Here is a 288,358-nt window from a genome sequence, read left to right on the forward strand (position 1 = left end):
CATTTAGACTTCACTTTCTTTAAAAAGAAAACACAAATGCATCATAAATCAATCCAGCCAGATTTTGTCTGTAGATTTCATTTTAAGCTAAAAAAACTTCTACTCTCAGAGCGTGCAGATTTATCTGTAGATTGCTTCTTTCTCCATTTTTAGGTAAGTTGCCAATATTAAGATATTTGAGAATTTTTCAAGTTTAACCATTAATTTGTTCCCATGCTTAAGTTTCTTCTAAAGAATGTGTATATATATTTGCTACTAGTGTTCACAAATGGTCATGCAAGCTCAGAGGATAAAATAAATACTGGATTGGAAAATTACACCTCATCTAATTAGGGATGATATCACAGATTATGACCCAATTCATGCTTATTTATTCCTATTGGTGAAGTTGTGAAGATGCTCTATTACCAAAGTATTTCTGTACTCCTAGAAAAGTTTGTATATACTCAAAATTAGTAGAAAACTGTGTACTATTTCATAGCATATGGAGAATATAGTTACCACAATAGATTTATTAATTTTCTTCTTTTTCTTTTTTTCTATTTGGACATCTTTTATCCCTGGTATTCCAGTAATCAGCCATGAAGGTCCACTCCTGGGAGTTACTGCAACCTTCTCAGATGCTTTTGTTGGAGCTTGAGTTTCCACACTTGAGACAGCCTCTTCACTTGGTTCTTCATTTGACTCATTAGAGGCCAACACAGTGGAAAGTCTTCTTCTAGAAAATACAACCCGAGAACTTTTGCTTATCTCCTTGTTTGACTCTTGCAAGTCAAACACTGTTGAAAGCCTTTTTGGAGACTTATGAGGAATGTATGCTTCAATACTTGCTAGAGACACTTGAGCTAATGATCTGCTTAGAGTTGATTTTGGCACTGGGGATTCAAGAGCTCTCTTACTGCCATCTTGATCCTTGACTGTCTGACATGTCAAATCTGTAAGAGATGGCATTGTTCTGGAGAGCGTTGAGTCCACTGGAGTGCTGTGTTTCACCAGTCGCTTTTTCATAGATCTTTTGACATTTAGAAAAGAATATTCTTCCTCTGACATCTGGAAGTCAAGTTTGCCGTCTTGAGAAAATAAAAAAGAGAAGTGTCATTGCTCATATAGCGAGAGATGCTATGTAAGGTGTTCAGTTGCAAAAAAAATAATAATCCAAAGTGCTCCAGTTTCCTTGTTTGCATTCTATCTCTACATGGAATGTATTTGTTGTACACATCAGTGTTCTTAAAGGGCTTAAGAAATAAAGCATCTTGTCACATACAACATTTACTCCTGTCTAAGCCCTCCACATATGAAGCTCCATGTTGATTCTAGCCTGTCTCATTAACTCCAGCTTTATTAAGACTGTAGTTTCTCCTTTCAGCATAAGTAGATAATATGCTTTTGGTTTGCAGTTGTTAATGCTAAGTAAGACCCTTGTAATTACTGCATGCTAAAAGAATTAAAATATGGTAGCAAAAATGAAAGCACATTGGAGAAGCATAGAGACATTCTGGATTCAAGGAAGAATCCTTTACTCCAACTATCATTTTGTCTCTCTTATTTTCCTTAAAAAGGGCTCACAAACATCTTATTCCCTTTCACTTACTATCTGTATTACTTCTAGCCCTGAACTCTGATCCTGAAACAACTGTTTTGTACAACTGAGTTTATAATAATGACAAGGTTACATTGGTACGATTTCCCACTTCTACACCTGCACCAAGATCAAAAAGGAACTTGTCTTACATGTACAGAAGCCCAAGATAAATATATCTTGAACTGTACACACTAGAGATCTCTCTATATATTAAACGTGTGAGCATTTCTACTAACTGTTGATCTATGTGGTTTCATGAGGAAGTTCATGAACTTTATACAAGTTCATTGCATAAAGCTAATCAAGGGAATTTTATTTTCCTTTTCCAAAAATAAGTTATTAAAGATATTACAGGGGAGTATGGTGAAGCAGCACACAAAGAAACTTTGCTGATGTCATATGCATCTGTTCTCCACTAATAGGAAATATTTTGCACCTGTGTAGGGTCCATTAATTTGGTAGAGTATTATCCCCCACTTCATGTTTCTAGAAGACCACATGGCCAGAAGGTGAAAAAAAGCATTAAGCCTTTTCAAAATAGATGTGGTTTATATTTTTTTTTTTTGTTTGTTTTCCCCTCACCTCTCCTTTGAAAAGGGCTGGGAAAAAAGTATCTCTATCAATTTTATTTAGACAACTGTTTCTCCATTCACTCCTTAGCAGTGTTAGTTTGTATGATATACCATAAGCAGTCTTCAGCCTACAGTTACTGCTTTTTTTCCTTCCATATCCAGCCACACTGACTTCTCTTTGTGTTTATTATAGAAGCTTACTTATAGTAAGCTTCTTTGAATAAACTTGTGAATCAATATAAGGAGTTTGCAATTCTCCCAAACACTACTCAGCTATACATTTTGATACTTTCCCCTTATTCATTAAATAGTAGTTTACAAATAAAAGCTGCCTTTTGTTTTGTATTAAAAAAAAAATAATTATAAAGGTTTTTCCAACCGAAACTTCTGAGAACAACATAATGCTGTGATTATTTCACACTTTTCTTTAATTCAAATATACCTATATACGAGCAATGTTTTTACACCTACTTGAATTAATAGCACCATTATTAAAGGGGGAGGAATCTAAAATCAACAGAGAAATATAAACCCTTTCATAATGTCAGAGCACACAGTGGGAAAACAAATCTTTGGCAAGAGAAAATAACCCTACCAGTGCTATCAGATCCCATCTGATGTCCTCCACTACTCTGCTTCTCAGGTGATCTAACTTTAGTCGCTGCTTCAGTTCTTATAGCCCTAACAACTTCCCAGCATACTTTGCTGCAGATACTCCCTAAATCATGTATTTAGCATTTTTTAGGAGTTTCACTAGTGCTGCTGAATAACAAGAACAACAATAATAATAACAATAAAAGCTTAATAGAAATCTGGGATAAAATAGTCACAGGAAAATGGGCTAGACAACTTATCTATGTGCTACATTTATTGCTATTTAGGTGCTGCATGTGGCCCATTTCAATCACATGATTAATCTAGTGTTCTATTGTCTTCACGTAGCTGTTTAAGGCATATTGAGGATCTGTTGCAAAATGGTTGTTTGTTGATGGACTTATGTATGTTGATGGACTTATATCTGCTACACAGGTTTTGTTTTTTGTTTCAGTTGCCTGAAAAAATAATGAGAGAATAAATGTCAAATCTGCAATGAACAAGCTCTCTTAAGAAAAGTAGGTAGTGAAAACTAACTGAAGATTATTTTGATGCAGTCTGAATTTCATGGTGTTTGCAACTAGCAACTGTGGAAATGTCAGTATTTTATATTGAAGCAAGTGGTTTCAAAACATCACCTTTTAGATAAGAATTGTCCTGGTCTGAAATTGTAAGGTTCAGATGGAGGACCATAATTTTTGTTGACAGAGAAATGCATTTGGACTGAACCAGGCCCACTGACTTGCAAGTCAGCTTTGTGGTGGATGGCAGTAAGCAGCTGTTCTCACAACACTGTAAAGCAAGCACAGACGTGGAGGAGTGCATGCACAGATATTGGGGTAGCTCCTTTCGACAAAGCATGACTAGTGGACTTTTACAATCTAAGTTGATCAGACAGACCTGATTTCATGGCTTTATATGGGTGACCTGAGGCTGTAGAGTGCACCTAGCACAGAAGGCCAAAGGGCTGATCTTGCCAGGAGTTGAACTGTGGTTCCAGGGAGTCTGAGCATTTCAAACTTAATCATAAACCACCCTCTTTTGCTGTATGAATAATAGTACTATGAATATAGAATTGGAGCTACCAGTTCAATATTTAGGAATAACAGTCTGTCAGTATATGGGGTAAGTTGCTAGGTTTAAATTATGTGCCCCAAAGGAACAGAAAGAGAGCTTGAGAAATGGAGGCACTTTACAATCACATGGATTGCATAAGTAAACATCCTGGAAATAAATAGTCTGTCCAGGTTAAGCTATTTATTTCCTAAAATCCCCGGGGAGGTTCTTACAGGAATATTTTGAGAACTAAACAAAAATTATTTTGAGTTATTTGCGGCTGGGCAAAAGAAAAAATTCTCAGTCCTTTATAAACATAGAAGAGGCTAGACCAGCCTTTACCTCATTTTGAATATTAGTAACTAGTTTTCAAACTAGTGGCCTTGTGGTTTCAAGAACAAACCCACCAGGTCATCCATACTGTACCTTGCAGAGCTTGGCAATCCAGTTCCTTATATAGCACTGAGCAGAGAGTGATGGCTTGACATAGTGTTGCAATGTTTGTACTGTCCTGCTGTGACAGTGAGACATACTACTGCCTCTCCCAGTAAGGCTGTGATGCAAACAATGCTGTGCATCATGGACGTGCACAATATTTTTTTGTGTGTGTGTGTGTGGATCTGCACATAGTTGACATTATTTCAAAAGCTCCTGGCCACACCTTCCAGAATGTAGTTCATTCTTTGTCCTCCCCTACGTGTTTGCCCTCACTTTGTAGCATATCCTTTTCCAGGCTTCTCACAGTCCACCACTGGTGTCTGTAGCTGCATGATTTTTATGCCTACCTTCCATGGCCCTTTCCTACATAATTCTTAAAAATAACATCTCCCTGTCTCCTCTAAAGTAATTACTTGCTTATTTCTCTAGTTCTTTTTCAAGTATTCTTAAGATATAAATTAGGATATTTGCAAATTGTTCTCACTATTAGCCATAGTTTCTCTTTTGTGTTAGAGATTTAGCTTTTTATGAAGTGATGGTAAGGTGTTACAGAGAACAGAAAAGAAGTAACTATGCAGAGATAAGCAAGAAAAGAGCCCAAAGCAAATGTGAGCATGCTGAACTCAGCAATCTAGCTACAGTGATGGTATTGCTATAGCCTTGGTCTATCTGTAGCCTGGACATGAAGCGTGTAAGGTCAGGCATGACTGTCATCTTTCAGACTTCTTGATGCTTTCAGAGAACACATTTTATATTTTTTCCTCACTCCTATTCATTATGTACCATTCCTTCACTAAAACTATGGTCCTTGGTATGATCATCCTTCTCTTCACATTTTCTACCTCATATTTGGAGCAATAACTCCTTATATCTGGATCCAGCTGTTTGATCTATGATTACATATGGTCCTTTTTTTCTGTTGTATCTATCATACAAGGTGAAACACAATTCCAGCATTATTATTATGCAGTCTCCATACATTTTATATTAAACCTCCTATGACTTTACATTAATAGCTTAAAAGATTCTTCTGTTGGTCTAATTTTAGGACATAAATTCATCTACCTTTCTAAAATGGTTCAAAACTCATATAGAAAATGGTTTTAAATGTCTCTACTGTATTTCTTTGTGGGAAACATTCATTCTTAAAGTTTTCAGTTCCAAAACCAACATAAGTGGGGAAAACAAAACCAAAACAATGTTTTGTTCACATTTCAACCCTTTTATTCCAGTTCAAATGCATGCATTCACTTCAGAGACGTGGGAGTTTGAGATGACCTCATTGGGAAGAAAATAAACCTGGAATTATTTTTCAGTTTAACAAGGAATAACATGTATTGCCATAGGACATCTTTTTTACTTAGTGCTCTAGCCTAATCTGAGAGACTGCCCATCTTCAATTGCTGCTGTGTTCATTTCTTTATTTTCCACTCTGATGATGTTATCAACCAGTTCTCCTGAAGGGAACTTGGGTACTGAACTAGACCTCAGCTCCTATGCTTCTGTAACATATTATGTTGAATTGGTTGTGTTATTCTAGAAGGCCTTCTCCCTGCTCTGGGGTCAGCATGATGGTTTTTGGTGAAGAGGGTGGTTCCACAAAAAGTACATAATGGACAGTAGGAAAAGAGCATGGTAAATACAACTCATCACTCTACTGTTCATAGCGGGATGATACTTTTTTGGTTAAATGGAAGGAAGGAGGAAGAGACAGAGGAAGAAAACAAGGGATGGTGGGGAGGAATAAAGGGAGGGATGGGGGGCGGAGGGGAGGGGTATGTAAAAAGAAGGAAAAATGCAGATAGGGATACAAAGATGAAAATGCTTTCCTAAATTTGCAGCCATACCACGAGAATAAATTAGAGGAAAGAATAAAGGAATGGAAAGGAATAATAAAAAAGAAATTATACCATATTTCCTAAAAGATTTAGAAGATTTAGGCCCAGATTATTAGTTGTTTACAGAAGAAATCCATGAAAGTTCAAATCTAATTCAAATTCTCATAACCTTTTCTTCCTCCTTCTGAACTTTGAGATATAGTCAAGACAAATCAGAATGTTCTAAGACTGCCAATCAGACTGAACTTCCCAGTGAAAATAGGAGTGGCACATCTCATTTATCAACATGAAGGCTGAAAACAGCAGGGAACTTCATCATGAACTAACCTCTACAGCTCTAGCACCTTCCTTTGTCTTTCCAGTGTTATGATACAGTGGGATATGAAAAGTAGCAGAGCCTTTGTCTCAGTGAGTTGTAGGCTCCTTGGGCAGCCACAGATGTTAAAATGGAAGCAGTACAAAACTCTTGGGGATGTAGCTTTTTTAGGTATGTAAAGCTGCATGAAGGAACCCACTGGGACTTTCAAAAGTGCCTTAATCACCTTATTTCCACTTATTTCAGTAGGAATTACATGCCTGGGCACCACTGAATATCCTGAGGTTTTTGATAGGATATATTATGGGAAAAGCCATTTAATACATATGTTTTGAAGGATCTTTGATTAAATCTTCAGAAACCAAGGATTATAATCTTCTGTGGTCTGTTAAACAAGCTATACACATCTATGAATCTGCGCTCTATCTATTTTGGCCATTTGGAAGACTTTACTCATTGTCAGTAGAATGCTGAATTAAGATAATATGATCACTGGAGGGAAAAAAAAAAAAAAAGGAGAGAGAGAGAGAGAGATTACTTATAGCATGTGGAAATGTACTTTTACAGCTGTTGGAAATCCTGTGTAGGAATGATCTTTTTTTCTGGCCAGTGGCAAGGTCAATGTCTTTGGCTACATTGTCCAGGGATAGAAGTAAGTGTGGTACAATTTCCACTCTAACTGCTGTCATAGAAGCATCTTATAAGCAGCTTGAGGCTTTAGGGAATCCTAGACAGCTCAGTACTAGCAATACACTGACTCTGAAATATGTTTCAGATTTTAGGTAGTGTACCTCTGCCACGACTGGGTCTATTCAGCTGGACAGCAAATCTGATTTTGCACACTGAAAGCAGCAATATGTATGCTGACTGAGATCTGCAGCTACTCAGAAAGTCAAACCTTTGTTTAAGCATTTAAATCTCCTTCCATATGATTAATTTCAGTGACAGTGTAAGGAATAATGAGATTTCTTTAAAACCAAATAATTGCAAACGTTATCACATGTTTTTAAAGTGCAGGGAATTGAAAGTAATATTCTAACAGCTTTTTTTTTTTTTTTTTTTTTTTTTCTTCCCTGCTTTAACATAGGACTGAGTAAACAAAAGTCTTAAGGAGCAGACCTTTATCCCTTTGTTTAGTATCAGAACTCATAGGCAAGTTCAGTGCCACGTCCTCCTACAGCAGGGCCCAGCTCTACCCTCAGATACAATGCTTGGTGTCTATGTGAGAGGAGGATTAGACTGTAAATATTTAAATAAGCTGCTATCTTATAACCAATTATAAAACTCTAAGGCATTAAATATTGTTGCTTCTCTTGGTTAAACGAGCTTATAAAATACAAGTAGCCATTCTAAAACATTGTAGGGAATGCCAAACAGAGAAAAATATATTTTTATATAAAGGTCTGGATGATTAATATTTGACTTTAAAAAGTCAAACTACCTAAGTGGTAAGAAACTAGGTACACTTTCATAGCAGTAGAGGTCAATAACCTTCATAAAATCAATGTGTCACTACCTGCCTTTGTAATTACGTCAATGACTCCTCTTCATTATATGCTTATCCACTTCAGCCTTACCAGAGTGCCACGATGTGTTCTATCTGCATGTTGTTTGTTCACTAGACGGTGTCCTATACACTTTCTACGTGTTTCTACACTCCAGAAGTCCATTGAGTTAATATTCAACTGGGATCTTTCCTCAGTGACTTGCTGTGTGTTATCTGATATGACTGCTCCTTTCTAATTATGTTGGCAATGCTGCTGAGGAGAACAAAATACTATTGCCAAAGTTCAATAAACATACCGAGTAACTATAGAGTTTGGGGGAAAACAGTCGGTGATGCTTTCATGACCTTTGGCAACAGCATAAGCACAGTTTGGTCTATGCCAAACAAACGTCTAACTTCAAATTTCTCAGAGACTAGAAAATGATGGATTTGCTCTACTTTATTACATCTAATAATAAACAAAAAATGCTGTGTTTGTGAAGTGCAGTATAGCCCTTTGCAGGAGGTCAGGCCAGATGATTATCAATGGCTCTTTCTTATCATATTAGAATCCCACAGACAAATTCCCAGGTGATCTGAGATAAGGGAATGCTAATGAAGTCATCAGAGTCCCACTGATTTAGTGAAGCAGAGCATTTGTGATAGGGAAGCTCATCCACTTTGTCTGTTGTGACATAGTAATTGATATGTCAGGCCTTCATTGGATAGGATATGAAAGCCTTCATTGGCATCTTCAGACTAGGCCTAGTAAACTGAAAGGTAAACATTCATAATAATCATGACTACTTCTTCATCACTAGCTCTTTCTACTTATTCATCACTCACTTGCTATGGCTAAATGTAATAAGAGTGGAGTAATGTCTGGTTTTAAGTATAGAAACAGCACAAATCTCAGAGGTTCATATTAATGCAAAATTAAATGCCCGTTTCTATCCTTTGAGCCCTGAACCTGAAAACCTATGCAAACTATTACTGTAATTGATAGCAGGAATAACCTACACAGGACTGGATGTTTAGGATTGGATTAGGACTTCTAGATAGCCTGGCTATACGTCAAGATCCCCATCCTCAAATGTTCTCACCACAGTTCAGTGAGAGATGAGAGCCAGAATTGTAACAGACAATTTCCACTACGTGGATTGCTTTCCAGTTATGGCCTTTTTTTCCATAAGAATAATCCAAACAAGAGAATATGGTTCATGATTGGTACCTGTATAAATATTTCATTCTCATGGGCAACAGAACATCATGTTCTGCCAGCAGGAACAGTGCATTAGGTGACCTGCTGACCTAGGGAATGGCTGCAAAACTGGAATGCTTTGACATAGATATAATGGCATTGCACCAATAATGCCTGGATGATGTACACTGTGTTCTCATTTTCCGTTCTTCCCTTCCCTCTTTTTTAAATTGACAATATCCTCTGGTAACATTTTTGGAAAAGAATACCAGTTCTAGTCCTGGGTGGTTTATGCTATAGAAATGCAGACCCTGAACAAGAAATTCCAGATACTGCATTTCTGTAAAATAAAGCACCCAGGAATTGAACTGCTGTTCTTGTCCAAAAATATTACCAGAGGGTATAAGCAACCCACTGCTGATACTACCTCATTACTGAAGCAATACAAATTTTCACACTGTGTGATTATGCCTCTGAAGTGATTCAGCTGTGTAATGGGCATGACAGAAAAAATATTTCAGTGTACCTGAGCTGGGTCATTAATCCAGAATGTGTGTTAACTATTGCATTAACATATGTGTGTGTGTACATATTTTATATACAATATGTATATATGTGTTATATGCATAACACCACCAAAAATAACACAGTGAGGGTCAAACTTCTTAATATTAAGAAAAATACATAAAATACCAGTGCAACAGAACAGCTCCAATTAAAGGTGAATGCCAGATTTTCAGTTTATCTGCATCCTTTTGACTTTAGAGCTATTCTGATTGAAACTTATGAAGATATGGTTTCTTCTCTTTCAGAGAGGAAGAGGAAAATAAGAAATAGCTATGTAAGGCCTCAGACAATTCCTTTTATTAGTGTAAGGGCAGACCAAAAACTGTTTCAGCACACTCACTGTCATCACAGTAATTCTGTACTGAGGTCTCTAACCTGCAAGGGAAGTGGCTGGGAAGCCTTAGTCTAGCATTTGGAAAACAAAACAAAAACAAAAACAACAACAAAATCTTACTTCTGAACCCAGGCTGTTTTTCATCGCAAAGGACTCTACATTTCGAAGTTATCTCAGAGCATATCTACATAGACAGGCATGATAGACCTGAGCACCTCTGCTTTTGCTGGCCAGATGGCAGTCCACTGTGATTTGGCAGTGGTACAATCAAATTACTTTGGTTCTGTGCCCAAGCCTACAGCGTCTCTTAAGAGACATGTTACCTGATGCAACTTTATCAGTTTTCAAATCAGTTTTAAGCTAGCATATATAATTCTGCACTTTGGCCTGTTCTGTATCTTGCACAGTTTTCTCAATATAAACCACCTACTGCATCCACATAATCGGCCCAAATTGGTGAATTCTTGCTGGCTTGGGGAAAGGGAGAAAGAGAGATGAGCTTCTGGTCTCCCCTTCTTCTGGTCTCTATGGCCAATATTTTGCCAGTATTTGTGCATGTTTACTTTGCTCTGCTTGTACAGTGGATGGAGCAATTGGTTCAAGCTAGCTTTCACTGTGATAAATGCAGAAAGTAAACATGATTGCAATGGAGCTGGATTGGTCCCATAAGGTTCTTTAGCACAAGGCAACTATAAAAGTAAAATTAAAGGATTGCTAGATGTATGTTCTTAGCTTGGAAATGGAGAAGCAGTATTTTGGACCTTTTGAAGGGCAGCTTCATATAGAAAAAAAAGAATTCAACTACACAAAAACAGTCAAACAAACAGCAATCCCAAACAGTTGTTTATTCAAGCAGATTTTTTTTCCTTTATTTTTAATTGGATTTCAGAAATTATAATAGTGCAAACACTCAGTATAAAAGTTGCAATAAGAAATTTACATTCACATTTAACATTTCAGTCCATTCACTTTTTAACATAAAAATAGGACAAATATTCAATTGCTTTTCTCAATTTAACAATCCTGAAAAAGACTGGAAGATACTCTACAATATTCTATTTACATAAAAAGACCCGTATTATTAATGCAAATCTATCATTATAAGTTACCCAGTGTTAAGTTATTGTATTGTACTATGTATATACATACATATATATATATAGTGTATAGTTATATAGTTACAAAAAATATGTATAGGTATCAGTGGGCTAAAACAGTTGGAAAAATGTCATCTTGACTTATGAATTCATTTCTTAAAGCTATGACTATTTGTTTTATTTACCTACATAGATATTTCTGTTATGATACAAAAGGCCTCCTCCTGGTCCCTTTGAAGTCACTGGCAACAACACATTTGACATCAGTGGGAGAGGAACAGACCTTAAATTAAGGCCTGATCTAGCAATTCAACAATCATTGAAGTTAATATAAGCATTAGCTGTACTGGGCTGTAAATCAGACTAAAAGGTCTTCGGAAACCTTGTATGCCAATCAAATAAAGAAAACAGTACATTTGGTTTTCCTTTTGAGGAATGGAATATCTCTACCTGATGCAAATGACTTCCCCCCAAAAGTCTAAACAGAATATTCAAGTTAGTTTGCAAACAATGCAGAATTTGCTGCTAACATATGCAGCTAAAGCAGCTGGTAAGATTCCTGTGGCATGTTTTTCTTACTGAATACCTAAATCCAACCAACCTCATAAACCCCCCAAACTGTATCTTGCTTTACTCTTCATTTTTTTTTTTTAATAGAGTAATAACTCCAGACACAGACTACACAACCACCCTTGAAATGGGTTTGCACTTATTTTTTAAACATGACAGCATGAATCAGGCTACCACACTCCTGTTTAACCGTGTCTCTGCAGCTGGCAGGATTCAGCCTTACTTTTCAGAGTGCTGCCAGTTGCTGGAGTCTGCATTCCCACCGCAGGGTTCATTTATCTTGGGTTTATGGTCATGTGCAGCCACTTCCTAACAATATTTTGTCAAAGCTCTTTCTATTCCCTTTAACACCTATTTGAAAACACTTTTTTAAAAAAGAAAAAGGTTGGCAACCATGTGATGGAGGACATACAGAAGAAAAAAAGCAGTAAACAACTGCAATAAAAATGTGATGGAGGTGAACAACTGAGGGTCAGTTAAGTGCAGGAGGGTCAAACTGATGACATACACTTTCTTAACAAGTGGTGCAGTGTTTATGAGTTGGAAGTCTTTTAGTCTTTTTTTTTTTTTTTTTTTTTTTTTACTTCCAAAGAACTAAGAACTGTGTGGTGTTAGGCAGGCAGGCTTGCCCAACTTCTTTTAGTCTTACTGCTATGGCATTTATTCTGTTTAAGTATTTCTAGGATGCCTAAAATTATAGATAAGCCTACAATGGACACTGTGTCTTCATGTGTAGGCAGGACAATATTGATTGTAGAATACATGCTTCATGTCTGTTTTTGCTTCCTGCCTTAGGCTACTGGATATTTAATTATAAAAAGAAGGAAACATACACTTGTTAATCTTTCCAATTAACAAATCAGAAAAATACTTCATTTGCAAGCAGAAACTATGGACATGTACCAGTAGGGCTAAAATTCACCTCTTGACAGCAAAGTACAAGGACTAATCAATACAATAAAACCTGGACAGATGTTGTTAATTGCAGTATGGGTTTTAGTGGCAGGGATTTTGAGAGATGGGTCAAATTTAGCTGAAACTGCTGAAATTATGAAGTGCTAGAATTCTCTGAATTGGATTAAATTACTCCAGAAACAGTAACTGCTCTTGGACACTGCTTTTCTGAGTGTAAAGTCTTAGAGCCTTACTTTAGTTTTTAATGTATTCCATAATGTTGTCCAAATCTACGTCTGTGTAATAATCAGGTACTTGAACACAAAACAGAAACTTGCTTTGTGTAAGTCCAAATTTGAACACTAATATGTAAATGTAAATGGAGCAACTCACAAAAGCACTTTACTTCTTTTTTCTTAATTGAAGTACAATAATATCACTATAAAATAAAAGGAGAAAGGCTATATATCGTAATTCTTTAGAAATGCAATTATCACTAAACAATGTTGTGATGGCACGAGTAGTTCATTTTCATGTACATTTCATTGAAAATGCTTGATATATCACTTGAGTGGCATTTGAAATGTAAGAATAGACAACCTTTGCACCCATGCACACTAAAGAGTAAAAGAAGTGAGAAATCACCTAAAGGACTTCAATGTGCCAACTCAAAATTGTCATAACAGAGGTCATCATTGACAGGTCTGGGATCAAAGTAGCAGATCAGGCACTTAAACAGTAAGACACAATAGTGTACAGAATCTTGGTAATTAAAATACACTTCAGCCTTGCCCGCAATGAGGACTGTTAAACTAGGAAATGTGGCAGTGCAGATACATGCTGTAGGTAAGTATACTGAATATATATAATCAGCATGTTGTGCAAGCGTGTTCTGAAGAGGAGGGCAGCCAGGTTTTTCAAAGGAGCTCCAAGCTATCTGGCCAGATATCCTGCAAAACTCAGCTCAGTGTGTACACTGAGCTTTCTAGAAAATCTTTTCTTTATTTAACTTGGACCCACATATACCTGTCTATGGCCTTCATTTATGAAGACTTGGATCACTCCTTGCACTGGCATAGCTGTGCTGGTAGTAAACCAAAGTAGGAAAGAAAGTAATAAAAAAGGTTCACAGTGATGCACAGCACTGTTTGTTCCTGCAGTCTTATGCTGGTGTGACATGTCTGATGCCACAATAGACATAAAACAGGGAATCCCAGTATAAAGAAGCAGATCCTCTAGCATGTAGTAAGGCACAAGTAAAAACTAGTCCCTTCAGCACATTGGCTATGGATATTAACCAATGCTAATTCAGATTTCAAAGTGCTTCCTCATGATCAGAAAATAGGCATAAAAGGTAACAACCAACTATTTCTAATGATTTTGTCTGGAATTTTTAAAGCAGTTCAGCAAGAGATCTTGAATAATTTTGTGAATGTGAACAGACACCTGCTAACTCTTTGTTGTTTTTTTTTTTTTTCTTTCCCTCTTTATGCCCTTGAATTTGTCAGATTACAGATCGCCCCAGGCGGCCCAAGCAGTTTGACATTTTGAAGCATAATTAAAGAGTGATAGGCAGGCCCCACCTAACCTTTACTTGTTTTTCTATTTATTTAGATTTACTTATTTATTCATTATTTAATTTTGCTCAGAAGTGAGTGGCCTGAAAACTCTGTGAGAGATGGCATTAAGAAGAATGAAGAAGAATAAATAAATAAATAAATAAATAAATAAATAAATAAAAGCCTATATGGAGTTATGGAAAAAGCCAGTCATAAACAGGGTTGGGGTAGAGAAGCAGAGTCCAGATTGTCATTAGTCACAACCGTTATGCTACACTGAGATGTAAAATCCACTGAATTTGAGATGAGTTAGTTTATGACTGTTAGAAACCCTTAACTGCTGTATGAAGCCAATCATCAATACAAGGTAGTTGTTCTTACATACAAACTGGGATATGATAATCTGGAATGAGATAATCTACAATCTGATGACAGAATTGCTTGCAGGAAGTGTACTGCCTAGTTAATCCCACAATCACTTGATTAATCAAACAAACCAACAGATTCCTAAGTCCTATTATAAAACTAGCTGTAAAATACAAGAAGTCCTTGTTAATCCATAATAGAAAGTATTCAGAGTCCATCCCCCTTTTCCTCTGCCACCAACCTCAGTGTTATGCTCCTACAATACTCCTGATTTATCATACAGCACTTTTGTAAGTAATTCAAGTAGTTCCTAATTGTAGTATCATGAATATAAAAACTTTAAAAATGGTGCATGCCAAATATTTCCAAAATTTAAAGTTTGGTTTAGCAGCAATATGGAAAAATCATTTAAGAGGACTGGTTACTGATTTATTGATCTTATGCTACTACCAGACAGGGGGCTCAAACTGTGAGCCAGGCTGTAATATATAAGTGGTGCATCCCTGTAAGCATGGCTTCAGTAGGAGCAGGAGTTGCATCAGCACAGGAGAACACAGGCAGCTCAAAGCCAGAATACCTGGTGAACCTTCTCCTAATAGTTCTGTTCAATAGTTTATGCTTAGCAATAGAAGGTTTTTGGAAAATGGCTAAAAACATTTTTAACAAAAATAAGGCAACAAAATGAATTTATATATATACATACATATATATACATATGTATGTATCTAGTAAAATAATCTATTCACATTGTGTACTTTCCACATACAATAACTTAATACCACATTAGAAATTTATTCTGGGTAACATCAATGGGCCAGTTCACCCCCTTTACCTTCCATAGTGTTGCACCTGCATACAGCAATAATGTATATGACACTTGGTCCTGCATGATGACAATACTACATCAAATGCAGTATCACAGAGTACCCACTGAATGTCAGATATTACATCATTATGAACTAGAATATCTGCTTGGTGTTTGTATTACAGTAAGTAGAGTTTATTGCTTCTAATGACCAGAAGGTACCTCATAAAAACAGCATAGATGTTGATAACACATTTCATATACTGTATTATGGAACTTGGAACACTGAGGTTGGCAGATCACAATCATTAAATTATTTTTCTTCTTATTTTGCTGTTTGCATTTAGATTTTTCTTTGCTGAACACACATGCAACTAGTGGATTTAACTTTGTGCCAGAAGTGATATGTAAAAAATATTTAGTAAAACATACTGTTTTGTACTTTTTAAATTTTTTTTTTTTTTTTTTTTTTTTTTTACTGAAGTCAGGCATGAGTGGCATGCAGTATATTGCAAGGAAAACCAAAAGGACATCAATTTCCAAAGGATTTATAGTCTCCATGCACATGTAAAATGTCTGTTACAAAAATTTGTTAAAAGTGTGCCTTTTTGCCTCTTTTTATACAAGTGTACATGCAATTACCTGTCAAAGCTAAAACTATTTACAAAATTTCACACAATACATCTTTTAAAGTGAATAGTACATGAAAGGCCAATGTTTTCTGTTGTTTTGTAACACTGTACAAGATTAAAAATAAATAAGGCATTATAATACAGGTTTATCACAAATTAAAAAAAATGTTGGTTTTCACTGTAATACAAAACTCTAACTTGAAAGAACATTATGGCTAAATAGTCATCCTGCCTGGGCAGAACACATACAGAATCTGGACTTGCTGATGCAGAGAAAATACTTTGATTCTGCTACAAGCAGGTATTTATTCAACACATGAAAATGATTCTAGCTAGTTACTATTGTATTTGGATTTCTCAAAGCACTGAAATGGCACAGGTCATATACTGTTTCCTTTCAAACAGTGGCTCCCAAGAACTTTCTTTTGCCTTACAGACAAATTATGGGCAAAAATATGAAAGAGACTTTTATAATCTACTCTGTTACAGTGCTGTAAAATAGTGACGTCGGTTCAATACCAGAGTGAGACATCACTGTAACCCAAAGCAAAACTTGGCCTACAGAAGTTCAACTCCTGACCTTTGTAATCATGCTAAATCCCTGGTGATTTCTGCAGGCCTTGTGGGCCCATAAGTGATGCAGATTCAGCCCTGTGAGCTGAAGCTTTTTACTCTCAGTCTCACCTAGAGAAAGCAATGGATAATTTGTATGTGTTTTAGTGAAAACAAGAGTGCAACTAGTCACATTTAGAAGCATCTACAAATAACAATGCATTTTACAGGCTGGATAAAACAGGTTTCTACTCAATGTGAATGGAAAATGTTTGGAAATATCTAGCCAGGAATTCATCTGAATGCTAATTTGTAATCTCAGCAGAGAATAGTAATTAAAAAATCATTTAAAGATAAAGGTAGCACAGGAACACTTTGAAATTAGCTCCCAAAACAGTGAAGTAAGTTTGAACATCTCTGATACTTATTTCCTTATATAAAGAACAAAACTTTAACTATTACTATTATCTTAAAGAGAAAACGTGCAAACTGATGTGAAAAATTGTGCTTACTATTGACACACATTAACATGCCAAAATGGCATCACATTGTTGTAGGGCTCATATCTGTTAATTATTTCAAGCTAAGAGCTGCAGAAGTGCAGGATGCTATTCTACCTACAATACACCATGTCACTACCCTCAGGTAAAAGTTAGGGACTTTTGGGTACTGTGCAGCAGAACTGACTCCTTGCTGGGGCTACAGCAAGGTCACCTAGTCAACAGTTTCAAAACTTGACCAGGAAATTAATAAATGCAAGATAGGAAATGCAATTGCATCTGTTAAAGTAAGTCCAAATCAAATCCCTCAGAACTGTTTGTAAAGATATTAGAGTTGGCCACATGTGATCTTCAGCCAATAAAAGAAGTTACGACAGACTTCTCTAATTTGGCAGAAAATATCCATTTGTGGGGTTATCAGAAATCTTACTACTAGATAAGAACAGAGACATTATAGCTATCATTTAAAGCTGTTATACAAGATCTGAAATAAAACAAATGTACACAAGAAAAGGAAAAGGGGGAAAATTATATGAACAAAAAAAAAGGGAAAGCATAAAGGTAAGAGCACAGCTTCATTATATCATGATTTAAATGGATGTTTGGACTCCCCTGCTGGAATGTCTGATTAATACTGCCTATCGTTTTCATATGGCTTTTTACTCATTTGTGACTTGGCTGAACTTTTTTCATGAGTAGTAGGAAAAAATACAGTTTTTCCCATTAAAAGAAAGATAAATCAATAACAACCACAACAAAAACATTAATGTTAGGATGAGGAGAAAGTCTGGAAACTGACTTCAAATACACCATCACTGATAGCTTAAGATAGCACACACAAACTGGACTAGCTGTAGTGCCAAAAAGACATCCTGGTGCACTCACCTTGCTCCAGAGGCAAAAGGATCCCACAGGTAGCTAGCCAATGGAGAGCACCTATCTGGTCCTTTCCATTCGACATGAAAAATATTCTTACAAAAGACACTTGCCTCATTCATTTGTTGGAGAAGAGGATCAGGCTTAAAAAACCTTTGCCCAAGGTAATGGAGAACCTTTGCTACAAGATCTTCTTTGCTACGTGATTTTCCACTGACATTACTCCATGAATAGGCTGGAAAAGAGTCTGGGAATAAGAACAGTCCCCAGAATATCAGCACAGGGAGCAATTCATTTCTGCTCACTGTTAATTTAATGACAAAAGAAACAATGGCAATATGATTATATTTTGGACCTGTTTAAAAAAAAAAAAAAAAAAAGTAAGATATAAATACTTCCATTTTAAGGTTTGAAAGTGGATCAATGTTTATATTTGGTCTATGTGGTTATGTACTACACTATGATCTGAAGAGGCTTTGTAATAACAGGACATGTGAAAAAAAGTTTCATTACTATCAGTGAAATTGTATCAAGTCCACTGCTACAAATATTGTGTGGCTTGGTCTCTTTGGGAGTGAAACTGAGTGATTAATGCTATTGGACGCAATAGTTTCCATTTAGGTTAAATATGTCACTTAATTGCATTGTGATTTAATTCTTATAAACCTATTAGAAAACTTAAAATATGCAGTGCACTTTGCAGGGATACCTTTTACTCAGTTTAATTTTGTAAATATTTATTCTTTTAAGTTTGTGTTCTCTATGTGTATTTATTTAAATGGCTTTGAATGGCGCCAAAACAGAATTATATAATTCTAAAATAATACCTGTGAACTGGATAGCTGTTAGGAATATAAAGAAATGCATTGACTTTTCACAGGTCAGACAGAGTGTATACACCCAACAGTTAGGAAACAATTTACATTTCTTATAGTTGTTTTAATCACAACAGTATTTGTGCTATCTTTGTAATCAAGCACCTAGCTGACAGGATACCAGGTAAAACCTTGCTGAAAACCAGTGGAGTCCCACAGCTACACAGGGAACAGAAACTCCTGCAGATTTTCTTTAACTATTTGTACATGTCTACACAAGATTTGTCCATATGCTGATTGTAGAAGAACCACATTCAGTATCCTCTTTCCACTGAAATCAGTAACAAAATAGGAAATGTGGAATATACTATATATGTTTCCTAATGTACAATCTTGACAACTTCTGCAGTTTTTTTTTTTTTTTTTTTAAACTAAAATGAAGCTTTGCATGTTTTTTGACAATTTGAAGCTTTGCTTCTCTTTTGGAAAGCAGTGAGCCTGGTTAGATTGTGCATCCCCATTATGGCAGCTGTTCATGGAGCATGTCACCAGTCATCCACAGCCAGGTAACTCTAGACTACCCCCTCCTACACAATGCATTTCACATCTAGACTGGTGTTTCAAAATGAAACGATTTATGATAGGATGTGGGCTCTATTAAAGGAAAAAGAAGTCACAACATATTCCCTTTTATGCAGGTTAAGAGCAGCCTTCACTTTCATGGTATGTTTACCAGTGTGCTCCTCAGTTAGGCAAAGTTTGACTGTGCTTGTTTCTCAGAATTATAGCTTTCTGTAAATGTACAGCTTTGAGGAGTGAGCCTGGATAGAATAAAGATATAAAAAAACAACAACTATGGCATTAATTTAGAAATCAATTAAGACATAAGACCTGGCAAATATACAAATAGCACAAAGCTAGCAACAGCATGTTTGTCTGAAGTACAGGAATATTCTTTGAGCAGCTTAGAAAGGTATAGCTAAGTCCTGGAACCGAGTTACATGACCTATGCTGTTTACAAAAGCCATCCAATTTATAATACCATCCTTCTGCTCTTCGATAAAATCAGCAATATACATAAAGAAATGTTTCTATATTGCTGAAGTGTATTGCTCTATTTGGGGGGTGGCTCCTCTGTCTCACACAGAATCTGATGACCTCTGAGGAATTAGCAACTTTTAAAACTCTAACACCTTTTTTTTTTTTTTTTTTTTCTCCAATGGATTTTTTTTTCCAATGTAAAAAGAAAACATATTGCTCTTCTGCCAAAATTAAAGTTCTGTTGTTTATCTATTTTACAACCTAGTGTTATTGTTTGACTTGGAATTTCTTCAAAGTTTTGGAGCATGCAAGTAGAGCTTGAAAAATACATAAGGTTTAGCAATTACCTGAATCCAGCCTTTGTTAATCTGCCACTGACAGTGCAATGAAAACTTCTCATTGCTTTAACTCATGCATTGGGAGCACGGTTTTTCTAATTCTTGCTGTAGCCCAAGAGAACCTTCATCTGCCACACACTCCACAATTAAATGCAGCTTTTCTAATCCCAGACCCAACTATGCTGGCTATGACAGAAAGAGAAATCTCTTTGCTATGTCATTGTAGGTGGATGTGTAAATAAATACATATTTTAACGTTTTTCTTTTTTTTTTTATATATATATATAACTATATTAATTCTACGTAGGAGTGTTTGTATATGTGCATATATAAATTAAAACATATATATACACACACACTCATAAATAATTGCTTGCACGTTTATCTCATTTTTTTTTTCCATTTACCCATTAAAAATGTCAAGAAAATATTCCTTATTTCCAGAAAATCAGGTTTTGACTTTTCTAACAGAATTGCTAGCCCTTATATATTCCATCCCAAGAGTTCATTACACAGTTCCCAAGTTCTCTTTGGTTGGGTTGTAGTGGTCCTTGGTTAATGCCATGGCCTATATGACCTCTGATCTCTTGGTAAAAATTCAGGGAACCATTGCTTTCCAAGTTCACTGCAAATGGCACAACCAAATCTCCTTTGCTCTACGCCTCCTTCACAGCCGGCACAGAGGGAAGATAATGCAGTGTTTGATTTGTATGAGTGGCAGATGCTTGAACTGCTCCAAGCCCAGCATTTACGGTAAAGCTAGCAACTGAGGACACTGATGGACAGCTGGTACCCAGTTTTGTTTGAATGTTTGATTTTCCATAAGGGTATATTTTCCGCTCTAAGTTTAAAGATCGTGTTTGTGGATTATTTCCATTGGCCTTTCCTTCCAGGAAATAGGTCAACATTTCACCTTTTCCCTTTACACTGACTTTACCCCTGCACACAAATTCATAACTGCACCTCTTTAATATCCGCTGAACTTCTTCTGTAACCTGAAGAGAGGGAAAAGAAGAAACAAAAAAAGAAAAAAATATTAGCTTTTCATTATTTTTTTCTGTTCATATAAGGTCAATCCTAAAACTGCCAACCCCTCCCTATTTTACTTATCTGTTGTGAAGTACCCATAAGCAGAATGAATTAACATGTACTGCTGCTCTTGGGCTCACTAAAAGCTTTCTTAAGGAATTTAAAATCACTGACCAAACTGGAATCTCAGAAGCAGAAATACTGGTCTCAAGATGAATAATTACACAGCCAAATTAAGCTCTGTCTGTCAGAAGTATGTAGCCAAATTCTCCACTTTTCTAAGCTGTATCAGTTCTACTGATGGTAAGTTACTCCAAAAGGCCTTTTGATCCCTGGAGACTAAACAGGTATTTTGGATAAAGAGTTCGTTGAGATTTTGAGATGTGCAGCATTGCTTCTAGCCAAGCTCTAGTAGAAAAACAATATTCTGCCTGTGTAACATCTCCAATCCAAAGGATTTGAGGAATTTTTAAAGCCATATAAAATGCAGCAGGATGCAAATGGACACAGATCCCTTCCTTGTAGTCCTTATTCAGGCAAAATTCCTACAGCACACTGGGTGCCCCATGCAGTGTTGGCATTCCTGGGCTTGCCTCCAGCTGAGTGCAATGCAGCAGAGAACCCTGTTTCTTCTGATGGGAAACAATTTATCTGGATTTTATGAAGTAATGAAGCATATCATGGAAAACAACTACATATCTGTTTCCTGATTCATCTGGAGAATTTTGCTTTATTCAGAAAACAAAACAAAACAAACAAACAAAAAACACAAAATCAAGTGAGGCTGCATTTTTAAGGAGTCTTAAAAATGTAAACACATATAAAACAGCAGTTATATAAAGTTTGTAAAATTATCTTAGAATGCAGTCACCTGAATTTTCCCTTGCACTCCAGTACTATCCATCCGGCTGGCAACATTTACAGTGTTTCCCCAGATATCGTACTGTGGTCTTCTGGCTCCAATGACTCCAGCCACTACAGGCCCAACGTTAATACCTAAAATCAGAACAATAATGAGTTTGTTTTTTCAGTTGTTTCAAACACTACAGCATATTATTGAAGGAAAACATAAATCTTATAAAACAGACTTATCACAAGTGTCCTGGAATTCTATTGGTCATAGAACACAATGTATGTTAACACCAACTGGACTTTCGAATTTGGAAGAGTTTTAGATACAAAACAAAGACATATACATAGATATCTAATTGGAAATGCAGTATGATAAACAATATAAAAAATTAGCCCATTTGTTGATTTTATTTTTTTAAATTATTTTTAAGAAAAGAAGAAAAGTAGTGGTACTACACAATTTGTCTGTGGAAATATTCAAGAAAAATTTTTAAAGACCTTTAATTGTTTGCTATGTCTTCCAATGTGGCTGTTCATACAAAGCCTTTCTAGTGGGGGATTTTCCAAGCTGAACAGAAATAGTGGCCTTGAAAACACAATGAATGGGGTAAGAGAAGCATGTCATCGTGGTTATCACTACTAGAAAACTCAGGACAACTCAGAACAGGTTGTAAGAAGAAAGTATGTGAAAACAGCTCAAGCATCTTTTTCAGGAAAACACTGGGCTTCCTTCTACATTTCTGACAGATTTTGACACTTGTTTGAAAGAAAAAAATGGGATGTTCTTTTTTCTGAGTGCCCTTTAGGAGCTGTAAATGTGAAATCCTCCATAATGTTCTATGCAAAGTCTTTCCCAGGCAAGTTATACAGCAGAATGGGGTTTAGATATTTGTCTTCTACCCCTTTCTGAACCTGGAAAAAACAGTTGTAACATGGTTCAAAAAGAATTTCAGACTTCTGATTATCAGGATATACAGAAGGTCAAAGATGTATAAGTCTGCTGCTGCCATCCTTGCTGTCTTTGGTCTTTCCTACTATCCTGCTGTTAGCAGCCTCACTTTTCCCCTTGTCTAGCTGGTTTTCATTGGAGAGCAGTGAGACAGGAGGAAGGAAGGGAAGAGAAAATCTTGCTCCTTAAGCAGGCTGGGAAAACGTACTCACAGAGGTAAGGCTTGAAATAGCATATAAAGGATTCCATGGGAAGGACCGTGCTGTGAAGACCAGAGAATTTTATTTGTTGGATTAAACAGCACTTATTCACCAAGACAGGTGTGAAGACTGGCAAAAAAAAATGTGTAATAACAGCATAAAAAAAAAAAAAAAAAGCAAAGGTAGAACTTCTGAAACTGTACACCAAAGCCTAGAATTCTGGAGAAAAGCTCCCCTGTGCACTGAAAAATATCAAGATGCAAGTTGTTTTGATTTATATTTTAATAAAATTAAATCTCTCTCTCTATATATATATATATACAAGATATCTACATATTCAAATATGTATAGATCATCCACTGAATCTCTATTACTGCTATAAATCCTGGACTATAAATGTGGTCAAGTTTCTGTTTCAAAACTTCCATCCATGAAATAAATTAAGAATTTTTGTTCAAACTGTGTCCTGGCAGAAAGGACTGTTTGAGGTGATTTGGAGGGGGAGGTGCTGATCTCTTCTCATTAGTGGGAGAATCAAGTGGGAGAATCATCAAGGGAATGGCATGCAATTGCGTCAGAGGAGGTTCAGATTGCATATTAGGAAAAGAGCCTTCACCAAGAGGTTGGTAGGGCACTGGAACATGCTCCCCAGGGAAGTGGTCAGGGCACCAAGCCTGCTGGAGTTCAAGGAGCATTTGGACAACATTTTCAGACATATGGTTTGATTTTTGGGAGGTACTGTGTGGAGACAAGAGTTGAACTTCGTGATTCTTGTGGATCTCTTCCAACTCAGGATATTTTATGATTTTTATGAAAAGTTCCCACCACACTTTTAATGCCAACAATGTCTATGCAGATGCTGGAGTACCTAACAGTTAAATACAGCTGGAATTAGTTTGCACCTGTTAAGCAATGTAAAGCAATGTAAGCCACAATATTAGATACAGTAATAATATTGTATAAAAATATTAGTGCCGTTTCCTTTTAGGTGCGCATAGACTTAGACACTGGAATTGGACACAGGTCTAATTCTTTAGTACTGATGATGACCATTCATGCTGCTCATCTTCTACATGGATGTGCACATTCTACAAGAAGGCTTCTCAGTTTTATTCAGGAATTCAGGGCAGGCAGTCCTTTCCAGACAGTACAAGGAAAGTTAAAAAACAACAGTGTTCCTCTTGTGTGATAATTGTAGAATGTGACTTACCTACTCGTAGGACAAAGTCGTTGTAAGACTGATAGTTGATTTCATCAAGAACGTCAAACATCTCTATTGCAAAATCTGCCAGTGCACTCAGATGGGAAAAAATTGATTTTTTAGCCTAGAAACAAAATGGTGTTAAACATTAGATTTGTTTGGTACTAAGAAGCAGCTGAAATACCGATATGAAAAGCAATGAAAGGCCCAAGTTGGATGGCTTAGGGAAGGAATTTAACCTATTATGCTGCCCGTGAAAGGAACTTTTGATGGTGATTACAGCATATGCACTATTTTCTCAAATACTGATTCTTTCTCCCTTCCCTTCCCTTCCCTTCCCTTCCCTTCCCTTCCCTTCCCTTCCCTTCCCTTCCCTTCCCTTCCCTTCCCTTCCCTTCCCTTCCCTTCCCTTCCCTTCCCTTCCCTTCCCTTCCCTTCCCTTCCCTTCCCTTCCCTTCCCTTCCCTTCCCTTCCCTTCCCTTCCCTCTTTTTTCCTTTTCCACTCCTCTCTTTTTCTGATTTCTGGGAAGAATGGAAAGCTCAGTTCCCATGGTTAAGTTGTTCTGTTGCTAGAGAGCTGCAGATGTTTGTTGTGAGCATTTCACAGAATATAACCTGGTTTCTTACAAAACTACTTTGCCTGATGATTATTAATAGCTACAGTTCTGCCCTTTTCTCCCTTTGGGGATTTTGCTAGATCCCAGCTCCATGGGTCCATGTTGTTCCCATTGACAAAATTCCTGTTATGTTTAATCCTGCGAGATACAGAACAGCTCTATTTTCTTTCCTTTCCAGGCAAGCTGAAGTGATTTGTTATAAAACATACCTAAATGAACTACAGCAAAAGAACCAGAAAGGATCAAATAAAATAATGAAGTATCAAGATAAAAAGAGAAAAAGAAAAAGGAAAAGGAAAAGGAAAAGGAAAAGGAAAAGGAAAAGGAAAAGGAAAAGGAAAAGGAAAAGGAAAAGGAAAAGGAAAAGGAAAAGAAAAAGAAAAGAAGAAGAAGAAGAAGAAGAAGAAGAAGAAGAAGAAGAAGAAGAAGAAGAAGAAGAAGAAGAAAAGGAAAAGGAAAAGGAAAAGGAAAAGGAAAAGGAAAAGGAAAAGGAAAAGGAAAAGGAAAAGGAAAAGGAAAAGGAAAAGGAAAAGGAAAAGGAAAAGGAAAAGGAAAAGGAAGAAAAGGAAAAAGAACCCCCCAAAACAAAACATAAAGAAATACTTTTTACACCTACAGTCTAATTAAACTGTTGAACTCATTTTCAGAGAACATTGTTGATTCCAAAAGTTTAGTTAGATTCAAACATACTTATACAAATTAATGGAAGAAACATTTGCTATGAACTGGTAAATAGATATTATCTGTAGATCTAGACTTTCTTAAACAGCATATCATTAGAAAGTAGAAAACAGAGATTTGCATGTTTGCTCTCTAACTCATACCCTTCCCCCAGTATCTACTGTTGGCTCATTAAAGATAGGTTACCAGGGTGGACCTTTGACCTGACTCAGTATTGTTGCTCTCACGTTGTACTTTTATTTGAATAATAAATATGAATTCTTGAACAGATTTACAAAGTGAAAGTCGGCTAAAGGTAGGATATGGTGAAAGAAATACAGGGTCATTGGCTGTCTAGCTTCAGTACGGTGTTTCACAACATGGCTGTGGTAGCTGGCATGAGATGAGAGATTACTGGATTTTTGACATGATAGTGAGATTTTATAAATTGAATGTGCCTGAGAAACCTGAGAAACAGGCTGCTATTTGCTTTTCTCAGCTTAATTTGAAAGTGGTCCTCCATGTGTTTGGGAAATTAAAAAAAATAGAGAAAACACAAACAAAAAATGATTAAAATGAAAAACTTGGGCAAGTCCCAGTTTTTTGGAAGGATAGTTTTCTTTACACGTTTCTTGCAATGTCAGCTAGCTCCACTCTTTTCCAGCCTCACAAACACAAATATAAGAATAAGAATTAAGTTTAAAGATAAAAAGGCTGGTGGCTACACTTCTAACAGAGAGGGTGAAGAATATTGAATGTCTGGAACAAAGAGAAGTCTATGCTTTTATTAAATCTCTAATCTTTACATTCCTTTTCCTTCCAATGTATTCTTGCCTGATGCATACTTTGATTTCCTGCATTGCCTCTCATAGTTGCAGGAGAGATGACAGGTCACAAATACAGGATTTACTATAGATGGCATATGTGTCTCAAAAGGATTACTGCCACACTCTTTTGAACTTGCACTGAAAACCACAACAAAGTCAGGATCCTAGTAGAATCACAGATGTAATTTACAAGGACTCCACACATGCAGTGAACTTACATTGTGCAGATCTACAAAGAACCTGGTAAGTGTGCTGCCCTGATGGTGTAACTAGCAATGAATTATTTATTTAAATAACCGAAGAAAGGTTAATAGAAAGATCGGCATAATCGTCACAGCAAAACCACCCTGACAGAGGCAATGTGAATTTGCTATAGGCACCTGCTGAAGTCAAGCTGCAGAAAAAAAAAAAAAAAAAAAAAAAAAAAGTCCTGCGAAATATGGGATTAAAATATTTAACTTTATAAGTGTACTGCGTTCCTATGTGTGTAAGTATTTTCAGTTAAGAGCAGAGTTAACCACATACACAACTTGTGCTCATGTCCTAAACCTAGCACAAAATCCATGGCACACAATTAGAGGCTGCACCAGATTTTCTTATGAAGCTGGGATACCACTGGCAGAGGGGAGACCAGGAGCACTTGAGTCTGGTATGGCTTACAGTAGACATATCTGGCTCTGTAGGGCAGTCCAGGGACTGTGTGGACAGGGCAGTGATTGTCTGGACATGGTAGGCTACCCAGGATCATCATACTTCTAATAAATGCTGAAGACCTAGCAGGAAATTGCCAAGAGGATATGAACAATTCCTGCCCACTTGCATCACAGAAGATACCACAGAAGAATTGAAAACCCAAGTTACAAATGAAAATATTATCTGTGATCACAAAAGATCTTTAAATTTTTGAGAGTTTGGAATGTTAAATAAATTCTACCTGTACAGAAAAGATCAAAATTTGCCCCAAGATTTCAGGAAAACCCAGGGTCCTGTACAAGACCATCTGCAGTGATTTAAAATACATTAATATGATAAGCTCAGAGCAGTACCTTTAGTACTGGACTAACTCAGCTGACCCTTCAGTTAGCAACTATAAAATACAAGAGATAAACATGTTTAGGTTTTGGAACATATGCTACTGAAGTTAAGCAATAACACACGTGTTTTCAGGATTATAGTTCAAAGAGCATTTATACCAGACACAAAGTATGCCTTTGCCTGTTTGTATGAGATCATACGGAACAAAATTCAAAGAATTTTCTGCCTTCCTCAGGAACCAGGAGTCAAACATTTTCAGCATAAACTCAACATTTTAAAATGTCTTTTTATAATGTCCAGATTTCTACTCTAGGAAAAATTAAAATAAATAAATAAATAAGTAAATAAATAAAGCACCTTGCAGACCAGAAAGTAAGTTGTGATACACTCCACTGTGATTCTAATAGTTGATTTCAATGTTGCCTTATTTATTCATTTAATGTTGTTGGTTGTTCTTAGAAAATTTACAGGCCATCTCCTGCCTCATTTTGCTTTTACCCTCTAATTCAGTGTTATTTTTTAAATTTTAAACCATATGCATGAGTTCATCTCTACAACACTTGTACGTGTGTATCAGAACAGGCATGCATATCTACCTGTACTCATGCAAAACATTTGCAGTACTATTTAACATCTTTGTCAGCAACATGGGCAGTGGGTTTGAATGCACCGTCAACAAGTATGCAGATGACGCACTGTGTGCTTGCAGCCCAGAAAGCCAACTATATCCTGGGCTGCATCAAAAAGATTGTATGTAACAGGTCAAAGGAGGTGATTCTCTCCATCTATTCTGCTTTCGTAAGTACCCCACATGGAGTACTGCGTTCAGCTCTGGGCACACAGATAAGACATAGATGTGTTACAGTGGGTCCAGAAGAGGGTCATGAAGATGATCAGAGGGCTGGAAAACCTCTCTTATGAAGAAAGGCTGAGAAAGTTGTGGTTATTTAGTTTAGAAATGAGAAGGCTCCAGAGAGACCTTATAGCAGCCTTTCAGTATTTAAAAGGGGCCCTATAGGAAAGATGAGGAGAAACTCTATCGGGGGTACAGTGATCAGACAACGGGTAACAGTTTTAAACTAAAAGAGGGCAGGTTTAGATATAAGGCAGAAATTCTTCATGATGAAGATGGTGAGGTATTGGAACAGGTTGCCCAGTGAAGTCATGGATACCCCAACCCTGGAAGTGTTCAAGTCAACACAACAGGTTGTGTTGAGCAACCTGGTCAAAGAGGGTAGAAATAGATGATCTTTGAGTTTCCTTCCAATCCAAACCATTCTATGATACTATGATTCTATGAATAGGGAAGAGGTCTCAGGAGATTCTGGGAAATCTGAATGCATGGGTTGCCTTCATGTGTTCATTATATTGCTTGTATAATTAATTTTATTAATAGTTTATTAATACATTATGCCTTTTAAATGTAGTTATTAATTTGAACACAATATATTTGGTATTCTGCCAGGGGATTCTGTTTTTCCAGATGCTGCATACAAATCTAGTAAATAGATTCTGGGTTTAAAATACTACCATTCTGACTTAGGAGCTTTTTACACAGATCCTTTACAAAGAATCCAGATTTGCAAACAATCAAATACAAATGCAGGCATGTGAGAAGTTGCTAGGATAGCAATTTTTCTTTTCAAGCTAATGATGTTATTTGAATTTCAGATTTAAGTTGTTGTAAAGAAATAAAACAAGCTATCTGTAATCACACTGAGTTGGTTGTGTTCCTGGTGTTCCTTTGAAAACTGAACGAGAACAGTTCTACCACATTGACTGTCATATAAAATCTTCTTACCTTAGTTCCTGAAGTAGGTACAAGTCCCACAGCTGCCATATATGTACTTCCAATTGTCTTGATCTTTTCTATGTCCTTATAATACTCTTTGTCCATAAGCTTTGTTTAAAACATAAAACTGTTAAATATTACATAATATTTTAGACAAGCAACCATAGTTAACAAATAATGTGCAACTTGATTAAACCATATTATGGTTTGTTGAGGTAAGTTGAGGCTTGCTTTCTTTGTGGTCATTTAAAGAAAAACAAGCAAACAAACAAACAAGAAAATACCACTGACTTGCATTTTAATACTTTTCTTACAGTAAAGGAATTTGAAGTCAGATTCATGTCCCCAAATGTACAAAACAGGCACTTTGGAGAGAGGCCCAGTTGGTTCTCAATATAGTACTGTTTTATTAAACAGTTCAAAATATGTTGAATTTTTACAAAAAACCTCTGTTGATAGAAGTTTGGTAGAACTGATATGGTCAAAAGACAAAGCATTTAGACCTTACCTCATCAAAATCAGCAATAATTTCATTTAGCAGGCGTAAACACTCCACTCCCATATTATTGCCATCCAGTTCAATGTAGAAATCATTGAAATTTGGGATGGAAGCAAACATCACTCCCACTTGTGAATATGACTGGTAATAAAGGTCCTGCAGTACATGAACAGATATAATTTTTGTTTAAAAAGTTTAATCTAAAACAGACATCATTATTATGATACCTATTCTGATACTTATTCTACTGCTAAGCAGCAAGAGCAGTTGCCTGGATAGCTAGGACAAAAGTCATCAGTTTGGGTAGAGAGAGAGCTAGTCCTATTGAATATAAATAAATAAATGCAAGATCTCTTCCCTTAAAAAAAATCCACAGCATAAAAGTAAAACCTAAGCTATTAAAGCCATTTAAAACAAACAAACAAACAAACAAACAACAAAAACAACCAAAATGTAGTCTCTTTTCCCTGTGTAGGGATGAAGTGACTGAAAAATTCATAGAAACTCTGAACAGTTTTAGAACTTCTTTTATTGTGTGAGAAATACCATAGCATTTTCTCAGTTCTGTTTTACGGTTAAAATAGGAGACAGGACAGTCTTACCCTGCAGCACAAAACCAGCAGCCTTGCTTTTTCATCTCTTTCCCTGAGTTGCAGAATCCTGTATTCAGCATTAGCAATATAATCTTGTTCTGCCTGGTAAAGCTCCTATTTAAGAATTCAGAGAGCTAACAGAAAGTATAATTGCAGTTCTGCAGTTTAAATATATTGGTCCAAACTCCAAAGCACAGAGACTCATAATTTAGAAGAGCAGTGTTGTGGTCATTATGGCCACAATTGCTGCAGTTATTGCAGCTGCTCTAGAAAAAACGTGGTAATGTCTGCTTGAACCAGTGTTCACTTCATCACTGTGGACTTTGAGGTTAAAAGCTATTGTAGCTTCTCTGGATGAGTAAAATTCTGTTTTTACTTGTAAAGGCTGAGTTTGGTAATATGGTGTATTTACAGAACTAGAGTGGTTCAAATGGAAGCTTCTGGCAATTCACACACCTCACCACTCAGAACCAAACTGAGCTCACAAAATACTCTGATAAATTCCAATCCTCTAATTTAATTGAAAAAGAAATTTTTGATTTGCATGCAGACACTCAGCTGCATTGATGTTGAATAATACAGAATTCCCTTATCCTGCTTTTTCTTAAAATTCTTCAGAGAAAGAGGACAATACAGAGAAAGAAATAATCCTGATCTAATTCCTGCATACAAGTATTTACAAACCCATTTATTTTAATTTGAATGCAATTTTATAAGTCCAAGCTTTTCTTGAAAGTATACAGTTGAAAGTTGACCCAAGCTGCAAATGGTCACATTTATACAACATTACCATATATTTAAACCTTATCTTGGTTTACCATATTCCTTGGATTAGACATAAGAAAGTGCTGTGCAACATGTGCTGGCAACAGATTGAAGAGAATTCGTTTATTATCCAGTTTGACTCTCTCCATATCATCTCTCTCTTCTTCTGCCTGTAGGGATAAAGGAAAAGAAAATCTTTTCCAAAATGTAAAAAAGAAAAATTAACTGAAACCATCAAAAACATACTTTGAAATTAAACTGAGCAAAACAGTATCTATGAAGTAGAGTGAGAACAGTAGCATCAGGGGTTTTTTACCTTTAAGTTCTTACTAATTCTAAAGTCACTAGGCTGATGACTACTTTCAGGGCTTAATTAACTGTGTATTGGTGTCTCACAGGGACCTCTGCTCTTTAAATGGGCACTCTTAAAAAGCTATTAGTAATTCCCCTTAAGTCACATTGACATTAGAGGTGAATTACTTCTTTTTTAGGTAGGTAGAAATACTGACAGCACTATCTGAACCACCTTTCAAAAAAGGGAAGCCTAGAGAATCACTAGTATTTAAAGCAAATCTATGACACTTTGCAGTAAAATAGAAACTGACCTGGTAAAACAGATTTAACAGAGAAAACTGTTTTACATTTGAACATCCTCAAGAGCGAAAGGCAATTTAAAAACAAATATATATTTTAATGTAAAAATAATTATTTCTACGGCTGTCTTTAATTACAACAGTATTTGTCATGAATACATACACAATTCCTGTGCACAACAGAGATTCTACAATTCATGAGAATGACAGCATTAAGAAAGTGTCTAAGAGTTAACACAGCTAAGCTCTTGTGTCTTATTTTACTCAAGGTTCTTGTGTCTTATTTTAAGTGACTTTGGTCACAGGAGCCAGTGAGGGCCACACATAAGGAAGAAATTCTAAAAATCAGATCCTTTATCTGAAAAATACTAACTATATAGAAATCTCTTTTTAGTACTCCCAGGTTTGCAAATTCCAGCCTAATCCTTCTTAAACTCTTCTGCAACATTATTTGCTCCTTGTTCTGAGAGGTGCTTTGAGCCCTACGTTATGATTTTCACACAGCCCTCTGAGGAGGAAAGCAAACCAATGACATATTTTCTGGACCTTTTTTGATCTTCCTGTTTTCTGCCTTTCAGGGGAATGCAAATGAAAATTTTCTTCTCTCCTTGTGACTCATGAACTCCTGAGCTCAAAGCTACTCTTTGAGTAGCTGAGATAAAAGGATGTATAGGCATCACCCTTTCCCAGGCAAAATAGACATTGCAAAGGGAGGAGAACTTGAGGCTGCAGAAAGAATAAAATAACACAGATCACAGGTGTTTACATTCTTGGTGGAAATAGTATTCAGGCAGCTAAATAGCAACCAAATCTTCATCTATTTGTTCCTGTTCCTGTTGGCTCATTAAGGAAAGCTGCTACCATGATATTCACACAGTAGCTGCTGGTTCAAAAAACAAGATAGATTATTGTGACAATAAAAAAAATAAACAAAATCCATAGGCATGAGTGATATCATTTTTAACATGCTACTTTTTGGTTGTACCTGTTTGGTATTCATGGCACCTAGGTCATTTTGCAGACTTTAACTGTATTTGAAAAGATGCAGTATTTAAAAGCAAACTTTGCTTTTTCTTCACATCTGGTGACAAAATTTAGAATGTTCATTGGTACTATGGCATTTCACATCAATATAATAAGCAGTTATCACATTTTATACAGTCACACAGCATCCCACAGTATTTACATTGCTGGTAACTCGTTACATGTCTGTTCAGGAAGTGGTCTGTACTGTTTTATCACTTGAGCGCTCAGATGGCTATTTAATAGGCATAAAAATGCAGTAGTAATGCCACCAACTGACTAGTTATCACATGGAAATCCACTTTTTCAGGATACAGCTAAGAAGAAATTGGGCACTGGTGCTCCAGAAACATGATCCTTGTACCTGAAGGTGGCACTAAAACCACAGAGAATAGACCCATCACAGTGTCTGCAGGACAGGATTTTTGGACACAAAGTGTATGTACACATAGCAAGTCTTGCCTGCCAATCATAGAATACGTATTTCTTACAGGTGTAACACATTAGAAAAGATAGGTAAATGATATTCTAGTATTCCCTAAAGAATGCAACAATCAGTAACATAATAGCATTATTTTTACTTTCCTCTTGTTACAAATCCTGGATAAAAAAAAAAAACACATTTGTGTCAGTTTTAGCTTCCTCATAAACTTTTTGTTGTATTTATTTTTTATTTTTAGCTTTGTTGATTCATTTATATATAAAAAAGTGATTAAGAGTCATAAATAAGGGAAATGCTCTTATATTTGCTATTTACAGCTATTGTCATATGAGGCACATAAAGTTTCTCAATGGTGTTATGTAAAAACCGAAATTCTCTTCCCATTGCCTGTTTAAAAAATAAAATAAAATAATTGTTTCTGAAAATACTGTGATATTCAGAAAAGTGAAATTTGACACAGAAAAAAGTGAACAAAACCAAAAAGAACCTGTATGACCAATGACATGTGAACAGTAAGTACAATATAAATGTTTTACTGACTCATTATCAGTTAGAAAATGTTGTGCTTTCTTTTGTTTGTTCATTTGTTTTTCACGTAGTATACCTAAAACTTGCTGCATTACTTCTGTTCTTGTTATATAACAGATGCATTTGCATTAGATTAACTTTTCTCATAAATGCAATTTTAAAAGTCAGCTTTGCTTCTCTGCTTTTTCTCAAAACACAGTTTGGTGCTTTCCTCTAATATTAGCATAGATCACTGAGAATCTAACAATATATTCTTCTTAATAATGTCATTATTTGCAGGATAGTTTCAGTTTTAAAATATCATTTAGTTAGTACTAGTCTGTTTGTGGTTCATGATGAAGTAAATCAAAAAAATATTGACAAAATCCTTTCTATTACAGCTGTATGCCACTAATTGTTTTATTCATCAGAGATTTTATTTATTTATTTATTTATTTATTTTTTACAGGATTAGCACTGCAATCAGATTACTAAAACTATGCAAACTTCCAGAATAGCCCTGGAGTCTGAAGTTCTTCCAGTCATGAGCTAGCACCAGCAGAACTTCCTAAACTCCATATTGCACCATGTTATCTCAAGTCTTTCACACTGCACTGGCTGGCAACTGGGATATGTGAATCTCCAGCTCTATTAGTAGTTCATGCAATTCAGTGTTTGCACAACGAACCACTGCACTCGCCCTGTAAAATGGAAGAAAATCTCTGAAGATCATGTGCATTTATGTGAACAATTTTCTAAAAATTCTGCTACTGAGAAGATAACCAAGTTAAGCCTAATATTTTGATGAAAAAATAATACTTCAGCCACAGGGAAACATGACCAAAAATGCTGTTAAACCATGTACAGGACTCCTGCAGTCCAGGAGCTGAGGAGAACCATCACTGAAGATGTTTTTTTCCCTTGTCTCCTCTTAATGGTTGTTAAACAATTAGTAGTTTAGAGTCTGCCTATTATTCAAAGGCAATTTTAACCTTTAAAAAGGTTAAACCAGGGGATATTTTTTCCTCTTGGAAATTATAGTTGGCACCACAACAAACACAGACTATTTGGTCCAAAACAAATTTTGGAGGCTGACAGGCACAGCACATATAGATACTGGGGTCATAGAAAAATAATAAAATGAAGTGGTCATGCATTCTAGACTCAGTTAAACAGCATGGAGTCCTCAGCAATTATAGAATGTGATAAGTTTAAAGCTTACTCAAATGATAACTAAATGATAAATAAAAAACACTCACATATGTAAGTAAAACACAGAGGTAGGCATGGTTTTGGACATTGAGACAAACAAAAACTCCCAACAGAACTTAACTGCTAGGTAGAAAAACTTTATGAGTAGAAGAAAATAGAGCTAAATCATTCTTGATTTCTCCATTCTAAGTAGCACAGTAATGCCATGGATGTGTTTAACCCACGTGTTGCAGTCTTGATCTTACATGTAAAAGCAAGCACTCAAATGATTTAGACAGTTCCCTTAACAACATAGAATCATAGCATCGTAGAATCATAGAATAATTAAGGTTGGAAAAGACCTGCAAGATCATCTGGTCCAACCATATCCTTACCACCAGCATTGCCCAATAAAACATCTTCCTAAGGATCACATCCAACCTTTCCTTAAACACCCTCAGGGACAGTGACTACACCGGCTCCCTGGGCAACCTGTTCCAAAGCCACTCTTTCTGAGAATAAATGTCTCCTCATTTCCAACCTGAACATCCCCTGGTGCACCTTGAGGCCATTCCCTCTTGTCCTCTTGCTAGTTATTTATGAGAAGAGGCTGACCCCCAGCTCCCCACAACTTCCTTTCAGGTAGCTGTAGAAAGCAATAAGGTCTCCCCTGAGCCTCCTCTTCTCCAGACTAAATAACCCCAGTTCCCTCAGCCGCTCCTCACAGGACTTGTGTTCCAGGCCCTTCAGCAGCTTTGTAGCCCTTCCATGGACACACACCAGGGCCTTGATGTCTTTTCTGTAATGAAGGGCCCAAAACTCTCAGCCATGTATTTATCAGCTTTGTTTTCTGGGTCCTGTCAGTATGCCTCCTTGCCACTGAAGGGATAGATGAAAACATCACCTGCACTCCTGTTCTATCTACTAACTACACCAATCCCCTGAAGTCCCTTTAGATAGCCTTCAGGCTTCTCTCAATGATTTCATCGCTGCCAGCCTGAATCATCAGTAATGGATAATAATCGGAGGGGAAAACCAGGTCAGGAAGTGTCCTGGTAATGGCCCTGACCCAGGCCCGAGGGAGGCAGCAGACTTCCTATGGTTAGGGCCTTGCTGACTTATGGGGTCCTCTGTTCCTCTCAGAAGGGAATCACCTATGACAATTAACATAGTTAACAGCATGTAGGTGTGAACAGGTTGTAACCTGTATGAAATACAGGAGTATAAAAGTGTAAGATCAATCATAATGACAACTTCCAAATTCCATCAAACCAAACTTACATCTTCTTCAACTTCCTCTTTCCTTCAGGGGTCAGTGTGACACACTTTGGAAGTAGGCATAGGAGTGCTGGGGAGTGAGGGGAAGCAGACTTTTCCTGACACTCCTGCTTATAGCTAATATAATTTCTATATTTTTTTCCTGTGAATATGATAGTTAAGAAATGTATTTTCAAAAAAAAAAAAAAAAAAGCCCCGGGGGGTATCTACATAAGTTTATTTAAATAATAATAATAAAAACAAGCAAACATGGATTTATTTTCTTTATCTCAAGTTTATACTGGTAACAGTAATTTTCCCATGTTTGAAATTTAACGTGCATTCATAATGTACCTTAGATATATTACTTCGCTAATGATATGCTGTTTTAGAACAATTACTGTCCTGGTTTCAGTTATAACAGAGTTAATTTTCTTCCTAGTAGCTGGTAGAATGCTATGTTTTGGCTTAGGATGAGAAGAGCGCTGATAACACCCCGATGTTTTAATTGTTGCAGAGCAGTGCTTATAGCAAGCCAAGGACACCTCAGACTTTTGCTCTGTCCTGCCAACAGGCAGGCTGGGGGTGCAGTAAGAGCTGGGAGGGGACAGACCCACGACAGCTGACCCAAACTAGCCAAAGGGGTATTCCATACCATCTGACGTCATGCTAAACAATATATAGGGGTGGCTAGTCGGAGGAGGGGGCTGGACTGCTCGGGGTTAGGCTGGGCAGCGGGTGGTGAGCAATTGCATTGTGCATCACTTGTTTGTACATATTATTAGTAGTAGTACTATTATCATCATTTTATTATTATTATTATTATTATTTTTTATTATTATTATTATTATTATTATTATTATTATTATTATTATTATTATTATTATTATTATTATTATTATTTTCCTGTCTTATTAAACTGTCTTTATCTCAACTCACGGGCTTCACTTTCCATTTCTCTCCCCCATTCCAGAGAGGGAGGGGGGAGGGTGAGCAAATGGCTGCATGGTGTTTAGCTGCCGGCCAGGCTAAACCACGACAATTACAAACAAAAAATCACTTCTCCAAAACAAGTGAAATTTATACATCTCTGGAAAGAAGGTTGTAATAACTTTTCTTTGTAAACCCCAACAGACATGAAAGATTTTGACTGTCTTAGTTCTACTGATTTTTCTGAAAGTACTTGTAAGCAGTTTCATAAAGTTAGACATAATTCCATGTAAATGAGTACTAGAAATCCTATGACTTACCTGCACAGCCCAGAGGTAGTCCAGACGTAGCTTCAAGTCCACCTGTCTGGAATGCAGTGCCAAAGCACAAGAAAACAGCAAAATAGCTAGTATTGGTTCATAGCCACGCATATAAAAGGAGCCACCCCTTAAAAATAAAAGGAAAATAAATGTATTATACCAGGTTTTCTAATAGCAAATAATCTATATTTTTAATACAAAATCTTTAGTTTGGGACCTGTGGGTACTAGCCTTTTCTGAAAAGGCTTATACTGGTAGGGTGCTACATGATAGTACTATGACTGCATCACACCAACATTCAACTTCTTCAGCACTTTATGACATACGTTATCACAATATGTGTGCATACTTTTATTTAGAAAATACAAAACCCCTCAAAATTCAAAAGCTTAAATAAAGCTGGAATTAGTTGAGGGGTGCTGAAATATGAAAGTGAAGTTTTTAAGAGTTTTTTTTCTGTTTCATATTTCAATTATACTGCAGCATAAACAGCTGAGGTATGGTAGGATAAAACTTCAGAATAATAGAGCAACAATTGTTAGTTCCCCAAAGCTTATATACTGATGATTGGTATTACTAGATCCTACAGTTGCTGGAAAAAGGATGGCTTAAGTATTTCTCATGTTCTACAGAGTATAAGGCCTTAAGCAGCATTGAATGCTCGAGCACAATTCACAAATGAATAGTAAATGTAATGACTATCTATAACGAAATGTGCATTGCTTTAACTTTGCAGGATACCTACCCCACTGCTTTTCTATAACCACTGAGTTCCAGAATAACTATGTACAAAATTGTAACAAAAAGCAGGAGAATCATTTTTGGCAAGGAAGATACACGTAGAAATATTGCCAAGGTGAGAGTCCCCACTACACAGGAAAGGAAAGCATAGTGGGCTGTGTCACATGGAAGTTCATTCATCGTTTTATTTGTTCCACCAGGAGAAATGATAACTATTGAACTGCTGGAATTGGTATTCCAAACCCAAGGCATGCAGCCAACCTAGAAAAAATACGAGAAGGGAAAAGGAAGAAAGTAAGTTAAATGTGAAATAAACAGAAATACAGCTGCTGTGGGGACTGACAGTAGTTAATTTATAATTGGGAAGAAATTGATATGGAGTTCCCAGCCATCTCACTGCTATAATAAAATCTCTCTCCTTTTCCTTGAATGCTTTATTCAGTTTTAGGTGGGAGACGTGCTTTGTTCATTAGATGCCAGCAGGGCCAACTGATTGAAGTCAGGGATTAGTTGAATAGTTTCCCTCTCAGTGCTCAAAACCAAGAGATTCTCAAGCCAACATATACCTGAAAAGCTTATGAACTTCAGTAAACCTTGTATGTGGTTATTTGGGTTAGAAATGCTCTCGCACACAACCCAGAAATAAATGTGTTTGTTTATAAACTATGTAAGCTTTATCAATTTCAATTAATCAATTAAATATAAAATAAAATATATTTTAATCTCTGTTTGAAAAGCTAAGAATGAATAATATATTTTCTCCACCTCTGAGCTAATTTTGTTATCACATATGATTCAAATACAACATCTTGTCTTTATTTATCCATACCATTTCAGTTATCTGAGGAGCTCTATTTCCTCTCTTGGCTGGGGGGTGTGGGGAAGTTTTGGTGCATTTCCCATGATAAACATGAGGAAGTTTAATCAGATTCTTCCAAAGGCAATGTCATATACAGATCTCTTTCATACAAGGTAGGCAAGGAAGGGAGGAATTGCTGTGAAACAGTGCAAATCCCTAGAGCTCCAGACTTAACTGCACTCCAACATTCATCCCTTACTACGGTAGAGGATTAGAGTTAACATAAACAGGGAGAGTGGGACTGTAGTGTGATACTGATTTTAACAGGCATTGCCACATAAGCCTTACCCTGTACTTAAACTTCTCTTTTGAAGTGTGTTATTAGACCCTTTTATTTCATCCTGACCACTCACAATGAAATTTTATAGCATGCTGTAAAATAACTGACAATGTGAAAGGTTATAAAGCTATATATTTTACAGGGGATTGTAGTAATTCAGAAAGATGAGACATGAAAGATAAAATGTAAGTTAAACTCATAATGGCTAACATTATGAAATTATAGAGACTGAGGTGAAAAATTGTTTCAATGTGATTTTGTTTGATGTCCTTCTTGAAAAGGCTACTACAGTCATCTGAAAACATAGACTTGCATGAGAACTTTGTACATGATGCGCAATCTTTCCAGGAAAACATTATGTGCTCTTAACTAAGTAAAATCTCAACACCTAGCTTCTCTGCTAGCTGAGAATTCTGGAGGCATTATTTTGCAGGAACTAATAGTTTCTACTCATTAAACACTTCTAAGCATTTCAGTGGTTACAGGCTCTTTCTGCTTCAATAAAGGATAAAGCTATATGCATTTTTAAGTTGTAATTGGATGACCCTTCTTAGAGGCCAGAACTAAATTCTAATCTGTCTTCCTCCACTGATGTTTGAGGCTGCTCTAGCTATTATGAGCTCTGCATTTCATTTTCACCATCTGTAAGCAGTAAAAATGGCAATGGTTTCACTTGGTCAAACAATCAGGTGTATTGAGGCTGATTTACAAAGGTTCCAGCTGACATAATATTCTTCTAAATCCAAAAGTCAGATATACGGACGTCTTGCTGAGATGCTAGCTAGCCTACAGGCACTACACATCTCTTCAGGCTTATAGGCACATTAGGAATCTCATATATGTCTGTGCTTTTATTCACACAGTTGATCTTAGAATTCCCAGAAATGTCTGAACATCAGGAAATCTTGGTACCTCTCAGGACATTGGATCAAGACAAGGGATCTTCTGCCTATTCAGTTCATTGGGGATCAAACTGATTTTTTCAGGGGAGGCCCAGGGAAAAGTGAATTTAAAAAAAAAAATAAAAACAAAACAAAAAACATATAAAATAAGGTATGTGGCATCTCAGTCAGTACTGTAAATTATGAAATCACTGTTTTCCTACTGCTTAGAACACACTGCTTAAATCTCAGAGAGAGGCAGGATTTGAGACATCTACCTCCTCATCATTTCCATTTGTGTTTAGCATGCTATTTTTGTGTGGATTCTTTTGCTTGGGTGCACACAAGCATTAGCAGCCAAAATGGCAAAATCGAGTGCTGAGAATTCAACAAGGCAACTAAATGCCAAATACTTAGGTGTAAATTTAAATCCCATCTGACATTCAAGTCCACCATGTAGAACTAGCTGTAAAAGAAGCTCAATTTTCTGAAGTATTGAGCAAATTCATATCATACAGGAGAAGCTTCAGTGGATCATATAATCAGCAGAGTTCAAATTATGGCAAAGGTCTTTAATTTTGAGGAAACATGCTCTGTGTGCATGAATAATCAAAAAAGTAGGAGTCCACCACACCATAACATGGTATGTGTTTAATGGTATCTGTAACAGGTTGTTCTTAAACATAATATTAAATTAGGCAATATTCGATCTAAATACTCACCACACATCCTTGAGCCACAGAGTATATTAATATCACAATAAAAATACACAAAATGGTACGAATTTGTATTGTCAGGCACCCTGGAAAACACTAAGGAAGAGAAAAAAAGATTTATAGATAACCATTTTTAAAAATATATTTTAAAACACATTTAACTATTGTTTAGTAACCTTTTTACAGTGAACAAAGTGGTATGAGAATTTTTCCTGCAGTGTAAATTATGAAACAAGCATGCAGTTATAATTGTGTATACGTGTTTTAATGATAATTGCATTTGGGTGTAATACATTTGAGATTGTTATTATGATATATTATTTCTTATTATAATTAAAACTCTTTGAAAGGTTAGTAGGCTGCCTGCTCATAATGCAAACAGTAATCTGTGATGGCATTTGACTTTTTTCCCATAGGGAATATACCCAAAACACATATTGCCTTGTAAATTATCAGCTACAAATAGTGATTCAAGAGAACATACTATGGTAGCAAGGAATCTTTCAGCGCTATTTGTGTCTTCTACTATAATAGTCACATTAAATGCCAGGGTAGTTTTAATTATAAGGACACATTTAAAATATTGAATTTGTCAGAGCAGAAAGAGCAGCAGAGAACAAAAAAGTTTAGTGGAATGGTGTCTTGTGAATCTCTTGCTCGTCTCCATTTTTACCCCAATTCCAACACTGAAGTATGAAGTGTTCACTGCTGTGGAGCATACATGAAATGAGTGACAAAAAGTGTGAGAGAAGAAACAAGTCTGTTAGGGTGTAGTACTTATGATTGTTTCAGCCGTACTGGGCTTATGTGGCAGGGTATTTGATGTGGGGGGAGGAGTAGTGGCCTCTGTGAGAAGAGTCCAGAAGCTGCCTCATGTTAGATAAGAGCCAGTTCCAGCCAGCTCCAAAAGGAACCTACCACTGGCCAGCTCTGAGCCAGTGTGTGACATTGGTTGCACCTCTGCGAGAGCAGATTTAAGAAAGAGAAAAACAAACAAACAAACAAACTGCTGTGCAACAGCAGATGGGAGAGAGTGAAAAACAACCCCGCAGACACCAAGGTCAGTGACCAAGAAGGTGAGGAGTTGCTTCAGTTGCCAGAGTACAAGTTCCCCTGCAGACCCTGCAGAAGCCCATGATGGAGTAGGCTGTCCAACTGCTGCCTGTGGTGTACTACAGCAGAGCAGATCTCCATGCTGCAGCCCATGGAGGACCCCATGCTGCAGCAGGGGTAAGCAGCCTGAAGGAAGCTGCGGCCCCTGGAGATTCCACTCAGGAGCAGACTTTGGGCCAGAACTGCAGCCCATGGAGGAGCAGGAGCAGGTGGTCTGGCAGGAGATGAAGTCCATGGGGAACCTAAGCAATCCATTCCTGAAGGGCTTCACTCTGTGATATAGACCCATATTGAAGCAGTTCTTGAAGAACTGCAGCCTGTGAGAAGCCCATATAGGATCAGTTTGGGAAGGACTGTATGTGGGAAGGACCCCACATTGGAACAGAGGCAGAGACTGACCATTATAGAGTGGCAGATGATGAAGCATTATGGACTGACCACAGCCCCCATTCCCCATTCCCCAGTGCTGCTCAGGGGGAGGAGGTAGAAGAGTATGTAGAGATATGCAGAGGTATTTAGAGGTATATAGATATATAGAGGTAGAGAGATAGCAGTGGAAGGTGTTTTTAGTTTGCTTTTAGTTTCTTCTTAGTAATAGGCAATAAATAACATTATTCTCCCTATGCTGAGTCTGTTTTGCCTGTGACAGTAATTGGTGAGGGATCTCCTTGTTCTTATCTCAACCCTTGAGCTTTTTTTTCATCATGTTTTCTCACCCTGTTTTCTTGAGGAGAGGGAGTGAAAGATTGGTTTGGTGGAGCTTGGATAGCCCTCGGTGTGAAACCACCACATGTAGAGATCCACTTTGTTTTCACCAAAAGATGCTTTCCTTCTTTTCCCTTTGCACTGAGAACATTTGGGACATCTATTATTTAGGGGATCCACAATACTTATTTCAGACCATGGGACTTCCTCCATTCCTCCATTTGCCCCTTCCTTTCAAGGGGCAAAAATCAAGTGTATGAAAGAATCAAGTTTAAAGAGTAGGAACTATCCTGTGTCCCTTAAAAGGAGTGGGCTGAGACTGGATTTGGCTTAAGATCAAATGAAACAAGCAAAAACATATTTTTTGAATGAAAGTCACAATTCCTGAATTAAAGATGTTCAACTCATCACCAACAGCAAAAGCATAGTTTCCAGCAGGCACCATAGTACCCACAGAGGAGCTTTTGTGGCCTCGGCACAACAGAAATTATGTAATTAAATGTTTCGCCTTCCTTTTACATATGGAGAGGTATTTCCTCTGTATGTGTGAACACAGAATTCAAAGTCTGATACAGTTATAGATGAATCAACTTCATTTGGGCTGCAAAACATGAAAATACAATGATTACAGAAAAAATAAAACCCCTGTGTGATCTGAGAGTACATGTTGGCTTCAGTGTGGATTCAGCACACATAAGCATAAATGGGGAACATTTGATGTAATATAAATAGTAAATTTGTGTAAGAACAGGATGGGCTTGAGTTAATTAGTCACACCTGAATACAGTTTAAGTATTAGTCAGCATCAATAAAATATTCTGGTATATTACTGCTTTCAAGGTAGAGTGTGACCTGTTAACCACTATACTCTGAATCTGATCATCCAGACTGTTTGTTTACCCATCAAGGTGTCCACCCATCTAGACCAAAATCTATGCATATATGAGGCAAGAATTGTATTTTTATTCACACAAATAAAATACCTTTATAATGATTTCATATAAAATAAATATATAAATATATATATCATTAATTCAGTTTGCAATGGAATCAGTTACAGTGGTCAAAACAGTAATAATAAAATGCTGGGAATTCCCATAGTCTGAAGATAATGCTGCATGGTTAATAACGACAAAGCAAAACACAGATTCAAAATCAATGGGTCCTGACCCATTTGCATAGACTTTTTGTGTGTGTGTGTGTGTGTGTGTGTGTGTTATATATGTTATAATTGTTGACATGGTAGGCTACTAGGTTAAAAAGGAAAATAAAACTTTAAAAGGTAATGTGTAAGATGTCTGAATGAAAGTTCTGACTGTCACATAAAAGCTTTATATTTCTGACTTTTGGTCAGTTTGAAATTTGCTCTTTCATCACAATAAAGCATTTTGTGTTTCATTTCCTTTGTTTTATTTGTGGGATTTTTATTAACTAAAGATTTACTGTCAGATCTCCTAAATACTAGGTAACCAGTACAGTTCAACATTATTATAGTGATTTTATGAGTGAGATGCACAAGTCACTTGTCAAATGTAAAATAGCAAATAAATGCCAGAATACCAATTTACAGAGTGCCCAGTTCATAATTCTATATTCATTATACATAGTATATTAGTTAACTTTTATTCATTATACAAGACAAAACTTCTCCACAAAATTTCAAACTGTTCTATTCAGAATTTTTATGTATTTTTATTTTTCTAATACTGGATTTGGTCCTGTAAAATACTGGATCTCTAGAGGAATCTGAAGTTCAAATCCTGTGGACTGCTGGAACTAACCTTAAGTTTGTGCTAGTTCCAGGGAAATGGCATAAAGAGGAGCAATTTCCTACAAACTCATCTGTGTTTACTGTTCATACACAGAACAACACATGTTAGACTACTGTGCCTTTATGAAACAAAGGAGATCATCAAAATTACTCCCCTAAAAATGTGTAGGTCTATAAAAAAATCTGCTCTGTACCAGATACTCTGCTAACATACTATTTATGTTTCCATGAAAACAATTTCTTTCCTCCTGCCAAAGGGCATATTTTCAACTAAAAAATTAGTGTATGTTAATTACTGCTGATTAACTGTATGTTTTCTCCTAATTAATGTCTTTAAAAATGGTTTAAACCACTAAAATAGTCTTTCATCAGAAAATTAGTCTTTAGATGTCTTATTCTCATCTGGCTGATCTTATTCTTGCCTACAACAGCTAAATGTCCTTCTTCATTATTACTGTTGTGAAAATGTAATGCAGGAGGATTAATAATTTCTAAAGTTCTTGAAAAAGCCAAAGGTTGCATGTGCAAAACATTGTATGTTATAATCAAAGTGGTTGACGCTTTGACAAGAAATCTTTTAAAAACACAGGGGAAGTTAGCAGCACTTTATATTTAGATACCAATTGCAATGGAAGGTAAAATAGCATGCTTCATTGTCAGAAAATGCCAGATGAAAGCAGCCGTTCATCTGGGCACTGGAATGATTCAGACGGTGATAGGTACTCAGTGAAGATGTAGCAAAGAAGAAAACAAAGAAACAAAAATAAATAGCATTAATGGCACTGAATGCTATACTGCTTCAAAAATTACTCATGGATACCTTTAGGTCCACATTCAAGTGAAACATTTTGTATGATTTGGAGTGCCTAATATGTTACTTAGCAATAAGCTTGAAAAGCACACAGATTTCAGACTCTGATGCTATCAAGTGTGCATTGATGGCTTCATAGTCCAAAAGACAAACAAAGCATAGCCAGTAAAAGAAGGAATGATAAAATATTCTTAAATCACTTACTTGTACTCGTGTGACATGTAGGTACATTATACAAGCAACTAGGAAGCATATGCAGAACACCAGGAGGACAAGGACTATGGTACTCCTAAAAGCAAAATACAGTAAAAGTAATTCAACCCAACTTAGTAGTAGATATGAGAACAAACAGCACAGGCATCCTTCTGAAATGGTGTTGGATGAGTGCTGGAGGATCTCTTCCCTCATCCTTACTGTAAAGCTAACCATTGCAGGGAAAAAACTCACAGTGAAATACACTTCTCTCAAGGATGAGAAATCAGTAAACATTCCTGTACATAGTACCCACTCTGACCACAGCAAGGAGACCAAATCATCTAAAAAAGTCACCCTTACAGGGTGTCAGGAGAGACGCTTCCTAATTTTAGACTAATGCAGGATGATACGGAAAGTGGAGAGTGCAACCCAATTATTTGGCCTTGACAGCTGTGTAACAGCTACCTGGTGCTTTTCCCTTCTAATCTCTCCTTCTCAAAGATTCTGAAATCAGAGGCTAGTCAAACCTGTTACTTATCAAGTCAAATAAAATCAGAATAGACAGGTCAAATAAAATCAGAATGGACAGCACTCACTTCTATTGACACAGAGCAATTCCCTTCTTTTGATTTTTTTTTTTCTCAAATGGTAAGAAAAATCTTAGCTTTTGCAAAGATGCTGTAGTAAGTCTTATAATTAAGACTTAAATCTTCCTTCTTCTGGTCTTTCAAAATGAGAAGAGGGATACAGGCCAAGAGCTTCCATCCTCCAGCAAGCCAGTGTTATTGGAACAGTACTTTATAGATGTGAGCAACCTAGCAAAAATGAATCCACCAGAGCTGGTGCTTTGATTTATGTTCAAGTGCAGCTTGGCCCCATGCCAGCCATGGAACAAGGCCATATAACAGCAACATAGAATGATCTTCATACTCTCCTTTCTAGTCTTGTGAAAACAACACGTATGTTGCCCTTAATCTTGAAAAATTTACGTTTTCTTGTAACAGTAGAAGAAAAACAGCACTATTCTGTAGTAAAACATCTCAACATTTGATTTTGATTTAATATTCATATAAGAATTTATGTAAGAATTTATCAATACCCAAACAGAGAAAATGCTGTTGTATAGTATGTTTATCTAGAACCAAGAAGGAACTCTAGATGCTGTCATAATGTGGATTCTAAATACAAGTACTAATAGATAGCAGACTCCCCTACATTTTAAGATAACTGTCTTGTATTTAGGATATAACATGCAAGATGTATTTAGGATATAATATGCAAGAAGAAGATGCAGGGGACTGCAACAATGTCTTTCAAGGCAGCAACAGACAAGTGCTGAGTGGAACCCTGACAGATATTTGGATTGGCACCAGTAACAAAGGGTTACACTGCTGTTTTTGCTTTTCTTTTTGTTTATAATTCAACCCAGCATAAGATATTAGCAAGGTTCATAATCAAGGTTTTTAGTGGTTATGCTATATGTGTGCATCCATAACTGAACAGCTAAAGTCAACAGAAACATAGACTTTCTTCCACCAACCCCAACTAGGGATATAATTGTGTCCTTAGCTGTTTTGCTGAGATGAACACAGAAATTGTGAAAATGTCAAGCCTATTGCATTTATGTTTTTACGCAGCAAGTGACTATCTTACAACAATTGTCTTTAGATTTTGAACTTCCTTCTTGGAATACTGTGATACATGTCAAACACCATTATTATCACCTATTCCACTGTAGTAACACATGACATGTCTTCTCTTGGCTTTTGCATTCCTAGTCATATTTACAACTACTTTTGGCAACTGAGTAGTTTAGAACTCCAAGTTTTGTGGAGAGGAGAAATTTTCTGATACTTCCAGAGTTTTAGTCTAGCTCATCATGGTTCCATTACTGTCACAGAAAGGAAAGAGCCAGGGCAAGCTTGTAGTTTTGCTGTCTAAAGCCACTGCTCACAGACACACTGGAAGAGAGAATTTGCGACTGTTCAGTAAGAGGCTTTTCTAACTGGCCCAGTGATGAACCAGTCCATTTTCCTGGCATGCAGTAGTTATGTCTGGTGTTTCCACATCTGTTATACAAGAGCTTAAGCTGAATATCTGTCTATCTGTTTTTTAAGTGATTCCTACTTTTTGTAAATGTTAGCAACTACCATAGCACACAATTCTTGGAAACTCATTCTACTTTCAATGACACTAATGCTCCGTCTATCTTTGTTTTAAATTGCTATGTAATGCAGCTGGGCCTTACTTCAGAAGTAGGTGAAGGTGTTTTCAACTGTGCTCCAGTCAGTCAACAGAGGTTGTTAGTATGGAAACTACATGATTTTTGTAAGTGATTTTGAATTCTTCAGGTGACAGGTATCACATTAAAAATTATGTGGTGACTTATCAAAGTAAAAAAGATTACTTTCAAACTTTCAGTTAGAAACAATAGAACCATATAAGAGTAAGCATTGTTCTGACTAGAGATTTGTGAAAATGAAAGATTGGATTCAAAATTGGATTTTCAAAAGTATTACTCTGTGGCCAGTTCTATTTCCACTGAAATCCTAATAATTAGTAAAAGTGAGTGAAGATTATTTTCAATGTTTAGATATTCTCATCTAGAAAAAAAATACTATTTTTTTTTTTATAACTTGGAAACAATTACATCTACTTATAACTTGTAGATTTGAAAATTACATCTAATATTTTTTCTTTAGTAAGCATTTACATAGAACTGGCAAAACTTGAATTAATCACTACATTATATCACTTAACAATAAGTACCAACACCCCTCCCCTCACCCGCAATATTTGGTTATATCTGTCTTAGTGCAGCCCAGACTGCAACTCATGTAAGAGTGTTTCCATCAATATTTGAAGTAGCTAGTTCAAAGCCAACACAAATTTAGAAAAGCTGCTGTAACATCTGTGTCTGCAGTGTAGAAAACCTTTAAATTAAAAATCTTTAGCAGATCTTGGTGTTTTCAACTTCCAAATAAATCTTTCCACAAACAAAGAAAACAAAACAAAAGAAAAGAAAACATCAAAACCGAAAGAGACCAGGGAAGAAACCATTTTAAATAAGGTATCAATGACGTTGAAATTTTGGATGTCCCATACCAGGAAGAGTTTAAGGCCGACTTTGGGGAATCTGGTCTAGCAGTAGGTGTCCTTGCCCATGGCAGGGGGATTGGAACTAGATGATCTTCAAGGTCCCTGCCAGCCCAAGCCATTCAATGATTCTATATCATGGGTCATTTGGATAAATAGATGAGATAGTCTGAGGAAAGATCAACAGACAATCCCCTGTTTGAGCAGCTACTGGCTTTGGTGCTTATTGTCATTTCCAGAGACAGGAATGTTTTGATTTTGTGCAGGATGCTTGAAGATGTTCAACTTCAAATTATAATAGCAAAAGACAGAAACTTACTGTGGTATTATTAAAAGGTAGACAAGGCCAAATAAGGCAGCTAGAATTAGTGAGAGAACTACAGCACTGGTGAAGTATTCATCCTGAAGCTGGTGGTACTGTTAGAAAAAGGAGGAAATGAAGACAGTGAGCATTTTATACAAACCCTGCCACCCACAATTAACCATTCTCAGCAAGAAAGAGCTATAAACTAAAATAGAACAAGTCTCTTCCCACTTTGCAAACATACAAATAATTGTTGTTTAATTCTCACAAAAAATGAATGAGGCAGGTCTATGCAAGATCTTGCTTGATAGCCTTCTTTCAGTTTTTTGTTGGCCTAGCTGTTTAGTTTTCACCCTCGAATTAGTCAAATCTGCATTAGACCCAGGCATAAGTTTATCTTCTGGTACAAAAATGAGCCAGTCATTTCAAAGCAGAAGGAGAAGGAAATCCCTCCTTCCTCCACCCCTTGGTGCTGCCTTCAAGGAGCGTTGTCACCTCAAACACTCAGGATAGGATACTGATGGGTACGCTGGAGGCAAGTGCTACTGGGAGATTAGGTTCAGTTTTCAGCAATTATTGTCCCTGATTCCAGCTACAGTCCTTATAACAGAAGAGTTTTGTCAGAAAGATCCAAATTTCAACCTCATTTATATCAGAAAAAGCTAGAATTCAGTTCTATTTGTTAGAGTAACACTAAATTTACACAAAAACACTCCTGACTAGGATGTGATTATAACCTCAGAAAGCAAGCAGTTCAGTAGAGATACACACACGCCAGTTAAAATCAAAGGAAATTGAAGCCATGATTCCACATACTCTAACCCTGTGATGCTAGTATAGGAATAATATACTGCATCTTGCAAGATACAGTATTTTCTCAGGGAACAGAGTTTACAGCATTTAGTTTAAGATTATAAAATACACATACTACTGTCATAATGGCTATTCTCATGTCTAATTTGAAACATATACAAGTGTGAAATACAGAGCAGCCTGGAAAAACACATTAATTGAATTAAAAAAAAACACAACAGACAAACAAACAAAAAGTCAGTTCCAGGAAGTTTTGGATTTTTTAAACCTTGTGTTGCAATTTAAAGGAAAAAAACAAACAAACAAACACGAGCAAAGCTAAACATATGAAAGATAATTTTAAAGTTCTAAATATTCCCAAAAGACACCATACAGTTGAATCAAAATATTCCCTTCCTTCAGTAAACTTCACCTGCCATATGCAAAATAAAGTTCTTACTTCAAAAGCAAACAAAATCAAATAATAAACACTATGGGAACCTGAAATCAAAGATAAAGCTCAAGACTTTAAAAAATAAATAAAAAATGGGTCCAATGGGGCACACAGACTTCTATCTTCAAATAGTACTCACAGAGTATCTTAGACTATGATGTGACTTGCAGTGGAAAAATGAATTAAATGTTACCACCAAACTAATCCAAAACTGTATTACTTTTGCTTTTTTAAAAAAAAAACAAATAAACCAAATGTTTCTATTTTTTGAAACAAAACAGTAATAATAATAATAATAATTAAAAAAAACAAACATAAAAGGTAGGAACAAACAGTTCTACTTTGATAACTCTTCCTATATATGTATTTATGTGCTTCTGGAGGAAGTCCACCACTTTCAGCACAGTTATACTGGTATGAGGTCAGAACCTTGCCCAGAGATTTAAGCTTTTCTTTGTTTTATAGGATGGATTGGATCAATCCACATCAGGCTACATATGCAGAGGGAAGCATCCTGCCTTCCATGAATGCCATTCATAGCCAATAAATAAGTAGGCAGCCACATCACCATGAGACAGCATGAGAAGCTTGATGAGTAGAAAGATACTGATCTTTCTTCTCCCTTCCAAGTGCTTCCATAGAAGGTGAAGATAATTTTGCCTTCTTAGCTAAAAGATAATCCATCAGATTACTTAAAGATAGTGAGTAGAATTTAAATATTGTCTAAAAAAACAACAGCAAAAACATGCTAGTTGGCTCACAGTCAATGAAATCAGTAAAAATAATTTTAAAAACACTTACTTTATTTTCACGCTCAATTTGTTTATATTTCAGGGTAATGAAGTTCAAGTCAGCCATCTCAGACTCAGTTTGACGGGCCTCTATCAAACGGCTGATGTATCTGTTTACTCGAGTTCCAGGAGTGTTGTATACGACATTGGTAGAAAAAGAGGAACGATTCCTGAGTTTTTCAGAGGCTGTCCTTAAAGCTCTCCTCTGTAGCAGAAATTAAGAAAAAAGCACAGACTTTTATTAACATTGACATTTACTGTGTTCATATTATCCCAAGTTTACAGTCAGTATGAGGAATTCATTAAGAAAAGCAACTACAAAAAAAAAAAAACTCTTTAGGTGAAATCCTGATCTCTTTAGAATTGATGATCATATTCCCACTGTGTTCCAGGATTTCAATCCTCATCAGCAGAAATCTTCTTTACATACTCTCCTGAGACTTCTTTTCCACTGAAGAGATAAACAGTTTGATCCCAAAGTCACTTTACCTAGCAAAATCATTAGAAGTTTTATCTTAATGAAAGACACAGAGCCCTGCACATCTTAAAGATGTGACAGCCATGCTCTTCATGACACAAGAAAAGTCCTACTGGCCAAGACCACCAAGGTGTCAACATATATTTGGAAATAAAATTTTCCATTACTTCTTGCATGATGACCATATATGACTTTGGAGGATCAGAAATCTCAGATTTTCCTATTTGTAACTCACATTAGAGCTCTCTTGTTAAGATCTCTTTAGTATGCACTTTTAGGCCACTTGCACATCTGGATGGAGCAGTTTAATAAATTATCAGAGCTAAACTGCTCCTCACTGGGGTTCATACCTTCAAGGCTGACATAGCATAACAGGAAAGATGATCCCTCAAAGTCCTTGTCAGTGCAAAAGCTTTATTGCAGAGCATATCTGAAAGGAATTTTAGACAACGTGTCTCACAGAGAGAGTTTAGAACACTCACAGAGATGGTGAGCAGCATCTCAGCTACAATGGTGCTAACCTTCAGTTGAGGGCATTGCAATTCAAGCCACTATGGTTAGATCTGCACTAGTATGACTGTCCATGTAACAGCACACACTGAAAGGATCAGGGCTTTCACAAAACAGACTTGTAACTTCTTAATTTTTTAACATAGAGTGATAAAGATGTAGGCCAATTGTGCAAAACAAACAAACAAACAAAAAAACCACAACCCAGTCATATAATAATTAGCATTTTGAACAATTAGCATGAAGAATAAGGTATTGAGTATTCTTGTCAGCTTAAAAAGGGTCAAGCCTCACTTCCCAAATGGGTTCTGACAGCCCAGCTCACTAAAGTTGAACTTTTAAAATACAAATAATATAATATATACATATAATTATATAATATATATAAAATGTAATATAAATGTAATATAATATAACATGTTATATTACATTATATATATATACATAATATTATATATGTGTATTATTTAACATCTGCGGAGTTCAGGAAGAGTATTCAACACATTAGGAAATGATGAGTCTGGTCAGGGAAAAGGACTCCATTGGCTCAGTTTATAATCAGTAGAGTCTGTCAGCAAGCTGTTATAAATTTCTCTCTTCACAGCAGTCAATACTTAATAGCCCACTCTTTAAAGGATATATTACAAAAATAAATCCTTCTAAACCAGATGGTAAAAAGAGGTGGTGCTCATTATTTAAGTAATTCTGTAGGAATGGCATTTTCCTGTCTTACTCCACAGAAAGTAGTTGTTGTAAGATCCTCATCATTGAACAAACAGTGGACTACAACTGTAGTCCTGTTTTGTTGTCTCCATATATAGAAAGTAGTTTATTAATCAATTATGAAAAATAAAAAATATTTTATATAATAACAAATTGAAATATTTTTCTTCAAACTATCAGATCCTATTACTTATGAAGTTGAATGTGGTGTAAGAAGTAGTTATTTCATCATGAAAATTAACTGTATGGACATATGTGGATTGGAGCTTTCAAATCCAATCCTCTGCTTTTATTTAACCATAACAGAAATCTTAATTTGAGAGTCATACAACTATTCTAAATATTTCTAACCATAAATTTGTTCTGTTGCAGAACATCTTTCAAACAGGCCAAAATCTACCAGCTCTCCCACAAGTTTATATGGAAACTATGTGCTGTCAGGGAATATTGCCAGGAATTAACAGTTTTGCTGTTCATAAAGATAAAAAAGTTAACATATAAATTGCTTAGGGTGAGGCAAAAATATCTGCTGGAATTTTTAATAATTTGAATTTAAACCACAGGGATGAGCACATAGGGATGAGCAAAACAGCTTTCTTTAAGAAAAATAAAAATAATTTAAAAATGCTTCTTTGCTTCAAAATTTGAAATGGGAGTAAACAATGAAATAAACACTGTTAACTATTACTCTAAAATAGGGTCAAAGTTACTGTGCTAAGTCAAATTAGGTGTTGCTCACAGTTAATTACTTAAGTCTCTTATTTTTTCTTCTGTTATTATTTCATACAGTAAAGTTATATGATGTATTATCTATGATCAAGAATAATCCTGTCTCCTGGGCTGGTGTGTATGTGTGTATCTATGTTTGCCCAGACTGTTAATGACAATATTTTTATCTATAAATCCTAAATAAAAGAGAGCCACGGACCAGGCCAAAAGTCTGTCTTGGAGACATCTACACAGGATAGTTCAAAACAGAGCAAGGTGCAAGCTAGCACTTCAGCAGTGTGAACAGTCCAGAGAACAGTGCCTGAGCATACTGCCTGGTCTCCTATTTAGATGGCGGAGGAGGCCTCTGGGGCAGGCTGGGAGTATGTGGGAATGCCTTGTGCACGGCATGGGGTTGTGTAACCACAGCTGTGCCCTCTTATGCAAGTGGAGCTGCACTTGTGATATTACGTCTTACAATTCAGGTTGGATATCAGGAGAATGTTCTTCGCTGAGAGGGTGGTCATGCACTCAGTCTTCCCAAGGACAGGGTCACAGCACTACACATGGTCTGATTTTTGGGTGGAGCCAGGAGTTGGACCTTGTGGGTCCCTTCCAACTCAGAATATTGTATGATTCTATTTATATTACTCAGAAATAATTAAACTTATTAGAAATAATTAAACTGCAGTAGTGTGTTGACTTCAAAGTCTTTATAGACAAACCTTGCTTTAACTGATTAGAGGACTGATAGCTCTGAAGAAACTCTGGATTGCAACACAGTGCGTTAATATTAAAAACATGTATCACACTCCATGTTAAAAGTGTATCAGGTACAAAAGCTTGGAATATGGAATAGCTGGTTCAGACAAAGAAAGCATTTCAGAACTTCACTGTATATGTTCTCACATGAAAAACAAACAAGCAAACAAAACAAAAAAATACAACAACAAGAATAACACATCAGAACCCTGGGAAAACCATATCTGGATTTTCTGTGTATACTACAGTATTTGTACATATATACACATTAGAATCATTGTAGAGAACTGCATATGTTTCAAAGACTATGTGTGTTGCCTTTTTAAAAATACTCAAAGAAAAGCACTAATTTACAACTGAAAAGCCATACCGAAGTCCCTGTATTGGCCTATTTCAAAAGTGAATCTGGAGTTTCTGAAATTCTTCACTGAAATTGTGTTTTAAAGAAGCTAACAGGATTTTCTCTTTTTTCCCCAGAAGAAACACATGCGCATGTAAAATACAAACTAGAAAAGTTATAATTCTTTAAGTAAGATTTAGATTGAATCTTCAGTAACTGCACATAATTCAAATAATAATAATTAAAAAAATAAAACAAGAAGTGGAGCAGTCAAATACAAAATGAATTGCTGATTCCAATGCACACGTTTCTTGCTTTGGAGCACTGGTAAAGCAGCATATACAATATTGCCACCTGCCGGCAAAGAGAATAGGAAGGGCAAGTCAAGTCTTCAAATGTTTTTTTTTTTCTCCATAAATTTCTGATAGTATACCAGGATCTACTAGCATATAAAACAATCATGAGTTATGGCATTAAAAGCTATTCAAAAGTAAGAAAACTGTATTTGATAATTAGGGACTTGAATATTTTTATTAGGGACTTAAAGGGTTTTGTTTACTAAGCAGTTTTTTTGCTTTTTAGAGAACCACCTCGAGATATAAAATTATGTTCTTATTTTGCATCTGCTGCTATCAGTGTCAGACTGTGGTGGACTCATGATGCAAAAGAGCAGCTCTTAGTAATTGCATAAATAGCCTCAGAATCTCTAATTCCTTTGAAAGAAGCCCTTAATAAAAGCCATGTAAGACACCTGTGCTGGTTTATTCAAGAGGAGCTCCAAATGTAAGACCTGGTATAATTAAATTTTGTCTTTAGTGTGAGATGGCTGCATGTATTTCCCATTGCTGTGGTCATTAGATAGCTCTAGCCGCAGCAGGAACACATGAAGCAGCTGGCCAGGCCATCCCACAAATACTCAGAGCAGGTCTGCTTTATGTGACCCTGAAACCGATACTTAAAGAGTCCATATGAATTACCTTATCGTCATCCTCACACGTCATGACATTGGAGAAAGGGATCTCTGCTTTGAACATCTTACGACAGTGCATGAGCTGAACAAGCAGATAGCAGACTGTCTTGAACTTCATTCTTTTGGCAGGCTTAATGTCTGACAGAATCAGTCCAGGAAATATCTGTTGATCAAAAAATAGTATTTATAACTGTCATTAACATTCCCATACATACCTGCAGATATCTGTATCATCTAGTGTTTAGAACAAAGCAGTAATCTGATCAAGAAGCAATGCATTTTGATAAACATTACATATTTACATATGAAGACTATTAATTTTTTTTTAATCTAGTACATAAAATCTATTATACAGAATATTTAAACTTATAGTTAACATTTTGGGAATAGTTACATAGTCTACATAGAAATGTAGACTATTAAAAATAATGACAAATTCATAAAAGAGGCTACATTTTTATTTCTTTAAACTGAAAAAAAATCTGGAAATAGAAGAAATATTTGGAGGAAATTAACATTCTTAGTAAGTTATGTTAAAAATATGATTGTCTCATTCTTATTTCCTCATTTTGTTAATTCAGACACTGGTAAACTCATTAAAATCAGAAAAGGATTGCTTTTGCTTAAAAGATACATACATGCCCCAGAAAGAGATTGTGACACACTGAAATTATACCTTAAATCTCATTTCTTCAAAGTATGAAGCATTATACCACAGAGAATTATTCTCAAAGGGTTGAGTATAATTTTTCCATTTTACAACAGAGCTCACAGTTCAGCAAAGAGAAATATTTTCTTGCTTAACTTAACATTTCAGCATGTATTTAACTCTTGCTGACTTTAGTAAACCTCTAGTATGCATTCAGATGCTTTCACAGATAGAAAAAGAGTAATCCTTTATTCTGCCCTTAGCATTTATACCAATGTTATTCATGCTTCTGGCATGTAAAATATGTAAAGCAGCTTCATGGGAAATGTGGAAGGACCCCATGCCACGACAGAATGGGAATTTAAGCTTGTAAGATTAACCTATTCTGGAACAGCAAAATAAAGAAGTAGCAGAGGATTTGGTCTCTAGCACTCCTAAATACAGAAGACAGAGCAAATCATACTGCAAAATTCTTATTTAAATGTCCTAAACCTCACAAATGACACTGCGGCTTTGCTGTGTGGTTCTCACAATGCTATGATTTACTGAACAGTTTACATCATTACTTAATTATCAAGGAATGAAGAAGTATGTATTATCTGTAAGCATTTGTTTAATGCATGTTTTCAAGGATATCTAAATTAGAGAGATGGAAGTAAATGACGCTATGCTTATATTTTGAATGGCATCTCAGATATTAGTTTGCTATGCTGTTTAACACACAGTTAAGCACTTGCACTTTCTAGAGAATCAAGAGTATATCCTACTGGCCTACCAATACACTGTTTAGTGAGTTACACTGTTCACGAAACACAAAAATGAATTGTGTGTAAATACTTGAACATTTTTATTAACAGATGGATATGTTACATATGTTTATATATGTATAGATATATATGGCCTGTTTCAAATGTGGAAAGGTTCTTATGTGTGCCTATGTACTTTATTGTACACTGAAAATCTGATTAAAGCCAGCTAATATTACCAGCACTGTAGTGCACAGTCATCAACTGGAATCTAAAAGGACACTAGTGTGTCACTTGATCAAATACAGTTCAACATAAGTCTCTGTTAAGAGGTTCCTAGTATGAATTCTTTTCAGGACATCCTGACAGAAGACTGTGCTGTGTTGCAGTGATCACACAGAAGATGATCTACAAGGTTGTTCATACAGTAAATATAATTTAGGTATTCCTCAGGACACTAAGTATTCCTCAGGACACCAAGTAAATAGTTGTTACACTTGAGTACGGCAGATGTGATCAGCCGTTGAGCTAACATTCTCAACAGCTAAAACATACTTTTTGGACAGGTACTCTATTTACAAATTTTCCTAATGTAGCAATAATAATGTAGTTGATACAACCAGCTCCGGTGTAGCCATGTTCTGCAGCAGAGCAGGGGATTGCAGCATTCAATTTGCTGGTAAAAGCTGAGGCAAAGAAGGCATTCAGTACCTCAGCCTTTCCCATTTCCTGTGTAACCAGGTATCCCATGTTACTCAGCAGTGGGACAACATTTTCCCTAATTTTCCTTTTGTTGTTGATGTACTTACAGAAACCCTTCCTGCTGTCTTTGATATCCCTGGCCAGATTCAATTCTATTTAGTCTTTAGCTTTCCTAACTTCATCCCTGGATACTTGGACAACATCTCTGTATGCTTCCCAGGTTACCTATCCTTACTTCCATCATCTGTGTGTTTCCTTTATGTGTTTGAGCCTCCTGGCATTTTTGCCTGACTTCTCATTCATTGGGATGGACTACTCTAGAGGAAGTGAGTCTTGAATTTTAACCAGCCTGTTTAGGTCCCTTTTCCCTACAGGTCCTTAATCCATGGGATTCGTCCAAACAGATCTTTGAAGTCTGCTCTCCTGAAGTCCAGGGTTTGCTTACACCCTCCTCCCTTGCTCTCAGGATTCTGAACCACCATCTTAGAGTCACTGCAGCCAAGGCTGCTTGTGACCTTCACATTCCCAAGGCCCTCATTTTTGGTGAGTATAAGGTCCAGCAGATCACCTCTCCTTGTAGGCTCATCTGTCACTTGGAGGAGGAAGTTATTGCCAACACACTCCAGGAACCTCTTGGATTGTTTCTGTTCTGCTGTGTTCTTCCAGTAGACATCAGGGTGGTTAAAGTTCCCCATGAGGATCAGGGCCTGTGAACATGAGGCTTCTCCTGTATGTCTGTTGAGGGCCTCATCTTCTTGTTCTTCCTGGTCAGGTGGCCTGCAGCACACACCCATTATAATGTCCCCTTTACCTGTCCTCCCCTTAACATACATGTAAGCTCTCAGTTGGCTCCTCATCTATCTTCAGGCAGAGCTCCATGCATTCCAGCTTCTCTCTCATATAAGTGACTACATCCCCTTCTCATTTTCCCATCCTGTCTTTCCTAAAGAGCCTGTATCCCTCCATTGCATCACTCTATTCTTGGGACTCAATCCACCACATATCAGTGATCCCAACAAGATCATAGCCCTGCAACTTCACACAGCTCTTACTGATCATGCTTATTCACCATGGTCCTTGCATTAGTATACAGGCACCTCAGAGAGGTTCCCTGGAATGCTGGAATCCCAGAATGGGTTTAGGGCTTTTCTCCATATTGGTGCCTTGTAGTCAGTTCCTTGCTTACATGCAAAGCTATAGGTGATCCTGCTTAGGCCCCATTTTGTTGCTTTAGTGATCCCTCATGGTCATATCACCCCATGCCCTTTTCTTGACAACCCTGTCCAACACAGGGTTGCTGGTTACTTTCTCCCTCCCTTCTCATGCTTAGTTTAAAGCCCTCCTTATGAGGTTAGCCATCCTACTGGAAAAAAAAATAGCTCTGCCCAAGTTCATGAGCTGGATCCCATCTCTCCCAAACAGATGCTGATCTGCAAACAGGGTCCCATGCTCTCAAACCCTGTCACCAGCACCAGGTCTATAGTCAGTTATTGACCTGTACTATCAGTGTCCTCCTCACAACCTTTCCCATCACTGGGAGGATTTAAGAGAAAACCACCTGGACTCCATGCCCTTGATTATTTTCCCCAGATCTCTGCCAGATATTTCCCCTGGAAATATCATTTGTGCTTACATGGAATAACAGGAGGGGGTAGTATTCAGAGGGCTGGGTGAGATTCAGCAGTACCTCCACAATATCCTGGAACTGGACTCCTGGTAAGCAGCAAATCTCTCTAGTTGATAAGTCAAATGGGTGTCTCTGTCCCCTGTAATTGGGAGTCACCCATTACAATGACTTGTCATTTCTTCCTGGTGATCTTGCATGGGTTAGAGGGATAAGTTTCTTTGCTTGTAGGGATATCTGAATTCTCTTCAACACTGAGGGCAGTGAACCTATGTTGTAGATATAAGCCTCTAGGTGGGGCAGGAGCCTTTCTCTTGGTACCAGAGGTAATCAGCTTCCACCCTTCCCTTCATACAGAGGTTACATGTACCTCATCAGTGGGGTATGGATACTGCCAGCTTCTCTCCTACAGTTGGGGTCTGAGGGTCTTCAAGTTGTTGGATCACAGAGAAGATCCCATCAATCCCCCTTTCATCTTCTCTGATGTTGTGCAACCTGCTCACTTCTTCCAGGAACTCCTTCTACTTGATGGCACAGCTCCTCCAATACAGCACATTTGCAGGACAGAGGAACATCACTCATGGCAGAATGACGCCTTAGGCACTTTCTGCAAGCTGGGAGTGGAAGACTACATTTGCCACCTGAAGCTTTGTCTGCCTCAGTCTCCACTCTAGCAGGGATAGCCACTGCAAAATCTGCTGGCAAAACATATCTGTGACAGTTAAAATCATCTGAAGTCAACTGTGGGCCCCCTTCTTCATATCATTCTGAGTGAACTACTGCACAAACTGTGGCATTTTTTGGATGCTTCTGTCCTGAGCAACCTGTTGTATTTCAAAAGTGGATCTAGCTGTGAAGGTGACCCTGATTTGAGCAGGGAGGTTGACCACAGACCTTCCAGAGGCCCCCTCCAAATCCAGGTACTGTGCCATGCTATGAAAATGTGTGGAACACATATATCTTCTGTTCTTCATGGCTGGTCAAGGCCCTAAACATGCCAAAGACATTGCAATACACACAAGTAGGGCACAATGGCAGTTCCTAGATCATGGATAATTTTATACATATCTTTTTATTTATTTATTTATTTATTTATTTATGTTTTGGTCTGATAGTTGCAGGACCTATGGATTCTACACTGGGCCTGGAGATTTTCCATTCTACTCTTATATATACACAGCATAAAAAAGCACAAACAAAGGAACTCTCCCACTTTCATCTCACAAATCTTGTCCCTTATTTTAAATTATCATTACTCTTTTGACTGCAGAACAACATTTTTTACACAGAGAACTTTTGAGTGGAGCATTTCAGTAAGGTCACCTTCTGCTGTAAGCCTCTGATAATGGCAAGAAATGCAGTGCAGTCTGTTAAAACAGACTTAAGATAAACAATCAAACAAAACAAATAAAAATGAAACAAACAAACAAACAAAACATCTTTCACTCTGCCTGTTCTTTAAACTTGCTCTAGGACAGTATTACAGGAAAGCTGTGCAGCATTCTCATCCTAGCTCATTTTGTCAATGCATTTTACTTTCACACTCCTTTTTTTAACCCTTGGGATCATTTTTTGTTTTGTTCACTGTTCCTTTGCTTCATAATTTTAGAAAGGCTGGTTATGTGCTGCAAAGCAGTCAGCAAACAAGGTTAAGAGCTGGGATTAAAAGCACTCTGAAAGCAGCCTGACTGTCTACAGCTTTGTGAGCATTTCTAAGTACACAGGAAACAAAAAAAAATACTGATTAAAATTCTGGGAAAACACCCCAGTGTTTAAATCTCATGTGATACTCCAGTAAGGGATTCACTGGTGCTTATCTGGGATTCTCAGAAACAGCAGCAGACTGTTGTTCCCCTGGCTATATTCAGCTACAGTGCTTAAACAGTACTGAAAAAAGAAGATATCAATGACATTCAAAATACTTTCACAGAAATCATAAATGCTGTAGCAGCTTCATGGCAACTGCAGGAACAGTCCTGAAGATCTAGAGTAGCACACTGTTTGCTGGGTGCTAGCACAAGTAGTCTACTTACAGTGTTGGGGTGTGTGTATTCCAACTAGAAATAATCTAGAGCTTCTATCAAAACACTGTGTCTATCTTTTAAAACGATTCTGCTAAGGTATAAATGGGGTGTTAAAACTTAAAATGTTCAAGTTAGGCATTTAAATCTCTTAGTTAAATTCTTCAGGAGTTGTCAGATATTCAAAATACAAACCAGGCTGGACTCTCCTAGGCATGACAGCAATGGCAGCTGCAGGCAAGCATCACTTTGAAAACAGAAATCCTCAATGTGTGCCTAGTGTGTACCCCAAATTAGATACTTAGGTACATTTCAAATTAGACCACTTTTGCCAAATGTATTTTTGCATGTGGTATGCTATCAAAGGAGAGAGTTTGAGTAGCTGGAGTTTTCACATGCCCTGCATTAGCTGTAAAGATCTCTTATTCTGTTACTATTTAGAGCAGGAATCTAAACTCTAGCTATTCAAAAGGGCTAGTAAACACTAATGTCAAAATATCCTCAAAATGAATTAGTTCGGAAAGCTGGCAAAGCATAATGATCACAAAGACTTTCTTGAGACAATGTGGACAGGACAAGTAGAGACAAATGCAAAAACGTCCAAGGGAACTGCTAGACGTATGGATGGATTTCTTGGGCCATAAGTGCTCTGTGGAAAACACAAATACAATACAGTTGGAAAATAAAAAAAAAAGAAAAAAGAAAGAAAAAATTAGAGAAATGTGTGGCATGTCCATGCAGACCTAAACAGACTTAATCAATCAAATTTACAGAGAAGGAAATGTCCTACAAATATAAATGGAGCTTCAGTTTGAATTGAAATAATAAAAATAAATAAATAATGAATGCAGTAATTTTAGACCCATCGTTTCACTCAATTTAGTCCTTTAGCTTTTTTCCTCTCTTTTTTTTTTTTTTTAATTGTTCACATGATGATGATTAGAAAATTTTCAGCATCTACTTTAGAGGCTATTGAGAATCTTTCCTTACTAAGATGAACTTTTTAAAACAAGTGGTGAATGAAGTCAAATCCAGTTGGAGGCCGGTCACTAGTGGCATTCCCCAGGGCTTGGTGCTGGGGCCAGTCCTCTTTAATATCTTTATTGATGATCTGGATGAGTGCATCGAGTGCACCCTCAGTAAGTTTGCAGATGATACCAAGTTAGGTGCATGTGTTGATCTGCTCGAGGGTAGGAAGGCTCTGCAGGAGGATCTGGATAGGCTGCACCGATGGGCTGAGGTCAACTGTATGACGTTCAACAAGGCCAAGTGCCTGGTCCTGCACCTGCCTAGTGGAGAAGGACCTGGGAGTATTGGTGGATAGTCGGCTGAATATGAGCCAGCAGTGTGCTCAGGTGGCCAAGAAGGCCAACAGCATCCTGGCTTGTATAAGAAGCAGTGTGGCCAGCAGTCCTAAGGAAGTGATTGTCCCCCTGTACTTGGCTCTGGTGAGGCTGCACCTCGAGTACTGTGTTCAGTTTTGGGCCCCTCGCTACAAGAAGGACATGGAGGTGCTCGAGCGAGTCCAGAGAACGGCGACGAAGTTGGTGATGGGTCTGGAGAACAAGCCTTACAAGGAGGGGCTGAGGGAGCTGGGCTTTTTCAGCCTGGAAAAGAGGAGGCTCAGGGGCGACCTTATCACTCTCTACAGGTACCTTAAAGAAGGCTATAGCGAGGTGGGGGTTGGTCTATTCTCCCACGTGCCTGGTGACAGGACGAGGGGGAATGGGCTAAAGTTGCGCTAGGGTTGTTTTAGGCTGGATGTTAGGAAGAACTTCTTTACTGAGAGGGTTGTTAGGCATTGGAATGGGCTGCCCAGGGAAGTGGTGGAGCCACCGTCCCTGGAGGTCTTTAAAAGACGTTTAGATGTAGAGCTTAGGGATATGGTTTAGTGGAGGACTTGTTAGTGTTAGGTCAGAGGTTAGACTCGATGATCTTGCGGTCTCTTCCAACCTAGAAATTCTGTGATTCTGTGAAGTCAGGCAAAGTCTAACAACATGCTGTGAAATGCCGTAGTAATGCATCAATCATACACATCAAACTACTTCACTTAAGAAGAAAATATTATTAATACATGAAAGAAATTGTCTCAAGAGTGTAAATGGGCAGTTATACTTGTGAAATACACTAGATGCTAACAATGATTCACAGATAAAAGTGATTTACAAATTAAGCCAGAAGGTAAGCACATGTAGTTACTAAGTATTTCATTTATACAAAACACAGAAGTAATCATGAAGCAATCTGTTTTGTCTACTCTGTGCTATTACATGAAAATAATTCAAGACTGGGGAAAAATGTCAAATCAGCTAGAAGAAAGACATAAGCAGACAAAACCTGTTGCTTGTGGTGGAAAAGTATGGGGCCTAGTGATTTATTTTAATATTGAAGGCAGATCATTTGTTTCATGGAACAAAGTTATGTTGATTAATAGTAAAGGAGGATGTTGGGCTCCAAATCAAAAATACTGCCTTTTCAAGCAACAAAGTGATAGAAAATTTGTTTACTTTCCAGCCACTCCTTGGTGAGAGGACTGCAATATAGGAAATGTAAAATCACATCTGTTTATGGTAGATATGACAATGATGTGACAGTCTTTGCCACTTTTCTTGCACCTGTTGTCATGCAGAATGAATCTCAGGTGTGCAGAAAGAATTTCTGCCTTAATAGGCAGATCATGAGTCAAAGAAATTAAATGATCAACCTTTCGAGCTGTCAAATCCATCTGTACTTCACAATAAATTATGCCACAAGTATGTGCTGTAGATAACTGCATTACAAATTTCTAATGTTTACAAGAATTTTTACATTTTAAACAGTACTTTCCAAAGAATTCTCCTGAGCTGTGTTTGTTTATTAAGAGGATTCTTTAACTTCCAGGTTTTGGGTAAAGTTTTCCTAAAATCTTAAGACTGACAAAAGTGATCTCTTCTTCAACTATTGCATTAAGTTCTCTTCTCAAATAAACTGCTGGTATTTGGGTTTGGTCATAATTATTTTTTGGACAAAAATAAAATAGAAATTTTAGCACCGTCTTTAGATCATTTTTCTGCAGATTCGCTGCAGCAAAATAGGTGGGAGACAGAACACCCTTCCTCTGTCATCTACTTCCAGCTGAATAACTAGACAAGTATTCAGAAAAGATGTAAACCATTTTAGTTGTGATTTTCAGAGTGGTCATAGCATTACTCAGAGATTTCAGATAGTATGTTATGGCTGTCCAAGCTAAAGAACGGATTTTCTGAGACTGCCTGGCATGTCTTTGTAGGTACAAGGTACGGTAAGAAGGATAAATGTCAGCCCCTTCAGAGAAATATTTGAAGAGAAGTTGTAAATATAATGTGTCTTTCCCTCTCTTTCTCTGTCTTTTAATATTTCAAACTTATTTTTCATTGCATTCACTGTATAGCTAGTTTCCAAAATGTGAACAGATGTGGTACTCACTTTTCATGAACAACCATCATATGCACTATTCAAACAGTAGATGCAGACACTGTGTGATTTACATTGCCACAAATAAAATAAAACAAATGTATTTGAATACATGGTGCATAACTCACTAGCACATTAGTAGAAAAGTTGCAGGTGGTGTTTAGCAACCTATTAAGCTAATTAGTCATTACAGTCAAGGTATGTTTTAGAATCCATGATGCATTTATGAATATATAGGAATCATTTATAAAATGTATCTATAGACTTTATCTATGATTTTCATAATGTTTATAGTTCCCTTTTTTTGGAAACATCTCTATTGCCTACCATTAATGGTCTGTGGGATTATTTGTATTTGCAAATATGACCTGGCAAAGGTTATATTGACCTGGCAAAGTTACTCAAGTGAAGCAGGTTCCCTTAAGCTGGCAATGACTAGCAGTGATGGCAGGCCCACTTCTGTAAATGGAAACAATTACATGTTCTGAGAAATCTTTCTCCTTAGAAAAACTTCATAATTTCTTACCACTGCTTGGCTATCCAGAGAAGTACCTCAGGAAATGTACTTAATTGTCTGGGCTGGGCTAGTTTCTCATCTAGAGAAAATAATGTGCTTTCGCAAAATTAGAGAGACACAGGTAGAGAGTGAATTAATGTAGAAAATATAAGTAAGTAAGCCTAAGAAAAATCCACCTGGCTATCACTGCAGACATAGGCAAATCTTAGGATGTGTTACACTGCATGAGAATAATAGTTCTAGTGAAGTAGACTAGTTAAGCTTGCTACTGAGCTGAGCATCTGCGAGTCTACTATGCCAGCCATAAAACTGATGCAAAGATACTTTGCCTAATGCTGGTGCTGCCAATGAAAAAGAAAGAATTCTATTGAAAAACAGACCCATTCTGTTAAAAGAAATTTAAATTGAATTTCAAGCACAAAATTTGAAAGCTGGAACAGGATTAGTGAGAAAGATTACTGAGGAATCAACAGTGAAAATTATTTAGCTGGGTCTAAGCATGAGTATAAAGTTCCCAGAAGGGGCTCTGAGATTGACAGGATCTGGCCTAGTTTGTTGTTGTTGTTGTTGTTTGTTTGTTTTGTTTTTCCCTCTAATAACATCCATAAACAGAGTAATATTTACTATACTTCAGGACATTTGATGATACTAAGAACATCCATGCATCTAAAGCATAGAGTATGGATTTGTGAATATTTAATGTATCAGAAAGAGATAAATTTTTCTAACTAGATCAGATGAGGATTTTCATGTATGTGTTGAGACTTGTGGCTAGTTACTTTAATCTAATTGTTCAAATCTTGTCTCAGTGCAATATTTTGGTCATATCACTACATGGCTTAGAAACTATATACAATATGAAGAAATAACAGATGTCATTTAAAATAAATGTGTTAGCTTTTTCAGAACTAGAAACTTGGTTTCTATTTGGGCTATATCATTTTGTATTATTATGTAATATTTAAGAAGAATATTTATGTAAGATTTTAAATAAAGGTGACCAAAATTTTGAATTTCATTAAAAAAAAAAGTCTTTATGCCTTTGGATAAACTATCTGATAAACTAAGTGGGTTTAGAAGCTGAATGTTATCCAGTCAAACATGCATAATTGTTGCTAAATAATAAAAATAAACAATAAATAATAGTAATAATAGCAAATAGTAAATAACAGTAACAGTAATAGAATAATATAATATCTACCAAAATAAAAGACTTGAATACAACAAAAAGAAAAGAATACTCTCAGTGGTCTTTTCTAAGTTCCTCTCACGTTTTAGCTTATACACCATTCTAGTAATCATATCAGATCACAAAATTTTGGTTGTCAGTTGACTGAATAAATGATTAAAATAATTGGGAACATTTTATAATTTATCCACATTTTTAATGTAATTGGTACATGAATGAGTCTTCATATACTGTTCTCATTCTTGGCTCAGTTGATCTGTCTTTCTGGCACATCAAATAAGGGAAAATGTGGGGTATGTGCCTTCTAAATAAATATTAACAATAAAAAAATTATTTATCTTTCAAGTTCAACAGATTCTTGGCCATCTGTTGCTGATAATATTGATTTTCATTCTTCTTGGAATCATCCCTGCTACAGTCAGTTCATATTAATCTCAGAGATGATGCATAAAGAACTAAAAATGTCTTCGCATTTCAGCTAATGAGGCTCCAGGGGAAGGAATACAATAGTAAACCAGCAGATACCTGAATTCACCTACAGGTGCTAGATCTTGTCTGTGCTTCAGGGCCAGTCCTCTGTTTCTATATCTCTGAAGGTTTAATGACTGAATCAAGGTAGGAGAGGATATAGCAGGTGTTTATCTTACAGCTATTTATTAGTATCTTGTGGTCCAATGCAAGTGTACAAAGACTGGGGATGGCTGTAGTATACTATGACAAACAGCAAAGTGATGTACTGATTGTTTTGAGTCCAGTGGAGAAGGCTGTCTATATCTGTAAAATTCATGAAGTGTTTCTTTCTGCCAGTTTGGCTGACACTGCACTGATGCACGCCAGAGAGCTGATGTCAGCCAAGCTGTACTGCAGCATCTGTCACTTCTACAAATCCATGAGTGACACCCAGGGTAACATGGCATTCAGTTTATGTGGCTGATGACAAACTGAGTTGTTTCTCAGCAGTCACCAGCAGCTTCTCAGCAGCCTTGCAAACAAAAAGGAATGGGTGCTCATATGTAAGCTCTCATCTTTGCACATTAAACATGCATTGGCTTCATTTACTTTAATATGTGAATGTCAAGATTCTATTCTTAGAAATTCTTCAGTCAGTGCAGCTGAGAGAATACATGTCTACATGTAATAGATGCACTTACTGCCTTTTCTCCCTTTTTTATGCATTATGAAATGATACATAATGCTCTGGGAGTTAAAACAGCAGACAAGAAAAAAAAAGATAAACAAATGTAGTGGCAATCAGCAACATACTTTACTTTTTCATACTTTTTTTTTTTTTTTTTTTCAGGAAGAGAGATTGGTTAATTTAGGAACTAATTCTGGTTTCAAGAAAGGCAACAAAAACCTCTTACTGAGAATGAAAACAGAATTTAGCCCACTGATTTTCGACCTATTTTCTTTCCTACTATCTAAAATGGAGTCTAATCATATAGATTAGCAGAAGAACAAAACACGAGATCATGTGATTTTCAGAGCAGACAAGGATATTCCATCTCTCCTTTATGCTTTATTTCATCTCTCCAAGACGCTTTAGAGGAAGCATATAATAAAACACCCTTGCAGCAATCCTTCTGGTATAAAGCAGCAGTAGCTTTCATCATCAGAATCAGAATTCTGTGGTGACTTGACTCCCCGACTTTCCAGAAAAACTCTCCAGATAATCAAATTCAGACCAGGAACCTGACTGCTGACCTGGAATTCAGGATGATCTATTTTTCCCTGGTTATATTTTTGTCAAAAACATGTTAATGGAAAGTTAGCTAACATCCTCAAGCATGGAGCTTTGAATTCACTTCAAAACCTCATCTTTTTTTGTTTCCGTACTTACTTTGAGACTTATATTTTAAAATTTCTCTCTAAAGGTCAAATCCCTGATTTAAACTTGTTTGGGCAGAGGCTCGGACAATATGTTTGCAAAAGTCTGTATTCTGAGTTGTCCGGCTGAGATAAAGAGTAATACATATGTGAGGGCAGATAACTTTTAAGATAAGCATCATTTGATATGGAGAGGTTTGGAACAAACTGAACATGCTTAAGTGGGATAAGGGCCTTTCAAGACTCCTACTGATGTCACAAAAGTTATTTTGTAGCATAAAAACAGACTGTCCTAAATAGGATCATTGCTTAGTTGTTTTTGTTGGGACATACCAATTAGATGAAATTTAGTTTTTCAGCATTTACTTTTGAGGTGCACTCAGTAACTGGTTGAGGAAGAAAGGTGTGCCTGTGAATGAACCTGCTTGAAGGTCACTAACTATCACCAACTTCACTGCAACTCAAGAAATTACCATTGCACTGATGGGACTCTCTCCTTATTCTGAAAATCTGGCTAGAATGAGGTGTCACATCCATTTCTATCAGGCGTGGCTAAATCCTTAGCAACATCTAAGAAGTTCCTGCTCAAATGAGCTAAAATCTTACTCATTCCACACTTTCCATTTTCTGTTCTCCACCAAAAGAAAGAAAGGTGCAGAAAAGAAAGAAAGGTGCAGAAAATATTATTGTCGCTTCCAACACTGCCGACTTACTTCTCTTTTCCCAGAACTTCTCCGAGTGTCTGACAAAAGGAATGCACTGAAAAGAGAGGGGAGCCTGGCAAAATCTATGAGGAAAGGCAGCTAGGATAGGAAAGGGATAGCCAAAATCATTGTGGGAGTCTGAGGTGACAGAGAAAGGAAGGGAAATGATGTTCAATTTGTCATGAGCAGCTCAGCTTAGCGGGAGAAAACACTGGAGCTATTTGTCTGTTTTGGACAGAGAATATATTCTTTGTTGCAATAATCTTAGAAAATTTACTCAGCTTGAGCATAAATATCTGATCTACGGTAGACTTATACATACATTTGAAAGCAGGATGATCGACTCCAGCCTCTTCTCCTGACCTAGATAAACAGGCTTGTGTTGTACAGCTTGACAACATGGCAACTTTTCCAGATTTCCAGGGAATATTAATTCGGTTACTGCTGAATTCATTTCACTGTCTTTTCTGCTATGGGCATGACAAGTCTGTAAATAGTTTTTTTTCTGCATCTATTAAGTAGGGACTCCTCCAGGCCTACCAAAGGAGTCATTACTATCATGAGCGGTTGTAGAAAGTGTTAGGAGTGTGTGAGTAAAATGTCATGGAAATATGGGAATTAAAGAGCAAGAAAAAATAGTCAGGCTGCCAGCATTAATGTTCAGAAATATAATTTTGAATGGAAGTGGAAGATAGGAATGAATTACATTTTAGACTAACATACCATATCATTTCTAATGCAATGATTACAGAATCTGAATAAACCAAAAGCTTTCTTTTTTTGTGGGTTAAGTGAAAAGTTGTTTTAACTTTAAACTTCAAAAGTATAGTGATCTTCTTTTCTAGGTAATGTACAAGGTTAGCTTTTTTAGTGTTCCTGCCTCAATCAAAACCAAAAGATCTAATTTCAAGAGTTTAAAAGCTTTTAGAAACAATAAATACCGATATTGCCTCTGTTTCAGACTATCATAGAACAGCTGTTAAACTACAAAAAACATGCCACAAAACAAGCTAGAATTTGTGGAGCCTACCTTCCTCCGATGGGATGGCACAATGAAATATGTTTCAATATTATGTTTCTTCAAGAAACTATTCCTTTCATGTCCATATCCTGGTTCTACTTCGTAGTCCCCATTTAGGCACTCTAAGGTGGTCTTTGTAATGTGAACTTTCCTGGAGAGAAAAATAAGATGTTCTTCATAGCTAAGATGTATTACTAGGTAGTTGCTAGTGTAATACACTCATGAAAAAGATCATAATGGGCTCTGTCTTTTCAGCCAAAAAATCACAAAAATGTTTCTATTAAATGTTTTTTTCTAAACTTAAGCAGAATGACCAAAACAGTAACTGCAGATTATCCAAAACCTTGCAGATTTAGTGATTTGTAGAAAGTGGAAGTCTTCACATCATCTTTCACATTGCATGGATTTAAGCGTTTATCTCACTGCCTGCTTGGAAAAACAGCCTGCTGTTTGAAATGTGTGGCTCCACACTCCAAGTCTGTCATGTACATAAAGAAGAAACTCCTTGTTCTTCTCTTTTTGTTTCTCTTCACAGCTGTGACATGTTCCATTTACTTACTCTGCGTTAAGGCAGCTTTCTAATCTACTTTGTTTTGGCAGCACAGTCAACTTTGACACTCTTAGGGACATGGTTTAGTGGGTGGTATTGGTGGTAGGGAGATGGTTGGACCAGATGGTCTTGGAGGTCTTTTCCAACCTGAATGATTCTATGATTCTAGTTTTGAGTTTGCTTATCCCCAAAACTATCTTCACATTTCCTCCTGAAGGAACCCTTATATTTGAAACGTATTCCCAGGAGATATCTTCAAAGCTGTTACTGCTCTTCTCTATTAATTATGTTCAGGTCTGTTTTATTTAATTTTTTATTTATTTTTTTTTTTCCATTGGGAACCCTCAAGGTAAAGAACATACAAAAACACACTGCCAAAATTGTCTCAGAATGACATATGCAGCAAACAGAAATTCGCTTAACCAAAAAACTTAACCATTGACCTCCTGTTCAGCAAATCATAATCTTGCAAATATCCAACAGAAGGTGGTAAATCCCAGTCCAAATGCAAGTTGCATACAGAAGCACATATAAGCACATTTGTGAAAATGAACAGTGTACATTTAAATTCTATATATTCCATATATATATTCTATTCTATATCAGAGAGAGTTTTGATGTCATGGAACTTGAGGCTGGGAATGATAAGGTTGAGTCCCTATGGGTTAGGACCAGTGGGAAGACCAACAAGGCAAGCATCCTGGTGGGGGTCTGTTATAGACCGCCGAATCAGGATGAGGAGACTGATGATGAGTTCTACAGGCAGCTGACAGAAGTTGAGAAATTGTCAGTGCTTGTTCTCATGGGGGACTTCAACTTCCCAGACATATCCTGGAAGCACAACACAGCCCTGAGAAAGCAGTCTAGGAGTTTTCTGGAGAGCGTGGAAGATAGCTTTCTGACACAGCTGGTTAGTGAGCCTCCCAGGGGAGGTGCCCTGCTAGACCTGCTGTTCACAAAGAGAGAAGGACTGGTGGGAGATATCGTAGTTGGAAACTGTCTTGGGCAGAGTGACCATGAAATGGTAGAGTTCTCCATTCTTGGAGAAACCAGGAGGGGTACCAGTAAAACCGCTGTATTGGACTTCCGGAGGGCCGACTTTGAACTGTTCAGGACACTGGTTGGCAGAGTCCCTTCGGAGGCAGTTCAGAAGGGCCTCCCTTCCGAAGAGGAGTCCAGGAAGGCTGGGCACTCTTCAAGAAGGAAATCCAAATGGCGCAGAAGCTGTCTGTCTCCACGTGCCCAAAGATGAGCTGGAGTGGAAGAAGACCAGCCTGGCTGAACAGAGAATTGTGGCTTGAGCTTAGGAGAAAAAAGAGGGTTTATAATCTTTGGAAAAGAGGGCGGGCCACTCGGGAGGACTATAAGGATACTGCGAGGCAGTGCAGGGACAAAAATAGAAGGCCAAAGCTCATCTGGAGCTCAATCTGGCTACTGCCGTTAAAGACAACAAAAATGTTTTTATAAATACATCAACGCAAAAAGGAGGACTAAGGAGAATCTCCATCCTTTACTGGATGTGGGGGAAAATTAGTTACAAAAGATGAGGAAAAGGCAGAGGTGCTTAATGCCTTCTTTGCCTCAGTCTTTAGCGGCAAAAACAGTTGTTCTCTGGATACCCAGTACCCTGAGCTGGTGGAAGGGGGTGGGGAGCAGAATGTGGCACTCACTATCCATGAGGAAATGGTTCGTGACCTGCTACGGCACTTGGATGTACGCAAGTCGATGGGGCCAGATGGGATCTACCCGAGGACACTGAGAGAACTGGCGGAGGAGCTGGCCAAGCTGCTTTCCATCATTTATCCTGGCTATCGGGGGAGGTCCCAGTCGACTGGCGGATAGCAAACATGACGCCCATCTACAAGAAGGGCTAGAGGGTAGACCCGGGGAACTCTAGGCCTGCCAGTTTGACCTCAGTGCCAGGGAAGCTCATGGAGCAGATTATCTCGAGTGTCATCATGTGGCACTTACAAGGCAACCAGGTGATCAGGTCCAGTCAGCATGGGTTTATGAAAGGCAAATCCTGCTTGACTAACCTGATCTCCTTCTATGACAAAGTGATGTGCCTGGTGGATGAGGGAAAGGCTGTGGATGTGGTCTACCTTGACTTCAATAAGGCTTTTGACACTGCTTCCCACAGCATTCTCCTCAAGAAAATGGCTGCTCGTGGCTTGGACTGGTGTATGCTTCATTAGGTTAAAAACTGGCTGGATAGCCAGGCCCAAAGAGTCATGGTGAATGGAGTTAAATCCAGTTGGAGGCCGGTCACTAGTGGCGTTCCCAAGGGCTCAGTACTGAGGCCAGCCATCTTTATTGATGATCTGGATGAGGGGATCTTACCCTCAGTAAGTTTGCAGATGACACCAAGTTAGGTGCATGTGTCCATCTGCTCGAGGGTAGGAAGGCTCTGCAGGAGGATCTGGATAGGCTGCACCGATGGGCTAAGGTCAACTGCATGAAGTTCAACAAGGCCAAGTGCCGGGTCCTGCACCTGGGGCACAACAACCCCAAGCAGCACTACAGGCTGGGAGACGAGTGGTTGGAAAGCTGCCAGGCAGAGAAGGACCTGGGAGTATTGGTGGATAGTCGGCTGAATATGAGCCAGCAGTGTGCTCAGGTGGCCAAGAAGGCCAACAGCATCCTGGCTTGTATAAGAAGCAGTGTGGCCAGCAGTCCTAAGGAAGTGATTGTCCCCCTGTACTTGGCTCTGGTGAGGCTGCACCTCGAGTACTGTGTTCAGTTTTGGGCCCCTCGCTACAAGAAGGACATGGAGGCGCTTGAGCAAGTCCAGAGAAGGGCGACGAAGTTGGTGATGGGTCTGGAGAACAAGTCTTATGAGGAGGGGCTGAGGGAGCTGGGCTTTTTCAGCCTGGAAAAGAGGAGGCTCAGGGGCGACCTTATCACTCTCTACAGGTACCTTAAAGAAGGCTGTAGCGAGGTGGGGGTTGGTCTATTCTCCCACGTGCCTGGTGACAGGACGAGGGGGAATGGGCTAAAGTTGCGCTAGGGTTGTTTTAGGCTGGATGTTAGGAAGAACTTCTTTACTGAGAGGGTTGTTAGGCATTGGAATGGGCTGCCCAGGGAAGTGGTGGAGCCACCGTCCCTGGAGGTCTTTAAAAGATGTTTAGATGTTGAATTTAGTGATATGGTTTAGTGGAGGACTTGTTAGTGTTAGGTCAGAGGTTAGACTCAATGATCTTGAGGTCTCTTCCAACCTAGACAATTCTGTGATTCTGTAAATTGAGTCCAAGGACACCCAAGGAGTACTTCACACTAGGACGTGCTTCATGGAATGGCTGTAGGTTTATGTGCATGTTTAAGAGAAATCCTTTTTTCTTCTTCTTTTTCTTTTCAACATTTTACTTCTAATCTAATCTATTTACTAACATGAATCTTAAGACCATTTGGACAATTCCACAGCGGACATCATATAATGCAATGATTACTCCTACTGTACAAAACCCTTAATCCTCTTCATCAATAGTGATTACATTGCAAATTCTGCAAAGGAAATAAATTCCTCACCTATACAGGTATCTGATTCTTTATATATATTTTTGTTTGTTTGTTTGTTTGTTTTTGTTCCTCATACTTACCCAGGCAACCCTCCAGCTTCCATTACATTGGCTAAAGTCACATCATTTGACCAGACATCGTATTGCCATTTTCGGAGACCCAGGACCCCACAAAGTACCCTTCCTGTATGTAATCCAACTCTCATGTTGAGATCAACCTCTGTGGCTTCTGCAACAGATCTGGAATATATAGCATCATGATATTAGTCTTTAGACAACAGCATTACTCTTTATTTTCACTCCTTCCCCCAAAGTTAACAGATGTGTACATAATTGAAAAGGCAGGAACTTTTCAAAATCTCAGATGGTGTATTCAGGTACTGTTCTTTCCCTTCACTCTTAGGGTAGTTTCTAAGTCTCAATTGTAATTATAGAGAAATTATTCTCTTGTTCATATTTTAATTAGTCTTGAACCAATTTCTCAGTATTTCTAAATTTATTGAACAAGAAATTGATTTTCCAGGTTTTAATGAAACACAGTAAAGGTTACATTTCATTACATTTAATACAGGAAAAGGAAAAAAAAAAAAAGCATAGTAAATGGGTTTTGTAATGAAACTTTCCTAAAACTTTTAAGTTTCATTGTCTCATTTTCAGTATTTGCTATCACATTTATACAGAAGCTTAGGTATTTTGCTGATTTTGCTGAAACAAAGAATTTTCTAGCTGTAACTCAAATAACTCAAAGACAGACAGCTTAACTCTTGCACTTTCCTGTTTATCTTTCATCTCACATTTACCTACTTCTTTTTTTACTCTCATAAATATTCCTTTTTCCCAATGTGTGCTTATTTCATCAGGATGACAAGCAAACACAAGGTGATTGTTGGAATTCAAAGAAGAGTGTTGAAGCTATCTTATTGGGCTTAATTTTAACCTGACATGTAAATAAACAAACATGTTTCAATCCTACCACTACTCCAGGCTACTTTCAACTCGGTATTAAAATGCAATACCTGGCGTTTTTGTAAAGCTTCGCCTTACTGGTTAGTTTTGTCTCTTTGTCACAGAAGACTTGCATTAAATGATTAAATTTCTCTTTTTTTTTACCACAATTTGTTGTCACTCAAAGTAATTTTCTCCTCTGTTTTCAGTTCTACATCTGCAATATCAGAACAATACTTCCTTTTCCTTATTCCTTTTTTTTTTTTTTTGTGGGTTGGTTGGTTGATTTAAAGGTAATAGTGTAAAATGTTAAATCTGTAACTGAAACAATACAACATAATCTGAAAACAGAGATGGTATGGATCCCTCCAGTTCGTCTGTGAAAGATTGAAAAATAAATTAAAAAAATATTATTGTCTCAGTAATGTGTCCACAGTTTTGATTTATGGTGTTCTCTAAACTCACCCTTTAATTAAATTTCCACTTTGATGAAAACATACTCAGTTAAAAACTAACCTTTTTTTTTATTATTTTTTTTCCCCAGGTGTCTCAGATTGTCAATCATCTTGGATGATACTTATTTAATAATTCATATTTTTCATCTGATCCCTCTGCTACTGCTAGGGAACTGTTGCAACTACCAGTAATCACACAGAGTTTTGCTGTGCTTCTATCTTTATGGTATGCTTAACTAAGCATAACTTCCTGTGGTGAGTCTGAAATGGCACAAACATATTTAAAAATTCTTGTTTCTGCAGGAGAAGAGTTATGAGGAGGTACTATGAAGCAATGACTCCACTCTCTTATAGAAGTGCAGGACAAAGAATATGGTGAAACCACCACATCAGTGCAAGAACAGTAGATAAAGAGAAATTATAAATACTAATATCTCTCCAAAGCTGCTGCAAGAGTGGCAGAGAAACCACCTCTATGGACTTCAACTCATAAATTAAATCTAGTCTTCAGAGATTCTCATTGTACATGTATACCTGGGAAAGGGGGAATTAACTGGTGACGTCGTTATTAAAAGCATTTTTAATTTTGATGCCACTTTTGAGGAAGGATTCTTTATCTCTGTGAATTGAGTACGCTCTCACCCTACCCTGACTTGTGAACATTGAAAAGGAACCTTGAAGTTAATAAACTTACACAGTACATGCAGAGGAAATGCTATGCATGAATCTTTGCAGCTTTTCCCATTACAGCGGCACCTGGCATTCCACAGTTAAGTTGCAGTCCAAAAATAAATAAAATGGGAGAATAAAAAAGCTACCTAATCAGTGTAATATTTAATTTTCTTTAGGATTTCAAATTAAACTTTCCAAAAGGATGATGCTCTGGTTACAATTTTCTCTTGGCTTTCATTGACTAATGTATTTTTTTAAAATATCATCCAAGTACAGTGGATTTGTTGGAGAGGTCTTTAAAATGACTTTTTAGTTATTCCAGAAATAGCTATTACATTTTTGTCTTGTTGTACTTTTAAAACTACAATTAATTGAAAGGACACATAGAATCATAGAATCATAAAGGTTGGAAAAGAACTCCAAGATCATCTAGTCCAACCATCACCCTACTAACAATGTCACCCATTAAACCATGTCCCTAAGCACCAACTCCAACATTTCCTTAAACACCCCCAGGGATCGTGACTCCATCGCCACCCTGGGCAACCTGTTCCAATTGTAAGTACCCTTTCTGAGAAGAAATGTCTCCTAATTTCCAACCTCAACATCCCCAGTGCATCTTGAGGCCATTCCCTCTAGTCCTGTCACTAGTTATTTGCAAGAAGAGGCTGACACCCAGCTCCCCACAACTTCCTTTCAGGTAGTTGTACAGAGCAATAAGGTCTCCCCTGAGCCTCCTCTTCTTGAGATTAAACAACCCCAGTTCCCTCAGCCACTCCTCATAGGACTTGTGTTCCAGGCCCTTCACCAGTTTTGTAGCCCTCCTCTGGAACTTATTCCAGTACCTCAATGTCTTTCTTGTGGTGAGGGGCCCAAGAATGAACAAAGTACTTGAGGTACGGCCTCACCAGAGCAGGGGGACGATCACCTCCCTGGTAAGCCAGGATGCCATTGGCCTTTTGACCACCTGGGCACACTGCTGGCTCATGTTCAGGTGAGCATCAATTAGCACCCCCAGATCCTTTTCCTCTGCACAGCTTTCCAGCCACTCTCCCCCAAGCCTGTAGCACTGCATGGGACATGTAGCACAGGACAAGATGTGGGGTGAGGAGCACAATATATCTGGCCTCAATTTAAGCAAGGAGCTTCGCAGCCATGAAGTGCTGAAGTATGTACCATGTCAGCTACCACTGATGTGAATAATGTGGAGATCTTTTGTCCTCAACGGGAATTCAGGCCTACCACAGTTTTCAGTCATATTTTATACAACAGGAGAGAAAGGCTTATGCACTATTTTCTAAGAAAGTATTTCCTTATCTTATTTCTACCACTGCAAGTCAGAATTCCTTTTTTTTTTTTTTTTCCCCAGTATCTGTTCCTAGTCAAGCCTTAAAAATGACTCCAAGGAGTCCTAAAAGGATTCCACTCTTACAGGGCTTGCTGCATACTTGGTAAAGCACTGAGGAAATGAAAGGAGCTAACAATATAAGCCACCTAATGATAACTTAACCTTTGCACCCTTACCGGTACATGTGTAGCAAACAACTGACTTTATACCAAGACCTGATAGCATGCAAGGCAAAGTATGTTAGGATTATGGTTTGCTTGCCTATCTATGTTCTCTTGAATAACTAAATACTTGTATAAATATCTTCACCAGCATACCTGCAAGTGTGTATTTCTCTATTTGTAAATTAATGTTAAAAAAGTTTTCATTTAAAACGGCATATAAAGCCTCATGTCAAATGTATGTTTTTCTTTGTCCTAGCTGGCTCAGGAGAAAGGGGAAAAACTCATCTGCTTGTAGAAATTTGAATATCATAACAAATTAAATGAAAAAAAAAATAGCAAAGAAATACAACATGGATGATTGTACTCCTTGTTAAAAAATCTGGACTGTATAATGTACCAATGAACCATAAAGCAGAATCTGAACACATTTGGTTTTTCACAAAAGATTTCCAGAAGTAGTCACTTAGTAAAAAATCTAAATCAAGAACAACTTTTCTCATTTTTCCAAGAAACCACAGTATGTTTCAGGGATGCTTTCATCATTAAATTTGAGTCAGGAAAACGAAAAACGAAACAAAATCAATCAAACAAACAAACAAACAAAAACTTCACAGGCAATTTATTAAACATTTTGAATTTACTTTGAATTTATTATGTGTCCCTGTGTCCCCTAATTTTCATGAACATACTCCAGTGAACTATCAAAAATGAAGAATTTAAGTAATGTGTAAAAAAGAGGCTTCAAATATAACATCAGAATCATAGAATATCCTGAGTTGGAAGGGGCTCAAAGATTATCAAGTTCAGCTCCTGGCTCCACACAGGACCACACCAAAATCAAACCATATGTCTGAAATCATTGTTCAAATGTTTCTTGAACTCCATCAGGCTTGGTGCTGTGACCACTGCCCTGGGGAAGCTGTTCCAGTGCCCATCCACCTTCTCAGTGAAGAACCTTTTCCTAACATCCAACCTGATCCTCCCGTCACAGCACCATTCTGTTCCTTTGGGGCCTTTTGCTGGTCACCAGAGAACAAAGATCATCGCCTGTCCCTCTGCTCCCACTCATGAGGAAGCTGCAGGCCACCATGAGGTCTCCCCTCAGTTTCCTCTACTCTATGCTGAACAATCCAAGTGACCTCAGCCACTCCACATATGTCTTGCCCTTTAGACCTTTCATCATCAGAAAAGTACCACAATCATATTTCCAAACAGCATCAACTTTTTTGTAATAAAATATCACAAGAACACCTAATGACACATTTTAAATTAATAATGCATTTCTGCAAAAATACCAGTACTTCATAGACAAGCCATGAACCGGCAAACTAAAAGAATTTTAACAAATAAATTATTCATTATAACTTATTTTTCTTAGGTTTGGAAAAAATATTCTCAAAAATTTTCCAAATGTTAGTACAAAAGGAAGCTCAGAAACAAATGGGACTATATACATATACATATATAAATATATATGTATATATATATATTAAGCTGTAGGCTTGTAGAGTCTATTTACTTAGAAGATATTCATCTACTCTGACAGCTTATGTCTCTTACTAATCCTTTACATTTTAGTTCTCTACTTAGCTATAAATATTTAATGTGCTGCTACATATGGTCAAACTCATTTAGATAATCTGCAGAATTGCTCTGTGAAGTAAATACATTTATCCACACCCATGCTGAATTTGAAGCAACAGAGGAAAAAAAATAGAATCTCTGTACCCAATTTCCTTTAAGTTATTTAGATCCTTTCTTAGGTCCAAAAATACCTGCATAGAAATAGATGTTTCCTGGTTAAAGGCATAGACAAGATTGTTGGTTCAGTTATATATGTTTGATTTTTATGTATGCACAGTTCTAAGATAACAGTGCCCTTTAACCACAAGGAATTTTGCATGTCTCCCTAACTATATCTGGGTCATTTCCACTTCAACATAATTTAGAAATGGTTAGTTCTTGGATATTAATGACAAAGAATGTCTTTCTGTGAACTAACTTCAGTTTGGGAGAATATCAACTAATTTGCTAGTTACTGCTACAGAAGCCATGAGGAGGAGGACACTTAAAATGAACGTGCTCATAGAAGATAAAAACCAAAAAACAAACAAACAATTGAGCAGATTGATATTACCTAACACACATGTCTTTGGAAGGCAGACACCTGAAAGCACTGAAATAATATTTCAAATACCAAGAAAAGAGTATTTCAACCCTGAATGCCAGTCAGTTCCTGGCCTGGGCAGCCCACAACCTTCTCTGCATTTCTTACTCCACCCTGCAGCCCACCCATCAGGATGGATGGATAGAAATGGTATGGAGCAGATCTGCAGCAAAAGCCTGTGGGACTGGCAAACACCATCTCAGAAGGAAACAGGGATTTCTATGCCCTCAGGAGAAAACCCAAATGAGGGAGCATCACTATTGCAAAGCTCTGCTTTACCCTGCCTGTTATCATGACCTAGCACCTGCTCGGAGCTCACAGTCTCGCTTTTCTATTATCTACAGGTTTCTCTGAATAAAAGAGAAATACAAAGACAGCAACAGTGACCCTCCCCTTGCCAGGCCCTCAAGGAACACCTTGTGCCTGTGTAGCTGTGGACAGGAAGCAGTACAGGTCCCCAATGTGCAGTTTGGTGGGGACGCTCTAGCACTCAAGGGTGGTGGCAGCACAGAGAAATGAGGAAAAAAAAGTTAGCACTGGGGATGGCCATGAGCATGATCATCCCAGATGCAGCACAGAGCTAGCAGCTGTCCTTGTGCCTGTGGGATACCAGGTAGAGGGAATGGATTCTTGGGAGGATTGCAGGGTTCTTCTCCCCAGGGTCTCTACTCCATGCTCCTGGGCACTGAGTAAGGGCTCGGATGAGAGAGAAGGAAAAAGAAAATTAAGTTGAGCCCAGGATGGACTGCCACACCAAGTGATGGATGCTGCTTATTCCCAGTCACCAATACCTCTCTTGGAGCACCTAATTTGGCCTGGGAGGACATAGCACAGTTGCAGAGGGAGCCATTGGTTGCTGTGGAGGCTTCTCCTGTCTCCCCCATGGCTACCCACCAGGAATCTGTCAATTCTGCTAGGACACAGCCACACTCCAGGATGTACCTGTGCTTCATGAACATGATGTTCCACACCCCTTCCCTGACTCAGAAACAGTACTGGCTAGAGCTGCATACTTTCCCAGTATGTTGCTCATCTGGAGTAAGACAACAGAGACCTGGAGCAAGACAGCCTGGGCTATGAAGGACTGATTGCTTCAGGAAACAAGAGGTTCACTTTGACAGAGATACAAGCTAACAAAAATTTCAACAATGATGGTGAAGGCAGCTCATGATAGACAACTTTTTCCTCATCTGAAAATTTATGCACCTGTTGCTGATTCTCCCAGAATTCAAGGTGAATGCACTCCCACCTGTCCAGACATTCCCAAGCCCAGAACTTCTGAAGAACCAGCAATGTTTACACCAGGTAACATAGTGCCTCTCTTGCTCAGACAAAAGAAGACTCCAGCAGGACTCTGGCCATTTCACTTGGGCTTTTTTAAAGGGGCTGTTGTTGTACCCATTCTTCCACAGTTCAGCCAATGACCAAGCTCAGAGGCAGGAGATTGTTCAAGTATCAGCCTCCACAATGCCCAAACAAGCATCCACAGAATGTGCAGGTGGAAAACAAGCCCAACTTCATATGTTAGACCTTACATGGATGACTGATGGAGTCATCCATATGAGGTGGAGTCATCCATATGTGATACACTCACCTATGTGACACAGAGAAAAGTTGATTTATCTCCTGTTAGACCCCACTGAGGTGCCTGGATTTCAAGAAGCAAGGATTCTTTCCTTCAGACCTCTTCAAACTCCACATGTAGTAGGAACATTCAATACAGAGGACAAGACAAGTCCTGTTACAAAAAAAAAAAAAAAAAAAAAAAAAAAAAAGGTCCTCCCCCATAATACATATAGGTTAAACTGAAGTATTCAGGACCAGCTGCTGCGATCTACAAATGTGCTGCCAATGTGCTAATGTAGACATAGCCACTGATCCAGCCAGTGTTGCAATTTTCTCTGAGTCAGTACTAAAATTGCCTCCCAGTAAGATGTCAAGGGAAGAAGTATTGTGAAAATGTACCATTTATGTGACAATACGAATGATTACATGACCCTGTTACATTTCTAACAAGTTTATGAATGTTATCCCAAATATTCTATTCCAGTCTCAAATCTAGTATTTATATCCTGCTCACACATTCCGTCCTCATTTCCAATTAGAAACATTATTGTTCACTTCTTGCCCTGTGGATTTACTAAGCACATTTAAACAACTCACACATTCTATATCCTAAGAGTTTATAGTTGTTAATTGAGCCAAAGGATTATTTAATATAATTTATATCAGTTGATGAAGAGCTCCACAGGGAAGGGCAAACTGCTAATTTAAAATTTAAAAAATTTCCCTGCCTCACACTATCTTAAATCAGAGATCTAGTCATTATATGGGGAAGAGGGGGAAGAGCATGGTTAGCTGAGCAAAACTTCTCCACGCAGCAAACAGCTAGTAAACATCTATTGAGAAAGTAAAATACTGGAGCAAATATACTGGAACATTCAATTGTAGCAAACAGTTTAAATAAGGTGAAGAGCATACTTGGACTAACTGACTTCGAAACTGAGGTGAGGACAGTATCTTCCGTATTAGAGGTGCTAATGAACATGGCCATTTAAATGATATTCCTAAGAAAATCTGACAGTCCAAACTTAAAAGCAACATTGGTCATATGCAACACTTAACCCCCACTTAAATATTGCTGTGATGGCTTAAGTGACTCTGAATTAAAACAGCTAGCTTGTACTGAGGCACTGACACAAAACACATTGACAACACAAGTTCCTTTGGAGTAATATGAGAATATAACACTATCTGCTTTGTTTCCTTGTTTGTTTGTTTTATGAAAAAGAGAAAAGGATCTTTCTGTCATGATTCTAGTCTGACTTTAACTGCGCCCCTGAAAAAACTGCTTTGTACAAGGCAGATGAAATTGTGACAAGTTTGTTGTTGTTGTTTTATAATTTTCTGTGAAAAATTATAATTCTATTTGAAACTCTCAATCTAAATGTAATTGAGACAACATTCTCTGATGATACTTGCATGCAGCATCATGTTCTAGGACACCTAAATAAGAGCTACACAGAGCACTAAGAGAACAGAAAGTATCAATTTACATGAACTCAACATTCAACTCAGTAAAATCACAGATCTCTCAAACAACCACTAGGAACTTCTATTCCTTGATTTCCTGGGGAAAAAAAAGGAAACAGTGGTGGTATATATCTCTGGGATAGGCACTTTTGACAGATCCATCTTTATTAGATGGTATTATCATGCTTTTGTATATTTATTTATCCTAGGTAACATGACAAAGCTGTCATAAGGCATAATGTCTTCAAAACATAAGTTTACAATGCCAGGGCCTGGTTTCTTCAGTAAAGTTAATAGACATTTAGAACAGTACCACCTGGCATCCAGCTCTGACACTGGATAATAGGAGTTTAAAAACAAAAATGACTGCCTCTCATGAGACTGATAAGCTGCTACACCTAGTAGTCATACCATTAAAAAATAAAATGTTTCATTCCAACTTTACCGTCATAAGTTCTACACTTCTCCTTTTCATTTGCTCATCATATTTTCAAACAAATTAGCTTGGGCAATCCATATTCTGGCTTTGGTCTTTAAGAAGGACTGAAGACATTTTCCTAATCTTCAGAAGAACCTATTTTCCTGCTTTGGAGCTATTTGTGCACTTTGCTTATCCACGTGCTTCTGTCAACAAGAGTATTTGAGCAAGTGGAGATGCTGCTCCACTTGAAGTAAAAGAAAAAAATAAAATAATACTGCCATCAAGGGCAAGAGTTCATGGAATGAATCATTTTCCTGTTTTCCCTCATAAGCACAACTGGCACATTCATTTAACTGAGAAAAGAAATATGCACCAAGCCTGGATCCTTACTCACATTAATTCCTCAAAAAACAAAACAAAACAAAAAAAAAAAAACAGAGAGAGAATTCATTTTGCAAATATACAAAGGAAATGGATAGCTTTGCCTCTTCTCCATTTTGCCCTCTCTCCCCATAATCTGGTTACTGACTACACACTCTGAAGTCTTCCGAACTTATAAATCCTGTTAAAAATATAATGTTGAAATTTTCATTTAATTATATTCTACTACAGGTATTAACTAGATGTTTACCAGATGTTTCTAGATAACACGCTGCTTAGAATCTGCCCATCTGCTTAGAATCACAGAATCACTGAGGCTAAAAGGGGTCTCTGGAAATCATGTGGATGAACCTCCCATCTCTAAGCAGGTTCAGATACAGCAGGTTGCCTAGAACTGTGCCCAGATATGTTTTAAATATCTCCGAGGATACAGACTTCACCGCCTCCCTCTGCAAACTCTCCAGTATTTCACAGAATCACAGAATCACAGAATTTCTAGGTTGGAAGAGACCTCAAGGTCATTGAGTCCAACCTCCAACCTAACGCTAACAGCCCTCCACTAAACCATATCCCTAAGCTCTACATCTAAACGTCTTTTGAAGACTTCCAGGGATGGTGACTCCACCACTTCCCTGGGCAGCCTGTTCCAATGTCTAACAACCCTTTCAGTGAAGAAATTCTTCCTAACATCTAACCTAAAACTCCCCTGGCTCAACTTAAGCCCATTCCCCCTCGTCCTGTCACCAGGCACGTGGGAGAACAGGCCAACCCCCACCTCGCTACAGCCTCCCTTGAGGTACCTAAAAAGAGCGATAAGGTCACCCCTGAGCCTCCTCTTCTCCAGGCTGAACAAGCCCAGCTCCCTCAGCCGCTCCTCGTAGGACTTGTTCTCCAGGCCCCTCACCAGCTTCGTCGCCCTTCTCTGCACCGGCTCAAGCACCTCGATGTCCTTCTTGTAGCGAGGGGCCCAAAACTGAACACAGTACTCGAGGTGCGGCCTCACCAGAGCTGAGTACAGGGGGACGATCACCTCCCTCGCCCTGCTGGTCACGCTGTTCCTGATACAAGCCAGGATGCCGTTGGCCTTCTTGGCCACCTGAGCACACTGCTGGCTCATATTCAGCTGACTATCCACCATCACTCCCAGGTCCTTCTCTGCCTGGCAGCTCTCCAACCATTCCTCTCCCAGCCTGTAGCTCTGCTTGGGGTTATTGCGCCCCAGGTGCAGGACCCGGCACTTGGCCTTGTTGAACTTCATGCAGTTGACCTCAGCCCATCGGTGCAGCCTATCCAGATCCTCCTGCAGAGCTTTCCTACCCTCGAGCAGATCGACACACGCACCTAACTTGGTGTCATCTGCGAACTTACTGAGGGTGCACTCGATGCCCTCGTCCAGATCATCAATGAAGATATTAAAGATTTGAACATCTCCATGGCAAAAGGTTTTTTTCTTATGTTTAAATGGGAATTCTTGTATTTCAGTTTTTGCCTATTGGCTCTTGTCCTATCACTAGATACCACTGAGAAAAGTTTGGCTTCAATCTTTTTGCATCCTCTCATCAGTTACTTGTATGCACTGGTAAGATCTCCCTGAGTCTTTTCTTCTCTAGGTTGAAAAGTCCCAGAATATTCTACCCTTTTAAATTCAATTCTTTTTTCAAATTTACATTGTTGTGACAGCAGCCAAAAAATAATAACATACAAAGGGAACATAATTAATTTCTAATATTGGTCAAATTGAGAATTCAAAAAAGAAAAGTTAAGACAGTTATTATTTGTACACATGAAAGATAGCATAACTAATGAAATAATGATTGATACTGAGCTTAAAAGAGAGAAGAGCAATAGGCACTGTTTTCCAGGAATTAAAAAAAAAAAAAAAAAAGACTTCTGAAAATGTGTAAAAGGCTTGTATATTTAACTATGTGTCTTCTAAAGCCCAATGCTTCCTTATAAACATAGTATGGAAGAACACACATAAATAACTTTTGGATCTCTTTTCTATTTCAGGATTTGTCCTTTGTGCGCTATGTTGTTAAGTACTCCCTTCCAGTGTGTTTGTAGGGAAGAAGAGTACCATACAGTGATTCTTTTAGGATTTTGTGTTAACACGGATGATCATATATTATCATAGGTTACAAAGTCTTTTGTCAGTTTTACAACTTTTACAAAGAAAACAGGAAGTATTTAAATATTCATGTTTTGAAACAAAGGGAGAATATGGACTCATTTACCCAACCCTTAACATTGTGATTTATTTTATAAATTAATATTACAATAAATCATGTGGACTGGACTAGAAATGGGAATCAGCCTTCATGTGTTTTACATACTTCTCTCCTATTTTTAATTCTTTAAAGTCTTCTGCAAAGAAATATCAATGAATACAGGTTCACATAAAAAGTTCAGGTTGGTATGAAAGAACAGTATATGTGGTAATGCCCATGTTCCCCTAAGTCATTAGCAGGGTTTGAAGAAACAGCCATTACTTCCATTGAGACAAACTCTCTTGAGAAAAGCATGCAGTGAACTCAGTGAGAGGATCATAATACACTCTTCTACAAAATCAAGCCTTTGCACAAATAAGCATGATCTAAATTTGGAAAAACAATTGCATCATGTATTCACCTGTATATATGTGCATATTCATCCTCACATACAAATGTCTGACATGAAAAATACAAAGTGGTCAAAGATTTATTAGAAATAATAAAGAAGGTAAAATGTTCCAAATGCCAGGCATGGAAATTTGTGAGAAATTTGCTTTTAAGTCTCTTTCTGATTGACCAAATCCCTCAACTTGTTATTCCTATTACCTGAGGAATAATGAATATTCGATAAACAATACTTATACTTATTGAATAAATTGGGTAAGGAGCCGAAAATTTCATCTCTGAGTTGAAGAGAAAATATTTCTGTTGCCACAAACAGGTAAAAATTACTTTAAAATTCTGCTTTAAAAATCTGCTTATAAATTAGAAATATCTGGAGAAGTCCCTGGGAAAGAGACTGATGGGAAGAATGAATCATGTGATTCTTTTGTCTAATTGGCTTTAGAATAGAATTCTGTAACATCACATGAACATACATAAGGTAAAGACTGGAAGACAGACTGAAATAAAGAAACACAGCAGCCAGCAGCATCATATGGACTTAATAGATTTTTTGTTTAATACAGCACTGAAGTATAACTGAGGAGTAACTGGAATTATAAAACACATAATTTGAATTCAAAAGGCTTATGTTTGTTTGTTATATATATATATATATATTCTGTATTTAATAGTTAACTATTTTTAAATTGAGATTACACTGTGGTCTATTCACCTTTGCAGAGAAGGTAGGTCTTCTTTTTGTGCAACACAAAAACTTACGGATTAAGTGAGGGGAAGCAGAACTTTGAATCAACTCTGTATTTCCAGCAGCCCAGCTAACACCAGAGAAAAGAAATAACTGACTACTGGAAACAGTGACCAAACACTTTCCATTACAGAAAAGGTGAAGGCTCTGATGTGACACACTTTTACAGTGCCCATCGCACATGATATACTGGAACAGCAATCTCATCCCACAAGCGCTGACCATTATTTATTTAGATATAGAATTAATACAGGTGTGCACTCCCTCCTACAGCCTCTCTATAAAACACAAGTATTTGCATGCATATAGACACAGAATAAGGCAATAGTGAAGAAATCTCAATCCCTTTATCCCTTCCCTCCTGTGTAATGAAACAGATCTCCAGCTCTTGCTAAAAGCTCATTTGCAGTTCTCTCACATTCACATTTTTCTTCTTGGTAAAACAACAATCCATGCAGACCTCTCAAACATAAAAAAATCTTTCTTATCAGCAAGTAAATTTCACATTACATTTCTGAAAAGTAGACTAAATTGAAGGTTTAAACATGACATATGGAAATGAGAAATCTGAAAGCTATCATTTTGGGAATACAAACAGACACAACAGACATACATCAAGACTGGTTTTAAGATTGCATATTGGTGTGTGAAAGGAGCAGTTTAAAAACAATAATTCAGATTTCTTTCTTTGTGGAAAATAACAACTGGAATATTTCATGATTTACCATGATCTTTCCATCTTCTAATAAGTACATGCATGTGCCTCTATATACTTGTACTTGTGCCCTTTTTTTTTTGTCACAGTGATTAAATGGACTGGAAAATTGTTGTATAGAATCATCCTTCCTAAAAATCGGTATATCTGATTTTTATACCTGTGACCTGAATGCAACAGTACTAATTGTTAGGGGGGAAGACATGGTGGGGAAAGGGGATGTACCTCTGAGTGAAGAAAGCATGCCTGAGAACACTATCACTCTAAGTAATGGCAGGGAAATACTTTCGAACTGTACCAATGCAATCAGCAAGAGCTCTAGAAATGCAATATGACCGATTGCCCAACTGAAATGCTTCTACACCAATGCACACAGCATGGGAAACAAGCAAGAAGAATTAGAAACCACGGTTCAATGAGACAAACATGACCTGATTGCCATCATGGAAATGTGGTGGGATGGATCACATAACTGGAATATCAGAATAGGGAGCTACAAACTCTTCAGAAGGGATATACAGGGAAGGAAGGGAGGTGGTATTCCTTCTACATTAGGGAAGGAATTAATTGTGACGAGTTGCCTTTGAGAAACAGCCATGGACAGGTTGAGAACTTATGGGTCAGAGTTAAAGACCGCAACAATAAATGACACCTTGTGGTTGGGGTCTACTACAGGCTGCCTGAGCAAGGGGAGCCTGTGGGTGAGGCATTCTTGCTTCAACTACAAGAAGTGTCACACTTGCATGCTCTCATCCTGATGGGGGACTTCAACCACCTGGATGTCTGTTGGGAAAACTACAGAGCAGGTTGTAAGCAATCCATAAGATTCCTAGAGTGCATTGAGGATAACTTCCTGGTCCAGGTATTAGACAAACCAACCAGAAGAGAAGCATTACTTGACCTGGTGCTCACCAGCATGGAAGAGCTCATTAAAGAGGTCAAGACAGGAGGTAGTCTGGGTTGCAGTAACCATGTCCTGGTTGAGTTTATAATCTTGAGGAATACAGGCCTGGCAAAGAGCAAAGTCAGCACCCTAAACTTCCAAACAGCAAACTTCAAGCTATTTAAAGACCTAGTAGCTGAGATCCCCTGGAACACTATCCTCAGGGACAAAGGAGGTGAGCAAAGCTGGAGACACTTTAAGGATGTTTTCCTTAGAGCACAAGAACTCTCCATCCCCCAGCATAAAAAAGCAGGCTGGGAGGGCAGACAACCAGGATGGCTGAGCAAGGACCTGCTGGTCAAACTGAAGTGCAAGAAGGAAATGCACGGGCACTGGAAGCAGGGACACTTAGCCTGGGAAGTGTACAGAGATATGGTCTAGATGTGCAGCGATGGGATAAAGAAAGCCAAAGCACAGATGGAACTAAACTTGGCAAGGGGTGCTAAAGAATAACAGGAATGAATTCTGTCCTCAGACCAGTACTGTTTAATATCTTCATCAATGACACAGACAGTGGGATCAAGTGCACCCTCAGCAAGTCTGCAGATGACACCAAGCTGAGTGGTGCAGTCAATACACAAGAAAGAAGGGACGACATCCAAGTGGACCTGGAAAAGCATTGAGAAATGAGGTTCAACAAGTCCAAGTGCAGTGTTCTGCACCTGGGCTAGGGCAATCCTGGACATGAATACAGACTGGGAGAAGAACTGATTGAGACCAGCCCTGCAGAGAAGGACTTGGGGGTTTTGATGGATGAAAAGCTTGACATGAGCTGTCAGTGTGCGCTTGCAGCCCAGAAGGCCAACTGCATCCTGGGCTGCATCACCAGAGGCATGGCCAGCAGGTTGAGGAATGTGATTGGCCCCCTCTATTCTGCCCTTGTGAGGTCCCACTTGGAGTATTGTGTCCAGGTCTGGAGCCCCAAGCACAAGAAGGACATGGAGCTCTTAGAGTGGGTCCAGAGGAGGGACACAAAGATGATCAAGAGGCTGGAGCACCTTTCCTATGAAAATAGGCTCAGTGAGCTGGGGCTGTTCAGCCTACAGAAGAGAAGGCTCTGGGGTGACCTCATCACAGACTTTCAGTACTTAAAGGGGTCTCATAAAAGGGATGGAGAAGGACTCTTTATTCAGGTAAATAACAATAGGAAAAGGGGTAAAGGTTTCAAACTAAAAGAGATTTAGATTAGAGGTTAAAAGGAAATTCTTCACTCAGAGGGTGGTGAGGCACTGGAACAGGTTACCCAGAGAGGTTGTGGATGCCCCATCCCTCGAGGTGTTTGAGACCAGGTTGGATGAGGCCCTGGGCAACCTGATTTAGTGAGTGACATCCCTGCCTATGGCACGGGGGTTGGAACTAGCTGATCCTTGAGGTCTCCTCCAACTCAGGCCATTCTATGTTTCCGTGACTGTACGAATGGTAGCAGGCACTGTTCCTCTGAAAATACCTCTTATGAATGCCACACAGAAGCTGCTGCAGCACTCCTGTCCAGGTATACCACATGCAATACTTACGTGATGGTGTCAATCATGTCCAGTCCCATTTCAACACAGCAATGGGCATGATCCGTTTTGGGCTGGGTCAATCCTGATACGCAGTAATAACAGTCACCTAGGATTTTTATTCTTCTGCAATGGTTTTCCTTTAATAAAAACAGAATTGGAAAAGTTTTACTGTTTATATAAATGTTATAATATTTAAAGGAGAAAATATTCTCCAACTATATGCAGTCAATCAGGGAAACCTTTTGTGTTCATGTGAAGTAATTTACAGTCCATGAAATCTAGGTTCCCTGTAAAGAACAGCTGACATATGCACATTTATTTATTTATTTTAAAATATATACATTTAAAATAGTGGTCAGCCCCACATTGCTTAACACACATAGGATAACATTGTTTAACATAGTTCTGAACAAAAATTATTCCGTTACCCTCATGTTAGGTCAATACGAATTCAAGATTTGCAAGGACACTTCATTCTGTATGAATCCAAATGAAAGGACTGAAGTCAAAGAGCTACTGAATGTTAGGAAAGAAATGTATTTTGAGAAGCTTCTGTTCAAATCCAGTTCCAGTTACTAGGAAAGACAATTTGAAACTTGAAAAAGAAAATTTGTAAAGGTACCTACATCTGCGCATTACCAATACATAAATCACAACTTAAAAACTTACGCACTCTCAGCATAAACGTGATGTACCTGCACATCAGAAGAAGTCACTTTTCATTGCCATTGAATTTATCTACTGCTTGCATACAATTCAAGTTCTACAACTATAGAAATCTGGCTAAGTCTCTCCCATTAAATTTATCTACTGCTTATATACAATGCAAGTTCTACAACCGTAGAAATCGGGCTAAGCCTCTTCCATTTTGAAAAAGCAATGATAGGATATGATAATTACTACATCACTGTGAGTAGAAAGTTCATTCCTGAACAGAGAATGCATAACGAAGTGCCTTTTAACAAAGCCATGACTTTAACTAATAAAGTATGAAGAAACATGAGGAGACGATAGTATACCTTCCAGCTGGACTACGACAACTTCTAACCATTTAGAATATGGCATAAAAAAGTAAATAATCTGACTAAAGAAATACAACTTACACTTTTGTCTTTAGTGACAAAAGGCTTGGAGGGGGAGGGGGTGTTGGTGGTGATTTTAAACTGGAAAAAATGGCCTATTTATACTGGTTTAGCATTTCAAATGACATATATCCTCATTCAATCTTATGCCTACAAGAATCGTAGCCTTCCTGATTTGACCACAGCCTCCATTGCATATTCCAGCTCAGAAGTGATGGTTATACATACAGTGATCCTGTCCTGTCTAACATGTCATACATAGTATTCAGGGCTTATTATTACACACTCTTCCAGCTGCTGTCATTCCCAAGCCTGTATATGTTTCTGAATATTGAACAAGTATTATACTTTAAGATTTACCTCAGTTCAGGTACAGAAGAAGGCACGTTAACACTTTGGGAAAATCGGTTTGCCTACTTCTTTTTATGTGCATATTAATTTAGCAGTAAATTCATATCTTCAATCAAAGAAACAAGTCATGTTTTTGGGTATGCCTAACTAGTAGAAAAAGCTTTTCTAAGAGAGGCTACTTAAAATGGCTTCTGCTGTACAGCACAATTTAAAATATACTGTTATTTATCATTGCTCATATATAATTTAATGAATGTGAGCATAATTATTCTGGAAGCATTGTCACTGGGGCCTTAAAGTATCCCTGTATCCTCTAGGCACAAAATGTCTCACGAATTTTACTTGAAGTTTTAATAGGATATTTTGAGATCCCTGGTTAACTGGTATTATAAAAGTAAAAGAATTATTGATACAAAGTAATATGCAAACCTCGAAATCCATCCTGACACAAAACACACCTTCCAACTCAAGGTTTTTGGACAGAAACCACTAAGTTTTTTAATAGAAACCACTCATTTTAAGTAGAAACCACTAAATTATACTGCCAAAATAAGCCACTTTTAAAAAATTGTGGGCAAATCTTGAAGGAGTAGAGGGTATTCAATAGTTCAGGCTGAGACCATCTTTCCAAAATAAATGCAGTTTTGTCCCACAGTTTACAGTTCTCCATAAAGCTCTTTTCATCTTCAAATTTGGTATGCATGGTCTGTGGACAGGCAATGACTATTTGACCCAACCAAAAGATATTCAGAAAAGCCATTTCAGTAATCTGGGGCGGATAATATGTATGTGTTAATTGATCAGTATTCACTCTGCTTCAGTGTCTATGTCCAAAATGGCTCATTTCATATTACTTGTTTTTCTTAGAGAGTTTACTGTGCTATAGACCAGTACTTCACATTTTACAGTGGGATACAGGAAATTACTCTATCAGACTGGCACAGCACAGTCTAGCAGACTGGTAGATAGTTTGAGAAAGGAAAAGACAGTACAGAGCTCAATCCATTTCCACTTTCTCATGTCACTTCATTACTCATGCAAATGAAAAATAAAAGAAAATAAAACTAAAGCGTTGTCTAGAAACACATCAATTCTGATGGAAGATAAATGGCTAAATCACCTGGTGTTTTTGAAAACACTACTCTGTTCCTTATCAGATGTTATCTCCACTTTTCTTGTTTATAATCATCAATTAGTATACAGTAATCTCTAGCAAAATCACTTGTTTTCTTTTCCTCTCTATGTGAGACAAAATTCCAGGAAGGAGATGCAGCTTTATAAGAGCAATCTTTATAAGCACTGATAAGCAAATTAACAAAACAAACTCTTTTCCTCTCTTTGTTTTGTTTCCTCAGCACCTTCCAAAAAAAAAAAAAAGCCCTTGACTCAACAATACTTTTCACACTTGCAACAGTGACAAATTCAAGTGTGATAGGTATAAATTCTAGTTACAGATAATACAAGCAATGCCTGTTACAAACAGCTGATAATTTGGTTTTATGAACATGACAAAAAGCACCAGAGATTAGCACAGCATTATCCAGGCAGCTTTCCCACCTGTTGTTCCTTACCAAGGTATTCCTGAGCAGATCTGCAGAATTCCCCCTGGCACAACCGACATTCACAGTGTTTGTCAGAGTGAAGTAGAAGACCAGCATGGAAGGCAAAGGATCCTTCAAAGTTGCTAAGAGCTTTCTTTACACTTTTAGACAAGTACTGACATAGAACAGTTTATTCTATCTGTCCATTACAAATAAGAGGGTTTTGTAGTTGTTTTAGGTGTTTGTTTTTGTTTTGTTTTGTTTTAAATGTGTTTTGCAGAAAGAGTGATGTCACCATTTGTATCAGGTAGACAAAAGGCATCAAATTTTCAGTTCATATTAATCAGCATGGTATCATGTGTTTCAGGGGAAATGCATTAATTTACACCAGCTGTCCCTCTAATCCTCAGGGGCCCAAGCCTAATTCAATGACACAGGCCAAACGCATCAGTTACAGTCCTTCCTTAGTGAAATAACTATTGGGGGAGGAGGGCAAAACAAAAAACTCACCTCTAAAACTCCCCAAAGATGTAAAGTGGCAATAAATTGCATTTAGTATTTATCTCTTCACAAACCTAGAACTTCATTCTGCTTCCAAAGAGATCAATGAAACATATGGAAATTTGATTAAGAACAAGACAGAAGTAACCCCTGTTAGCACTGTAACTTATTTTCAGGGTATTTATACGGACAGCATATTTAAAATTTATAGCACTCTAGGCCAAAGTGCTGTTAATCTCAATAGAAATTTCGCTTAGGAAGCTTTGAATCACTCTAGAAATTAACATAAATTTATCTATATTACAGATGTGTATAAAGACACTAGAGAGACTTGCAGAAAGATTAGTATTTTCTACAACATCCTCAAAAGCTGGAATCAAGTCTCTATTCAATTTTATTTTACTTTTTTGTTAGATTGGAACAGAAGTAGGAAAAAAAAAACATAATATTTCAGTTAACATGCTGCACATATATATCATGCAGCACAAATATAGGCATTCGTACATATGTGCATGTATACATTCACAGACACACAGATTAAAAATTTACCTATATCCCAAACACACATACAACATATGCAATAATGCAAATTAGAATATTGATCTTGTGAACTATTAATATACTAATACATGTAAATGTGGTTGAACCTGAAAGTCTAATTGGGCAAGATGCAAGTTTTGAGTCCTCTCTTTCAAAGCATTTGAGCTTAGCCTGGCAGAAAATATCTGGGTGTTGATACTCCCATATTCCTGAGCCATTTCTAACATACCTGTTCCCTTTGTACCTGTATCCCTGTATCCCCATTGATAATCCACTCCTTCCTTTGCAGAGAGGCATAGTACATGACTTACTGTTCCAAGTGCCTTTGGAAGGGCATGTACAGCGTTATGCTGTTAAAGAAATGGCCACCCTCCTTCAGGAACTTAGAAGAAAAGGCAGTGAATTGGATAGGGTTAGTCAGAAGGCTTTAGGGTGCAACTGAACAATATTATACCAAGTTATTAATTTCAGTTAATGGTGAGAATGAGACATCCTTTGTAAAACATTAGATTATGTTTCTGATATTTACACTTTCCTACCATATTTCATTCCCTTATAATATTAAACAAAATATAAAAGATCTTGTCCCCCTCACAGCTCAATAACTCTGTTCTGTGTACCAAAGGACATTAGAGAAAAACAAGGCCCAAAACATTCCATGTAAAGGACAACCCAGTGAAAATCTCTTACAGTGCAGCAGTATTCACAAAAGATGCAGGTAGGTAAATTCATAAAATGATGAAGAAGTTGTTTTAGATTCAAATGTGAAACACTCCTCAGAACCCTTCTTTGAATCCTCTCTGAAAGGGCACTCTTTGTCGAAAAAAAAATAAAATAAAATTCAAGCCTACTTCATCTAACTCCTTATAGCTAAAGATCCTGCAGTTTTCTCATGCTTTCATTAACAGTAAACAGTAATGTCACTTATCTTTTTTTACTTTTTTGTTTTTTTTCAGTAAAACAGAAAGATTTACCAACATGCTTTCTCTGTGTAGTATTCAAATCTATTTTAATAACTGTGTTGGAAGTGCGCCACCCTATGAGACAGAGAATTGAATCCGTCTTATCAGATAAAGTTTGTAGTCACATCCTAAGTGTAGTGAAGTGACATGAAAATTACCACCAGCTACATTACACTTCAGTGTGCTAATAGTGGTAATGCATTTTTGAAAATTGTTCTACCAATTAGAAAATTTCACTGAATCCAAGGGGATGAAGCACCTCTTCTACAGGCTGAGCAAGCTGGGGCTGTTCAGCCCACAGAAGAGAAGGCTCTGGGGTGACCTCATCACAGACTTTCAGTACTTAAAGGGGTCTCATAAAAGGGATGGAGAAGGACTCTTTATTCAGGTAAATAACAATAGGAAAAGGGGTAAAGGTTTCAAACTAAAAGAGATTTAGATTAGAGGTTAAAAGGAAATTCTTCACTCAGAGGGTGGTGAGGCACTGGAACAGGTTACCCAGAGAGGTTGTGGATGCCCCATCCCTCGAGGTGTTTGAGACCAGGTTGGATGAGGCCCTGGGCAACCTGATTTAGTGAGTGACATCCCTGCCTATGGCACGGGGGTTGGAACTAGCTGATCCTTGAGGTCTCCTCCAACTCAGGCCATTCTATGATTCTATGAATTCTTTCAATTACTGCATGCATATTTTAATATTTCTTTCAACTACATTTGATCTGTGGGTTTAAAATTTCATATAATCATTCTGATAAACTTTTAATGGAATAATGCCTGAAAATATACAGTAACTTTGCCAACCTGTAGGTAAAAGTGACAAGTACTCACACATCAATTTGTCTCAGCATAAAATGGACAAACAGAGAAAAAAAAAATGAGAATGAGCTAACTTAACTGCAGCACTACATCACATTTGATTTGGCAGCATAATGGGGAAATATTCAGAGCAATAAGAGTAAGTATAGGCTTAACAAGAAGAGCTTCTACAGAGTGATAGAAACAGTAGGAAAAAAAACAAATCTGGTTTCAGTATTGGAAGCACTGTAGCAAGTGGTTGTTAGGTTCTGATTGAGGAAAACTGGCCATCTCCAGATAAGCATATTTAAGCTTGTAGTTTAATAATGTATTTGTGAAGTCATGATACTTTATCTGCCATCACAGGAGCCATATCAATATATATGTAAAACATGTAGAACTATTCAGGATAACAATAAAAAGACATTTTGCTTCAAGTACTTTCTCTCATTTTAAGGGCAACTATATATGTTGACCTGCAATAACCTACATCTCTTGTCCGACCTCATACATGAACTTCCATTCTTACCATAAAGCCCCTCCCTATTTTGAATGGAAACTAATTTAACAATACTTACATTGTTTCAGTCTTTGAGAGTGAGAACCCATTTAACAGTCATGTAGGTTAATTTGCATAATTGGAAATTAAAAAGGATCTTAACAAGAATATTTTACACAATCATCATGACAGATATGCATGCTTGTCTCCTACTTAGCTTTCATTAAGAATCCTGTAAAATGTTGTTTTCTAATCAACATCCAAGGAGAAACAAGTCTACAACAAATGTATTACAAAAAAGTTGAAAAACTAAGCTCTAAATTTCAGGAAAATGATAATTTTTCTGGTTTCTTCTACCACAACAGAGAGGATTAAAAAAGCTGTCACTTTTGTGCACCAACCAAAACATGAAATTCAGTCATGTTCTAAATAAAAAATCATGGAAAATATTCAATACCTAATCACTGGAAATGTCCATTTCCCTTGGCCTGCAAGAATTACTGAAAAATGATTGCATGAAAAGAACTAGCAAGTTAGTGTATTCACCTGGCTATGAGGAAAGTAGTTTCCAGAGAGAAATTTCAAGGAGATAAAAAGTAAGTTTTGAGATGAGCAAAGCTGACTGCTGTGAGGATAGTGCTGCTGGCCTCCAGCACAGGAGACACAGCCCTTCTAGTCACAAAAGACTCCATATATAGGAGTGTGTTTATGCAGGGTACATTAGACAAGTAAAGTGTGCACCTGGGTTATCAACCAAACTGCCCTTTTAATAATGAAATTAACTTGGCATTTCTGGATTGCAACTAGGCATCACGTTTGGATGACACCTGTTGAACTCCAGAAATACCTTTCTCTATGCCGGCTGCAGGAGTTTCAGTTCAAACGCCCACATTGCAGGCATCTGGAACTGATCAGAAAAATCCATCATGGTCCAATGCAAAGAAGCAAATCTCAGATTTGCGGAATATGAGCTCAGGAAGAAAATGATAATTCATAACAAGCATACAAATCATGACAAGAGATATGACATAGAAATGACATAGGAAGCACAGTACTCTCTAGCCTAAAAAGTACTATGAAGGAGGTCAGAAAAGGTACCTCTTCTGTAGTACATACCCATTTGTATGTTCCTACTAAGTGTGTGATGTTAGCTTCCTCGATGAAAAATTGTCCCACAGACAATTTTCAGCTTAACTTCAACACAACTTTAACAACTTTAGCTTAACACCATACACATCATTAATCCCAGTTCCTATATAGTCAAAGGCATATTCATTAACACAACTTCAGTCTAGGGACGCTTTCTTAGGTCTCTCAAGGAGACCTCTCCAAATGGTAGTTAAGAGCAGGATGATTCAAGCTTACAAGCACTATCTGCCTCAGTGGGCTTCTGTCTCTGCATTGACTCCCAAGGGAACTTTGGGAGACAAATCTCCTTAAACTTATCCTTTGCAAATATCCCCCCCTAGTGCACACTTACCAATTTCCACAAACAAGATCACATCCTGTATGTTCATGCTTTCCAACACTAACTTTCCCATCTAAACCAGCCCACAAAATTTTACATATTTTTATTTGTTTAAAATATAACATAGTTATATAAACTAAAAACATTCTATAGATTCAGTAGAATCAACTTTTTAAAGTTACTTAGAATCAACTTTTTAAAGTGATTGTTTCCAGGACTAGCTGGCTCTACAGCACAGGGAAGGACTGACAGTTCTTGACACAGTTCCAAAAAAAAACCAAAACCAAAAACAAAAAACAACACAATCTGATCAAGAAAAGTAATTTACTGGCCCTTTGCTTAAGGCTCAGCAGCAAGATCCTTAGAAGCGAAGAAGGTAATCAGGAAAATATAGTAAATTAAAATGGAAAGAAATAGATTTAGCCTACAAATACTGGCAAAGTCTGATGGCATACATAACTGCAAAAGCAAAGAACAAGGAAAACTTCAGTGCCTCCATCTGACTAACAGATGAGATGCCGTAAGTGGTAAGAACAAATAAATCTTTCATTCAGAATACTGATATCCTGAAAGAGACTAAATTTCATCTATCCTTATCTCTTTGTAAAAGGAAATTCTTAGAAGTCTGAGGTGCAGAAAGACAGAAGTTGAAAGGGAAATTATTGAAGATTCTCCATCCTTTACTGGACACAGGGGGGAACATGACTATTGATGAGAAGGAAAAAGCTGAGGTTCTTAATGCCTACTTTTTCAGACCACTTATCCTCAGGGTACTCAGCCTCTCAACCTGGAAGTCTGAGACAAGGAGCAGAAGAAACCCCTCACAATTCATGTGGAAACAGTTAGAGACCTGCTACTCTACCTGAACTGTGTGATTGCTGAGCCACTTTCCATCATCTCTCAGTGGTCATGGTCAAACAGAGAGGTCACATGTGACCGAAGAATTGCTAAAGCGATGCCCATCTATAAGAATGGTCATAAGGAGGATCTGGGGAGCTACAGGCCTCTCAGCTTGGCCTCGGTGCCAGGAAAGCTGATGGAAAAGGACATCTTGAATGCACAGCATGTGCAGGACAACAAGGGGATCAGGCCCAGCCAGCAAGGGTTCATGAAAGGCAAGTCCAGCCTGACCAACCTCATCTCCTTCTATGACCAGTTAACCCATCTGGTGGTGACCAGTTGATGTAGTCTGCTTAGACTTTAGTAAGGCCTTTGATGTGGTCTCCCATAGTATTCTCCTGGAGAAGATGGCAAGCCCATGGCTTGGACCGGTACACTCTTAGCTGGGTTAAAAACTGGCTGGATGACCAGGCCCAGAGAGTGGTGGTGAATGGAGTGAAATCCAGCTCGCAACTGATCACCAGTAGTGTTCTCCAGGGGCTGGTATTGGGGCCCATCCTCTTTCATATCTTTATTGATGATTTGGGTGAGGGAATTGAGAGTGCACCCTCAGTAAGCTTGCAGATAACACCAAGTTGGGGGGAAGTGTCGATCTGCTGGAGGGTAGGAAGGCCCTGCAGAGGGACCTGGACAGGTTGGATCAATGGGTAGAGGCCAGTGGGGTGAGGTTCGACATGGCTAAGTCCTGGGTCCTGTACTTTGGCCACAACAATCCCATGCAATACTACAGGCTTGGGGTAGAGTGGCTGGAAAGCTGTGCAGAGGAAAAGAAACTGGATGTGTTGGCTAACACTTGCCTGAATGTGTGCCAGCAGCGTGCCCAGGTGGCTAAAAAGGCCAATGGCATCCTGGCTTGCATCAGGAATAGCATAGCCAGCAGGACAAGGGAGGTGATCGTCCTCTTTTACTCTGCTCTGGTGAGGCCACACCTCGAGTACTGTGTTCAGTTTTGGGCCCCTCACCACAAGAAAGACAATGAGTCCCTGGAACATGTCCAGAGAAGGGCTATGAAGCAGAAAAAGGGCCTGGAACACAAGTCTTATGAGGAGTGCCTGAGGGAACTGGGGTTGCTTCATCTGGAGAAGAGAAGGAGGAGGATCAGGGGAGACCTTATTGCTCTCTTCAACTACCTGAAAACAAATATGCTTCTTTATCACACAGGATGCTAAAGAAATCCTTCCTCTTTACTAATAAGATGACTTATGGTTAAAATAATTAGAATATAGCTGAAATGTGTCTTGTCTCTTGTATCACAAGGTACAAGAGATACAAGCTGTGAGCATGACAACAGTCTTGCAGGGCCATGTGTAACTCTAAGTGGAGAGCCCCTGCTGGAGCAGATTCCAGGCTGGAGCTGCAGCCCGTAGAGAGGAGCCCACACAGGAGCAGATGACCTGGAAGGAGCTGCTGCCCATGTGGGAACCAAGCTGGACCACTTTGCTCCTGACGGATGGACCCCCTAATCACAACCCGATGCAGCACAGTATGAACTAGAAGGACAAGTAAATAACAATTCTTCCCCACATAGCTGAAAGAAGATAAATTTATTTTCAAATTTGGAAAGAGAATGTATGCAGGCTGAACAGAAAAGTCATTTTTTTTTTAGCTCCTCTGCTGTCTCTGATCAGCTTCTTCCCCACAAAACAACTGACCTCACACCATGAGCCAGTATCTGCTTGTTATCCTTGCTTCAGGTGTCACTAACACCTCCAGTTGTCTGTACCTGGCCAGAACTAAAGGAACAAGAATGGTATGGTAGCCATTTCCCTTGCTTCAGTGCCATAACACATCACAGGCATGGGCGTTTGTATGTGCACGTTTGTTATATCACAACTGATGTGTTATTACACTGCCTTGTGTTTTACGGCTAGGATGACTCTACACATGACAGCACTGTAAATTTTTAAAGAACTTATTAGACGTCTTGTTGCCATATAGAGGATAAATTCAGTAATGAAATGAAAGTAGGGAGAGCAGCTATTTAAACAGCTATTTAAGACATTTAAGCTCCTGACAATGGTCAGCTACATGGAAGTCCCTTTTATTTCAAATCTATATGTATCTGAAGTACTCTAGGCAGGAAACCTGTGTTCCCCATGAGGCATTGCCAAATGAGTACGTTACAAATTCACACACCTCCTCTCCCCCCCAATAAAAATCCACATTCATTGCTTTTCTACTCAGCATCTAAGTTAATCTCCTGTTAATCTTCTGTTTTTCTTGTAAAAAGGACACATTTTCCTTGAAAAAAAAAATATTAGTTCCTTTCTGTTCTGACTTGAACAGAGTGCAAATCAGGACATAGCACTTGATCAAAAGATACCCTGCTTAACTATGGGAGAGAATAGGTCTTCCTCAACTCCAGCATCTTATGAAGCAGAAAGCATCTTTCTCCTTGGTGTACCTGAGAGCCTTTTATCAAGACAGAGCCACAGATTGTCCATAGACTTCATATCTCTTATGTAGAAGACTATATTAAGAAAAGGTGAGTTTGGACTTAGATGCTTAGTTGGGGACCTGAATAAATATGTTCTTCTAGGCTGCTGCATACAGTGGAGAAGCATCACTTATGTAGAGGTGATACTTCTCAACAACGAAGGCTCTGAGGACAAGGTTAACAAACAAGAGAGATTTGATGAAGTTTTGCTTTGTTCATGGAGAAAACACATTTTTAGCATATTGTTAAGTGTAATTTGAAACCAGCTGTGTGAACTTTTTCAGGAATGTTCATGCCTCTCATTTCTTGTCAAATGCTTGTAGTACTATTAGACTGCTAGGAAGTACAGGCAAGGAACATTTCTCTCAAATTCTTTTTCCTTGGGGAGTCTGCATAAAGTTAAGTGCAATGACCATATCATACGTATCGGTAATGTTATAAATCTCATTATGCCTACAACAACCTCTGAAAAGCTACCATCATTTCTGTCATGAGTGTTGTCTGTGAATTTGATTCTCTAGCTTCTTGTCATCACAGAAAGTAGTTTTATATTGTACCTCAAAAAAATCATATTTTCCATTAATCTTTTTTTTTTTTTTTTTTTTTTTTTCCATGCAGGATAGACATTTAAATACTGAAATATCCTTCTTGTTTAGTGTAAACATGACCAATGAAGAACACCAATGGCTTCCAAAGAAACACAAAAAATATATTTAAATAAAGCAATTTTAACTCCTTTCCTAAACAGTTAGTATAGGCTATTTTCTCTCTAGGATATTAATTTTAAAATATAAGCTTTAGAAACTTGTAACACACCGGGCTAAACCCATCTATTACGGATTTCTAACATATTTAACTAATGTATCATTATTCAGAAAGGAATTTCAAGTACATTGAAAGAAGAATGTTGTACTTACTGTAGCTAACTCATCAAATTTGCCAAAGAGTTCATTCAGCAGCTTCACCAGCTCTTGGGCAGTACACTGTGACGCCAAACTAGTGAACCCCACAATGTCTGCAAACAAAATGCTGTAAAAAAGGAAGAAGACACAGAGATATCAGTACAGAAGACATCCTCACATTCTCATTTTCCTCTTTTATAGCATGATACGGAACCAACACACAGACTCAAGCAAACCATGAAATGCTATCAAAAATGCTACTTAGAATAAAGCCAGAAACGATCTGAAGTAGAGAACTAGACACAGGTTGGTAGTGATAATTGTGTGTGAACAGCTAACAGAGCAACCATTACACTCTTGGCAAGCACAATTACATCAAAAGCTCAACTTTTTAATCACTGAGCACTGACAGTACATTCATGAATCATTTTTCAGTTAAGAGGAAGGTTGTTTTACATACAACTACCTTAATAAGTCAGTATGGGTTTCTTGATAGACTTTTAAACATTTAAAAGATTATTTATTAATCCTTCTCAATCAATATTTGATTTAAGACACTGGTAATTCTACACAAAAGTGAAGTCCAATAAAAGAACCCACAATATGTAAAGAACATACTATATGCAAGCTAAGATAAAATACGGAATTATTGTTTGCTAAGACACATCGTCATAGTTTAGTTATGGTTGTGAACTAATTAATACTGCAGTTAACTACATACATACATTTCGCAGGTAATGGAATAGGTTCAGTAATATGGTTACTGTTAAACATTTTTGGCATAAGATTTTCAAAATATGCAACTTTTTTTTTTTTTTTTTTTTTTTTTGTGTGTGTGTGTGTATCACTGCTTTAATATAATATTATTTAAAAATACAAAATATAATTCCTGTCTGGACAAGGCACGGTGGAGGCAAGACCGTGAGTAAATGCTCTGCCCTTTTTTAGAGCAAATTCTGCCATGAAATATTACAACCATAGCAACTGCTGCATTTTTTTTTTTTTTAATGTAAGCAGAAATACACATGATCTACCCTCATTTTTCAGCAGAGGTAATAGGAAACAGACAGTGGTTGAGCAGGGCTTTTACAGAGACAAAGTGCTCTGTAAAACTGTAACTGTGAGCCTACTGGCTCACAGTTGGTCTGTTGCCACTCAGAAGTGGCAATACTGGGAAGAGTGAACCCCTGACAATCACATGGAGCCCTGATATTTTAAAACTGGAATTCAAACTTATTAGTTGGCTTGTTTTATTTTAGCTAGCATGCTGACCATTATCTCTTCCACTTCTTCACCAGTTTGTATCCATCCATTGCCTCTTCCCTTACTACTTGGACTACAAGTGTTTTGGGGCAGTACCAACACTTCCTCTTCATTGTAAAATGCCTAAAAAATGGAACAGGGTATCTTGGGCTGAAACATGGGGTTTTGACTTTAGAAGTAAATACCTATGTGATGTATTTTATTTTATTATTTATTTTTTATTCCTGTTATATCCTGCTCAAGTATTTAGAACACAAAGAACATGGAAGGTATTTATTGAGGGGTGGAAAGATCCGACACAGGGAGCGAGAACAGAAAAAAAATAGTAATGCTTTTTATGGTCATGGAACACATAAGGGTACTACAGAGATAAATGACAAGATATACTGTGCCAGAGTTACAGTGATATGCCTAAAACATTTCCATAGCAAAACCATATTTTCAAATATATTTAAATTTCTATTTCTCAGCAGAAGACAAAGTAACAATGAAATTCCCTTTCCTTTGATTTGGATATATTATTCACACGAAAATAATGTGAGTCTTAAATGGAGGCCATACCTAACATTGACATACTAAGAAAAGACAAATCAACTACAGGAGTGACATCATTGTTAAGGCACGTTAATTATTCCTGTAGATGCTCTCATTCAAGAGTAAAGCAGTCTTGATTCACTGTAACTTAATTGTTAATCATCATGGAATTTCACATCCTTAGTGAGGATTAAAATAGTGACCTATGTCTACCTTATTTATGCATATAAGAATCCATACAATGTTATGCTAATACAAAGAGATGCTCCATAGTGATTGCCAAACAATTGGTTGGTTTGTTTGTTTGTTTTTAAAAAGTGTTAACATATATAGAACCAAGAAACGAGAAGCTACATGTTAGCTATCACTTCTCTTAACAACCATTCAGGGATATGACTCTCCCTGCCTTAATTCCACAGAAAACTTAACAATGGCATTAGGACACTCTGGTGAAAAATCAGCAAAACAATCTCAATTAAACTGTGACTATTAAAGAAAGAAGAGAAATGAAAGTGGAAAGAAAGTGAAAACAACAGATAAAAGTTACTTTTTATTGTCCAATGAGGTGGCCTGCACGTGAGTCAACTGCAGTTCTCCTTTACAAGTGGTGTAACTTCAATGGTTAGTAAAGCTAAATAGTTATTATAGTGCTAAGTCTGGTGTTGCCTCATTACCCAGGGGCTAAGCAATACTCTTATTCCTCCATCCCACATCCGAGAGAATGGACTCTGAGGAGCTATCATTCTCTTTTGCTTGTGGACTATACCAAAACCTCTGCAATCCCATATTCCAGGTGTTTATTATTTGTCCTGTAGTTTTCTGTCATACCAAGTTTTTACCACTAAATTCAAAGGATCAGGAAGATTGGCTATTCCAGTAAAATCTTAAATTGTTTTGGATTTTAGACAGATGAGTTATTAGTATCATAAATTCTACTTAAATCTTATAGGGGAAATAATTTTTGAGCAGTGCTTTCTCAAACTTTTTCCCTGCTCTTGATTTTAATGTCTGTGTGATGCTGATGTGTTGAAGGAGCAGTGCTGTTCCAGGTGGGAGGTTTGCTTAATCCTAACACTGCTTGTTTACAAAAGATCTGAGGAGCATATACATATACTACTAAAGTGCAAGACAGAAGCAGTAGGAGAGAAGTTTAAAATATTTTCTTCTGATGTTTTTAGTTGAGATGCAAGGCATACTTTTATTACTGGTTGTCTATCTCAAAGTAACAGCTGTGGCTACCCTTTCAATGACTTAAAACCCTCATAATTCCATTAATACCTTCTGCTCTTAACTACCACTTGATGGTACAGCTGGAATTGGGTGAGTATTTCCTTTGTTCTTGATGCATTTGTAGTTTTGACTGTAGATTTTTTGTGGCTGTTTCCTGAAACTTTCCACCCATCTTGACTGTATTTTGTAAAATGAGCCTAAAATTACTTTTTTTTTTTTTTTTTTCTTCCTATAATATCTTAGTTTTAACATTTTTTTAATGTATTGATAGATAGAGCCTGAATACTCGCCAATGAAAGCACTGGCTATCTTTGTAACATTTGATAGGAAAATTAGCTTTTTTTTTTTTTTCTAACAGGAAGATACCAGATTTTTCACTAATATTTTTTATAGATAAATGGTTTCTTTCAGTTACCAACTTTGCAAACAAAGTTCTTGAAGAGTTTGTCTCATTTCCCACCACTATACACGTAGATGCTATGATTCGCCTCTTTCCTTCTGATCTTAAAATATTTCCTTCTTTCTTAATGAAACTCACCTTTCTGAAAAGATATATTCCCTCTCCAATTACTATGTACAGTAGTTGAATCTACATTGACTTATGAACAGTTTCTAGTAGACACACAGACAACGCTATAATCCCTAATACCCACATAAATTTACCGTAAAAATACAAATCCTATGCAATACCACAACAAAGCCTAGATGATAGATACCTGTATCTTTTTGTGTAACTTGTGGAAAAGATTTGTAATCACTGAAAAATAATGTTATGTTTTGCTTTGCTTTATTTTGTTTTGTTTAACTGCTATTTTTTTACTAGAAGTTTTTAGGTTTTTAATATCTATTTTTTTTAGTCCAAATTTTTAGTTGAGGTATCCTAAGGACTCTTTAAAAAAGTTTCCTGGTGAATCTGATTTGATAAACAACTCTCCCTTCCCCCAGAACTATTAATTTCTAACTGCTTCTTATATAGAAAACCTGAATAAAAGCAAGGCAACACTGCTGTAAGCAACTTCAGGAATTAAAGAATCACTATGAACAGTCAGTCATTTCTCATCTCTCTATCACATACAAGGAGCTGAGCTTGTTCACAGCATTGTCTCATGCTCTGTGACATATCTGGAGCATCTCTGTGTTGATAAGCACTGAGTAATTCCACTAGAACCTGCTGTGTTCCTGCTTTCTCTCATCTGCTCCCCTGAGCTCCATGAGCATGTGTAGCCAGCATAGTGACACGGCAGCCCTACCGCAGCACTCTGAGAAGATGCTACACCTTGCTAAAACGGAACGCTGAAAGCCTGTAGCTTGGTGTAAGAGATTTAAGCCACTTTCCCATTGAGAATGTTGATGGAACAATACTTTTCTGTGTCTCCTTATGGCATGTGCCAAAAAAGAAATCCTGCCAAGTTCCAGATTTAAGAGCTTGTAGGTAGTAAATGTTCACTGATAACAGTGCTCTTTAATGTGCCTTTTATGCTTGAACAGTCCTGCTGGCTTCACCAGAGCCACTTGTATGAACTCAGCAAAAGAGGGAGAAGTGATATGGTTTGGGTTTTTTTGATGGTTTGTTTTTATTTTCTGCGTGTGTTTTTTATTTAATTAGAGTACAGCTTAAAGTAAGAGTGATATTTTAATGGCACATGCTGCATCAAAAAGGCATCTGTAGGATTTTTTTTCCTATTTTTTTTTTCTGAAAATCAATCATAAGTGAAAATTATTAGAAAATTTTATCTGTAACTCACTGCAATGATTAAGAAACAAGTGATCTCAAAAAAAAAAAAGCACAACACAAAGGATTATTAAAGCTAAAAAAAAAGAAGGGGGAAGGGGATTTGTTTTTATGTAAAAAAGTTCACTGTGAAGCCTTACAAGCTGTATATATATATATATAATATATATATTATATATATACATATATATATGTATACATAATATATATATGTATATAATATATATATATTATATATGTGTGTGTGTGTATATATATATATACACACTTATTTATATATATATATATATAAACCCTGTCTATAGTCTTCATGATCACAGCTTTTTAGCATTGGAATGGGTAATTCAAATTTAAAAAAAAATAAATCTGTGTTTTGATGCTTTCTAGAATACAGCACAGATCAGAAATATTTGCATGTAAGTAGCTGCAGACTGTCTCTGGCCTCAAACTGGGTCACAACCACATCTAAATAGATTCAAGAAATAATTTTATTGGTAGCTTTGAAACAGTGCATTGCCTGAAATTATTCTCTTGTTACACTGAGCCAGTTCTATTTCTTACTTGTAAAACTTAGGTTAAATTGCTGTACCAAAGGCCCAAGAAATCAGTAACAGATCAATATTCACTTTGTTTCCTTCTTTTAAAAGAAAATATAAACCCTACCTTGCTTAACCTGATTTTAAGGAAGAAATGTATCTTTTATGTTCCAAACCACACTCCTGAGTATCACAGAAGAGCAGGTATATTGGGGAATCTTCACATGTAAGCTGACATATGGTCCTCACATCCTTCATGGTGACCTTGGCTTGGGTTAACCCTGTAAGATAGTTCTTGTGCTATGCTGAAATGTCTCTTTAACTGCATATGAACTACTTTTTGTTTGTTTGTTTGTTTTTGTTTTTTCTTATGAGAATCAGAAGTTATTTTGATTGTGATTATTTTCCACCCTAAGGCTTGAATCTAATGTTCTCATGTGGTTCACACTATAATTCTGAAAGTGTATTTATGTGTCGTTTTACATTATATATTTTTTCTTTTTTTTTTTTTTTTTTCCATTTAAAGAATATGCATTAATTTCCTACTGTATAACAATTCTGTCCAAAAACATTACAAGGTAACAAATGCCTCACTTCTTTCTCTTTGGCTGACAGAAAAACATCACGTCTTCAAGACTGTTGAATAATGTTCAGGTATTCCACACAAAATGTAGAAGCAGAGATGTATGTACAGTGAAGAATGTGTTGGGAAAGGACCGATTTTCACCAGATTATGACAGTTCTTTGTGACCTCTTCTTTGGGAGGGTTCCATAGATATATAGTTTCTGATTTAAGCACTACCCTTTAAAAAGTGAACATGGGGGATTACCTTATCTGGGAAATATTTCTTGTTCCTTTCTGCACACACACAAACACATTGATATGAATAAAAACTTTTTCTTGTAACACTGTCTTGCTTCCAGATGTAAATTTGGGCCTACTGATCTTTCTCTTTTGACATGAAACTGCTGCTGAACAGAGAGCTTCCATGCTCTTCCAAAGTTAATGGATTGTGAGAGAAGGAAAAAAAAAAAAAAAAGTATTTTCTGTATGTTGTACTTAATTTACAAGAAAAACATGATAAAACTACCACATACGAGAAACTAAATGTCAGGAAGAGAAAATATACAAGTGAAAGTGATCAGCAGTTCATTTAAACAAAATTCTAATATTGGAACAATTCTTTTAAAAATGAAAAATCTGGAAGAAAAATAAACAATTACACTGTAAGAAAATAAGTATCTCAAGTGGATAAATGACATTTTAGATAGTGGGCCATCAGTATTTCTTTCTGCAAAGCTCAAGCAGTAAGCATTTACATAGTGCAAACAAGGATCTGCTTGTATTAGAAATAAATTATGAAAGTTTAAGCACTGGAACTGGAGGAACATGGAGGGTTCAAGGTTTCACCCTCTTCACTTCTGGCACTTTCAGTAACAAGACATTCCTCAGGTTATGAGTTGATACATATCTTCCCCAGCAGGTATTTTTCATTATCTAAATGTGAGTGATTTAGAGAAGAAAAGAAATTTTCCCACAAACTACTGCTGTTCCTATGGCCCTTCCAAGTTCTTTTGATGACACTGTCATCCATACATACATGTAGAGCCATACATTTAGTGCTTTTTTATGGGCTGTGTTCACTGATTACCTTAGAACCATCTCAAATGGAAATATAAAGTAAGTAAGGCTCCCTCTCTACATAGAAATCTTGAACTGATGTTAAAGGATTTTAATGCTTCTACTGCAGAAAGAAAAATAAAACATTAGATGAATCCTCATTATTTTTTTTTCAGGTACATAGTTTTTGTTGGTCATGGCTCCTTTCTCCTCTTCTTCTTCGTCTTCCTCTTTTTCCTTTTCCTTTTTTCCTTCTCCTTCTCTTTCTCCTCCTTCTCCCCCTTCTCCTCCTCCTCCTCATCCTTCTCTTCCTTCTCCTTTTTAATAGGTGGAGAGTGGAAAAATCATGCAGTTTACTCATTTCATGCCTATATCCTTCAGTCTATCCATTCTGGAAGATGACGCTCTGACAGCCTCAGATATTTGCCAGGAAAAAAAAAAAGGGTTGCAATAAAGAAGCATAAATATACAGCATATTTTATCTTTTCCACTGCCTAGCCTTGGGGTTTGAAATTCCAGGAATTTAGAAATATAGAATGCCTGGTATGAAAAGGGCAAGTTATGAGAATACAGGTATGGTGCCCAGTACAGGACTGAAGTGCCACTACTAAGAAAAGTTGCTTCCATCTCCTTAAAAAGGTAAGGTCCACATCTTATTATTGGCACTGACACCCAGTTGCACTTCCTGAAGGGTAGGACTGTCCTATACACTGCTGTCAGAGTGAAATGTGCAGAGAGTTCCCCTTCCTTGTTTAAATCTGCAGAGTCACACAGCTCTGAGGGTGAAACTGGTGTTATAAATGATGATACAATTCACTCTGAATTTAGTAATATCTATAAAAGAATATTTATAAAAAGTATAAAAGGCAAGTAAACAGCGCTGGGTGTGCGGGGAGTCTACACTCCACCAACATGCACACACGAACATCAAACATTCTACATATACAGAACATTGCTTTTACATACTAAACCCGAGTCTGCCTATACAATCAGAAAAGGTAATAAACAATCCTTTAAGTTCCATGACTTAACAGTCTCCATTTTCCATTCCTTTTGAACAGTATGTCTTGCTTTTAAGTTGTCAAGCAACTCAGCCTTCAGGCCTTATGTATCCCGTTCTTCCCAGATCGAAGAAAAGCATATCCATCTCCTTTTCAAGGCCAATAGAGCCTGGGTCAAAAGGCACGTCCAGGTCAACAGGGGGCGTAACAGCAAAAGCCTTCTATGGCTGTAGCAGCAGAGGGGCCATGGCATAGCAGTCGGATCAGTAAAGGAGCCTGCAGCTCCCTCGCTGTCTGGCAAACCACCCCACGTCTCTTTAAGGCCTCAGAGATTGCTCACCAGGTGCAACCTTGTCGTTTTTAGTTGCAGAGTCCCACACCTTGACCTCAGTTTGGTCCCATATTTCAGGATCATAAACTGCCTGATTGTTAATAAGGAGAATAAGCTGTAAGGTTACCAGGACAGTCTTTGTTTCCAAGGACGTATGATTCCCCATAATGCGCAGCTGCTTGCCAGCGAGGGGCAGCTGTGTGCACGGGTCCACTCCTCTCAGCTTGAGCTTCTTTCCAGCTCCGGTGTGCCTATTTCCAGTGACTTTCTGTACGAGCTTCTTTGAGCAGTTTGCTGAGTTTGGCCGAACCTATCTCCATGAGGCAGTGTGCCTGTTCCCGTCGTGTTCTCCGTTCTGCTAGCCTGTTCCTTTTCATTCTTTCTTTCTGCTTCTGTACTTATGACATAACGTCACCACATCGTGTTGCCTTTTTTTTTTTTTTTTTTTTAATCTTGAGGGCAGGCTCCTCTCTTATACCCTTCTCCCCACAGAAGTCCTTTTCAAAAACAACTTTTCATTGGTCAAACAACTTTGCAAATAACAGCAACGGCAAACACCCAGAAATTTCCATGCCTTAACGGCTGGAGAACAAGAAACCTGAGACTGGATGGAGTCTCTTGAATCACCCTTCTTTGTTCCCTCTAAACTCTTTTACATTCCTGATGGCCTCATCGTTAAGAGTCTGATATTATCATCAACCATGGGGCTTTCCAACCCCCATGGCCACACTCCCACATCTCCCCCTTCTTTATTAATATCAACCATTTTCTCGACACGAATCACCACTCCGTATATAACAATGGTATATTGGGACCTGCTAGCAACAGCTTGCTAAGTATTTACTAGGGCAGTATTCCCCCTCTTATCTTTTTCTGAATGCGATAGTTGCATTAAGAGCATGAGTTATATAGTTTCTTACTGTATACTTGATGAGATTTCCTGTTTTCAGGTCTCTTCCCCAAGGATCTTTCCTTTCACATTAAAATGAGACCATATCACTTTTTCTCCATTTACCTCAAAAATAACTTTCTAATGCCAGAGAATGAATTCACCTCCCCAGAGGATGTATTCAAGTTCAAAGTCTTTGATGAACTCTACATAGAAGCAATATGTGAGCCACAACATCCTTACAGGTTATATGAAATACCGTGTCATGCAGAAAAGGATAACTCCTGAGTTTATGTTTTTAAAAAGACTTTAGCACAACAGAGAACTCAGAAGTATTATATCAGTTCAGTTGCAAAATAATGGAGTTCAAAAAGACTATCCACACTGTAGTCAAAGTAAAGACCTATTATGCATGTAAATTATAAATGTACTAACCAGGACAACATTGGCTTGCATTAAGCCTGAATATAAATGCAACAAACGGTAGGATGAATATATTTTGTAACACTGTGATGGCATAACCAGACACAATGTTTTATAGGTATATGAGCAATCTGATCACCAAAGAGACAAAGACAGTAGGAGGCACCTGAGCAACAAAAACTTAGCAGAGAGCAGACAAGATTAGCACAAGTGACTGCAAATAGGCAGGCCACTGCAAACCAAAGAAAAAAGATTGGCAAGAAATAGAAAAAGAGACAAACAGTGTTGGTGGGGTGACAGTAGTATGAAAGCATGAGTCATAAACAAGGAAAAATAGATGAAAAGACAGCTCACTTTCTGGTCTTGAATTCACAAGCCTGACAACCTTGACTTTGGCAACTGAGAACTACTGAAGCCCATAACCAACTATGCCAACTGTGCAGCATCATCTCTGGGGTATTGTACACTTACAGCTAACTTTAAGTTGGTGGTTAAAGACCAAGTTTTTTTGTATGTAGTGATGATGATTAACATAATGTAAGATTTAATCACTGGAAATAAATGTGTTTTTAATGAATAAATTCAATAATGCTTCATTTACAGTTTACCAATCTGACCTGATTTGTGAGTCTTCTACATAATCCCTTTACAGTAATCTTTGATTCTCTGACATAGATAATTTTAGTTGCAGCATCTTAGTCACTAAAAGTGGTCTTTGCAAATATTACAGTCAGCTCAATGGCAGATGGGCTAAACCCCAAGAAGAGGAAACTGCTTCTGAATAGGTGAGATGGAGTTTACTCCTTTGCCACATGAGCAGACAGTGAAAATCTTAAGACAGTTCTATGATATCTTCCATTGGAGATGCACCTTGCTTAGAGCTAGGATGGTACCTCTTTGAAACTGTTTTTAGTGTGGAAGCACTTGGAGAAAATGTAACTAGAGGAATTATCATAAAACAACACCATTCAGACAAATCCTTTAGGGAATTTGTTTTGAGTGGCAAAGAGAATAGAAAATGAGAATGCACTTTGACAACAACCAGCATGAATGAGGCCGCTTACACGGTAGTCTGTTACTGAACAAGAACAAGAAGTCAAATTGGGCCTCAGTCAATAACATCTTCTGAAGATGAATGCTTGTGTAATGGGGACAAACATGTATTTTCTTGAGTTTACCTCACACTTTCCATGGTGTTACTCAGAAAAACTATAGTACTAAAAGTAGTCCTTCCTTACTATCAGGAAAATAAATGCAAATGTGTTATTGTTACTATGCAAATTAAATAATTCTATTCACTCAAAATGAAAGATGGTACAAAAAGAATGACTACTCACTTGAAAAGTTTCCTGCCTCCCAGCATTACTATTGAAAGCCATTTATTAAGTGATCATTTACTCCTGAGACTACTATGTCTTCCTAGCAGCCACCATTGTCCCATAAATGACAGATCTTTACTATACTGATTGTTTATTATGTTCCAAGACCTGATCACAACTGCATGTATATTTACTAAACATTCTCTGCTTTAAATTATTTAATGTATGATATCAATCCTACCTAACATTGTCATGCCTTTGAATGTAAATCTTGTGGAAAATCCTTTCAGGAGGCTTCAAGAAATCTTCCTTCATTTCCATTGCAACATTCCTGGGCAAAAGACTCATCAAGAGACGTTCCTGAAAAAAATGTAAACAACATCAGTTTTGTGCTATAGTATGTTGTCTATTATTAAACTGTTTTAAACTAGGAAACTAGACAACTTATTCCTACTTGAGTCTGCTTCCTGAGAACCTTCTCTAAATAAATAGTATAAACCATTTTTTTTCAGACTTCTGCAGACTGTGCATTCTTTTTAAATATTCTGCACAAAATAAATAAATCAGTTGACAAACAAGCTACACAGAAATGGAAGAGACAGCAAAAACTGATAATTTTCCAAAATTTTCATTAATATCACAATGTTAATAGTAGCAACTTTCTTTATCTCTAGTAGCTTTTATCTATCTGAGAAAGAATTTCCAGGATCATTTGTATGTCCTACTTCTGAATCTAATAAAAATGTTATACGACAAGGACTACGACAGCTGGTTATTAAGCAGAGAGAATGGATGACAGAACTATCCACACAGTATGAATCAGCATAACCATAATAAAGACGCAGTTTTAATGGCATCTTATCGAGTCTGGCAATGTCTGTTCCAGCCATCATGTTAACAGAACACATTGGTGCAAACCCCTATTAAAACACAACTCTGCTTGCTATATCCGCATAGATATTTTAGCATGTGTCACTGACCTGCATAGAAAGGACCTCTAATATTTTGGATCTCATCAGTGTTGACTATAAATGCCTATGTAGTTATTCCAAATATTCTGGCCTGTATTCAGGGACCTGTAGAACCTGCAGCAGGTGTTCTTAGGTGTTGTAAAGTGTATTTAGATATCTGTTGAATTTTTCTTTTCACACAGAAAACACAATTCAAAATGCAATAGACCTGTTTTTGTTTGTTTGATTTTGTTTTGTTTTGTTTTGTTTTGTTTTTCCAGTGAGTAGTTACAAGTCTATGCATCAGGCCTGATAGTTTCAGTTCTGGAAACATACTGAAGGAATTCACATAACTGTATATGTAACAGGAGCCACAGGAATGGCAACTGTGAGATATCACATCACATAAGTGCAGAACTTGTTTGAACTGCATCATCCTGTTATTTGAATCACATGAAGTAAGGAGCAATAATCAACACTCAGAAGAGGGTATCTGCATGGGCAAATATGCTGTATTGCTCACATGCACACATTTACCAGACAGAAACTCCAAATAACACACAAAGGGTTTTTAATTTTACAGTTTCATCTGAAATATGACGAATTGGTTATTTATGTCACTAGGAGGTAAGATAAACTTTGCAGAACTGTCAGAGTTCTTATTTTAGACTAATGATCCTTCCTGTATTTGTGGCAGTGCATATGGACTTGAGGCTAGAGATCATTCATTAAGCCTATTTCCTATTGTTTTCACTTATATACCATGAATATTGCAGAATATGGTGAAATTAAATATTTGTGAATTTCAAGTTAACCAAATAGCCTTAGCAATAGATCTTGGTAAGAAATGGTAAATTACTACAATTTCAATGTTATTTTAATATAGCAGCCTCAAACTCAACAAGCAAGGAAAGACTCAGCCATGGCTGAGCTATCCTTTCAGGCCAAGAAAGGAATCAGCAGTGTGGCTCTAAAGAATAGTCACTGCAGAACAGACGGGAAAAGATAAGAAACAAACTCACATTGGAAAGTATCAGAGCACTGAATACAAATGAAGGACAGCATCTAACTTTATTAAAAAAATAAAATAAAAAAAAAAAGCCTCTTTTATTTTGGGCAATATCTCATCTGTCAAGCAAAGTGGTATTGTCTTCCAGGTCATCATAAGGGATGATTACATCTCAGAGGTTTGGAAATGTAAAATTGACTTTGTGAATACCGAATACTGCTGAAGGCTTGGGAAATGGTTCTCATCTGGATCTCTATTCAGTAGATCCTACCATCATTGACTGATTTTTCATTTGCTCCCATATGGCTGATCTGATTGAAAAAATGATCTGAACATCAGACCAAAAGGAAAACTAGATGTGCATGGCTGCATAGTGAATTGAATGGAACAAGTGACAGTACTGAAGCAAGGCCAGTTACACTTGTAGTGACATTCATGCCTGGGTGGCTGTCACCTCTGACGGAGATGGGTGGTGACAGAAAAAAAAAAAAAAAGCAAGAGTCAGACAGGGATCACTAATCAATTAGCAACAACATTGACTAGAATAAACCAACACTCATGTGGCGGAACTTCTTTTTAGTAACAACTGAAGTTGTATTGGGGAAGCCTCAACATGTGGCATATTACAAAATACAGGGGCTAGTAGAGAGAAAAATGTCTCCACATTTTCATCTTTCTCACTGATCTACGATACAGTTTAAGCTTTTAGCAGCTAGTTTCTAATCAGAAAATTAAATCTTAACACTGTGAAAAACATCTGCTGTCTTAGGAATTTGTACTCTCTCTTCCTGCTATAAATCTTCACTCAGCATTAATATGATCTAAGGTGAAATCACATGATTAAAAAAAAATAATCTTTTATGAGATTGTAATTGTCTGAAAATGATTTTGCATTCCCTGCAGAAATCCCACTAAGAAAAGAAACTAACAGATTAGGACCTACATCCCCTTCATTCACAGTGTTTTTCATTACAATTTTATTTTAAACTGTCAGATGTAGCCTGGGATTTGTAATGCCAAACTGGTCTGCCTCTGTCAATTGTCCTATTCCTATTAATGAGGATTTCTGCACCACTAATGAAGACTTAGTTCAACTTGAATAGAACACAACTTTAAAAATATCCAGATTTCATTCTTCCACAGCAATGAAGAATTGTTGAAAATAAGAAGGAATAAATCCATTCCTTTGACTTCAAGTCAAGTCAAAATGTACATACTAAGCCAATCAGGAATTGCTCAGTGACACCTTGGCACAATTCAACAAGTAAAGAATATCCTGAGTTAGAAGACACCCACAAAGATCATTGAGTCCCACTCATGGCTACACACAGGACCACACAAAAATCAAACTATACATCTGAGAGCATTGTCAAATGCTTCTTGAACTCTGGTTGGTGCTGTGACCAGTTCCCTGGGCAGCTTGTTCCAGTGCCCAATGACCATCTTGATGAAGAACCTTTTTCTAATATCCAATCTGAACCTCTCCTGATTCAGTTTTACACTGTTCCCCTATTGCTGGTCATGAGAGAGAAGAGATCAGCACCTTTAGTCTCTTCTTCTCTAATCAGAACAAATCAAGTGACCTCCTTACTCAAGTGATTAATCAAATCAAGTGATCCACTCCTTAAATGCCTTCCCCTCTAGACACTTCACCGTCTTAGCAGCCCTCCTTTGGACACTCTGTAATAGTTTTATATCCTTCTTATATGGTGGCATACAGAACTGTGCTTGAGGTGAAGCTGCACCAGTGCAGAGCAGAGTGGGGCAATCACTCCCCTCAATCAGCTAGCAATGGTGTGCTTGATACAACCCAGGATACAGTTGGCCTTTTTGACTGCCAGGGAACACTGTTGAGTCATATACAATTTTCCATCAACCAGAACCCCCAGATCCCTTTCCATGGGGCTCTTCTCTAGCCTCTTCTCTTTGAGCTGGTACATAAATCCAGGATTGCCTCATGTCAGATACAGAATCCTACACTTGCTCTTGTTGAACTTCATACGATAGGTGAGCACCCAGCCCTCTAATTGCTAGGCCTCTCTACCATCAGGGCATTCAACAGCTCTTCCTAATTTAATGTCATCTGCAAACTTACATTCAAGTCCTGCATCCAAACCACTTATTAAAACATTAAGGAGAAATGGCCCTAAAGTGGGGACTTGCAAAATGCCACAAGTGATGGGCTGACAACCTGATGCAACCCCATTTACTACAACTGTTTGTGTCCAACTCGTCAGCCAATTGTTCACCCATCATATTATGTTTTTAACTAGTAGTATGCTGGATATTTTGTCCAGACAGATACTGTAAGAAACTGTGAGAAACAATATCAAGAGCCTTGCTGAAATCCCCTCCCAAAAATCTTATCAACTGGCTTTCCTTGGTCAAGTAGGTAAGTAACCTTATTATAAAAGCAAATTAAGTTTATTAAACAAGACCTTCCCATCATGAACCCATGTCGGCTGTGACCAATGACTATGTTGTCCTTCAGGTGTTTTTTAGTAACTCCCAGAATAATCTTCTCCATAATTTTATCAGGCTCTGAAGTGAGATTGAAGTGCCTATAATTATTAAGGTCTTCCTTCTTGCCCTTCTCGGAAATTGGAACAATATTTGCCAGTTTCCAGTCAACTGGGACCTCTCCAGGTACCCAAGCCTGTTGAAAATTAATTGAGAGAGGTCTTGCATCAGCCAGCTTTTTGAGCATCCTGGGATGAATCCTATCAGGCCCCACAGACATACACGCATCTAGCTGGAGCGGCAAATCCCACACAAGTTTGGAGTTGTTTAAAAGCCCTTTATAAAGAAGAGAAGGAGAGAGGGACGGAGGGAGGGAGGGAAAGAGGAAAGGAGGGCAGGCTTTCTTAATGTCGTTTTGAAAATTTCATCTGTACTTATAATCATTTTATTCAGCTTCCCAAACAATACTATCCAGCCTAATACCACATTCCTTTCCTATTGCACAAAATTATTTATTTTGACATCTGTATGGGAAATGACTGATAGATTTTTCAAAACTCTTTAGGAAGCTGTAAATCATTTACAAACCCATTCTCCCTTCATCAGAAAAAGAGGCTTCAGTACAGTAAAATATCTTAATGTTTACAGCCAGCATCTTCTCCTCTCTTCCCCATTGTCTGCTGTGTAGTTGGGTGGCCCATGATCTAGATGTACTTGCTGGGCTTTTCCATGCTGAATTATTTTTATTGTAGATTATCACATGAGATAAATAGAAAACAAAATGGAAATCTTCCTTAAAGTCAGTTTAAATTACTTCATCGAAGGAAACAGTAGTCTCCATTGTTTCTGAGATACAGGAGAAAAGCAACCAGAGGAAGTGGAGCATTGTCTCAAAGCTGTGGCTTCTTGTGTTTCCTTGGTTTGTTGAACCTCATTGCTTGCAAGAGCCCTGTTCACTCATGTTACTGTATATGCATGTCTAGTAGAATTCATTCTGAGAACTAAGTTACAGTCTGGACCTGCTGAGGGGCCATGAAGAAAATTTTTACTCATTATGTCTTGCAACCCCATGAGAATGGGCCTGTAATGGATGCAAGTCAGGCCATCTTAGTCATCTTTGTCATGTTTCTTCTGAACTTCTGCTTACAGCCAAACTGCTGATCCTGCTGCCTTCACCCACCAGGGAATTCAGGCCCAATATCTAGCTTGGAAGAGAGATTACTCAAAATAGGACTCAGTGGTTTCCAAACTTGTGCTGGGGAAAGCAGTAGCTCTTGATGGTCCATCCTCACACTCCCTGTCCCCAGGTACTAACCCATATTACTTAGGAAAGACTGCATACCCATGGCCTGTGGCTTTCTACATTTTCATAAGGACTTTAAAAACAAGCAAAAACAAAAATAAAAAGATGTAACAAAATATGTTTAGCACCTTTGCTTTCTGACTGACATGGTTTTTTATTCTTGGTTTTTTTTTTTTTTTTTTTTTATATAGTGACTGTCCAGTTACAATGGCAAACAGGAAAAGAAGCTCACATAAAAAAGAACCATTTTGATCATCTACACTTAAAAGGATTTTTATAACACAAAAATGAAATCCAATCTACTAGATTATGCAGTCAACAAAAGATCTTCTATTATTACAATTCTTAAATGGGAAGTGACACAATATTTATTTATTTATTCATTTTTCTGGAGAAGACAAGCTTCAGGCACTCATAAAAAATGTTCTAGAGACTGTTTCAAAGTCAGCTCATGTACGTAATTTTGAGATTTGGTTTCTACTTTGTCATCAAGGACTACAAAGTACATCCTAAACATTACCACCCGCTACCTAATTATACCTTGATAAATTACTCTTGCATAATTTTAAAAGATACTGCTTAGTGTGTTTATGGTCTCTGTTATACCTATATTAAACTGTACATTCATTTTACAGTTTCCTTACAGAAACTGCAAGGGAAAAAAAATGAGAGGGAAAAGAAGCCTAGTGCACTGAAAAAAGACTGTGTAATACTACTGAGATTCTTTTATACTACCTGTAAGCTGGAAAATGAAGGCAATATATTTCCTTCATACATTATTTTAAATTAAACTATACTTTGAAAAATGGACTGCTTTGTCTTCCAACTAAGTATGAAAAAAAGCACTGTTAAAGATGGTGATTTTTTGGAACCCACAAGGTGGCAATGTTTCAGAACATTCGTGAGATTACTTGAAAATATCTATTTATCAGTAAATCCTTGTTACAATCATAAACAAAAAAGACCTTCCGTAAAATCGCAGTCTAGTGCACTGATTTTGAAATGGTAAGAGGATGGCTAACAGCATACTATTATGGTACATGATCATACAATGCAAGATGGCTATGGTTAACCTATTTGCTTTTGTTTAAACAAAAGAAAGGCAGAATATATCATCAGCATAATGTTTAATAAGGCATTGATAGACTCCACATGGAAGATGATTATTTACAATAATAAAATGGAGAGTGTAATGCTTACTGAAGGAAATAAGGGAGAGTGAAATCTTGGCTAAAATAGAGAGCAATGGGCAGCATCGACTGTAGAAGTACTGGGCTGGAAAGTATATAATGTATATAAAGGTGTATGGTATGTAATGATACCATACACCTGTTTGAAGGTACAGGACAGCATATGAGAAGTAGAATGAGAAGAATGAGTAAACTTCAACAGCACAATCCACAAAAACACATGAGATAGGATGATTTGGAAACCTCTGCAAGTGAAAAAGCCCCAGATACCACTGACCATTGAATGACTATGAAGTCTTTATGAGGTGATACTCTATGAAGGCAAGTGTGATGCTAGAATGGGCTGGAAGACTGCTAGTAGGGTAACCTTTAGATCAGCTCCATGCATCATTTTTAAACAGGAATGAGAGCGGAGAAGGGCTACGAGGACAAGCAATGAAACAAGAAGTCTAGAAAGCATAATCTATTTTCCTGGTTGCCTTCATATCTGTTAAATCAGAATTCTCTAGAAATATAACGGTAAGGATTATTACACAGTATAAACTGGCAATGAATATGTGACCAGCATCGGCATATCAATGATCTTTACAGTTTCACCCCATACCCTTAATCTTCGCTTTCTCTGAAACATAATGCAAAATTCAATGTCTCCATATAAGCATTACAGTGAACATTGCAGGAAAAATATGATACTCGTTTCAGCACTGATTTTCTTTTCTGCAGAAAGCAGAAGCAGATGGAGGAAAACAAAATAAGGCAGGGGGTGAGAGTGGAGGAAGAAAAGAAAAAAAAAAAAAAACACAGCAAAACTCTTTGCCTTTCTGCAGTGAACACTGAAAGGAAAGGAGAGAAAAAGTAGGAAGATTTGATAGCATTTTGGTAAACTAAGCAAGAGGTTCTTTCCTGGCTACCTGCTAGTGCCAGTTTTTCATTTCATAGCAAGAAAGGCTCACTGTGAGATAAGGCTGCTTCCCCTCTTCTTCAGGAGCTACCACTGCCTAAACAGATAAAGTTTACAGAGAACTGGAAAATCAAAACTCTCCACTGTAAGAAGTTTCCACCAGATCCAATTCTTGTCAGCTTTTGCATTGGCTGGATTACACACAAGGCACAGTGTCTGTTCTGAGAACTACGCTAGGACTGCTGTTACTAGATTGTATATGACATGGGTCTGACAGCTCCTCTGAGGTGAGCTGTTGTCTGGGGTCATCACCAGTGACAGAATAATCATCAATTATGGGATCATATTCTTATATCACATATTTAAAATATACTGTCCTTCACTGCTCTTGTTTTGAGGATTGAGTGACTAGAGTTATGAGATAAAGCATAAAGTCTCATCACAATTTGTGTATTTTAGTTTGTCATTGTTCTGTTCAAAAGATGTATGGATCAGCAAAGACTTGCTACCAACCACAGAACATTTAGAGAATTATAGTGAGTATGACAAGACAGTAATGTGGTAGATTTGAAAATATCTGGTAGTAAAGCCCCCCAAAATTCAAGTGAGTATTTGTGTAAAATTTTTCTTTATTATTTTCTTAATTTCTTATTTTTCTTAAATAAACCTCTTTGTTCCTATCTATCAAGCTTCAATAGGATTTTAATAAGCAGGTTTTTGAGGATATATCAATGAAGATAAAACTGGTTTTGGCGCAGACGAGCCACCAAATATAGAATTCTAAATCTTCCTACAAGGAAAAGAAAATATTTTACCTTCTATTTTGCATAGTCAGGAAGAGTGGGTTTAATCTTTTGGTAAAATTATCCCTTCATGTTAGTGCTGGTAGTATGAATATGTAGTATTTATATTCATAGATAATGTGAATATTTATAAATATATATATATAAAAAACATAAATTCCAAATTTTAATTTCTTTATAAAGAGTCTTTTCTCATTCAAATAAAGAAGGATTTTCAAACTGACTGTCAAGAGTACAAGCCATCTGCGAACGTCATGATCAAAAGGGAACTTGGCAGTGCTAATGCAATTTCTAGGCAGTCCTGCAAACAAGTCACATATGAGTTCACGTTTGCTAGAGACTGAAGTGCTGCACAGAACAAAGCTTTTCACTGTGAACATGATGGGGACAACAATCTTGTTGTTTCTCCAAGTTCCTTTCTCTTGAAGATGTTAGGAAGGTGGCATCACAAGTAGGGTCATCTTCATTGACACTACTCCCTTCTAGGTTAAATTGAAGAGCAGAAAGCACTTCACTGGCTAACCACTGGTGTGCCATTTCCTCTGCAATTACAAGTTTTTCTTCTTTCCAGTCGACAGCCATGTCTGGATTGTTCCACCATGTAATAATTAATTCTTGGGATAGACATGCATTAATTCCTAATAAAACAAAAGTCATGGAGCTAAATTGTACTCGGGTTTAACCCACAATTACCTTGTCAAACGGAAATTCCTAGCCAGATGTGCTTGAAAAGAAGCAAAACCCTAAACCAGTTTGTATCAAGGAGGTAATATGGACCAGAAACCTTGGAAAGAGATTAAATTATATGAGAAACAGAAGCTCTTCACTCTACAAAAAGAAGTTTGGAAGACAAAAACAAACAATCAAAAAGCAAAACAAGCCAGAACAACAACAAACAAACCAAACCAAAAACCACCACAACAACTAAACACACACACACACAAATCCTGTTCAGTATACTGTTCATGGAGATAATCTGTGATTAAGCAGTAACACAGTAACTTGTGAAGTATTTTAAAACTGCACGTGCCACTAGGTGTAATGTGCAACACATCTGTGGCAGACCTACTAGTCTATGATGGAACCACCTTCAGTCTGAAAAGTAGCATAGGAAAATCATGCTAAGCTTCTGTTGAAGTGTTAACTAGCTTTCAAAACAGTTCATACAGTTCTAGAAGTGAAAACAATTCCGTGGGAAACAATAAAAACACATGTAACAACTTTTCTAATGACATTTTAAAGCTTCTTATGAATTTATATTGTTGAGGGAAGAAAAACAGAAGTTATTCATGAGCTTGCATTACTTTATACTGTGCCATCCTACTAGAAGACATAAAACATTTAGTTGATTTGAAAATGTCTTCCTGTATTTCCATTCTGCAGTGCATTTGTAGTATATATTGTACATAAGGCTAGCTGTAGGTACAAGTAGGCTGTACCCAAGGAGGAGCAGCCTCCTGAGGCCAGAAAAGCAGCCATGGGTCTTGTCATCCTTCCCCATATCAGAGGCTGCTAATAAGGAAAAGATTGAATGACAACTACTGAAGGTGGTGCAAGGCACATTTCATCTTTCCCAGAGAAAATGCTGCCACCCGTCTCTATCACTCTCCCTCTCACTCTAGCAGGAGAAGAAAGCTGAGCTCTGCTGCATTCTTCATTTTAGTTAGTGTCTTTCACCTGGTCCTCCCCTTCCCAGGATAGAAACTGCAGCAGGAGAAACATTACATCTAGCACACATGTTGAAAAGATTCTGTGTGCATCCTTGAATGAATGTCCACACAGCATTGCTGTTATGAATACTGATATTTAGCAATCAATCATAGAAAGCACTTTTGAAATACTTGTTTTAGTATTTAACTAAATATCTGATCTATTATATCTAGTGTTACTACCTATAATTGTTTTCAATCATATTCATGATGTTATCTATTTAAAATTGTATGGTACTGTAATTTTAATAATTTAATTACAGTTTTGTGTGTTCTTATCTGTCTCTCATCCTCTGTTCTCTGTAATGGAAAACACAAGGAGCAACTGAAAAAAAAAAAAGAAAAAAATTTCACGAAGAGCCAAACTTCTCCAACACATTTAATTGACTATTGTTTGAAACAGAACTTATTCAAAATTTCCCAGTATTTCTTTCAAAACTCCTAACAGCCAAAGTATCAATAGCTTTTAGAATGATACAACTATTTGTGGTGACCCAACACACTCTTATTTTTTAATTTCTCTATTTACATTTGTCTATTGTACTCATTGTAAGCCAGCATTCATTACAACATGTAAAAGCTTAATGTAGTTTCATGACTATATGTCTATATATATAAGAGGAAAAACAAACTGCAACAAACAGCAATCTAACTCATCCCGTTAGACTGAGTAACAGTGAGTATATAGACTTATAGCAAAAAGCTAAGTTTGTATGACAAATTTTCAGGCTTTAGAAATCTGTTTAGTTAGTACCCTGTATGAAAAATTAAATGGCTGATAACTGATTTAATTTACATACTTGCTAACAGTGGGAAGCTTTCAGGAGATGAATTAAAGATCTGCCCAATTGTTACAGTACTGATGTGACCTGCTGCTATGTGTGGCTTTCTAAAGGCTTTCATAGTTTTTCATATGATACCACATATTACATTTTGAAAATTAAAGGCATGTGGATGGAGTAATACAAGTAAGATGTAATTAAAATGTATGCACTTCGTATGATTTACAGCTGTATGTTTTTTCTTGTGTGTTACTGATTTTCTAGTTGCAAGGAATGTCTGTCTCTTACTATACAGCTGTGTAGCCCTAACCTTAGGTGTCCTTCTATAACCACTCCCTGGGAAAACCTCAGCAGCAAGGTGTTCAGAATAGAAGGGATGAAGTGCCCTCACATGTGTCTATTACTACCAAGGATTACTGTTCACAGATTAGAAGGTTAGATTACAAACCTCACTTTTACTTGGGCAAAGTTAGGTAAGAATTCTAATGGTATGCCAAACAATGCAGCTTCTGGCACTATGTGCATTCTGATGAGAGGTTTAATCTGCATAAACACAGGTGCAATAGAGCTGAAAAATTGGAACACATTTATTTGGTTGCTATATTCTGCCTTGCAAGGGGTACCAAGCCGTTCATAATAGCTTCAGGCTGAAGTTGAAGCCTTCCACCTGAATGTTTGCTTGTAGCCCGAGTAGATCTCAGTCTTAATACAGCAAATAATAATATTTGCTGTATTAAGGATAGGTACGTGTATGACTACTGCAAGACTAGGGACTAACAGATGCTAGTCAGTGGAAAGCTTCTGGGCAATTTTTTCTTTTTATTGTTGTGGGGGGGAGTCTACTGTGCATCTTTGCAACTCCCTCCATCTGAGAAAGGTGGGAGACAGGCCAGGCTTACCACTCACCAAAGTAAAGGTAGACAACAGTCTGACTCAGTTCTGCATAAGCATCTAAGTAGCCAAAGGCAATGAACAAAGCAAAGGCTGGGAGTCTGCATCTCTACTGCTACTGCTATTTGGCTACGAGGCATTGCTGACAAGCCTGTACAAGTGGGCCTGAAGCCCAGCACTTCACATTTAGAATCTGAAATGGTAACACTTATTATTTTCTCTTTGCCCTCATCCTAGAACAGGACAAATAGATTTTTAAAAGTGGATTACCCTTTGTAAGGCTGTAGTTTGATGACACACACACAAAAAAAATCAATTTTAAGCCTCCTCATAGCATAGAACACAACAGTGTTAATGTAGTACAGGCTCACTTGTCAGCTAAAATTAGTTAATCCACCCACATTTTTCAGAGATTGCATTGGCTAGCTTTCACAGAGGACCAGATATCATCTTGCCCTGCAATTTGTGTAACACTAGTATCACCTCCCTGTTGCATATTGGATAATTTAACAAGAACATGTTTTTGTGCCCACACATGTTCCAAATTTTTGCATTAGGAAGATTTGCTTATATGTGTAGTCTTAAACTGGGGAATTTAATTCTGACTCTATGTTCCTACTGACAGGGCGCGCTGGGCACAAACCTACAGATAAAGTGCAGAGCCAATATGAATGGTTATGGAAACAGGGCCTGTATTTTAATGATAAATTTCATATTTTGTTCTGAACTGCTGTGCAGAAAGTTGCAAGATTCTGAGAACAAAAAGGTGGGAAACAAGGAGAACCTGATTATGCATCGATAAACATGCTGTCAGGTACCCTAGAAATTACTTCTGTCTGAAGATGTGCAAATATTTTTTTTCCATCTCCTTTACTGATCTGAGAAAAACAAAAGAAAAGCCATATACACAAAAACAGCAACCTGATATCTGTCACCAAAATGAAAGTCCAATACAGCATGTTTTATTCAAACATAATGTATTTTATTTCTTTTTTTTTCCATAAATGTTTGAAATTAAATATAACAGACAAAATGACTGGAGGGTTGCTATGGGTGTCATACTTTTATCCAAAGATACAGGAGGCAGTAGAAACATACAAAATGTGGAAGATCTAGATAAAGTTATCTTGAAGGGGGGATATGAACCCAGCAGGGAATTTAAATCCAAAATGCCCTAAGCAGCAATTCAAAGTATGCTGCAATGAGATTCATTGTACTTTTTTTCAACACAGTTTCATTTTGTATGAATAGTTACTGATCAGATCTGTGACTTAGTGATGTTCCAGTTACTATATGGAATGCTAAACATATTGCTCTAAAATGCAGCACTTTCATTCACAGACATTTGTATGCACAATTCAGCATTGCATAAAGAGAATGTAGCTAGCTGGCTTCAAATGATCTTGTGAATGTATACATAAGCACTTCAGAACAACACGGAGATGCTAGTCTGTCTCCCAGAACTAGCACTGTTCTAGTACTAGGAAGTACTGTGGTGTTATACTAACAAAGTATAACAGAGTATACTCTAGCTGGAGTGCTATGCTTCTGTTCCTGAGAGTAGAACACAGAACTGCCTGTGTCTGCACAGTGCATCCTAACTCCCTGTAGTTTAGAGTCATAGAGTGCTTTGGGTTGGAAGGGACCATAAAGATCACCTTTTTCTAACCCCCCTGACATTGGCAGAAACACCTTTCAACTAGACCAGGTTGCTCAAAGCCCCATCCAGCCTGGCCTTGAACAATTCCAGAGATGGGGCATCCACAACTTCTTTGGGCAATCTGATCCAGTGCCTCATCACACTCTGAGTAAAGAATTTCTTTCTTATGTCTAATTTAAATTTACCCTTTTTTGGTTTAAAACCAAAACTCAGCCTATCACTGTACTCTCTGATAAATGGTGCCTCTCCTGCTTTCTTGTAGGACTCCTTTTTGGTACTGGAAGGCCACTATAAGGTCTCCCTGGAGCCTTCTCTTCTCCAGGGTGAACAACGCCAACTCCCTCAGCCTGTCTTTGTAGGACCGGTGCTTCAGCCCTTTGATCATTTTTGTGGCCCTCCTCTGGACTTGCTCTAATACAACCCTGTCCTTCTTGTGCTGGGGGCCCCAGAACTGAATGCAGTACTCCCAGTGGGGAGAGCAGAGTAGAGGGGGACAATCACTTCTCTCGCCCTGCTGATCATGCTTCTTTTGAAACAACCCAGGATACTGTTGACTTTATGGACTGCAAGTGAACACTGCCGGCTCATTTTCAGCTTCTTGTCAAACAAAACCCCTCTCCTCAGAGCTGCTCTTAATCCATTCTCCACCCAGCCTGTATTCATTCTTGGGATTGCCCTGACCCAGGTACAGGAACTTGCACTTGGGTTTTGGTCCTTTTTTCAGCTTCTAATGCTAGAGGCTGAAATAAAATTGCTTCATGCATTGTAATGGAGTATAGAACAATTTCATGACAAGATGATTTTTTTCCCTTCATTTTTCCCCTTCATTTTTTCCCCCATCATCACATTCTAATTAGGAGGAAATGCAAAAGTTTTAGGATGGAAAATAAAACAAATGATCTGCACGAGTTGCTTGAAAAATGGCCTTCTTTTCTAAACATATTTACATGTACTTCTGCAGTACCAAACCAGTAAAGACATCAAAGCTATTTTGTGGGATTGGGAGGTTTGCGTAAATTTTTTTTTTCCAGTATTCCTCATATGGAAACAACAAGAACTTTTCATATCAGCTTGTGCTGCAGCAAGTACATTTAACTGATGAAAATTATATGCTTTATCGCAAGTCCAGTGCATGAATATACATAAAAATATTCTTATTATCAGGGAAAACAAGCAAACAAAACAAAAGAGCAATATTCTTTAAAAAATCAGCAAGGTTAGGAGTAGGAAATAACTTTCATACCTGAAGAGACTAAACAGGCTACAGTTCAGCTTGGAAAGAGAGACGAACAGGGCTATGAGAGGAATCTACAGTACCATGACAGTCATACAGAAGGTTATTATAGAATGACTACTCATAATTTATCACAAAAGAACAGTTGAGAAGTACCCAGACAAATCATTAGATAACAAGCCTCTAACAAACAAAATTAAGTTCTGTTTCACAGTGCATAATTAGAGTGAAGTTCACTATCACAAAATTGTGTAGAGGACAAAACTGTCTTGGTATTTTCAGGTATTACTCTGGTCTTTTCAGGTCTAAATTCTTGTGGATGACAAAACTCTATTTCAATACACTGAAAGAGAGAATAGAAAAATGGAAAATGGGCATGCTACCATCCTTTAAATACAGTGATCAAGTTACACTTCAGTTTAATAGGGCCTTCAGAATTACACGATTATCACTTTCTTGGAGTTATGGCACACTGTGAAGCCACCACAATGGGAATGAGTGTCACATGATGAGTTGCAGCTTCCTTTCTGTTTTCCCCTCTGAATGAAGTAGGAAGCACCCTATATCAGTAGCGGATCACTACTCTATGCTGAACATTTCACCCACCCATTCTCCATTCCTGCTTGCTCACTTCAAAAAGGATGAAGCACTGTGTGGAAATTGCTTTCAGAATTGGTAGGGATGTCTAACACAGTCTTCAAAGGAGCAAGGTGATGACGCCTTGCTTAGCATATAGGTAAGGGGTTGTCTTAAATTAAGAAGTGAACACAAAGATATAGTGCAGTGGGAATAAGAGGGAAGTACCCAGGTGCTCTGATTGAATAGGAACAACAAAGCACAGTTCCAGTTACAGGGAAAAGGACCTACCTCACAATATTTATTCAACTGCCTGCTCTGCAGAGAATAGTGTTGCTGCTGAAATTTGTAGAAAAAAAAGAGAAGACAACTATTTCAGCAAAATGATTATAATTAGTCACTCCTTTTCTAAAGCTTACTTTTCTATGACGTTGGCTTCAGGTCTTACTCTTGACTTGCAAACTATTATTTATCAACATAACAAATAGATGATTCCACAATGGAGGGCAGTTATTTTTCATGACCACAGAGAACAGATAACATAATGAACATTAAACTGAATTAAAAACAAAAACAAACAAAAACACACACAACAAAGAGTCTGCTTCCTTCTCCCCAGCAACACAGCCTTTCTACAAACTCCTGCACAATGACTCTAAAAACACTACAACATGAGGTATACGTGATGATCTCTTGCTCCTAAAAATAGATTTAGCAAAATTATCACAAGGGACTATTACTACAAATGCATTCCATATGAGGACAATCACTGTAAGTAGGACACAGAAGAAGAAATTTCATTTACAGATGCAACTGTGGTATCTGTCTCACACAGTCAACACTTTAACTCCAAAATGCTGTTTATGATCAAAAGCCAAGAGTTTGTTCTTTCTTTTCTCATTAGAGATTTGCACAGAAATACCAGGGAAAGGTTTTAGTGGTTTTGATTACAATTTTCAATGTAGAAGCGCTATGCTATTTAGGTCAGAGCATTTGAATGAGACAAGAAAGTCTGATAATAAATTGTAATCCTTTTTAAATTTTATTGTTTGTAGCTCAGAAAACAAAAGCACATGAATGATCACAACTATTGAACTAGGTCAGAAAGTCCTTTTATCCTCAGGAAAAAAAAAAACAAACAATAAAAAACAACAAAAACTTGAATATTGGCAAATAACTTGAAACTTGGGCTATGTTATTCTACAGAAACTATGGATTAAGGTTATAGCTTGAAATCAGGTAAATCTTATCTTGATTTCAGAAGTATTCTAGTGTAGTGCAAAAGCAGCCATAGAAGGTATTTCAGTGATACTTTGTCATCTCATTAGCATATTTCACAACTGCATTGAGTTTTATGCATGTTGCATAAAGTTAGTTTCACACATAAAGGAGAAAAGTAAATTCTCTTCATTGACTTTTATACTGCATTGGAAAGTGATTTACAGGATTCTTGGTTTATAATATAAACAATAAACAGTAATGGTAGTTATGTATAAGGCTTTTTTTCCTTTCTTATGTTTATCTATGCATGGATAAAATATAAAATAAAATATAATGTTAATGTTCTAAATATAGAAACAAAAAGGCAAGTATGATTTCATGTTGGATCATGTTGGATCTCTGAAACAAGTTTTCAGATGCATAAATGGCAAACAGTTACCTAAACCCCATGAAATTTAACTTCTGGCACATTTATGCCTTTGAAAATCCTCAGCTTGAGATTACAAAAGCCCAGAATCAAACCTAAAGTCTTTAATGTTAATGCCATTCTTATGCAGCCACCAAAGATATAAACTCGTTTAAAGAAGACATCTACTTATGTACGCTTAGGTCATAAAAATGCATTCACTAAATCCATATCAGGACAGTTCTTAAGCACCTACATTATTTCAATATAGGAAATTGGAAGTGAAGTGTGTGAAGCACTCATGCTTTGAGAACATTGACATCTTCTATAGCAAGGTTTGAATACCACTTAACTCCTCTATTGGCACAAGTTACCATAATTCCACAGAAGTCAATGAAGCTAAAGAGCTTCAGAACTGCAAAGCATGTACCTCTGTTATCACGTAGACAGAAAAAATCAGACTGATTCAAAGTTTACAGAATCAACATCTGTTAGTGGGTTTAAGATTCAAACCTGTGAGTATTCTCTGAACAGAAAGCTCTGCAATATAGCAGTTTTTCTCATCATTTCCAAAACTATTTGGAAGACTGATTGATTCAACTGTGTGAAATAAAACATCAAATTAATTAATGTGGCTTAATAGAATGTTATGATTCTTATCCATATATATATGTAGTTCCTTCTCCCCAAAATGTAAGGACATCTTTTGTTCTTACATGTCATGAATGTAAACAGGATATAGCACACAGTCAGGAGAGAATTTTTACAGCATATTTAACACCTACCCAATATTAACTGGGGGGAGGGAGTAAGAGAGGGGAATATACATACATATATATAGTAATATGCTATATAGTAATATAGTAGTATGTTAGCTTTTCCTCAGCACTAAAAAACATCCACTCTGGTGTTGGAGCTTATGGTAGCTGTGTGGTAAGGCTGTACCTTTTACGTGTGATGAAGAGTGAAATGTTTGCATGCGTTGAGAAGAAAGAACTAATGCAGGCAGGGGAGGAAGCATTCTTCCTTCACAGTAGAAAGCACACACTTCCTATTATGCACTTAGCAGCAATGTCCTGACCTGCAGTTCATGTAACTATAATGATCTCAGAAGAAACACAGAAAAAGAAAAAAGTCTTAGAAACTGACCTGTTTTTCATTTTCATCCTCCAGCCTCAGCCTGTCCTCTATGCAGTTCCTGGCCTGAAGGAATGCCTTCCTCTGAGCCCTTTCTGTCAAAATCCTCACAAAGACCCCATACAAATTTACACTGACAAAAAGGATTGCATTGGCCACAAGCTGTAAGGAAGAAAGAAAAATAAATGAATATTTTAAAATACAGTTGTTGTGTTTTATTTATTTATTTATTTATTTTACATTCCTTCTCAGCAAAATAAATTGAAAAAAAAAGCATGTTCTTTAAAACATTCTGCCTTGCTAGTCATGTCACTGAAACCCTTTCTCACAGCCCAGTTGTAGAGAAACAATAACAGCAGCTACCAAAAATCCAAGCAGGCTATATTGCATGATACAGAACTTTTCATCTGCTGAAGTGAATTTCTCCTATGATGATCCATAGCTTATCATTTTCATGCAGCATCAGTTGTTTCATCAGTTCATTGAAAGATCTATCCATACAGTAAGGAGACTAGTACCTTCAGCATTTAATTAATTGCATGATGCTCATAAGACAGAAATTGTATCCTATGCCTTAGTAATTTAGGAAAATTATTGTTCCTTTTTTTACAGTTGAGAAGTGAGGCACTGTCAAAATCTGTAACTAAATCAAAATGTATTACTTAATAATACAATGTAATATAAAATGTATTACTTGGTAATGCAAAATCAAAACATATTACTTGGTACCCCAAGCTTTCACGTTATGAAGTTTGCACTTGGAAAATCTCTCCCCATATCCATATTGTTAGTGATCATATTTTGTTTTTTTGAGAAGTCTCCCCAAAATATCGTTGATGCAATTATGCAGCATACCTGTCAGAAGATGCCAAGGGCTTTCAAATGGTGCACAAAGTGCTTATACCATCTGCACAAGCCAAGACCCACAGAAATGCTATGAGCAGGAGCAATGAATTACCTTGGAATTACTTCCATGAATGGTACTTTGATGAACAACACATAAATGATCCAACTGACCTTCTGATTATTATTTTCTTAATGTTTTTATGATATGTGAGTAAAGTTAATTAAACTAATGTAAGTAGCTCAACACTGGCTTGCATACCACTTCCCTACCCAAGACAACCCCATCCAAGTTCATCCAAGTTTCTCACTGCATCTCTGATATCTGAAACCATGATAAAGTTATAGAGTAAGGATGTTAATGAAAACTTGCATTACCTAAGTGTCTTTAGACAGTAAATTTTGCAATGCAATGTTTATTTAGAAAGAAGGCAAAGAGTCCTATTTTTCTACTATCTTTTGAGTCTCATTCTTCATATTAACCTTAATTACCAAAAAGTCTTGATGAGGATTCATGGAACTCAGTAATTCCAAAATTTCAGTTGGCAGTTAAATTGGCCAAGACAGGTTATTACAAGAACAAAGAAAGACATTACAGTAAATAATATGAATCATGTAAAATTCCAATGCATCTAAAATTGTAAAGACCATAAAACTGATTTTTATTTCTCATTTCAAGGTATATATTTCTAGCAAGTATGTTGCATGCTCTGCTAGTGTAAACCAAAGAGAAGCCCACTGCCCATGTTTGCACTGCATAGTGAGTCCAGCTGTGCCAAAAAAAAAAACACAATCAAATTAAAATAAATAAGTAAATAAAGCTAGTGGGAAAAAAAAAAAAAAAAAGAGTGCATTGTAGAGAATGCTTACCAACTTTCATGGGTGCAGGGCTAAAAGCTAGAACTCAGCCAATACGGTAAGCAAAGATTCAGAAAGATAGCCAGAAACTTCCTGCTGACTTTTGAGAGCCTTTGGAAAATGTTTTATCCCACAAAATTAAGAAATATATTTCTCATGTGTAAATGATGGTAATAATACATCTACATCTCCTGTGATCTCAGCATAATGGGGTGAACTGAAAGATCCACTTGGTGGATTTTCCAGACCTTCATGGATTCATAATTCCTCCAACTTTTTTCCTTCAGATCCGGTTGTTGTGAACTAAGAGGACAACACCAACTATTTTCCTTCAAAAATTCTCACTAGCACAAAATCAAATAATAACTTGCAACAACAAAAGGGATCTGTGCCTAGCATTAATGTTTTCTTTCTCCTCAGATATCCAAAAAGAAACACTTATCTCCCAAGAGATAATATGAGCAAAGAATGGTGTTGTGGCTTCCTCTTGAGAAGTGTAAAATGTGGATTCAAATGTTATCAGTCAGATGAATTTCAATCTAATAATCTCATGTACTGGTTACTTGTATGCCAATTCTCATAAATAGTAATGGAAATGTAAAATTTTGAAGATGAAAGGCATAACACAAACATGTTATTTCATGAAAGAGATGAGCATAGTCAGCAGTTCCTATCATGCTTTATTTTGCTTCATCACACATGCCTGTTTGAGATATAACAGTTTTCAGCAGAAATTAAGCACCAATAAATTAGAATTTCTGTAGAAATTCCAGTATAACCCTATTTTTAGACATACCAATGCTGCTAAATTCACCTTATCCCTGCATTTTGTCATGTTTGAATGTAACGACAACAGTACTCTGTAAAGCTAATTCTTAGAAGCTCAGTGGAATAAAAATAGAAAGGATTTGTTAAGGCCATATTTGGAGGCAGTAGACAGATCAAAAAAATAAACAGTCAAGTGTTACAGGCAAAGCAACTGCTTGACCCTGTATATATAGAAAACAGCTGTTAATAGTGCTGCAAAATTAATACTATCTTTAGGTACTGATATCATAGTGACTTAAAACATAAATAATTACTTTAAGAAAAAAAAAAGTGTCAACTTGGTTTCTGGTCTTCAACTGAAAGCAGTAAAATATATTTTAACAATCTATCAGATGTTCTGTTATTGTTATTATGATTTAACTCAAGCAATGATGATCACCTGGACTTAGGTAACCAGTAGGTGGATTCCTGCAATCATGCAACCACTTTCAGACTCAGCAGGGTCAGTAATTTTCCAGCATGCTTTGAATACTTTAAGATAAAACAGCTTAGCTTTCAGTTTTGGCCTGTGGGAATCATGAAAAGTGATAAAGCAAGTAAAAGATTCATAGATTTCAAAATGTGAGAAAAGAAAGTAGGGCAGAGTGTCTCCTGAGGTAGGAGTTCTTCCTCTCTGCAATCCTCCTGCGTATTTACTACTTTTTCCTCAACTGCAAACTACATACATTTTTCTCTGTAGGTTTCTCAAATATATGTCACTCCCATAGTCCCTTTCATTTCAATATGTAAGCACGTATATTGCTCTCTATATAAACATACATAACTTACACACATTATCTGACATAAATCAAGGAAAGACTGAGAGACATACTTTCAACACAAATCAATTTTAAGACTTATTGAAGCATATAAAACTGCTGAAATATCAAAGAGTTTCATTTTAAAACCTTTCTACATTATATTCATTATATTGCTGCTTAGTATCAAAAAGAGTGCTCTTCAGATTTCACCATCTCCTATTTACATAACAACAGAAGGAATAATTTACTTAATGTAACACACAATAATTTAAAGATATTTTTGTTCCGCGACTTCTTTCAAACTATGTTACCCATACTGAGATTATAGGCCAGTCAGAATAACAAAAGTGCTTCAAGGACATGAAAGACAATTTCCAGTTTTGATTGCTGTCTTATCCTCTGGATGAAGTATGCTGCACTTCAGCTGCACTGAGCACCTTGAGCTTTAAGCTTCTCTATACCTTAGCAGGGTACAACCTCCACCTCTGGACAGACTGTCTGCCATGGTTTCTTGTGCTCACTCTAGTGGTTGTTACCAAAGGCAGACTTCTGACACTTCTGACATGGAAAAGTAGTTCTTATAAGCTGCCTAGTCACTGAAGAGGGATTGACAGCTCCAGCAGGTACTTTAACCACATTTCTATTCTTCCTGTAGTTTCTTCATTGACTTACTTGGGTCTAAAGTTAGTTTTGATAAGGAATTTGGTAGGGAATTCCAACTACGCGGTGTAGCAATTCCCATCAAAGAGTGGGCAAGTAATTCTGGAGATACACATGCATCAAAGAGCTCAGTTAATAAGCTTTTATTTTCTTTTATTATTATTATTATTAAATTATTATTATTATTATCATAGTCATCTCCCAGTTCTTGAATGTCCTTTGGGTTTAGCTGAGAGACTCTTCAAACTGTCTCTCAAAACTTTTTTTTCTCTCTCTGCTATTCTAGATGTATTCTATCTCCACTTTTTTTCTTTCCTTCAAAGCAAGAATCTTATGAGTATGTTCATTCATGTTCTTTCTCTGTCTTAAAAGTTGAGAACTGTGTCTGCAAATGACGTATTAATTACCTTTTAAGAAGACTGTTTTCTCAACAGTCTAATTCTGCTATGAGATGAACAGTAACATAGTAGACAGTACAAACCTGAGGCTGGTTTCCACTATGGAGTTGCTTTCTGTTTGTCTCACAAAATTTCCTCACAGAAAAATAAGGCTACTTCACTAAGGTGTAAATGGCTTGTTCAAATGGATTGTTCAAATACTTTTTACAAGGTGACATTCATATGGATGGATATTTAAATACCTAACTGAAGTAGAATAAATGAGAAATATAAATTATTAGAGAAGAAAACTTAAGGAACTTCATTCTGCTTTCTGGGTTTGTGATTTGAGTGGGACTGAAAATGAATTTCAATAGTAACCACTCCTCAAATCATAATTCAGTAGCTAAAATCAATATTTAATTTATCAGCATCATGGTCTAACATAGAGTACCAAAAAATAAAGGAGACTAGAATAGGTAGTATATGTGGAGTGCTGCTCCAGGTGAAGGCTGAAATCTGCAGGGGAAAAAAAAAAAAAAAATAAATAAATAAAAATCCAAGATCAAGATGGTTCTCATATGTCTTAACCCTCACATACCTGAAAAAAAAAATAAAAATAAAGGTATGGGGGGCCTGAATTCTACTTCCAGTTCTTTGTGTTGACTGAGTTCTGCTACAAGTAATTTCTGTGCCACAGTTGTTCCTATTATGCAGATAATGTAACATTTACTCATTCTGTCAAAACACTTAGACATAGCAATGAAATGAGTTATTGTAAGATATAAATGTCTATTGTGAGGCATGTCTCTAAGGAGTCATAAAAAGATTACCAAAATGAGTCAGTGCTTCCTCCATTACAACGGTTGAAGAGCTAAGCAATACTGTGTTGTTCATTAGAATTGTTGATATCGTGAATAAGACCCTTCAAAAGTTTAAATAAAAATAATTTCTCTTTTTCCAGTTATGGGGAATTACAGCAGTGTTTTATTTACAGAACGAGTAGAAGAGAAAGTGCAATTGCTTCTTGATCTTGACATGGCTTTGTTAAATCATTTACTTAACTCACTTTGCAACCTTTTGAGAACACTTAATTACTACTTCCGCTTCCTCCTTTTGCTGAAGTGGCATATCACAGGAGCAGAGAATTGTTCCTTAGCTCTTGCTGTGTCCCAGAAACTATGCCCTGGTACCAAAGAAATCAGCCAAACAAATTATCTCCAGATTAAACAAATGTATTCCATTTTTGAATAAACAGTCCTCTCTTACTTCTATTAGTTTTTGTCCTAGTTTCTTTATATAATGTACTAAGAAAATGTGTTCTGCTGTGCTATGCTCCATGGTTCACCTCTTAATTTGCCCCCCCTCCAGAATCTATAGCATACACTAAGAGGGGATTAGTGACAAGTAAGCCTGGACAAGCACCAGCCTCAGCCTCCCTTGCCATTAGTTTTCTCATTCATGTGGTCATAACCTCATTTTATAGATGAGCATGCAGAAGCAAACAAGGAAGTTACAATCATCCAATGATGGGTGAAAATCGTTCTTCATCATAACTGTCTAGTGTGTGTATGTCAGGGCTAGCATTGAAGGACAAACTGAGTCCAGAAAAAAAGATCTAAACACAAAAATACTCTTCTAGAAATGGTTGGCCCAACTATATATAGCTTTAACATCTGAAACTTGCCAAGTATAGCGCTAAGCTGTTGCACTTCAGAAATTTCAAAAAGCAACAAGAAAATTATCTGTCTCTGTTGTTATACACAACATGTGAAAATTAATATTCTTTTGTGAGTTGATTCCTGACAGCATGTGAAGAACACTTTTAATTTATTTCTCTTGGTTTCATGTTTCTATCTATGAAGTCCAGTTAAATTAGCAATATTTTCATATATCAATGCAGATCTTGCAGATAAATAATTGCAGGTTACATTACACACATCAACAAAGTCCCTCCAAAGCCAACATAAGTACTGGGGCTACTGGGGACAGAAAAGAATATCTGAAGAATATTATATATGAAGCCAAAACAATTTCCCACTCATCCAGACAGATCTGTCAAGCATAGGTGCACACAAGAACTGGCTGATCTCCATGGTTTTTCACTATGAGAGAGGCTATGAAAGGCTGTCAGATATGGTATGATGATATCACAGGGTAGTTTTCTCTTGCTGTTATATTATGGTATTGAACTCTAGAGGCTGCATCAGGTCCACTGCAGGTTCATATAACTTAATATAAATCTAATTATACGCTCTCAGTCACTTCCATCTGAGAAAATCTGACACAATGAGCTGCCCACAAAAAAGTAAAAATATTCTTGCAAACTGGACTACATCATATTCCACAAATTTCTCTGTGCTGAGAGAAGAGATGTATGTGTTTACTATGCTTCTTTCCTGAGTTTGCCCTTACACTCTTCTATATTAACTTGTAAATCACCATAGAACAAATAAGGCTTAGTGCTTTGGGGTGGTTTGCTACAGTTGGTTTTGTGGGTGGTACTTGTTGTTGTCATTGTTGTTTTGACAATGCAATTGTTCTCAAGCATTACAAATAGCTGTTAGCTATCACAAAAGAATACATTGCCAAAGCTCTTTGAAATAATTTCTACAGAAATTATGTCCTGCATATTTTTATTAACTTGAGCATGTAATTTGCACTTGTTTGACAGAGGCCAGGAGATCAGTCCCTGAAGTTGTTCTACATCAAACAAAAATCTGCAGCTTTCTCCCCTTTCTGCATTTGTCAGTACAATATTATGTTATGGAATTACAGCAAAGTACAGAAAGCTATTGGCCAACATTTGTTTGTATTTATTACATGCAATATCTGGTTCCTTTTCAAGACTTGTTCCTGTGCAAGGATTCATCTGAACATCTTAATATATATGATTTTCTTTAAAAGCTGTAATAACTATACACAAAAGTAATGACTTGTGGAGCTATACAGTCCAAGCTAGTTTGAGACATTCTTTGGAACTGGAGTTGCTAGGTGACTAGACCTTCTGATCTTAAATGCAATTTTTCTTCATTGGAGTCCTGTGAATGGTTGAGAAATGGTACGTAACAGCTTGCTTCATTCTGGCACCTGGCTGCTGTAGATAGGATGCATTTCTTATCTAGTGGATAGCTGTTAAAGGCATAAAACAAGGCTATGACTTCAGTTCAGCAATGAGCACTACATTTTCAGATTGCTTTAGTAACAACCCAGAAGGAAGAATGCAACAGCCTCCTTCTGAGGCTCCCTGCCACTATCGTTTCACAGCTGAATATTTGTATCATTGGCAAAGTGAACTCAGCAATGTCTCATGTTCCAATGGCATGATTTGGTTATCTTACTATCCATAAAATATACTCCACAGTGTCCCTCTAACAGAATCTAGTTTACTGAATATTGATAAGTACTCATCAAGCTTCTGCATGTTCCGGCAGCTGATGTGCATTTCCAGCTTTCCACTCAGGATCTTTCATTACCTAGCTTTAGTTTAGTTTTCAAGGGGCACTCAGAAGTGCTCTACAAAGCCTTGCCAATATACAGTGCTGGGAAACTGAACCTTAGTCAGAAAGGGAGAGTCATTCTGCTGGCCAGTGACAGAGCTGATTACAAAACAAGGATCTTCCTTGTCCCAGCCGTGCTCTCCAGCAGTTCACATTCATTCTTGTCAAGCCCAGAAGCTGTGCCACTGGGGATGAAATACTATCCCAGGGCATATTACAAATGCTGCACAAACACCATCTGTTTGGTATTGCAAAGGTGTTTTCCTGTGCTGTACACAGGATACTTCCTCCAAAGTGGGATTTATTTTTTCTCCTGGAAAGTCAGATGCATAAAACCTGGGAAATGTAACACCCAACATTAAAACCTCAAAGTGTTTTTTTTTTGTTGTTGTTCTTGTTTTGTTGTTGCTGTTTTGTTGTTGTTGTTGTTCTGTTAATTTAGCTTCAGGGCTTTCTCAAGATTTGACTGAGTATCTGGGAGAGGGCCATGGCTACAACCAGGTTCCCAAGTCTGTAATAAATCAGTTAGGTATAATTACAGGCTGAGAAAAATCATCACAGAGTAAATTCAAGCAGCTGTCCAAATATTACCCTGTAATTAATCTATTATTAGGAAATGACATTGAAACGGGTTATTGATGGACCTATCGAGCAAATCTGAGTAATTTTTTGTGACTCAGGCAGTGTCAGGTACACATTTTTCATATTAAGCAATGGGTCTCACTTTTGTTTTTGTCACTAAAAAATGTTCACCTCAAAAATGTCTAGAAGTATACAGAAGTCTTCTAACAACTCACCTGCAAATTAAATTGATTTACTATACTGTGAAGCCTTGGTTCTTACTCACTGCAGAAACACCTGGTCCTTTTCCTGATAAATGAAGTCAGACAGAGATAAAGAGAGGATAAAGTGCATATGCTGTTGCTCTGTTTGCCTCTGTACTGCTAAGTGAAAACATGACTTCATTAAGATGAAACTGATCTCAATCAGCTTCCCTTTTTGCCAGATAGATTGCCAGCTAGACCTGACAAAAGTCCTCTTATGTCTCTCTCGCTCTCTTTTTTTTTTTTTTTTCTCTCTTTATGCAGATATTTGAAGCAGCTAGTGAATGATGTCACTTCTGGTCAAATGTCCTGAAAAGATGAAAGTGTTTGCCTTGAGGAAACTACTACGCTGAGCCTGTTTACTTTTCTCCTGTTATTCTTTACAACTTGCAAGGCAAGCTTTACAAAAAGCTGTCTCTTCAGATAATAAGATTTCCACTCTGCATGGTCATTTAATCTATGATATCTTCTGTCAGTGTTGGCACTTGAGAGCTTTAATACCCACAAAGTTGAAAAACAGCAATTTAAGCAGAAAATATAGAGAAGGTTAGCCATTTTCTTGTTCAACTATGAAAAGTATATTTTTGCGAAGAGAAACCAGCAATACATTATGTCATCTATAATCAAACAATAAGTTGATGGAAGATTTAATATATATATATATTACCAGTTCCACTTGCACTTGATAAACTTATTAGGAAAATAAGAGGCTGTTCCTCTACTTAAAAATTGAATTGATCAGTCAATGATTTCAAGTCAGAGGAATTCGAAAGAACCAAACTATCCTGATTTTCAGTTAACATTCCTGAAAAATATCAAGTTTATTGTTAGAAAATCCCTATGATGTATGACTAAAAATAATCTGAGTGCACCAGAAAATGCAGGTGTGATTCTGTGGTTGGGAGTTTGGGTAATATTCCTAACTGATTCATACACATTTCATTGCAGGATCAGGACCTTAGAGAAAGAGCAATATGAATAATTTGTGAGCAACAGGATACTTTAGAAGAAATATCATGTGAGGACATGATAAATAACTTCTTGGGTTATATGATCTTTTGTCCTGTGTAAGTTTGGTTCTATTTTAATGCAAGACCATTTGAATGGAAATATATATATATATATATATATATATATATGAAAATTTCACAATATTGTGAATGGCAAACAGTTAAAAACACTGAGGTGAACTGCAGAAATAAATACAATCTTGAATATTTTTCTTTAAATGAAGGATGATAAAAGAAAACAAGAAGTAAAGCAAATATGTTTTTAGAAGAGGAGGAATAAATGGGGGTAAAAGGAGAAATAATACAGTAAACTAGGAAAATAATTCTAAACAGAGGAACTGAAACATGCCTTCTCAGCTCAGGAAACAAGCTAAAGAATAATAAGGTGCTCAGAATTACTGATATGATGCCAAATTCAGAGAAAAACTAGCACATTGTTTCAGATTTTTTTTTAATGGATGAGAATGACAGGTAAGGAACAAGGACTGTTACTCTGGCTATGAATGAGAAGTCTTCCTGTTTTTGTTTCTCTTCCCCTCCTCACCTTTAGCTACTAAAATACACAGAAACACTTCCAAACTTGCATCTAAACATCAACAGTCCTCCATTCTACAAACTGTCTGATGGCTCTGCTTTGAATGTCTTGTCAATTCTAGTTAACTTAAGGCTGTCCATCAAATTGAGAATGCAATCTTTGAAGAAAAGGTGGTATTTCCATATACATATTATAAGAGATTGCAAGCAGCAGAATTTCATTGTTTTTTAGCTGATTTAAGTAATTCTGAAAATTACAGAGGAAGAAAAAAGACATCAATTATTTCTCATTCTGCTTCATAACATATGAGACAGGAGAAAATATGTTAATCCCCAAAGCAAGGTGTTCAGGTGCTCAAAAAAAAAATAAATAGTAAGGGTCAATTGCAACTACTGTCATAAAATCATAGAATCATTTAGGTTGGAAAAAATATCTAAGACCAAAAGATCAAGTCCAACCTTTAGCCTAACATTGCCAAGTCCGATATTAAAACTATGTTACTAAGCAATATATCTACATGTTTTCTGAAGACCTCCAGGGATGGTGACTAAATCAGTTCCCTAGGCAGCCTGTTCCAATGCTTCACAACCCTTTCAGTGAAGAATGTTTTCCTAATATCCAAAATAAACATTCCCCGTGCAACCAAAGGCCATTTCCTCTTGTTTTACCACTTGGTGCTTGGGTGAAGAGAGTGATCCCCACCTCACTATAGCCTTTAAAGTAATTACAGAGCATGATAAAGTGTCCCCTGAACCTTCTTTTCTCTAGGCTAAACAACCCCAGTTCTGTCAGCCACTTTTCATAAGACTTGTTCTCTAGACCCTTCACCAGGTTTCTTGTCCTTATTTGGACATGCTCCAGAACCCTGATGGCTTTCTTGTAGTGAGGGGGCCTAAAACTTAATACAGTATTCAAGGTGCGGCCTCACCAGAGATGAGTACAGAGGGACAATCACTTTCCTAGTCCTGCTGGCCACACTATTTCTAATACAAGCCAGGATCCTGCTGGCCTTCTTGGCTACCTGAGCACACTGCTGACTCATGTTCAGTTGGCTATAGAACAACATTGCCCATTCCCTTTCCACCAGGCAGCTTTTGAGCCACTCTTCCCCCAGCCTCTAGCGTTGTTGTGGAGGAACTGAAGAGCAGGACCCAGCACTTAGCCTTGTTGAACCTCTTACAGTTGCTCTTGGCCCATTGGTCCAGCTTATCCAGATCCCTCTGCAGAGTCTTCCTACCCTTGAGCAGTTCAACACTCACATCCAACTTGGTGTCATTTGCAAACTTACTGAGGGTACACTCAATCCCCTCATCCAGATCATTGATAATGATGTTGAAGAGAACTGGCCCCAGTACAAAGCCCTGGGGGACATCACTAGTGACCAGCCTCCAGCTGGATTTAACTCCATTCACCATGACTCTTTGGACCTGGCCACCCAGCCAGTTTTTAACCCAACGAAGTGTACACCCGTACAAGCCATGAACAGCCAGTTTCTCCAAGAGAAGGTTGTGGAAAATAGTGTCAACAATGTCAAAAGCCTTACTGAATTCTAGATAGACCACATCCACAGCCTTTCCACTAAATGCATTACCTTGCCATAGAAGGAGATCAGGTTTGTCAAACAGGACCTGCCTTTCATAAACCCATGCTAACTGGGCCTGATCACCTGGTTGTCCTTTAAGTGCCATGTGGTGGTACTCAAAATAATCTTCTCCATGAGCTTCCCCAGCACTGAGGTCAGACCAATAGGTCTGTAGTTTCCTGGGTCCTCCTTCCAGTCTTTCCTGTAGATGGTTGTCACATTTGCTAGTTGCCAGTTGACTGGGACCTCCCCTGATAACCAGGACTGCTGATAAATGAAGGACGCGGGTTTGGTGAGCCCTTTGGCCAGCTCCCTCAGTACCCTCTGGTGGATCCCATCTGGCCCCATAGATTTGCATACAACTAAGTGGTTTAGCACGTTGCTAACTATTTCCTCCTGGATTACAAGGGCTTCATTCTGCTCTCCGTCCCCATCTATCAGCTTAGGGGACTACGTACCCAGAGAACAACTAGTCTTGCTACTAAAGACTGAGGCAAAGAAGGCATTAAGCACCTCAGCCTCTTTCTCATCTCTTGTCACTATGTTTCCCCCTACATCCAATAAAGGATGGACCTCCTTGGTCCTCCTTTTCTTGTTTATGTATTTATAAAAACATTTTTAGTGTCTTTAACAGCACTAGACAGATTGAGCTCAAGCTGGGCTTTGGCCCTTCTATTTTTCTCCCTGCACAGCCCTCATGGTATATTTATAGTCTTCCTGAGTGGCCTGCACCTTCTTCCAAAGGCCATAAACCCTCTTTTTCTTCCTCTAGCTACAGCCCTCTGTTCAGCTAGGCTGGTCTTCTTCCGTGCTGGCTCATCTTTAGGCACATGCAGATGGCCTGCTCCTGCGCCTTTAGGATTTCTTTCTTGAAGAGTGTCCACCCTTCCTGGGCTCCTTTGTCCTTCAGGACTGCATCGCAAGGGAATCCGCCAACTTGTCTCCTTAACAGGCCAAAGTCTACCCTCTGGAAGTCCAGGGTAGCAGTTCTGCTAACCCCCCTCCTTACTTTTCCAATAATTGAAAACTCTGTTAATTCATGATTACTATGCCCAAAACAGCCTCCAACCTTCACAGCACCCACAAATCATTCTCTGTTCACAAACAAAAGTTCAACAGGGTGCCGTACCTAGTTGCTCACTCACCAGCTGTGTCAAGAATTTATATTCCACAACCTCCTAGACTGTTTCTTCTCTGCTGTGCTGTATCTCCAGCAGACGTCTGGAAAGCTGAAATCTCTCATGAGAACAAGGGCTAACAATCCCATCACCTTTTTGGTGTAGAAGCCCTTAATCCTGCATGACCATTCCCAGGCACATTGGTGATTTTTAACCTGTCAATGTCCCTAGTACATTTGCTGCTGTATGGCTCTCCATCCCCTATATCATATGGGATGGCAGTGCAGTGAACCTTGCTAGCACCTCGCTAGTTATGGTTGCTATGACTGTAACTACTGTCATACCAACCCCAGGCTTGTCTCTGTCAAGCCTTGTCAAGACCCTTTCCCCTTTCAAATCTAGTTTAAAGCCTTATCAATAAGCCCTACTAAGTCTTTCTTAACAATTCACAAATCCTCTCAAGGGTTTGCTAACCATACTTCTTGTGCTCAGAAAAACTAAGGAACAGAACAGGATGGGAAGTCTCCAGCACTGTTTTATTTTTGCTTTCTCCAGGTGTGGGTTCCATATGTTCATTACCTGAATCTGAAGACACAAGGAAAGTCAAAGACTCAATTTGGCTCTGTTTACAGCAGCAAGAAAAATACCCAACCAGTGTGGTCTTGCAGCCAGAAGGAGGTGCTGCTGAGGAGCCTATGCCACACCATGTGCATTTGGGGTAAAGTTAGCTCTAGTTTGTTCTTCTGTAATGTACACCAGTTACCCAACTTTCCACTGAAGTTTCTGTTCTTAAACACAAAAGATGCCTTATCAGAACATGGGTAAGAAGACCTTTTTTTTTTTTTCTTTCTTTTTCTTTTTCTTTTTCTTTTTCTTTTTCTTTTTCTTTTTTTCTTTAGTACAGCAAAAACTAGAGATTACTTTTTTTGAAAGGATCCACTATCCTTTCAGTCTCAAAGGACTTGTATCATAACGACTGCACAGGTAAGGGAAAAGTAGGCACCTACATAACCAAGATATGCTGAATCATGCTAGCTAGAAATATATTTGGGGAAAAAAAAAAACGGTTTATAGTAAAAGTGAATATTGCACTGTTGATTATGCTATATGTGTATGAGACAGAAATCTGTAATATCCTTACTATCCCAGGGAAAAGCTTTGCTATGTACAGAAAGATTGAAGTATTAATGACCAATTTATTCAGTGATTTTTCAGTTGTTTAAAAACGTTTCTACTGTCTCCTGAATGGTCTAGAAAAAAGTAACTAAATAAGTATTTCCTCAGTCATTATAGGATGTTGCCAGAAACAATCATGGAAATTACAAGTCTGTAAAAGGGGATTTAAAAATGAGAATACATGGTATTGGATTAAAATTTCATAATAAGTGTGCAGATAGTTAGGATTTAACATGCCTAGATCAGAAATGTAAGGATCAAAATATATCATAGTATACTACAAATTTTCCATTTTTCTCCTTTCTTTCCATATCCCTGTGCTTAGGATAAAGGAAAAAAAAAAAAGTAGATGTGAAGCACATTCTTGCAACAACAGCATAATTCTTGTTATCTTTAAGACAAAAAAAAAATATTGTACATATAAGATTATGCTAATTAAGTCTGTTTTACTGTAACTGTTATTAACACTCTTTTCTGATTAAGTTTCTGATATGAACAATAATTAAAGAAAATCTTTTACATGACATCTTTCAAAAATGTTCTTGGCCAGATTCTGAGGCACTGAGTATATCTTGGGTGACTGCCCCAAATCCTTTGATAAAATATCCACACCATCTGTTCACAAACCCTTTTTAAGAAATCCCAAGCTACACAAACAGATTCATTAGGGATAGTTCTTCTGCCTTCAGAACTAAATATCATTGATCTGATCCTAATTCCCTCAGTGAAGTCATCTGAAATACTAACTTAAAAGAACATGGCTTCGAATACCGTGTCATGGGGTACTTGAAAGTTCACCTGTTAGCAGAAGTTTAACAAAGACCCTTAAAAATCGAGGTGTTGAATTAGTAGCAACTGCAGAGACTATTTAAATAGGATGAGCTTATATAAGCAGAATGAACTTCATATAAATCCAAAAAATGGGTCAAACTAAGAACTGGAGAGGTTTTAACAAGGTGGAAGATGACACAGTTCAAAAGCACATATCCTTTTCAGGTAAAGTAATAAAAAGGACTAAGAACAGCTGTAGGGAGAAATGATGAAGAACAGCTTGAATCAATCAAATCCCATCTAAACAGAGTGTAGAAAGTAGGCAGATGGACCAAATGGATATGTACTTCTATGCAAATGTAAGAAAAGGGAACTGGAATGAACTAAGATTCATGAACTATTTCTAATTCTGTATACTGAATTAGAAATTAGCAGTATTATCTCAGAAGTATACTAAAATAATTAGTGGGACACTGCATTTTCAAGGTGCAACCTGCAAGGGATAACATGAGTGGTGCTATGCATAAGCTGAATAAGTTAGCTGTATTAAGTTGAAGCAGAATTTCCATTGATTAAAATGTGATACTGATATGGGAAAAGTATATTAATGGTACTATACTGTCACATGAGGAGGATGGATGGAGGGGTTGTGAATCTGAGATTTCAAAGAGGCTGTGCTTGCAAAATACACACCAAAAGAAAGCTCCTGTCATTCATATGCAGACTCAGTAACTATTACACAGGGATACGAAAATAAGGCAAATTTTTAGATTCCATAAATGTTTTCTGAAGCAGCTTACCAGGAAACTAAGAGGAAAAGAAGCACTCCTGACTGTCTTTTTGAGCTCTTTTCTAGTACCTGGTTCAAAATGTAATTGTCCAAATACAAGGAAGCACAAAGCACTTAGAAAGCAAGAAAAAGGAAGAAAAAAAAAAAAAAAAAGAAAGAAAGGGAGATAAAGAGAGACAAACCCTATGGTACGATTTAATTTCATATGGAAAAAATATTGTTTTTTACAATGAACATACCACACAATCTCTCTTAGGCTGAATTATCTGTAAAAGAGGTTTTAAACTGAATCCCCAAATAAAGGGAACCAGATTCCCAGAAACAGGCTATCTTTGGCCAGCCATTCCTACAAAACTCCAGGATGACATTACTGAGCTATTGATTTTATGTTGGACAAAGTGGTAAAAACTATGAAAAACAACAGAATCTGTAGAAAACAAACACATAGCATAGTCAGGAAAAAGTAAATATACTGCATTTGGAAGAAAGCCATGCCTCCTAAGTTGGTGAACTTGCACTCCATCTCAGTATGTCATTGCTATATAAAAATTAATTTGAACTAACACAAGCGCTGACCACAAGAACACTACTTCCATTCTTTTTTAGGAGTCTCCAGCAACTTTTAATAGCAGGTCTCAGCAGGTCCAAATGCCAGCTAAAATACTAACAAGAAATCAAATCCAAGACCATCATTCAAAGTTCTGAAACTTTGAAGAGAGGCTATCCTACTCTTTACAATGAAACAATGATTGACCCAGTGCAATTATTTTGATTACCTCTAAAATCTCAAATGCATAGTCAGTCTACAATCTGTGACCTAAACACTGCCAGCAGTCACCTTCACACAATCTCTTTGACTTAAGTATCTACATGAAAGTCAGAATGTTAGCATACTTTCTGCCTTTATAGTTTAGTCTAAAGTCTTAGTTATTGCAGTTATGTCACTTTTGCCAGCCTAACCCCATCTCTAATATTTTGAAATTGATTTTAACATCTCCGTTGAGTTCTATTGCATATGCTATATTGCCTTGCTTTGGCATCTTGGGAAAATAAAATAAAATAAAATAAAATAAAATAAAATAAAATAAAATAAAATAAAATAAAATAAAATAAAATAAAATAAAATAAAATAAAATAAAATAAAATAAAATAAAATAAAATAATTCATATTGAAAAACTAAAGAGTCTATTTTTACAGTCAGAATTACCGAAGTACAAGAATTGAGGCAAGGACTGAGATTAAAGTTTTAGAAAGAAAACTAAATAACTTTATACATGCTAATATATGTTTGTAATTGTGTTGAGATTACAGAAATTATATACAGTTCTACCCTTAGAGACTTATGTTAATAGGGATGTCAAACGAGAATATTTTTCCAGTGTAAGGCACTGCATAATTAGTTCAGTGTAGAAAGTATATAAAATAATTATATTTTTGCCTACTTTAAAGACCCTGTAGGTTCAGATGATTATAGGAATCTGCCAGCAATTAAGCAGCTACTGTGTTTTACATCAGGTTGTGACTTTTCAGCAATGTAGCAGACAAAAAAATTCCTCTAAGTCTATAAAGTCTCACTATGCTTTTTAAATGACCAATATAGGTAAAAAATACCTTATTTGTATAATTGCTCAATTAATGAAACGTATCTGTTGCTGTCTCCAGTAATACACTATGCAGCAACAACTCTGTGTTAAAACTCAGCAGTGCTGTCCTTTGAGTTACTGGTAAGGAACACCAGTGGTTCTCCGGGTCGTTTTAGCTCTTTACCAACAGAACTCTGTAAACTGTATCCTCAGCAGTACAGTCTCTGCATGAGAGACTTGAAACAGTCTCTTAAAAAGAGTTTATCCTTCCAGGCGCAGTGCTGGGCTGCTGTGGCCATGTTGCTTCTCTTTTCATCATTCAAATAGATTCTCTAAACTCTGCACTCTTTGTTAGTATGGTAGCTTGAGCCAGCTGAAGCAGAGACTGCTCTGGTGATACTTTCCCGTCTGCTGGTTCTTCCTGCTCTACTGCAATAACTGATGAGCAGGGCAGTCACACATTGAACTGGCTCAGGGAACTCACCTGGCCAGAAATGGCACACCTTTACAAATAATGTTATTATTTAATATATAAAATAATATTTTTTTTCTTTCAAAACCATGCCTTTGAGAGATCACATTTTTTTTCAACAGGAAGCAACATAAGAATTGCCACTGTGTCAAAACCTGTTCCAGCCAATTAAAATTAATAAAGCAAGATACCAAAAATATTTGTAATGTCATAAAATGTTGGCCATAATTATATCGAGTGGGAAGAAGGCAACAAGTATAAAGGTGCTGACTTTGAAGGTACAAAGGGCTTTGTCACAATGACAGAAGAACATGGAAAGGGACTTCAAACATCAAGGCTATTTAACACCATGGATACAAAACAGCAAGATGAAACAAATATTCATTACTAAGTATCAGCTCTGACAAGAACATCCACTTTAGGAGAATAATCCAGGTTATTTTTTGGATTAAGAGTAATACCTGTATTCTGAACTCTACAGCAATCCCTTAGAGATCCGGTCACCCAGCCACACAACTCTCATCCCAGGTGCCCACGTAGAAAGAGGTGTGTGGGTGAAATAGCTCCAAACACCAAACTGAGGCCAACTATGGACCAAATGAAACAACTACCAGTCTTAGTGATAGGGAAAGTTTGGGATCCTCGGCATTAGAGATCCTCTGCTCTCGGTGGTTCTGAGAGCTGCTAAAGGCTCTTCTGAAAGATATTAAATATGCAGTAAAATAGTTCACTACAAAGAGAAAGAGAAGTTTGTATCATAGTTGACAACTACTTAGGCAAGCAGGGGTGAATCCTGAAAGTGCCAAAGGCTACAGCAGAGTGCTTTGGGAAACAGCACAAAATTGGAGCACAAGGGAGAAAAACCTGAAAAGCATTTCCATTAAAGTTGTAGATGCTTCAGGAAAAAAAAAAAAAACAGTGAAAAGATGTTAGATTTCAAACTGCTTTTTCCCCTCCAGACGAAAGAACTGGATAGATTATAAGGGTCAATACAACTGGGTCTAGGATAGAAACAAAGATAAAAGGTTTTATATATATATATATATATATATATATATTTCACACCATTATTATAAAGTATATGTGCATTAAGTTCCATCCTGATAAAAGAATGTGGGCCAAACGATAAAATTCAGAATTTTTCCAGGTACAGTGTGACAAAATATTGAAGGTGCATACATTGTGGAAACAAGTGTTGGAAAGCTACAGCAACTACAAAGAGCAAAAGCTACAAATAGGAGAGACTAATACTGACAGTGTTCAACGGAAAAATCCATTCAAGTATCCAAAAACTAAAAACAACAAATCAGCCATCCAGTGTTCGTGGTGGAAGAGATATTGGTACAGCCAGTACAAAAAAAAAAAAAGAAAAAAAAAGTGAGCCATCCTTTTCTAGGGCTATCAGAACTGGTCAGAAGTAACTAACCAGCTACACAGTGAAGAGATGCCCAATGAACACAGAAATCACATGAAGAGTTAGAAAGTGAAAAAGCTAAACCAGCAGTACCCAGAACAAATAAATCTTCAGAAAAACAAACAAACAAACAAATAAATAAACAAACCCGAAGCCCAAAAACAATGTTTTCAGCAATTGCTCAAGGTTACTGCGTATCATGCAAGTATTTTGATAACCTTTTTTTCTATTTAAGTAAGGACCCCAGGAAACGAGTAAAAATCTAACCTTTCTTGCAAGGATGAGTTAATACAGTTCTGATTCAGCAATATTTAATACAACTGTTGCACAAATCTTTTTACTTAAAACAACAACAAACAAACAAACAAACAAATCGTCTTCTTCAGCACCCCTTTCTTTCTCAAACAATACTTTGTTCTGGAAATTTTTACCCTGCAATGGCACTCTGGAAAACACTGCAAGGAATAAAGTTGCGCTGTGAGACAGAGTTCACCTTGGAACCATTACAGAAAGTTAATGCAAAGCAGACTAGCTGTGGCATTAAAGTTACTTCACAAGGTATTATTTCATACTGCCCAGATAAAAAATCATTAATGGGGCCTATGACAAAATATGACCAGGAATACATGCAAGAACTTTGTAGCTTTGCCTTGATCCAAAACACTAATTATGGATTAGAATTCCAATGGGGTGAAAAAGTTTCTGCACGATGGTCTCCAAGTAAGAGACAGTCATTACAGCAGTGATGACAAAAACAACTAAATAGATCTAGCAACTTAAACAATAGGTCATCCCCTTTGGTTTGCTCTGTTGCACTGTTGTTCCTGCTTGGCAGTTTTTTAGGTATGAAAAATCAAACCAAATCAAACTACCAGCAGGACAGACTAGGCCAAACAGCCAGGTTTTCACAGTGATTCTACATAATACAGCTGGAAGAACAATTTGAGGAATAATACAGGTTCTCTTCTGTTTTCATGATCTAAAAGGGATGTTACTTACAGAACAATCAGACATGGCAAAGGAACATCCAAACTTGCTCTAGAAGTGGTAATAGTACCATGGAATTAGCTTTTCTGCTGTTTGTTTATTTATTTATTTATTTTTATTTCCATTTATTTATTTATTTTCTACTGAAGGATTTGGTGGAGAGGAGCAGAGGCTAAATATTCAGTGCCACTGCATTCAGCTGTGCTCCAAAGCATCTGTAACTGTTTCAAGGACCAAAACCAGGACCCCAGTGTCACCCTGCACTGTTGAGTGGGAATGCAGGCAGGCAGGACTTGCTCTAGCTAAGGGAAACACTCTTTCAGACTGCACTGAAGACAATTATCAAGGCTGAAGGTGTCACGTTGCCTTTGAATGTGAATTCTTCTTTCCTACCAAATACTGGTTTCAGTTGCCAAATTGCAATACTTGGACCTGAGGAAGTGGTTGGCCAGTACTGGAGCTACATGCTCCTGTCAGGGGAAATGTGCCTGCAACTTGGCTGATCTTGTGGCATGAGATGAGGCTGATGCATACCAGGTGCACAGCACAGCAATAAAGAGGTGTGAGGCTCTAGCTCTGAGGAAAAAATAACTAAACTAAACTAAACTAAATAAAACCATGGAAAAACAGATTTGGTTTCACAGTATTTTGTATAGCCAACCTGATGTTTTCATTGTGGATATATGTATACCAATATACCAGAAACTACACAGTGAGATGCAACATGGCAAAGCACCAAGACTAAAAACAGATCTGGAAGAAATGAAGCTAGCCCTGTAAACCAGTCAAGAGTTTCAAAAGAACACATTAGGAAACCCATAGAAAAGTAAATCCCTTTCAGACCATATAGTTATCCCTTGTTACATAGTTGGTTTTGGCTGGAAAGGCTTTTGGGGTGGCATTTTTTTTCTTTTTTTTTTTTTTTTGGCTTCTTCTTTCAAGCTGCAAAGGCCTAGATACTTCTCTGCAGAAATTAGAAGTCTGCCTGGGCATAACATGATGATTAATAATTCTGAGTTATCTAAAATGTAAATTGGACTGCCAGATATGTTCCATTAATGATTCTTTTAAAGTTAGAACAGCATTTTCAAAAAATAATTATTTCCTCATGAATGTAGGTCACTGACTGTATTTCAATTATCAGATAACTGGAATATTTTAACCTACTTAAAGAAGTTTAAACATAAACTTATTTCCAAAATTATCCATTGCAAAAAGATACAAATAGATATATTTATGTGTTATATATATATATTTAACTTAATATTTACTGTAAAATCAAAACATACAAAATGTAAAATATGGTTGCAACAGTCCTTGATTACTTCCAATTACAACTCAAACTAAATTTTGGCTGCCATGCCATAATAGCCACTTTCACTTCACATGGCCAGTTTTTCACAGCTTTATAAGTAAGCGAGAGATACCAACACTCTGATATCATGCAATACAAAATAGCCCTTGACATGCTTTATTTGTTTTTCAAATTAAGTGCTCAGCCTTCCCACACATGTAACTCTGTGTAAATGTATATAATGCTTCTCCACTCCTGCAAATGACTCCCAGCTTCCTGGAAACACACATGCAACCTCACAAATGCAGATGGTACTAATTATCAGAGAGGACCTAAATGTTTACAATAAGGGTTTAATATTTTGATCAACATGCTTCTTTGGTAAGTGTTAATTAAAAAAAAAAAAAAGTGGAATAAGGACAGTGTTTGACAAACTAAATTCAGAAGCACCATTTACTGTGATTTGTGAAAATTGTGCATTTCTGGTTTTCATGCAACTCTGCTTTAAACAGTTACTCAAAGGTAAACCCATTGCCAAATGATTTACTGTGTACTTACCATTAAAAAGGTCCAATTTTTGTACAGTGACAGTCCACACATTCAAATAAACCATGACACTAATGTCTACCCTTGCTTCTAATATTAGAACCCAGAGGATTTCTACTAAGGGTGAAGACATCAGCATTACAATGTCATCTGTGAATACTTGGCTTTAAGTTTGTTGCTCTAGGTGTTAGACCTTCTAATTATTGGTTGTGAATTTAAACAGAATACAAATCACAGTGTAGAAGAGTGAAGTTCATGGCACATCAAAAGATATGAGCTGGTTTGGTATTCCTTGAAGCTCAGTCACCACAGGATGTGGACGGTATCGTTCCCACCATAAGCATCCATCTGATGGGCAGCAACAACCATGCCAAGCAACCTGGCATTGCATGTCTGATAGTCTCTCTGCCCCACATACCTTACTGGTATGAGCACTAGTGTGGCCAGCCTGCAAAGGGAACACCTAAAATGGTCATTGGACTGAATGGCCAGCAGTGATTCTATGAATTGTAGAATATCTTGTGTTGAAAGGGACCCATGAGGATCATAAAGTACAACTCCTGATTCCACACAGGACCACCCAAAATTCAAACCGAGTTTGAGTGTTATCCAAATGCTTCTTGAACTCCTGCATGCTTGAGGCCATGACCACTTCCCTGGGAAGCCTGTTCCACTATCCCTCCAACCCCCTCAGTGAAGAACTCCTTCCTGATATTGAACCTGAGCCTCCCCAGATGCAGTTTTAAGCTGTTCCCTTGTGTCTTATCACTGTTCACCAGAGAAGAGATCAGCACCTTCCCCATCACTGCCCCTCATGAGGAAGCTGTAGGCTGCCATGAGATCACCCCTTAATCTCCTCTTCACTAGGCTGAACAAACCAAGTGACCTCAGCTGCTCTTCATACAGCTTTCCCTCTAGAGACTTCATCTTTTTTGCCCACCTTTCAACAAGCTACAATAGTTTCATATACTTCTAAGTGGTAACTGTGTGGCAATTATGGACAAGATTAACTTTAAATCAGTCATTTGTTCTTATTAGTTATGCAGAATTATAACTGCATCTAAGCCAGAGCAAATTTCAACCCCAATGTACCAAAGAATATAGAATGACTGATCAAGATACAAGTTTGTTTTTTAATCTACTCAGCACAAATACAGAATAGGGGAGGAAATATAATACATTAAAAAAGCAAATCATGTAAAGGTAGTAAATAGCATGATTTTTCCAGGCCTTTTCATTTGTTTTTGGAGGGGAAGGAAGAATAGGGGTAAATGGGATGCTATATCTCAACATGCATCAAAGGGAAAGAAAGTGACTGATGGGGGAACAAAAGAGGAAGTGAGGGGAAGAAATCAGGGTGTGAATGGCCCTTAGAGACTGTAAGAACGCACAGAACAAGTTGGGGAAAAGAGATAATCAATGCACATCAGAAAACTGGCAGTGAGAACCACAAAAAAAAAGTCTATGAATGTTCTCATTTTCTGAGTTTATATACCTCTTTGCATTTTGCAATGTTTTCTTCCTTCTCCATCCTTACCTTCACATAAGCCTCAGAATGAGAAACAAGGGAGGCCAGCATGCAACACTGGTGCCCATTGTGTGTGCTGGCTGTGAGCAGGTGCAAGAGACAGAGAAAAGAAAGGAAGGTTATGAGGTGTAAATATTGAAGAGCTCCTACACCACTTCCCATTTTTTTGAGATCTTCACTGTGTAAAATAGATAAATGGTGTAAATAAGGAAAGAAGATAATATAATGAAACATTAAATATGCCCTGTAAAGTAATTTAGAATCTACTGTTATTCAGACTTATGCAATTTGTGAAGTTAGGTATAATTAAAAACAAAAACAAAAAAAAAAAAAAAAAAAAAACAACAACAAAAACAACAACAACAACAACAACAAAACACAAAAAAAACATGAAGAACATGTCTTCCTTTGGGTGTGCTTTTGATTTTTATCTATTACTACTATGCTTTGGTTTTGTTTTAGATTGTCTTTTTTACTATTCAGGATTTTTTACAACTGATGCTGATTAAGTGTTTAGAATGGTTACCTGGAACATATTTTTCATACTAGAATTGATTATGGACAGGAAATATTTGAGTTGGCTTTTTGCTGACTCATAGTTTTGTGCGAGTTTGATAATTCTTTGGAATTTGTGTTAACCTTTGTAGATCACAGAGCATGGTTTCCCACAGCCTGACATAATTCAAGGAGCTGAATTAACTTTACTCAGAGATCATCCAACTCTGATATAGAGAAAAGGAAAACAGAGAGAAAAAAAAGAGAGAGAGTAAGGGGCAATTTCCAAAGCCTGCTACCTGCAGCATAGGCACCAGTAAAATCTCTACAAAAAAGCAACTGTTCTAACTGCATCACTGAACATGCCCCAGGCCCTGAGCATAGTGGAGGAAACATAAAATTATAAGTAGGTAATAGGCCACAAAATAAAAACTTTATTTGATAATTGAAAATATCACGTTCTTGATCATAATCTCCATGAAGGTAAACAAGGTATAAAAGTCTAGATATTCAGACACAGATACAGTAAGTTAACTCCACAGTCACACAGACAAAGCACAGACAGATTCCCCTTCTCTAAAAGATGAGTAGATATCTCTTATAACCATTGTACACACAGCAAATAACTGAGATGAGGCTCACTTCATCCCAAACAGAAAAACAGCAGAGCTCTGCAATCTAACATTCAGCAGGCTTCTTGGGTGCTTCCCTTACACTGCTCTCAGTTTGAGCTCACCTTTCCTTCTCTCCATTACAGTCCTTTCATTTGGCATCACTTTCTGCTGTATAACCTCTATTTATTACAGTCAGCTGTGACCATTCCTCAAGCTATGATGAGAAACCCTTTTCTTGGAAAAAATCAGTGCCTGAGACACACACACATAGCAAACTATTCAAGACAACTGTAAGTGCTCTGCAGAAGAACTCAGTATGTGCTGACCAGAAGCATACCTTCAATGTAGGTAAAAGGACATGGTATCACAATGACTGGCAGTAAAGACAGTAAGAATTATTTCCAGAAGATGAAGAAAGCTTTCAAAAAAAAGTGACAGTTCCTTACCTTCCCTGAAATCAGTTTTTTTTTCTAAAGGTACAGACATACACCTTAAGGCAATGTGAATGTATTAATTATATGATTACTATCATTGATTACTGTTATACATCAGTCTTGATATTTACTGTTTACTATCAAGCAGAAAAATAAAAGATTTATTTGGAAGGAGGCAGAGACCACCTTTCTCTTCTTCACTAACAGACTGCCCAGCTCAGTGAAATCCCTGGCCACATCTTTGCTGTTTTTTGTTTGTTTGTTTGTTTGTTTTCAGTTGTGCTTTGTTTTCTTTTGTTTTAAATTTACTTTTCTGGGCAAAAGTGCTAAAAAGGTATTAGAGAGAGGCAAGTAGAAGTCTTTTCAGGGTTGATTTGCTTCTCTGATTAAACTCTGCTTGTTCCTTTCTTCCCCTTATATTTCTCTGCTTGACATTAAATTTTGTAAGAGTTATTAATATGAGGGGTGGTGTTATATACTGTCAGTTGAGTAGGAGGCAAATAAGGAACAGCCTCTATTTTAAGAGAAACTACAGACCATTGCGTCTTTCTTGTATCACAGCTTGAGAAACCTTACCCTTTCAGGTGTACAAGGGGCATAATGCTACTTTTAAGCACAGCTGAAGAAAATTCTAAAAATAATTTTATTCTTTAAGACATCTTCATACCAGTTTAATTCAGCCACACCTACATATTCAGTAGACTTCTTAGCATAAAAACTTAGCATGTTCTTCTCTTATGCTATGTCTTCAGTGATTACTAATGCTTTGGAAATCCCCAGTGCCATTGCTGTATTGTTTGTGCTCATCAATATAATTAAGAACAAAACCAGAAGGCTGTACAGTTACAACCACATGATAGCCCAGCCATGATCCGTCCTGGTAACACAAATAGCACTTATCTGTGTGCTTCTGTCTGATCATATCTTTCTTCCTCTTCTGGGTAAGATCTCAGCATAGCAGGCTATATTACTCCTGTTTCTGAACATATGGCCACAAGAAAAGTCTCTTATTTAATATTTTCAGTACTGATTCAGTACTAATTCAATGATGGTAAATGTATTCTGGGGTTATTCAATAAATACTTATAACCAGACAATATTAACAAAGTGAAAAACAGTACAGAGTAGAATTTCAGTTTATATAAGTCACAAGAGCTATGGTGGTAATTGTATTCTGGATCAGGAAAAAGTTCAATTCTTAATTGTTGCATTTATAAATAAACCTCTCTTGTTTGGATAGGCTCCCTTAATTAATGAAGCACCTATCTATAAGTTTTTACTACTATGTCTGAGCAAATAATCGCACAATTACACTAGTACCATTTCAGTATGCACTTCTCATTGTTTGGTATCAGTGATTCTTATATTGACCTTTGAAACAAAATCTTTCTAATAATTAACAGATGCACAGTGTTCACATACACATTTAGGGAATCACCAACCTGTGGTCCTCACTCAAATGGCCATGCAGAAGGAACTCAATCCTGTGAAGCTTACACAAACTTTCTACACAATACGAAAGTTCCAGCTTTAAAAGTTCTTTCTGCATTGCTCTGTTCAGCACTGCAAGAACGCATAGTCTCAGAGGATTAGTTCTGCTGGGATCATGGAGAGTTGAATGACTAGGTACGATTCAGATGTTTCAGTCCAAACTGAATTTGATGTCTAAGACATTTCTAGAACAGGTTGTATGCATTCCTCACAGGTGTTCAAACAAGTACACCTGGCACAGCTGGAACATTATCCTAAGACAGCCTCTACAGCATAGAATCATTAAGTCATCCACTTCAGTCCCAAGCTAGAAGCCCAAGGTCCTCCATCAAGGAACAGGGTCTCCCTAGAAACAAGTGCAGAGGAAAAGTAGTTAAAGCAGTTTCTAAAAGTTTTACCATCTTTGCTTTGCTGTGCTCAGTAAACATCCAAGGCAACAGGGACACACTGAACCATTTCCATCTGCATGTGTTTGTACTTCACAGATTGTATGTGGCCCTTTTGATTTGAGGTCTGACAAATAGTAAGCAATTCATAAGATGATGTTCATCAGACTAAGCCCTACTGGTTAACAAACCAACCAAACAAACAAACAAAACAAAATAAAACAAGAACAAACAAACAAACAAACAAACACTCCTATTTTTAGAACTTGTTTCTGTGTGAACCAGAGCCTCCACCAGTATCCAAGGTTTTCAGAGTGTCTTCTAGTAAAATCCTGGTAATACAGAATCCTATGAAGCAGTCGAAAACAGCCTATCCATGGGTTGAATTAGGTGTAAATCCACGCACATATGTAGATGCCTTATTGTCTCTAAACCCAACCTGTGTGCTCAGAGACATAAATACTTGTGAGAACCTGTGCTTCACAGTTCCAGTCTGATTGAATATATGGATAATGTAATACTCAATAAATATTATAGTCATCACCATGTCTTAAATTATTTCTAAAGGGAAGAGGAAACAGAAGATACCTTTACATATCTTTATCTAAATATTGTTATATTTACTGATCAGTTTGCTGATGAGACCTGAGTAGGTCACTGCTTCTCTGTGAAAATAATAAATAAATAAATAAATAAATACACAAATTCCTGTGGGGGAGGAAAAAAAAAAAAAAAGTATTTACTTCAAGTCTCAGAAGTTAAAATACTTTAATCCACAAAACCCTGCAGAAGAGCAAATCTTGAAATCTGTACTTTACTTTTCCTTAAGCATTTCTACTCAAAATCCCCAGTGAAGTCTGACATAGAACACATTCCTATAAAAGGTCACACGTTCCATCCTTGTACAGTTATTTACAGATTTTCCAGTGTGTTAGTCTTGTGTTACTCATCATCTGAAAAGCCCTCATGAACAGAGTGAAGTCAACATTTGTATATGAGGGAATAAATAAATGAACTAAAACCAAAACAAAACAAAACCAAGCAAACAAACAAAAACACAACATAGTGTTTGTTTTATTTCCCCAACACCATAGAAAGATGGAGAAAAAGACACAGGAAGGGAGGAGGGTGGCAAGGAAAGAAAGAAAGGAACGGATAAATGGTCAAACATTAAAGATTAAAAAATAGGAAATAACAGAACCTCTAATACTGTGTGAACTAACTTCACTGGATACAGATGTCTAGCAAAAAAAGTACAAGTTGTCATGTTACTTAAAATTAGTGAAAATCTGGAGTAACTCTTCAAAATGGATTAAATTGAGTACACATAATTAAGCTTGTAATCTAGGTCATTGTTTTGTATAGTACTCAAATATGCATGAACACATTTGGTGCATAAATCAGGAAGAATTATGCAAAGCTGAGGAAAAGATCTGGTTCATTTTCCAAGATTACTGTACCTAAAAACACCTCTTCAGCTGCACAAGAAAACCAAATAATGCTAACACAGTACATACCCTGTTCTCTAAATCTTACCAAGACTAATTACAGTGCATATACTGAAAATTCATCACCCCAGGCACAGTTACAAAGATATTCAAACCATTTTCTGCATCTTTGATTTGGACTTGGCTTTCAGTCTCCTGACAAGTCATTTATGTCCAGCCAAGTCATTTAATTAACTGTTCAGATACTACACTGATTACATCATATAAGGGTAGTGTATATATGCTCTCTCCTGGTCCTGCCTTAATACTTCAAGAGGATACAGAAAAAACAAATTTGTAATTCTGTGATCATGTGGAGAAGTATATTATCACAGAGCAGGACAACACAGGATTTTCTTTAAAGCCTAAACGTCAAAAATGGCACTGGTCACAGAAAATGAATAAACTGTTAAAAAAGGATGCTAGTCAAATGTTATATGAGTGCACAGATTTTCCGAACCAAACTCTTTTCACAATCACTTTTTTTCAAATGGAAGGTACACATTGATATCATATCAAAGTATAAAGTTTTTTGTAGTACAGCTAACAACCAAATATATTGTCAGCCTGAAAAATATACCTTTTTACAAATAAACAGCAATAAAGACATCACTTGGGATTTAACAGTGATCTTCCAACAGAGAGGGGGCACTGAGAAGGGGCTACATGTCATCCCCACATTGGGCGTTAGAGAAGAGATACAGGGCCTGAGGAAATCTGACAGCCTTCCTATATCACACTATTTGCAGCCCTCACTTACAAGTGCAGTTGTACAATATATCTCCTTGCCTTACTTCCAAATAATCCAGACCTGAATTAGTATGCTAGAGGTATTTTTTCATGAGGAGATACGATTCTAAAATGAATGTGCTTAAATGTAAAATAATCTTCCAACAGACAAATATTTCTCCTCAAGAACACAGTGTTTATGAAACTGCAGGCCCTTTAGTTGCCCTGGAAACTATATTGGTAAAGGGCCACATTTTATATTGTCCCAGAGGCTTGTAAAATTTGTATCAAAGCTTCAGAAGATGAGAACTGCCAGTATATATTCACAAAAACAAAAGGCAAACAAGCAAAAAATTTAAGGAGGTTGAGTGGTGTGTTTTTTTGTTTGTTTGTTTGTTTTTGTTTGTTTGTTTGCTCTTTTTGTGTATCTGTTTCCCTTCGCTACAGGTAAATGATCTTTCAAGAAGCAAAACAAACAAACAAACAAAAATGTAAAGTTATACATTTGTGATGCGTTTACAGAAAGTCAAGAGCAGCATATTGAAGATGTTACATTTCTTTATCAGGATTGCTCCAAGAACTTCCAACTAAATAGAAAAACATAAAAGGAACACTAGCTGTTTAAGTACTGCCAGCATATCCATTTACTACTGTTCAATAATGAACCTACAGCTGCACCCAGAGAAAAAAAAAAAAAAGAAAAGAAAAAAAAAAGAGAGAGAGAGAGAGACCACCTTACAAAAAACATAAAATTCATAAAGATAAAATTAATAAGGCAGAAAAGCCTGAATTTAGTTCTAATACTTAACTGACAAAATGCTCACAATGTTAGGACCACAGTTAGCTTTATTTTTAGAAAAATTCTTTCAACTCTGAAAACCAAACCTTTAGCCACTATTTCACAAATCTAAGTTGTACAAAACACTGTGCAGAAACAGTCATTTTACTTCCCACTCTTCTCTGGACTCAGATACTGAAAAATGGTCATAAGAAGAATCTTGAAGTTCATTCACAAGCAAAACCGTACTTGAAGTCACTAGGTGAAGTGCTTATTCCAGGATGAAGCGGAACACTGATTTTTCTCTTTTCTTCATCATTTTCTGCTCTTGAAAAGCATAAGGAATAAAAGCTGCATAAAAATGAATTCCTCTTTTAAGGTTCTTGCACAAGCGGGAGTTGTAGACAAGATGCAGAAATATTTATGCTCCATGTAATAAACTAATCCAGAAAAGATGTAAAAAGCAGACATTTCTCTAGTCAGGGAGACACCTATAGATAAGTAGAGGTGAAATCTGTGAGAAGTCTGTGCAAGAACACTAATGAGGAAAAGAGACAGACAGAATGCAGAAGTTAAGAGGCCTCTGACTTATTTCCTTTGGGAGGGAAAAACTGAATGAGGAAAGAGAAAACATAGAAAATAGGCAGCATACTTCTTTCAATACCTTTCAGAATAAATCTGTTCTATCTTTGTGTAGGCACTTGTATCTTTTACATTAGCATTTGCAATATTCAAATAGCAAAAACAAGCACAGTGGAAGTTTCACAAATGACAGCAGGTGAGAAGGGAAATGGTAATTTTGCATGGTATTTTATAAAACAAAATTACTCAAATTCCTCACATTTTTTTTTTATCTATTATTTCATTATTTTCTTTTGTTCTTTTAAGGTATGCTTCAAGCATGTGCTGCCAAACATAAAGCTACAGGTAAAGACTGTAACATGCAAGAGTCATCTAACTCTGAATTCTGTGAAGGAGCTCCTCGAAATTACCATCAGTTAACATGGAGTTAAAGGACAGCTTCCCCTTTTCTTTTTGGTTTAAATAATTACTGACTCACTCAAGCTCCCTCTCAACCTGGCCACGTATAGAAAACTTATGTCTCTTCCATGTCATGCAGCAAAAATAAGCAAAAACCCTCTGCAGATAAACCAGTGTATTGCCTCTGAAAAGCCTGTCAATATTTCTTTAAAAATGTCAAACAGAAATTAAGGTAACTGTTTTAGAAAACAGCATTTAAGGACCTTACTTAAGGACCTGTTTTTTTTTCTTTTTTCTTTCCAGATTTCACATTGCTCAGTGTTACATCTACTTGGCAATATCAGAATTAAAATACAATATGCTCTGGCATAAGTCCATTCATACATATCTCAGCAATATATCTGGGATATATAATTATAATAAATAGCTATTAAAATATATTGTATGTATAAACTATAGATGGTTTCTTCTAAAAATTGATGGAAAATTATTCAAAAACATAATTGTAGTTTCATTTTGCCTAGGAAGAAGTGAAACAATTCCAACTGTTACTGGAAAACGTATAGGTGAACAGCTATTCTTTGTTCTGTCAATTCATGCCATTGCTTTGGGTAAACAAAATTTACCTCTCATCTACATCTTATGCAGCTAATAACAAAGTTACTGAGGCAAATACACTGAAAAAAAAAAAAGTGTAAGTGGCTCATAAACACGCTCCATTTAACTGTAACACAGAACACTTCATTCTTTTATGAACATCCTTCTCCAAGTCATGGAGACCAGATGAAAGGCTCATCTCAGAGTAGCTGAAAAGAAGAAAACATGGCAGTATGGCTTAGCCTAGAGCAAATGGAAATATTTTAAACTATTCCCTGGGGATTTGTGATGTTTAGGATGAAGTCTTGTCTTTATGAAATTCTTGCCCCAGACAACTGCAGCTGAAGTCAGGTTTGCAATCTATTCTGACTGACCCCTCCATTTAGAAAAATTATCTTGGTTCTCTTCTCTAGTCTTTTTTCCTTTTCTTTTGCATGTCTATCAGATGACAAAGGACTGCCTGTTATTTGTGCACTGGTACAGCAAGCAGTAAGTTGAGAAGCTAATCAAAGTTGACACTTCAGGCATTTCCTTAACATCAGTGGTAAATAAGAATAAGACAAGCTGAATTTCAGTCTATAATTTGATGTGTAAGGTTCTTGAGCAATCCCTTGTTTGCACTGTGTTAATATTTTTTCAGTTGCAATGAGAAAAAAAAAAAAAAAAAGAAAAGTATTAAAGATTTATCTTAAGCAGACAGAGCTTTCCTAAGGTACTATAGCAAAAAAGAAACTGATTTCAGGATATACAGGTAACGCATGATAAAGCACTGAATCATTAATTTTAAGAAAGCTGTCTGTTGTCTTCCAGAATTTTCTTCAAGATGCATGCAACTTCAGAATTATTCAAGACCTTAAAGATATTGCAAGATGTATTTAAATATATTGTATGTCTGCTTCTGCTCTTGACCATGAATGGATGCATCAGCACTGACATGCATAGATTATTGCAGGATATCAATTTTGATATCAATATATATATATATATTTGAGCATCTGCCTTGTAACTTAGGTATTTAAGATCAAATATAGCCAAAGTAGTAGCACAAGGTAGAAACTGCCTATTCTGTATGAAGAACTAGCTTCTGTCCATTCTGAATGAAGTAAGTTATTCACATAACACTTCCACAATAACATGCAAAACCTATTGAATTTCAATCTCAAAAATACAGCCTCTTCTATAACTGGTATCAGTGACAATTGTCTCTAACTACTGCAGAAATAATGGGTTCTAGTGATTCACTCATTTCAGTTCACCATAGCGGATATTAACATAAAATATCTTTATGGAAGATGAAGCAATTTTTTAAAGTTTTGGGCCATTTAAAAGTGCCTCAAATGGTATTCAAAATCTTCACAAATTCAAAATCTTTAAACAAATTGTATTTGCTACTGGCCACGTTTAAAAGTCAATTCACAGAATCACAGAATCACAGAATCATCTAGGTTGGAAGAGACCTCCAAGATCACCTAGTCCAACCTCTGACCTAACACTAACAAGTCCTCCACTAAACCATATTACTAAGCTCAACATCTAAACGTCTTTTAAAGACCTCCAAGGATGGTGACTCCACCACTTCCCTGGGCACCATGGAAACATAAGTTTTTCCTAATATCCAACCTAAACCTCCCCTGGTGCAACATTAGCCCATCCTCCCTCATCCTGTCACCAGGCATATGAGAGAATTGACCAACACCCGCCTCACCACAGCCTCCTTTTAAGGTACCTGTGGAGCACGATAAGGTTGCCCCTAAGCCTTCTCTTTTCCAGGCTGAATAATCACAGGTCCCTCAGCCACTCCTCAAAAGACTTGTTCTCCAGACCCCTCACCAGCTTTGTCGCCCTTCTCTGGACTCGCTCGAGCACCACAATGTCTTTCTTGTAGCAAGGGGCCCAAAACTGAACATAGTACTTGAGGTGCGGCCTCACCAGAGCCAAGTACAGGGGGAAAATCACTTCCCTAGACCTGCTGGCCACACTGCTTCTTATACAAGCCAGGATGCTGTTGGCCTTCTTGGCCACCTGAGCACACTGCTGGCTCATATTCAGCTATCAACCAATACTCCCAGGTCCTTCTCTGCCAGGCAGCTTTCCAAGCACTCATATCCCAGCCTGTAGTGCTGCTTGGGGCTGTTGTGCCCCAGGTGCAGGACCAGGCACTTGGCCTTCATACAGCTGGCCTCAGCCCATCAGTCCAGCCTATCCAGATCCTCCTGCAGAGCCTTCCTGCCCTCAAGCAGATTGACACACTTATCTAACTTGGTGTTGTCTGCAAACTTACTGAGGGTGCACACAATCCCCTCATCCAGATCATCGATAAAGATATTGTATTAAAGAGAACTGGCCCTAGTAAGGAGCCCTGGGGGACTCCACTAGTGACTCGCCTCCAACTGGATTTAACTCCATTCACCACAACTCTTTGGGCCCAGCTATCCAGCTAGTTTCTAACCCAATGAAGTGTACACCAGTCCAAGCCATGAGCAGCCAGTTTCTTGAGGAGAATGCTGTGGAAAACAGTGTCAAAAGCCTTACTGAAGTCAAGGTAGACCACATCCACAGCCTTTCCCTCATCCACCAGGCGCGTCACTTTGTCACAGGAGATCAGGTTCGTCAAGCAGGATCTGCCTTTCATAAACCCATGCTGACTGGGCCTGATCGCCTGGTTGCCCTGCAAGTGCCACGTGATGGCACTCAAGATAATCTGCTCCATGAGCTTCCCTGGCACTGAGGTCAAACTTCCTTCTTTTGGTACCATGTGAAGAACTAAATCCTCTATATTAATGGTTAAAGTGGGGATGCTTGGGTTACTTTTAAGGGGTCTTTGAAACATAAGAAAATTTAATTGTTGTTCCTTAACAGTAATTTATGTTTGTGAACTTGTTACAGATGTTTGGCACCCATGTTGAAATATTTTCCAGTATCAGTTGTTTTAAGAGATATACCAAACCAAACCAACCTTTAATTATATCATCTGATTTACTTATTTTCCAGACTTCTTTATTTAAATTAATACAAATGTGACTAACTATAAAGTGTAAAGTTAGGTTGCATTTTACAAAAGATGTTATCAGGGCTAACTCTGTTCCCACTGAAGTTCATATATCAGTGAAGTCCATACAGCTGTTGTTACAATAGTGAAAAGGACATAAAAAAAAAAAAAAAAAAAAAAAAAGCTGTTCTGTCTTCTTTGTTTCACTGGTTTCTTGTTCCTGATCCCAGCCTATTTGTGCCTGCAAAGAAACCCATACAGGCACAAACAGGATGAGAGCCCACGTTGCTAGGCTCATTCTAATCTGCATTAACTCCCTGATCCGTTCAGTGCAGGGTTTCAGCAGTTTTTGTGTGGTGAAAATGGGTGAACAGGGATGTGTATCCATGTCAACAGACTACTTTTTCAGTGGTAATGCTGACTTAAACTATGACCCGAGAGTAAAACTGGACCATTGATTGCTGCTTTGAAATCCAGAAATAAATAGCTGGACTTATGATTATTTGTTTAACCTTAATCACTCACCTAGGAGCCTGCTTTCCTACTAGACTCTGCATATCTGCCCTTGAACACTAGAGATTTCTGATTCCTGTTCAGAGGGCTTTACTCAAGCACCACATATCATCACACATCATCATGTCTGCTAACGTTGTCCAGGTTTACTATTCTGGACATAGATGGCAGATGTGATGATAACTTACCAGTTATCACCAGGCTTTTCTAATTCTCTCTTATCTGTCCTTAGATAAGATTGCTTTACACAATGACATTGCATTTAAGAAAAACTAAATAAAGAAACCTATCCCACTTTTCATTTGAAAATTACTTTCCAGAAAACAGATAAGCCCTGTGCAGTCTTTCCTGCTGTTTTCCTGTATTCCTGATACAGTCTTTCCACAAAGGAAAGAACTGAAAATGGTTATGAGGCCTAATTTCTGGTTTTGGCTTTTGAAGTTGCCAGTGAGATGGTCTCCTAAACCAGGTTCCACCAGACCTCTGCCTGGTGTTTTGATTGTCAAAACATCTCCCAGTCTTTCTCAGCTGCAGTGCAGCTCTATGTCTCTCGTTGCTGTATGACCCACCCAAAGATAAGATTACAACAGAGAAGGAAAAAGGCTGTATTGCTGAAATGATCCTGGCTACTTGATAGGGTTTGCACACTTATGCAACTAAGCTTGAACAACAGATTCCCAAAAGCATGCCTCAGATGGGACAGTACAGACAGTACACCTTTACTAATGGCACAGGCACAACAAATCTAAAATGGAGGGAGTGACTCCATAGTAAAGAAAGCAAATGTAGCAGAACATGGTACAACAAAGCTTGTCACCATCAAGGATCTCTCTTTGCAAAGCCTTGTGTTAGTTTCCCTGAGTCAGAGGAGAAAATGTGCTAGCTGGATTTCCTGCTATGTTAGCACATGTTATACTGCTGGCAGAAACATGATGTAGCACTTGTACATGAAGCACCCCATGTGAAGCACCAACCATGTGCTTCAGACCCCAAGGATATCAACAGGTTGGTGCAAAGAGTATACTCTTTCTTCCTGTGTTTAGAATTATGTTTGACTGACACTGACAGTCTTATGTTTCTGACAGTTAGTATGAACTAAATTAATCCATAAAGTAGAAGGTGGAACCAATCCTTTGGTTCTTTCCTTGTTAAAAGGAAGTCTAGAATTTGATTATTTAGCATCTCAGTAATTTAGCCTTTAAAAAGCATTCCTACATTCTTCACCGTGCTCAGGGAATCATGTGCCAGTCTAGAAATTCACCATTGAAGAGATGATGCATTGACATGAAGCACTGTATCTTCTGAATGAAGATGAAGAACAGATTAATGATTTAGATTAAATTAATGAATTAGATGAAGTTAACTAGAGATGATTTTTCATATGGTATTCCTTTGCCACATGAAAGTCTTCAAAAGAAGCAAACTCAAAAACTGCTCGGTCTAAACTCCGATAATACCAAACAACACCTACAGCAATATGCCAAAGCCACAGATTGACCTTGACATCTACAATGATCCCACTAAACTTTCCATAACTAAGATAGTTTAATCATTTCTGAAAACAGCTGTGAGATCTCCAGATATTAAAGGGAGGAATAAACTGACCACTAGGGCTTTCTCTTCTTAAGTTACTCTCAAGATAGGTTGCTCTATGTCAGCTTTTAAACCACCAAACACAGCAGTTTCCAGAAGACTTACCCCCTTTTACTAAAGAAAGAAAGACCCTCAAAATACTTTGCATTCATTGCAATACACCAAAGAATGAAATTATACTATAGCCATTGTCTACTTATATGTAGCATTGCTGTCTTTTGCCAACAAGTCAAAGTCCTTTTTTCTCCCTTGGGACTGATTTAGGCTGAGTGTGATTTTTGCCACAGTAAGAATCACAGTACGTACCCATCGTGTTAAAATTCAAATATGGCAGCAAACTCTGTCATACTGTGGATGCAGGTTTTCCTCCCATTCTATTGTTATACATCTTAATACCATTGACGCATAGGCCCTACAAACTTTCATTATAATTCCACAAAAGTCATACACATTACCTTATAAGCAATCTTAATCAATACAGCACTTGTGTTTGCCTTCCAACTACAAGAAAAACTTTTAAATTTGCTACTGAGTTATGTGTTACCAACAGTGATGCTATATAAAAAAAACTTTGTGGTTACACCTCAGAAACCTGACTATTGTAAACAATCGCTTTGTTAGGCCATCAAAATGCTTTCAAACGGTAAAGAAACTTGAACCTTTACTACCTACATTTGAACTATGACTCTAAATAAGAAAAGGCCTTTCCCTCGTACAGCTTCAGCTTCGCTCTTGAACCCCTTAGCTGCAATAACAAAACAACAACAAAAAAATCCATGTATGTTTCTAGGTTTGTAATCATTCAATAAAATAATTTCATTTAGGAACAGTCCTACAGTAAGTTTACTGTAACACAGTAGTGCATTATATATCAGGTTTAGATGGTGTTTTGTTGTTGTTGTTGTTGTTTGGTTGGTTGGTTTTTAATTCAAAACCCTACAAAAAAGGGTTTACAATTGTCTTGTACAAAGTAGTTGTAACTCTAATTTTTTAGTGTTTGAATTTTTTTACAAGTGGAATGGCAGCAACTATCATACACAAGGGAAAAAAAAACAAACAAACAAAAAAGCAGGACAGCACATGAGATTTTCCTATGATAAGAATTTCTTTGAGATCTTTAGGTAATATTGCATTTACAGAGGATCAGTGACACTAAGTCAACTTCAAAAGACAACTTCAGGGGCGTGTAAAAAACTTTGTGAGAAAGACAATTTCTCCCTAGCTTAGGTATGATACCTTTTTCCCAAGAGAAGGAAAAATCATTATTAACAGTAACCAAGCTCAATTCTTCACTATATGATTGTGCTGGAGAATACAGCTTTTGCAAATGGAGACTTAGAGCTAAGCTTCATGAGTGTAGACTCACAAACCGACAAAACAGATTAAGTCCTTTTAACAGTGTCTAAGAACAGTGGTCCCAATCTTTGGAGAGACAGGAAAACAGTGCATTTAAACAGATTACCAGTGCATAGATATATTTGCAAAATTAGAGATAGTCTTGATACTAATATTTGGAAAGCACTGTAAAATGAACTCATACAGTACCTCAGTAATACTTCTTATGCATGCAGCAGAAAACCTGTGCTTTGCACAGAATAACAAAGACAATGAAATGGAGCTGAGCTGTCTTACATTTGCAGCCCTTTTTATTAGGCTGCGAGTCTCAGCCTTCTGTGTGAGAAACAGAGGTGTGGAGATTAATAGTTCTGTCAGTTATGTGTTCCTTAATTACATTTTAAATACTATCAAAAATGATTAACTATCCAGTGATATGATAATTCCTCATGATATTCCACATTACTATCACACCAACCTGCAAAGAGTTAAGATACCAAATGAAATTTTCAGTACTTTAATTACTTTAAATAATCACTACCAGTTTCCTTCATGTCACACTTTTCATAGTTTGCCTATTCCCCATTATTAATTTGTTGCTGAATTTGCTGAAATCATAATTTGTTGCTGAAATCAACAATGAATTTGCTCTAATCATAAAAGTAGATAAATGAAAGCATGAAACCAGTTTTAAATACAGACAAAAATACTGCAACTTTCATTTCTCCACACTGCTGGAAACAATATAATTTCACTAATTTATGATAGCACTTTTCTTTCTTCTGCTCTTTATTACTCAAGTTGCAACTTTGGTTTTCTCAAAAGATTTGCTCTTTTATGAATATAGTGATGTGTGAGGGCACTGTTGGTAAAATTTGCTTCTGAATTTTCTGGAAACAACCATACGTTTTATTTTTAAAGAAGAAGGAACAAAATATTTAGTGATGAAAAGCAGTTATTTAACAGTAAGTCATGAAACTGTGCACATGCCACAGCTGAGTAATTTCTGTGAGCAGCCTCTGCCTTCCTCACCCTATCTGCCCTTAATCTCTCTAACACCCACTCTCTGTATCACAACAAAAAAATGGACTAAGCTTCTTGGTGCAGGGTTTTTTATTTCTGTAACTGCTCTGAGGCACCTAACGTACATCTGCCAGCTGCAGGGGGAAAAAAAATCAACCAAAAAAAAAATGAGATGAGAAGTCATTAAACCTTCATCTCTAGGTTCAGCCTGCTGTGGATGCTTCCTCACATTTTTCCTCAAGAAAAGATATGGCATGAACATCTTGTTCCATGACTCCAAAGCAAGTGAAAGAGTCCAACTAACATAATCAAAATGCTATCATTCATATATGCTATTTAAATCCTTATCACAATGTCAAACCAGATATACAAAAACAGCTGTGAAGTCAGTATGCCTTTTGCCATGAATGTGGTCAAGGTTGCCTGTAATACTTTATATGTGATTAATATTCTACTTTTTTATATATATATATATATATATATGTATGTATATATATGTTATCCATTATTACATTTCCCTTAGGAAATCAGAAGTACAGATTGGCAGACTGGAATCTTCAATTTGGGTAAAATCCAGCCACTGACTGGAAAGATGAAGTTCGGGTTCTGCCATGTTGCCCCCCCCCCCCCCCCCCCAACTTCCTTTGCCTTCCTACACTTGTGTTCCTCCTCTCCTCTCACTTTTTCACGTTCCTGTGTCTTAGCTCTGATGTGACATGATATCTAATGGTGGCAAGAGCTAGAAGAATTGAGCCTGTGATCTGCACAGACCATCAGGAGACAACACTATGCTGTCAGAAAACTATCACACTTGAAGTAAATGTGCTTTATGGTGTAGACCTCATAACAAACTACTCCCGCAATGAGCTGAGCTATTGATTTTCATGTGCTGAAGTGTTTGTACATTTATATGAATGCAAATTTTACACATGCCATGGGACGCACTCAGGGTCTGATTCAGCACTACTGGAGTCAGTGAGGATTTTGGCATTCGAAGATTTGCGTATAGAGATTCCTCATAGAGCATGGAAGAAAATATGTTCACCCCAAAACCCACTTCAGAACATAATGTACGTCCATGTTTTAATAGGCTGAACTTGAAGCACCATGAAGCACCTGGTCTTGCTGACAATTTGCTAGAAACTTCAATGGATGTTACTAGATCTGCATTTTTCAAACCTCAGGTTAAATGACATTTAAATTCATTTCCTGCCTGAACTATCCAAAAATCAAAAGCTTCTAGGTCACAGCACCAAGCCTGTCAGAGTTTAAGAAGGGTTTGGACTATGTTCTTAGTCATATGGTCTGAATTTTGGGTAGACCTGTGTGGTGCCAGGAGTTGGACTCAATGAACCTTGTGGGTCCCTTCCAACTCAGGATGTTCTATTATTCTCTGACTCCTTTAAGAGAAAACTGGTCTCAGTGGCTGGTGCTGGTGCTTCTGCTTTTTGGATACAGTACATTCCAATTTAACAATTGAAATTCACCCTTTCGTTTAAGTTTTGGGGCTGGGAGATAAAGCACAGAGATTCACACTGATGCAGCTCTGCGTAGAGCAATCCTGTCTCCTTGACAGGCTGACTGCATGCAGTGTCTTCGTGCACCAGGATGTTCATGATGAAAAACAATGATGGTAAGAAGATTCAGACTGAGAGACAGCATCCATTCTACCCTTAACAAAATAGACTGGGCTACTGTCAGACTGGGCAAATAAAATTCAGATGATGTGGCTTTTACAAGGCTTTATTTTTCTCAATTTTAAAATTGTGCTTTGGAAAAGAAGGAACAACTTTTATATAAGAGAAGGGTCCCTTCTACACACAGGGTTAGTCTTCAAATCAGAAGACATTTTGCTTGCAAATATGCAACATATCAACATACGTTTCTGTGCAATGGAAGTTCACAGACCAGTTATTTCCCTTGACTCTGAGCAGGTTTCTGCCTCCTGTTATCAGCAAAGCATAGTTGTTCAGGGAACTGCACACAAATTACTGAAATTACTTTGGCTGAAGGGAGAGGGTGCTGAAGAAGAAATGTACATGTGTTACATCAGCTGCTAGTCAAATGATTCTATGTATTTCTAAGCCAGCTACTTGCCTGTTGAAAAGCTGAATTAAACTAGTGTGAAGAAAGACCGTTAGCAGATTTCCTCTCCTTAAAATTGTTCATCTTCAAGCCCCTGGTCAGGTATCTTAGTGACATTATTGTCAGCTTCTTTACATTGTTCCTCTAGAAACAGGCACACTGAGCTTTACTTGCCATCAAGTAAAATATGTCTCTGTGTCAGGGCAGACAGGATAGCCTGGAATCCCACAAGATCTAATTGGTACTCTAGCAAAAAGAGCTATCTCCAGCCCTACCTGAAGAGATATATTCTAACATTTTTGGTACCCTTTTGGATGCTTTTAGAAAAGGCTCCTCTTTGTGTTCTGCATTTCATCAGCTCTCCCTTTCGTGGAAACTCTAAATCACGCATTTAAAAATAGACCATCAGATTATCTGGGTAAATCATAAAGCTCAGCTTATCTCTCTCTTCCCTTTCAAAATATACAATTTATTTTGTCCACCAGCTCAGCAGCATGAAGCCATGAATAATCCTGTATGTCTCAGTATCCCAGTCTTTTAATTGTCCTTATGTATGTCCAGTATGCGTATGTATGTCACTATGGGGCATGTGTGCATGTAAGAAGGGAGAAGAAATTTACTCTTCTGGGCACAAAGGTGTACAAGTCTGCTTATGTTTATGCCTGCACCAACTGTGTGTGTCTTAGCATTGCAGCACAGTTTTTACAAGGCCATGGAGAATAAAGCCAGAATTCATCAGAAGCAACGTACTAAGTACTTAAATTATTCATTAAATTGTTAGTTAACACCAGTTTAGACCCCAGAACCTATGTGCTTCTCCTGAGGGCAAACATGATCAATGCGATACCAGGGAGGACACAAAAATTCTGTATTTCTCTTTCCCAGTGGTTCAGAGGCACCATATAATGGAGCCTGAAGCAGCAAATCCTGACTCCCAGCCCTAGCGTTCCCCTTACACTCATCCCCTCATCCTCCTCCTTCTGCCAGTGTGGTCCATCAGGCCATGAGAGCCGGAGAAAGCCCTGCAGGGCTATAAATAGCTATTTGGGGGAGGGGGAGGAGTGCAGCAGCACGTTTCCAACGATGCTTGCTGCAGAGGGAGGTTTTTCTGGATTAATGCAGAGAGGAAAAGGAACTGCTAGGAAGTTCACTGGCATACCAGGTAATGCCTGTGGATAGGGGGCAGCAAATGCCATAGGAAAACTGAAGTGGGAATGCCGTGCTCCCTGGGAGAGCAACGAGGTGGGCTTCCCCTTTGAGTTTTTCCGCAGAATCCTCTTGAGATGGGCTACGGGCACGAAGGGTCAAAGGCTGAGACGGATAGCAAGAATACGAATCAACACAAAGCGTTGTTAGTACACGCAGCTTATTGTCTATGCCAAATTCGTAGTGAATCAAGCGGTCTTATACGTGCTGGATTTGCACTGACTGTGCATGCGGTGCCCCTGGACCTGCCCCAGCGTGTAATCGCTTGGATGCCTCCCCTTCCTTAGCGCTCCCGTTTTCCTTCGACCGACAAAGCCGAGAGTCCTGTTCCCCCGGGAGTCACCCTGAGCCCCCGGTCTCCCGGAAACTTTTTGGGAACTACAAGCACCGCCGAAGCCGGGCTGCGTACGCCCCCCTTCCCGGCCAGGGACACACCGGGCACTCCCCGGTGACCGCCGGGCGCTGCCGCCGCCCCGGCTGGCCGTACCGGGAGGGCACCGCGGCGGGCACCGCGCTGCTCCGCGCCTCCCCTCCCGCCCGCCGGGCACGCACCGCGCGGCTGGGCTGTGCTGCAGTGCCCGGCCCGGCCCGGCCTCTCTCACCGTCCTCCAGAGCCGCTGCCTCTTGGTGCTGACGGAGGTGGCGGTGACGATGAGGTGGGAGACGGACACCACCAGCCCGAAGACGATAGCTAGCAGGGTCCGGACGGGTAGCAGGGAGTAGGAGACGAAGGTGACCAGCATGAGCTGCCACATGCCCTGCTCGGGGGCGCTGGGGGGCTCCATGCCATAGGCGCCGAGTGAGAAGGGGCAGCAGAGGAAGGAGAAGGTGAAGCTGAAGAGCAAGGTGAGCTTGACGATCTGCTGCAGCTGGGTGACCTGCAGGTACTTGACATTGGTGACGATGAAGAGAGAGAGGAAGATGATGCAGTGCACCGGGTGCGAGCCTTTGGATATGGTCAGGCTGGGTCCGGAGAGCAGCTCCACAAGGGCCAGGCTGGCGGTGAGCACGATGAGGACGGCCAGCGCCTTGAGGGTAGACGTCTGCTCCAGCTTCAGGTTATAGCTCTGGAAGAGAGCCTCCAGCTCCTTGCAGTCGAACTCGTCCTCGCAGGCGATGGCATCCAGCAGCAGCAAGGGAGGGGGGTCCCCCAGCCCGGCTCCCGCTCCCGCCGCCGCGGCAGCAGGCGGGGAGCAGCAGCAGTGGCAGCACTTCTTCCTCTTGGTCTTGACTTTCTGAAACGGTATTTCCTCCATATCAGTGCCATTCATAAACACCCGTGAAAAATGCTCCTCCTGGCGTCCCCGGCTGCCGCTCCTCCGCCTCGCTGCTCATAAAAGAGAGGGGGGCCGCGAGCAGGAGCCGCGGCCGCACGCCCGCCGGCGGCCCCTGCCGCCGCAGCTCCGCGGACGCGGGCACCGGGCACCGGGCACAGCCCGCCTGCCTGCCGCCGTCCGCAACCAGCGGCGCCTGCAAACGCCCCCCTCCGCTGCCACCGAGAAGCCGAGGATGGCTGGGACGGCGGGAGGAGAGCCTCACTCGTGTCAATATGACAACCTTCCTGCCTGCTGTCTCTCTCTCCCCCTCCACCCTCCTCCACCTCCACCTCCTCCTTCCTCCCCTGGTGTTCCAGGGATGTTAATCTCCTAATGACACAAAAATACCATCCAAAGGTTTGAAATCAAGCGGGGGGAGGGGTGGCAGAGGGGGGGAAGGGCAGAGGGTGCGTGGAATAATCAACAGGCGGGTCTCCCTTTAGATACAGCTACATGGAGGAGCAAGAGCTGCGGAGAGTGGGTGCTAAACGGGCTCCCGGGGGTGGGCAACACTGGGAAAAAAATAAATAAATAAATAAATAAAAAAGGCGGATTAAAAATGAAACCCAGCCAGGAGATCAGGCTAAACGCAGGAAAAGTGGGGCAGCGGTGCCGGAGAGAAAGCAGAAGACAGGAGGGAAAGGCAGGGCGATCCTCTTCGCACGTCCGAGAGCATCTCACCGGAGCTGGGGAGTGAGAGGCGCCTGCGCGCCGCTCGCCCGGGGAGCCGGGCACGGCCCCCGCCGGGCATTCGCGGCAGGGGAGCTGCGGGGGGGACGGCCCGCGCCCTGCGCAGCGCCGAGCACCCGCACCCGCGGGGCGCCGAGGGTAAGCCTTGGAGCTGCGGCTTGCTGTCTGCCGGCCTCGTGTTTCCCGCCCACCGTCACATCTACTGAAATACGTGCAAATGTAGAAAATCTATCGACGAAAAAAATAGAAATATGCACGAATAAATGTATTAGATATAAATATATAAATATATTGGGTATAAATATATAAATATATTAGATACAAAGAGGGGTGAGTCCTTCTTCCTGTGAGAAATGAATACTTATCTGCCTGAATAAACATGCTGATTTTATGATTTTTGCCTTCTAGACTCTGAAATACTTGGAGAAGTGCAGTGCATAAGAAAATTTTCAGGAAAGCACATTTCTGTGAGCACTTCTGCGTGTCTGGAAATACAAATCAGTCAGTGGTTGTGGAGGGCTACTCTTGTGACAGGAGTTAATTATCATCCTGCACAGAACTGCACTCTGTGCTTCATCAAGAACTTGAGTAGGGAATCTGTACGTTGTTTTGAAAGAACATTCAGCACTGCCTATAACACCACTACTATATATCACTATTAGCAAATTGCCAGCAAAGAATACCATTGCATCTAATTTGGAGATCAAGAGGCTGACTCCATGGTCATCAACGACTGGAGAAAGAATTACAATGTTTGTGTTGGTTTTGGTCTAAGCATTTCTAAGAAACAGGGTAAGGAAAACATCAAAACTGGAAATTTTCATAGGTGATTAACATATGGCTTTTCAAAGGTACTGTAGGAATACTTTCTAGAACCGAAGCCTACCATCACAGATATGTTGAAGTTCTAATTGCTGGGTTTGTGTCAGTAGTGTCAAATTCTGGTTCCTGATTTAAGCCAAAGAGCCTTAAGATCAACAGCAGACAGATTTCTTTAAAATTTGTTACAGCTATGAAGGTTAATGATATTTTATTTCAGGAAAGTAAAGTAACATTAAATAATATCTCCAATACATGAGATAAATTAATATAGTTTTTACACTATTATTTTAGTATTTTGTTGTAGTCTGAGCCTTCCAGACTCAGTATGGCATTGTTCTTTTGAAACTGTATAGACCTCACCAGGAAAAGGGAACAAACCATCATTGCTGGAGTTCATATGTTACAGCAATATGTTAATATGTTATTTAAAATAAATATTTCACGTTTGAGGCAGTGATTGTCATTTTGTGCTCATGCAACACTGCTTAAGGTAGTTTCACACTGTGAATTATTCCCTTAAATTCTGCAGAACGGGAAAAAAAAAAAAAAAGCCAAAAAAAAAAGCTAGTATTTATATTTCTGTAACTCACTTCAGGAAGAAAGTAAAGGGACTGGGTTTGCTGGCCTAAATCCTGGAGACAGGAAGAGATGTTTAACTGAAATGAAATGTAAAAAATAAAGCTTCCTTTGTTTTGCAGTGTCTCCAGTGTGTTTGGAAAGTTACTAAAATATATTTCTTTGTTCATTTTGATGCATAAATTCACTTCAGCCACACATGTATTTTTAAGAGATACTGTTATCTTTTCACTTGTCCTCTAGTTCCTTCTGAACTCATGTATCCCAAGGGATAAATGGTATTTTATATCTTACACTGCATTAGAGGTGGTACCTAGCTGCCCAGCCCTAGGAACTGAAAGAGTTGCCATGCTTTCTTCTGGTTGTCAGTTTGCTGTTGGAAAAACAGAAAAAATGAGTAATTCCCTACAAGGCCCAATGTGATTTAGATTATTTTCACACTTGTTACAACATCAGATTGGGTTAGTTAGTACGTAAATCCAGAAGAAAAGGCTCATATGTATGAGATATACATACTGCATTTTTTTTAATAGGTCAGGGGGCAGCAGTGAACTGTTGAAGATTTGTCTAATTTAGATATTGCAAGAATATGGAAATGTCACACAATGATTAATTAAACTCTCATTTTTTATATGATGTTTCACATCACAGGGCAAATACTGCACCTTACCCTGCATAGTGAAGAACACATTTTTTTACCACCTGATGGCACAAATGCAAAGAAGGAACCTTGGAACCTGTGTCTGAAACAGGAACATAATTACAGCAAATAACCACCTATAAAACTTCTGGAGTACATTTGACACAGTGCTACGTTTTCCAACTAAACTTACCTGCTGCAGATAGCAGTAGCCAGGTTCAGGTTTTGTGAACTATGAACAACACTTTGTGGGCTATGCTGCACTTCTAGCTCATTTCTAAGGAAGATATGTGGTTGGTTTTGATATATAATGCCCTCAAAGTTCTGGATATTGGCCAGATCCAAGCCAGCTCTTCCTGTTGAACATCCTTGTATTTGTAACCAGAGACCACAATGGAAATAAATGTAGTATTGACTGGAAAGGGTGATTAAAGTACAGATCTATCACCTCTTGCGTTGCAAAACCTATCTGTTCAGCTTTTTCCTGAGAAGCAAGCTGACTTGGTTATTAGAGTCAATGGAAGTAGAAATCTTTTCTTCATGGAGAGTTGGGCAGTGTATGGATCTAGATCAGACTGAGCAGAAGTCTCTGTTTTGCTGGACCTTAGGAGCAGTCTTGAATTAGAGGTCTACACTCAGAATTTCAGAATGTCTATTGTAATTTATTTTGTGCATATAGCTTATCCATTTAATAATGATTTATTTTTCACTGTCTATTCTGTTTTACTGTATTAAACCCTGTACTTTTTTTTTTTTTTCTTCTTCTCACATCCCACAATTTCAGGCAGTCACTGCTTGATGCATTGGCTGGAGATCACCTTTGGAAGCAATATTTTTTATAGAACTAGAGCTTTTCAGATTCATGGCAAATTTAGAATTAAGAAGGTCAATGTTTAACATCACTAGATTTTTTGTCTTGGGTTAATTTTTTTCTGTGTAAGGATTGCAAAGATCTTCATCTTTTATCCATAGTTAGTGCTGCCTACTTGTAACAGAATGACATGATCTATCATCTAAGACAGGGATATTTTTTTTTTTCCTTCTCACCCCCTCTAACAGTAAAAGTAAGGACTCTACATAAATCTATAGAGAAATTTCTGCAGACTCATTCTAGCGGGCACAGTTTATTAATGCCACCACAAAAAAAAAAGAGAGATGTGCCTAGCAAGAGAAAAGCAGTGATATGGGCAGAACAGAAGAGGTCCTGCAGAAAATGGTAGAAAAGGCCAGGGTTAAATGTAGAGATTCAACATAGTTTTTTCCTCCTCTCATGGATCTTTGAAATATACTCATTGTTCTTTCTAGATTTTGAGGAAAGTTTGGGAAAAAATAAGTGAAAGTTTATTTTCTAAATCATTGAGATTTTTTTTGGAATCAGCATCCTCACTCTCATTCCTAATCCAAGAAATATAGATTAGATTTCCATACGGCTACTGAAATACTGTTTGAATGGATTTCATTAGCATCATAATAACTATTCCTTTTTTTTTTATTTATAATTTTAAAGTTTGATTTCCTTTTATGTATTCTGCTGGAAAACAAATGAACCAGATATTTCTGATACATACCACTTCTACAGATACACAACTTGAGCCACAAGTTTGAATTTATCTCAACAGAGTGTTTCTAGAGCTGAAATATAATTTCCCCAGTGACAATAAGTGAAAAACTTAAAACACCTACAAATTTCACATTTAGGAAACAGTGCTCGACCCAAACAGTGTACTCCAAATAAATTACTGTTTTAGATGTTTCATTCTGTGCTTCTTTACAAAATAATCAATTTTAAGAGACAAACAATTACATTCAAGGATATATTTAGGGTATAACACTAATCACTCAAGGACAAACTTGTATCTTAGCTTCTATCCAGGTCTAAAATCAGCACCTTTGCTCACTTCATTTCCTTTGGACCAGCCTTTTGCACTCACACTATTTTATTCGCAATTTTATCTGAAGTCTAGTTAATTGTGTAGTCTATTGGAAACAAAAATAAATAAATAAAATAAAATGAGAAGAGAATTACACTAAGGGCTCGACCTTAAGTCATTTGTCAGACAGGACTGCTGGTACAATAACTAGGAGATTTAGCTGAAAACAATAGGGTTAAAGTGGCTAATTTACCAGCAGAATATGGGGATGAGTTTTCTCCAGTCCTCTGCTGAGCAGAGAGTACAGGCATTAAGACCATTTGAGTCCTTTACCTCTCTCTTCTATTCTAAGCCTTCCAGGATAGCATGAGACTTCTGTGACCTACTGAACTTCTATATTAATACTAATGATTCTTTCCAGTGAGCAAGCAACATGCTTTTCAGCCAGCATGGATTTATAGCAGGTCAGCTGGATCTTTCCAGCTTGTGACAACTCATTCATTTCCTCTGTCTGTACTGCATCAACTCTGATTTATCTAATCTTCATCTAAAATTAGATCCACCCAAAGACTATTATATAGGAAAAATTTCAGGAAAGAGGGTTGGTGCAATGAGAAATTCATTGACTGTTTCTTTCATGGTATCTAGTAAGCCACATTTCTTACAAGCTTCTCCAAATACCACACTCCATCTGGCCATGCTTCTGTCTTGCTGTTCCCCACTGCATCCTCCCTGTTACCTCAGGGAAATTTGGGGATTTTTACTTCATGAGCATCTGGATGGCAACAGCATGAAAATAACATAGGAAAGGTTTCAAGGCTTCTTCAAAACAGTTTCTGCATACTTTGCTGAGATGTATACAACAGTGATATATATTCATTAAAAAAATGCTAAGAGTAAAACGAGAAATCATAAAGCACCTTGCAAGATCTACACAGCACACACACCACCTCCTTTCATCACTTCGTTTTATATGTGTAAGTTAGACCTTAGTCTTTTTCAGTGGAGAACAGAAAGCAAGAGGGTATGATGAAGCTACTCTCAGTTGGCTATGTATATTCAGGTACACCTCTGTGGTCCAATACAACTCTATACAGAGGTGCCAGATAAATTACTGAACACCATGCAGCTGTCTGTTACTTTGCCTTGCATTTTTGTCAGAGCTTACCATCTAAAGCTTCATACTCTATTAGTGCAGTTGTGCAGTAACCAACTCTGAAGACAGCTTATCTTTAAACTGCAGTCTGGAAACTAGAAATATCACACTATCCTGCAAGAGTTGGTGACTTTTTCGCTACTTTCCTTTCAGTAAGGCAGATATTTCAACACACTGGTATCTTCAAAACTTAATTTTCATTCAAGACCAGGACGCAGAAGAGAGGAGAGGCTAACTCAACCCTCCTCACCTAACGACTTAGTACTTGTCCATGCAATACAACAATGAAGATCTTCCCAAGTAGATAGCAGAACAGGTAACAGTTTCTATCATGGAGGTCATCTAGTCAATCAATACATCCTTAAAAATCCCTGAGAGGTGAAATCATACTCATTAAAATTAATTCCACCCAGAAGAAAATCTTTTTAATTCTCCTTGTTTTCACGTTAGACATTCCATTCTCTTTTAGGAGTTCTGCAAATGGCCAACATCAGGATTCTGGCAGTGTGTGACAATATTATATGTCTCTGATTCTGTTCCATAAAATCACGGGCAGTTGTGATAATCACTGCAGCTGTAAGTGTGAAAGGACAAGCATTTTTCTTGGTGTAACCCTTTGAATCTTTAAAAGGAAAAGACAAGATGTAAGCAAAAACAAAGACAAGAATTACAGCAGAATTCTGCAGTTCATTGCTAGCTCTATTTTCATCCATCTCTTTCTATTAAAAAAAAAATAATAATAAAAATAGTAATTCATATATACCAGATTTAGTGTCCTCCTATTTTACTCATCTCTAAGTTATACTCCATGTGTATTATTGGATAAGTTACACTAAAGTATGGTATTATTATTTATGAACCGGTAGTTTAGCAAACTGTTTTTTTTTTTTTTGTTTGTTTGTTTGTTTGTTTGTTTTTTGTTTTTGTTTTAATTTAATTCTTTTTTTAAATGAATCTTATTGGTTGCTTAATGGCTTTATTATTATTATTTTATTCTTTAATCTGTGTATGTTCTCCTTATGTCAAGTTTTCACCCTTGGTGTTATTCACAGTGTGCTCTGCTATAACTTTCCATCACAGTGCACTCATTAGCAGTTCTGTAAATAGCTCCTTCAGGTATCAGACCTGAGGCTTCTTTCTGGACTTCTGATTTGGGCAGAACTCCATACCGATTTCATTTGGTGTTTTTTCTTGAGTAAGGATTATAAAAGCCTGCATATTTTCATTTGCAATGCTTTCTGTCAAAGAGGGAAAAGTGCACTGACAGTGTGAATTTAACAAAAACAACAAAAGTAAAATAACTGTAGTCAGTTCACACTGGAGGGGAAAAAATGCTTTTTTTTTCCTACTAATTTTATTTTATTTTTTTTTAATCTAAAAAACTGGTAATACTTTCAACACATAGCATGCTATAGATAAACAGTATGTTCCCTACTAATTACTACTTGTATTTTATCACTGAACTGTAAACAAAAACAGTATCATTTTTTTTTTTTAATAAACACAAGGAAACAATCCCCAAATATAGTAGGACATTTAAATAAAAATCCTAGTGATGCTTTTCAAATAGAAAGATAATCTTGTTAAAGAAGACTAAGTCAGAGGAGACACTTACTAGAGATTCACCTCCTCCAACAACCCCTTGTAAACTGCAGAGCACCCAGAAACAGGATGTTTATTAGACTGCATTCCACTTGATCACTACTGAGGCCCAAGCTCCATCTATTTTATATCTTATCTATGTAATGAGATTCTTCACATAAGTCCTGCAAGTAGTAACAACTAATTAGGTCAAATTAACAGCACAGATGTTACTGGATCTATTTTGAGTTTAAACCCTCAAGATGGAGCTACACTCCTCTTTACAGTTACAAATGTTGGATGTTAAAAATAAAAAGACAGCTTTATGATGTGCTGTGTTTACTATTCTTTTAGTCACATTCAACATTGTTTCACATTCAACATATATTTCCAGTGGCCTTCAATGTTATATTTATTTTCTTGTCACTTGTCCTCCCTTTTCATCCTAAACAATTTGCATAAACCTGCATAATGCTACTTAGCTTATGCTCTACTGTTACTATAAATGGATGAACTGGAAATTCGGCTTAGTAAAGCAACTTAATTCTTTTCTTGTCTCATTCTTTCTTCTTGCTTACACTCTATGCATGTGTCTGTGTGCATGAAGATGTGAAAGAGAGATTGTATACTCAAAGAAATTTTAAGAAAAAAGTGCTTTTGTTGTTAATAATGGTTAGTGGAAAAAAAAATAATTTTCTGAGTTGATGCCAAAGTAGTAGTCTTAAGAAAACTCCTAGTATTACAGGTTTTCCTGTAAATACCTGTATGTGTTTGCACATGCACTTTTGCAAATGTAGAGAAGGAAAGTTGTTTTTTTGTTTGTTTGGTTGGTTGGTTTTTTGTTTTGTTTTGTTTTGTTATAATTTTTAAAAACAAAAGAGTGAAATATATTTTACGTTTTTCTTTATGTGACATAAGTTGAGAGCAATGAAGTCAGGTGGTAATATTACACCTCATATCTTTCATGCATAATCTTCCTTTTTTCTTTTCCTTTTTTTTTTTTTTTTTTTCTTTTTTAACGTGTTTGTGTTTTCATTTGCTTGCTCAAAAACCTGTTTGCTTTTCAGTCGCATTTACATTTGAAAATTAGGTTGTTTCCTTAGAAATTACGATTACATGTGAAATTGAAAATCATTTTTTTTTAAACATTAAAAATCATGCTCAGATTTTATTTAAAAATAGGTGTTTTTTTCTCACAAATCTCGTTTTTAAAAATCAGAAATACAGTAGCTTAAATATAGGTCCACATGCCTAAAAAATAATTGTATATTTGGAACAGCTATTTTTGTAACACCTTAGCAGTTAATCCTTGAGAATGCTTCCTCTCCTCAGCACTGATACCACTTCATGGTACAGAGGCACATTACTCTAAGGAGAGCTTACTGTTGTTTTTAACTCCAGACTTAGTATATACAAGCCTGACTACATCTATTATAGATTAGGTCTTATCCACTAGTCTGAAATATATCTCACTTCTTTAAACGAGGTTAAGTGCTATTTTTCTTCCCCTAATCCTGTTTAGGCTGACAACTGTGGTAGTCTGGGAAGTTTAAATATTCCAGTTAAGTGGGAGAAAGGTCACTGCAAGATGGCTGCAAAGGTACCAGGTGATGCTAGAGGATGAATGTTTTTCCTAAAGGACTGCCTAAAGAAAATCCAAAAGATGTTAGGGAAGGAAAGCCAATACTAACATTTAAATAAAAAATCTGTAGGAATATTCAACAACCATCACAGTGGTGCCACCTGTGTCCATTTTTGCAAGTAGGTTTTGTATCTTTGTCCAGCACTGAGATACTCTTTTGGCCCCAAACCAAACTCACCAAAATCCAGGGGACCTTCTACACCCTTTAGTCCCACATATTGCTCCATGATACCCAATGACGAAATCTTGTCTCAAAAAGGTCAACTCTGATCATTGTACTGCTAAAAAAAGGGCCCCTGATTTCAGTACAAACTATTACTACAGGGCTGAGTTCAGACAGAAGGGAACTTGACTGGCTATTGTCTGATGGCTCTACTGGGGTCTTATGTCTGGCTTGTAACTTTTGGACCTTCACATTCTAGATATTTGTATGACTGATGTACTTCTTGAAAGAGATTCTCATCAACACCTGCAGTCAGCAAACAGCTTCCTGAGATCAGTGTGTGCAATCTGTTTATACTTGCACACCAAGCTACTGAATACTTAAAAACAAACAGCCTGCTGACTAAGCACCCAAAATACTCACCTGGCAGCCATAACTATTTTCCTTCCTCAGGATCCAGAGAGGACTTATTTTGAGGACCCCATAGGAAGAGGTGGCAGCAATAATCCAAAAAGATGAGATCTCCTTAGGATGCAGGAAGCTCAAATACCATTCTTGATATATCTGAGTGGAAAAGGGCTGCAAACTACTCTAGTGCAACCCCATTTCATGTGGCATGCTATTTATGTGAAGGAACTGTCTCCTCCATTTCCTATGCTATGTTGCTTTTTTTGTTTTGTTCAAAAAATTTTGGTTGTCAAAGTAAAAGCGTGCTGGGCAATACAAGATCTGCCCTAAGAAATGTGTCTAATGACTCCAAATTATGAAGTTTTAGCTGCAGTTTATAATCCATTTGAGCCTGTAGGGATTAGCAATATTACATGCTTCTGATGGAGTTGCAGAACAGTGGAAGGAACAATTACTTAAAACATGCTAGCTGGGCATACAAGCAGCTTGGGTGACAGGGAAAAATTCCCAACTCTGTCAAAACTGGGCTAGCGCTGAGAAAACTGGTGAGAACCTCAGGTCCCCAGAAAATATACTGGGAAAAAAAAAAAAAAAAAAGTATAGAAATGTGTCATGGTTTTGGCTGAGATAGACTTAATTTCTTTTGTAGAGGCTTCTATAATGCTGTTTCAGATTTTTGATGAAAAGAGTGGTGATAACACACCAATGGTTTTACTTGTTGCAGAGTAGCGCTTACACAGAGTTTCTTTTCTACTTGTGCTGTCCTGCCAGTGAGAAAGCTGGGGACACACAAGAAGCTGGGAGGGGATACAGCCAGGACAAATGGCTCAGACTGACCAAAGACATATTTCATACTATATGATATCATGTTCAGCAATAAAAGCTGGGATAAAGAAAGAAAAGAGGGGAGACCTTTGGACCAATGGTGTTCATCTTTCCAGAAATTTATTATGCATAAGTCCTGCTTTCCTGGAAGTAGTTGAACTGCCTGCCACTGGGAAGTATTGAATACATTCCTTGTTTTACTTTCTTTGCGCGTGAAGCTTTTATTTTACTCGGTAAACTGTCTTTCTCAGCCCATGTGTTCTCACACATTTACCTTTCTGATTATGTCCCCCATCCCACATGGGAAGAATGAACAAGCAGCAGTGTAGTACTTACCTGCCTGCTGGGTTAAACCACAGCAAAATGTTATCTTGGCACTCCAGAATTATGCAGCAGTTGGATATTGTAATTTTTGTTCAGGTTCTTAGTTGGTTGCCTGGATCACTCATGGGATCTGACCTAGAGTGTGAAAATTTGTGTGCAAAAGCAGAGAAATAAAAGAAGTGACTGCTTTCCCAGGTGACCTTCTTCACAAACTTTGAAATATTCTGTCTGGAAATGATTTCATAGCGTGATTTTCAAAAGTTATCAAGTGCAACGATATGATTTTATAGCCTTTGCAATTTGCGCAAAGTATTTTTTTTTCTCTTTTAAAATATATTGTAACTTATGGAATTCACTGATTTGAAAAATTTGTTTTCATCTTCAATCATTTATATGATTAAATTAATTAAACAATTAAAAGAAATGAAATGTGAACAGCATAAGATACTCTTCAGCCACAGTGTCTGAACGGCATTTGTTTTGGTTCAGTAGAATCCTTGTTTGTGTCTCATATTACTGTGTCCTTGTGACTTCAGTGAAACCTTTCACATACCCTTTTACATACCATGTTTGTTCTCACTTATATAGTATTTCAATTGCACACAGTGCCCTTCTAAAAATTCAGTATTTGACATGGATCAGCTTAGCTTTTGAATGGATTTTCAAGACCCATTTATCTTGAAGGGGAACTTTTTTTTTTTTTCCTTTTTTTAAACAAGGAATATTATGCATACATTTATGGTAATGAGTACAAGCTATTATGTCTGTCATAATACAAAGCAGGTTGGCTGGTATTATTTTCATAAATATTTAAGAGCTTGAACACCTACAATGTAGGTTAGAGGTATTCTACTACAGTCCAAAAAAAAAAAAAAAAAAGCTGGATCTTCATTTAGATACACTTGGTTAAAACTGCAGTTGAGATGAGGCACTTGACTGTACTTTGAGTTAACAGGTTAAACTCAAGTTTAGAGATAATTGGACTCAAAACCTGCAATGCCTCTTATTCATTGCCTTTCTAACATAATTTGATTAGACCAGCTTCATCACTTTTAGTCCTTAAACAGTTTCCATCCCACAGTATAGTCAGGGTTTAAGTGAGAATGCATGCCATACTCCTGGGAGACTGTAGTCGAGATACAGCTAATAATTCTAATTAGCAAAGACAAAATAAGATTCAATTCAGTACCCTGCATCTAAGGGTAAGAAAAACAATGGTCATACCTGGGATACGGCGTCATGGTAGAATGCTGCAGAGAGAAGTGTAAAATGTGTGTAGAAACACTGGGTCAAGTAGACTGATCCAAGAAGTCTTTTTCTACTCGTCCAGAAGTAGAGTTCAGTATTAGAAGTCTTCCTTATTTCTTGTATTAGTAAACTTCATCTAGCTAGACTAATTGTAAAACGTATTTTTTTCCTGAGACAAGAATAGAGAATCTGAGTTGTGGAGCATTTCCTTTACCTTTTTAGGTGACTCCATCTTCTGGACACCCAACTCCTAATGTTGCCTCGGACAGCAACTAAAAAACTGTTTTCAATCACAAAGATATAACATGTCAATAAATGAAGCAAAACATTTTTTTTTTTTCTGTTTTTCTGTTTTTCCAATTGTTCTGGTGTCATTGCTGTCTCCTGCAGAGAATTAGAATGGTCAGTCAGGAACTTTTGCTAGAGGAACAACCTTATTTATATTTGATGTGGTTGCTAAGTGGTATTGTGCTTATCATTTGTGAATCATTGAAATGTACATCTGTTTCTTGTAACTGGGTTTTGGGCCTAAAGGTTTATTTTAATGGCCCATTAAACTTCCACTTGGCTATTTTGTTTCTTACGCTAATTTGTGTGTTCATTTGTAGATTTTCTAAGGCAGATGGAAGTGTATAGTCCTTTCCATGATCCACATTAAGATGTTCTGATGGCTATCTATTTTAAATACACATAGGACTCATGGGAATAAGCAAGTAGTTCAAGGTAGTGAACCTTTTGCTTCAGCATCTTCAAGTAATGAAATAAAAGAATGACAAAAAGTTGTAGCCTCTTAGAAATTATGTGAAGTACCAAACTCAGCAATAATTAACTTTACATTGTCAATCTTGGGAAAAAAATACTTAGAATGTTGTTTACTTATTGTAAAAAATGTTAGCATTAAACTATGTCATTATTACAGTTATCACTATTTAGGAGGAATTACCTGTACTGTAATAATACTCAAAAAAAAATATAAACAGGTTTAAAATATAGTTGTGAAAAGTTCTGTAAAACTAAATTACACAAAAATCCCCTTACTGATGAGTTTGTAGTCAAAAAACAAAGCACCAAAGGAGACCACGGAAGATAAGAGGATAATAAATACAAGATCCAAAGCCAGCTTTCTTAGTCTTTTTCTGACAAAATAAAAAAAAAAAAAAAAAAAAAAAAGAAAAAAAATCTCCATCTCAGCAATTTCTTACAGGGTCCTTAACAAGTGAACAGAATAATATCAGCTGTGTCCTAAAAAATATCCAAAGGAGGGCTACAAATATGGTGAACTGTCTAGAAGGCATATATGTGGAGTGGCTGAGGTCACTTGGTTTGTTCAGTCTAGAGAAGAGGAGAGACTGAGGGAGACCTCATCATGGTCTACAGCTTGCTTATTACGGGCAGTGGAAGGGAAGGCTCTGATCTCTTCTCTTTTGCATACAATGATAAGACCTAAGAGAACAGCATGAAGCTGCATTGGGGAAAGTTCAGACTGAATGTTAGGAAAAGGTTCTTCACTGAGAGGGATGGAGGGGCAGTGGAACAAGCTCCCCAGGGAAGTGGTCACAGCACCAAGTCTGACAGAGTTCAAAAAGCATTTGGACAATGCTTTCAGATATATGGTTTGATTTTGGGTTCAGGATCATTTTTGTGGATCCCTTCCAACTTGGAATATTCTATGATTATATAATTCTATGATACTATCACTTTCCTTCCTGTACAAGCTATACTTCTGTCACATTACTTGCTAGAGAAATGCTCCCTCTGCCTTGGTGAGCATGACATGCAAACTACCCATCACATAGCAAATCAAATTTCTCCCCTATGAGGAAAATCTGAGAGACCTGGATTTGTTCAGCCTTGAGAAAAGACTGAGAGGGGATATTGTTAATGTTGATAAATACCTTAAGTGTGGGAGACAGAGGGATTTGGCCAACCTCTTTTCAGTGGTTTGTGAGAACAGGACAAGGGACAAGGGCCACAAAATGCAGCACAGAAAGTTCCGCACCAACACGCGAAAGAAATTCTTCATGGTAAGGGTGACAGAGCACTGGAACATGCTGCCCAGGGAGGCAATCTCCTTCTATGGAGATATTCAAGACCCATCTGGACGCCTACCTGGGCATCCCGCTCTAGGGAACCTGCTTTGGCAGGGGGTTGGACCCAATGATCTCTTGAGGCCCCTTCCAACCCCTACAATTCTGTGATTCTGTGGTCACTGGCTTGCTTATTTATTTATTTATTTATTTATTTATTTATTTATTTATTTATTTATTTTCCTATTTCTTTAACCCTCAAATTTAATTTTATTACCAATTTATTTAACCACATCTTTTCAACTACCATACTAGGTCACACGAATAGTGTCTTGGAAGACTACATAGATGACTACTCAACTTCTACTGGGGAGACGTGTTGTCTTGACAAACTACTGTACAGACTAATAACAGCACCACATGATAGTGGAAAAAGTAATAGCTGAGTTAGGAGTTGCATATAGCTTTCTTGCTCATATCACTATGTTAGGTTACACTTCATCTCAAAATACTGTTTTTCAGCTAACTGCAAATGGTCAGTAAACATAAAGGAAGAAGTGCAGCAACTTATATAGATAGCAGTGCACTTGGTACTTAAGCAGCCTGAAGAATTCCCAAATTGAATATTTTCAAGTCCATATAAGCAAAATTCAAGCTAACTGAAAGTGGTCTGATTTGATTTTATTTTATTTTATTTTATTTTATTTTATTTTATTTTATTTTATTTTATTTTATTTTATTTTATTTTATTTTATTTTATTTTATTTTATTTATTTTATTTTTATCTCTTTATTCCCGTTCAGTTCTCACCAAGCCTAATCTATACAACCAGTTAAAAGTTATTTGGATATATTCTAATATTGCTTATCTCCTCAACATTTATCCCTAACCCATATTTTTTTATTATTATTATTTTTTAATATCTAGTTAATCTGTACTATTTTGCAAGAGAAAGATCCTTCCTTGTTGACATAATTGATATGCAGTTAAAAGCACTTTTTTCTTTCTCTTTTTAATCTTAAAGGTTAGCTCTTCCATTTAAGATTAACATTTCAGTAGCATTTGGGCTGAAGGACAGTCAGCACCAGTTCAATAACCATGGGGACAGCAATAGCTGTGCTGACACACTTATCTTGCAGGAATGCACTGAATTTGTCATCTGTAGCTGCACATAACTTCCCACCCCTGAGGTTTATATCTGTTGGCCTGCCAACTTAACACAGAATAATACACCTGAAGAAAATAGTTCTCATTATAGTGTATCGGTTTTACATGGCAAGGGCTTGGTCTGTGAGAAGAGTCCAGAAGCTTCCTCATTTCAGATGAGAGCCAAGTCCAGCTGGCTCCAAAAGGGACCTACGGCTGACAAGTTGAGCCAGTGAGCAATGCTAATTGAGTCTCTAGGACAGCACATTTAAGAAAGGAAAAAAAAACAACTGTGCAGCAGCAGGTGGGAGATAGAGTGAGGAGACAATCCCGCAGACACCAAACTCAGTGCAGAAGGAGGGCAGGAGGTGCTCCAGGCACCACAAGAGAGAAGTGCAAGGTCCTCATCCTTTGCACAACAGGCAACTTCATCAACAAGCTACAAAACAAAACAAAAACAAACAAAAAAACCCACCTTTTCCCAATGTCAAGTTTTATAGTACTAACAAACCATAAATCAACACAGTTTAAAACATAGGTGGACAACAATCCTGAATATTTAAGTATGGTACATGCAGAATTTATATAAAATTAGAACTTTAATGAAGCTGTAAAAAAATTGATCCCTGGGAAGAACATGATCTTTAGAAATCTATTCAGTAGTTTGATTCAGTGATTTCAGTATAACTGCTTTGGATCAGAAACTCATATTAATCTGGAACAGAAGGAAGCTTGATAAGTAGATAACCAAAAGTGTTCAACATTTCAGAGTGTACATGTGCAGTCTAAGAAGTTTTGGAAGATACAAAAAACACAATTAACAATTGGAAATCATTGGAAAAACACTCTCAGTTGGGAGAATAATCAATTTGAAAGTGAAGGAGGAAAAAAGTACTGCAGAAAACACAGCAATTTTAAACGAAAAAAAAGTGAGTGTTGAACTTCTCAAAAATTCATGAAGTCATTGAACAAGAATCAAAGATAGGCAACTGCTGACTTTCAGTCTATAAATTCAATTAACTGGATTTTTCATTTGTTTTTACATTGGAAATTGAAAGTTTCGCACCCCACCTATAATTAAGAGTTCCTTAGCATGTGGAAAGGAATTAGAGGAAATCCACACAAGAAAAAAACTCATGGGATATAATTGTGAGAGATGATTCTAAAGAAAAAAAAAAAAAAAAGAGGAAGAGGAAGAGAAAGGAGCTTTACTATAGTAAAAAATGATTGTATAGACTTTATTTGGAGGACATTATTTGTGCCATGTGTTAGTATTCTATACGCTACAGAACATATGCACTTCTTGATCACAGATGCAACATTTCATCATGCTCTTTACTTTATCCCAGCAGGGCAAATACTCTGGCTTTTGGAACTGTTTGTATATATACATAGAACCAAACTTGTTCGAAAAGCCCCATCACTGGAAGTCTTTTCATGACATTTATTTATTTATTTATTTTAAACTAAAATACACTTTAGCTAGACTAAGAGCAACATTGAGGCACGACTGCTGAACCCTAGATGGTGGTATTCAAAGGAACATAGAGAAAAAGGTCTCTTTTGTGCCAACTTCCCAGACATGCCATTTGCATTTCCTGCAAAGATATAAGTAAAGACTTTAAAAACTTTGCTTGTTGTCACAGCAAATACCTTGGGTTTTCTCTTCACAACTTCAGGAAAAAAAAAAAAAATCTAGCCTTTTAGTTGCTGTATTACCTTCACACTAACTTCATTTCTGTTGCAGGAGGGTAACTTGATCAAAATCAAGAAGCTGAGTTGTTATGGCTGACTGAATTGCCTTTCCTGTTCACTCAGAATCCTCATATCAGGGTCTTCTTCTTTAACTTATAAACAGAAACTTCCAACAAACTTTTCTCACCAGCTCAAGAAAAAGACAGGCAGCTTGCTTTGGACTAAAGATTCACTTGCAAACTGAAGCCACAGAAAAATAAAATAAAATAAAAAATCACTCTCAAAGGCTGCTTGATATGCCCAATCATCATTTGCTAACAGCTGATGTATATTGGTGCTTTTTCTTCCTTCTTCCTACAGCATGCCATCTGTATTGCAGGTGTGAAGGCAACACTGTCATAGAAATAGCTGTAATCAATTGATATCTCACGGACATGAAGGTATGCATCATTCTTTTAAAAATTACTAGGTTTGGACTTCAAAGGAATAGGAAACATTTAAATTACAGAGGTAGTAAATACAGAAAACAAACAGGAAAGGTCTGAGTAATATTCAGAAAGATTTGGTGATACTTGCTAGTTAGTCAATTAATTATAATTGAGTTTTCCAAATACTAAAGGACAACCAGAAACTTTATTAATTAAGGCAACTGCCTTAAAAGACATTTCTTTTCAAAAGGACATTACTTTTTTTTTTTTTTAAAAAAAAAAAAAAGATGGAAGTTATCAATTATAAATCATAATTGGGTACACTGAGTTTTCATTGAATTGGTGATAGTGGAGACTGGGTAGGGCCCCAAGCATATCTATTTACTTACCTTTGCAAAATGTGTTGCCACAAAGTAATAGACTGTAAAGGGAAAAAAAAAAAAAAAAAAAAAAAAAAATCAGCAGCATGCTATTTGTGTTATAGCTGGTAAAACAGTGCTCTAAAGCCTAATGGAAGCAGGCAGGGTCTTTAAGTCTTGTCACATATAATGAAAAGCAAAAACATAAAGAATATTCTTAGTGTTCTTTAAGAACATAAAGAATGAGCAATTGGCTGATGGTCAGGGCTCAATGGATTGTGGTTAATGGGGCCACATCTGGCTGGTGGATGGTCCCTAGTTGGGTCTCTCAAGGCTCCCTTTTAGGGCCAGTCCTCTTCAATGTCTTTATAAATGATTTGGATATAGGACAAGAAGGTGTTTTGAGCAAATTTGCTGACGACACCAAACTTGGAGGAGTTGTGGACTCTGATGAGGGTGGAAAGACCTTGCAGAGTGATCTGGACAGATTGGAGGGCTGAGCAATCACCAACCACATGAAGTTTAGCAAAGGCAACTGCCGGGTCCTGCACCTGGGATGGGACAACCCTGGCTATACATACAGACTGGGCGATGAGACACTGGAGAGCAGCCCCGCAGAGAGAAATCTGGGGGGGCTGTGGTTGACAGCACGTTGAATATGAGCAAGCAGTGTGCCCTGGCAGCCAGGAGGGCCAGCTGTATCCTGGGATGCATCAAGCATGGCATTGCTAGTCGGTCGAGGGAGGTGATTGTCCTGCTCTACTCTGCGCTGGTGTGGCCTCACCTTGAGTACTGTGTGCAGTTCTGGGCACCACAGTACAAGAAGGACATTAAACTGTTGGAGAGTGTCCAGAGGAGGGAGACAAGGATGGTGAAGGGCCTAGAGGGGAAGACATATGAGGAGCGGAAGAGGACACTTGGCCTGTTCAGCCTGGGAAAGAGGAGGCTGAGGGGGGACCTCATCGTGGTCTACAACTTCATCACAAGGGGGAGTAGAGAGGCAGGTGACCTATTCTCTGTAAACACCAATGATAGGACCCGCAGGAATGGTGTTAAACTGAGGCAGGTGAAGTTTAGGCTGGACATCAGGAAGAGGTTCTTCACTGAGAGGGTAGTCGCACACTGGAACAGGCTCCCCAGTGAAGTAGTCACTGCACTGAGCCTGTCTGAATTTAAGAAGTGATTGGACTGTGCACTTAGTCGCATGGTCTAAACTTTTGGGCAGACCTGTGCGCTGCCAGGAGTTGGACTTGATGATCCTTATGCATCCTTTCCAACTTGGGATATTCTATGATTCTATGAATGTGTGCAATAGGTTACAGCAGGCTTAGGTCATAGACATTAGGATATTTAGTTAGGATACTGTTTTTTTTTTTTTGAACTAAAGGGAAAGATATTTCAGTTGATCTACCTTTCTTTTTTTTTCTGTATCTGTGATGTTTGAGTGAAGTACCAAAGGTAAAATTGATTCAGAATATGGGCTAGAATGACTAAGCAAGCAAGAGTGAGATTTACTATACAAACTTAACACAGAATAATATTTTCTAGCAAGGTTAATTTCATTACACTTAATTGCAACATGACTGAAGAAAGAGATTTATAGAACATGATTTTTTCAAGCACTTCAAGAAAGAGAGGGGCATACAGGAAACTTTAAAAAGTGCAGCAGTTTTTAGAAACACTATTAATACTACTTTACACTTTATACTTATGATTGAACGACTTCTTATCCTTATAATTGCCATGATTTTGCACTTGGATATTCTTCCTTAGAAACTCCCCTTAAGAAGATGGGGACAAAATGGGAAGAAAAAAAATAATAAAATAAACAAGAATATAGTGTTTTGAAAAGTAAACGAATCCTTTTCTAATATATATAGACTAAGACATTGTGAGGTAGAGTGACATTCCCCCTAGAACCTGGCAAATGTTGGAAAACCTGTGAATAAAAGTAACCTTGCAATCCTACCCCTCAAGTCACTTGACAGCGAGAGTCTTTCTTTAATCTATATCGAGGAAATAATTAACTTAAATTTAAGTTTTGGATATAGGGATAGGAATATTTAACTTAATCTTTGATTTCACAGGAAGTGGCTGGCTACTGCCTAAACTTTCATTCTATTCCTGCTACATAAAAACATAATTTCATGCTGCTGTAACCCCCACATCTCAGCTTTCATCTAGTTCAATCTCACTTCCATAGCTTGCAAAATCCCATCCTATTTCTATTAATTCATATGCACACATACCTTTGCCAGAACCAGAAATTTTGAATCTGTTTATATTTGATACTTAAAATAATTTGAAACTTAAAATAATTATCATTATATTTGAGATATGATTTAATAGCTTTATGATTTACATGATTTTTACAACCTTTACTCCTTTTACTCCCTGCTTTCACAAATGTACTATGAGCTCTCCAGCAAAAGGCAGAAAAAAAATCAGTCTATTAATCTTTGGACACTTATTTGACTGTTACATGACAACTCTTAAAATGCACTCATTGATACTTACTACCAGCAGTAAGAAGATGGTTCTTTTTTGTTTGTTTTATTATTTTTTGTGTGTATACATACACATAACTACATGAAAATTATCAACAGGTATGTGTCCATGTCTACTATTTTGGTTCATCTCCAAGAATTCAGGCAATAAAACAGTCTGCCTTCAGAACAGCAGCTTTTTTCCTTTGGAAAAAAAAAAAAACAACTCCCCCCCCCCCCACGTAACTGGATGTATTGTATAATTATGAGCTGACATATTGATTGGATTATTCTATGCGAATTTATCAAAATATAAAAGACTGACGATTTTCATCTCCATGTCTGTTGGCAAAGACAACAAAAATAAAAGCTTATATTCCCCTCTAAAAGTCTTCTCCTTCTCTACTTATGATGTCTTTTAAGATCAACATCATTCAGCAAAACATTTCTTCTTCTATCTCCCCTTCTTTCCTCGCCTACACATAACCTCCTTCCTGGCTGGTGAAGGAAGAATGAAGTTGTTCCTTTCACGGTGCTCTGAAGGTCTGCCTCCTCAGTGGTGTTCTGTTGCTCTTGATGAAGTTCAGCAGACTTCTGCCATCTGCCAGGATTACCACAATTCTGCACTCAGACTCTCTTCCTTAGAAACTTCCCTTAAGAAGGTAAAGCCAAACAAGAAGGAAACAACAACAACAAAAACAACAACAACAACAACTACTACTACTACTACTACTTAACTCTCAAATTTGACAAATGAGATGTCATTTAACCTGAAACTGAGATGTGCTAAACCTGATCCTGTTTGAGAAAGAAGGAATATTACAGTCAGCAGTAACATTTGCTATTGGGAGAAAATTAACAGACTAATTTGCCCATAGTACTGAAAGTAACTTTCCAAGCTACAGCTCCTGGGGTTACAGCACATACAGTAAAAATTATATAGCAATGACCTTTTTAACTTATTAACATGTATACATAATTCATACATTTGTACTGGCTGGCACATGTCCATGTAGAAAATATCTGGCACAGCCTCTCCTTTATAGTTGCTAAAGTGAGTCAATAAAAGTGAAATACATTCCAAATGTTATGATCCTTACAATAGTTTATCTTGTATGAAATCAAGCAAATGGATCTTTAAAATGAGTAACTGATATTAAGGAAGAGCCAATTTATTACAGTACAGATTTGGATGTCAAAACTGCTGTCCTCATTTCTCTTTGTTTTCATTCATAAAAACTGCAACTTTTACATCTTACAAAGGTGCCCATTTTGCCCAGCCTATTAATTGGAGCAGGGATACACACCTTGTTCTGTTTCTGGAATATTTAAACACAGACTGAAGCAACAACAGATAGCTCTGCTTAAGATTTCAATTAACAGCCTTCTAGCATAGCTACAGGTGTTGATGGTGGCCCTAATGAGATGGAGCTACACCACTTCATATGGTGATGTGGAGTTGACTGTCAGGTTGGGAGAGACCAGTAAAATATCTTAAAACTGATCTGTAAAAGGGATGATCAGAAAATCGCAAGGTCACTTAAAAATGTTCTCTTCTGGAAATTGATGGCCGCCTTCAACAACAAATTTGTAGTGGCTTCTCCCTCCCCACTCTCCCCCCTGCCTTTTTTTTTTTTTTTTTTTTTTTTTTCAGTCTGATAAAAGCTGAAGAGTATTTCATTTCCTAACCATCCAGGTGGTTCCTTTGGGAACTTCCATGACTTTAGGAGGCAATGTGCTTGCCATTCAGGAGTGAGAGAAAGAGAGAAAGAGAGAGAAAGAGAGAGAGAGAGCGAGAGAGAGCAGCAGCAGAAGTTGTGCTGTTGATTTTCTCTACATCCTTACGTTTTTGTTTGTTTGTTTGTTTTTGGTGTTTTTCATTTAAAGATAGCTTTAACAATAAAGAAAACTGCCAGGAAAGATTTTAATCTAATTTCATATTGAAGATAACATATCATCCTCATTTCTTCAGAAACATAATATGTAAGATAACAGTCTATCACACATAAAATATGGAGAAGTGTGCGTGAACTGCAAGCTTTACGGTATGAATAATGTGTTCTCTTTTGACAAGAGCCAACAAGACAGTAATGTTCCCCTGCACAAAATCAGTGACAAGAGATATATGAGATGGGATAGGGGATCTCAGTCTTGCTCATAGTATCTTTAGAGAGTTAGAAAAAAAACAATAAAAGGAAAACTCAGGGAAGCACTTTACTTACAGGTTAAAATATCAATGATGAAAGAAATAGTTACCAAAAACAATGGAATAAAATATATATATATATATTTTTTTTTTTTAAAAAAAAAGGATGATTAATTTTGAAAGTGGGGTTAAGATGGACCGTCAAAACACAGAGAAAGCCTTGCTGTTCTTTGGGAAAGAGGAAAAGTTGAAGGGAAGGTCTGAGGAAGTTTATCTATGAGGTTTCCTTTTAGGGTTGGGCTTCTAAGAAGTATGAGATGTTTTGCTAGTAAACACATGACACCGTACATAAACCACACAGAAGTTGCAGATATTGGCTAGAAAAAAATCTCAGACAATTTCTGTGGTAACTGTCTAGACAGAAATTTTTGCAGAAGGGTCACTTACTGGCAACATTTACTGCTGCACAATTTCCCCTGTAATTAAAGATAGACTCTCTACTGTACCTCAGCTTATTTCCCAGTTTTCAGATTCTTTGTATGACTCTCAATATTTGGAGAAACTATGTGGCATTTTTCTCTCAGTTTGGAATTATACTTGACACAGTCCAACATGCAGAATCATCTAGCAAAGCTCAGTTCTTCAATGGCCCACCTATTTCCCCGGGATACAGGTCTTGCATCCTTGTATTAAGCATATGCTTCAGTAGAAGGAAAAAAACAACCAGTCAAGTTCATTGACATTACTAATCTACTGTGACAGCACAAGCCAAGAAGACTTTGATAATACTTATCCACTCAAAAACACCCAGAAAAGCAGTTATGGAAAGAATAGAGGAAGAAAATGTAAGAAGGGAAATTCTGTATACCAAAGTATTAAATATTTCTCTTCTTTTTTGCACAGCATAGTTAATAATGTTGACATATCACTAAAATATGTTTTATTTTGAATACTAAATACCTTTATCTCAACCTGCAGTGGGGAAAACAAGGTTCATTATACACAAAGCATTTTTCCAGTAACCGGCATAATGCATTCCAACATGGGTGCTTGGTGTAGGAATGACTGTCATTACTGACAATCATGAAAGACCCAGCTGGGACCATGACTGCAATACTACATTAACTCCTGATTAGCAGTTGTACTTTACAGACTGGATACACACAGGTTCTTCAGATAACTACTGCCTAGATAAAATATATCTAGGAGCCATCTGCTTAAAAGACACACAGTATGGAGAGATACAGAAGACAGTGGACTAAATGCTGTCTTCTCCCTGATTCATCTGCTTTAGAGCTGAAATAACACAAAATAGAGAGAAAATTGGCTTTGCTGACTTCATTAGATAACAAAAAGAGAATTCTCTAATCAGCAGGATCAAACCATATTCTTCCTCTTTGTGTCATACAACATGAAGACTTTAGCAGGGTAAGAGAGCACAAACTTTGAATCCTAGATATTTCTGGCTGCCAGCATGAGTTTGAACTGATAATACCATGTAAATTAGAGCCCTGTGTTTCTTTCAAGTAATGCAGAAAACTTAGATAATTCAAACCAGAAAACAGGAGCCTCAGGGAAGACAGATATGTTATTCTGATACAAAACTACACTGAGCTTTTACCACATGAAAAAGCATGTCACAGATATTTTTTTTGGCAGCATGATGTATAATGATATCACAGACATGAAAAGAAGATTGGTAAAGGATAAATGTACACCTATATATTTTATTTATATGTGTATCAAAACTTGTGTTTGTTTCACATGGTCTTGAAGTACAATTTCAGTGACAGAATTAGTCTGTAAAAGATTTACTTTCAGAAAGTTTTACACATTTTCATTAATAGACTGCAACCTAACACCTTTTCATTTTATCCGGGCAAAGTAGATAATGCAATCCTCTGGAAGAACTATAATAGTGTAGAGATGAATATCCCAAGACCCTCTGTAAGACAGTGATCAATAAAATGGCCCTAAGACAAAAAAAAAAAAAAAAGGGTGACAAAACTAAAAATCTATTTTCTTGAAATCAATGTGCACGTGAAACCACATCATCAACACCTTCACATATCAAAGCATAACAAACCTTAGGTGAATTTGTTATCTTCACCTTGTTCGGTAACTAAACACACATCCTGCAAGTATTTACATGCAGGCACAGATTTAAACAGCAATAGCACATAGAAACGTAGAATGGTCTGAGTTGGAGGGACCTTAAATTCAGTTCCAACCCCCCCACCATGGGCAGGGACACGTCCCACTAGATCAGGTCCAAAAAAAACATCCACCCTGGCCTTAAACACTTCCAGGGATGGGGCATCCACAACTTCTCTGGGCAAGCTGTACCTGTGTCTTACCACCTTCTGGGTATAGAATATCTTCCTAATGTCTAATCTAAACCTATCCCCTTTTAGTTTAAAATATGCATGAATGCTTGCATGTTCATGAAATATGAGCATGTTGGATCTTCAGAAATATCTAATTATTCCTATTGATAATACCAGAGAGTCCCCCATATCAAGCATATTCATAGGCTTGAAAATAGTATCTGAAGAAAAAATCAATCATTGGTTTATAAAGATTTATTATGAATTATCATTATAACGATTCCATTTGCCATCTTGCATCTCATTCAGGAATGGCAACTCCATGGGTGGTCTTATTTGGCCTGTTCTTAAACTCACCAAAATGTGCTTATTAATATGTTTTTCTTTATCATGGTTTTGGCAAACAAAGCTTCTGTAATCATTGTGTTGTTTCACTGCCTTTGTGCCCACAAGCTGTAGTAATTTTGGAATATTTAACCAATTTTAACTTTGTCTGGGTTGAAATGCTCAAAGACTATTAACCTTCTACTGTTTTGTAGAAACAGGTTCCCTGGTGCCAAGATAGACACTTTATTTGAAAGGTTTGACAAAGAAAAAAAAGTTTTGATGTGAGCTTACATTTTAGTAGATATCAGAAAATACGCAAAAGAGAGAGGAAATGAAGAAACTCAGGTAGCATGCACACCTTCTTAGGTACTTCAGAAACATGCTTCATTAGTACTTACACAAGTCCTCAGAGTCAGCACTCTATTCAGAATTTATAGTTTGAGTGCTTTATTAAAGTTTGCATGTAAGTACCTTTATCAACCAAACTGTAAGAATAAAGGAAGGTTTGTCTGAGGAGACCTATTTTCCATAACATTAGTTATGCTAGCATTAGCTACAGCTTGATTCCTTATTTTTTATGAAATGCCTTTTGCCTGAACTGGTGACAACTGAAAGTATTAAAGTGTTTCCTCAAGAGACCACAAAGCTGCTTAACCAACTTGCATGAAAGTCTGAGAAACAAGCAACCCATAATTCCCAAATACCCATCAGGGATAAACATTTTGTCTCTTTCCTGAGTTACTGATGTATCACATCAATACATGTAATTCTTACAGGACAAAAATACACCATCCTGCTCATTTCAGAAAGATATCTGTACTTTTTTCATATAGATATTTCAATGTATATATATATAGAGAGAGAGAGATTTCAATATAGATATTTCCATTTCCATCTAGGAAAAGACTAAAACTGCTACAGAAATTCCTGTTTTTGATACTACATCATATAAAGTCTCCCCACAAATTAGAGTGTTTTATGAGCTTTTTATGAATCGTGATTTTTTGTCTCTCTTTCCAAGCTCCATACTCTTTTATCAAGTCTTCCATGAAAAGGCTCCTACTTTCATGATTCTTTGAGGAATCTGCTCCCTTCTTACTTTATATTCTTGGTAGGTTATTCATGGTCCAAACTAAAATGTTATATTTTCTGGCAGGATATTCTGAAAGGATCTGGTAGTTCAGGCAAACACTGCCAAACTTACTATAAACTCTCCAACAATCTCAGTTAACCTTTTGCAGAAGGGGGCTAAGCTCAAGGAAAACACATAGTTAATATAGACTAAAGTGCAATGGGTTGCAACTCAGCATGAAGCCTTTGCATGACTGTCTCTACCAATCTGAAAACATGTTCCTTGTGCTTTAGGAGCATGCTGTCACCATATGTGTAAGAGCACAGTCTGTTCCTGGAGGCAGATGTTCCTTATTTTTATTTTTTATTTTTCCAATTTTACTCAACTACTGCTAGTACAGAGTTAAAATAAAATATCCATACATAGAAACTTGCATAGTAATTATATTTTCTGCTTGCCTCCTCCAAACTCCAGATCTTGCCTTTTTTTGGTACAGGCAGAGAAATCTGTGATACCATCCATATATTTTCAAGAAAGAAACTGAGAGCTTGTTCAAAACTATCTGTTACTTAAAGCAGCCTTTCTGTTAAGGATTCTTTTATAAACTAAGTTTCTGTAACAGTGGTTACCTAATAAGTTGAAGAAAAATAAAAATAATAATAATAATAAAAAAAAAAAGATCAGGTATCTTGTTGCACAGCCTAGCATATTGCATAGTCTTGCATGAGATATCAGAGAAAAGGCATAATTTTTTTTTTCCCATTTAGCTTTTTCCTTTAGTTCTCAGGTGTGGTAAAATTGAGATCTGGGCCAAATAAACACTGGAAATTCATCACTGATTTTATTTGTAACATAGGAAATATACTGGTCTTATTTTATAGATCAATCTGCCATTTGTCACAGAAAGTAAAGATGGAAGAAAAATACTCTCTTAAAAACCATGTCACCATTATTACTTAACTTACCATACATTACATAGATATTAAATTTATGGAAGCCAAAATTCTCCCTGTTTATTCCTCTGCATCACTCTGTTTTCCAGCTGATACCAAAAAATATTGAGGAGAAAATCTGAAATAGTAGTTCCTGGCTGATCCAAGCAATTAGGCAAAATGTTTTCAGAACTATCGTGTTACCTGTGTATTATGAATTTCAGGGCTGTGAGGGTTTGTATTTCAGTTTGGGCTACCTAGCATGAAATGAGAGCAAATACAAAGGCAAAAATTTCCTCATTTCCCCTTTCAAGATTTTATAGTCATTGTCCTTTATTTAACATTTTTTCTTAAAGCTACAATTCCTGAAGTCTGGTCATTATAGAAGCTTCTCAGGTTTTATTCAAAGCAAAAGAGCATTTCTAGTGTCAAAGGAAGTTTGCAAACTTGCCCCAAAAGCTCTGCAAATGAAGGTAAGAGAAATGGCAAACTAATAAAACAAAACAAAATGACAACAAAAAAGAAACACTGATTTGAGGTGAAATTTATAGTATTTAAATTCTCCAGGTTGGCAATACCTTGTCTGCAGAAAAATCATCTTAAGCTAAATGACATAGAGACAACTCCAGTGAATGCATTTGGTGTTGGTAGAGCCCAAAGTACTCTAAGAAAACGTCAGGGAAAAGCACATTTTATGTATGTGCTGTTATGCAGAGAGAAAGGAAGAGTTAGCTAAGTCTCTTTGGGTGACAATAGCATTTTCTTGAAATTACATTATTACATTAAAATTACATTTATACGCTGCCATGACAGAAATGCAATTTAGGCATCTTATTCTTCTCTACTGGCATTCAAGAGTCATCGCTGGTTTGCACATAGTTAAACATTTTACTGCATTTTATCCTTTTTGGGGTGGGGTGTGTAGGGGTGGCAAGCAGGAGAAGGGAAGACAAGAAAGTCACAAAAGGAATGGAAAATAGGTGACTAGAATCTGTTCCTTTAAGTTTTTAAGTCTTCAGTTAATGATACGTTATGTATTAATATAATTACAGGTATTAACATAAATATGCAATTATACTTATAGGAACAAAAGTTCTTCAATATATTTACATTAAGTTCTGTAAACTGTCTTTTCAAGTTAGCATTACAGTTTGAAGATTGGTCTTCTGAGTCATAACTTATTAGAAACAAACTGTCAGTAAGGTTATGGGGACAAGGTATTTCATTAAGAATTGCAGTCTATTTCTGTCTGTCTGCTGCATATATACTGTTTAAATAAGACTTGTGGAGCATAAAGTTTCTCATACCATTGTCATAACAACAAAATAAATAAAAATGAAAATGCTTTCAGACCATTACTTGATCAAAACAAACAAACACACAAAACAACAATAACAAAACATGCACAAAAAATCCCTCTTGGTTCTGTTGCAAATAAATTTATTCCTATTATATTGGGTCTGTTCCTAAAAATTCCTAATATTATTAACCTTTTCTAATTCTCAGTCAGGGCTTGGAATCTGTATACATGGAGAAAATAACATTAATTATGTGTATGACTAGTTTGATGAGACATTTCTGAAATACAGGTATTAGAAACAGTTGTAAAAAACTGATTGAAACGTTTTTATGCTCTCAGTCATGAATAGCTGCAAAGCAAATCATTTAGTTTAAGCAATGATCTGGTCCTATTCTGTTTTTTACTTTCTTTCCTTGTGACTGCTTGGAAAGTTGGAGGGCTCAGTAAAAATAAATAAATAAATAAATATATAAATGTATAGGACATACAGTGTAGATTGACAGATTTCTGTAGAGGAACATTAGTCATGACAAATTGCGAGAGCTCTCATCACTGTCACCAGAGGTCAAAATAATAAGTTGGCAGAACAAGTTCCCTGCTTCATCTGTATCTCTTCTGTAGAAGCCTTTTATAAGCTTTGGTCCCCAAGACAATATACCAGTAAGAAATAAAAATAAAGAGGTGAGCTGCAGACAACATCCTGAAGGAAAAAATTTCCTATGTTTCCTACAACAGATCTCCATTGTACCACAATAAGACATCAGTAACTACCTCAGAAAACAGGTTATATCTCAGTTGTCTGTTTTGCCAGAATATGAGAAATGAGTGAAAGAAAATTAATCAAAATGAACAGAAAACATAAAGCATTTAATTTGGGCAGTAATGGATCTCCAAACTGAAAGAACATCTGTACCTACTACTTAATGTTAAGAGAAGCATGGGGAAAGGAGGGTAATAAAACAGACTTGTGCAACAGAAGGGCTGAAAGAGAGTCGGAAATGTAGTAAGAGGCACAGAGGCACAAGGTATTTGGAACCAGCTTTAAAGAAGAATAATGCTAGCGAAGAGCTTTTGAACTTTATGTTTTTATGTTACTCAGGCACACCTAACCTGCTAACCTGCCAGGCATCACTGCCCATCACTACTTGACAAAAGTGATATGAAAAAAATCAATCTATTTGCCATTTTATCTCCTCCTTCCACCCTAAAAAAAAAAAAAAAAGACAATTTCTTATGTTCTTTAAGGATGTCTTGTGATTCACTAATAACTTAAGGGAAACCAAACAAAACCAAACTGCTATTCCGATTGCTTCCAGGCATTCACCTAAGGGAGAAAAGTCAAACTCCAAGCCTGCAAACACCTTTGGTGCATCTTTTCCTTACTAAGAAATGCCATACTAAGAATCTAATAAGCAGAAACTCAAAGCACCTTGGTTATAGGGCAACAGATGTTGCTGTGAAGTACCCTGCAGATATATCCATACATGATACAATAACATGTTTTTGTGCCAAAGACTTCTTTAGAAAACTGTCAGCCAGGAAGGGAGAAAGAAAAGGGCATAGAAATTACCAAAACAAAGGAACTTTTAGTACAAATTGTTTAAAGCAAACAATTTTGTATAAGAGACCATTTTATCCACTGAAAAGACCACTGCCCTACTGGAAGTCAGGTGATAGTGTAGCAAGACAACAAAACCAGAGAAATGTTTCTGGTTCAAACATGCAGTTTCAACCTCTTTCACCATCCTCAGTGGTATAGTAACTGTTGGTGAGCCCAGCAATTGCATTTACAGCTCAAGCTCACTCTGCAGGGCAGGGCACCCATTTCAGAACCTCAACAAGTCTTCTGAAGTGAGAGTCTAACAAAAGAGAAATCCTAGATTTGGTTGTGAAAGCAACTTCAACTTATAACAAAACTATGCCCATATTATTGGTTAGTATTCCTTTCAAACCAGAGAAGTGTTACATTCTCATCAAACTGTGGATCACTCACCTCCTTCTGTGCAAAATGGTCTTAATTTTAATTTTCTTCAATTAATTCCCCTTAATCAGTTGCTTTAATATTGTGCCAATAAGACAGCTGCTTTAGGACTCTTCCCTTTCTTTTCATATCTTTACTGCCACTAATCAGAAGCTGTTGCGTGAATGTCATTAAATCAAACCTAAAAAAATCCTATGACATGATTAATCATCTTTATCCATTCATTTGAGTTCTTGAGCTCTCTGATAGCTCTTTCCCCTTATTTATTAAAAGAGAAGTCTAAGCCTTTCCTTTGAATGTATAAGGCTTCAAAATCTTTTTCTTAACAGGTCTAAAAGGCCTCTGATAGTACCATCTCCCTATGGAAACAGGACTGGGAGGGAAGCAAGTTGGTTTGGCTCTCAGAGTGGTCTGCTTAAAAAACTTTCTCCAACAAATTCTTCTCAACATATTCATGTTTTCTATATGTGTGAGTGCCATTTAAAGTAGATGTTTTCTCCTCTTTCTCAAAGTGGATCTAGAAGTGTCCAGAAATGATTTATCACGGTCAAGCTGCTGTTAGCTTAATGGTAACCTTGAATGGAGGCATGCAGGAATATAGTCCTGCCACTTTACCTTCTCCAGATGATATTTTTCAAGTCTTTCTTCTGAAGATAGTATTTTCTTCAGACCTTAAATCACATGAATATCTTTTCTTCATCTGCTACAACTTTTTGATATATTTTTCTTAAATGTTTTCACGGGTACTTTAGAGGTTACTCCAGCCAATGTATTTTCAGTTCTGTATGCAGCAATAAAAATTGTCTTTAGTCTCTTGTTTATTCACCCAAGAATCTCAGCCACAGCATCACAAAGAAAGCTAAAGCTACAGTGAAAATCTGTCATCTTATAGCTGTTTAATCATATTATGTCAAACTCTTTGAAGTTCATATACTGCAAATACCCCTCATATTAATGGTCCTATTCAAATTACTAAAACTACCCACTGAAGCAAAGATGACTTATGTTAGTAAGCATTGCAGAGATAGCCTTTTTCATCTCCTATCCTCATACTTATTTGCTCAATTAATTAAATTCATTGTTAAAAGAAGGCTTCATTGCATGGCTGTTCCATGCTAATGAGTCGAGAGAAAGTCTTCTGAACAAATGGAAAAGCTATGCTTGGAAACATGAAGAAAAATCAGATGAATCTATTAGTGAAGATGTTTCTTTTCTGTTCACACCATAAGCCTGAATAGACTAATTCTATGATCTAAGTGAATGAGGAATGTCTGCTGAATGTCTGCTTTCAAAGCATTCTTACACGCAGAAATCTACTTTGAAAATAAAACTGGCATCATTTGAAAGCAAAACTTCTGTGGCTAGCCATTTCCCTTTGAAATAAAAGCAACTAAATGTTTTCATCTCACAAAATTATCAATCTGTTTCTCATGAATAAAAACAGTCAAGAGCCTTTGCTTCTGAATCTTGTTCTTGGGAGTCTGTGTGGTAGCATTAGCTGTGATTTCAGTGATGTAGGACAGCAACACAATAGATTGGCACCTTGGGGCATTTTTTTTTTCTTTTTCATGATTCCTGAGCTCTGCTTTGCAGTAGCAAAGACTGAACTGAAGCTGCTTTCACTTTAAAAGTCAACTTCTGATTATGTTCAAATGACATTCTCTTTGGTCCGTGGTATTGTTTAGCATATCTTGAGAAGGTTCTGAGTAGAGGGGCTTATGTATTGTGTCAGTGTAGCCACATATTTCTGAAATATTAATATATTAATAACATATATATTTCTAAGCCATCAGACATATATATATATATATATATATAAAATTCATCTCCCTCCTCATGTCCTCATGTCACAGGAAGTCATCATATTTCTCAGTGTGGCCAAAGTGCTCAAACATTTACCTCTGGAGGTTTAATAGGAGCTGAAGGAGCTGAAGGACTATGTCAGTGGACAGGATTTGTGCTACAGATATGGATAAATAAATACTTCATTAGAAAATTAACATTGAAAACAGTGTTCAGGGAATAGCTGAATTAAAAAACTGTTTGTCAAAAAGACCTCACTGAGCACACATCATGTGAGTAGGGTGTTCTGAAACACACATGGCTGTTACTGAGCCCAGATCAGTTATCACACAGCAAACCTAGGTACAATTGGCAGGATTATCACTCAGCCCTCTGTAACAGTTTTACTGTATCTGTGGTTTCTTATTGAACATTTCTATTCAGTTTATATTGTTTTGGTTTCATTTTGCGAATAATTTGTATATTGCTAGAGTACATTCAGAAAGCCTTTAGTCAATTTTCAGACAGAATAATACTGTACTGGTAAATCATCATCATAAAAAAAAAATAAGAAAGCATCAAGATCTGAGAAGAAACAGGGTGAGAAAGAGAGAAGAATAATCTGGACTGGGAGAAGAGTATTAGAAAAGAAAGTTATGAGCAGGGTGGCACACTAGAGAGAGAAGGTGCAGATAGAATCTGAGAGAGATGAAGTAATGATACAGTGGCATATCATGACCACACACTGTTTCCTACTTATGCTAGAATGTGACGGTGTTGCCCTACCATGGGAAATTCTGAACTGTATCGGCTTCATACTATGCTACTGGCATTTGCAAAAGGATTTTGTGATAGCTTCGGAACAGAAAAGGAGAAAGACAGAAAAGCAGATAATTTCCCTTCTGTTCATGTGTTTAAAATTACACCTTCTAAAAAAATGACCAGTGTTTGGTCACACAAAAGCTCTCTGTTGATGTCTTTGCTGGGCTGATTAGTTATAGTACAGTTCAAATATTTCAGTTTTCCCACGATTCTCTCTAGAATATATATATGGTGAATTTATTTCATTGATTTTCTAAATTGAGGTTACAGGAAAAGTCATACCTGTGCAAAAAACTAATAAAGAGTTCCATAGACCCTTTATCTTGGTCATATTAGTGACACAAATGGACATATATACAATTACTACAGGTATAATTACTTTTATTTAACAAAATAGCTTCACATATTGGGAAAAAAAAAATCTAAAGAAGTAAAAAAAAAATTATTGACTGTATATTAAACTTGATATGTTCATGCCTAAGGGGGAATGAGTAGTTTTCTTTAAGTACACTGAGAAGAAATACTGTTATTGTATTTTCTCTACATAAAATATTCTTAAGGCAATGCTTTTTTAAAATATAATCTTCAAATATAATCTTCAGGGAACTTCTACCAGTCTTCCTCCGAACTAAACACAAGTCCTAACCAAGCATTTTGTCCAATTAAATCAGTTAATCAGGTATGAAGTTTAACAACTTAAATAATACATACCATAATCTTTTTTTTTAATTTAATTTTTATTTTTCTTTTTTCTCTCATTGTAGTTGCCATTTCAACTTCAAAGACTCAACTTGCTCAAATAGGCAGATGACTAGTATTATGAGAAGCAGAGCACATACAGAACATACAGCATGTTCTTGAAACACCATATACTGCTCAGATTTCATTTTTGTTATCATCTGGATAGTAAGACAATGTTTTAATCATATTTAGCAACAGAATGTCTTTCCCTCTTGCTAAACTTTCTCTCTGAATTTTGCTAAGATATCCTGAAAAGTTTGTTCTGGTTTCATGAACAGATTTTCATCTGAGCACTCAGGTTAGCTGTTCCTTCCCACTCTTTCAGTAATCTTCAGCAAGACTTTTCTTTGTATGAAGAGAGCTTATGTCCATATTACTCTGTTTAATAAATAAATTAGTAAATAGATAAATAAACAAACAAAAGGATATGTTATGATTAGAAGCACAAGCTAAATAAAAACAAACTGTATGGCTTCAATATATATATATTAATTAAATTATATCTTATGAGTTTCACTTTTAATAGTTGTTGGTCTATCTTTTGACATCTAGATACTATAGAATAATAGCAGTTAAAAACAGAAAAGACTTGTTAAGACATCCAGGTTAGGCTTGTGCCAGAGCAGGTTGAAGGTCCCATTCCACACAGGAATCTGTTACATCACTGTCAACATCCCTTCATCCATACAACATTGGTGGAAACTTAAGTATCAGACCAGAAAATATAAACTAGTATAATAAAAGTTTTCCTTATAATTTTGGTGGGTTCCCTAATGATACTTAGTTAGACTAAGATTTATGAACCCCATTCCCTACTCCCTCACCCCCCAGCTCAATGCAGTAATCTTGCTATCCATTTATTCCTGTATTAGTCTGCAAGATGGTCTTTTCTCTTATCCTGGAAATTATTTTCTTCATTTTTAAATACTGAGTCAGGCAGAGATTTTTTTTGCATGTGTGTTTTATCTCTCAGCATCTAATTTCTTACCTATCTTTGTGGTACCAATCTTGATTTTGGTGCTTTTCCTTTTTTATTTTTAAATTACAGAAATTTGAGGCAGCTCAATGAAGCTGTTTTACATACTTCCAAATTTCTCAGAGTAAAGTAATATTTTGGTAAGGCTAAGGCTCTTCATAAGACTCCTTCTGGTTATCTTTGCAAATTAAACCGTAATATCCATCACAATTAAATTAATTTTAAACTGAACACAACTGTATTTTCAGCTAACTGAAAATGAAAAGCCTCTACTCCATCAGAAGAACAAAGATAACTATCTGACAAATGAATCTTCTGCCAGTTGTGTTTAGGGGTGCATTTGAGTTTTCAAGTTCTAACAGTCCTTCAGCTTTAAAGAAAATGTTATACTCTTTTTAAAGAGGATTCTTTATGAATCTCTGTGTCCTCTATGAAGTCAAAATAAATGTTGTAAGGCAGAGTTATCAAATGCCTAATTTATGGAAACTATTAGCAAAAAGAGAAGCTTGCACATGTGTAAGAAAGCTGGATAGTAAAATCTATATCTATACCAACTTTTCTACTGTTATAAAGAAATAACTATACTGTTGACTGTATGCCAGCTCTAGTACTCCTTGTATCCTTCAATGTACCAAGAAGAAAAAAAAAATTCAAATAATCTATAAAAGGAAAAACAAACAAACAAAGCAAAATAAAATAAAACAGACAAAAGAACAAAAAAAGAAAAAAAAAAAAAAAAAAAGAACAAGCCCTACAGATCATTTTCTGCTAGCTCAGTGAGTTGAAGTTTTTAATGATGAGAGTTGGACTTACCAGCTGGAAAGGATATCGTAGAATCAAAGAATCATAGAATATCCCGAGTTGGAAGCAATCCGCAAGGATCACCGAGTCCATTTCCTGGCCCCACACAAGTCTACCCAAAAATTCAGACCATATGACTGAGAGCATGATCAAAACACTTCTTAAATTCTGACAGGCTTGGTGCCATGACTACATTGCTGGGGAGCCTGTTCTAGAGCGTGAACAAACTCTCAGTGAAGAACCTTTTCCTGTTATCCAACCTGAACCTGACTCCATGCAGTCAACTTGAAATAACTTTAAACAACTTGAAATAAGTTTAAGCAACAAAATTTCCAAGATAGCTTTCTTGATCATGAAAGATGAGTATATCTTTAAAGAGTTCATTAAAGCAGAAAGAAGTACTATCATTATCTAGAGATTCAATTAGACAATTATTTATCTCTCTCACTCCTCCTTCTGTGCTGGACACATGGCTCCACTGATGCTAGTTTTCATAACACTCAAGTCATAACATTCATAACATTCAACAAGAATCTTTTTTCTTGTTTAAATTCTTGTCGAATTCTTGTTGATTTTTTTTCATAACATTGTTGAATGTTATGTTTGTTTTTCATAACATTCAACAAGAAAAATAATCTTATTTTCAAGAAATCGTAGAATCATAGAATGGTTTGGGTTGGAAGGGACCTTAAAGAGCATATAGTTCCAACGCCCCTGCCACAGGCAGGGACACCTTCCACTAGACCTGGTTGCTCAAAGCCACCAGATTTGTCAGTCATGATCTGCCATTTATGAAGCCATGTTGGCTGTCACTTCCTTATTTTCCATGTGCCTTAGCAGAGTTTCCAGGAAGATCTGCTCCATGATCTTGCCAGGCACAGAGGGGCTCCATGATCTTACCAGGCACATTCCTTCCCTCTCTCTATTCCTCCCTCTCAGTCCCCTCTCTTAACCCCCTCCCCAACCAATATATCTGTTGGGGTGATGAATTGAATAGGCTGTTGACAAGGAAGAACTGGCACCACTTGGTTCATTACAAGTGAAGCTCTGTTTAATAGTAACATTAATAAAAGAATCCAATCCCTTGTTCCCAGCTCAGTACACAGGTCCTTATAGATATGCAGGAAGACAAAACAAATATACCTTCTCAAAGTTTATGCTAAGCTCATTTCGTTAGAGTTCAGGCCCAACAAAATTCCTAGATGGAAAGCACAATTCACAAATTGCTGGCTATGCATCACTCTGGAAACAGTAATATTTCACTTTTTTGTTTTATCTACATGTATTCTCCTGTTTGTTCACTTCTATCCATAAATATTATTTGATTTTTAGTGCTAACCCCATACATCCCAACATACTCTGGAAATATGCTTTCAGATTCTTTTATTCAGCAACCTTATTACTCCACAGGGAGTTAAAAGACTACTCTGACATGAAATAAGGAAACTCAAAATTCTGTCTGGCAATGAACAGTGAAAATTCACAGAATCACTCTTCTGTTTCTGCTTCAAGTTTGTATTTTGTTCACAAGTAGAAATCTCTCATATATTTATTGCAAAAGTGTTAAAAAAATAGAAGTAGTTTGATGTGTAAAATGTACACTATGTCAGACATACTGTCTCAGCATAACATAAGTACTTCTTATGGTAACTACAAGTTTAATGGCCCAAATATCTACCTGTGTTGCAGTGAGAGATGGGTGGAAGAGTTACTTTCTCCAGACAGAATGGTGCACATCTGTCCAACCACAGTTCAGAGATTTAAGCCCTTTGAGATGAAAGTGGATTATTCATGAAGAAGATAATTCAGACTTCAGTGCCATCATGTATCTATTGGTGAGCAGATGTTGCAGCAAAGTATTGATTTAGACTAACTTTCCAAGTGCTTATAAAAAAGTAGGCACTCACAAGGTAATTGGAAATAAAAAGCAATATAATTAAACTCTGAAGCTATGCCACAACATCCCTAAGGAAAAAGGTTCTCAATGATCATTTCTATTTAACTGCAAAGGAGATGCTACAAAAAAATTTGTCAGAGAACTGCTGTGGTCAGAAACCACAGGAGGAGGGTACAGGTAAGGGATTGTGATGCATAGAAAAACAAGGAGTAAGGTTAAGAAAATTCTGCTTTAAGGATGCAGACATTAATCTGTCAAGATAAATGTGGAGTATTATCTGTGCAAGGTTATAGTGAAGATCAAAGATATATGCCCATATCCTTATAAATCAGTGTATTTTTATAGACTTTTCATCTAGCCAGTCTAGACTAACTGAACAGATTTGCAAATAAAAGTTGTCATTCTAAAAAGCTATTTGTATCTGTAAATGTGTGATTTTTGTTCCTATTTCAACTTCTATTAACTCTCTATTAAAAACGTTTTTTTTTTTTTTCCCGTCAAATAAGTACACATAACCAATGCTTCACTGCTTGTCTTAAAAAGTGATATTTACTCTAATGTGGCATAAATTTGATATCAGCATATTTATATTCTATGATTAGCCAACATCATTATTCCTATTCCCTGTCCCTTTAAATTAACTGTTAAAGAGCTAGTAGCTTTAAAGAGATAAACACCCTATAGCAACTTAGGAAATTCTACTTTCTTGGGTTTCAAGATTGCCATTATTTCTTGACAGCCAAGTAAATATTAAGTATTTCTTTTATAAGTAAACCATGGCAAAGGGAAGTCATATAGCTTCTGCTGGAAGAATTTCCTTGTTATTCTAAGAGACTGAATTAATACATGTCACATACTCTTTGTCCTCTAACCTCCATTCAGATCTAGCAAACACAAAGTTTGGAGAAGGAAACACTTCTCCAGCAGAACACACCTTTAGGGGCTAGGAGTACTTTCATGAAGGTCAAACCAAACCTTGAAAGAGCTCTGTTTAAAATCCCAAATGTCAAACTGTCCATTTTAATAAAATACTTCTTATTAGATTCCTTCAAAACTTGTTGTTACAACTTACTGAGTTTCAATGAACAATGAATACCAACCTGAATTCCTTGAAGCTTTAGGCTGAAAGCTTCTCAGTGATTCAGGTCACTTTAATTTCACCACCTGAAAATTAAAGTGTTTTAGTGCTTAAATGAAGCACAGTAAGGTGACAACTCAGTCACTCAGTGCTCCAATACAATCTAATGAACACTGTAGAAAAACACTATAGACACTTGAATATGTGGGGATTCCATGAGGATGAATAGACTACTTTCTGTCTTCCCGCATGCACCACAGAAGACCAAGAAAATGTGCACCTACTATGTATGGAAAAAGATATGTACAAATTATTTTCCAGAGATGATGGGGGAATATTATTATTATTATATAATTAAAAATATATAATATTATATTATTTAGTGACTCAAAGCAGAAGGTCATAGAGAGACTTGGATTTTTCTCAAGGTGTAACCACCCCTCTCAGCACAATGTCAACACAGACAAATATTTTGTGTGTGGAAAGAGGAGGCTTATTTTAGTCTAATTGTACTCTGGTCCCCTTCACTGCAGACACATTTTTGTTTGGAAGGCATTAGGTATGCTCCCAGAGCACATCTGACCGAGTTTCACCCAAAAGGAAGCTAGTGCACATGACCTGAGACTGCTCAGTGATGTGAAAGAAAGCATGTTAAATGAGAATGATCAGGAGATTTGTTTCAAAAGCAAACTCCCAAGCAAAGCTAAAACACTAATGTAGAAGTACCTTGGATACCCTTGGCATCAGTAGATTTGAATTTTGTAACTAAAGCAACAAGTTTTTTCTATAATAATTACAGCACTGAGAGCATTTTAACATTGTACATCTATCTCTAGAATAATCCCCATAGGAATAAATAAATAAATAAATAAATGTTTTCTTTTTTCGCAACATCCAACATATTTTAATTTGTATGTTTATAGTTACGTATCAGTAATACCATATTTTTATCTACTAGAGATACCTGATGAGATATTTCTTCAACAACTAGTTCAAATATAATGAAGAGAATTCATGGTTTCTTCAACAACTGAAATAAGTGTGTACAGTGGAGGGTTAACAAAAGACTGTCATGACATATTAGTCCATTTCATCTTGTGATAGCAGAGACATATTCTGTTTATACCCTCACCTTTGTTTTATACTTCTAGTAATCTTTGATGATTAGTGATTCTCTGAAGATGATTTCCATAACTGATGGACATTCTTTATGTCCAAAGACAAACAGCAAAGCTGTATGGGGCAAAGTGGAGTTCAATATTCAAAGCAGAAAATAATTTATTATTATTATTTAGATCTTTAAACTACCTGGTAATCCGAGATTATACATCCCGAAAAATGCTTCATTTCAGTGTTTCCAACATGTTAAGTGACTGCCACTTAACTGATAACAGATTATCAGAACATTATTTTACGTCTATCAGTTACCAATATCTGAGTTTATTGGTCAAATTATGCACATGCATGGCATCATGAATTCTTATGCTCAGTGCTACGATTTCATTTTTGTATTTTCATTTATTTTTTAGCTTTTTCTCAGCTGTTAAATAATCTCACAGAATAGACCAGACTAGACTAGACTAGACTAGACTAACTGACTAGAGTAGTGTTAAGAAAAGGGGGCTCAGAGCAGATGAGGATGAAATAATTATTTTGCAATAAATGTTGGGAGTGAAAACTAAATGGAATTAATGGCATTTCAGCCAGACCACTAGAGTAAAAAACTGGGCTATTTCTAACATCTCTTTTCGGCAGTTAAATCTAATTTCACATTTATGGAAACAGCAAAAATGCTAATTCAGTATGTGATGCAATATTGCTAAACTGAGCTGTATGAGTAGCACTATCCTACTATTCTTTTCTGTTGTGATCTGATACAGTCTTTGGTAAAAACATGTGAATTTGAAGAAGACTTACTTATTAAAGTTTCTGCGACTTTCCATAGAAAGTAACACAGCTCTGATGCTAAATGTGACCACTTGAAAAGCAAGAACTTGAAAAAATAGCTTATTTTCCAATAGTCAATTGTTGATTTTAATACAACCCCAGTGGTTGTATTAAACTTCTCTTAGAATGTTAGCAAGATCCTCCCCCCCAAAATAAAAAATGAAAAATAAAAAAATAAAAAAGAATGTGAGAATAGACAAGTTGGAGAAAAAAGAAGGAAGGAAGGAAGGAAGGAAGGAAGGGAGGGAGGGAGGGAGGGAGGGAGGGAGGGAGGGAGGAAGGAAGGAAGGAAGGAAGGAAGGAAGGAAGGAAGGAAGGAAGGAAGGAAGGAAGGAAGGAAGGAAGGAAGGAAGGAAGGAAGGAAGGAAGGAAGGAAGGAAGGAAGGAAGTTGTCTCTGGATAATCAAAGAGGCATGATGAATGCAGAATAACACTGAAGAGTCCCTCATTAGGACACAGCTGAGCTTAGGTTATAATATGAACATTTATGAAAATTGTACTTGCAATTAAAGTTGGAAGTTTGACTTCATTCTGTCTCTTATGAGGACAGTCAAGCAAGATATACTGTACTCTGTCAGAAGGAAAAATCTCTTTTTCTCTCCCTCTCTCTCACAAAGTATTTTAACTTACTGAAGAGTCTGTCATAATCTTTTCCACACAGCCACACACTCAGTATGAATATGTATATTGAGGACCAGATGACAGGTGACTAAATATAGTTCCTTGCTTTGGTTTTAATTTCCCCAGACTTGACTGGTTGCTATGCCTGTCCATCAACTTTTGAAGGCCTTTCTACTCAAATAAAGGTTGGGTGAGGTATTTAGAGTTCAGCTGGAAGCCTTACTGCATTTCTTTTCCTAGACTTGACACATCTGAACCACCTTAACAGTGCAGAACATCCCTTTTGACTGCAACATTTTCTCCTGCACAGACTGCAGGTACACCAGCAACTGACATTTTAACAGGCCTTCTAACTTTCCCAGGAGTATTCTTGTACTTCTGCTACATATTTTATATTGAGAACATTAATTATCAGTTTTCTGAGACTCCTGCCATCACAAAAACAGTGTCTTGGCATTGCAGTCCTCAATATAGAAGACAGTGAATATCTGGGTACTAAAATGTACACTTTCTAAATATCATCAACTTACAAAATAGAAATATATATATATACATGTATTCTTAGAAATACAGTAACTGACACCAACTAACTTTCAACTGGCTAAGGCCCAAGTTTGCCAAATGGTTTGCATTTGATTCAGAAAATTTGAGATCATAATCATGTACAGTATATTACATAAAACATTTTATGTTCATTCCACTGCCATAAAAACTATGTAGATAATATTTTTACAAGCTGTCATTTTTCAATAATATTACCTCAAATAACAGGTAATATCTCCATACAACCACATGCACCAGATTGAGGTTTGCTCTTTTTAAACCTGTCTGAGTGACTTCTGAATGTTAGATGTTCACTTGTGGGGTCTGCAAGAGTTAGCCTGAAATGACTGTGTACAAATATCTAACAGATGTTCTTATTAAAGTCTTGACCTCATAAACAAATTGGAATGGCCAACAATAGGTTCATATACAAATAAAAATCAGTAAGTCTTCATGAAAACACAAAAAATGCAAATTATTTTTTATTTTATTTAAATTCCTCCAGTTCTGAGCTTGAGTATGTGCATGCAGACTTTACCAAAACCGACATTTTTTAAAAAGTTTATCAGCTACAAATAAATGGAAGGAAGAAGACACAGAATGTCACTGTGGTGCATATTTCCTATGCATCTCTTTGAAAGGCTTTAAGATTTTTTGAATGTTGGTCAGATTAAAAATTTCTTTTAATAACAGATAGATACTTCAGGTGCCCATTGCCAAAAGCTATTTGCTTATTGCCAAAAGCCTTGTGATATGCTGAGGGTTTTATAGCAACAGATGTTGCAACATAACTGTGGTGAGCAGCTTAATCCACAGCCATCTAATTGTATAAATAATTAGCATACAGTATCAGAACAAAGAGAAAAACCCTTAAAACTGCTGGGGCACATTTGCCACAATAGTAACAGTTTATACTTTGTGTCCACCAACCTAAAAATATCCCCTTCCCTCAGACACCCCTAATGCAAGGTGCCATATTTGTGCTTTCTGATAGCTATTTTATACTTAAAAGGCAATAATTTTAAATCCAATACCACATATGCATATACACATATGCACATATATAATTCCACATTCTGAAATATAAATCAAGAAAAATTCTTATCCTACTGTAATATTAACATATTACTTCCTGCTTTTTGCTACACAATATACAAAGTGTATGTGTATGTGCAATTCCTCAGTTAACTTATCTTCATTTACTAGAGAACAGAATGTTAACTGATGGGAAATAGTTTCAGGTATGTACCAGTTGGCTCAGTTCTGAAAAATATATTTAACAGGCAGCCTATAGATTTGCAGATTAACTCTGTACATCTGTAACTAAAATCAGAGGCTCAAATATTGGTTTTGATCCACATGAAAGAGAAAATCAAGACAAAAAAATAACCATGCAACAAACAAACTTCACAGCCAAAAAAGATCATTTCTATGGCCAAGTATTATCACATGCCATTTTGTTTCCTCTCTGAGTATGATTTGTAACCAGCTTTAAACAGAATTGAATATATAAAAAGCCATATAACCTTTAGATTTCAATATTGCTGCCTCACTAAATTCATATTAATGCACACAACATAAAATTAATTATAAGATTAATGTAGTCCATGTAGGCACATGTGAGTAAAGTTAGAGAAGGCTTTGATATAACAAGTAGAGCATATTAAACAATTTCCTTTATGAAAATTGTTTTCAAAATTTATGATTGCCCTAAATGTTCTTTGCGTCTGCGGGGGAGCATAGTTCTTGAAAAATAAAATAAAATAAAATAAAATAAAATAAAATAAAATAAAATAAAATAAAATAAAATAAAATAAAAGTTAAAATCAACAGACAACAGAAGTTTCCTGCAAGTGGAAGCTGAAGTGCCTCTGACCTCTGTAAGAATTGCAAGATGTGGGAGAGCAGGATTCCCATTACGGTATCTACCATTTCTTAAGATGTAAAAACAAGTCAGCTTATCCACACAGTGACCTCCAAAGAAAGAAAGAAATTTCAGAATTTGGGGCTGGGGGGTGGGGGGGGGGTGGGGGGGGGGGTGATGGGGTGTGCTGTCAAAACTGAAAAAGAAGTCAGTTATTTTTCTATATTTTCAGTTATTTTTCTATATTTTTGAATATAACTCCTTTAAAGTTAAGGGACTTTTGGGTCAATGATAGTAGAGCACTAGCAGTATTTTATGTAGGACTCCAAGTTACAGGGAACTGTAAGAAAACATGATTATATTTTATTTTATAAATTAGTAAGCTCAAATGGTTACAATTGCAACATCTATTTGACATGGTTGAATTCCTGTTCCCATATTGAAGAAAAGCAGACTCCATAAAGTACTGTTATTGTTTCTGGAACAATACAAAGGTGTGAAACAGAGAACACTAGAAGGCTAAGGAGTTCTGCTGGTATTCTGTGAGGAAACAAAATAAAACAAACAAACAAACAAAAAACAACAACCAAACAAAAAACCACAACAGTGAACACAGGACAGTGGGCTTTTTACTCAAGCTCTCACTCTGTCAAAGGGGCATAATACTTCCCTGTCTTAAAAAGATGTTTAAATAATCCTTCTATGGTAATTTAATACATACATGTATGTTTACCTTCTTATTAACTTTAAAAGTTCACTAGTCTTTTGTAATATTGTTCTTAAGAGAGAGTACGTATTGACTCATACACAGAGGTATATGCCTATGTTTGTGTGTAAAATAGAAAAAGAAACAAAACAGTGAAGAAATGTTTTGGCAAAGTGTAAGGGAATGAAAAGTGCTTAGTTCAGCAGCACATCAGCCTGGTACAGAGCCAGATCATCATAAGGACACAGATAAATGTACCTGGTAACACCCATGCATAATGTGATTTACTGTGGAATTAAGGCACATTCCTAGAAATGCTAAACCCTTAAACTGGCATACCCCACAGTAAAGCAGTGAAATGTTGAGGATTCAGAATCCTCTTCTTAATATTGCTTTGCTAATGTTTTTTCAAAACACTGCAACTTAGCACTGTTAGTAAAGCAGTTTGCTTCATTTTGCTGACTACCTGACTTTTAAGATTTGTTTAGCTTTATCAAGAGAAATCATTTCACTGTAATAGTTGGTATGCATTCAGTTACCTATTACAACAGTTTATTGCTTTCCATAGTTGCTGATGCCAATTATAATGTTATTAATGTTATTAACAAAAAACTGCTTCCCAAAACAATAAAAACAGCAAGCAGTTGAGAAAAGTAGAATAATCTGGGATAGTTTTATTGCATGACTAGAGACCTTGATTCTATTTAGGTGACCGTTTTTCTTTCACATATATATATGTATATATATATATATATATCATCTTTGTATTTTAGCATTTGTTAAGAATAAATAGACTTAGTAGGCTGAGTTTGTTACATTAAGATGGGCATTAAAAATTTATATGCAACCATTTCAATGGCATTTTGATGACTATGAATACTAAAAACAATATCACCAAATTGTGCTTCTCTAACTTTCATTCAGAGAATCTCTAACACCAGAACAGCTAAACATTTGCAATGTGAAAGCAGGTAGTCTTAACTTTTCTACAATTTACAGTGTACTGTACACATGGTGAGTTTTATAAAGTTAAACTGAGTAATTTATAGCAATACTTCATACTAAGGGTTGATGCTTTCCCTTTTTCTCTAAAAGGTGTAATTTGAGGTTGAAGTATTTATTTTCTCCATTTTAGAAGTAGGAAAACTGAATGCTAGTGCAGCAGAATGTGCTGTGAAACACACCATAGGTGGTGTGTGGCTGCTACTGGAACACAACTTTACTGTTTTCCTCATTCCTACACCCATTCAGTCCATGCTGAGGACATTTCATGCTGTGAAGGAGCATAGAGGTTGACATGGCATGGTTGACAAGTCCAGTGCCGACTAGCAAATTCGTCACATTGGCTTTACTACAGAACCATCTCAGATCCTACCTCCTGATGTTTTCCTTGCACACCCATTTCACCTGATGCTGGGAAACTTTCATTTTCCATCTTTCTATTCTAGAAGAAAGCAATTCATAACTTAACATCATTATGTTTTTGTTGTTGTTGTTTTAATTCTGAATATGTATACTATAAACAAGAATAAATTATTCTTGGCAATAACTCCATAAATATATGCTATATGTTATTGGGGTGAGACTTCCAATTGACTTATTGCCAGAAACTAATTCAAGAGCTGATATTAATTTTATGTTAGCTAGGGACAGATACCAGTTTTGTCAATACTAACTATGAGGTAAAAACATTAGAAATTGAGTATATTTGATTATTTATCACTATTGATGACCATTGGTGACTATCAGAGTTAATCATTCCACTTTCCACAAAAATAAGCACACATCAAATCAAACCAAAACCAAAATATTTTCACTGACACAGTCCCTTACCAACTATTAATAAAGGAACAGAAAATTAATATAAAATTCATGAATCTATATCACCACAGTAAAACAGAATGTTAATCTAATCATCTGCTCTGTGTGATGTGTGTCTTTCATAGAACTCTAGCTGAGGAGAAAGGCACCTTATTAAGTAGCAGAAAGAAAACTGAGTTGGACAGTGACATCTGTTTTGTAACAGATTTCACCTACGCTGCAGAAATTGCAGAATATCTGCACTTTAAAATTGCAAACTTGCCACACCTGGATCCTGAACAAATAATGCACAGCATGGGTCTCTTTCGGTGACTTATTTTTGATGAAATCATTGAGCCAAAGCAGAAAGCTTGAATTACAAAAGCAGCAGCCTGAATAGGCTTATTCCTTTTGCAATTACCTTTTCCCACTGAATGCTGCCTATTTTATCAAAAGCTTTGTCAACATTTTAAAACCCCTTCAGAGTAATTCAGATAGTTCAATGTAAATAAGCCATCATCTTTCAAAGATCAAAACGATATGCTTTTTTTTTTTCCTTACAGATAAGAAAAAAAATCTTTTTTAAATCTTTTTTTTTTTATTATTTTTCTTTCATCTCTTTTTTTTTTTTTTTTTTTTTTTTGGTTAGAGATAAATAGATAAGGTTCTAACTGAGAACTTCAACTGGACAAATGCATGACAGCAAAAGAAATTAAAAATGCATATGTTCTCCTGTATAATGTCAGAAGAAAAATGATGCAGCCCAGAATTTGATGTTGTGTGGATGTATTGCCCAAAGTTCTCTGTAGTATATGTGATCCTTAGATCACATGATGAGATCTTACCACAGAAATCAATGGAATCAAAGACTCTCTTTTCTGGCAATGCTGACAATATTACAAGGCTTTCCATTGCCAGTCATAATGCCCCATAGAGGACAGATCCACCTTTTTCATTGGTGTGCTGAGAATCAGCCTTTATTTTCAAAGCTGATTGAAGACTGGGAAAAATGGGGTGTATCATGGCAAGTATAATTTCTTCTAGAGTATAACAGGCAACAAAAATGCTCACACATTTTTTGGTTTGGTAAAATTGTATCAAAGTCCTCTTTCCTTCCCTTTCAATATTTTATGTTGTTTTAACAGTAAACACAGCAAGAACAGAGTGGTATGTGTAATATAAATATGCAAACTATCCAATTTTAAGGTTGAATATTAAGAAAACTACATTAGCATCCTTGGTAAACTATTGGGCTGATGACCACAGACTCCTTTTGTCACAGTTTCCTTGAAGCATTATTATTATTATTATTATTTGTTTTTCTTCAACAAGATACATTTATCTGGAAGAAAGCAAATTCTAACCCTCTCCCATATATGTAATGTTGCTAAGGAAGAACAACAAGTCCCAAATCTCAATTTTAGTTGAAAACTGTTCTAGTAGATATTAACCTTTTTTGAGAACACTGGCACAGGAATATAAGCTTTAGATCCAAACTTTTTGTAGCAGGGAAAGCTCAAATATTTGGTGTCATAAATTTATTTTATTTTATTTTTTTAGAAACCCATGGAAGCATTCTCAATATTTTTTATCTATTTCCAAATCATGAAATATTGTTTCCATAGACAGATGAAATGCCCAAGAGGACTTAGAGTAACAGGGACTAGGAAGATATATTTAAAATTATTTAAAGACTCACTTGAGATAGGTAAAAAAGAGCAGCAACCTCAGTCTTTAAAACAGGGCTTCAGTCTGATTTTGCAAAATCTCTTCAAAATGGATGAACAAAAAGATGATATCTAACTTCCCCTTTCAATACCAATATTCAAAACTTAAGCCTTAACACTCCTATGCAGGCAATGCTATGGAAACATTGAGATACATTTCTGTAGGCACAAATTTTTTAACGTCTCAAGTCAGACAATTTTCTCTCAAGATGCAAGAATGTCATCTTCCAAACACACTAAGCTGCCCTGCTCCTAAAGTTCAGGCAGAGTTCATCAACGAAGATCAATGAACATCTGTTGGGCATGAGCTAGTATGCCCACTCTCACAGTTTGATTAGCTTTCCTGATCTCCTGACCTTCAGGTTAATATCTTCATATAGCCAAGTACCGTAGAGGGCATCATGGAAAACACTAGGAATTGGGAGCCCTGGGATGATCTCAATAAGGGAATCAGTACTACACTGATGATGGAAATAGGAGGAGGATTTTACTGTGTGTAGCCTTATCAGCCTTTTCCTCAAGGTAGGGATTTGAAAATACTGGATCTTGAACACTTTGACCTAAGTCTGCAATGACAGCTCCTTTTTGCTTTAGGCTGTGGAGTATATAAGCTCATTTGTCCTTGGAGTAGCTATTGTTCCTGGGTAAAGAACAGTTAAAGCTAAGCCTACCTCCGTGTTATTGGTGTTCTGTTGCCCTTGGTCTCTTCCACAATCACACAAAGTTAGGAAAAGTTAGTACATAGGTCTTATGGAGTAAGTGGTTATAACACTTACTGGAAAGTAAAATTCAAATTCTTTCTCTAAACACAGCAAAATAGTTCCTCTAACAACAGAATTAATGTGTGCTAATTTGACATTATGGTTTGTATAAGAAAGACAGATCTGTAACTGCAGGAGAGACACCCTGGCTGTTAATACTGAGGGAAAGGAAGCATTCAACTCCAAGATGCACTTGATTATTGAAGTCCCACTTCCTAAATCATGCAGTTATCTGCCTTGGGGATGAAGGTTACATGCTATAGTAAAATAAGTGTAGCTCTGGCAGACATGCAGACTTCAACTGCTGAAGAAAACTGGAACTGGTAATAACTGGGGAGAAAAATTAATGTTGTTCCATCAGATTGGAAATCTAAAAAACACCTTCTATGTAGCAGTGAAATTCAAGGATTGTGACTCCTCATTACAGAAGGGTAAAAGAAATTTAGTTTCACATCATTATCTATGTGAGCATAAGGTGATGTCAACAGAGAATGTAGGGGATGCAAAACAGCAACCAAAAGAAGTTAAGTAAGTCCTGCTTTACCTAATGAGTGGCTAAGAGCAGATATTTTTGAAGAAAATATGTTTTGCCTGAGTATGCACATAGAAACAGCTTTTTACTTTATCACACCCAATGGAGATACAGCAAGTCTTGCTGAAGGTCCAGATGGCTTGGGTTTTTAATTTGTACATGCAGCTCTTTTCTTCTTGCAGATTAGATGGCTCTCATCTACACATAATGAATTGATTTTCCACTGGTTTCATGTTTAGTTACTGGGAACAAATAATTCTTTATTTGTGAGAGCACAATAGTAATGGGTGTAATCGATTCATCATTTTATTTATCACTAGCTTAATTCCAAAAATTCTACAACCAACAGTTTTCTGGCCTATTGGAATTCTTCCTGAAACAACAACAAAAAACTATGTGCATGGAAGCATTTTCCCCACTCTCAGTAACCCAGGGAGTCAGGAAAAGGCAATCTCTCAGGATGCAAGACAAAAGAAATACTGTTTCCTTAATTTACTCTACCTCCATCTCTAGGTAGAGAGAAAAACATCTCCAGTAGAATGTTTACAAAGAGGAGAAACAGGGAGGTTAATCTAAACATCCACTGAAACATGAGCCTGATTATGAAGCTGGGAACCTGGAACATTGTATGTGCTGCCATTTCGAGATCATCGACGTTAGAATAGTAGACCCTTCAAATGCTTCCTAGTAGGCTGATGAGTTATTGGGTTTTTGTTTGTTTGTTTCTGTTGTTATTGTTTGTGCTTTGGGCTTAGAAATTTTTCCTGGTTTTGACTGGGACAGAGTTAATTTTCTTCCTACTAGTTTGTATGGTTCTGTGTTTTGAATTTTGGATTAAAATAGTGGTGATAACAGATCAATGTTTTAGTTATTGCTGAGCAGTGCTTACAGAATCAAGGACTTTTCTGCTTTTCATGCTTTCCTGCCAGTGTCCTGCTTGGGGGTACACAAAAAAATGGGATGGGACACAGCCAGGATAGCTGACCCTAAGAGTTCAAAAAGATATTCCTTACAATTTGATGTCATGCTCAACAATGAAAGCCTAGGAGAGTTGGTCAGGGGAGGGGCGCTGTCGCTCAGGGACTGGCTGGGGATTTGTTGGCTCATGGTGAGCAATTGCATTGTATATCACTTGTTTTGTTTATTTTTTTTTCCCCGTTTTTTTTCTTTCTTATTAAACTGTCCTTATGTGTTCTTGCACTTTTCAATTTTCTCCCCTATCCTGCTGTTGGAATGGAGAGTGAGCAAACAGATGTGTGCTGTTTAGCTGTCTGCTGAATTAAACCACAACAAATTTATGTGTAAGAAACAGTAAGAAGAACAATTCAGCAGTCAGGCTGTATTGAAACAGATAGGCATAATCAACTTCAAACATACAATAAAAACCTTATCTGCTAACCATCCACATTGTAAACCTCACATTTGTGACAATTCCTCTCAGTCCTAGGTGTGTGGAACTGTTTTCAGGCCTGAACTTGCTGACCATATAGTTCCAAGCCTGCCAGATCTGTCAGGATGTTTGAAGTTTAACTATAGTACTGCTGCTATATACATGTAAAGCCTGCCCACCAGCAGAAATCCTACCATTATAGTATTAATATTTCCTAGCTACAATGAGGAGTGTTGTAAATAAACAGTATAATGAGGACAACCTTAGTACATGACAGTGGTACCTTAAGACAGGACATAATATGCATTTCTAAAATCAACTTGTAAAAGGGATCTTCCTTATGTTGTAAGCATTTTATTAGGATCTTACCAGAGTTCAACTGCAGAGGAAACCAGAAGATTAAGCCTCCACGGTGTTCTTGTTTGATTTCAATAATATTTTTATTTCTATTGGAGCCATAGAATATGATGTAATGAGAGTAAATATACAGGAAGTCACAGGTCAAGCAAAAAAAAAAACACAGTTCTGTTTTGGTTGGGTATCTGCTTTCTTCCATAGTAATAGGACAATGAAAAAATATGTAATAAGAAAAAGGAGACCAAACAAATGCATACACTGATAAATGAAATGTGTTTTTGTTCCTGCTCAGATCTTAAGGTTCCCATTGCTCCACAGAAGTTTTTAGCTTAAACAATTTGTATATACACTCTAAATATTTCAAAAGAAAACATTCATTACTTAAGCTTGGATGTCATTTTCTAACAGATAAATGGCATTCTGCTTTTGGCTTTTATGGCCCTCTTCATGGGATTATTTATTTATTTGTTTGTTTGTTTGTTTGTTTGTTTATTTATTTTGTCAGTGTATTTGCAACTCTTGCTGGTAGCTCTTTTAACATAAAGCCATCCAGTTCTCAGATGACTTCTTCTTTGTTCACGAGGCCACAGTGCTGCACATGCAGATGGTGGCAGAGTGTGGATGAGCCAAGACACAGTAGCACTACAGATTTTCCACAACCCACATTTTTCTTATTATACAACAACAATGGCATTCTTTGCAGTATGTTCTCTACTGAATTAAGGATAAAGATTTTCTGATCCAATATTAGAAACTTTCTTTTGAATTCAGGTGCTAAAAACCTATCAGATAAACTAGCTAGTCTTAAACCTTGGAATAGATGCCCTGATGTCATCTGAAAAGGAAATGCTGACAAAGGAAATGAGATCTGGATTGATGAAATCTCATTGAGATATGAATCTTGATATGAATCTTGATATAAAATGATGGTTCTCGGGGGTATTGCTCAGCTGTTGACATCCTTGAAACTTGACTTTAGGCTGCTAAACCAATTTAATCCCAGTATTTTTACAGGGAGTTGGAGTAAGACTTTTAGCAACAATTCCACTCTTTATTCCTGTTTGTTGCAATGTTGATTTGTATATCAAGTAGCATGATTAAAACAGAGGTAGTCAACAACTTCTTTGTCTTGGTCTTCATTAAAAAAGTCTCTCATGCCTTTTTGCCTAGAGACAAGGATCAAGAAAGAGAAAGCTATCAGTAGTGGAAAAGGATTAATTCAGTGATGGCTTGAGATCTCAGCCTATATAAGTCCATAGAACCTGATGGGATGCATCTGGGCATGCTAAGAGAGCTGTCAAATGTCACTGTGACACTGTGTCACTGTTGAAAGGCCATTTAATCAGTGAAGGTCCACAGTGACTGAAGAAACATAAATCTGACACATCAAAAACAGGTAAGAAGGATGTCTCAGGAGCCTATAGGCTATTTTCTTTCACTTTGGTTCCTAGAAAATCTTGGAGTGAGTCCTCTTGAAACACATTTCTTGGCAGATGAAGAAAAAAAAAAAAGGCAACTAGGAATAACATGCATTTACTAAGAATCAATCAGGCACAAAAAAATAAAATAAAAACCACCATCTATGATGAAATGACTAGATTTGCACACGAGGAGTGAACAGTGGATGAAAATTAAATTCACATTAACAAGGCTTTTCATGGTCTCTCACAGAATGCTTGAGACAAAATCAGAACACTCTGGTCTAGATAAATGCATGACTAAACATGAAAAATCATTTAAAATGGTAGTGGTTGCAAGCAGAGTACCTCAAGGGTCTGTACTAGTTTAATATCTTTATCAGTTACCTAGAGGGCCTTATATATGTATGCCAAATATGCCAAAATATGCAGATTATTCCAAACTGGGGTTAACTGTGAGTATGCTCAGAGGCAAGGCGGAAATTCACAGTGAGATAAACAAGGTGGAGAAATGTGCCAGCAGTAACTGCAGGAAAATTCAACAAGAACAAATGACAATTCTGGAAACTTTGGGCAGACTGTGCCTTGAGGAAATACAGGCTGGGGACTGGGTGGATGTGGAGCAGGTCTTTGACAGGATGATGAGAGACAATGGATACACACTGAAACAAGATTATATCAGATTGATATAAGGAAAAACTTTTCCCCTGTAAAAAACAGTCAAGTAGTAGAACTACTTGGACTAGAACTACCAAGCTACGTGGAGAAGTTATGCAGTTTCCACCCCTTAGAGGTTTTCAAGGCTTAAATGTATAAAGCCCTGAGAAATCTTATCTCGGGTCAGTGTTGACCATGCTTTGAGCAGGAAATTGGATTAGAGACCTTCCATGGTGCCTTTCACCCCAAAAGATGTTGTGATTCTGTTTGTTACACACACATCTGTGTAACTTTCTCAACCCCTACACACACATACTTATACTTTCTGCTTAAAAATAATACTGAGAGATCTTATGTTCTTTAGTCATCTATTGTCAAAAATAATCCACTGACCTATATAGTCCTAGAATAAAGACTGTCACTACTGAGCTGCTGTCATGTCCCCCGTCCCCCTCCTTTTTTTAATTCCCTCTTTGTGAAATAAGATGGTTATAAATTTTACACCTAAATTCAGATATCATTTTCCCAAGGAAATATAAAAGAACACTAAAGCCTTTAGAACTCACAAATAATTCATGTTCAAATCAAAACAAGTTTAACAGAATTGTCTGTTCTTAACAGTGGGGTGGGAAAGGAGTTTTATAGAATGCTCTGTTTTGCTTCATGTGGATTATTTAAACCATCTACCTCATAAATAGAATGAGTAACAAAAAAGAAGGCATTTTGCCAGACAAAGATGATTCGTGAATACAGAACTATGGTTAGTTTCATTTAAAGAAATTAACAGCAATGAGGTGGGGAAGATACATTTATTAAACATTAATGACACAGTTACTTAGCTAGAACTTCTTCCTACAGAGCCTACAGCTCAAAGAACCTACTCGCTTGTTCCCCACCCACTTTACTAGTACGTTGCAGCACTACTAATCTAGATGGCATATGAATAGAATGTCGCCTGTGAGTGCAATATCATATTTCAGTTAATAATTTCTAAGTATGTGAGTGTATGAGGCTTTGGCCTCAGAAATTCACATTTATCTGAGCCAGCCAAACCTCTGAAGTGTAGGAGACTGGGCCAAAAATCATGAAAGGTTGCTGTTCTTATGGAATTGTTACTATTTCTTACAGTCGGGCTGGAAAACAAAAAGAACAACAACAAGAACAAAAAAAGAAACAAACAACAATAAAGACTTACATGAAAAAAAAAACAATGTGCTTTTGCAAATTACAGATCTGAAACTGTGTGGTTTCAGGTCCCATTTTTCCAAATTGCACTCTTGAGAAAAGAAGGAATGTCACTGACTTCTCTTACTGAAAGGTAAAGCCATTGAAAAATTAATGCCAGGCAAGATGCAGCAAAACAGTATGCCTGCCAAAATCCCAAATCCTTTGCAATCAGGCTTTGAGCCAGGTCATAGCATTTAGAAAGCAACTGCAGCACTAAAAGATTGTCTTCCCATGGCAATATATTGGCTGTTTCTCAATGCTGAAATTACTGAAGCTCACAGTAGTTTCCAGCAGCCAGTCCCTCAGGGTTGCTGTCCCATTTAAGTGACATTTATAAAGGTACCTTTTATAGTTGTACAATGAATTACTATTATGAAGATCCAAAGCATGGTGGTGATGGTCAATTGTTTCTCTTCTAGGTACTAGTGGAAAAAATTAACAGGGTTACAGCAGCAATTCTTTAAATAGATGTATCCATTTCCTTAGAATTCTGAGAAATTCTGTTCTACAGTGGTATAGGTTGCAAGTGAAAACAAGTGACCTGTAAATGTGCAGAGGCACTATCTATACCAAATCTATTATACAACCATCCAACTGTCCTGAAAGTGCAACAGAGGAGATGTATACAATCCCATCCTCTGGGGGCACATGACACTACACACACTACTGACTTCAGCAATTAACAGCTGAAGCTGAGACAAGACCTAGCATTATTATTTCCTACCACAGGTTGCTTAAATGTCAAATAATGCATATATAAAGATTATTCTGGAAATTCTTTGAAAGTCTGTGCCATGATATATATATATATATATTAATATCTTTGTTTGTGTTCTATTTCTATTGTTACTTGAGGATGTTCTAGCACTTCCAGCCAGAGTTTCTATCATCAATTACCTGGTAGTCAGTTAACTCAAGGTAACTTCCAGTTAGAAAAGCCCCTAGGAGAAATGTAGCTTTAATTGTCAAGTTAATTTGAAAGCAGGACTTGAATTTTTGAAGGAAAAGAGTCACTTTATTATTATTTTTTTTTTTTTTGGTGGTGAAAAGAGAAAATTATGTTATATTTATATATCTAAATCTATAGCTAATGTTTATTAGTGTAGACAGATTTAATATCCTCTAGGAAAATCAGCAGCTAATGTAAACTTTAAGTGTAATGCTTACATCAGCTATAAGTTCTGTGAGGATGCCCCTACTCAGCTTCTATTATTAGTTTAATGAAAGCCATGCTGTACAATGATCAGGGTTCAGGACTAGCAGGTCAGGACGTCTGGATTTCCTTCTATACTTTATAGCTTACCCACACTTTGACTCCATGACAATTCACTCACTTCTCTGAGGGTCAATATTTTCTGTTAAAATGATTTATACCATGATCCAGCAAGAGGCCACCATGTAAAGCAAAGGGCCTTTCAAAGAACACGAGTGACCAAAATCATTCTAATATTCTTACAAATTTACAGAGAAATCCATCTGTCCTCCAGAAAGCTGGAAAGGCACATGCAAGAATAACAAACAAAAATAGATTACTCTAAAAGAGGTTATTTGTAGTGCCCTAAATTTGTTTGCACCTAGTTACCTTCATTCCTTTTTTAATGAGATATATGCTCCAAACTGTCCTTGCACCAACTCATTTACTCCTTGTGTCCTCTACATGTGTTAGTTCCTAGAAGCAAGCATTCAGTAGGAACAACTAAGGTAACTTTGAAGAGGTTATAAGAGGTTGTAAGAGGTTGTATCTCATCTTCATATTAAACATACAGTAGAAAGAAAAATAAAATTTTGTTTATGTAGATAGAACATGATTTTGCAGTCCAAAATCAGTAGGGATTTATCTTCCATTTTAAGTTCAACACACACATACTTTGCAAAAAATAAAAGTAGCTCAAGAAACAAGGCTGAAGTTTTGAACATGAATAGCATCACCTATTCATGATAGCAGTCATAATGTTTGCTAGTTTAAGGTGACAGAATGAATAATTGAGTAATGTAACTTATTAACATTAGCACTATTCTACATGTTTGGGGTCTTATACCAGATAGAATGGAACAGGCTTATTAAAATATAAGTATATATATACACTAGACAAAAATAACTGAACAAGTAGATCTGATTTTGCATTCTGACATTCTGATACTGCTTTGTTAAAATCCCTCTTGCATCCTGGGAGGTATCACTAAAATGAGTAAAATTTCAAGTGAAATAAAATGGATTAAAGAGAGCATACTGGTCATAAAGTACATAATCCTTCATCACTGGAAACATCAATCTCTCTTCCACTTTAAACAGATAAATGTTATCCCAGAGAAAAATGGTATCCAATGAGAGAGTTTGTTCTTCAAAGTAATAAGAATACACTTGTGGAGATGTGAGAATTGCTCTTTGCCTACGTGAGCTCTAGGGTTTAACAAAAAGAAAAAAAGCTTAGTTGCCTAGGGAACTACACTACTTCCTCTGCTTCTCATAATACTTATTTCTTTTACTTTTTCCTTCCTTTTCTACCTTTAGCTTTTTGCCTGTTCTACATAGACTTATAGGAACTAAGGCACACAGAAATAGAATCTGCACAAATATTTTCAAATATTTTGCCTTTACACATCAATCTTTTGCAGTTTGGAAAATCTGATTCCTGACAAAAATAAAATAGCACAGTGGAAACTCACCTCCATGACTAAGCAAACAGTCTCATATCTTTTAGATACAGATGACTGGCAAGCTTGTTAATGATCTTACTTGGAAGCTGGGAACACACTGTGCTTATGATAGATACCACTGTAGTTGACTGTGCAAGGGCTTCTGTTGCTAAATGTGTGCCAAGTATACTAAACTAGTTTAAAGCTTCATTTTTTAAAAAACATAAAGGGTTAGTGTTAACTTGTTCTACTTTGCTCTGAAATTGACTCAAATGCAGATACAATGAGGTTAAGATACTAGTATTTTCCTGTTTTTACTTGCTCTCTCTGTCATCTGGACCTGTTCTTCACCAATGCGGAAAAAATTATGGGAGAGGTCAAGACTGGAGGTAGCCTGGGCTGCAATCACCGTGCCCTGGTATGGGGGCCTGGAGACAGCAATCCTGGATGACCCACTCAGAGGCCACTGATGTTCGAAGTACCTTGGTAATTTTTAAGGTGACATAACACCAAAAAGTTGATTGAAGAGTTGTATTGATGGCAAAAGCTATTCTGGCAGTAACTGATTAAACCTTCTTGTTTATAACAGGAGCTATTGAAACCTTGTGATTTTACAAAGGGCTTAATGGCCTGTAACATACAATGAAGTGTCTTGGATTTACGTGGGAAAGGTTAAATAGCAGGGGGCTGCAGGGGTGGCCTCTGTGAGAAGAGCCCAGAAGCTGCCCCGTGTCAGATCAGAGCCAGCTCCATCTGGCTCCAAAGGGAACTGCTGCTGGCCAGTGCCATGCCAGTGAGTGATATTGGTTGCATCTCTGTGAAAGCAGATTTAAGAAAGGAAAAAAATGCTGTGCAACAGTAGGTGAGCAAGTGAGGAGCGAGAAACATCCCTGCAGACACCAAGGTCAATGAAGAAGGAGGGGGAGGACGTGCTTCAGGCACATAAGAAATTCTCCCATGGCCTGTGGAGATTCCCCTCGTGGAGCACGCTGTCCCCTGCAGCCCATGGGTCTTACGGCAGAGCAGATCTCCACACTTCAGCCGATGGAGGAGTCCACAATACAGCATGTGGATCTGGCCTGAAGGAGACAGGGGCCCATGGAGAGCCCCCACAGGAGCAGAATCCAGTTTTACCATAGTAGGGTAAAACCACCACGTGAAGAAAGAGAGAGGGTAAGCTAGAAAGGTAGAAGTAGAAGAAACGTTGGGATCACCACCTTGGGTTCCAGAGATGTCTCTTGTCAAGTTCCTTTTTTGTCTGTGATGGTGGTGGGTGCACATGTGGCCCCTCTGAGTTATTTTATTTATAAGCTAGTCTACACCTCCAGCTCTCACTTCATATGCTAATTTTTCCAAATGTGTGTCCCAAGACCTTCCTGAGAGAAGATCAACAGGGCATTTCTAATGCCTTTCCTCCCCCAGCTACCAGAACCACTTGGCACCAAAATGTCTCATATTGTTACCCAAGATAAGAACCTGGCATTGCACGCTGGGCAACAAATCCAAACTTCTTATCAGGCAACAAGAGGAACTGCAGGCCAGCCAGTCTCACCTGTGTGCTTGGCAAGAGCATGGAGCAGATCCTCCTGGAAACTCTGCTAAGGCACACAGAAATAAAGAAGTGATTCACCAACCAATTCAGTCAACATGGCTTCACTAAAGGCAAATTATACCTGACAGATTTGGTGGCTTTTTATGACAGAGTGTGGTGGTTTTACTCAGGTAGACAGCTGAGCTCCACCTCAGCCACTTTCTCACTCTCCCTCCTCAAAGGGAAAGGGGGTGAAAAAGGGCTCAAAGGTTGAGATAAGGTTGGGAAGATCACTCAACAATTATTGTGACGGGCAAAAAAGACTCAGAGTAGGAAGATAGTAAGATTTATTGCCTATTACTAACAAGCTAGAGAAGTGAGAAACAAAGGAAAGAAACCAAAAAAACCTTCCCCCCATCCACTATCTTCCACCTCCTCCCCCAAAGCTGTGCAGGGAATGGGGGAATGGGGGTTACGATCAGTCTATAGCACTTTGTCTCTGCCACTCCTTCTCAGCCACTCTCTGCCCCTGTTCCAATGTGGGTTCCTCCCATGTGTTGCTGTCCTTCCCGAACTGATCCTGTGTGGGCTGCCAACAGGCAGAAGCTCTTCAAGAACTGCTCCAGATATGGGTCTGTACCATGGGGTCCATCCATCAGGAGCACACTGCTCCTGTGTGGGCTCCTCTCCACGGGCTACAGATCCAGCCCAGAATTTGTTCCAGTGGGGGTCCTCTGCAGGCCACAGCCTCCTTCCATGCAGATTTACCTGCTCCACCATGGTGTCCTCCACAGGTTGCAGCTTGGAACCCTGCTCCACCATGGTACTCTATGGTCTGCAAGGTGACAACCTGATTCACAATGGTCATCTCAACAGATCACAGGGGAACTTTTGCACCGGTGCCTGGAGCACCTCCTTCCATTCCTTCTTCACTAACCTTGGCATCTGCAAGGCTGCTTCTCACTCCTCTCTCTCCCAGCTGCTGTTTCCCAGCAGATTTTTTTCCCCTTTTTAAAATATGCTCTCACAGAGGTGCAAACACCATTGCTTATTGGCTCAGCTCCAGCCAGTGGCGGGGCCCTTATCTACCATGGGGCAGCTTCTGGAGTCTTCTCACAGAAGCCATCCCAATAGCCCCCCTGCTACCAAAACCTTGCCATGTCAACCCACTACACAGGGTTACAGGATTGCTGGATGAGGGAAGCACAACTGAAGTCATCTATTGGACCTTTGAAAAACATTTGAAAAAATTCCGCACAACGTCCTTGTCTCTCAGCTGGAGAGAGATGGATTTGATGCATGAACCACTTGGTGGCTAAGAAATAGGCTGGATGGTCGTACTCAAAGAGTTGTGGTCAACAGCTTGATGTCCAAGTGGAGATCAGTGATGAGTAGCGTTCTGAGATTTGTTTTGGGACCAGCACTATTTAATGCCACTGTTAGCAACATGGGCAGTAGGATTGAGTGAACCCTCAGAAAGTTGGTGGATGACACCAAGCTGAACAGTGCAGTTGACATGCTGGAGGGTAGGGATGTCATCCAGGGGAACCTTGACAGGCTTGAGAGGTGGGCCTGTGCAAACCTCATGAAGTTCAATGAGACCAACTGCAAGGTCCTGCACCTAGGTTGGGACGATCCCACACATGAATACAGGCTAGGCAGTGAGTGGACTGAAAGCAGCCCTGCAGAGAAGGACTTGGAGGTATTAGTGGATGCAAAACTGTGTATGAGCCAGCAATGTGGAGTTGCAGCCTACAAAGCCAATCATCACCTCCCCTGGCTGTGCTTCTTTTGATGCAGATGAGAATACCATTGGCTTTCTGGGTTGTCATTGACAGCTCACATCTATTGTTTTTTGTTTGTTTTCCAGTACATCTCTGCAGGGCTGCTCTTAATTCATTCCTTACCCATTCTGTACAGATGTTTAGGACTGCCCTGATGCAAATGGCAAATCTGCTGAGGATGCCCTCAGTCATGTCACCAGTAAAGATATTAAACAGTACTGCTCTCATTACAGTCCCCTGAGGGACACCACTCATCACTGGTGTCCATCTGGACATTAAATCATTGGTTGCAACTCCATGGATATCACAATCTAGCCAAATCCTTACCCACCAACTCATTCACCCCTCAAATTCATATCTCTCAAACTGAGAGATGAGGATGTTATGTGAGACCATGCCAATGGCCTTACAGAATTTTACATCAGTTGCAATTCCTTTGTCCACCAGTGCTTTCAATCTGTCATACAAGGCCATCAAGTCAGTCAGGCATGATTTACCCTTTGTCAAGCTATGCTGGCTGTCACCAATCACCTCCCTGTCCTCCGTATGCCTTAACATGATTTGCAGTAGGATCTGCTCCATGATCTTACTGGGCATAGAAGTGAAGCTGACTGGCCTGTAGTTCCCTTTTTGACCTTTTTAAAAATGGGGCTTATGCTTCCCCTTTTCCAGTCTCTGGATTCTTTTCCCGACTGCCATGACTTTTCAAATATGATGGATAGTGGCTTAGCAACTTAATCTATCAGTTCCCTCAAGTCCAAAAATGGGCTTTTGTGCATTTGTGTTTCTCAGATGGTCTCAAACCAGATCTTCTTCTATGATGGATGGGACTTCATTCCCAAAGTTCCTGCCTTGAGATTCAGGGACTTGGGAGATATGGGAAGAGCAGAAGCCCATGAAAACTGAGGCAAAATAGTTGTTGAATACCTCAGCCTTCTCCATGTCAGTTGTAGCCAGATCCCCTATCTCATTCATTGAAAGGGGTACCACTTCTTTTGCCTTCCTTTTCTGACTGTTGTAGCTGTAGAAGCCCTTATTATTATTCTTCACATCCCTTTCCAAGTTTAGCTCAAGTTGTGTTTTGGCTTGCGTGATCTCATCCCTGCACTCCTAGGCTTTATTGCTATAATCTTACCAGGATGTAGTCTCTTCCTCCACTGTCTACACATTTCCCTCTTGCATTTCAGCTTAATCAGCAGGTCTTGTTTCAGTCATGCTGGTTTCCTGTCTTCCTTGCTTGATTTCTTGCACATGGGAATCAAGAGCTCTTGTGTTCTAAGAAAAATGTATTTAAGTATCTTTTCAAAAAGAAGTATTTTTAATAACATCTAAGTGTGGTATAAATGGTGGTCCAGAGAAGTTGTGGGTACCCCATCCCCATCCTTGAAAGTGTTCAAGGACAGATTGGATGGGGCTTTGGGCAAATTGATCTACTGGGATATGCCCATGCCCATGGCAGGAGGTTGAAACTATATGATCTTTAAGGCCCCTTTCAACCCAAACCATTCTATGATTCTAACAAAATAGAGACCAATATGCTTTTGTTTTGTGGATAACATATTCCCTATTTTCATATATGAAAACTTGAAATTAGTTTGGTGTTTTGCTAAATTGTTCATGTCATTCACTTCTTCTTCCAGGTTATTTGACTATTTAAAATTTGATATCTGTTATTGTACAATACTTATGAAATACTTAGATTAGTGACTGAAGGATACTTATGAAAAATACACAATATTATGAAAGAAAAATGTAATAAATCTAGTCAGAATCTCATAATAATTGAACATCTAGAGATACATAGCACCTCTTCTAGTTAACCATTTGCTTTAGCAACACATTTTTAGTGAATCTAAGCCTCATTGATGTTGCACCATAATATTGCACACTTGGAATTTTATTTTCAATGTTCAGTATTCTAAGAACAAACATTTCTGCTCCCTAAGAAATAGTGATTTAGTGTTCATTTGAACAGATCAATCTGAAAATAGATCTAAAATGGAACTCAAATTTTAAAGAGAAATGATGAGAAGACAAAGTAGAAAAGGCAGCAGAGTTGAACAACATTTAAGAATGTTATCTACTGACTGTTTTTTCTAGAGAATTTTCTATTTCTACTTTTCTCTGTTGGTGTTACAACATTGCATTGTTTTCTGAAAACAAATGAAGGATCATGGAATAATACAGAATATGAATTAGGTATGCTGCAGTCTGAATGCACTTTCCTCAGCAACTAGCTTGTCAAATAAATACTGTCCCTTTTTCTGCTTGCTCCTGAATAGATTTGGTTTTCCTAAGTTTATTATTAATGAATTATGTGCAATGTAAATGAAATAAAGGCTATGTTACCTTCATTTGGATTTATCTAATTCTGCTGAGGCACTATTATGTTCTCTTCCTTGGTCAAATGATCTAATGTAAGAAGACAGTGTATTTTATGCTCAGATGTTTTTTTGTTTCATATGTCTTGTTTGGTATGGTTTAGTTTGGTTTGTCTTTTAATTCTCTAGCGAGACAAAGTAGTAAGAATACCGGATAATTTAATTAAATATATATTTTTGATAAATTTTCAAGAAATGAGAAAGGAGGTGAAGGAACCAGAAAAGAATAGAAGAAGCAGAGAACAACCATAAAAGGAAAGAAAAATGTCCAATTTTTATTTTAGTTGTGTATCATTTCAATTGGTTTACCCAGCAGGAAATTAGATGCATCCAATTGTTTCTTCTTAATTGCATTGGAGAAAAAAATGCTTTCAAAGACTGCCCATAAATATTCTAATTTGAACATACAAACTAGGCTGCCCTGTTGTTTGTACATAGAAGAATAAGCAAAGCCTGTTCTTCCACAGATTGGTTTTACATATCCAATATTGTTGAAATGATTCAAGGAGTTGCATCAGTGTATGCAACACACTATGCCTTTAATCTCCCTTCTTCATGAGATCTGGCTATTTACTGGTTCAGTTCCTTACAGCAGATGCTATCCTGTCTTAAACAGGCAAAAATATCCATCATTCCTTTTCATACTATGATTTTACAGCTCTGTCAATATTCATCATAGCAGTGAAAAATCAACTCTCAGATAGTGCGTGTGTGTGTATATTGTGTGTATATATATATATATATTGAGCTCAGCTTTAAAAGAAGTTTGCAGTTTAAGCAACCTTACAACAGTCAGCTTTGTATTCACTGTAAACCAAATTTTAGAAGTCTCTAAGGCATTTGTACAGTGGAAAATGTAACATGCAAATATGCACAGCAATTCTTCTTCCCGTATTGTTCTAAGAAATGCATCTTCTCAGAGTTGGAAAGCAGTAATCAAAGATTTGACACAATCTGATCTGATGGTGATTATGAAGGTCAAAAGTCCTGCTAGGAATATCCTCAGAAATAAAAAAACAATAGGCTGTGCCAGCTCATTGGGTATCATCCTTTAAAGAAACTACTATCCATAACGGACTAATTCTGCAAGAAAAGTATTTCTTAAACAGTCTGCTGTTTATGCATCATAATGTAAGCTTAGGAGTCCCTGAAGGAAACCTAGGTATAATTAACTTTAGAAGCTAATACAGCAGAAAAGTAAATTCATACTACTACCAAAGTACTTTCTATACCTATATAGAAGAGAATGTCACTTGTTAAATTGGGTTCTTGCTCTGATTTGTAGACTGTTTAGTCTTTTATTTATTTATTTATTTATTTCCCTTCTACAGTCTCCTACCAGCTCTCAAGTGCTGAGAATGGCCATACTTTCTTACTTTTTTTTTTTTTTTTTCTTATAGTGTCCTTTAAACTAAATCAATATAACCATACATTAACATTCTAATAAGGCACTCGGTATTCAGGGTCATTCTTTTCTTGCACTGCACAGTCAGATTTTAAAGAAGTTTTACAGAAAATGAACAAAATTAAGGGGGAAAATGAAAAAGTGGTTGGTATTATTAGAAATGTCTCTATCTATATGAAGAGGAATCTTTTAATTCTTCCCATAACAGATTACAAAGAAACATGGTTTTGGATAAGTAGCATGAAATTCAGTGTGCTTATAATTCTATTCCTTAGCCTTTGTACAACTTAAAAATGTATTTTATTTAATCAATGTAGCTTTCATTTCTGTCACACCTAAGATATCCTGCTTCATATTTGGAAATTTCATTGATGTTGCATTTATTATTTTGCAATTGAAGAATGGGGTACAATAGTCTAAGAATCAGACATTAAAGTAACATACCCTGAGAAGGAATAAATGATACAAACATACTCCCTTGAAAAAGCTACACATTTCATTATGGATATAGAATTTTTCCATCCTCCATATTTTTCTTAGACACCTTTTTTTTTTTTTTCTTTCTGAAAAGTAGCAGAATACATTGTCTATCTGCAACAGTTTCTTCTGATAAATGAATGTGGAAAAATAGTCATCAGTGTTTGGTTATCTAAGGTAGAGCAACATGCATGTTTTGCAATGTGAGTGGTGCACTGACTGTCACGTTCCAGCCTCTAATGAGCCTCTGAGGATAAAATTGTAAATAAATTATGGACTTCTTATCTACCAAACAGACAGTAATCAATTAGTCATTGTTTTTTGGCTGCCATAAGTGCTCCAAATAAATTGGCTTTATGAGATATTTATGATTTGACAATTAACACACCCCCACAGGATTAGGATTAATTGTTGTACTATTTGTAGCAAACCAGATAATGCAGTTCAACCTCAGTAATAAAAGAAGCTTAACATTCAGCAACGTTTTTGTGCCATTTGTTTTCTAGTTGGAAATTCAGTACACAGTACAGGATTTTAATAAATGAGCAATAATAAAAATAACAACTACAACAACAACAACAATAATAACAATGATAATAATAAAGAATAAAAGTATTTCAGGCCAAAGTAGGCCTTGAAGGAGCTCTCTTGAAGGATAAAATATTTTCCTAAGAAGATAATTGTTTTATTGCACATAAATATGGGAGTTATAGTGTTGGATTGACATAGTGATATTCTGTCATGTATTTCCATATCAATACAAAAATTTTTAAAGTGGCAGTGAAATGCTTTTCTCTAGAAAAAGAGCATCCCTAGTTCTCAACACTGTGACTGATCTTTTAACCCACCTACATCATTTATTGCCTTATGTCCATTCAGTAAGCATTTTTATAGCTCCAAATTCAGCAGTTTCAATGGGAAAGGAATATTAACTCTTTCCAAAATAGCAGTGATACCTAGCCATGAGCCTTCCTGTAGACAATGGAGGAGGAGATCATGATGGAGTAGATATCCACGCTGTAGCCCATGGAGGACCTGATTCTGAAGCAGGTGGATTATTTTCTATAGGAACTGTGGCTCATAGACAATCCACACTGGAGAAGGGAAAAAGTGTGAAGAGGAAAGAGTGCTAAAAAAGAGTTTTTATGGACTGACCATAGCCTCCCTTCCCCAACCTCCTTTGCTGCTTGGGGGATGGGGAAGGGAGGGAGTGGTAGAGGATTCACAAATTGAAGGAGTGAAGTTGAACCTAGGAAGTCAAGTCAAGTCTGTTTTGCCTGTGACAGTAGCTGGTAAATGATTTCCCTGACTTTACCTCAAACCAAAAACTTTTATATCTTATTTTCTTGCCTGGCCTGTTGAAAGGGAGGAGTGAGAGGGCAGATGGGTAGGTGTGTGGCAGCTACCCTATGGCAACCTACAACAACAGTTTACATAGCTTTTGCTATAGATGGATTTCCCTGTTGAGTTAGCACACCAGTTACCAAAGAGATTCAGTCAGTGTGTCATAACTTATTCATAGGATGCTGAGAAAAACATTTGCTTTCTTGTTGCATGGAACTCTTCCTGTGATTGCAGATTTCCACACAACAGCTTAAGGAAATGTTGTGGAAACTGCTAAATTATATAATTAAAAAAAAAAATAAATAAAAGTACAGTGCATCCAGACTGAAAGAAGGAAATCTTTAGGTCAACTGCTTGCCTCAGACTGGACTGAACAGCAGAATTTCCTTTTTTTTTTTTTTTTTTTTTTTTTTTCTTTCTGCTTAGGGATACCTCCTTTTACAAAAGGTATTACAGAACAGGTAACATTCTCTTGGATGAGACAGGACTTAAAGGTTAAAGCAGAGAGACTCTTCCCAGTCACAGGCTAGCAGACTAACAGAATTCCTGACAATCCAATATCTGGAAAAAATGAACAGCAACCTTAATATTCAGGAAGTAAAGGGTGAAACAGAAGTATCTGTTAGCGTTAGGTCAGAGGTTGGACTCGATGATCTTGAGGTCTCTTCCAACCTAGAAAATTCTGTGATTCTGTGATTCTGTGATCTTTGTCTTCCACTGACTTGTGCTTTTTTGTTTGTTTTTCTGTAACTAGAACAGAAAACGCTATGTCTTCCTGCTCTGTTCAGTGCATTCCCTCCTCTTCCTGTGCTTTCTTCTTCAAGTTATTTAGCATACCCTACATTTCCAACAGGATGGTTAAACAGTCTAGAAGCTACTTGAAAAAACAGCATTTTTTTCTTCCATGTCTCCACTGTAATTTTGGCACTATGTAATTTTGGCACAATGTAGACTGTAAGAGCTGAAAGGGAAAAGCACAGTACTTGCTCCTATAACTTCCAATCTGCAACTTAAATGACTTTTTATTTATTCCCACATCCTTATTAAACAATCCTAAATTTACCTGTGATTCTAAAAAAACTAACCTTCCAAAAACATATAAAAACAAACAACAACAACAGCAACAACAACAAACACAGACATTTCCACAGTTTTTTTGGTACAGATCCATATAGGAGCAGTTCTTGAAGAGCTACTGCCCATGCAGGATCAGATCAGGAAGGACGGCATCCCATGGGAGGGACCCCACATGGAGCAGGGGCAGAGAGTGACTGTGAAGAAGCAGATGAGACAAAGCATTAGGGACTGACCACTGCCCCTATTCCCCATTTCTCTGCACTACTTGGAGGGACATAGGAGAGGGTGGATGGGGGAAAGGTGTTTTTAGCTTGTTTTGAGTTTCTCCCTGCTCTATCTTGTTAGTAATGGGTAATAAATTACATTAATCTCCCTATGCTGAGTCTCTTTTGCCTGTGACGATAATTGTTGAGTGATCTCCCTGTCTTTATCTCTGCCTGGGCAACCAGTTCCAATGTTTTGATCAGACTCACAGAAATGAAAAACATAATAATAATTAAAAAAAATAATAATGTTATGCTTAAATGGAACATTCTGTATCAGTTCATATCCATCATCTCTTGGCCTTTTCAGTGGTACCTCTGATAAGGCTTCAGCTCCATTTTCCTTACTCCCTCCCACCAGGTATTAAAGCACATTGATAAGATCTCCGTGGATCTTTCACTTCTCCAAAATAAATAGTTATAGATCTGTCAGCATCTCCTCATATCAGACACTCCAATTCCCTTGATCATCTGCTCCATGGCCTTTTGTAGTATGTCTATGTCTGTCATAGTGGGGAAGTTACAACTGGAACCAACACTCCAGATGTGACCTCACCTGCTGTAGAGAAATGTTATTACCTTCCCCTCTACATGCTACATCCACTTCCAATTGAAGAAATAAATATTAGGTCATATCCTCACCTCTTGTAAATGACTACAGTTTCACAAAAATCAAAGGAGTTATACCAACTTACTATCTGAAGAGATGGCTCAAAATGTTTTGACTTGATATTTCAAGCCATTCCCTTTTTAGTCACCTTGTGGTGACTGCTGATCTGCTTAAAGCTTTGGTACATGGTAGGATAGAAGGCACATTTCTTTTGCTATGAGTATCAAATGACCTTTTAATGAAGGACTGAACTCATTTTCAAACTCAATTATGTTGTTAATTAAACTTACAGTTTCTCCTTTTTTTTTTTTTTTTTTTTTTTTTTTTTTTGATACAGTTGCTGGAGTTTCTGCTTTCAGCATTATGACAGTTACCTTTACGAGCACTTTTGAAATACCACCTCCAGCATTAACTTTATTAGATTATTCTTGAAGCAGCAGTGTGTCATTTTCAGCAGCACCATTCCGATCTCCTCAGACAGCACCCTCAGGGAAGACTTATTTTAGTTTCCAAAGTTAATAAAGTAGTAGCAGTGATTTGCCTTCCAGTGAATGTGCTAACTTACTTGAACATGTTGCTGATAATTTATTTTTCCCTACACTGGCCACTAGGTCTGTAAAACAGTATGTCTGTTTTACTGTAGTCCGTCTTCACACTCATGGATAGTGCTTTGATGCCTTCAGTAATACTTTTGTAACTCAGTCTTCATCAGTATATCTCACCCTATGAACTGTCTCCAGACTGTTGGTGTCAGCTGTTCAGTGTAAAGGAGGAAATCTAGCAGTTTAAGTTAGTAGCAAAAGTAGACTTCCATGGAACAAGGATTTCCACTGAAGATTTTGTGGCCAGTACCATAATTACACAAGTACATTATAATGTTGCCTATAAAAAACTATATACTGCACCCTCAAGCTTGATGTGTAAGGCTACCAGCAGCAGCTATGTCTTAGGCAAACTGTGGTATTTTTCACTTTAGGGAATTAAAGTCCTCCTGAGGGTTAAGATTTAATTTCTTGCAATTTTGAGTCTATGTGGCCTAAGTTACACTACACTGTTTCTTCTCTCCAGTGGATAAGAACTGAATCCAAACAAGGGGAACAGTTTTTCCCAAACAAAGGTTTTACTACTGCCCAGAGAGTTTTACTACTGCCCAGAAGAAAAAAAAAATATCCTTCTGATTTGGGAGGTTGTTAAAAACTATAAAAACTCTATACCCATCATATATTCTACTTTGAAAGTATTTGAGAGAATTTTATTACTTTAATTTCAACATTCATTATATAATGTTTCTGCAAAGAGAACAATGTTAAAAACAAATTCTGGTTCTCTCATTTGTCTTAATACCACTGCAACTCTAGATAACATCAAGAGGCAAATAAAACCTATCCTTAAAGAAATAAAAAGAGGAAATATTGTGTTATAGTGATAAATGGAAAGTTCTATGTAGATGAAGTTCTCAATTAGTTTTCTATGACCTGTTGGTCACTCAAAGAGTTGCCAGTCAAGATTTCCAGCTGCTAAATGTCAGTGACAATCAGTGAAAGACATTGAAAACTTGATTTTAAAAGGCTCTGGGCACTCCTGATTCCCACAGATTTCCTCAGGCTGCTGTCTGTACGCAAAACTTGGGAAAAACAAACAGACAAACAAAAAAGCTCATTTAATATTATTTTTCCAATAGCAATTACTTCAGATGCCACCAAAATGTTTTAAGTATTAGAACCAGGTAGTCTGGAAAGAAAGGAGGGAAAAAAATAACCTACTAAACAGGATCTCTATTAAACTGTCATTCATACAAGGATAATCTCTGTTGTACAGTACTTCCTACCTTTCTCTGCTGTGACTATAGCAAAAATACTGGGAACATTAGGAATGTAGTATCCATACCCACAGAATGTTTGGGATGTTTGCTCACTGTCAAGAACTGTAGAAATATCCTTAAAAATAAAGCAGAAATACTTATATAATCATCTGACCTCAGGAATTAAACTATTTTTCTTTAAAACAGAATAAAATAGAACCTCCAATGAGGTTCCATTCTATCAGACTACTATGATAACAGTTAATAGCAATTTTAGAAAAATATGATTTCTCCTAACAGAAAAAAACTTCCTGATAAACACAATTCAATAGTGAATTGTACCTAACAACTGCTACACAATGCAGATGTTCTTTGAAACTTCCAAAGTAGTCATTTCACATTGTCTAGAGACAACAGAAGGGTAAGCAGGTCATTTAAGTAATCTGGGGCAAAATATCACAGTATTGTCTTTCTCTTAACCAGAGATAACTACTAGTCTTGATTATCTAGTGATCAAATCCTGTTGATTTTCCTCATGGCTTAATCAATACAATGTTATCTTCCAGTTTATTTTGCACTAGTATTTATCAGTGCTGCTTTACCTCAGCAGTTGTTTTCAAAGTTCCCAGAAGAGGCAGAGTCCCTGTTTCAAGCACTGGAAAAACAAACAAACAAAACACACAAACAAAACAAGCAAACAACTTAAAATGAACTATTGCTTTGGGAAAAGACTCCCACGCTGTGGGAAAAGACTCCCACGCTGGCTAACAGGGTTTCTTCTAGGGGTCTTAACAACACTTTTATCAGCCTTATCCCTCCACCAGTTACATCGAATATCTTATTTATGCTACTAGTGTGAGACATAAAACACCTAAGGATCATAGATCATAGGATTATAGAATCATTAAGGTTGGAAAAGACCTCCAAGATCATCTGGTCCAACCATCCCCCTACCACCAATGTCACACTACATTCAGAAATGCAGCATGTCCAGCATTGTAGTCTACCTGTTGTGTTCGCTGTGCTGTGGATGTGGCTTTGATGAGTCTGTCTGAGAGAGCTATTAACCTAAACAGAGGCCAAATATCCTGAATTTTCACTGCTCTAAATCAGGAGCAGACAAACATCACCTTAGTCCAAGGGTTGTGTTTAGCCTTTGACGGCTGCTTTAAAAACAGTATTTCACATGTTTTTTATTTTATTTGGTTTTAAACTAGAAAACAGATGTAAAAGAACAGACAAACCATTTCAGTAAACAAAATCAGATTTTGCTAGTAATTTAATGATAACAAAAATGGAAAAGATAACATTATACACAACATTCAGCAGGAGAGACAAACTCTACATTTCAAGAGTAATGGTCAGTTATATGCTCTCATCATCCAAATTAAAAACAAAAATAGAGTTGAGAAATCTAAATATCAAACCAATATTTTTCCATAATTAAAGAATTAGCTAATTATTTTGCTTGTTCACATGACACACAATTTCTCCATTTCCACAGAAGCCATAAAGAAAATGTATCCTTCACAGTCCCTGAAGCACAGCTCTTTGACAGAAAACACCGAAACTTGCTCTAAAATGTAATTAATTATTATATCTTTTTTTTTTTTTCTATTTAAATTCAAAGTACTCCCATACACATCTCCATCTTCCCCTTCCATTGCTTTCATAGCTTGGGATTTTTAAAATACATCTTATAACAGTCCCTATCAATTTAGTCCAAGATGATGTTAAAGGGCAGTAAGTCCACTGGAAGTGATTACCTCATTCTTAATACAACTATGGGGAGGGAAGCCCTCTGACTCACAAGACAGCATATCCATCTTCAGAGCTGTAGTCACCTTTGTCTAGAACTTGTTCTTCAGGCCCTGATTGAAATGCCTGTCAATGTGCCCTACAACTTCCCATGAGCTGACTCAGTTGATTTGCTGTCATAAAACCAGTTACATTACAAACAAATGACACATTACAGCTGTAGGCTATTTACTTCTCCTGAGGACCTGCCCCCAGGTGGAGAAAGAAAAGCTCACAGATGTTAGCTTCTAAAGATGCCACCTTTGACTGTTAAAACACCACTGGAAAAAGTCCAACTTCTGCTGGCTCATATTCAGCTTGTTGTTACCAAAACCCCCAGATCCCTTTATGCAGGGCTGTTCTCCAATATCTATACATCTGTATGTATAACCAGGGTTGCCCCTTCCCACATATAGAATCCAGCACTTGCTCTTGTTAAACTTCATACTGTTGGTTGATTTCCTAGCTCTATAATTTGTCCAAATCTCTCTGCAAGGTCTCACCATCCTAGATGTAGTCAACTGTTCCACCCAATTTGATGTTATCTGCAAACATGCTCAAAAAACCTTCAAGTCCAAATCATTTATGAAAACACTGAGGAGGACTGCTCTTAAAATGGAGCCCTGGGGAACCCCACTAGTGACAGGTCGTGAGTCTGATTTAACCCTATTTACAAGAACCCTCTGGGCCTGAATCATCAGCCAGTTGTTCACCCATCTTATTATTATTTTATCTAACTGTATTCTGGTCATTTTGTACAGAAGAATACTGTGCGAGACAGTATCAAAAGCTTTACTGAAATCCAGAAAGAGTACATTGTCTGGCTTCCTTTGGTCAACTAGCTGGGTGATCTTGTGGTAAAAGGAAATAGATTGTTAGACGTGATCTTTTCCTCATGAACCCATGTTGGCTGTGACCAATGACTGCATTGTCCTTTAGGTGTTTTTCAATAACTCCCAAAATAATCTTCTCCGTAATTTTGCCGGGCTCTGAAGGGAGGCTGACAGGCCTGTAATTGCCAGGATCTTCTTTCTTGCCCTTCTTGAAAATTGTGAAAATATTTGTCAGCTTCCAGTCCACTGGGACCTCTCCGGATTCCCAAGACCATTGAAAAATAATTGTGAGAGGTTCTGTGATGACATCAGCCAGCTACTCTGGAATGAATCCCATCAAGCCCCATAGCTTGATATGCATCCAGCTGGAACAGCAAATCCTGCACAGTTCTGAGATTAACTGGGAGTTTATTGTTTCTGCAGTTACGGTCCTCCAACTAGTATAGTGTTAATTTTTCACCTAGTAGCTGGTATGGTGCAGTGCTTTGGATTTTGGATGAGAATAATGTTGATAACATGCAGATATTTTAGTTGTCGCAGAGCAGTTCTTACATTAAGTCAAGGACTTTTCAGCTTCTCACGCTATTCTGTCAGCAAAGCTAGGGCTGCACAAGGAGCTGGGAGGGGACAGAACCAGGACAGCTGACCCAAACTGTCCAAAGGGATATTCCAAACCATATGACATCATGCTGAACAATTAATATGGGGTGGCTGCACAGGGTGGGGGGACCACTGCTCGGGTATGGGATGGCCATCAGTCAGCGGCTGGTGAGCAATTGCACTGTGCATTACTTGCTTTGTACATTCTATTATTATTGTTGTTGTAGCTACTGCTGTTGTTATTATTTCTCCTCCTTTTCCATCCTTTTTAACTGTCCCTATCTCAACTCACGAGCTCTTTTTTTTTTTTTTTTTTTCCCTCCCGTTTCTCTGTCCCATCCCACTGGGAGGAGGGTTGAGCAAACAGCTGTGTGATGCTTAGCTGCCTGCCAGGTTAAAACACAACCGTCTTTTTGGTGCCCAGTTTGGGGCCATCATAGGAACAGGAGGATGAAGAAGAAGATATCACAAAAGCATTAGTAACCACATTATCCCTATCTCTGGGTGAGCTACAAGATATGTGAAAAGATTTGAGCCATCTTCCAGGTGACCACATTGTCACCTGGCTGCTTTAATGATGGGACAACAGAGCCAATAGCCTGGAATTAGAGGGCATGGAAGACAAGCAGCTGGGTTCCCTTACCAGGGAAGGAGCATTGACAAAGCAATTGGAAAAGAGGCACAGGTCTTCACCCTCTGGAGGTTATTCCTGTGGTCATAAAGGAAAGGTATCCCTTCAAGGACGATGCATGTGAGCCAGGCAAATGGACCACCATGGAGAGGGGTATCCAGTACCTCAGGGAATTAGCCAGGCTGGGGATGATTTATAGTAACCTAAACAATTTACAGGTATCTAAAAATCCAGATGAAGTCGAATGCACACTACCTATGTGGTGGAAGTTTGTATGGAGCACATTATCATCATATGCCAGCTTATTGGCAATAACGACCTGCAAAGACTGAGAGGAACCCATGGTGGATGAATTGGCTAGTGAACTCCAGCAGCACAAAGAAAGTCTCTCTTCTTCCCTACAGGCCTGCGTCTTGGCTGTAGAAAAACCTTCCTAAGAGGTCCACCAACTTAAAGATAATCTACATGTGTCTTCCTCCCCACCTGTATGAACCAGTATCTCAGCTATCAGGAGTAAGCATCCCTCTGCTAAAGATGATACAGTGGGTACACACCACATGCCACCCTGTGGTTTTACCTGTGTGACCGCAGAGAGGAAGTGGGATAGAAAATCTTACCTTCACCCTAGCTGAAGGAAAGGGACAGTCAGTTTTATTGGACTGTGTGGATTCAGTGGCCTAGTACATCAGACCCACAGAAGCTTAAGGCTCTAGTGGACACCAGTGCACAGTGTACACTTAATGCCATCAAGCTGTCAAGGGGGAGAACCCATCAGAACCCATCAGTATTTCTGGAGCATCAGGACAATCCCAACAGTTAACTGTATTGGAGGCTGAAGTGACCTTAATTGGAAATGAGTGGCAAAAGCATCCTATTGCGACTTGCCTGGAGGCTCCATGCATCCTTGCCATAGACTATCTCAGGAGAGGGTACTTCAAAGGTCCAAAAGGGCACTGCTGGGCTTTTGGCATAGCTGTCTTGGAGATGGAGGACATTTAACAGTTGTCTACCTTGCCCAGTCTCTTGGAGGACCCTTCTGTTGTGGGGTTGCTAAGGGTTGAGGAACAACAGGTGCCGATCACTACCACAGCGGTGCACTGGTGGCAATATCATATAAACCAAGACTCCCTGATTACCACCCATAAACTGATTCGTCGACTGAAGAGCCAAGGATTGATCAGCAAGATTCACTCACCGTTTAATAGTCCCATATGGCCAGTGCAAAAGTCTGATGGAGAGTGGAGAATAACAACAGCCTGAATGAATCATAGAATCATTAAGGTTGGAAAAGACTTCCAAGATCATCTGGTCCAACCATCCCCTTACAAAGTCATGCCATTGCTGAGTGCTGCTGTTCTGCACATGCTGTATGAACTGGAGTCAAAGACAGCCAAGTGGTATGCCACAGGCATATAGCTGTGATATCACTAATGTGTTTTTCTTGATTCATTTGGCAGCAGTGTGTAGGTCACAGTTTACTTTCACTTGGAGAGGCATCCAGTACACCTGGAATCAACTATCCCAGGGTGGAAACACAGCCCTATGATTTGCCATGGGCTGATCAAGACTGCACTGGAAAGGGGGGAAGCTCCTGAACACCTGCAATACATTGATGTGTTGGGTCTGTCTGAGCTGGAGTCACCTTTTCCCTGCAGCAGCCCACACAGTGCTGTACTCTGCACTCGTAGCTGGAACAGCACTGATATCACTCCAGTGTTGTGTCTATTGCTGCATAGTGCTGGCACAGCATCAGGACTCCTTCCAAGCCCCCAAGAGCCAGCAGACTGGGGGTGGGCAAGTGATGGGGAGGGGACATTGCTGGGGCAGCTGACCTAAACCAACCAAAGGGATATTCCATAACACCTGATGTCACACTCAGCAATAAAAGGGGGGGCTCTCGTGGGGGAGGGGGCTGTTCCTCCTGAACAACCACTACGCGTTTGGGGCCCTGCTTCCCAGGACGTGGCCGAACACCGCTCGCTGATGGGAAGTAGAGAATAATTTTTCCTCTCTCTGTGCTTCCGCGCGGACTGATTGCTTCTTTTGTCTCTGTTTTTTTTCTCCCATTCCCTTTCCCTTTAATTAAACCTTTCTTATCTCAAACCTCGAGTTCTCTGTGTTGTATTTTCTCCCCCTTCCTCTTTGAGGAGAGGGGGAGTGAGAGAGCGGTTGTGGTGGAGCTCGGCTGCCCACCTGAGTAAAACCACCACAGTCCTTTTTGGCGCCCAACGTGGGGCTCGAGGGTTGAGATAACAATAGCATTGATTGAAGTATTTACAACTAACATATTGGTAGTCATAATGCTCGGTTTTCTGGTAATACTTTTCTGTGTGGATATGTTGTATATAGCCCACTCTCTGTTTTCTTTTTTCCTTTACATCCGATCGGAGAAAGTGTTGAAGTCTGTGCTTGTTTTTTTTATCATGTTGTGCTGTAACATACTGGCCTTCAGTTTTGTTTGGTATTCAAACCCGGCATTGTTATCCTCCTGGTCTCCTGGAGATTATCTTATTGAAAATATTAGGAATTACAGTGCCTTCTACTTTTCTCCCTGTGGGCTAATTACAGCAGCCTTTCAGTATCTTGGATACCCCTGGTCAGATATTATCCTCCTATCACTAGGTCTAGTGTTTGTCATCTTCCCCAAAGTAAAGCAATTTATTAAGAATATTATTCAAGGACCTGTCCCCAGACAAAGTTGTGGGTGGCAAGGTGTGTGGGGGGATTTGGGCAGGTACCTATCACGGTTTTCTCCCCCAATGGTTCTAAATTTCACCCCTGAACAAGTACAAAATCCAAGAAAACTGGTGGAATGTTTGAAAGACGTATGCCCTGACCCTGGCAATACTAGAGAACTCCACCAGCTGGCTGCACTCTGCTGGGGTCTGGCTTACGCCTATCAGATGTCAATTAACATTGCCCAGCACCCTCAAGGGAATAGGGAGGTTCCTGAATTTGATAATGAGACAGCACACACTGTGACCACCCTAGAGGACCGACCATCTATGGTATCAGTCGCCCCTGTAGTAAAGACGAAACAGTGGAAACGGAGATCAGGTCGTTTAGTAAGGGAAGAAGCTCCTTCTACGGATGAGGGAGAAGAGGAAAAGGCAAGTGGCTCTAAAGCAGCGTTATCACGGCAACATCGCGAAGAAGAGACTGAAATCATAGATGAATCAGAAACTACTCGGTCTCTATCTCTGAGTGAGCTGCGAGAAATACGGAAAGACTTCAGTCGCCATCCAGGTGAGCACATCCTCACTTGGCTGCTTCGATGCTGGGATAGTGGGGCCAATACCCAACAGCTAGAAGGCAACGAAGCCAAGCAGCTGGGATCCCTTTCTAGAGAAAGACTCATTGATAGAGTAATTGGAAGAGAGGCACAAGTTATCAGCCTCTGGAGGCGAATCCTAACAGCAGTGAAAGAAAGGTATCCCCACAAAGAGGATATTGTCTACCAAGTAAACAAATGGACCACTATGGATAAGGGCATCCAGCAGCTGCGGGAATTAGCTGTGCTGGAGATGCTTTATAGTGATTTAAACAACGCCCAGACACCTAAAGACCCCGATGAAGTGCAATGCACAACGTCCATGTGGCGGAAGTTTGTACGAGCTGCACCCCCAACACATGCCAGCACACTGGCAGTCATGGGTTGGGACGAGGGGATGGGGCCAACTGTGGATACCGTGTCCAACCAGCTTCATAAATATGAAGAAAATCTCTCTCCCCCAGTACGGGGCTGCATTTCAGCTGTGGAGAAACTGTCCCAACGGTTAGATGAACACATAGCTTCGTCCTCACCTAAACGGAAAAATCTTTCGGCCATCAAGCGCCAGCAGTCCCCAGCTCAAACAAGGGAGAATCCGGGACGCACACCGCGAGGTACCTTGTGGTTTTATTTACGTGACCACGGGGAAGATATGAGGAAGTGGGATGGTGAACCGACCTCGGCCCTAGCTGCTCGGGTACGTGAGCTACGGAAAGATACAACAGCAACAAAGAGGGCCCCTAGGAGGATTGCTGCCCCAGTTTCTGTTGAACAGTCCCCCAGAGGCAGTAGAAGGAATAGTATTACTCCTGACCCTGATGAAGAGATTTCTGCTTCACGTTTGGAAGAAATAATTGATAGATACTCCGACCAGGACTAGTGGGGCCCTGCCTCTGGCCAGGTAGAGGAGAGGGACAACCGGATTTACTGGACTGTGTGGATTCGATGGCCTGGCACACCGGAACCGCAAAAATATAAAGCTTTAGTGGACACAGGCGCACAGTGTACCCTAATGCCGTCAGGCCACCAAGGGGCAGAACCCATCTCTATCTCCGGAGTGACGGGGGGATCCCAAGAGCTAACCATATTGGAAGCTGAAGTGAGTCTAACTGGGAATGAGTGGCAAAAGCACCCCATCGTGACTGGCCCAGAGGCTCCGTGCATCCTTGGCATAGACTACCTCAGGAAAGGGTACTTCAAGGATCCAAAAGGGTACCGGTGGGCTTTTGGCATAGCTGCCTTGAGCACAGAGAAGATTAAGCAGCTGTCTACCCTGCCTGGTCTCTCACAAGACCCTTCTGCTGTAGGATTGCTGAGGATTGAAGAACAGCAAGTGCCAATTGCGACTACAACTGTGCACCGGCGGCAATATCGCACCAACCGAGACTCCCTGATTCCTATCCATGAGTTAGTTCACCACCTGGAGAGCCAAGGAGTGATCAGCAAGACTCATTCACCTTTTAACAGTCCTATATGGCCAGTGCGGAAGTCCAATGGCGAGTGGAGGCTAACAGTGGACTATCGGGGCCTGAATGAAGTCACACCACCACTAAGTGCAGCAGTGCCAGACATGCTAGAACTCCAGTACGAACTAGAGTCAAAGGCAGCTAAGTGGTATGCTACAATTGATATTGCTAATGCATTTTTCTCTATCCCTCTAGCAGCAGCATGCAGGCCACAATTCGCTTTCACTTGGAGGGGCATTCAGTATACTTGGAATCGACTGCCCCAGGGGTGGAAACATAGCCCTACCATCTGCCATGGACTGATTCAGACGACACTGGAACAGGGGAACGCTCCTGAACACCTGCAGTATATCGATGATATCATCGTATGGGGTAACACAGCAGAAGAAGTTTTTGGGAAAGGGAAGAAAATAATTCAAATTCTTCTGAAAGCTGGATTTGCCATTAAACAGAATAAAGTCAAGGGACCTGCACAGGAAATCCAGTTCTTGGGGGTAAAATGGCAGGATGGACGTCGCCACATTCCGACGGATGTGATCAACAAAATAACAGTTATGTCTCCGCCAACTAGCAAAAAAGAAACACAAGCTTTCCTAGGTCTTGTGGGATTTTGGAGAATGCATGTGCCAGGCTATAGTCAGCTTGTGAGTCCTCTATATCGAGTGACTCGAAAGAGGAACTCTTTCGAGTGGGGCCCCGAGCAACAACAGGCCTTTGAACAACTCAAACAAGAAATAGCTCGTGCAGTAGCCCTTGGGCCTGTCCGTACTGGACCAGCTGTGCAAAACATACTGTACACTGCAGCTGGGGAGCATGGGCTCACCTGGAGCCTCTGGCAGAAGACCCCAGGAGAAACTCGAGGCCGACCTTTGGGGTTCTGGAGCCGGGCCTATCGGGGATCAGAAGCCAATTACACTCCAACTGAAAAGGAAATATTAACAGCATATGAGGGGATTAGAGCAGCTTCAGAAGTTGTTGGTACAGAAGCACAACTTCTCTTGGCCCCACGGCTACCTGTGTTACATTGGATGTTCAAAGAGAAAATCCCCACTACACATCATGCAACCGATGCTACGTGGAGTAAATGGGTAGCGTTAATTACACAGCCGGCTCGAATGGGGAAACCCAGTCGCCCGGGAATCCTGGAAGAGATTATGGACTGGCCAGAGGGCAGGGATTTCGGAGCACCGACAGAAGAAGTAACGCGTGCTGAAGAGGCACCACCATACAATGAGTTGCCAGAAGACAGAAAGCAATATGTGTTGTTCACTGATGGATCCTGCCGTGTGGTAGGGAGCCATCGGAAGTGGAAAGCTGCTGTGTGGAGTCCCACACGACAAGTTGTGGAGGCCATAGAAGGGGAAGGTGAGTCAAGTCAGTATGCAGAAGTGAAAGCTATACAACTGGCCCTAGAAATTGCTGAAAGAGAAAAGTGGCCGGTACTGTATCTCTACACTGACTCATGGATGGTGGCAAATGCGCTATGGGGGTGGCTGCGACAATGGAAACAGAACAACTGGCAGCGCAGAGGTAAACCTATCTGGGCTGCTACCCTGTGGCAAGATATTGCTGCCCGGGTAGAAAACCTGGCTGTAAAGGTACGTCATGTAGATGCCCATATGCCTAAGAATCGTGCTACCGAAGAACATCAGAACAACGAAGAAGTAGATCGAGCTTCAAAAATTGAAATAGCTCAGGTGGACCTGGACTGGGGACATAAGGGTGAACTGTTTGTAGCTCGATGGGCTCATGAAACATCAGGACATCTGGGGAGGGACGCCACATATAGATGGGCTCGTGATCGAGGGGTGGACCTGACCATTGAGGCCATCACACAGGTTATCCATCAGTGTGAGACCTGTGCTGCAATTAAACGAGCCATGAGGGTAAAGTCTCCCTGGAACAGGGGGAGATGGCTTGGATTTCGATATGGTGAGGCCTGGCAGATTGACTACATCGGACCACTTCCACAAACCCGCCAAGGCAAACGGTACATACTCACCATGGTAGAAGCAACTACTGGGTGGCTGGAAACATACCCTGTAAACCATGCCACGGCCCGAAACACTATCTTGGGCCTGGAAAGGCAAGTGCTGTGGCGACATGGTACACCGGAGAGAATAGAGTCCGACAATGGGAGTCACTTCCGAAACAATTTGATCACTTCCTGGGCCAAGAGACATGGCATTGAATGGGTGTATCACATCCCTTATCACCCACAAGCCTCTGGGAAGGTTGAGAGGTACAATGGACTGTTAAAAACTATGCTGCGAGCATTGGGTGCTGGGACATGGAAACATTGGGATATAAATCTACCAGAGGCCACTTGGCTAGTTAACAACAGGGGGTCTGAAAACCGTCCTGGTCCTGCTGAAACAAAACCCCTACACACTGTGGGAGAAGCTAAAGTCCCTGTAGTGCGTGTGGGGAAGTGGATGGGGAAGGCGGTGTGGGTTGCCCCTGCCTCGGGAAAAGGCAAACCCACTCGTGGGATTGTCTTTGCCCAAGGACCAGGGTATACCTGGTGGGTAATGCAGAAAGATGGGGATATCAAGTGTGTGCCTCAAGGAGATTTAACACTGGGAGAAAATTAATCTGTCATCCAAGTTATGTGTTGTAGGAGGACACTGCAGAACCAATGACAGGTCAACTTTGCAAGGAACCGGGCAAGTGCAACACTGATGTGAGCTAAGCTGGTGCTGGTGTCAAGAAAACCAACTTCGCCTGCCCTGAGTGACCACTTTGACAGATGAAGGCGAAACCATCAACAGTTTTTATGAGCATTTTGGGAAAAGACCTATAGAATAAAGAGAAGTACAGACATAAAAATGCTTCAATGGACAGAAAACAATGGTGATGAGAACATCTATATACTAAACTGTACCTGATTGTGACACAAATGTTATGGAATAAGGGGTGGAAGTTGTGTTGGGTCTGTCTGAGCTGGAGTCACCTTTTCCCTGCAGCAGCCCACACAGTGCTGTACTCTGCACTCGTAGCTGGAACAGCACTGATATCACTCCAGTGTTGTGTCTATTGCTGCATAGTGCTGGCACAGCATCAGGACTCCTTCCAAGCCCCCAAGAGCCAGCAGACTGGGGGTGGGCAAGTGATGGGGAGGGGACATTGCTGGGGCAGCTGACCTAAACCAACCAAAGGGATATTCCATAACACCTGATGTCACACTCAGCAATAAAAGGGGGGGCTCTCGTGGGGGAGGGGGCTGTTCCTCCTGAACAACCACTACGCGTTTGGGGCCCTGCTTCCCAGGACGTGGCCGAACACCGCTCGCTGATGGGAAGTAGAGAATAATTTTTCCTCTCTCTGTGCTTCCGCGCGGACTGATTGCTTCTTTTGTCTCTGTTTTTTTTCTCCCATTCCCTTTCCCTTTAATTAAACCTTTCTTATCTCAAACCTCGAGTTCTCTGTGTTGTATTTTCTCCCCCTTCCTCTTTGAGGAGAGGGGGAGTGAGAGAGCGGTTGTGGTGGAGCTCGGCTGCCCACCTGAGTAAAACCACCACAATTGATGGCACCATCATGTGGGGCAACACAGCAGAAGTTTGAGAAAGGGAAGAAAATAGTACAAATCCTTCTGAAAGATGGTTTTGCCATAATAAATAAATAAATAAATAAATAAGGTCAGATGATCGCATATAGATAGACTCATGATTGAGGAGTACACCTGACCATGAACATTATTGCACAGGTAATTCATGACTGTGAAATATTTGCTGCATGTTGTTAAATCCCGTCTGCTATTGAGGACAATGGCTGAAACATAAATATGGGGAGGCCTGGCAGATCGATCATATCACTCTTCTTCACACCTGCAGAAACAAGTACCATGTACTTACAATGGTGGAAGCAACCCCTGGACTGCTGGAAACGCACCCTGTGTCCCATGCCACACCATATGAAGTGGCAGGGTGAAGGGAACTGTTAGTCAGTCATGGGCTGGGCATTGATCAACAGGTGGTGAGCAATTATTTTGTGCATCACTGGCTTTGTACATTCTATTCTATTACAATTATCATCATAATCATCATCATTATTTATCTTCCTTTTCTGTCCAATTAATCTACCTTTATCTCAACCCACAAGATTTTACTTTTTTTCCCCCTCCTAATTCTCTCCCTCACCCAACTGGGAGGGGGGAATGAACAAATGGCTGTGTGCCTGCACGGTTAAACCACAATGCTACCCTATAATCCAGAATAGCAAATAACAAATGAAAGTATCTGTTGTCCCAAAATGAAAACAATGTATTAGGCTTATGTAGCACCTGAAGAAGAACAGAAAAGAATGAAAGAAAAAAAAAAAGTCTTTTATGATCTTGATGCGTGTATATAACTGCAATAGCTGTTCATAGAAGATAAAGTTTGAGGATTGTCACGGAAATGCCTTTTAAGGGCAGCATTCGCTTGTATTGCTAATAGGCAATAGTGTCATGATCACAGTGCAGCTATTTACAATGTGAAAATGAATATGTGTCTTTTCAAGTCAAAGTAACTACTAATTGTTGCATAACCTTAAGAAAAACAGATGGCCTATGGGTCAGGGAGAAGTATTGAAGAGCAGAGTTAGCAGATCAAAATATGCTTGGAAACTAGTAAATCAACATGCTATACAACACAGCCACATTTCAATAGGATGCTTATTTATTTTCAACCAGACCAATGAACGGCTATCATTATTGTTTAAATGAACAGGATACTTAGGGAATGTAACAACCAATTTAACTCCTGGGATTTGTGAACCACATATCCTTAGGACACAATTCACACCCAGCCCCAAAATGATGGAGGAACCCAGCTGAAAGGGTGCTGGGATAGCATCCCATGAAATCTAAAGGTCTTCATAAAGAGACACAGTTTTGTCTTTGTATCTTTGTGATATTCTCTGTTTAGAATAAACTGACTCTCTCTCTCTCTCCACACATCTTCCCTTTATTTTTAAAGAGTGTGAGATAAAGGAGATTTAGTTGTACTTGCTGAAATTGCTCCTAGCATTCATTATTATTACTGTAACAGAAATATATATATATATTTTTTGTACTGTCATAACCTGTCATTTACTTCATATGAATTAGTTTGGGCAACTTCAACTCCATGAAATACAGTTGATATATGTAATAGAAAAAAAATATGTAGTTATATATTATATTGCTTCTTTCATAATTGAATTAAAGTTGAGAAAATCTACAGTGAGCAGCTAACTGCAGTATGAAACAGAGTATCTTGCTTTTATACTTCATTGCTTTGTACTGTACTGACAGAAAGCTATTTTTAGACCTGCCCTGCAGTTACACAGTTGTTGCTTATATCTTGTCTAAAGGAAGTAATGTTGCCCTACTGAGACTGTGCCCTTCTCTCAAGGGTAAACTAAATCCATTAAACTTAATATATGCTGTAAACCCTGCATAATAGTGTCAGTGATGGAAATGTTATGTAGTTATTTATAACAAGTCAACCATTTGGAGAAGTGAGATAGATAGGCATACCTGCAAATTATTGCCTCTTCATTCTCCCCTTAAAGGCATTGTCTTTGTGCCTAAAGCTTAAAAGTTGGTTTTGCTGGCATCATGACAAAATAAAGAAAATGTATCTACATAGAACAGATCACTGCTGCCTACAACCTCACAATAATAAATATCTCATGAAGGGTGGCCCAGGAATTCAACTAGGTCCTTTATTGCTCCAGAACAATCCACAGAAATATTTCAGATTATGAGGAATGTTTTTTAAAATATTGCCACTTATTTTATGGTGGGATGAGGAACAAGTAAATGGCAGGGTCGGAGAAGAAATATTCATTTAATCTATGTCTCCTAAATAGAGATAGATAGGCATATTCCAACATACACACACACACATATACATGCTAACTCATTGCAAAATCAACTGGACATAATCAAGGTACCTTATCCTGTCTCTGTTCTTCTAAATTACACAGATTCAGATTAATATTATTTTACCATTAGCCTTTGTAGCTGATGCTAAAACAGGGAACTGACAATAGAGAAAATAGGAAGGGAGGAATTGGAAACTCTGAACAAAAATTTATTTGAGACTTTCACATAAACCGTGCTATAACATACATAGTCCTAGAACTGGGATTTAGTGTGCATTTAGTCCTAGAACTAAAATATGCTATTTAATACCAATTTATGTTTGTTTCTGTCTATATTATTCATCCAAATGAATTTAAGTTACAGTACAAATATTACGCCCAAAAGCAACACCCAAGATTTACAAAGAACACCTATCTAGCTGTGGCTTACCCTGATATTCTTTTTAGAGATCCTATACAGGATCCTTACATTAAATCACCTTTGGTGAAATTTGTGCACACATTGGAGGCAGGACCTGACCTTGTGAATCTTTCAAATGCACCAGTCTGCCTTGCAATGAACTCCACCAGCCTAGGAAAATGTTTTTTACAACTTAAGGAGAAAAGCGAAGAGATATGCACTAACAGTCATCTAATTTTTCTTGCAAGATCTAAGGAAGTTTGCAATCAGTTGTCTTATAAAGTGTTTGGAAAAGCAGCAGTAGTATTCTTCTCAGGAAGAGTTAAAGTAAATTTCATAAACTAAACTTACAGATTTAATTATTCTAGCTCAAATTCTGAACAAGATTATTACTTCTCTGAAACAATAATAGAGACAGTAGATACATCTAGGTTTCTAGTTTGGAATCTGAACTTGAGTTTTGCTTCATGTCTTACTATAAAACAAGGCAGACATCATGCATGCAAAAATAGTATTTAAAAGAAATGTGTGTGCAAACATACAGGAACACATTGCCTCTCTTCTTGCCATCACTTATTGTTCTCCAGCCTACTTGAAACAAATTTACAGACTATCTGCATTATATTCTAATACATCTGGGGGAAAAAAAAGATAAAAGTCAATAAAAGGGGAAAACTACTTAAAAAAAAAAAAAGAAAAAAAAAGAAAAAAAAAGAAAAAAAAAAGAAAAAAGAAGAAAAGATTGCTTGGTTTTTGTTAAGTACAAGAAAGATGTTAAATCTATGCAGAAAGTGGCACTTGAGGTATTCCTGGACAACTTTTCCTACTTTGACTCCTAGTTGCCATCAATGTTTTGTTGGGATGTTTTGTTGGGATGGGACCACAAGTGCTCTTTTAGCAGAGGGAAGGAAAATCCTAGGAGATACTTTCTATTCTAATAATTAAGGGAACAAATCAAATGTACCCTTAAGAAAATGCCTATCCAAAATTAATGGAATTAGAAACAGGTAATCCTGAACTAAAATTACATGTTCAGGATATACAATTATTTTTCCAAGTTTTTACTGAACCCAGAAATGCCATGTTGTAAAATAAAAAGAGATGTTTTAAGTATTTAAAACAATTGTGATTTTAGTAACATAAACATGTCTATTCTGGCAGACAGAAGCATGTATTGTATATATAAATGTCCAGGATATGTTTTGATTTAAGCTCAAAGCCAAAACTGTCGCATTTCCATGGATATTTACAGTGTCTGAAAAACAGAGTTCAGGTGCAAACAAACCTTCAGACAGACACTTTGAAACAACACAGACAGGTAAGAAACGGCTAAGAGAACATCAAGAGTTTAAGAGATGCAAAAGAAAATATGCCAAGAGGTACAAAAAGTTTGTGTTAGCTTCGGTCCTACTTTATAAAACATCCTGAATTCAAACAAGATATTGTGCAGAAACTGCAGAAAAACATTCCCCTCAAATGAACTGCCCCCTCCCCCACTCAAGACCTAATAGCAGTAAAACCAATACTACTTTTTGCTCCTTTGGCAATCTGCCTTCTTTCAGTATAAACATACTGTACACAGGGTAGTGATTATCATTATTTGTAATATGATCACACCATTATCCCACCATCTTCTTCTCTAGTCTTCCTTCCCAAACTATATGCTGCTCAACACTTCTTTTGACATAACACATAACCTTTGTTTGAGCAGGATTCCTCCTTTTCCCTGTGCACATCACATGCCATTGTTCTACATATCCTCCAAAGCATTCTGTAGCTTCCCACATGCTGTCTACCAGCACCCTATCTGTTATTTATGTAACTGCATTTCTGGTATTGGACAGAAATTGGTCCCACACTTGGATCACAAGCAGCCCATGCAACACTACAGGCTTGGGGAAGACTGTCTGGAAAGTAGATCAGTGGAAAAAGACCTGGGGGTATTGCTTGATAGCTGGCTATCAACCAGCAGTGTACCCAGGTAGCCAAGAAGGTCAACAGCATCTTGGCTTGTATCAGAAATAGTGTGGCCAGCAGGACTAGGGAAGTGATCGTCCCCCTGTACTTGGCTCTGGTGAGGCTGCACGTTGAATGCTGTGTTCAGTTTTGGGTTCCTCACTACAAGAAAGACATCAAGGTGCAGGAGCATGGCCAAAGAAGAGCAACAAAGCTGGTGAAGGGTCTGTCAAGAAAACAAGTCTCTTTATCACTCTACATCTTCAAAGGAGGATGTAGTGAGGAGGGGCTCAGTTTCTTCTCCCAAGCAACAAGTGATAGGACAAGAGGAAATGGCCTTGAGTTGGAGGTTTAGGTTGGATATAAGGAAAACTTCTTCACTGAAAGGGTTGTGAAACATTGGAACAGTCTGCTTAGAGATGTGATTGAGTTGCCATCCTTGAAAGTATTTTAAAGACATAGATATGGTGCTTAGGGAAATGAGTTAGTGGTAGACTTGGCATTGCTAGGTTAATAGTTGGATTTGATGATCTTAGAGGTCTTTTCCAACCTAAGTGATTCTATTATTACTCTTTTTGCTTGATATCATGCCAAATAGAGTAGAGAATCTGAGATATAACTCCTAAATGCCCCAGATTAATTTAAAACTTTCCCTTTCTGTGTAGTAGAGAGATCTTTTCCTATTCAACCTTGAAACTAGAAATGCAGAATCATTCAAATCACTCCAACTTCCATGGTATGGCAAATTTTTCCTACACCTTGCCTGAGATACACTGTAAGAAGCTTGAGCTCAACCCTGTTCCCCCATCTCCTTTACTGATGGGATCTGTATTCTAGGTAGTCTTATCTCTGCCTAACTTCATGGAGCAAATTTGAACCTATGTTACAGGCAGCCTGTCTTTGTCCCTGTCTCTTGCTTTTCCTCACTGGACTTCCTGGATTGACCCCAAATGTGACTTGTTTCTTCACTTTGTTTGATTATCCCCAAACTTTTAACAGACCCTGCAAATATCACCCACTTAGTTCAGAGCTGTAAGGTGTCCCATCAGTCAGTTCACAGCCTGCAGTAGGGTAACCTGCAGCTCTGAGCTTGGCCCCCTCATGGAGCATCTGCTTCTCTGCTGCTTTCTGATGGGATGGCTCCTGCTCTCACCAGGCAACTATTCTTTACAATGGTAGCACTGGAGTTGCTTGAAAAGGAGTAGACACAAAAGATAATTTCCTCTTCCACGTGACCTAACTCTATTTCACTTTTGCATCAGTGCTTACAGAACTGAACATGCTCACTATGCCATCACTATATAAAATAATGTACAAGGAACTATACTAGAATTCAACATACCATTGCACTGGAATGATCTAATTATCATTTTAATTATCTAAGTGTTATCCCCTTCTTATTCATCAACTTGGGTGCTTTGTATCCAAAGGGAAGACTGAATATAATTTTTTTGACCAAGTGTCTGAATTAGAATGGGACAGAAAATAGTTCCTGTAGCCTGCAAAAAATGCAAATATTTTAAAGAAATCTTTGTCCCAATTCAGGGACAGGTCAGAATTTATACAATTTTAATGGTGGAGAAATACTTTCTTGTCAGTCAATCAGGAGTTTTACAAAATCAGAACGTTTGTCCTATGTTAAATTATTCACTTGCTTTTTGTGCTAGCTTTTGGTGAAGCCTGTTTGATAGCACCAAACTTCTTCCAGATGAAGAACTGAGGGTGCAGGAGCTCACCTCAGCACTGACAATTCCAAGGTGGAACCAAGAATTTAAAAGTTAGTTTGTATGACAAATGCTAGAGACTGCTAGAGGCACAAGAACTGTACAATAGCCCCAAATGATCACAGCTAACCAGCACAGCCAGCGATTAAGGCAATTTTCAGTGTCATAGGTTTTGTGCCCAGAATAGTTATCTTGCTCTTCTATTCTTTGACATACCTGCAGCAGTGTCTATCTGAATATTTAACAAATGTGCCAATTTCTCTCTTGAGCAGAGTGTGCACTAAAATCCAACAATGAACAAAGCAGCTCAGCAAAAATAAAGGTAAACAAACAGAAAGAACAACATCCTGAGCAATCTTTTGAGTCAGAGGCTACCTGAATCTTTAAAAAGATACATACACATTCAAGTCAGGTTTTTTCCCAACCTTTTTTTTGGCTTTTCATTGTTGCTGGGGCTTGTTGTTGTTGTTGTTGTTGTTTGTTTGTTTGTTTGTTCCCTTTTGTTCTTCAATATTCCACGTGGCTAATATCAGCTTCAGCAAAACTTCTAGCCTAGCTTTTTTAGAGGTTTGGACTGACACTGCAGTTTCTTGGGATCTTCTGTTAAATACCACTAGGAAAAAAAATACTACTAGGAAAAAAAATAATAAAAAAGCCCTTTGCAGGTCGTGCTTTTCAGAAACACATTACAAGCTTAGCTCCTTTTTGAATGTCATGTATTATTTAAAGCTCCTTTTTTGACTCCAATTTCTGACAACTATTTGAGTTGCATTCAAGGCCTGTCAGCTAGGAATACAAATTGGCAGTTGGAAGACAGTCACAGTTAGCTGTTAGAAAGGTTTAAAATCCTTTAGCTCTTTCTGTGAGAAAATTCAGCACCAAGGAATTCGGAAGACTAAGCCAACTGTGCTCTTTACTTATCACAACTGATACTGCAGCATCTCTCTCCCAAATGAGACAATGCTACACCATTAAAACAGAAAACTGCAGACAAAACCAGAACTAAAATGTTACAACTGACACACCACAAAATCTCTAATGGGGCAGAGGTATGATTCTGAGTGACTGGTTCAGGAACTAAATGCAAAGCTAACTCCTAACTCACCAATTTATGCATTCGTTCCCCAGAAAGATATACTGATATAATTCAGGCAGCACGAAGGCTTACAGAAGAAGAAATGGGAATTAAGACTTCTTTAACAGATTAATTGTCACTGGGGAGTGTTTCAGTGCAGTGTTGCTGGTTTGATAAAATACATACTTTTCAGTTTATATTGGGCAATCCCAATGTATTGACTTGGAATTTCAGCAAAACTGATCCTGCAGTGGAGAATGACAATTACTTTGCTAAGTCTTCATGCTATGCTTGGAAGAAATAAAAAGACAAACATCATTTCAATAGTGAATAATTTTTATTATTTTTTTTTTTCTCCTAAACAACCCAATAGCATTATATACATGGATTTTTGAAAAGCACATAACATTTTATACAAATACATGCCAGCTGTCACAGGTAGCAAAAACCCTGTAGTACCTGAGGGTTGGAAAGTACCTTTTGTTTTTGCTACTTGCAATAACAACTGGTATTTTGGCAACAACTGCAAACAGTTGTTTTGTTTCTTCATTAATGAAGCTGTGTACTGGAAGGCTTCTTTGTGGTTCTAAATAGAAAGTAAGTAGGAAAACTAACTAATCTCATGGTGTCTGAGGACAATCACAGTAGACTACATTGTTGCTGGATGCTTTGTTAGGATGGTAGCAAAGAAAAAAATATAACACTGTGTTTTCTGTCTTTATCGGAAACATTACTATAACAATAGATCACATGAGTTAAAGTGTTCTCATCATAATCTTTATTATAGAAATACACTCTACAGTAAGACAACATGAGTGCTTCCAAAATAATTACTGATGTTTCCTTCAAAAATCTGACATTGTTTCTTCAGTACTTGCTGGTAGAGGAACACATTGCAAAGAAAATATTATTAAAAAAAATAAATAAATAAAAAAGAAAAGGACCTGTATATCACATGTTATTGAGCACTTTTCATAATACAGTTTTTTCATATTAAAGAAGAGGAGCTCTGCTCTGGATATGCTGTGTGATTTGAGAATCTCTAGATCTCCGGATAACAGGACTGCTTTGTATGCATGGGTTAGACAATGCTTTATACAGTAATAGAGTTTTAATAAAGCACTTCAAACCAGGCAGTAAAATCACCAAATGTGGACAACAATAAGGAAAGAATGCCATCAAAACCATACAAAAAGTGAATATGTATCATGCTTGGAACAGTTACCACAGTCGCTGTGTTTTTCATGAGTTTTCTGAGAGTTATACTAGGAAAGGCTAAACCCATATCTAAAGAACATCAGGTCTTTTGGTAACTCAAATGAAATCAAAATTGTACATAATGGTATTGTACATAATCTCTCTTTTAGCCTATTGCAGAAACACATGATGCTTGTAATCACAACACACTACTTTCCACTTGGCATCACCATTCAGTTTGTTGGTGAACAAGGTCTTACACACATCTCATCATGATGATGCCTGATAGTTTTTAATAGAATAGAATTGCCAACAGCTCCTTCCTTTCCTTTGGAGTCCTGTTTGATTTCTTGAGTCTTCCACTTCCTGTTTCAGTATGTGTCATACTGGAAGTTCCCATTTTTTAAGGGAAAATAAATTTTCATTGGACAGATGTACATAGCAGGAATAACTTGAGTCTATTATTCCCACCTAAGTCCAGTTAGAAAATATTGAAGACAACCTCCATTTTAATGACTATAAATATGTGGTGTCATATTTAACAATTTTAGAATTCTTTCCTTTTTACCTAGTAAGACACACTTGTTTAGCATATAGCGAGCTTCGCTGTAGTTAGAAAAGATTATTGTATTTTATTTTTCCCTGTAAATGTTTTCAAAATATCTTTAACGTAATATCCTTTGATCAGGGTACATTTTATGTGAATGCCTATATAATATAATTTGATATAAATACCTACAGAGAAAAAACTTGAAAGATACTTTATCCAGTCATTTTCCACAAACAATATTCTTCAGATGGTTCAGTTCCAAAATTTTCATTGGTGCTGGGAAGTCTGGTTTGTGTATGCCAACGAGTACCAATACAAGGAAGAAACAATCCTAAATTAAATCAAGTTCCTGTAGTTATTCTGGAATTAAGGAGGCAGAATCAATGAGAATTTTGCTGTGTTTACCAGTCCTAGAGTGAAAGTTAGAATAGATATAAGAGAACAAAAATTTATCACATAAAACTGTTGATCCAGCACCTGTTGGTTTTCCAGAAAAAATATTTTTTCTTCTGTTCAGATAACTTCATCTGTATTAACAGAAAAACTGTTTGAGCACTAGGGTCAAAACACTTCTTTAGAATTTTCTTGGTTTTCTTATGTATAGTTTGCACTTTCATTTACACTTTTACTTTATGCTGTTTTACTACTTTTACTTCACATTATGTTTACTTTATATTATTACTTCAATTATTTTGTGTATTGAAATTGAAAATAAAAACTGATAGTAGACTAAAAGCATCCAGTGGCATGTCCACATTATCTCTGAAACCTTGTGCTTTGTCTATGATATATAAAGCCCACAACTCACTATTGCCATAAATAATTGCAGTCAACATTCTGTTACATTCGTTGTATGTAATATTTGAATGCTGTTATTATGTCTTAGGGTACTTATCCTAATTTATTCTTTTGCCAGCAATAATATGTCTGCAATTTTATTATCACAGTATGATTTTTTTATTGCTTTGAATTGCACAATACAAAATATAGTTTTTATTTTTAAGGAAATGTATTTTCTTCTTTAAAAATTTATCTACAATGTGGGATGATTTGGAACAATAAATTGAAGGGAATACAAAAACAACAACTCTCAATGACTCTTGAATTAGGAAACTTCGTTCAAGATTCATAAGGTTATATATATTGAAGTGAAAAAAAATACAAAAGCCTGAAATAACTTGCATATAGCCTAATTACTGTCTGCTTTGTTCCAAGAGGGATATGGTGATTTTTCACTGCCATATGTAGGCATGTAACTAATGACCTAAAACTTGTGTAGGGTCACAACATACTCAGAGGTGAGACTCAGATGTTTACAGAAAGTATTTGAGAGCTCCATGCTTACTAAACTGGCTGTTGACTAACTCCAGCACTAAGAGCTAACTCCAGCACTAAGAGCTCTTTGCAGATACAAACCTCTTTGTGAAATGCTGGAAAATATGTCATCCTTAAAGTAGGCTTGTGCTTTAAATGGTGTGTGTATATATATATATATCTTTTAACTATGTAATGTTAAAGTACAGACATTTGTTTCCACATACTGGAAAAAAAAAAAAAAAAAAAAGGGATTAAAAACAACAATAACAAAAGATATTGCTCTTAAATGCATTTGAACAAATAAAATGGGATTGCTGATTTTAGCACAAGGGATGACCATTTCTGGGACAGCCAGTCTCTCCCCCACATCAAAATGATGCAGTAAGTCTGGCTGTCTTTAAAGTGAGTTGCAACCTTTGCTTATCTATGTGTTAGTTTGTAATGTCATCAAAAACCACAGGTCATCCTCCACTTTCATACCCCTTCACTACCCACCTCCCACACAACAGCTGGTGCATCCTCTCATACATGAAGGGCATCACAGAATAATCTCACTCTTCTAATTTGGGTACAAGGTATTAGCCCATGACCATATCTGACAGGGGAATGACTGCAATGCAGGAAACTTTGTTAGAGCACATAAAGCTTCACCCTCTCACCCAAGCGATCTAATTGCTCCTGGTGCGTACTCATTTTTTTTTTCCAATGCAGAGGAAAATGGGCTCAGCCAAACCATTCCCTGTGAGACTTCTCACTCTTGCAAATATCTCAACTAATCTTAGCTGAGCTATCTAGCATTACCATCTTCAAATAAAATTGTGTCTGAACAATATAAATGGGAGGTTTTCTTTTTTTGTCCATAAATTTCTGATGCCTCTCGTGTCTATATTGTAGCTAATCAGTTGTGATTTATTATTCTTAGTTACAAAAAGGTTAGTTATATCACTTATACTGACACTAATATTGACCAGTATAAGGTAAATTACCGAATAAATCCCTAAGTGTTTGTCATTTATTCCATATGTGTAATGAAGCTGAGCAAAACTGTGTTATCATATGATTAAAAGCTTCATATATATAAAGGCTTCAAATGTCTCTCAATGAAAATACACCAGGAAATTTAATTAAGATTTGCAGGTGTTTTAGTTTAATTATGTATAAGTGCTTCATTTTTCACTTGTACACTTACTTAAAAAATAAAATAAATGAAATAAAATCAGCTGTATATACAAACAACCAGAAAAGAAGACAGTAAAATTCTATAAAAAATTTAAAAGTAAGGGAACAGTATTATTGCATGAACAGAGGCAAAGCTGTGCCTTAACATAAATAGCTTAGTTTCAAGTAGTTGGGTGTCCTGTAAAATTAATAGCAACCCTGAGTTTTCTAGCATTCCTTACATCTCTGACAATATCTTTGCTTCTTCTCCTGCTGAGAACAATGCTGTTGTAAGATTTGTTTAATACATAATTATATACTCAGCCGTTTTCTCTGAAATATCTGCAGGATGATATAAGTGCTCAGTCAGATGTGCAATTCTTCTTAATATTTTTCAAAAAGACATGTAGAAACAAGAAAAAAATAATAAGTGTTCATGTTAAAGACAACCTTTAGGCATGTCTTCTATGTAAATTAATTTACTCATGTAAATTAATATTTTGTATATTAATGTATATTAATACAAAGCATATTAATGTATAATTAAGTATATCAATGTATTTTATTTGAGTCTAATAATATATACTAATTTACTCATGCAAATTAATCATGCCCCATGTTCCTGAAGAAGTATATGCTTATACTATCTATACATATTCCAGCACCTTTCTACTGCAAAGAGAACAAAACCAAATTCACTTAAAATCTACACAGAGGAGAGAAAGACCTAATATAAGCCCCTATGTACAGCTTATTTATTCTAATTTCTTTATGAGTAGAAACTAAATTAATATAATGGAATGCATGTGAGGAGAATCATATTACTGAGCTAGGTATATGATAGCAGGCACCTCGATAAATTGCTGTAACCAAATACCAAGAAAAACATGAAATCTACAGTCTCTCATGAGGAACAGGAAAATGATATTATTTCTCTTATCTAACATTTTTTCTATAGCTGATTTGCAGGATGTATTTTCAGGGAAATGAAGGCTTGGAAAAATCATATTGCCAAGAAGAGGACCAAATTGATGTTTGCTGAATAGTAGGACTGTCACATATATGAAGCTCCAGATTAGCAGCAAGCAAAGCTCAAAATGTTTCTCTCTTGCATTTAGAAAAGGACACAAATCTGTCTGAACATATGGAAAAAAAAAATGCTCTTCTGATTGCTCTTCTGTTTCATTTATTTAAATAACACTTTAAAAATCAACAGAGTTTACTCTTATTTTCTATTACCTACAGTGGAGATAAGCACTGGGCCTTGGAAAATGAGAATCATCAAAATACAAATATGTTTTTGGATGCAGATATTGTCAACTGTTTGTCTGATTCAAAAACCTTGGAATCACATTTTCATAAGCATAATTCTAAAATCTGGCATGAGAATTATTTCAATTCTGTCATTGGATCTCATCACTTTTGAAATCGCTGTTTCTTTGAACAATAATTTAAGCACCCAAATGTGGTATTGGCCTATAGACTTTTAGACTAGACTTTTGCTTATATGACTATCACATCTTCAGAAAAGACCAAAAGTACAAATAACTTCTCTCATCCATCAGACTAACATAAGGATTTGTATGATATCTTTGCATATGTGAATAACCTCGGTATATCTGTGCACTGTAAAAGAAGCATTACAGACCTAATAAACTAATACACCTCCTGAACACAAGTGTTTAAAGATATTTCCATATGCCATCTTGCCTTTGTCCTGAAGAGATAATAAATACTTTTTCCCAGTGTTAGTAGAAGAGGCAGACACTTTCTTTAGCCAGGAACAAGAGCAAAATCTTCATAGCCCTTGAAAAGGGGTGAAGCGTGCCATGTTCTCTCCTAGACGCCACAGCTCTACATCTCTCCTACCCTGGTCAACAACACAAGCTGCCAAGCAACAATCATTTAATACTGCATTGTTTCTCATGAAAGGAGTTGTGCTCTACTTGATAGATGTAAGAAGAATTGGTTGCAGTTGATTCTATAAGGAGAAACTAGTTGCTCTCATTGGGAAAGAGGGAGGACAGAATTTCATGGGGAGTGTGAGAAAACATTCTCAAATTAGTTTCTGTCTGGATAAGGCCACACTGATACTAAGTACTTCTTTTCAAAATATGTCTGTTGTTCTAAAATTCCTTGGACAGATCAAGGGTTATTTTTGAGTTACAAACATAATGGTTCCTTATAGTCCAAAGAACATCCACCTCACCTGTTGAAATTCTCAATTTACTGTAAGATTCACTAGTTGTTAAAAATAACTGTGGTTGGATGTATTAAAATTTTAGAAAAATTAAGTCTTTAAGGGAGTCAATTATTTCATTTAAGACATGGATAAGGATCCAATAATCAAGGGAAGCCTTCTCTCCCTGTGCTTGTATACACACCCACCAGCTCACACTCACCACCACTGCCATGACCATCACCCCTGAGTAAATATATTTGCCTTTCAGCTCCTTTGCAAGATAATTCACTGAAGTAAAGTCAATTTCAATGGAATCAGTAGATATTTATGGTTCTGCAAAAGCAGGAATTGAATCAACATTTACGTTAATATGGGATGGTTATAACCAAGAAGTTCCATGTCACATTTAGGTCTCCCTACTAATATGGGAGAGACTGTGACTTTAAAAATATTCAGATGCTGAAGAAGGAACTTAAAGAAGTCTAGGAGTTACATAATGATAACAAATATGAAATCTTTCAAGTGAAGTAACCTTTGGAACTCATAGAAAAACTGTAGAGGAAGTCACACAAGGTAACATTGATGGCGGTGCTAGTTTTCAGGCAACATGCAGGTAGAGCTTGATTAGTCTGATTATGCATTGTCCTATGCTCACTTCACCCCAATCTGTTGTTTTAAGCCACCCATTATAAAAAGGCAGAGCTGTCCAGCAATAAAAACAGAACTACCACATTGTCTTTTGTTAAATTTTCTGCCTCATAGTCTATACAAAACTGACAACAGTAAGGCAGTGAAATAAATTGCAAGACTAGTATAGTGGGAGGTGTCCCTATCCATGAGTGGGAGGGGAGAGGGGGGGAATCAGATGATCTTTAAGGTCCCTTCCAACTCAAGCCATACTATGAGTTTATGATTCACTATCTACAACACTGTCGCATGCAGTACTTTGTTTAGACACTGTCCATAGTCTTAGATTTTAAGATGTCAGGTCTGAAAGATATGAATCTGGTCACAACTGCAGCTCAGACTATTTGAAATCTTGATTTTCATGCATTCTGTCAGCAGCACTGCACCTCAGAGCAGTGGACTGTGGGACTCCACTATAAATTCTGATATTCCACCGTCCATGACATTAAACCAGGTGGCTTAAGCTTTGATACTATACATGGGGAAGAATGAAGGCAGAGCTAGGTCCTACAAAAGGAAATGGTTATCCAGCCGAAGAGGTCTTGTACCAGAACCTTCCTGGCATGCAGGGAGCTAAGTAGATATTCCATATTAAAACAATTACCCTTTCTGAGCAGCTCTAGTTCCAGATAATAACCACTGATTAATGAGACTTTTCTACCCAACTTGCCAGACTTGAACAACAAAAATCTACAATTGTTTTGAAAAGCAAGGGTTTCTGAATGCTGCTTGAGAACAGCAGGTTCTTTGGTTTGTGTAGTTATTCATGCACTCATAGAAGATGAGCAAAGCATCCTCCAGTGAGAGTACAGCTTACCATTCCATTCCCAAGAGAAGCAGCAAAAGCAGTACAATATTCTCACTAACACTCTTACTACTAAAGCTACTATACATAGGACCTCATAAGACTTGTCTGAGGTTTTCTTATTAGTCACTTCATTTTTTTTTCCATTTTACTAGACATTTTTGATGTTGAGATTAGTTATTCATAAGTTGCTTTTGTCTAGGAGTTGTGGGGATAAACCCTTGTAGCACAAACTGTGAAACAGAGATAGAGAGGAAATGAGTTAAAAATTGAAATGACAACTTTGCTGATGGCTTTTTATTCATCTAGTTAACTGTGTTTTAGTGCAGTTAAATGAACTGCTTCAATTGTGTCTCAGGAAAACTATGAAGGAGCAATTAGTATGTATTTCCTTCCTCCTTTCAGTATAGTGCATGATATCTTTAATGCTATTTCAACTTGCAGAAATGAAATTGCTACCAAATGTTACTTGTAATGAAGTTGCTATTGACTAGAATGTTTTTAAGCAGTAGTGTATATAAAGACAACTTACTACTTAAGCTTGCAAGGAAACACAAGCAATGCCATATAAAATTGTCAATATGAATGGTTACTATTATTCTTGCCCAGATCCCCTATTACACTGTGTCGTGGTTTAACCTGGCTGGCAGCTAAACACCACGCAGCCGTTCGCTCACCCTCCCCCCTCCCTCTCTGGGACGGGGGAGAGAAATGGAAAGTGAAGCCCGTGAGTTGAGATAAAGACAGTTTAATAAGACAGGAAAATAATAATAATAATAATAATAATAATAATAATAATAATAATAATAATAATAATAATAATAATAATAATAATAATACAATGATGATAATAGTACTACTAATAATAATATGTACAAACAAGTGATGCACAATGCAATTGCTCACCACCCGCTGACCGATGCCCAGCTTAACCCCGAGCAGTCCGGCCCCCTCCCCTGGCTAGCCACCCCTATATATTGTTTAGCATGACGTCAGATGGTATGGAATACCCCTTTGGCTAGTTTGGGTCACCTGTCCTGGGTCTGTCCCCTCCCAGCTCTTACTGCACCCCCAGCCTGCCTGTTGGCAGGACAGAGCAAAAGGCTGAGGTGTCCTTGGCTTGGTATAAGCACTGCTCTGCAACAATTAAAACATCGGGGTGTTATCAGCACTCTTCTCATCCTAAGCCAAAACACAGCATTCCACCAGCTACCAGGAAGAAAATTAATTCTGTTCTAACTGAAACCAGGACACACTGTCTGTTCAACTAGATCAATATAGTATAAAACTATCTGTGTATATGTTCTGTAAACTGCTTTCCAAATGCAGATCTTGGTGTCTGATACTGATGTTCAGGAGAATTTGAAAGGTATGAGGAACCTATGTTCAAGCTGTCATGAATACAAATAACCCACTGAATCAGAAACTGGTTTATATTTACATCCCTGTATGTGGGGAGTTTAAGAAGCCTTGGAGCCTGGATTTGTTCAGGTCAATTTACAAAATGGTTAAAAATAGCAATACTTCCTACTTTCCACATACAAACTTTCTTATAAGTGAAAATAATATGTATTTGCACATTGATCTATGTGTAGAAATTATGTTACACATATGTATTTATTAATAAGTAGATGTAAATATACATATGTTTTTAAAATAAATTGGGAAGGAAATAGAAAACACATGCTAACTATGGTTATTATACCTGTGAGCTATTAGGCTCCTGGAAATCCTAGAAAAATCTATAGAGAAAAATAATTCCAAAAATTTGTAATGGTTATAGTTAACATTAGGTTAGGTGATTATGGATCTAGATTATTCTGGCTAAAACATTTCCTACAAGGGTTGAAAACATGAAGCAAATTGTATTAAAGAGCACGTAAAAGAAAAGATTGGAGACAATCTCAAAATAATTTAATTTTATTTAATTTTTAGTAAGAGTATTCAGCTTAGGGAGTAACTTGAAACTGACTATATGTTCAAGTGCAGAAATTACAATGTGTTCATGTGAAGAAATTACAACTGGAACTACCTCTAGAGAGAAATGATCATTTTATATAAAACATAATCTCAGGTTTCTTCTGGCTTCAAGAAAGATATTAAAACACACAAGCACTTTGCCTTTAGTAAATAGAACAAAATAGTTGCCACAAAAGCAAAAGTCCAAAAGCAAAAAGCGCTATCTCTCTATCAAAGAAAGAAGGTAATGATAATAATAGATACTTTTAGTCTAGAACTAAAGGACAAAATTCTACTGAAGGTTATTTTTTTTCTTTTCTTCCCATTCTTTAGGAAAGTTCCTCAGTATTTGGTGGACAATTGAGTTTTGATGGGTGAGAAATTTAGAGATTTACAATGTTCTTGTGACAATATCAAAATTTCATTTCATACATGGGGAAATCATAGAATCAGAGAATGGTTTGGGTTGGAAGGGATCATCTTAAAGATCATCTAATTCCAACCCCACTGCCATGGGAAGGGACACCTCCCACTAGGTTTCTCAAAACCACATCCAGCCTGGCCTTAAATACTTCCAGGTATGGGGCACCCACAGCTTCTCTGGGCAACCTGTTCCACTGCCTCTCCACCCTCATAGTAAAGAATTTCTTCCTTATATCTAATCTAAATCTACACTCTTTCAGTTTAAAACCATTACTCCTAGTCCTATCACTACATTCTTTGCCAAAGAGTCCTGCTCCTGTTTTCATTTGGGCCCCCTTTAGGTAATGGAAGGCCACTGTAAGGTCTCCCTGGAGCCTTTTCTTCTCCAGGCTGAACAAACCCAACTCTCTCAGCCTGTCTTCAGAGGAGAGGTGCTCCAGCCCCCTGATCATCTTCTTAGCCCTCATCTGTACTGGTTCTGAAATGTCCATGTCCTTCTTGTGCTGGGGGCCCCAGACCTGAATACAGTACTCCAAGTGGGGTCTCACAAGAACTGAGTAGAGGGGAAGAATCACCTCCCTTGACCTGCTAGCCACAAAGGATAGGGTTGACTTTCTGGGCTGCAAGTGCACATTGCTGGATCATATTTTTTTCTTTTTTGTCCACCAGTATGCCTAAGCCCTTGTCCGCAGGGCTGTTCTCTATCCAGCCATCATGCAGCCTGTATTCGTACTTGGGATTGTCCCAACCACACAGGTGTAGAACCTTGCAGTTGGCCTTGTTGAACTTCATGAGGTTTGCATGGGCCCATGTCTCAAGCCTGTCAAGGTCCCTCTGGATCAAAATGCCTTTCATCCAAAATGTTGACCGCACTACACTGTTTAGTGTCATCCACAGACTTGCTGAGGATGCACTCCGTCCCACTGTCCTTGTGTTCAACAAAGATGTATAACAATACCAGACCCAATGAAGACCTCTGAGGGACACCACTCATCACCAGTCTCTGTTGATAGCAACTCTTTGAATGCAATTATCCAGCCAATTCCTTGTCCACCGTGAAGTCCACCCATCAAATCCATCTTTCCAATTTGGAGAGAAGGATCTTGTGCAAGATGATGTCAAATGCTTTGCACAAGTTCAGGCAGATGATGTCATTTGGTCTTGTTCATCAATGCTGTAACACTGTCTTAGAAGGCGATCACATTTGTCTGGTACAATTTGCCTTTGGTGAAGTCATACTGGCTGTCACCAATCAGCTTTCTGTTCTGTGTGTGCCTATACAAATTCTCCAGAAGAATCTGCTCCATGATCTTGCCTGGTACATAGACGAGCTCAACTGGCTTGGAGTTCTCCAGGTCTTCCTTTTTTCCCTTTTTAAAAATGTGTGTATGTTTCCTCCATAGATAATACATATAATTCCATGTAGCCATTGCTACAATAATACATTTGTTCTAAGAATTCAGAAAAACTGCTCAGGATTTCCTGGCTAAACATTGTTGCAATTTTACTGTAGCTGTACAGCAATTTCAGTTGCTGCCTGATGTATTACTTTAGTATAGTGCCTCACCAACTTTGCCATGCTATTTCCTTTTTAGATTTGCTACATATGTAAAGGCTTGTGTACAGTAAGACAGGACTACTGGGCTTTGTTTGCTAAAGTTTGGACACAATTTTTTCCCCATATTGCTTGGCAAAAGCTTGCCATCACAGGCAGCTTCACTTATATTTTGAATTGGTAAAGGGCTGCATCATTGGTTGTTGCTAAATCTATGCTAGAATGGCACAAACATTATTCTTCCTGTCCTTTAGAAAAAATATGTCCTCTATTCTGAGTAATATAGCTGCCTACAGCAAACTGACTTGATTCAAGGAATCTCTTGTTTGACATAAAATCAAAGACCAAAGCTTGTGAACTGAACTAGGCTTTATTTTCTCCAAAAAGTAATTGCAATGCTTTTTTAATACCTTGGAGGTGGGGACAGGGGGGTGAAATAGGGATGGGGGTGTAAAGAAAATGTGCTCATGAGACCTGACCTAGGTTTGAAATCAAACACTTTTAATGAACTCCTATTTTAGCTCTGTGAGACTTCCCATGGTGGAAGTTTAGATTAAAGCTTTTAATGAAGCTCAACTGTGGAGCACAACAGAATACATATCTATTTTGGCTGTTTTGCCAAATTAACATTCATTTCAGCTGATAGAAAAACAGCAAAGTACACTGGATAAACAGTAGCTATAAGAGGCAGATGTAATTTCAGTAGTAATTTGCACAGCATGGAAGTTCTCTACACACACATTTGGCAGTCCCAGCTCTCTAATAGGTGTGAGCTTTCTGGCTTCTCTGAAAAACAGCAGTGGATGCTATGAAGTGTCAAAGCTATCTGTATAGGTAACAGCTGATTCATGGATGGTAATAGTTTCCTGCATGGATGGTAGTGATTTCCACCTTCATTATTACATTTTAAGGTAGAGACAAAAGTAAATATGAAAGTTAGTTTTTATTTTATTCTAGCTCTTGTGCACTTCTAGCATTGTCATTATCTGATGCTTCCTCAGCCAAGCATTAGCTCTGGAGGGAGCAAACTTTACTTGAAACAAATCTGTAATTTAGTGCATTTCCTTGGTCTGATCTTGAAAGATTTTATAGACCCTGAACTTTATAGACCCCTCCTCATCTCTCACCTCTCAAGCAAATCTAATAACTTTGTTTGAGATTGCAACAAGCAACATGATATCTTGTGTTGGAAAATGAAAATCTGGGGGTGAGTAGGTTATAAGCAGTTACTCTGTTGTCCAGAAAATTAGCAACCTGGCCTAAGACGGTACTGGGTCTTGCTGGAACTGAGTTAACTTTCTTCATAGCAACCTCTATGGTGCTATGTTTTGGATTTATGGTTAAATCAGTATTGATAATATTTTGGCTGTTGCAAAATAGCATTTGCACAGCATGTATTGTTTCTCTCTTTGTTTACATTCTGCATCCTACTTCACCCCTACGTAGCAAGAGAGCTGTGAGAAAGCGAGAAAGAAGCTGGAGGAGACTGACCCAAATTTGCTAAAGGGGTACCAAATAGCACCATGCTCAGCAACAAAACTGAGGTAGAAGAAGAAAGAAGTGGGGTTTCTTAGCTTTCAAGGTGGTTGTTGCTTGGAGACTGGCTGGGCATCAGTCTCCTTGAGGGAGGTGGAGAGTGATTGCTTTTGCATTGCTTGTATGTGTTTTTGGTCTTGTGTGTTTGTTCGTTTCCTTTCCTCAGCCTATCGAACTTTTTATCTGGACCCCAAAGTTTTCTTTTCAGTCTTTCTATCCTCTCCCCTGTCCTGCTAGGGACAGAGGAGGAAGCAGTGAATAAGAAGCTTTGTGGATGCTTAGCTGTTGGCTAGTGTTAACCCACCCACCACAGAAAAACTCATCACAGAAAGACAGGAGAAACAGAAAAGCAGAAGTACTCTTTTTGTAGATGCAGTCACTTCCAGACAAAAGGAGACAAGCTCAAAGTAATACAAATGAAATCCTGTTCCTGTGGAACTGATATATATGACAAATCAAAATTACTGTGGAACAAATTTGATTTGCCTGGAATTTAATTTAAATAAGAAAAAAGAATTGTCCCATTATGACATATTTAAAATATTTATTTGCCTTTCATGAAATGCTTCTTGTATTTTGCAATATCAGTCTACATTACAATATAGAAATGATTTAAAGTATGAATCAAATAAAACATTTGATTGCTTATGGTTTTCTTACAAACTCTTTTGTTTGTTTGCTTTCTTTTTTTTTTGATGATGATGATAAACATAGAATTAGTTATTGTTCATTGAATTTTAACAGAAAGACAGTAAAAAAAAAATCACTTAAGATATATACGCAACTTAAACTGAATAGCAAGCAAGTTTCACTTTAGCTTACTTCTGTTTGTTCTTCATTGGTCTTACACTATTTTCACTTATTTCTTTAAATTTCAAATATCTGCTTCATTTATGATCTTTAGCCATAAATTTCAGTAGAAATTTCCATTATCTTTTATGAGAAATTCATATTTTTGACTACAGATAGTATATTTTCCAGCTTTACTGTGTTACTTTCCACCTAATATCTTCCTAAGTGGCCTTCCTTTCACTTAACAATCAAGTAAATATCACACCAAAGTTCTATGTTCTTGTTATAGACAGAGCATAAATATTAAGACACGATGTAGGAAGTAAGAATAAACACACTAACATCATATTGAAAAAATTATCAGCGATCATTATCAGTGATCATTATTGCAAAGCACAAAAGTTTCCAATTCAAACTCACACTAGCTTATCTTTAACATGAATGTATTAATTTCCATCATGCTCAGTGGGACCCAAGCAAGGCTGCCTAGGTGTTCTTTACATTCAAGGCTTTTCACAGTTTTGTTACTGTATTTTTTTCATGCTTCTCTTTCTCATTTCAAAACCACAAATTCTAAGTTTCCCCCAAAACAGGCAGATTCATCTGCTGGTAGCACAATATTTCATAGGCAACTTCTGTGCCGTATTCTAAGTGGTCTTAGGAGCTTCCATGCTGTTTAACCCAGTTATTATATTTTCAAGCATTCCCTTATATAACATCTCCAGGAGTGACTTAGAGCTCTACATCTTATTGAAATCCTTCTATATAGGAAATATCAGAATGAAAAGAGCTGTCATACTCCACTGTACAAAATTGAAGACATACTCAAGGATATATCGAGAAATATTAATTTATTGTTTATGGATGGAAATATTATATACACTGACATACCACAGTCATGGTCATCTACCAAAGCACATCTTCATATTAATCTTGCAAATAGCATTCAAAATTAATTAGAAATTATTCAAGTACTATAATTCCTTCTGAAACATTAAGAATGCTATATTTCAGATGTAACCAGCACTAGCATTTGAAGAGAAGCTACGCTTCAAGACTGCAGTGCTTGAAAAAAGCCCTAATGCCTTCATGCTGCTGAAGCAGAGCAAAATTTTTATTTCAAATGCCAGCTTGGATGAAAGTCATTCCTGGAAAGAAATGCATTTTGAACTGGCACTGTATAAATGGCTGGTCTTGAACATGATTCATGTTGGCATTAAGGTTCTTCATCAAAATTTTTGGTCCCAGCTCTTTACCAAAATCAGTGGTTGACAGTCAGCTGCCTTTTATTTTTATTTTTCTCCTTTTTTCCTTTTTTTCCTCTCCAGACATCCCCTGAAGTTCTATGGAAACTGTTGCTAAGGCTAAGCTTTCAAATTCTAATCATAAGGAAACAGGAACACTTTTCACCTAGTAGCTCTTTTTTTTTTTTTTTTTTTTTTTAAAATATTTGCTTATCCACATACACAGCAATCTGCTTAATTCATGTAGGTCATATACATGGCGGCAAGACATGGCATAAGATGAATTCTTTTCATGAACGTGTGAGTAGTACAGAATTGTTACAGTCAGCATAAGTTGTGTTGGGTCTGTCTGAGCTGGAATCACCTTTTCCCTGAAGCAGCCCACACAGTGCTGTGCTCTGCATTCGTAGCTCGAACAGCACTGATATCACTCCAGTGTTGTATCTATTGCTGCGTAGTACTGGCACAGCATCAGGGCTCCTTCCAAGCCCCCAGGAGCCAGCAGGCTGGGGGTGGGCAAGTGATGGGGAGGGGACATTGCCAGGGCAGCTGACCTAAACCAACCAAAGGGATATTCCATAACACCTGATATCACTCAGCATAACACTCAGCAATAAAAAGGGGGGCTCTCATGGGGGAGGGGGCTGTTCCTCCTGAACAACCACTATGTGTTCTGAGGCCCTGCTTCCCAGGACCTGGCTGAACATCGCTCGTTGATGGGAAGTAGAGAATAATTTATTTTTTTCCTCTCTCTGTGCTTCCGCGCGGACTTATTGTTTCTTTTGTTTCTTTTTTCCTCCCCATTCCCTTGCCCTTTAATCAAACATTTCTCATCTCAAACCTCGAGTTCTCTGTGTTGTATTTTCTCCCCCTTCCTCTTTGAGGAGAGGGGGAGTGAGAGAGCAGTTGTGGTGGAGCTCGGCTGCCCACCTGAGTAAAACCACCACATAAGGTTACTGATTTTAGTGCTACTGTTGTGCCTTGGAACAGCACAAGGTCGATTCTTAGTTAATCTGGCAAACATAACACCCAGTGCCATAATTTTCAGATCACAATGCAGGAATTTCTGAAAAAAAAAAAAATTTAAACATACTTAGTTTCTGATTACAATCATGATTAAAATATTTAGTACCTGTCAGATTTCCAGCTTCCTTGGGTACAGGGAAAAAGAAAGTGGTGCTAAATTAGGTAAGAAAAGATTTACTTGTGAAGTTCCCAGAATTTTCACGTTACCAGTGATGGAAAACAAACAAACAAACAAACAAAAAACAACAACTAACCAACCAACAACAACAACTAACCAACCAACAACAACAACAAAACACTAATTATAGCTTCACTACTGAAATTATGTCACCTCTGCTCAGGACATAATTTTGAATTATTGGAGAAAGAAATCACTGGAAAGGGGAAATAAAAAGCTTGTTGTTGTTCCTGTTGTTTATTCAACATTCTAGAAGTCTTGGGAACCAGAATTTAATCTGTGGGTCCCATCTCTGTTGATCACGTGTTTTAATTGTTAATTTCTTGACAGATATACATCAGAAAGCTTTAGCCATTTGAGGCAAAGGAAAAAGGAAGGACATAGCACCTCACATTTCAAATTAAGCATAATAAACAAATTAAAGGTATAGTTTATATATTTATGTATGTACATATCATATAAAAGCATCAATTTCACAACTTACCTCTCACTAAAACAGATAATTCAACCTGTTTGAAACATCTCTTCCAGCAGATTTCTGGAATAATAAAACAAAGAACATGCAGGATCAAGGTGACTTGGATTCTGCTTCCAGGTTTATCATTTGAATCCCTGCAGTGCAGCCACAGTGGAGGACAATGTTGTAATGTAATAAGAGATACAATGATATTACCTATCAAAACAGATCACAGAATTTCTGGGATATATAAGTCATTATTAATAGCACAGCTTAAAGCAGGTCAGAAGTGCCATTTTACTAGTATTCTTATTCCTCAGTGCCAATTTCAATGGCTATTAACACCATTTGGTATTTCCAAGTACTCAGCTCTTCCAAGCATCATTAAGCACTCTGGTTTATGATCAACTGGTTGTGATAGCAGGGAGAGGATCTCTCTCTCATATATAGATATTGTGACAAGCAAGACTCTGACCCCACAGAGATCTCAGCAAGAAGAGACTGACAAACCTTTGTAGCAAGGGGGCAGGAGTTTGTCTTGTCTGACCTGCGTTCCCAGTTGAACTCAGAAGGGACTAGGGGCATTGAAAGTTGAGTTATTGGTTCAGTGGCAGCCAGTGGCTCTGAAGTCCTCTGCTTAAAGATGGTTGCTGACCAGAAAATCAGATCTTAATCCTGAGCATCATTAACTTGAAGCATTTACTCTGGTACTAAAGAGCTTAGGTTTAGTCATTATCCTATGCCTAAAGTTTACCTTCTGTGATACTGGGAAGTGATAAACGCCCAGTTGCTGTGCACTATTGAGGCAGTCTTTCTCTCTCCTTCTCTTTTATTTCCATAGCTGAAGGGAAGTTGTAAAGTTGTACAGCCATGTACTGTCTCTGTCTGGGGTGTAGCTGGTTTTCTTCACAACAACCTGTAAGGTGCTGTTTTTTAGATTTGTGACTACAGTATCTAAAACACCAGTGTTTTAGCAGCTGCTCAGCAGTACTTGCACAGTATTAGTATTGGCACTGTAGACTTTGTAAAGTTGTTAGAGATCCAGTTAATTTATTCATACTCCCCATTGCATTTTCCACAATGGCAGTGACCTAAATTTTCTGTTTTTGTTGTTGTTGTTTGTTTGTTTGTTTGTTGTTGTTTTGTTTGTTTGGTTTGTTTGTTTGGGGGGAAATTATGCTTTTTCAACATCAGTGAGACACACATCATTCCCAAAAGTGGAAGAATTTAACCCAAAGCTTTCTTTTACTTACCCTCTTCTGACTATTGGGGTTCTACATGTCCTCAGAATTTAAATACAACCTTTAAAAAAATACATAAAATGAATGAAAACTCTTGCACTTTAGTTACAACTTTCCCAGTTATGGGCACAGAAATAACATAGCCTCCTTTAATCTTTCCTTCTCATAAATCAAGTTATTGAATCATACATTTTTGCTACAGTAGATTAGCAGAAGTTCATGTAAGTTGCTGGTCTCTAAGCTCTTTACAAATAAATTTCTAGTAAATCTCCCATTCTTCTGCAACCCAGCCTTCTCACTGGTAGGACAGTATGACAAGCTGAAAAGTCCTTGACTTAATGAAAGCACTGCTCAGCAACAACTAAAATGTTAGTGTGTTATCAGTCAGAAATATAAAAGGACTATAAGATTGTGGAACAGAATGTGATATCACAAGGGAATCTCCATTTTCCTATAGTCCCAAAGTAATGTGTTTTTCATGGCCCTTCCAGTGTTTGTGTCCATAGTCCATTCTATATTTTAAAATCAAATTCAGGGTATATTAGTTTCAATATTATAGTTATAATACAGTTTTGTATATATGCAAGTATATATTTTAAACAAAGTATCTTTACACTATTTCAAATCCAGTTTTACTGGAAGAATTAGGTCACTGATTTTGCCAGACATGGAAACTATCATTAAAGTAGTATGTTATGGAGGAATTCATCTACAACTGTAAATTATATTTCATAATTTTAAAATAAATTCTATTCCTTCTACTAACTCTCATTAAAATGAAGGCTTATTCTAATCTTGTCCCTTACAAAAGGAATTAAATTGCAGTGACTGTAAAAGGGAAATGAAATGGACAAAGCTAAATACCAGAACGTTAAACAGTACCAGTAGCTTGGTTAGCAATGTACGCAGTAAGTTACATACGTTATTTCTTCCTTCACAGCATAGATTGTTTAAAAAAAAAAAAAATAGAAATATTCTTTTTTTTTCCTTTTCATATTCTCAGCTAAGACAGCCCAGTCTCCCTATTCCACAGCTGACAAAGCTCTGTTATAAAAAGTTATCAGGTTTTGTGATATACATATACATTTTTCCAATGCAGTCCTCTAAATCATTTTTAATCATGCTTACAGTACCTAGTTTAGCCCACCAACAAAATCTCACAGAGGACATGAACCTCTGCTGCAGGCTTTAATATCTTACTCTGAACAAATATGCCCATGGTAATGCTTGCAGTGTTTTATTAGATGAGCTTGCAAATTTCCTTCTAAATTGCAGTTTTTGCAAGTACACCCACATGCTTAAGCTGATAAATGAAATGCTTACAACACAGGATTATTATGAATATTTTAATAAGCCAAAATGCAGAGGAGGGACCAAGCAGTTCTGCAAAAGTTCACTATACTTGACTACTGGAAAAAGTCATCAGAATTTGGAGCAGAAAGTATAGGTCTTGTCCAACAATCAATGTAGTTCTTCTACCATAAAATTCATACAGATTCCTAAAGCAAGAAGTTGCATACTTTATAAACCTTCCATTCAGAGTATTTTTTTATTTTATTTTATTTTTATTATTTAGCTCCATTTGGGAATTTAGCAAATAGGCAGCAATCCAAAAGCTTTGGATAGTCTCCTAACAGTTAAAAAACAATGGAAATAACATTGATCTGGTCATCAAATTTGAGCATTACAATCAATTGCTAAAGTACATAATTTATACTGAACATAAATATTTCTATGCATTACGCGATAGCAGAACCTATTGCTTTTGCTATATGACATTATTACATATAGTAAACATACCTGTTGCACAAGTGATCTAAATGTGAGTATGATGATGAAACATTAGAGGACAGAACTGGAAACAGTCCCAGCTGATACTGTAGTACCAGTCTGTGCATATGGCTCAGATAAGAAGCAGTATATTCTCGTCATTATAACTCCTGATCAACAACACTGAAAGTCAAATTCTGCCTGGTCTTTTCAGGACGTGCTTCAGACTGATGAGGAATGGGGGGATGAATTTCTTCATGTCTGACACAACATTTTGGCTGCTTATACATGTGGAGCACTAAATAATACAACAACAACAACAACAACAACAACAACAACAACAACAACAAAAGGGATGGAGCAAGAAGGAATGGAGGAAAGAAAGTTTTCCTGAACCATCTTCTAATCTCCTTGCTGTTGAACACAACACAGAGAATTTAGTGGGAAACCCTGATGCTGAATTACAGATTTCAGTTACAAATGGTTATGTAATAGATGACCATTTGACATCTATCATATCATCTAGACATGCAGATTGATCATCAGCACCCACAAAACACCTCTTAATATCATACAGTGATGATAGTAAGGACAAAGCAAGGCAATTCATACATGTTCCAGAACAGAAGGAGTACACCAATTCTGAGATGTTTTTAATAGCAGGGACTTTATAAAATAAGATTCCTAAATGATCTAAGGGCAATTATAGTCATGCTGGAGAAAAAGGTCAAAAGAAAACAAAAATAAAAATGGCCTTCCAACAATCCCTGCTGATCTGAGATAATCTTATTGCCACCCCAACTAGGCACCAATTTCTTTTTCAGGAAATAAAGAATACAAAAAGCAATCTAATAAAAGAAACAACTAATTCATCTAGACTTTAAATTTTGGAACACCGGGAAGGCTGGAAACCACAGTACAACAGTAAACCAGAATCAAACCCTGCATAAGCATATTATTGCAGAAAGCTATAGCTTAGTCCATATTTAAAATGTAAAGAATTCAACTTGATATTCAGGCTTGATTCTGACCTCTCATACCCTCAGAAAAACTTTTGATTGAACTGAATGGATTTAGCCATTTGTAAATAAAATAAATAAAATAAAAGTCTGGTTCTTAAATAAAGTCATATTGGTGGAATAAAGGTCATCCTAAGGGTTACTAATATAATTAGTTATTACATACTGTAACAGCTATGACTCTCAGAGACTAGGAACCAACCTTAGTAGGTGTGGCATGTACACTGTATAATTATCTTTCAAGTAAGAAGAAAAAAGGTAGATGGACAGAGAAAGAAGAGCAGACCACTATAAACTGCACAAATGAGAATAAATAGTTTGTCCCTGATATTAAAGACAATGGCACAATGCAGTGATAAGAGTTATGATGGCCTAAGATTTTGAGCTTAGTAGACCCTCAAAAAGAAAGACACAACAGCCAAGGTAAAGATAAATTATGTGCTGCATGAGGGTTAACAGCAGGCTGTGTAACCTTTTCTGTCCTTTGCCATCCTACATCCTGTTGAGACCAAGAGCAAACGATTGCAGATGTGTCCAAGAGAAAAGCTTAAGCAAAGGTAAATTTCTTATGAGGTCCATGCTAATGGCAAAGAAGAGGATTATAGCAGGGCTGTTAACAATATAATAGTTTAGTCTTACACAACTGCCCTCCAGAGGAAATCCTTTGATATAAGAAATGACTGATGATAGCTATTATTTGCAGCAAAACTCTTAGCTTAAAATTATTTAAAGAAATTGCCTTTCATTGCATATCTTTATTTTTTGTAATGTCATTGCATAGGTCTTTAATTTTCACTGTTCTTTGCATGCTTTGAAACCAATTTAAATATGTACACATATTCACATTTTGTTGAACCAGTCTTTGTGAGCAACAGAAATGTTGATTTCTCCTATCATGCGTATCATTAAAAAGGCTTGTCTTTTTGCTTATCGATATTTTACAGCAGAACCTGAATTGAAGCTCAAAACCCAAATTAAGCTCAGCATTTCTTTTACAGAAATCCATAGTACTTTTTTCAGCTTATTTCTAAAGCAGTTGTTTTTGTTGTTGTTGTTGTTTTCATATTCTTTCAGGAATGCAATTTGCTATCACACCTTACAGAAGTATATGCATAGTGAAAAAGCAGAAACTCAGAATCACAGAATGGTTGAGGATGGAAGGGACCTCTGAAGACCATCTAGTTGAACACCCCTGCTGAGCAGGATCACCTAGAGCACATTGTGCAGGATGGCATCCAGTTGGGTTTTGAATACCTCCAGAGAAGGAGACTCCACAACCTCTCTGGGCACTCTGTACCAGTGTTCTGTCACCCTCACAGCAAAGAAATGCCTGCACTTGCCTTTGTTGAACTTCATGAGGTTCCTCACTGCCCAACTCTCCAGCCTGTCAAGGTCCCTCTGAATGGTCACACAGCCCTCTGCGGTACCAGCCTCTCCTCCGAGCTTCCTGTCATCAGCAAACTTGCTGAGGGTGCACTCTGTTCCATTGACCAGATTGTCGAGGAGTAAGTTGAACAAGACTGGACTCAGTACTGACCCCTGGAGGACACTGCTGACTACAGGCCTCCAACTAGACTGTGCCACTGAGCTCAACCCTCTGAGCTCTGCCATCCAGTCAATTATCAGTCCACCTCACTGTCCACTCATCTAGCTTGCACTCCCCGAGCTTTTCTATGATGATGTTATGGGAGACAGTGTTAAAAGCCTTTCTGAAGTCAAGGTAGACAACATCTACCATTCTCCCTTCATCTACCCAGCTAGTCATCCCATCATAGTAGGCTATCAGATTGTTTAAGTATTATTTTCCCTTGGTGAATCCATGCTGACTAATCACCTTCTTAACCTCCAAACGCTTGGAGATGACCTCCAGGATGAGCTGCTTCTTCACCTTTCCAGGGATGGAGGTGAGGCTGACTTGCTTGTAGTTGCCTGTGTCCTTCTTGCCCTTATGGAAGACTGGAGTGACACTAGCTTTTTGCAGTCCTCAAACACCTCTCCTGTTCTCCACGACCTTTCAAAGATGATGGAGAGTGGCCTAACCAAAACACTGCCATCTCCCTCAGCATCAACGGGCACATTCCATTGGGGCCCATGTTTGCTTAGATGATCTCTTACCCAATCCTGCTTGACCAAGGGAAAGCCCTCCTTTCTCTGGACTTCCCCTCTTGTCTCCAGGGTCTGAGATTTCTCAGGGCTGGTCTTAGCAGTAAAGACCAAAGCAAAATAGGCATTCAGCAAGTCTGCCTCCTCTGTATCCTTTGTCACCAAGGCATCCACCCCACTCACCAGCAGGCCTACATTTTTCCTAGTCTTCCTTTATCTACTGATCTATTTGAAGAATAGTTTCTTGTTGTCCTTGTCAAACTGAATTGCAAATGTGCCTTGGTCTTCCTTGTTGCATGCCTGTAGACTCTGACAGTGTCTTTATACATGTATTCCTCCCAAGTGGCCTGCCCATTCATCCACATGATGTATACTTCCTTCTTCTGTTTGAGTTTTGCCAGGAGCTCCCTGCTCATCCTTGCAGGTCTCCTGTCCCCTTTGCTTGCCTTCGTACTCATAGGGATACAACAATCATGACCTTGGAGAAAGGGATGCTTGAATATTGACAAGCTGTCTTGGATCCCCCTTCTTCTAGGTTCTTAACCCATGGGATTCTTCCAAAGCTCCATGCATTCCAGTTGCTCTTTCACATAAAGAGCAACTCCACCACCTCGCCTTCCTGGCCAGTCTTTTCTGGATCAATGACCCCACTTCCTTCTGATAAGGGGACTACCAATGGAGCACCTTAGCAGTAACCAAGCATACCCAGCTAGAGCTTTCCCAGGAGAAGTTAATGTTTCTTGCAATTGTCCTAACTTAGCTCTCCTTTCCTGATAGCAACAATCACCTATAGTTCCTCAGGAGCCCTACAACTTCACAAAGGTCCTCAAAAAGTTCTGAGCAGAGTCCAGACACTGCTGCATAAACTGCTGCATCTGCTGCGTTCTCTACTCATCTGCTATAGGCAACAAACCTTTTTGTTGAAGAAAGCCTCATTTTCTTCTCTTCAGAGATACTTTGTTGTTGTTGTTGTTGTTGAATGAAGGTTATAAATCTTAATGAGAAAAAAATGGAGTTCTGAATACAATATGGTGACTGAAGCTCTTCTCCTTTTTTCTTTTTTTCTTTTTCTTTTTCTTTTTCTTTTTCTTTTTCTTTTTCTTTTTCATTTTTTCTTTTTCCTTTTTCTTTTCCTTTTTCTTTTTCTTTTTTCTTTTCCCTTTTTCCCTTTCTTACTTTGTTTTTACTGTTTTATTTAGTAAAGATCTTATACCAATTAATCAGATTCCTGTAAGACCTGCTAACTCTTTCTCTGTTCTCCATCTGTAATGTGTCTAGTGTGGAACCATACTACCAGTATTGTAACCCAGATACAAAAAGTGTGTGTCAAATGAATCAGGACCACAACAAAAAAAAAGTGGGAGACAAGGAGTCAAAAATTACAACACTTCTTAAAAGAAGCTGTGCACCGTATGTGCCCTCCTATCATATGGCAGAATGAGACTTGGGGAACAAGCAGTCCCCAGCCTCCTCCCTTCCCAAATTCACATCAGACCACTATTTATCTGTTGTCAGAAGCAGGGGTGAATTCAACTGTGATGTTAATGAATGGACAGTCACAGAGGCAGTCTTTCCCTCTGAATGTGTTACAGAACTGTACCAGGCTAATTGGAGAAAACAATAGCTCTCCTAGACCCTCAGTAGGTTCAAGCATGGAAGGAGTTTTGTGACTTGCTATTTTTAATTTCAAGATAATTAAAATACTCCCCACAGTCTTAGAGTTCCCCAGTGTGTCCCATAAGAAAAATAAAATAACCTTCCTTCTTTTTCATTTTTAAATGTTAATTTAAAACTATGCACTATAAGCATAGATTTAATACATCAAGTGGAATAACTAGGCTACTACTGAGAACACAACTGAGGTACTATCCCTGTAGCTGACCTATATTGTAAAAAGCCTCAGTGAATTTGTTCCACACCTATAAGACATGTCAT

At 37.6% G+C, this 288,358-nt stretch overlaps 2 protein-coding genes across 2 annotated transcripts in view; both read right to left on the reverse strand.

Moving 5' to 3' along the window:
• CCDC201 (coiled-coil domain containing 201) overlaps nt 1–1,050 on the reverse strand; it is a gene marked incomplete at both ends in the record, with an annotated part of 1,183 nt that extends 133 nt beyond the window's left edge. Inside the window, one exon of the mRNA XM_084281622.1 lies at nt 502–1,050. Coding sequence (XP_084137748.1) covers nt 502–1,050 — 549 coding nt within the window. The remainder of the gene's footprint in view (nt 1–501) is intronic.
• Nucleotides 1,051–20,685: 19,635 nt separating this feature from the next.
• ADCY1 (adenylate cyclase 1) lies at nt 20,686–174,447 on the reverse strand (the record flags this gene model as incomplete). The annotated part of the gene is made up of 20 exons (XM_084281902.1): nt 20,686–21,024; nt 21,930–22,054; nt 24,270–24,384; nt 29,201–29,299; nt 29,700–29,846; nt 31,102–31,218; nt 37,312–37,438; nt 38,057–38,313; nt 40,795–40,884; nt 45,393–45,477; nt 48,799–48,896; nt 50,831–51,025; nt 55,319–55,474; nt 69,753–69,894; nt 73,890–74,048; nt 89,927–90,054; nt 101,908–102,019; nt 113,013–113,131; nt 131,016–131,165; nt 173,779–174,447. 20 exons carry the CDS (start codon nt 174,445–174,447, stop codon nt 20,686–20,688), a joined length of 3,429 nt encoding a protein of 1,142 aa, XP_084138028.1.
• Between the last annotated feature and the right edge of the window lie 113,911 nt (nt 174,448–288,358).

The sequence above is a fragment of the Netta rufina genome, assembly GCF_964035555.1.
Source record: "Netta rufina genome assembly, chromosome: 2".
Taxonomy (NCBI): Eukaryota; Metazoa; Chordata; class Aves; order Anseriformes; family Anatidae; genus Netta; species Netta rufina.